The sequence below is a fragment of the Acanthopagrus latus genome, chromosome 13 (genome assembly GCF_904848185.1).
Source record: "Acanthopagrus latus isolate v.2019 chromosome 13, fAcaLat1.1, whole genome shotgun sequence".
Taxonomy (NCBI): Eukaryota; Metazoa; Chordata; class Actinopteri; order Spariformes; family Sparidae; genus Acanthopagrus; species Acanthopagrus latus.
This window is the reverse complement of record NC_051051.1, coordinates 25,798,946-26,058,379: the sequence shown is the minus strand read 5'-3', so window position 1 is coordinate 26,058,379 and position 259,434 is coordinate 25,798,946. Positions and strand designations below refer to the sequence as shown.

Here is a 259,434-nt window from a genome sequence, read left to right as displayed (position 1 = left end):
AATGGATTACGGTCTCTCATCACAACAACTCAATGGAAATGAATATGTCGCAATAAAAATAAAAAATCATCTGCACCATTTTATGACAATCATCAGCATCTACTGTCCCCCTGGAATAAGACCTTCAGCAGAACTGTTTCAAGCCATCAACACCTCTGACTACACCCTCATCATGGGAGACTTCAATGCAAAACACATCGACTTCCACTGCAATATAACAAACACAAATGGAACTACACTCAAACAGATTTTAAACAACACCAACTTATTAGTAATCAACACCAATGAACCCACCTACATCTCACCAGCTACAGGCAACTCGGACATCCTGGATCTGATTCTTTGCACACCCGACCTGGCCTCAAAACTTCTCCAGTTCTCCACCACAAACCATCTCAGGAGTGACCACCTACCTGTCCTCACCACTTTCTCCTTCCACCTACAAGCCACCCCAAACAATAAGTACAACTACAGAAAAGCAGACTGGGAAATTTATAGAACGCACATCGAAGAAAATCTAAAACAAACACCCATCATCTCCAACACCACCCCCGACGATCTGGACCACCAAGCAGTCCTGTTAAGTCAAATACTCACCCAAGCCAGAGAGGAAACAATACCCAAAAACACCAACAAAATCCCAACACAGTCATTACCCCACCACATCCTCCAACTCATCAAGCAGAAGAGAAAATTACGAAGAAATTACATCCGGTCCCGATCACCTCAAACCAAAAGAGAAATAAACAGACTCCAAACCACTATCAAACTACAACTCAGCCTCCACAAACAAAACACCTGGAAAACTTTTTACAAGAAACTGGACCATGACACAAACCCCCGAACCTTCTGGCAGAAAATCAAGAGCATAAATGGAGATCCACAAACCAGCACCACCCCCTCACTTAAATCCTTTGGCACAATCATCACAGACAATAAAGAAAAGGCCACACTCTTCCGTAACCACCTTGAAAATATCCACTCATGCCCCAACGACACTCACTTCGACAACACATGGAAAGACCTGGTGGACAAGGAAATCACAAAACACAAATCATCACAGACAAATAGAATCAACCCCCCCACGGAGCACCACCTCCTCACAAAGCCTGTCACCACCGAAGAAATACAACTGCACTTAAAAAAGTTGAAAAATAAAGCACCGGGAGAAGACACCATTCACACCATACTGATCAAACAAGCACCAGTCACCTATCTCCAGCACCTTGGACAGCTCTACACCAATTGCCTCACCACCGGCCACTTCCCTTCACCTTGGAAGACTGCACTAGTCATCATGATCCACAAACCTGGAAAAGACCCCCACGATGTTACTAGCTATCGCCCTATTAGCCTCCTCAGCCACATTGGAAAACTCTTGGAAAGAATCATCACCTCTCGTCTCAGCAATCACATTGAATCAATAGGTCTCATCGGTATCCATCAAGCAGGTTTCAGAAAAGGTAGAGCAACAACAGACAACATTCTCCGTTTATCTGAAGACATCTACAGAAACTTCAATAAAAAACAAATTACCCTAGCAATATTCTTTGACATCGAAAAAGCGTTCGACAAAGTATGGCATAACGGTCTCATGTACAGATTAATGGACACCAACCTCAAACTACCCAAAGCCACCCAATCCATCATCTCCAGCTTCCTCAATAACCGCCACATCAAGGTCAAAGTCAACTCAGCCATCTCAACATCATTCACCCCCCAAGCAGGAGTACCACAAGGCGCAGTTCTCAGTCCACTTCTATTTCTCATCTACACCTCAGACATCTACTACCCGCCAGCCACCATAGCCAAAGTTTCTCAGTTTGCCGATGATCTCTGCTACTGGTCCAGCTCAAAATCTCCACAACTAGCAGCCAATAAACTTCAGCATTGCATAACAGAAATAGAAACCTGGTCAAGCATGTGGCGCATCAAACTTAACCCTGTCAAAACCCAATGTGTCATCTTCACCAAGAATCAACAGCTACAGCTCAACAACACCAACCTCTCATTATTCAACCAGCAAATCAGCATCAGCAACGAAGCAACATTCCTCGGAGTCATCTTTCAAAGCAACATGACCTGGACCAAATTCATCACAAAACTGGAACAAAAAGGAAACATCAGACTGAACCATCTCAAAGCCCTCTGCGGAAAGCATGGTGCATCACCCTCAACAATAATCAAAGTCTATCTAGCCTACATCCGCCCCCTGTTTGAATACTCTGTCCCCGCCTGGATCACCCTCACTGACAACCAGATACAACGCCTCCAAGTCATACAAAACAAAGCACTAAAACTGGCTCACCGTCTCCCAAATTATATCAGCAACCACTACATCCACAGAATAACCGGCATCCAGACCATCAGACAGAGACACCAAGCATTAGCCCTAAGATACCTAAGCACAGCAATAACCAACCCTGCCCTTCAGAAAACCATCCAAGAAGCCAAACAAACTGTCAACACCCCCCTGTCATTCATCCTCCAGCTGAAGCCCCCGTCCCCGTCCCCATCCCCCTGACCCCCTAATCCCCTGATCCCCTGATCCCCCTCTTCCATGGCCAAGTAACTTAACACAAAACATACAACACAAACCATCTAATACACACACATGAATATATGAATATGAATGATCACTTATGAAACACAACACACACACACAAAACACATAAACACGAGTCTGCACTAAGTACACATGAGCACTTTTTTTTTTTTTTTTTTTTTTTTTTTGTTTCTCTCTCTCTCTCTCTCTCTCTCTCTCTCTCTCTCTCTCTGTCTCTCTCTCTCTCTCCTGCCTTGGTTCACTTACGTCCTCCTTCCTCCAGAGTCCAGCCCCTCCCACCTCTTGCCGCTCACCAAGCTCCACCCACAACAATGGGTAGAAAAGGGCAGACGCCCTGAGCTACTCCACCAGGCTCAAGAGCTCTCGACTCGACCCTCAGCAGCATATTGGACTCAGTTGAAGATTAGCAGACATGAGCGGCAGAGGAAAGGGAGGTAAAGGACTCGGTAAAGGAGGCGCCAAGCGCCACCGTAAAGTTCTCCGTGATAACATCCAGGGAATCACCAAACCCGCCATCCGCCGTCTGGCTCGCCGCGGCGGAGTGAAGCGCATCTCCGGTCTGATCTACGAGGAGACCCGCGGTGTGCTCAAGGTGTTCCTGGAGAACGTCATCCGTGACGCCGTCACCTACACCGAGCACGCCAAGAGGAAGACCGTCACCGCCATGGACGTGGTGTACGCTCTGAAGAGGCAGGGCCGAACCCTGTACGGCTTCGGAGGCTAAACCTCATCCCGACCCAACGATACCGGAACCAACGGCTCTTTTAAGAGCCACCCACCTGTTCTGAAGAGACGGTTCCTTAACCCGCACTGATCGGAGAAAATCACTTGGAATGAATTCTTTCTACATTCATATTTACATCCAGTATGTAAAGGTTCAATATGAGAACTGTAGTTGCTGCTTTAAACACCAGTGATCAAATATTAACACTGGTTACTGTGAGTGTGTATTAAACTTGGAAACGGCCTGTGTGATCATTTCAAACCGGACTGTAAACACACATCCCTCCTATAATAAGACTGAAGAAATAACGAAGCGTTTGCATTTTGTTCACTTGATCCAGATAAAAGCTTCCAGCCTGCAGACTAGAATCCTTCTGTTATTCTGTTCATGTCATCACATTACTGTCAGTAACAGTGAGGCTGAACTGTCCAGGTGTCAAACACAACTTTCAAAAGGAAACACTAACAACCTGCACTGACCTCTTAATCTTTCATCTTCACCTGCCTGATTTTGACACATTACTCGTTAATTTCAGCACATTTATCAACACATCTGAGCTGATTAAGGCAGAAAATAATCAGATTTTTCCAGAATGAAAGTGTTTCCCCATATGAAATAGTTGCACCTCAACTACAACAGTAACATCCTGCATTTACATCAAAGTACCATCATAATAATATCAAACATTTAATATTTCAACTCTTTTTTTCAGTGACGTCTACATACTTTTAAATACCTCATTACATGTAATGACGTATCTATAAATTGTTTAATAAGAACTTTAATCCACCTCAAGTCTTCCGTCTGATTGTCCAACGTTGCTCCTACAGCGCATGCTCAGAAACAGCCAATCATGTGAGAGCGACAGCACAGTGATATTTGCATCGATCGCATCTAAATACTTCTCTCCTCCCGCCAGTCACAACCTGTCACAGAGTAGAACTACCAGGAAATCATGCCTGAACCACCCAAAGCAGCGAAGAAAGGCTCTAAGAAGGCCGTTTCTAAGGCCGTGAGCAAGTCCGGCAGGAAGAAGAGGAGGCCCAGGAAGGAGAGCTACGCCATCTACGTCTACAAGGTGCTGAAGCAGGTCCACCCTGACACCGGCATCTCCTCCAAGGCCATGGGCATCATGAACTCCTTCGTCAGCGACATCTTCGAGCGCATCGCCGGTGAGGCCTCCCGTCTGGCTCACTACAACAAGCGCTCCACCATCACCTCCAGGGAGATCCAGACCGCCGTCCGCCTGCTGCTGCCCGGGGAGCTGGCCAAGCACGCCGTGTCCGAGGGCACCAAGGCCGTCACAAAGTACACCAGCTCCAAGTAAACCTGCTGACACTCCAGCAACACAACGGTCCTTTTCAGGACCACACACTGCTTCTACTGAGAGCTTCAGTCCTGATATCAGTTCTCACCTGGAAGAGTTTGATGTTTTACTTTGTTTATAGCAGTGCAAGTTCAACCATGTCTGAAAATGTAATTCATTTCAAAGTCATACTGGCAGTAAAGTCCTGTATAACAGTCTGATTGTATCAGAGTGCAGCATCACTTACTGAACTACTTGATTTCTTCGCTGGTGCAGTGACACTAAGAAACTGAAGCTCCTCAACAAAACATGAATTTACCCCAAACTGAATAAAATATAAAGTTATATTCTCCCACCTCAATTGATTCTGTTAGACTATTGTCATATTTTAAACTTTTACAGGCCAAATATAAAGTTTTCATTAAGGAACTAATGGTATTAAAATGATATTAATTTAAAGTGGCTCCATAATGAGGTACTTTAAAATTGAGTGTTGGTGACGTTTGATAAAATCGATTTTCTTTTCTGATCTGATACTGAGTAATATATTCAGACGACACCGATCCGACTCTGTGCAGACACAGTAGTGTATTTCAGATCAAAGCTTCATAAAGAATACAAGACATCAGAGTAATTTATTTATTTTAAAATTACAGGGTGAAACAAATGATGGAGCCGCTCTGCGCTGCATGCTTCAGTTTATTTAGATTCATGTGTGCAGTCTCTCCAGATAACCGACAGTGAGGAGACACAAACACGCGAGGTTTAATAATACTGGGTGACTCAAAGTGAAATTGCCAGTAAAACATTTTATTAAATAAATAAATGCCAAGTTTGTCATTACCCACATTTTAAAATATCTAACAGTTAAAGCAAATTAGACTGATTGTAAAAAATATATTCTATAGATAAAATGTTATTTTCTATCCATCTTTTCTAGTGTATAAGTTCACCATGGCTGTTTTATCTCAATTGCTCTGTATAATTTAATGACACCTTATCGATGTAATCCACTTTAAATAATCCATAATTTAGGAAACTTTACCTGAATAAATCTGTGTGAGATTATCTCAGTGACACACATTATTACTCCAAGCTGAACTCGTGCAGCTTCTTGTTGCAGCATGTATTTATTTTATAACTTATTTCATAACCATATTTATTGTTTTGAACAACTCTGTTGTGTTGCCACAACTCCTTACTGTTTTTCCACAAACATCACAAACTGCGTCTCGTCTGGAGCTGAAAAAGCTCCACACATGATTCTGTTGACGCTCTGTTATCGTGTCTGCAGACTGACTGAGCTGCACTGACGCATTACGCACTTACCCAGGTGGAAGAAAAAGTAGTTCCCACCAACCGTGAACCATTTAGACAAAATCTCAATAGTTTAGTTACTTTCCACTGCGTTCCTGTTAATGATATACATGATCTCAAATGACTGAAGTATCAAAAGTATTGATATTTTGATTAGAGAATCGATGTTAGAGCATAAAGATCTGGTATCAATATGTCAGTATCAATCCGCACATTGAGTGTAAAATCTGTCCTGGAGGGATAAATGTTGCAGACTAACGCTGCATACTGCACCGATCATCTGCTGGATATTTGTGTTTACACTGTATCATACTGTATATTTGCAAGTTGTACACAACACAACTTGTTGTGCATACTTGTTATTCCTAATCTTATATTCTTTGTATCTTTATATTTTCCATTTCATACCTCATGTTTCATTGTGCAACAGAATATGAAGAAGACAAGGAAAGAATTTCACACAAACTGCTTGTTAACAGAGAATATGACAAACATTTAGACTTGATTTAACAGATCTATTGACATCAGTTAACTTTGGTTTTTACATTTTTTTTGAGGGTTTACTCTCTTAAAGGGGCACTATGTAGTTTTGGAAAATGAACTCAAACTCTGATTTTTTTTAATATTCTCAATATCAATGAGATGATAATACAAACTCTGAACTATTTATTTTTTTCCACAAGTGAATAAACAAGCTGTTTATAAATAAAGAACAAAGTACCAGAACAGTGTTTGAAGTGAGAAAGGTGGCAGGGTCCGCCACATATAAACACAATCGAATGGTATGAAACTGTGTTGTCAGTTTGTTTATTCAGTCAGTCAAACTGAGTTTGTTCAGGTATAAAAATTATCTACACATTGCTCCTTTAACTTGCTCAGAATGAAGCGCTGCACTGGTTGTTTTTATCTGTGACTGAATTAAACTCTAAATAAAATCACTGCCTACTAGTTACAAGTTAATTTATACGTTTCCGACATGTGGGAGCAGTGTTAATACTCATCATGAGATGTTTTCCACCTTTATAAAAAACAAAACAAAAACACCAGTAATGATGATCAGTATCTTATAAGTATCTAGATAATAATCTTCTCCTAATTTTGTTTACTTCATGATTTCTTAAATCTGTTCTGTAGGACTGCGTGTTACAGTTTTTCTCGATTGTTTACACACAAAAACTGGTACTTGAGACACAATGACCACAACATGTAACTCATGCACCAACCAATGAACCAACTCTGCTAAACTACAAGCACAATTCCTGCTTTACACTCAAATTGCAGTTCTAAAACAAACACTACACACAATTCTCTGCATTTGGCACAATTTTCATGGAGAAAATCTCTTGTTTTCACAAGGAACACACTGTCATTCAAAATTCTAAAGTCAATTGCCCTTCTATGCACACTGACTCATCACATGGGCAAACACCTGTCACACAGTTTGACAATTAGCAGTCAGAGCTTTAGCATAAAAGGCCAACAGGTGAGCTCTTCTGCTTTGGAGCAATGGATGAACATTGGAAACAGAGGCAGAGCCAGAGGAGTGAGAGTAATGAGAATAGGTAAGAAATCTGCTCTCACTAGAAAATTGCAGTACTGCATATCAATACAGTACTCAATGAGTACAGTAGTACAGTATTGCCTGTGGACTGTTCTGTTGACTGTAAAAATAAAGTATGTTTCAAGTATTTGGGAAATGTATTCCTACACAGTATTTACAGTATTTTACTATTTGTATTGCAGAACTGAAAGATTACCAACACAAGGTGGATAAAATATATTTGTTACCACGTATTTCTGTCCTGAGTATAAAAACAATATTCTCAAATATTTTACAACAGTCATGTATGAGCTGTCTGTAGCAGGTGTAACACTGAACAAAAAAAGGCCTAAGTCATTATGATCAATGAAGAAGAAGTGTTGTCCATTCATCACAGCGTTTTACACTGAGCACCTCTGTGTTCAACTGGTTCTTTTAATGTCTATTCATTTGATGGTTTGTGTGCCATTTGAAAACAAAATACCATTTTGAGAAGAAATAACATTGTTTTGAATGTAAAGGTTCATTTTGCAGGAGAATTGAGGGGTTTTGCCCATTGTGTGTGTGTGTGTGTGTGTGTGTGTGTGTGTGTGTGTGTGTGTGTGTGTGTGTGTGATTTTTGATTTGTGTGTGTAGAGTTCTGAGAGTAAGAGGCATGATTTCAGAAAATGTGTGTAAACAATCGAGAAAAACTGTAATATAACTAGTTGCATATTTAATTCAAGGTGAACCTTTCAGCTCCACAACTCCAAAACACCTGATTAAAACACAGTGTTCTTGTCAGTGATGACAGACATCCTCTATCTGACCCAGAGCAGATTAACTTTGAATTGAATTCAATTTTAAAAAACTTTATATGGGGGCAACTGAAGTCACGTGCAGTATTTGTACACAGGCACAAAACAAGTCAGAATTAAAAGACCAAATAAACAATGTAAGAAATGTACAGTGTTTACAAGAGGCACAAAGTAGCTGTGAGGTAGTTGGGTTGTGTATTAAGAGGCAGCAGCAAGTTGAAAAATGTAATAGAGAGAAATAAAGGGAAATGTAGTGAGCACAGCAGGTAACAGAGGCCATGTTTTTATCATTTTATACATCTGACCCACTTTCTGTTGTGTGAACACTGAGCAGTGTGACATGAGATGAACCAGCCCGTCATGTAAATATCATCCACCTCATCAGATGGATGTCAGCAAACTGTCAATATGTTCATTACTATTATGATTTTATTCATTTTAATACATGTCAAAGAGCAAATCAGGCTCATTTTTATCTCTTTGCTGTGAACATTTTGTTCTGCAGCATATTTCTTGTTTTATAAAATAACGTGAATCACACATTTTCCTCTCAGCACCTCGTTGAATCAGCTCAACACGTGTTTATTACTTCTGACTGGCTCTGTTATGTTACTTCTCATGGCTGCCACTGGTAATGAAACCACAGTCTGACCCATACAAAAGATAAGAGTGAGTCTGAATCCCACCATGTGTCTGAATATTTATCATAATCATCTTCATCAGTGAAGAAAAACAGCTGCTGTCAGATAAACAACAACATCTGTATAGTTCCTCAGGATCCAGATGTGAGCAGCCCAAATCTGCACTTCCTGTTTCGACACGTCACAAAACTGTAACTGTTACACTGAATACAGTTGTTGCATCGGATCGATGTCATTTATCTGTCAATATGTTCGTTATTATGATGATTATTGCCAGTTTGTTGGTCATGAATCTGGTCCCCAGCAGCAGGACGGTCCGCAGCCTCAGGCAGCAGCTCTGCTCGGAGCTGTGAGCTCGGCCATCCTCGGTGTGTTTGCTGCGACCAGGATAACTTGGTTTTCTATCGAACTGATCGTGTTCGGATGTTTGTTTTCAGCTGGAGTCTCTGAACCAACATGTGGATCAGCTGGAGATCTGCTTCTGACGGAGCTCTGCCGCCTTTAAACGCACTTTAACACAGAAATGAGAGGGAAAAGTCTCCGAGCGGCGCTGGACACGACGGCGAATGTGCGAGTTCTGGAGGCTCCACGATCGGAACCAAGAGTCCATCAGAACTCTGCACGGCGTCAACACGAAGAGACACAAGTCCGCCACCAGCTGACCCGGTGTCGGTCCGCAGCTCCGCTCCTACAGGCGCTTTAAAGGGTTTTATCGATGAGGAGAAAACACAAGTGAGCCGAAGTTCAGCCTGCTGACAGGAGCCGCGGCGGGGCTGAGTCTCCACGGTTCTCATGGTGTGTTTAAGTACCGCCCGTGCTCTCAGTTCTCCGTCACGTCAGACTCTCTCCTGCTGGATCCAACGGAAACTAAACGCTCGGTAAAGATGGCAGAAGTCGCTCCGGCTCCGGCTCCGACCACCGCTCCGGCCAAAGCAGCCAAGAAGAAGCGAGCAGCCAAGCCGAAGACGGGCCCCGGCCTCCGGGAGCTCATCGTGGCCGCTGTCACAGCGTCCAAGGACCGCGGCGGAGTGTCTCTGAGCGCCCTGAAGAAGAACCTGAGTGCTGGAGGATACGACGTGGAGAAGAACAAGGCCCGCGTCAAGGCCGCCGTCCGGGCCCTGGTGGACAACGGGACCCTGGTCCACACGAAGGGAACCGGAGCGTCTGGCTCCTTCAAGCTGGGCGCAAAGAAATCCGCTCCCAAAGCCAAGAAGCCCGCAAAGAAATCCGCTCCCAAAGCGAAGAAACCCGCAACGAAAGCTGTCAAAGCCAAGAAACCCGCAGCGGCTCTGAAGGCCAAGACCACCGCAGCCAAGTCCACCCCGAAGAAGGCGAAGAAGCCTGCGGGCAAGAAAACCAAGAGCCCCGCCAAGAAAGTGTCCAAGAAGACCTCAGCGGCCAAGAAGTCTCCTGTCAAGAGGGTCTCCAAGCCCAAAACCACCAAGGCAGCACCGAAGAAGAAGTGATCACCTGATCACCTGATCACCTGATCACCTTCAGTCCTTCACGAACTGTCGCTGCCGCCTCACGACTTTCAGAGACTCATTTTTATAAAAAGCCTGTTTTAGTCTCAGCAGTCAGCTGCTGATCTGAGGAAACTTCCTGTTTTCAGCTGTATTGAGGTTTTTCTTGCATGTGTCGAATTGTTTCTGGCTCTGGTGTTTGAATTATGCTGTTTTATCTGTATAAATCTTTATAAACTTTTTTTTAAAAGAAACTGTATAAATAAAGATTATTTTTTATTACGTATACGAGTTTGTGTATCTGTTATTTGCTGTTAACTGTCACCATTTTAAGTGTCAAAGAGCATTAAGGAAAATTCGCTTTTTACTCCTGCTGTGTTAAACTTCACATCACTAGATTTGTTTGGGTGGATATAAAAATACTTTTATATGTGGAGTAAAAAACAGCAACACAGAATGAAAGAAAAGGCCAATATCAGGTCATTTCTGCATACAAATACAAGTAACTAACATCTGGTATCAGATAAATTAGGAAACTATTAGTATAGTTTATATTCACTTTAGAAAAACAGTTTGACAGTGAGTCCAGTTTCTGTCCTGAAGTCATCACAGCATCGTTACAATGTCAACAGGAAACGACACCAGACTACAGTAACGAGTTTATTAAATCAGTAACAAATATTCAGTGAGTTTCCCCCTGCAGTTACCATCAGATGGACACAGGAGGGCGCTGAAAGACAACCAGACAACACGGTGAATGTTCCCACTGCAGGTTCTGGACAACATGGGTCTGGACCCCTGGAACCGAGTCCAGAACCCCCTGACAGGGAGTCTGCATCAGCGACACGAGGAGAGATTTCCTGCAGTTATTTTGTACAAAGTGTCTCAGCTGTTGAAACTGAAAACACTGTTTCTCATTGTTTCATGTCTGGATGACGGATGTTTCCCCCCCAGGTTGTATCTGCTCCTCTAACAAGACTCTAAACCGAACCTGGTCTAGAACCATCACTGCATGTTCTGATCAATCAACCAACTAATCAATAATGAAGATCCCATTTTTTAATATTCACATGTCCTCTGAAGTGCAGATGATCTACTGATAATATACATGTATAAAGATGGAACCCTGGTTCTGATCAGAGAGAAGTGGGGGGCTCTGAAAAGAGCCGTTGTGTTAGTTGAAGTCGGGTTGTGGTTCTGGTTCTGGTCCCGGTGCCTACTTGGACTTGGCGGGCTTCTCGGTCTTCTTGGGCAGCAGGACGGCCTGGATGTTGGGCAGCACGCCTCCCTGAGCGATGGTGACTCCTCCGAGCAGCTTGTTGAGCTCCTCGTCGTTGCGGACCGCCAGCTGCAGGTGTCGGGGGATGATCCTGGTCTTCTTGTTGTCCCGGGCAGCGTTTCCAGCCAGCTCCAGGATCTCAGCGGTCAGGTACTCCAGCACGGCCGCCAGGTACACGGGGGCTCCGGCACCGACACGCTGGGCGTAGTTGCCCTTCCTCAGCAGCCTGTGGACACGACCCACCGGGAACTGGAGCCCGGCCCGGGACGAGCGGGACTTGGCCTTGGCTCGGGCCTTTCCTCCGGTCTTTCCTCGTCCAGACATGTTCGGATGCTTTCTACACGTTCCACTCAGACGAGCTGCGGACCGGAGCCAGCAGCGCTCCTCTATATATCCGGGCAGCGGGCCGGGCCTCCTGCTGGACCAACCAGAGCCCAGGCTCCCGCAGGGGGGGCGGCCGCTCGGGGTCTTGGCGGGCTTTTCCAACACATTTTCCTCCAATAAGCAGCGGGGATCCGCAGCGCTCAGCCCCGCGAGGAGCGCCTGACCAATCACGAGCCACAGATCCGACCCGCGTCACAGGTCTACAAACAGCTGCTTCCTCACACACACACACACACACACACACACACACACACACACACACACACACACACACACACACACACACACACACACATCCTCCACATCAACTGTCATAAAACACACAAATATTACACTTGTTGCTTGTTCTCACTTAACATTTATACAAATATATTGATCAACAACACAAACACAAACATCTTTCTCACATTCTCCTCCTTTAATCATCTGATTGTTCTGGATCTATTACTTCCTCTCATCATTCAGAATATTTATAGTTACTCTGGCAAACATCTTATTCTCAGTATTGATGATCTTGTACAATCTGATTTAATCACTTTACACATAATCAATATAAGTGAACATCTGACAGACTGTGTTCATCTTCTTATAGTGGCTGTAAACCTGTAATAATCTCTTTACAGTGTGGTGATCTTCTTCTTCACTTACTGGATTAAATCATCATGTAGTATTAAACTATATTCTGTTTTCATCCACACTTTCTCTTTCCCTCCTTTTCTCGCCGCTTTAGATCGTTTACTGCTGCTGGCGCTTCATTTCAGCGCATGCTCAGTTTGTCCCACAACATCTCAGCCAATCACATGTGAGCAACAGCACAGCTACTTTTACATCACACACACATATACACTGTGTGTTCACACTGAGCTCAACTTATCTGTTCTGACAGGAGTCATCATGCCTGATCCACCCAAAGCAGCGAAGAAAGGCTCTAAGAAGGCCGTTTCTAAGGCCACCAAGTCCGGCAAGAAGAGGAGGAGGCCCAGGAAGGAGAGCTACGCCATCTACGTCTACAAGGTGCTGAAGCAGGTCCACCCTGACACCGGCATCTCCTCCAAGGCCATGGGCATCATGAACTCCTTCGTCAGCGACATCTTCGAGCGCATCGCCGGTGAGGCCTCCCGTCTGGCTCACTACAACAAGCGCTCCACCATCACCTCCAGGGAGATCCAGACCGCCGTCCGCCTGCTGCTGCCCGGGGAGCTGGCCAAGCACGCCGTGTCCGAGGGCACCAAGGCCGTCACCAAGTACACCAGCTCCAAGTAAACCTGCTGACACTCCAACAACACAACGGTCCTTTTCAGGACCACACACTGCTTCTACTGAGAGCTTCATTCCATCTTTCACGTTACATGATACATGTGAATAAGTAAAGCTAAAGATCTCAACATCATGTTACTGTGTGATAAACTACCAGAGGGAGGTAATGCAAAACTTAAAGTTCTCAATTCAGAACAATTACAATTTTCACTTGATAGTCATTTGATGCACCAACATCACAACAAATTCCTCGTATGTATAAAATCGTACTTGGCAGTAAAGCTTTTTCTGATTCTGAGAAGCAGCTGGTGGCTGGTCAAACTTCAGCCCTTCAACCATGAAACACTGAAATTCACTACAGAATTGTTCTTGTCAATATCAATGTACAATGAAACTGTAAATGTCTACAGTTCAAATTATACACATGTGGAGGTCACAGCTCTGAGGAAGCTGTTTATCACTCTGTTGGTGGATTTAATTAACCTGAAGGCAGCAGTTGGAAGTGTGTGTGTGTGTGTGCAGGCTGATGCTGGTGGCCTTTTCTTCTTCAGCCCAGCAGCATCAACAGTGTCTGGGCAGCTTTAACCACACGGTGAAGGTCTTTGTGTTGCATCTCTGCTGGGCCTCTGGACGAGCTGCGAGCTGTTAGAGCTCCACACCAGCTGCCTCCACATGCTGACTGCAGCAACTTGAGGTCGTCGACACGTTCTTCCACCTCGTTCCATGTATGTGTAGGAGGAGGTGTCGCTTCCTTTAGTTCTCCTGAAGTCAGTAATCAGCTCCTTTGTCTTGGAGGTGTGAAGGACCAGGATGTTCACCTCCAGCCTGCATCAGGCCCGCCACAGTTGTGTTGTCAGCAAACTTCAGATGGAGCTGGAGGTGTAGATGGGGGTGTCTGTGTTTAGGATGAAGGTGGAGGCAGGGCCCTTTCTGTCTTTGGGGGCCCTATGAAAGATGCTGTTTGGGGGCCCCTACTTTGTCAAACTATAATGGAGAGACTCCTACAAACATGCAACAATCTATTAGATTTTAATAGGAAGACAGGCTAAAGTCATGAAAACCTCTCAAATTAAAATCTAACAATTTAAATTGACCCACCTGAGCAAGTTGAACTGATAGAACATGATAATACAAGGTAAACTATGGGGATCCTCTATAGGTCAATGAATCAAACTGATGCAGTGTTCCTCAAAAATGCTTATTTCAAATTGTAAAAATAAGGTTCATAAATATTAAACACACACACACATTTAAGATATACAATTTAAAACACAGTTTATTTATTTTTTAAAGCCAGCATCCATATGAAAACACAAACAACAAGAACTGAAATCTAACAAGAATAAAACTGATAAGTAGTAAAGAACCTTTAACACAAGCTCTTCAGAACCGACACAGTAAACCAGCATATATCTTAAACAATGAACCCAAACCAGCAATAAAAAGACTACTTATGTTGTAATTTGAACGCAACCATATAGAACTATATAACACGATCACACCACTCTGAGTTAAGTTGCAGAAATTCAGAAATTCATAATCTGTGTTTATATTAAACATTGCAATATTCAGCGCAGTGCCCCTTTAAAGCACCCAATTTCAAACTTCTCACTTTTACAGTTTTTTTGGATTGCATAAACACTAAAATCAAAAGTTGTACACAATTATAGAAGCCTTACATTCAAGGAGCAAAACTCCGGACCAGATTAGCACAACTGTAAGCACAATGTCAGCTTCACACTTTTTGCAAATGACTGCACACAGTAAATTGCAAAACACTAAACACACTTGTATACATTAGACACAGATGCATATCATGATGTCACTTCCTTGCAAATTCCAAAGCACTGACTTTCAAATGACCACACACATTATCTAATTGGTTAAACACAACACTCAGGTGCATCAACACATGATTTCTTAATTGTAGACACACAAATCAGGTTCAAGCACTACAAAATGGCAGCAGGTGAGTTCACCTGTCTTCTACCACAATGGAACGAGTAAGACGAGGAAGAGTCAGAATGAGAGGAGGAATTCAAAGAGAAGCAGAAGAAGGTGAAGGCAGAGGCCATGCCAGAGGTCAAGGCGGAGGTGGAGGTGGAGGTGGAGGACGAGGACGAGGACGAGGACGAGGACGAGGACGACCAGAAGCAGGAATACATGCCCTGAGAAGGAGAGGTCCAAATTTATCTAATGAAATTCGGGCAACATCAGTTGACCGTGTGGTGAACCACGGACTGACGCTGAGGGAGGCTGGACTGGGAGTTCAGCCAAATCTTAGCAGATATACAGTGGCATCTGTTATCAGGACATTTTGACAAGAAAACAGGTAAAAACAAATCTTTCTACAAAAGTTATCAACTGCTTAATATGTACCATATCAGCACTGTTCATACTGGTTCCTGTGAGATCCTATGTATTTCTTTCCACATAGGATTCAGGTTCGAGAGCGACAAGGAGGGAGGGGCCTATTTTCACACAAGAACAAGAAAGAGCAATAATAAACATGGTTCTGGCCAATAATGCAATAACTCTCAGAGAAATTCAAGTCAACATCATTGGCGACGATGGCATTTTCAGTAATGTTCATCAGGTCTCTCTCTCAACACTGGCACGCATCCTGGAAAAAAATCAACTTCAAATGAAACAACAGTATCGAGTGCCTTTTGAGCGGAATTCGGAGAGGGTCAAACAACTGCAGCATGCATATGTGGAGGTATGTACTGTTCACTTTAGCACTGTGATGTTACACACTGCAAGCTAAATTTACTGTGTATTAGATCCATGCTAAACTACACAATCTTGTCTTTCACTGTATTACAGAGTTTTACAGATGGATGCTGAAGAAATCATGAGTTTATCTACATGGATGAGGCAGGGTTCAACCTCTCAAAATCAAGAAGGAGAGGCAGAAACGTCATTGGCCACAGGGCTATAATCGACGTCCCAGGACAGCGTGGGGGGAACATCACCCTCTGCGCTGCCATCACACAGAATGGGGTCCTCCTCCGTCATGCCAATATGGGCCCTTATAACACAGCTCACATTCTGACATTTCTGGACCAACTGCACAACATCCTCACAGTGAACCAAATACAACAGATGCAATACATTGTCATCTGGGACAATGTATCATCCCACCGCTCTGCACAGGTCCATAACTGGTTTCAGCAAAATCCTCAATTTTCTGTGCTATACCTTCCACCTTACTCTCCATTTCTAAATCCAATCGAGGAGTTCTTCTCAACATGGCGGTGGAAGGTGTATGATCTGCAGCCCCAGGCTCAAGTGCCCCTCACTGAGGCCATGGAGGAGGTCTGTGACCAAATTGACGCCATAGCCATTCAAGGATGGATTCGACATGTACAGCGGTTCTTCCCTCGTTGCCTTGCTAATGAAGATATCGCCTGTGATGTCGATGAAATTCTGATCCAGCTCGGCGAAGAGATAATCCCTGATATTTTCCCTGCTGTATTTTCTTTTCTTTTTTGTCAGTCTCCCCCCCCCATTTTTTTTTATAGTGTGTGTGTTTTTTTTTGATTGGGTGTGTATTTGTTTTTTATTTTTATTTTTATTTTGGTGTTACGCACAGTACAGCATGGACATCTTTTGTTGAAATTTTGAGTGATTTAGATAAATAAATTATATTTTCATCACTCTTCAGCACTGGTCTTGTGTTGTATTTGGTGAATTTTTAGTATTGTATATTTGCACTTTTCTCTGTGTACTTCACTCACATTACTCAATTAACTGAGGAGTAGAATTGCTAAAAGTGTTTTAGGTTAAGCGCAGCAGTGTGTAACTGGTTCAGACAGAATTTAGTCATGAAACGTGTGTTTTTATATGGTAACAAAATATCATTTTTATAAAGTAGTGTATAGTTTTCACAATAGTGTTTCATTTTGCAAAGGATGTGAGGTGTTCTGCTAATTGTGTGTAGTGTTTTGAAAAACCGGGCCCTATATTCAAAATCGTGCTTAAGCAACTGAAAAAAACTGTAAGCAGTTTTAGACACATTGTACTTGTTAGTTACAAAACGATGATAAATGGCTGAGATGTTGTGGGACAAACTGAGATCATCAGATCTACAAACGCTGGAGAAAATGTGGATGAAAACATAGAATATAGTTTAATACTACATGATGATTTAATCCAGTAAGTGAAGAAGAAGATCACCACACTGTAAAGAGATTATTACAGGTTTACAGCCACTATAAGAAGATGAACACAGTCTGTCAGATGTTCACTTATATTGATTATGTGTAATGTGATTAAATCAGATTGTACAAGATCATCAATACTGAGAATAAGATGTTTGCCAGAGTAACTATAAATATTCTGAATGATGAGAGGAAGTAATAGATCCAGAACAATCAGATGATTAAAGGAGGAGAATGTGAGAAAGATGTTTGTGTTTGTGTTGTTGATCAATATATTTGTATAAATGTTAAGTGAGAACAAGCAACCTGAGTGATATTTGTGTGTTTTATGACAGTTGATGTGGAGGATGTGTGTGTGTGTGTGTGTGTGTGTGTGTGTGTGTGTGTGTGTGTGTGTGTGTGTGTGTGTGTGTGTGTGTGTGTGTGTGTGTGAGGAAGCAGCTGTTTGTAGAAGAGTGTGTGGCTCTTAAAAGAGCCGTTGTGGTGTTAAACTGATCCGGGGTCAGTCTAAGCTCTCTCTCCCCGGATGCGGCGGGCCAGCTGGATGTCTTTGGGCATGATGGTGACCCTCTTGGCGTGGATGGCGCACAGGTTGGTGTCCTCGAACAGTCCGACCAGGTAAGCCTCGCTGGACTCCTGCAGGGCCATGACGGCGGAGCTCTGGAAGCGCAGGTCGGTCTTGAAGTCCTGGGCGATCTCCCGGACCAGGCGCTGGAAGGGCAGCTTGCGGATGAGCAGCTCGGTGGACTTCTGGTAGCGGCGGATCTCTCTGAGAGCCACGGTACCGGGCCGGTACCTGTGCGGCTTCTTGACCCCGCCGGTGGCCGGGGCGCTCTTCCGGGCGGCCTTGGTGGCCAGCTGCTTCCTGGGAGCTTTACCTCCGGTGGATTTACGGGCTGTCTGCTTGGTTCTCGCCATTGCTGCGGGCGTGTGCGTGCGTGCGTGTGTGCGGGGCGAGCAGAGGCGCGCGGCTCTTAAAGCGCGAGACCGGATCCGACCTGTGACGCGGGTCGGATCTGTGGCTCGTGATTGGTCAGGCGCTCCTCGCGGGGCTGAGCGCTGCGGATCCCCGCTGCTTATTGGAGGAAAATGTGTTGGAAAAGCCCGCCAAGACCCCGAGCGGCCGCCCCCCCTGCGGGAGCCTGGGCTCTGGTTGGTCCAGCAGGAGGCCCGGCCCGCTGCCCGGATATATAGAGGAGCGCTGCTGGCTCCGGTCCGCAGCTCGTCTGAGTGGAACGTGTAGAAAGCATCCGAACATGTCTGGACGAGGAAAGACCGGAGGAAAGGCCCGAGCCAAGGCCAAGTCCCGCTCGTCCCGGGCCGGGCTCCAGTTCCCGGTGGGTCGTGTCCACAGGCTGCTGAGGAAGGGCAACTACGCCCAGCGTGTCGGTGCCGGAGCCCCCGTGTACCTGGCGGCCGTGCTGGAGTACCTGACCGCTGAGATCCTGGAGCTGGCTGGAAACGCTGCCCGGGACAACAAGAAGACCAGGATCATCCCCCGACACCTGCAGCTGGCGGTCCGCAACGACGAGGAGCTCAACAAGCTGCTCGGAGGAGTCACCATCGCTCAGGGAGGCGTGCTGCCCAACATCCAGGCCGTCCTGCTGCCCAAGAAGACCGAGAAGCCCGCCAAGTCCAAGTAGGCACCGGGACCAGAACCAGAACCAGAACCACAACCCGACTTCAACTAACACAACGGCTCTTTTCAGAGCCCCCCACTTCTCTCTGATCAGAACCAGGGTTCCATGTTTGTTCTGTTATTAACAAAGACACATGACGATGTTCCGACCCGGAGCTGTGAGCTGATTACTGGGTTCACTTGTGTAGTTGGACCGTGTTGTGTGTTTTTACTCAGCAGCCATCAGACTTTTCTCTCTTTAATGATTTAACCGATAAATAACGTCTGTCATGATGTTCAGGGAACAACACGGTTTGATTTAAACCTTTTTATTGTCATTAGTAATCATCCATGAGCACAGTAGCACTTAGCATGTTAGCTTCTGAGACTTAGCTTGTCTCAAAACATACAGTGACCCGGAAGTCCCACACACACACACACTGCTCCCAGGCTGCAGCGACCTCTGGTGGCTAATGTGGAGAACTACATCTAAATCACATCTGAGTAGTGGTGAATTATCATCCGGTTTAAGGGAACAATGAGGGGTTTGTTTTGTTTGCAGTACAAGAAATGGAATATTATCACAATGTGACGCTTTTAAAACATGTTCATTTCTTCCAGCTGGGTTTAATGTATTCTATATTCAATCTTTAATATATTAGTTTAATTTAATGCCTCTGTCAAGTACTTTGAGTTGCCTTGTGTCTGAAGTGTGACACAAATAAATCCACAGAGACTGAAGATGGTCGAACTCTTTGATACACACTACACACTTCCTTACAATCATGTCATAGTTAGAGAAACAACAGTTAGGCAGTTTGACTGTTCTTATATGTTGTAAAAGTCATTTACATCCACACACAGTAGAAGCCAATGAGAAGTAAACAAAGTGTTCAGCACATCTGCAAAACAAAACAGATGCAAATGTTGACTGAGGTCAGTCAGTAACTGAAGAGCCAGCAACAAAATATATAACATATGAGACACCAAATGTCTGTTATCAAAAACCAAACCTGTCAGATAATATCAGGTAATATTACAGAATATTGATATTTTCTGAGTTTAACTTGAACGTCCCAAACATAACAACACACTCTCACTGTGAACAGAGAGATCATGTAAGACACTGATGAACTTAAAGCTCAAAGTTGTGCATAAAAAGGCATCAAATCAAACAATGGATATACACAGATTCATAGGGATCATTCGGTAATTGTTGTCAGAGATGAGTTCAATATAACTTGTAAAAAGTGAAGAATAAAGCAGCTGAGAGTCGTTTCTGTCACACAGTAAATCTGTCTGTCTGCAGCCGGATGGTTTTATTAAAGTGAAACTCTCACCAAAATGTGACTAAGGCTTTTTTTGTGAATGTATACGAGTCAAACCTTCATGTAAAAGCATAATTACGATGAAAGAGACAGAACTTCTGTCTTCCAGCAACAACTATCCACACGATATCTCACGTGACTTTTCCAGCTTTTTATTTTAGTATTGTTTCTTACATGAGGCTCCTTTTTTAACTTCAAGGTCAATATTGTTTTTCACTAATGACAAAACAACAAATTATCTGTTCATTTATATGGAACTGAGCTTTAGGAGCGTTCCACCTTAACTCACCTCCATGTTACGCTGCATTCAGAGTCGACACTTCTGCACCAGCAGGACGGCAAAAAGTAGAGAAAACGTCTGAACACGTTAAAGATCCTGTTGTGATGCTCAGTCTCATCCGGACCTGAAACAACAGCTGTATACTGGATATAATTCACTGATATTGAACAAATTGGACATTTAGAGTGTATTTCCATCTGAACTGTCTCTTCTTGTGTTATACAGTTTATAATGAAGTGTGTTCAGAGGACTTTATATAACACCTCTGTAATGTGAAGATGGTTTAAAATAAGTGGTTATTAATCAGCAGTAATGTGAGATTAAACCTTTTTTTTTTCCTGCATGTGTGTGTTGACTGATGTTACTGATAACCAGGACTCAAGTCTTTCAGAGCAGCTGTGTGGCTCTTAAAAGAGCCTTTAGTTGTTCAGGTGATCACAGCTCACTTCTTCTTCAGTGCTGCCTTGGTGGTTTTGGGCTTGGAGACCCTCTTGACAGGTGACTTCTTGGCTGCAGAGGTCTTCCTGGCCACTTTCTTGGGGATCTTGGGGCTCCTGGTTCCTGTCTTGGGGGTCTTGGTTCCTGTCTTGGGGCTCCTGGTTCCTGTCTTGGGGCTCCTGGTTCCTGTCTTGGGGGTCTTGGTTCCTGTCTTGGGGCTCCTGGTTCCTGTCTTGGGGCTCCTGGTTCCTGTCTTGGGGGTCTTGGTTCCTGTCTTGGGGGTCTTGGTTCCTGTCTTGGGGGTCTTGGTGGTCTTCCTGGCCGCTGGTTTCTTCGCCTTCTTCGGTGGTTTCTTAGCGGCTGGCTTCTTGGTCTGTGTCGCTGGTTTCTTTGCCCTCACGGTCTTCACGGTCTTGTTGGTTCCCCTCTTGGCTCTGGGCTCAGCCGGCTTCTTGCTGATCTTGAAGGAGCCGGATGCCCCGGACCCCCTGGCCTGGATCAGAGTCCCCCTCAGCACCAGATTCCTGAGGGCGAGTTTAACACGGCCGTTGTTCGTCTCCACGTCATACCCCCCTGCGATCAGAGCCTTCTTGATGGCCGACCCCGACACGCCCCCCCGCTCATTGGACGCGGACACGACCGCAACGATCCGGTCGCTGAGTCCGGGTCCGGTTCTGGGCTTGTTCACCCGCTTCTTCTTGGCAGCTTTAGTCGGAGCTGGAGCGACTTCCACCATTTTGTATCGATCCTTCAGTTCGTACAGCGGACGTGACGAGTCTGGTCGATTCAGGGACTCGAACCATCAACCTGGTATTAAAACTCGACATGAGAACCGTGGAGACTCAGCCCCGCCGCGGCTCCTGTCAGCAGGCTGAACTTCGGCTCACTTGTGTTTTCTCCTCATCGATAAAACCCTTTAAAGCGCCTGTAGGAGCGGAGCTGCGGACCGACACCGGGTCAGCTGGTGGCGGACTTGTGTCTCTTCGTGTTGACGCCGTGCAGAGTTCTGATGGACTCTTGGTTCCGATCGTGGAGCCTCCAGAACTCGCACATTCGCCGTCGTGTCCAGCGCCGCTCGGAGACTTTTCCCTCTCATTTCTGTGTTAAAGTGTGTTTAAAGGCGGCAGAGCTCCGTCAGAAGCAGATCTCCAGCTGATCCACATGTTGGTTCAGAGACTCCAGCTGAAAACAAACATCCGAACACGATCAGTTCGATAGAAAACCAAGTTATCCTGGTCGCAGCAAACACACCGAGGATGGCCCGAAGCCAAACTGCAGATCAGAGTTGCGCAATAAAATCAGATCAGATTTATTTTATAAAGCTCATAATCTCACTCACATCTGCTCAGTGGGCTCATCAGCCTGTACAAGAAGAATCATCTGAGCCCAGAACCTCCAGTCCAGACAGACGAAACGTCCGTACTGAGAAAAAAAAAACAACAAAAACATTTTAACATGGAGGAGAAAAAGAGGCGGAAGAAGCTTCAGAGGAGGATCAGAGGAGGATCAGAGGAGGATCAGAGGAGGATCAGAGGAGGATCAGAGGAGGAGAGGAGGATCAGAGGAAGATCAGAGGAGGATCAGAGGAAGATCAGAGGAGGAGGATCAGAGGAGGATCAGAGGAGGATCAGAGGAGGATCAGAGGAGGATCAGAGGAGGATCCTTCTCTCAGGACCGACTGAGGTGTGATGATGTCACAGGTTCAGACCAGAACATCTGATTCTGATGACGTAACATCCTCAGTGAGGCTGATTCTGTTGTTGTTGCTTTTATTGTCTCTCTTAGGAAAATTGTGTTTTGGACACAAGAGAACGTCACATGTTCACATATAGCACATGACAAAAACACAGAACACAGGAAACGACAAAAGGAAAAGAAAAAACAAGAGGAAAGAAGCGGAAACGTGTTAACATATAAGTTCATATCAGCACAGAGCACACACACACTCTTCCTATTGCACATGTATGAAGTTTTCTGTGTTCATGTCAGTTCAGACAACAGGAAGAGTCAGATACTGTGTGGTGACACATTCACAGTCAGTCCGACAACTGAACTTCACATTAGATACTGATCAGGTTCATTAATGAGGTTTATTGGAGGCAACATGAGCAGATACATGTTGGTTTTTTTTTCACATAAATTCACAGTGAAACAGATCTTTTCTCTATCATCCCATTAGAATTTCAGTAATTTCTGTGTTATTATTCAAATTACATTCAGAACAGTTATAGGTTATTATCAGTGTTTACTGCTGTACTTATTCATACACAAACCATCAGTGTCACTGTCAGCATGATGTCGTACCGTCTGTCCACACATGAACTGATGACTTTCTTGCTGAGTAATAAAGATTTAATACTGTTAATATTTTGTTAATATTTTGTCATCACTGTGTTGTCAACCACAGCTCCTGTACACATGTGGAGAGTATTCTCACTATTCTGTAAGTTTCTATTTTTCTACTGTTGATTCTGAATTATGACTGCAGTTCTTATTGTTGCTCAACTTTGTTTATAGTCACGACAATGTACAGTCGAGTCCCACAGGAAGGATTTTATATCTGTAATATTAACTGTAAGTGAAAGATTACTCTGATTATAACAGTAAACTAGATGATTGCAGTGTTCTGGAAGCTCGACTGGTGAAAGATCCATACAGAACCGTCAGACGTGCTGCTGTTCGTTCATAAACAGGATTTCTGTATCATTCTTTAAGTCTGTAAGTGAGGTGAAAAGCTTTTTTCTTCCAGCGATGTTGGTTCAGAGAACATGTGATGCTCATGTAAACAGGATCCAGGAGGCGGTTCTGATAGTTTATTATCCTGAAATTGGATTTCGGTTGGAGGTCCAAACACTGGAGTTCTGATCTTTGGAGAAGTGGTTCTGGGATGTTGTTAGTCTGACAGCCACATTCAGTAGTTCTTTCACTACAGAGCAACAAGGAGCCATTTATTTAATCTTTCAGTTAATCATGAGACAAAATGGCTTCCAGCAACAATTACAAAACTAATGTCCATTATGAGACAACACGATCACTGGGATGGGCTCCTGGGTGAAGTACTGTGTAGCCTCAAAAATACATAACAGTATTTGTTGAACTGAAGGATTTTTAGAAGATTTGTATAGTCAACAAGGGGATCAACTCTCAGGACACATACAGGGTTGAAAAAAAGTAGACAAGTGAGAAAGTACAACTCAAACATGACTGACATCAGGTTTCTCCATTCTGGAAAACAATCTCATAAAGATGTTGAGCTGACAGTTAAAACTACATTAACTAGAGGAAACATTGACCAGGTCATAATCAGCAGGTTGACTGTTGTGAGACTTCAGACGTCCTGATCGTGTTGACGTGATGGTGACAGTTTGAGGAAGCGACTCTTTAGAAGCAGTGTGTGGTCCTGAAAAGGACCGTTGTGTTGTTGGTGTGTCAGCAGGTTTACTTGGAGCTGGTGTACTTGGTGACGGCCTTGGTGCCCTCGGACACGGCGTGCTTGGCCAGCTCCCCGGGCAGCAGCAGGCGGACGGCGGTCTGGATCTCCCTGGAGGTGATGGTGGAGCGCTTGTTGTAGTGAGCCAGACGGGAGGCCTCACCGGCGATGCGCTCGAAGATGTCGCTGACGAAGGAGTTCATGATGCCCATGGCCTTGGAGGAGATGCCGGTGTCAGGGTGGACCTGCTTCAGCACCTTGTAGACGTAGATGGCGTAGCTCTCCTTCCTGGGCCTCCTCCTCTTCTTCTTGCCGGACTTGCTCACGGCCTTAGAAACGGCCTTCTTAGAGCCTTTCTTCGCTGCTTTGGGTGGTTCAGGCATGATTTCCTGGTAGTTCTACTCTGTGACAGCTTGTGACTGGCGGGAGGAGAGAAGTATTTAGATGCGATCGATGCAAATATCACTGTGCTGTCGCTCTCACATGATTGGCTGTTTCTGAGCATGCGCTGTAGGAGCAACGTTGGACAATCAGACGGAAGACTTGAGGTGGATTAAAGTTCTTATTAAACAATTTATAGATACGTCATTACATGTAATGAGGTATTTAAAAGTATGTAGACGTCACTGAAAAAAAGAGTTGAAATATTAAATGTTTGATATTATTATGATGGTACTTTGATGTAAATGCAGGATGTTACTGTTGTAGTTGAGGTGCAACTATTTCATATGGGGAAACACTTTCATTATGGAAACATCTGATTATTTTCTGCCTTAATCAGCTCAGATGTGTTGATAAATGTGCTGAAATTAATGAGTAATGTGTCAAAATCAGGCAGGTGAAGATGAAAGATTAAGAGGTCAGTGCAGGTTGTTAGTGTTTCCTTTTGAAAGTTGTGTTTGACACCTGGACAGTTCAGCCTCACTGTTACTGACAGTAATGTGATGACATGAACAGAATAACAGAAGGATTCTAGTCTGCAGGCTGGAAGCTTTTATCTGGATCAAGTGAACAAAATGCAAACGCTTCGTTATTTCTTCAGTCTTATTATAGGAGGGATGTGTGTTTACAGTCCGGTTTGAAATGATCACACAGGCCGTTTCCACGTTTAATACACACTCACAGTAACCAGTGTTAATATTTGATCAGTGCGTGTTGAAACTTCCATCACTGGTGTTTAAAGCAGCAACTACAGTTCTCATATTGAACCTTTACATACTGGATGTAAATATGAATGTAGAAAGAATTCATTCCAAGTGATTTTCTCCGATCAGTGCGGGTTAAGGAACCGTCTCTTCAGAACAGGTGGGTGGCTCTTAAAAGAGCCGTTGGTTCCGGTATCGTTGGGTCGGGATGAGGTTTAACCTCCGAAGCCGTACAGGGTTCGGCCCTGCCTCTTCAGAGCGTACACCACGTCCATGGCGGTGACGGTCTTCCTCTTGGCGTGCTCGGTGTAGGTGACGGCGTCACGGATGACGTTCTCCAGGAATACCTTGAGCACACCGCGGGTCTCCTCGTAGATCAGACCGGAGATGCGCTTCACTCCGCCGCGGCGAGCCAGACGGCGGATGGCGGGTTTGGTGATTCCCTGGATGTTATCACGGAGAACTTTCCGGTGACGCTTGGCGCCTCCTTTACCGAGTCCTTTACCTCCCTTTCCTCTGCCGCTCATGTCTGCTAATCTTCAACTGAGTCCAGTATGCTGCTGATTCACAGACACTGTGTATTTACCTCCTTTCTGCGGACGTGATTGATGACATGCAGCCGTTTCGTTGGGCGGGAAATGACTCAGCGCTTCTTCCTGCTGCGTTTCAGGAGGAAGTCCGCTTAACTGAATCTAATGACGTCAGTGATCCACTCTGTCATGAAGGAACACGTCATAAGTTTTATTCGTATTCCGCCATAATTTACAGTTTACATCTGAAGATTAAACCATCAGTTCTGTCCTGAGAAACATCTCAGATCATTTCACTGAAACTACATGTCGACACTCAAACACAGCAAACGATCGAGCAAAATAAAGGAAACAAAGAAATGTTTACCAGAACTTTAATATTTCTACTGACCTTTGATTCATAGCAGGACGTTTAATGGACATTTCTTACATTAAAGGGCAACTCCATCAAACTACCCATTACAATGCGTTTGCACTAATACACAGGTAGTAAAAAACCTTGTGGCTACTGAGAAACCGCAAATTAATCAATAAAAACATGGATCTCCCCGTCGGGGAATCGAACCCCGGTCTTCCGCGTGACAGGCGGAGATACTGTCCACTATACTAACGAGGAGGGACGTTCAGGGGACATGACCACATCCGTCACATCAGTGCCCAGATGTAGGGATACATGTTGGCAGGGTCCGCCTCCTAAAGACTTTAATTGTATCACTACCTCTGATGATAATCAACTGTTTTATGCAATTTATTCATCCTCATGATGTAATTGTTTATCCTTACTTTGTAAACCATGTTTTTTTTTAATACAAATAAAATTATTGGGTAAAGTTTGGTTGTATAAATAAGAATAAACCAACTTCAGGCAGTACTGCGTGGAGCAGGAAGACATTTGAATTAGGTCAAAAAGCCTTTATTTAAACTTTATATATTTACATACATATTAAAATTTGCAATATATGGGTGAAAAAAAAGCCAAATTGATGTGTGATGTGACAGAATAAAAAGATTCATTGTAACTTTAATTGTTTTTGTTCTTACCTCAGGAACCTGCACACAAGGATCATTACTGTCCATGGCATGATTCTTTACATTAGCTTTTTTATTTTAATTGTTTTTATTCTCTAATATCTCATCACACTTGTGTTGCTGTTTATTTTCCCCTCATGTCAGAATCAACCACTAGAAACTTTTTCTAAAAATGCAGAATCGTTGACTACGTCACAATCAGCTGTAGTTTCACTGTTGTGAGACTTCAGACGTCCTGATCATGTTGACGTGATGGTGACAGTTTGAGGAAGCGACTCTTTAGAAGCAGTGTGTGGTCCTGAAAAGGACCGTTGTGTTGTTGGTGTGTCAGCAGGTTTACTTGGAGCTGGTGTACTTGGTGACGGCCTTGGTGCCCTCGGACACGGCGTGCTTGGCCAGCTCCCCGGGCAGCAGCAGGCGGACGGCGGTCTGGATCTCCCTGGAGGTGATGGTGGAGCGCTTGTTGTAGTGAGCCAGACGGGAGGCCTCACCGGCGATGCGCTCGAAGATGTCGCTGACGAAGGAGTTCATGATGCCCATGGCCTTGGAGGAGATGCCGGTGTCAGGGTGGACCTGCTTCAGCACCTTGTAGACGTAGATGGCGTAGCTCTCCTTCCTGGGCCTCCTCCTCTTCTTGCCGGACTTGCTCACGGCCTTAGAAACGGCCTTCTTAGAGCCTTTCTTCGCTGCTTTGGGTGGTTCAGGCATTTTCTCTGCTGGTGTGCGTCACTGAGAAACTAGTGTAACTGGTGTCTGGATGTCTTATATATACAGCCGCGATGCAAATATCAGTGCGCTGTTGCTCTCACATGATTGGCTGAGAGGCGGAGCATGCGCACAACTGAGGGACATTTTGTAACCGTCCTGTTCTACTTCCTGTTTGGGCTCTTTTGATGTTTAACTTGTTTTCTCTGGCCACAGCCGAACTCAGTACAAGATAATCCAGTTTAGAACTGCACAAGTCCAGAATTCAGTCCTCCCCGGTACCGGACCAGGTTCTGACAGTTCTTATATGACTGCAGTGAAGCAGTCAGAGACACGTTTTGTTCTTGGGCTCCCTCCAACAAGGCTGCTGCTAATTGTACGAGACAGAAGTTGATAAAATGAATGGTGTGTAATGGAGACAGGTGTTACAGTGATGTGCAGAGAAAAGCAGGACAACATCGAAATGAACGATTCTTTTCTTGTCTTCGCAGCTCTGATGCAGAATCAGTCTGGTCGTTTAACAACATCTGGTGGTTCAGATCCACAACTGCAGGCAATTCAGTCAATACTCAGCTGAAGTTCATTTAAATCAGCAACACTGTGTTAACTGAAATCTCATTACAAATGCTTTTATAGGATATTTTATCACACGTGTAACACCATACAGAACCAGAAGTGGGTTCAGTTTCATCAGGGATGAAGTGGAGGGAACGATAAAAACGATTTGTTGAATATAGATTCAGATTACCTGGTTATTCACTCTGATTTTGTACATATGGATGATGCACAAAGATTAAACTCGCTGCTTACATATGAAACATTAAAACTAACATGGAGAAACATGGAAGATGAGAAAAACAACTTTTTTATTTTTTTCATTCCTCATCTAGTATATTTATTATTTAACTTGAATTTCATGTACTTATTAACTATAAGATTGAAGTAAATCACGTCATAGCTTCTTTAGTATCTTTGTGTTTGTTCATCGAGGAGTAAAACGATGATGGAGGTGAAAAGAGAAACTCCCCGTCGGGGAATCGAACCCCGGTCTTCCGCGTGACAGGCGGAGATACTGTCCACTATACTAACGAGGAGGAGCTGAGATAAGACGTCACCACATCGGTCAAAACACGTGATCACGCATATTTCATGGAGAAGTCATTCAACCAGCAGTTGAACCAGCAGGGGGCGTCCTCCTCTGTACTGTACTGATCATGTATTATAAAGCATTTCTAATTGAAAACATAACAAAACACAAAACAAAATGAAAACACTATTGCACTTTTTAATAGTTTCATAGAAGACAAAACTGACTAATTGTCCATTTAATCAAATAAGGACACAGAGCCTTCATGTTGCTGTCAGTCTTTTATTGATCAGCGGCCTAAGTTTAAAAGATTTAGAGATTTTAAACATGTGTTTTCTTCTTCCGATCATCCAGACTGACGTGTTTCACTCCAGACTGTCACAACCTCCTGCTCACACAGACAAAATGTCAAAAAGTCATTAACGGAACAACGTGTTAAAGGTTCTGACATCTTTTATAAAACAAAATGAGGAAGCTTCAAAATACAACATCATAAATTATTGAATTAATAATTAACCCAACAACAGAAGCTTGACTTCAACATTTACAGCACTGGGTTTTGGAGAGTGAATATGATGCACGCAGGGTTAAAAATAGACTGTTATGAAACCAGAGAAGAAGTTTTATAACCAGTGTGAGTGTGAAGTGTATTAATCAGGCAGCGGGGTGTTAAATCAAATATTTTGGCTCATGATTCTTTAAAATAAATCTATTTGTGACCCTTTTCAGCCCCTTTTCATTGGTTGCTGGATTATCAAATTAGCATGGCAGCATGCTAACATTAGCTAATTAGCACAAAACATAATTCACATCAGTGCCTGATGGGAGTGTCAGTAGTTTTGCACGTGTTCCATCAAAAATCAACACATTTTACCTGATGGTGCCAAGTGAGGAGATTGTGAGACAAATATCAGGTTGTTTCAGATGTTTAGATGTTTCGCTCAGAACCACAAATCGATCTTATGTCATTTGAGCACTTTAGGGGAAAATCACAATTACTTGAATCAGTTTTGAATTCATCCAGGAAGTCGGAGCGCCGTCTCTGCATAGAGACACACATTTGTTTTAATTATGTCATGAATCACACACATGATGTTTGTCGGTTTGTTGTAATTAAAATCAAACCTGGTGTAGTTTTGTGTTGAAGCTCAATGAACTACATCATCTAATCAACATCAACATGGAGCCAACTGGGTCAGAAAAGGTCATAAACAAGATGAACGTCACAATAAATCTGCTCATATTGACGACTGCAGTTCTGTGAGAGGAGAGCTGTATGTATGTGTGATTCATGACACAATTCAAACAGGATTAGAAACATTATTAGTCTCTCGCTCTTCACTAGTTAATTTTTTTTTTTCCAAAATAAGATCCAGTGTTGGTCGACCAGAAGGGACGCGACCTCAGCTCTCTGGGAGGAAGTCTGGGACGAGCGGTCGGGTCGAACAACAACAGGACGTCACAGTGGACAGTCAGTTGTTTTGTGAGTGACTGGCAATCAAACTATTCAGTCATTTGAACGTGAACACGTGTTGCAGATTCCTTGACAACCATTAAACTACAGCTAGAACCACTGAAAACAACCAAGACAATAATTTGGACATCTTTCACTTCGGAACAAGCGAGCTGTTTATTTGGCAATTACACTTTTTAGCTCTTGATGTTTTTATGAAAGCTGTTTAAAGGAAACTGAATTCAAACCCTGAAAAGAAAACAGAAGGCAGTCGTATGTTTCCGAGGACAGATGAGAGGATTTCTTCTTTGCATTTCAGTTCTCACGTCAAGAGAAAAGAATCCAGTTACACAGGAAGCAAAGTAAAGGAACAATAAATAGAATCAACCACATAAAAAAAAACAAAAAAAAAAACACACAACACAGTAAACAGCTTAACAAACAATCCTCTTAGACTCCAAGAGGCTGAAGGCAAAGCAGAGGAAAAAACAGTGCATCCGTAAAATAAAACATCACAACGTTTTCACTCAAACGCTGCAGAAAGTAAACGAGCAGGAGGAGAGTGCGACTGCATAGAGAGAACATGGTCTCCTAGTTTTCTTCTGAAATGTAATGACATCAATTATTCAAGTGTTTGCCTCCTGAATAAACAATAAAGTCCTGGTAAAAAAAACATGGATCAGATGATTAGTAAAAACAACAGCGGAGACATTCTGAGATGGATGTTGAGGCTCCTCACCGCCACCTGCTGTCCCGTTAATGTCCCCCGTCACCTTCAAAGATGTCAAACATGGCGGCTCCATCGCTGCACCGGCTTAAAGTCTGTTATTAAATGTGAACAGCCAGTGGCTCAGCTGTACTCTGAGCTGAATGCTAACATCAGCATGCTAACATGCGCACAATGCTCACGTTTCCACGGTAACCTCCACAGGAAACTCATGGATAGCGTCTGTGTTTAGCCAGTTAGCATGCTAACATCTGCTAACAACAAAGTACAGCTGAGGCTGATGGGAACGCCGTCAGATTTTTGGTCATAAACGCCCAGAAGAAGTCAGAGGGGACATGAATGTTTGAACCATTTATCCATCCAATAGTTTCTGACACATTTTACTTAAAACAATAAATATTGAGCTAAAGTAAAGTTGCATTATTTGTCTGCTACAGGATACAGATCTGCTCTGTACATCAGATTGTTTTTTGGTCTCGTGATGTTGCTCTAGTTTTCATTAATTAAACAGAAAACCATTCAACATCTATCTACGTAAACGAGAAGTTATATCAAGACCCGACGTCCAATATCAAACCGATAACTGTTTATAAAAAAAAAAAAGATAATTACACACTTCAATCAACTCACACCATCTAATCCAGGCTCATTCTGTGTTTTCATGCAAAGGACCCGGCTCACGTGTGACGATGTGAACGACAATAAAAAAGTTTTACATCGATGGATTAGAAAAAGAAAAATATCAAGGGGTGAAATCTGAACTCGTGCCATGCGGATCAATTCTCTGCTTATTATCAGAGACGTAGCTCGTCTTTGTTTTCTCCTGTTGCTACACTACATCGGAGAAAACACTTTTTACAGATGGTTCACATGCGTTTGGTAATAATAGAATAAAAGTCGTAATACCGCCGGAGGCTGTTCTCCACTGTGGAAACACTGAAAGTGACGCAGATGTGAGCAGACTGAGAGTTTTAGTTCATGAAGCAGCAAAGAAAGAAAAACTATTCAAAGCTGTGACACAGATGACGATCGAGGGCTCCACGACAAAACTATAAAGACGTCGGCGTTCTGTAGACACAGATGTGAAGAGTTGTTCTGTCAACGTGAATTATCCATTTTATAGAACATCTAAACAAACTGCAGAGACTAAATAATTAGATTTATGAGCGTTAAACGAGAAAACAGAGTTATTAGAGAAGACCTGAAAAGTGTCTCTTGAATGCCATCGATCAGCTCACAGCTACACTTAGAAATCAATATTATTATGTGACATCGTCCCTGAAATCAAACTGACTGACGTCCTGTAAAGTCAGAAGGATTTTGATTGGCTGTCACAGATTCAATCGTCCATCAAATTGTTCTGAAAATGATCCAGAAGTTAAAGTTCCCGGTGTGGACGACCTTTAATTTCCTTTATACGTTTATCAAATGTGTTTTTGTTTTTGCTTCTTTATCTTTCAGGGGTTCAAATAAAAGATGGACGACTGTTTCTGTTCATGTCAGGTTATTACTCTCAAATTAAACACTTTGTTTTAGTAACGTATCACCAGACAGCTTCTCTTCTCATTCTGAGACATGCGAGAAGGCGTAACTCCACATTAACTCTCATTAATCTGCAGAAGTCGTCAATCCTCCCGCTGATGTTCTTGTTTGCTGTTTGCAGAAATTAAACTCTCTGTTCTGCTTCACAAAGCCGAGTCACATAATCACAGTAAAGACCGTCCTCCTGTATTACTGCTATAATATATACACTATATAAGAGTTATAAAAAAGACTATTGGGAACAGAGCTGCAACGATTATTTGATCAATCGATGAGTGAAGAGGGAAATTAATCGCTTTAAGTCATTTTTTAAGCAAAAATCTGAGACTTTGTTTTTTTGTTTTGCTTTTCTTTGTCATGTCTGACAGAATAAATAGTTTGAAGACGTCACTTTGGATTCTGGGAAATTGTGATGAGTGTTTAATAAACTTAACGATCAATCGATAATGAAAATAATAATCAGTTGCAGCCTGAGTGTAGGAGCAGGTCGTTACAGGACGCGGGTACAAAACGTAACGTTAACTTGTCGGTTTTTACTGGATTGTTGGATCACTGTAAAGGTTAAAGGTTAGGATTCATCTGCAGGCAGTATCTTCTTCAATAAATAGATCCAGGTGTGTGTGCAGGTGTGTGTGTGCAGGTGTGTGTGTCATGTAGAAACATTCATCAGCTCTCCTTAAAGGAGCAGTACAACATTTCGGTGACATCCTGTCGTTCTCTCGTGTTCTCCAGAGTCGGTTTCTTCTCTGTGGATCCAGGACAGAGTGTGAGCGTGCTAGCTTAGCATGAAGGCTAGCATGTGGGGAGACAAGGGAGAGCTGGCAAACTTTAGTCTACAGGTGTGTAACGTCTCCTGACAGCCAAGAGACGACGATTAGGACTTCTGTAAAATCAATAAGACTTTTAATACCTTCTATTTTAAATGCTTTTTAAGACTCGTCTAGATCTGCAGATACTCTGAACTAACAGCAGCCTGGAACTTAGAATATTTATCCCACTCTGTTCTGGAGAAGAAGAAAGAAGCAGGTGTGTTTTTAAAATTTTTAAACCAGCTTAACGTGGGTGTTTCTCTACTGAGGCTCTACTTCACACCAGCGATCACAGTGAGTAAACTACCTCTCGAGAGCAAAAAAAAGATTTGTCACATTTGGAGAGTTCAAGCCAAGACGTCCTGCTGCTGCTCCAAGAAGAAGAAGAAGAAGAAGAAGAAGAAGAAGAAGAAGAAGAAGAAGAAGAAGAAGAAGAAGAAGAAGAAGAAGAGGTGCTTTTGAAGCCCTGAAAATAGGGCAGTAAAAAATCCCCCCCAAAAAAATCCAAGCCACAGGAAACTAAAAGTGAAGCAGCTGCATGTTCTGTCTTTTTCACACATGCAGATGACTGATTTCAAACTGAGCTCAGATCAGATCGGTCCTCGGAAACAGTTATCGGCAGTGAAAAACTGATCCAGAATCTGATCTAGACTCGTCGACTCCACCGTCAAATGAAGAAGAAGAAAAACAAAGATTATCTCCACGGCTTCTTTCAGGATTGTGTTTCAAAGTAAAAGTCAAAGATGTAAGTGGAAGATTGAGAGCAGCGCCTCACAGTGGAATGACTCATATTTACAGTTTACACATCTGAGAGGTGAAGGCTCACTCTGTGCAGGTGTGTGTGTGTGTGTGTGTGTGTGTGTGTGTGTGTGTGTTCTGTGATGCTGATCTTTTCTGATGAGGCCAAATCTCAGTTTAAGACTTCGGTTTGGTTAAAGATCAGAATTTAAAAACGACCACACGGTTGATTTTTACATGTTTTAAGCCAAATAATCCACCGATTCACACAGTTCTTGTGTTTTCAGACGCGAAATCTGCTCAGGATGCATAACAGTGAAAGTGTCTGGGTTTTCTAAACTAAACAACTATAGTGATGATTGATAAAGTCATATTTTTAAAAAGGAAGAAACGGTGGAGCAGTCGAAGCATAAAACTGTACGCTTTCAATATTTAGGATTTATTTATTTATTTAGGAAAATCAGCGGTGTGGTCCTTTAATGTCCTCTTAAGTGTGTGTATGTGTGAACAGCAGGCACATCTCTCAGTGTGTGTGTGTGTGTGTGTGTGTGAGCCTATAACATCATCATGTATCTATAGTGAGCGGCACTATATTCGTTCCTGTTGGTTCGGCAGTGAGAACGACGTGTTTGTGCGTCGGTCCTCATCACTTTGTGTCTTCATGCAGGGATCAGCTTCACATCATGTCTTTGTGTGTGTGTGTGTGTGTGTGTGTGTGTGTGTGTGTGTGTGTGCTGGTTCTCTATATTTCCCAGTCACTGGTTGGTTGAGCCTCCAGCAGCCTGGGTGCAGTTCATCGTACTGAACCCAGGCAGCGTGACCCGTCCGTGGGTGTAGATGTCGCGGTTGGAGCCCTGGTTCATCCGTTTCACCAGGTTCTTCTCGTACAGCAGAGGGTGGTAGGCGCCCAGCGTGCAGGCGGCGTCGAAGAAACGCTGGTAGTAATGGCAGAGCTCCGTCTTCCTGCGGGACGGCAGGAACTCGTAGACGTGCACCACCTCGCACAGTGACATCATCAGGACGGTGCCTGGACAGGAAACAGAGGAGACGCTTTGAAGCTTTTATCTGGTCGGATACAATAACCAGCAGAGACGTCTGTCGGACGAACTGATGCTTCTGTGGCTGGTTAATGTGTTCTCTGCTGCTGCTGTCAGTGCGTACCAAATTTACAAGGCTACAGTTGTTATTTTAATGCATCATATTAATATTTAATCAACATTTAAGTATCGGATCAGACTCGGCGTCTCCGAACAGAACAAAAACAAAACTTCATCAGTAGTTTCCTGTTTTTTAGCCAAGAAAAATGAAAATCTTTCTTTAAAGGCCCTGAATACTCTGATCATTTCTCAATCATCTATAGACGCTCGTCTCCTTATTGAACACAAGTTTGTTTTGGCTTTTCAACTTCACAAAAAACACAACGCAATATGTAAAATTCACACATTCATTAGGACTCATTCACACTCTCACTCGACAGATTTCTGTTTTTTTTCCTGTGCTTTTCCATTTAATAGTTGGCGCAGCTCACTGGATGTGAGGTTATAAACAGGAAGTGGCGAGAGACGTGATGTATGACATACCGAGCAGGCCAGAAGAGGGCGGGTTCTTCTGGATCGGCTCAGCCATGTTGTCTTGTATCCGCTGCCAGACCTGCCACTCGAAGCGAGGGTGCAGGATGTAGAACGGCTGCATGGGATGAACCCTCCTGTATCTCTGGTACTGGGTGAAGATGGGGTAGTCCGTCCTGTTGAACCACTGCAGGTGGGACAAGGTGACGTTACTGCTTCTGTTAAAACCTTTATGAGGTACTGTGGGTTTCACACAACTGGCCGTTTATAATAATAATAGAAGAGGCAAAGAAACTGTGTGAGATGAGGTCAGAAATCAAAATAACTCAAACATGATGCACGTATTTTTAGACTCAGCATGACTTCTTCTTTCAAATAAAGTTTCATAATATCCGTGTATGTACGCTTGCACAACTGCAGAACTTGCCTGAGAATCTTCTCATTTTAAGTTTTCTTCAGTATCAAGTAAATCACTGATAGTTATCTGGACTGTACGCATGTGGAGACTGCAAACAGGAACCGCTAACGGCTAATTCTGTCTGCTTCTTGTGCAAAAATAGGCAAAAAAATACAGTGAATTCTGCTATGACGACGCAAGAAAAGTGTTTTCTGTGAGTGCACGATGATGTAATCGTTACCTGAGTGAGGTCAGCAGAGAAGGGGGCGGGGTCCCAGGCCACCAGAGCACCTGAGCTGTACAGGGAACTGGACAGGAAACGATGGTCATCAGACGCCATCACCTGTAAGATAAACAGATATAAATAAAACACAAATTCATTATTTCTACAGTGACGCTGAAGAGAATCTGTGAGAAGAAGCTTCTGGAGATGTTTTAAAGCTCACTGAGCAGCAAACCAGCTCACTTTAAAACTCATTCTGTAACTCACAGTCGGTCAAAACATTTACATAGACACTGAATGCAAAGTGTCTGTGCTCCATTATCAGGAGGCACCAGCACATGATCCTGAGATTAAATGTGTTATAATTGAGTTTGTGATCTGAAACTCTGAACTGTCAGAGCTCAGAAATATCCTTTCTTCTAAATCAATTATTTATAACCACCCAAACTGAAACGCTCTGGTAACACCGTGGCTGTTTTGTAAACCAGCGCAGAGCCGATTATAGCCTGAATTATTTTGAATGTTAGATTTAGCCTCCACGATGACACAAAGTAGGTGGTTTTGTTGATCTCTAACTATGTGACCGGCTGAACCTCCGTGAATCAGAGTCAGAGGGAGAGAGAAACTCCGACACTTCACCGCAGCCACAGAACAAAAAAAATAGAACAACACGCTCTTCTGGCTGGTTGAGTTAATTTAATCGGTCGATGAGCTCAGGTTGCAGCATAATAGTTACTGAAAGGCCGTGCATTGTGTTCGCTGCCACGGAGGAGAAATAGAAAAGTCAGTGTTGGTTTCCGTCGGTCTGCTGAGTCTTCTGCATTCTTCACAGCAGAGTGAAGCTGGTCAGCAGCTACGAGACGACTGCAGGAACATTCAATGACCGAAAACTACAAGACCTGAGAAATGATCTCATGTAATCACAGAGTTCGGCTTCACAACGATCACAGATGTATTCAAGAGGAGGATCAGACGACGGCACAACGCTTTATTTTTACTGAAGTTGGCACCGACGTACAGAATGTTTATTATAAAATGTGCATTATTTGTGTTGATATTTCTTCACAAGGATCAATAAAATATTCATAATTCACGTTTTTGTCTTCTACACCATGTTAACATAATTTGGAGCAAATAAATATGAAGTTTAAAATGTAAAAAATAAGAATGAATCAGCCGAAATAATGTAAGAACACTAAAATAATATAGTTTTTAGATGCATTTGTTGATCAAAAATATAAAAACTGAGATGTTTCTTCAATAATTCGCCCTCGTGTGAATGTTTTTAATATAATCTAACAACAATGAGGATATAAATAGATCCACGCTTCATCATCGCGAAATGGTTACTATAGCAACGATCAGCATGCGTTCAGACGTGTTGCTAAAAGACAGAAACACCCAACCTGCAAGTATAACTTCAATAATTAATGATAACACTCATCATCTCCTCCCTGTTGATGGACCACAAAACATTTCTGCGGCTTCACCGCAGAAAACAGAGTCGCAGCGTTCTGCTAAACGTCGGAAGAAGCTGGAGACTCACAACAACCGGAAAAGAAAACATCAAACGTCTCCGTGGAGCTCGTCTGAGATCACAAACTGATACCAACAAATGTTATTTATGATGTTTTAGAGGCTGAAATCTTCACTGCAGCTGCTGAGCTGAAAGCAGAGAGCACCACCTCGACCGTGTGATGACGGTGGAAATAAATTATTGTCAGATCAGTTTGTGATGTCGGTGCTGCTGCAGACTTGAGCTGCATCCAAACGTCCGGACTTCACCGCGCTCGCAGACTGATGGACTGATGGGAAGTCTGCGAGTCTGGAGGACGGTCAGAACTCACGACTCCAGCAGATACGAGCACGACGCTGTAGAACTTATTATGAACTTTACTGTAATTTTACTGAATCGTCGAAGGTAGAAATAAAATGTCACCACAACATGAAACAGAAATATGTAGAAGTAAAGGTTGACTGAGGTGAAGGAGCCACTTCTGAGTTAGTTGTTTATATTCATGTTAAGGTGACTAGACAATGATTGAACTGGTGTATTTGAGTGAACTGTTCCTTTAACATGTGATCTTATGGATGTGCTTTACACAAGATTAACAGTGTTTTCATGTTTAACCTTCTTAACATGTTCATTTTTAAAATTCTCAAACTTTTCTTGAGGACAAAACTGAATCTTGACTTTTTCCATAAAAATGATAAAAGACTGATGTTTCGTCTGTTTCTTTTAGTATTGGTGATAAATTATTCCATCAATAAATCATCTGCTTATTATGTTTGAAACGTATTCACATGAATCTGGGTCTGACAGACGCTGGTGGTTCATCAGAAGCCGTTTGAGTTGTTTCACGATTTGTATTTGTCCTTGTTGGAGGTTCTGATGTGGAGCTCTGACTTGGTTCTGCTCACCTGTGAGTTGATGAGGCGTATCGTGGTTTTCGACCCGACATCCTTCTCGTAGCCGCTGGTGGGCGCCGCGTTGAAGCGCAGCACGGCATCGTGAGCGTCTGCGATTAAGTAACAGAACACAAGTTTGAGAGGAAGTGAAAACTTTGCAGTCACTGATGCAACAAATTTTCTGTTTCTGTAAGTAGCCTGCTGATTGAAAACAGGAACACACAAGAGGAAACAGCACAGCGATGTGAGACACACACATGTTTCTGATCAAAGTCACCTCAGACTTAAAAGCTCCCGAAGAAGAACTGAAAACAACAGGTTGTATTTACTTTAGCATCCTGTTGAAAATGATAATGTCACTTCACGACCTCAGATAACAAACTGGTTTCCTTCTTTTTGTTGTCATGTTTTGTCCGTGCGACGTCTCCTCCCTGTTTGCTGAGATTAACAGCAGATGTTGATTCTGGTCGCTGGTGGAACATTCTGGTACACGACGAACCAAAATAAACAAAGTGTTTCCTAAACAACCGAGTAAACAGCAGCGGCTGCTCGAGCGCTTCTCAACTCAACACCTACACATTTACTTAATCTGCTGCTGGGTGAGAGCGTGTGGTTCAAGTTCAAGCACAGACAGCAGATAAGATGGAGAAAGTGTAAAAGTACTTCAGATAAAATCTGCAGCTCTGCAGCCTGTGAACAACGAGCAGAGCGACTGCGGAAGAGACGTGAGGGCTGCTCGACGTTCGGCCACTTTAAATATCTTCCATCTGCAATTTGTGTATAGGTCGTGTTTATGTTGTGAATAACTGAGTGAAACACTGAAAAAAAGATAAATGTGTTCTTCCTCTTCTCAGCCGTTTGCTTTTGGCAGTGACCAGCGTCGAGTTTCAGTCTGGATGATTCTAATCTCTCGAGCATCCGGCCTTCACACAGCAGCAACGTTTCCTTCTTCTCAGGATGAAATATACAAACTAACTACTAAAAACTACATTTCAGATTAACAACCAGGAACCGAAGCGCGCTGTCTGTCCAGATTCAAGGACATTAAAGCAGAAATGTTTCACCGTACGTGTCGTGGAAACATTTGTCCTGTAATTAAAGTTTGTGGTCAAAGCTCAACGCTGCCTCCGACTTTGTTCCTCCAGTTTTTTTTCCATGTCACAAATGTTTACGACGGGCTTCCAACTCCACGTGACGCTCGCTGGACTCCTTCCTTCATACGGAGTGACGACTTTGAAGGAATTTAATAGAAAATATGAAGAAAATTTTTAAGCTTTCACTTTATTTACATTAGTGTCACCAATTCACTGTCTGACCAAATCTAAAATCTGGACACCATCTTTCTTTCTGTTTATTAAGTTTTGGCATTATATAAAACTTAACGATGTCACAGTGAAGCTGAACTTCGATATCAAACATCAGTTAATTACACGATTGTATGAAACCTTTGACAAACTCGTTGCCAGAGTCTCATAATAAAACTGACTTTGTCTCGACATTTTCCTACATTTCTAATTATCTGTCAGGTTTCATTTATCTTTACTGGATCAACAGTATGAAAGCTGCAGATCCGTCAGCAGTTATCTGACAGGCGAAACAAACCAAACTGACAACAAACACATTGAAACATGGAGCGGATTTAAACTCAGGAGACAAACAGACTCCACATAAAGAAAACCCATGAAAACGTCTCACCGATCTCTTTGCCCAGCCCAGAGTAGCGGAGCGACCCTGCAGACGACACCACGGCGCAGCTCCTGTAAGGCCCGAGGTCCGAGGTCAGCTGGTTCGGGGGCAGCTGTGCGGCCCAGGGCAGTGAAGAGAAGGGCTGGAGGTCGGGGGTCAAAGTCGTGACCTCCACCTTCTCCTTCAGTTGGCAGAGCAGCTCGTGACTGCTCAGCTTGGGCCGGCTGGAGACGCCGCCAGGGCCGCTGAGCTGGACTCCATATTTATTCATCGACTGATGGATGAAAAAGAAATTCAGCCAAGTTTAAGATTTAGAGTAAAGTTTTGTGACTTCTTTCTCCATTTCTCACCTGATAATTCTGCACCACCTTCTTCAGTCTGCTTCCCAGCATGTTACTGGACATCTCGTCGTCCCAAACCTCTCCCAGGAGCCCGTGAGGCCCGAAGAACTCGGCCTCTCCTCGGCCGCTCAGCTCGCCCCTCCGCCGGCCTCCGAACAGGGTCTCCAGCGCACGAGTGAAGGGGCGCGGCAGCAGCCGGGAGAAAAACCCGGAGGGCTCCTGGCCCCTCGTCTTCCTCTTTGGCGTCGAGTCCGCGACCTCGTGGGTGTGGTTTGGAGAGGAGAGGACAGGGATTGGACGGTGAGGGTCACCTGGGACGACACCTGGGAGCTTCTGTGGGTCGATGTACATGGGCTTGGCTCCACCTCGCAGCACCTGAGGGAGCCAGAGACGACTGCGTCAAACATCTGCGGCCCAAATTCATCGAGCATCTCAGACATGACCATCGTGGTTTACAGACCTTGATGACAGAATGTGCACGAGGCTGAGCTCGGGTTCGCGCCCGGACCCCGAAGATGGCGTCCGTGACGGGCACGCTGTTTTCAGCGCAGAGGGCGTAGAGCAGCGCCATGGAGATGCAGAAGAAGGCCATGCAGAGCGCTCCACGGCGAGCCCGACGCCTCAGACGCCACAACAGGCTGACTCTGTCCATCGCCGCGCCGGAATACTGCAGGACACACGATCATATTCACAGTTTATCGTTTTCAGAAATCAGACAAAAGTTCAGTTTAAACCAGGAGGGAAACAGCTGATAACTTCAGAGAAAGTATCAGACTGTTATATCCACATAATCCAGTTATTATATCCACATTACTGATGATTACTGATCGATCAGACTGTGTTAATATCTTGTAAAAGTACAGATCTATTAAGCTCATATCTCTCAGCCCTGCACAGACGTGTCTTACAGATGTCCTCCACACTGGACGCACGTCGTTACGTCTTGCTTTTCATTTCAGCCTCCATGATACCAGACGAGAGCAGCCGCAAAAACAGGACTGAAACTGAGCTGTAGACGGTCATATCGCAGCTTTCACTACAGTATCTGTAGAATACGTCACAGGAATGACGAGAATACCCACAGTCATATGTTATATGTTGCATTTGGAAAGTGAGTGAAGTGAGAAGATATGAAATAAACAGGTTTCCTCAGTGAATCACTGCTTCTGATACTGTAAGTGAGCGAAACAACAAAGAAGAAGGACGCAGGAGCCATCGTCGCCCCGGGCGGTGGGTGAAATCAGGGAGAAAGAGTGAAGAGGAGGAGGAGGAGGAGGAGGAGGAATGCTTGATTCATGAGAGGGGGAGGCCAGACGGAGAAAGAGGAGGGAAATCAGGACGAGAGAGGCCTGAAGATAATGAGAAAAAAGAGAGAGAGACAGACAGAGAGAGAGAGTTAGTGGTCGGTTTTAGCCCACAGAGCTCCTGCAGCGTTCAACCTGACCATCAGTCGCATCTAATGGAAGTAAATGAGCTGATAGTCAATGTGGCTGCAGCACCACTGGGGGAATAATGAGGGCGGATGATAATGTGGAGGAGGAGGAAGAGGAGGAACTCAACACGATATTAAATAGAAAATCATTTGCTTCCTTTAGAGCAGAAAAGACGATCTTCATCGCTGCATGTTTTTAAGATCTCTTCAGGATCAAAGGAAGCCGGTGAAACCTGTCTGAATATTCACCGCTGCAAGGAGCAACTCAGCTAAATGTAAACAAATCAAAAGCTCCCAAATGATACGAGCTGATGCAGAACACAGAGCATCTCTAGAAGGAGACAGAGGGAAATCAATGCAATATTAAATAGCAAGCAAACAAAAACAAGATTAAAAAATAATGCTGGTGGTTTTGTTTTATCGCTTCGAGCGCTGCCAGAAGTGGAACTGAAAATGTAATGTTTGTTTTGAGGGAAAACATCACGGGGGACATTAAAGTCCAGGAGAGACGTGAGGAGAAGATGCTGTAATAAAGTTATTTGTGGCTCTGGATGCAGATTTAACACAAACTGAAAGACTGATTACCTGCTGAAGTTTGCTACTGTCAGCTTGGGTTAGCAGAGAAAGACGTTTTTCAGTTTGTGTTATTACCTCATTAATATTGTAAATATGAAAATTCAGTTTGACTTTCTTCTCCAAAACTACGTAGTGCCCCTTTAATGTCCAGGTATGAACGGTTGTCTATTTTTTGATTGATCAGAACTGTGGTTGCAGAACTGATGCAGTCCACTCTGGTTCACTTTAGTCAGAAACGTGGTGAAATAATGGACGATGGAAACAAGTTAATCACTAATGTTTTTAAATTCCAGCACGTTACGTGCTGCTGTTTTTACTTTACAAATGCTCAAAGAAGCTCATTTGATTCATGATATCAAGCTGAATCTTGTTACGCAACGGTCATTATATCTGTTTGCAACAAGCAGTGATGTTTCAGAGACGCAGGTTTATAGATGCGTGTAAATTCTGGTGCCGTTTAGTTGCAGTCAAGTTAAACATTTATTCTTTTTTATTGGCTCATGGACTCTAAACTGAGGACTAACGCAGAACGGCTAACAGCTCATAACGAACATGTGAAACCAATTGAAACTGTCGAAATAGAAGAAGGAAGAGAGAAGAAGATGGAACTGTTTGGTCCTTTAGAGGAACTCAGTTTTTAAACTTTGGGTCACATGTCGATCTCTCTCAAACTGAGAAGCTGCACGTTTGCAAACACAACCTGACGACCGCAGTTTAAAATACTTTTTGACGGAATGATTTCCAGGTAATATAAAAAAAAACACTGAATGTGCAATCAGGCACAACAAAACACCAGGAACATTAACTTCCATTAAGGTTAACTGTATTAGAGCCATACAAAAGACTTAATATATATGGATCAAATATCTGGCTGCACAACAAACGTACAAAGAACTGATAACTCACATTACCATTCGGACAATTAAGCAGGTGGTGCTGCAGGTGGTGAGAGAGTTCACACCTGAGCTCAGTCCTCTGTGTAAAAGGCTCTGATCAGTCCACGCTCCTCCCACTTCCTCCTCTCACCTGCTGCTCACAACACTCCACATCAGAACCTACAGTCCGTACCGCTGCAGAACTTGCCTGAGAATGTACACGTTTTTGAGTTTTCCTCAGTATTAAGAGCATCCACTGATAGTTGCCTGTATATTAATGGCTGCGCTACAAAAAGGAAGTGTTTTGTGATAATTCGGCATGCTTTCAGTGATGCCCATATTATAGGAACCCTAGTTTCAAAACCTGGAGCATGATTATCCCCCCCAAGGAAAAGTTAGAGAGAGAATAATAATACGAGTTAACGTGGTGGTGGAAACAGACAGACATACCAGCCAACATCATCTATACGCCTCGCAAATAATCCACAGATTTAGAGCTGAAGAGTGAGGCTCAGCCGCACAAAAACAGTAGTGACACAGTGAAATGTAATCACTGAGCCAAGATAAATCCCTGCAGGGAGAAAGGTGGTCTAACATGACTCAGCGCTCCTGCAGCAGGTAGAAGAATGCAGTGTTTGATGCCACAAATCAGCTGAAGCAGCGTGTCTAACTCAAGACAGACCGCAGGGAGGACATTATTTATTCACAGTGAAATTATATTCTTTATTTTCATATTTTAACCAAGAAATAAAGGTCCAAGGTTCATCATACAAACAGAACAAGTATACAACTGTGTAGTGCACTTTTTAAACTGGCGTTGAGGTGAATGTAAAAAGCAGCAACAAGCGTTCAAGTTAAAAGTCTGACACCAGGTAAACCACATCCATCCGCTCTGACCGTGTCTAAGCACCAAGCATTAATCATGCTGCAGGCATGGTGGTGCAGACATGTCTCTGCAGACACGTGGTGTGAAAGTTGTCAATGTTTCTGCATCATTTGAAGACATTTTCTCAAAGCATGGGACAGACAGACAACGTAAAAAAAACATAATGTCACTGGCAAGATTTCAACAGTGTCGAGGCATTAAATTAAAAAAAAAAGCAGCGAAAAGAGAAGAATACTGATCGCTGCGTCTGCACACCCCGCTGTTTGTTTTCATTTATGTTTTTATGGCACACGAGGGACACAAACCACCAGGTGACGGTTCTCCGAGTAGATGCCTCCCCTGTGGAAGCATAATCAACTGGAAGAGGCGGTCGGGCCTGTTCTGGTTCTGCCTCGGAGGGATCTGACACAAACACTTTCACACAGGAAGTATCCGGGGAGAGCGAGATCCAAGCTACTTTGCTTCGCCTAATGCCACCGTGACCTTGATCTGAAAAAGCCACGTAAGAGGGATCTGAAGCAGGAATTAATTCGATGTAAACAACATTTAACCCTCGATTCAGTATAAATCCCACACGTGCTCTATATGCTGCTTCACAATGTGGCAAAGTGGACCAGAGGAAAACAGGAATCAATTCAATCTATTGAAAGCATTGGCCCTATGGAAACAAACGCAAAGATGGTGGCCCGCTGTGCTGCATACGAGTGCAGAGTACTTATAAAATCAATGTTCCTGCTGAGTTGATTCTATACGTACAGCAGCTGGTTTGCACACAGCCAGAGGCTGAATATGCAGCTTCACTCTGCTGCCTGCCTGAGTAACTTGTGTTTCTATCTACAGCCACAGTGGTGACGAAAACACGACACGTTCTGGTTTGTGAGGAGCATCAGATGAGAATATATCAGCAGAGAGTAAATATGAGGATCATAAACACTTAGAATAAATAAACATGTATGTCATGGATGTTTATTCTAAGGCAGAGCTGAAGTGTCTGTTGACTCAGACAGAACTGGAGGGGAAAATGATTTCTACTTCTTCCTGACAGATGCATTGGTGGGGTGATATTTTCAACCGATACTCGACAATAAAGTCACAGTAAAGTTTTAGTCACAAATGTTTGATTAACACATTCAAGGGATAATTGCAAAAACTGTTTTTTGAGCATCAGCCGAGCTTTAATGATTTTAGATTTTGGGCTTTTATTAGATGAAAATAAGGATGTAAGTAACAATTATTTTCAGCATCTTTTGGTTGTTTGCTTTTTAAAATGTATATTTGTTGGAGCAGAGCTCAGTGAGGACTCTCAGTTAAGCTTGTTAGCATGTTAACATTTGATGTGTGGCAGGTGGAAATGTGATCGGATCTGCAGGTGTTTGTTATAAAGGATCAACACAGTTATTACAGTCCATCCTCTGGGAACCGTGAGAGTCAGATCCATCCACCGGTAACTGAGACGCACCGCTGCTAACATGCTAATCAAGTATTTTTTTCAGATGGTAAGTAATTGTTGATTGAATGTTTGTCTGAAAAACACTAAAAGAAAATATTTAAAATTCTCATTAGAGGTTACCAAATTAATGTCAAATGAAGTTACCTGATTAAAAAAGCTCCAGTAACAGGTTCACACGCTTCTCTTCAGATGACTTTCAAGGACTTTCCAGGGCATTTTCAGTTTTGCTTTTTCTCTCATTTCTAGGTGTTTTCCATGACTGGAAAGTTGGTAACTATTTTCCAGGTTTTTCAAGACTTTCAGGAAAATTAACTTTTTAGAAATCGGGAATTGAAAACATTTTTACTGAGACCTCAGTGGCTTCCTCAGATGAAATGAGAGTCCGATTCAAGCTCTGAATGAAGCATCTGTACTCTCAACTGAAATAAAGGAAGTGACGAAAAAGACAGCGAGATCTCAGTGGTTGACCTCAGGGAGAAAATAAAGAGGCTTTTGAGGGAAACAGCTGCTTCCACTTGGCTTCAGTCAAAGGAAGGAGCTGTCTGCTTCCTCTCTGACGAACATCACTGCAGACTGTTATCTCGGTCTGATTCAGCTGGACGGTCTCCAAACATCCTGGACATCTTAGTTTTACTCAACTTTTGACTGTAAAGTGTGTAAAAGCTGCACTCTGTGAATACATTGTTACTATAAAGATATGATTTGCAGATGTTTTGGGCATCAATTCCATATCAGCACATCAGAGGACAGAACATGGTTACAGCTGCTGAATGAATGTGTGAATGAGTGAATGAAGAGGTTGCATCACTGCAGCACTGCAGAGCGCCAGAGACTCAAACAGATGGTGGTGTCACCAGATATCTGCTTAAAGATGTCGCCCTAAATCCCCAGCCTTCACACCCACACACACACACACACACACACACACACACACACCTCACATACAAACACACACACAGAGGCAGCCAGAGGTGTTTGTGTGTTATGCATGGACTTACGCAGCCATAAACTACGCAAGATTAAAAGGTAGGAGTGTGTGTTGCTACAGTGTGTGTGTGCATTTATGTGTGCATGTGTGTGTGTGTGTGCATGTGTGTGTGTGTGTGTGTGTGCGTGTGCGTGCTTTAATCTGGCCTGGCGGAGTGAGAGGGAGTTATGTATGTGTCAGCAGCAGCAAAGCTCTGAATCAAACCACAGGGAGGTTCATCGGTCGGTTGCTGTCGGTGCAGCGTGACATTTATGCCTCAGCATCGCACAACGAAAAACGCAGCTGCGCGGCTGAATGACTCGTTCTGTGTTTACGGCAGGAAAACCTCAGTTGTGACCAAACAGAAACTGAAAAGCAACATTAACAGATGAGAATCAGTCGGGGGGGGGGGGACAACGTACCGACCAGTTGAGTTGGTAAAATAATTCTCTGCTTTTTAAAAACTGATTAATGTTAAATATAACATAAATGTAACAGTGTTTCCCACACATACACTTTACTTGGGCGACACATTTGAGCATGTTATACTTTTAGTTTTCAACCGGTGGACAATCTGCCATCGCTCCTCATGAAAATATAGTTCTGATATCAATTTGCTTTGTGCCAAAAACACCAAATACCAAGAGAAAATAACACGTTTTACACTCTGGACCACATGTTGTGTTATGGAGGACACACGTAAAACAAAACCGTAGTACAACAGTAACAACCAGAATAGATCCTCAACACAACCCAGTTATATAAACAGAGACGAAACATCACTCTACTGCTTTTGTCTTCACACTCAAACAGAACTGGACTGTTTTCACAATAAATGTAGCGTTTCAGGGCATTTATCTGGTGAGAATCAGCAGAAACCATCTCAGAGAAACGTTAAGTTCGAATAATGGCACGTTTTTTCTCAACTTTTATCTTTTTTTGTTAGGCAAACATGGTGTGAATGCAGCATGAATCAGTGCAGGAGGAATAAATCAGGGGAGAGCCTCCAGGGATCTGAGGGAGGTCGCCGTGTTATCATCAGCACTTTAAAACTATTCAGCTACTGAGTTATTCAGCCACCGTGCTACCTGCTGTGTTGACATATAAGTAATAAGGAAGGCCCACCAGAGACCAGAGACTTCGCTTTCTGCAGCAAATTAAAAAAACTTAGGTGTGACTGCGGAGGCGACGCTTTGGCTCGTTCTCGTCTTCACAGTCTCAGGATGACGTGGCAACACAACCGGCCCAGAAAGAGGACAGCTAGGCCGGGTCGCCTGAGAGCATCAGCTGTGAACGTCCCTCTGTTTGCTCCATTTATGCCACACGTATCAAACACGTGAAGAGTGATGGCCGACCTCCACCCTCCTCCTCCACCCTCCACCCTCGCCTCAGGATGGAGATTCGAGTGGTTTAAGTGGAGGACGTCCCGTCTCTTGAACAGCACATATCCTGAGGCTGTCCGTCAGCTGAACTCTGATGTACGAGCGCTTAAAGCAGCAGAACCGGGACTTTGAATGTAGGAGGGCCGCAGCAGGAATTATATGTTTCTGTTCTCTTGTCTGGTCTGTTTTTAAGAGCTGCGCTGAGCTGTGTTGTCATGGCAATAAGGTACTGAACTGAATCAGACCCGGGGACAGACATCACATATAACTTTAATAACTAAACAGAAAGAGCCGATCTTCTCACTGACAGTCTGTAGTTTTGGACTCCTTATAACTCCTTATTAGGTGTTTAAATATGGAGCAATAAGGGAGAATCAGGATTTTAATTTCCTTTTCCACTGCATCAAAAAGTTGTTTCAAACACAAATATGACACATTTTAATGTAACCAGTAATGGGCCAAACACAGAGCCTTGGGGGACTCCACAGGTAACTACAGGTGTAACTCATGAAAACATAACTCCGTATCATCATGTTTATGTGGAGCCTTTATTTTGAAATTCCCCTGGTATGTCTGTGTTACCTTGTGTGTCTGAGCCAAGATAATAATAACAACGTCACGTGATGCACTGAGGCCCAAAAAGACTTTTTTCTCATGAGCTTAAATTGTGAAGGAAATGTTTGACTGTCATACTTTTATCCATTCGGGAGAAAATGGAGAAACTTGAGAGTCTTGAAGAGCTGCAACAATAAATAATTTTATTCCTAGACGAGTTAGCCGGATATTATTGATTGTAGAGCTGTGAACTGTTGATTTACACTCCTAAAACTAACCATTCAATAACTGAGTTTGTTATTCATTTGCTTCTTAACCAGGAGTGTGCTCGCTCTTTAATCCCGTATGTTTCTTATTTCTTCAGTAATGAGCCAGATTAATAGTATCAAATACTTTCATGAGATCTGTTGTTTAGTCATTATCTTCTAGTTAGTTTCTATTTGGTTTATTTTCTCTTCATGTTGAATTGTATCTCTGATAAACACACATCCATCTCCGGCTTCATATGAGGGATGACTTCAGCTGTGAGACACACTGGCAGCTCGCAGAGACTGTTTACAAATACGCGATTTCACTTCACACTCGATTGTATTTTTACACCTGCGTGACTCGTACTACTGTAGGTGTATCAGGATGAATCATGACACCTGCAGTAACTGATACTACTGTTGAAGCTGTGAGTCATCTGAACACACTCCAGCTCGCTCAAATACTGACAGATGATTGTTGTTTTACACACGGGACGCGAGTGGAGGATTTGAGAGCGAACGCTGTTTCTGCTGATGCTCGGTGTGGTGAAGCGGCCGTGTTACCTTGTAGCCCATGATGTGTGTGGTACCGCACGCTGTGTTGCCGAAGTTGTTGCTTAGAAACGGGCTGCTGCCTTCAGGGTCCCCCTCATCGCCTCTGTGGACGTAGAGATATATATACACACTGTTATACACAGGGCACATATTCATGCTGCCAACAGGAAAAAATTTGGACTTCTGCTCTTCTTTGCAATGATGTTACACCATTTTTTCTTCTGTTTTTGTTACGTTACATTGAGTGAAAGACTCTACACAGGCGGCAAAGTTCAGCGTTTTTTCTACACAAACTCAATGAATGTTCAAATTTTACCAGACATTCAATAGATTTCCATATTTCAGTGCTGATTTTGTGCCCTGACTGAACATAAATACAATGGGAGATACTTTACTCGAGTCTTTTCTTTTCATGTCACTCTCTACATCCTCACTGCAGTTATCCGATTATCTAACAATGTACTGGACTGTGTTCATGTTAAAACACTTCATGGTTCCAGCGTCACCAAAGGGAAGATCTGCTGCTTTTTCCCTTTAAATTATTCTAATAATTTGCATTTATTTGTAATCACGAGTGTCATGATATCAGAATTGTTGTAGCCAAACGAAAACCTGGTGACGATCAATCAAGTCTATCTTTACTTTTGTTTACTTTGTGTTTCGCATCTCTTATGGCCAATAAATAACGTTCAAAATATGAGTGTTGGTACATGGAGAGATTCTGTAATATAATGTTTTCAAACATGTACAAAAATAACTATTACACTCAATTACCAGTGAAAAGGCAGCCGGGTGAACTCAAAAACAAAATATGCACAAGGCCAAACATCATTCAGACGACATCATCATATGAACACAAAATCAATACTAATTTTGTGAATATTGCGATATCACGTCTGCCCCTAATCTGTGGTACCGGTGAGTTAGAGATTCACTTTGGACTCTGAGTAGTCGTGAAACCACAAACCAAACAATCAATAGATGAATGGAGACAGAATATGAGGAGGATTCAGGAGGAGAATGCTGGTGTCCCATCGACCCGACCCACAGAACCACCAGCACCATCAGCCTGTAAACGGACCTGAACGGGTTAAATTACTAATGAGGCTCAAATAAATTAAAATCAACAGTTAAAACTTTACTTTATTTGTAAATGTGTTGAATTTCTTCCATTCATATTATGATTATAAACAGATTTTTTTCTAAAATTACATTTTCTAAAATCACTTTAATTCATAAAAGTGATCTAACAAAGGTAAAGTACAAATATTACGTTGCTTGTAATTAGGATGAAGTTAAAATCTGTTGAGTATTTTAACATACAATTGTCTATTGTGTTGAATTAAAGGCCAGAATATGCAGTGGGTCCATCAGACCCACCAACACTGGCTGAGTAACAAAGATATGAACACCACATGAGGGTTAATTCAATTAATCTCGCTTCTAATTAACTGTCTTAATTGAATCTGTCCACTGAATGCAGCAGCTTTTTATTTCCTCACATTAGCTTCTTAAATCTGAATTGTACGTGTGATGGTTTCCTCTTGTTTTATTTTGTTTTATTTTGAGGTTTGTTTTGTTATTTCCTGCTGCGGGACGATGAAGATGAGCAGGAGGGAGGAAGAGGAGAAATTAAGGAGAGGAGAATAATTATTAAATAAAAATATTAATTAAACACCAACATGTGACGGTCTGAACGAGCTGTAGGCTCAGTAACATGACTGGAGCGGTGGTGAGGACATTAACATGAGTCTGTACGTGTGTGTACAGGCAGGCCGTCATCACGGACCACCACAGGATCGGTACCAGAACATGATGAGAACACTGAGATCGATCCATCAACGGACACACTGATACACGGATCGATTAACTGAGCTGTTCATCTCTATTGACCTGCACTATCTGAGGTGTCGCGGTGATATTGGTTGACCTGAGTAAAGTGATGCTCCTCCGGTGAGAGCCCGCCAGCCTCGTCGCTCCTCTGATGTATCGTCACTACGGCACCGAGCCTGCGGTTGTTCCCGCCGCCATGTTCCCGGTGAGTCCCGTGCGTCGCGGTGCCGCCGCTGTCCGTCCGTCCGTCCGTCCGGTCCGAGGCCGCTGTCGGTGTCCGGGGGCATTTGGAGAAGTACGAACCGGAGCAGCGAGTCCTCTTTTCTCTCTGCGACCGAGCGGCACCGCAGCAGCCCCGAGCGGCAAGCTAGCGACCACACACCGCGCAGCTTCCGGTCGGAGTTTCAAAGTAAGAGCTTCGATACGATGATGGTTTTTAAGGAGAACAGGGGGGTCAAGTCCTCTGCAATGTATCTTAATATTTATATATTAATATTTACACTGATATCTATCATACTGTTACAATAACCAACTATGCGTAATAAAAGATAAAACAAAAACTCCTCAGGTCGAGGCTCTGCTGTCCAATTACACCTGAAGGAGACAAATCATTCTGTTGATGTAAACATCTTGTCCAGAGAAGAAAATGGTTTGACAGAGCAGTAAAAATGAACTGTGTCAACTGTCTTTGAACAGAGGAGGTGGCCTACGACGTCATTTATCACCCTCCTACAATACAGAACTGAGTTCTCCCCCCAGACAGCTTAACACCCATCCACACCTGGGCTCACCTGATCCTGACGACCCACATGAAGCCCAGTCGGACAAACGACCCACAGGTGACAGCAACGACTCTGAAACTCAGAGCTCACAGTGTCCTTAATGACTCTGTAAGGACACTCGCACACAGAGTTTAAAAGCCTACAGCTCCCCTCCAGGTACTTAACTATATGTTTACCATTTATTAATCATGGTTATACCCAGTTTTATGAAGTTTATGATCCGTAAATGATGCAGCGTCTAATTGTAACCCCATGTCACCAGTTATATGCTCATGAGTTCATGTTTAAAGAGGTCTTAAAGTGTTTTTGTTAATATTTCTCTCCCTGTTCTGCAAATATGAAGTCCAAGATGTGACCACTCAGCTACCACTGCTCATCAGAATGTATATTTTTATCTTGGGATAACAACATTTGAAACAAGCAGTTACAGCAGTAATAAGAGATTTGCTAACTGAGATAAGAGCATTAATAAACTGAAAGTATAATAATAAGAATAATAACATGTATTAATGAGTGATTAATATGTACAGATAGAGAGAAAGAGAGAGAAGCTCAGCGCATCATAGAAAATCACAATCTAATCCTCTGGCAGTATGGACAGTCTTTTACTATAGGCTTTATTGAAAATGATGTTTTAATTTTGCTCTTGAATTCAGAGAGTGTGTCTCCCTCCTGAACCGACACTGAAAGATGGTTCCACAGCAGAGGAGCTTCATGTCTGAAGGATCTGCACCCTAGTCTACTTTTTGAGACTATGAGAACCAGAAGTGACTCAGCATCCTGAGAGCACAGCATCTGAGTGGGGTCAAATTATTAAACTTTGCATGTGAGGAGGAGGTTTTCAAGTCCAATTCTGTATTTTACAGGAAGCCAGTGAATCTTATCAGTACACATGCAGCAGCATCCTGGATCTGCAGGAGAGTCATTAGAGACTTACTGGGGCAGCCTGAAGAACTACAATAATCCAGCCTTGAGTATCAGTGTTGCAATTTATAAAATACACATTTACTTGTAAAAGTCCAAATTTATTCTCAAGAAGCAAGTATTAGTTTAATTGATGCACTAGTAAAATTATTCACTGTGCAGAATCTTTATTTTAAATAGATTAAGATTATTTGTAATTGAATTTGTATTATCATAATTTGAACATGAAAAAATGACTTAATTACAGTTTTTTTAGTTAAGTGTTGTGGAGTAAAAAGTGCATCATCCCTGTGAAGGGTCATGGTTGAATTGTTAGGTAGCAGAATAAATATGAATAAGGTTCAAAAACTGTGTAGTTATATTTAGTAGAATGCAGAATTTAATGTAATGCATTAATGTGACTTCACCTAATATTTAATTAAATCTAACTTCATTTTTAAAGTACTTGTATTTGTTATTGTCCTGCTGGGGAACTTCCACATCCACATGCTTCATTTGAGAAGCGATACGTTACCTTGTATTTTATTTTGAAGGGAAGAGATGATCGCCTCATATCCGGTTCTTTCCTTAAACCGATGTGACTTGACGGATCCCTCTGCAGCAGCCAAGACACGCAGTCTCTGCAGAGGAGGAGGATGAAGACCCGCAGACCGGAGGGCATCTCTGCTTCAGCACCAATCTGTCCTCGGTCCTGAATTAAAGATTGATTTGTGCATCTCATCATCAATATTACCACGGCTGCCATCATACCACAGGAAAACTGCTGCAATACTGTTCATATACACGTTAAAATAATGATGATGTCATATCTTTGTGTGTGTAACCTGAACCAGGTGCTTTTATTTCTGTCACCTGACTTTGACTTCTGTCTGATTGAATGCTGTGATGAATATGTTTGATGTTCGTCAGTATAAACGACAAGTTCACATAAAAACATCAGTAAAAGAAACAATTCAAAACGTAGACATTTAAAAACTACATCACATACAACAGATAGATAGATAGATAGATAGATAGATAGATAGATAGATAGATAGATAGATAGATAGATAGATAGATAGATAGATAGATAGATACTTTATTGATCCCGGAGGAATCATAAGATATCAGACGGTCACACACTTTGTGCACTGTGCAAATAGCTGAAAACTGAAAAAATAAGTAACGTGACTTGCTTGAGTAAATGTACTTCGTTACTTTCCACCATCAGAAAAAAAGAAAATGTGTGTGTGAAAATGAAAAAGAATACATAAATACAAAAATGAAAATAATTATATAGTATGAATTTAGGGAAATTTAAGTGTGCATACGTATACACATACTGGAGGTTTGAATTTATTGGTTGTACACATTTTTTAAAAAGTGTTTCATCTAACTGTAGGTGTTTAGATAGCGTTACCTTTCACTTAAAGGTGGGCAAAAAGATCCCGTTCCCTGACCGGGAATCGAACCCGGGCCGCGGCGGTGAGAGCGCCGAATCCTAACCACTAGACCACCAGGGACAGACACACTGCAGGAAATCACTACTTGTTTTTTTTCTTTACATAGACTGTAGGCGGAAACAATCAAAAGGCGAAAAGACAATTTACTTTACGTACTTACCTTAATCTGTTATGTACACGTGTGACGTACGACGTCAACCGTCCCTCTGGCGGTTAGGCTGAAGTAAGCTAGCTCACGTGCTAATGTTGACTCAGAAGTACCGTTAGCTCCTGTTGTCCGTCAGTCGACAGGTAAGTGATGTCCTGTTCTGTAGGTGTACTTCGTCGTGTTCTGGACGTCAAACAGTCGGAACTTCAGGAACATTAACAGTTATTTTCTTCTTCTGTCTGTATATTAGCTGTGAAAACCTCGCTAACATAAGCTAGGTCTTAGCTTGCAAGCTAGCGTTACCTGCTGCTCTGTTTAGCTTTAGCTCACACTTTATAGCTGTTGTTGACATGTTTCACCAACGAGAATGTATTTAATATTAACGCAGGCTACACGACACGACTGGTAGTTATTCCATGTACATTAAACCGAGGTCGGTGAATAAGGAAGTAAGACCTCGTGGCGCAACGGTAGCGCGTCTGACTCCAGATCAGAAGGTTGCGTGTTCAAATCACGTCGGGGTCAAACTTTTTCATCTTTTCTTGTGTAGATAAAATATTAAATGTAGACATATTATGTGAAGTGCAGAAACAAAAGATGGAATACATTAATGAAGCACACAAACATTAATAGTAAGGTTTCACAGTATGAACTATATATAGGGTCTGTGTTTACAGTGTCACTGCATGCTACTTTCCTGTTTGGAGATTATTAATCACTTCAGTAACATAATTAAATCAATCAAGTTTTATTGTTATCATGTAGAGTACAACATATAGTTAAAGTAAGAGTTCTCTGCATTTTAACCCATCCTAATATCTGGGATCAGTAAGCAGCCATTTTGCAGCACCTGGGGTCCAGTTCAGATTATAAAATACGGCACTAGCATGAGGGTCTGAATCTCACCTGCTGCTCATTTATTCAGTGGTTTGGGTTTAAGTTTTGGCTGAACATCACAGACCCCCTAAGGATACTTGACAACACCCTTCGTTTAAATATTTGTTGCTGAATAGTTGCAGTAAACAGATTAATAAGAGAAAGTCTGAACAACAATGAAACCACGTGTTTCCGATGGCGAAGGAAACTAAAGCAAACAAGGGGAGAGCGTGAAAACTCCACAGAGTGTTATGGGAGACTGTGTGTGTCTGTGGGTGTTGGCAGTTCAGATGGCCCAGGGGAAAAAGCTGTTTGTCAGCTTGCTGGTGTGGGATTTTGTTGACCTGTAGCGTCTCCCAGAGGGCAGCAGATCAGACAGAGTAGGCAGGGTGTGAGGGGTTGGGTGGGTTGGAGAGCAGTCGCAGGTGTACAGAGCGAACAGTAGAGGGCTCTGAACGCAGCCTGCTCATAAAGTACTGTAATGATAATGATGTTATCTTTTTGCTTTTTGCCTGTGAGACTAAATACTACTTGTGATTTCAGTGATCTGACCCTTTAAAATAACAGTTCTCACATGTGCAGTGTGCGTTATTTCACATCGCCTTGTAGTTACACTTTCATATTAATAATTTAATTAACTGTAAGTGTCTCTTTACGCCATGTATTGCATGAACAGCCAATCCAGAGTGAGAACTGGAACTTCTGATGTTAAAACTGACTCCATGTCCTCGACATCCTCAGCCTCGTTTCTAAATGTGCTTGAGGTTGTTGACTTTGAGGCTTTTTATAGACAGACCTACATTTCCTGTAACCTACTTCTCTTCTGTTCGTCCCACAAAACCCAGAAACCACTTTGCTTTCACAGAACTCTGCGGTCAGAACTACAGCCGCCTGATGCTGTGAAGTATTTCATTTAGAGTTCAAAGTGTATTTTAATGAGTAGATGGTCATTCAGAAGGCACTGCTGTTATCATACCTTTTTTTTTTTTTTTTTTTAGAATTCAAAGAAACAATCATGCAGACTGCAGAAATATCAACTTTTATTTTTAATGTCTACATTTTTTGAGCAAATAAATAAAAAACAAAGCTCTACAGATCACATTGAAAATAAATCTAAATGCTTCCACACATGAGCTACAAACAGTATTATAATAATACTCCAACCAAACTAATTCTGGTTATATCTGGTGTGTAAAACAACAACGTGCCGTTTTATGGAGGTTATATATGAATTTCCACCTCATTCATAATTTTCTTTTACCATATTATTGAATATTGTTGTTTTTGACACTTTGCTTTTGCACAAATTAACAAAAAAACAAATAACAAAATATAATATATTCAACAGTGACCTTTACAAAGTTTAGTCTTGCTGGGATCTAGAATCACAAGGTAGCTGAACTGAGAAAGTAAAATAATAATAATAATGACTGTTTTATCTGCTTTCTTTGGGTGATATTCAGTATTTGTCCTCTTGTCATCAGAAAACTGTTTATTTACAGTCTGTGCCGACACTCTCACCTCAGCACCAAATGTGGATTAGTCCACCTTTGAACATTGTCTCTGTCAAATGCATTATTTTCCACTACAGTGATCAGCTGTTGAAGGAAATTGCTGAACTTTTTTTTTCCTTAAAATGAAAATATCTTTATCTTTAAGGTGTTTAAAAATACTTTTTAAAGACTAACCAGGAAGTCTAAAAGTATTAAAGGACACTTTCCACTGGATTTTGGACAGTTAATGAAAACTGTCTGCAAAATATTAAGGTAGAAAAAGGCTCTGAACAGACTGTTCTGTTTCCCGTGCTAAGTGGCGGAGCTGGTGCGAGACCTGATGCTGACTTTCTTGCGGGTGTTGTCACTGCAGCGCTCCAGGATGAGTTCTGGACTCGGCCGGGGAGGGATGACCGGAGCCTCCTTCTTCATCTCGCTCTCTGAACTGGAGCTAGACGGCTCGGGGATGTTGTCTTTGGGGTGTAAATGACAAAAATAACATGTGTTATAGGTGGTTTCATGGGTAGTTTGTTGCACAGAGTGGACAGAAGTGTTTTCCATATTCTGCACTGGAAACATGTCAGTGTGATCATGTTTTCTTTACCCTGGTTCTTTCTCTCCGTCAGCGGTGACTTCGCTGTGCTCTTGGAGTTCCTGCGAGGCGAGGCGAAGCGGCCGCCCTTCTGCTGGAGGTATCGTCGGCTGTTCCTGCGGTAGGTGTCCTGGGTGAGCCGCTGACGAGTCTTGTTGTGGATGCTTTTGGCATTTCGGATGGTGGACCTGAGACCCAGTAAAGGACGCACAAATTTGCACAGGTAAGTAGAGCTGCTGGGTGTTGACTGTTGGAGTTTCATCATATTAACAGTGAGATATAAGAATGAATACATCACTTGTTCCATCAGTTGAAATAATGCGCGTTTAGGCACCAAATGTGTTGTGCTAATATTAAAATGCTAAGATGCTGAATTATGATAGATGTGATAAATGAGCACGACGACAAAATTCACTTTAAAAGATTGATACAAATGAAATTATACAACTTTATTCATCCCTGCACGATCAACTGTTGTCTTTGATCTTAACTTTAAATATCCAAACATTTCTCAAATACACACAAAGTAACTAATTAAAAGAGCAAAATAATCAGTCTATGTGACAAAAACCCTCCACACTTCTGTTTCCACATGACAACTGATGTTTGAATCTTTTCTAAAGCATTTTTACAAATGCATTTACATTTTTGTGCACACTTGACGGACACTGTTCATACAGGAGCACATCAAGTCCTTTTGTAAATCAGGTTAGCTTTATGTAACACAGTGTAATATGAAATAACCTGGACCAGCATACTGTTTTATTTACTGAGTTTTCTGCTTATGCTAGCAGCCACGAGCACTCCTGCTCGGCTCGCTGTCGTCAGCTTCAGTTTCAACATGGCCACTTGAAATATTCTCCTCCTGCTCCGCACCTCTCTTTCCAATACTTGCTGTCTCGCCATGTCTGTACTTTTTTTAAAAATTTTTTTTAACCTTTTTTATTTTACCCTTGCTTGCTTTCCTGCCATCACAGTTTGAGTTTAGTTTATAACTAATCATGAAAGATATAAGCATGAAAGTAACAGATTTATGTATGTGATGAACATGTCGACATCACAGACTGTGCAACAGGACGAGGGTGTCGGGTCGTGCAACACACTTCCCTTTTTGTCTGAAGTGATTGAGTGTGACACCACAGTGGCTCCACAGGAACTACGTGCAAATCTGCACATCAGATTTTTGTGAAAAGTTCAGACTGTTTATATGAATAATCACCGTTAATTATTACATTTAAACCATTTAGTCGCCTTAATATGGGCTGGATTTTGTGGCCCAGTTGTTAAATAGGGACAAACAGGAGCTCTGCAATTAAAATTAAGTCATCATTTTGTGTGATTTATGTTCTTTGAACTCTTAATGACTCTGGTTTTGCATCAAACATGGACCAAGTTGGTGGTTAAAACAGTTTTCTAAGGGTTGATAATCACTTGTTAAGGCAGCTGACGATCGATAAATGAAATCATTATTAGTTTGCTCCCGAGCTGTAACGTCTGACTTGTTTTCACAGTCGTGATCTCTGACGTACCTGCGAGGTGGAGGCTTCTGTCCGTGCAGACTCGCCCGCTGCACTTCATATATGTCTCTCTTGCTGGCCTTCTGCAGGAACATGGAGGGGAAGTGACCGGTTTCATCCCCTTTCCTGTAAAAGTCAATAAATAAATCAGCCTGAAATATCTTGACAAGCATTCATAGTCCCTAAAAAAATGACTTGACAACACCTGTAACGTCCCCAGCAGGTCAATCATGTACTCCTCTGTGTTCACCAGCTAGAAGCTTGCTAACAGGTTGTGTTCAGACAGATAAACGATGAGCTGAAACTCTCTAAAATTCTCCTGAAAGACGAGGGGAGCTGCAGATCCAGCTGATATTTCTCTGTATGAACGCTGTCTTTTGATTGTGTTATTATGCAACTGTTAATTAAAGCTGCTTTAACGTGTGCGCAGGTCTGTGTCCTTCGATCCTACCTGACGACCCACCAGCCGTCCAGCAGCTTATGAATGACCTCGATGGTTTCACCCAGCTCCAGAGAGATCTCGTCCTCCTGCTCCGCCTTGTAGGCGTTGATGGTGATGTGCAGCTCTCCTGCAGGGACACACGACACCGTCAGCAACACAAACAGGAGGACAAAGTGCATTTAAATAAGACAACTATGTAAACATCTTGCCTTCATAGCTTGGTTCAGCTTCCTCTAACTCCTCTGGTCCGCCAACACCGTTAACAACACACGCAGGGGGAGAACATGCATTTAAAGGAGAGAACAACATAAACATCTTGCCTTCATAATTTGGTTCAGCTTCCTCCGACTCCTCGGGTCCGTCCAGAGGCTCCAGGTAGGACGCAGGAACCCAACCATGTTTGGACTCATGCTGGCAGAACCACCAACCTGAACACAACCGCAGGAACACAGCAGTCTTTACAAACCTCTGTTTACCTCCAGTCAGCTGTACAGTAACGTTTCCTCCAACCTCAGTGATCACAGTGTTAAAACACTCTGCAGTGAGATCAGAGCTTCACTTAATTAAGTAAATAATTAGTAAAGTTATTTATTTAACTTTATTCAAAAAGGGTTTAATAAATCCATATCTGAAGCTGATGAGAGACTTTGGAAGGATAAATAACTGGAAGTATGTTCAGAAGAATCAAGTCTTTGTCATCAAGTTTTGGAAAAAAAACAAAACAATAATTTATGTAAATGTTACATCCACACACACACAGTTCAAATGATCCCATGACTCCAAATTTAAAACAATTCTCACCGTTCTGGTTTTTCTCCACTATCTCCACCAGGTCTCCGGTGTGCAGGTTGAGCTCGTGTTTGGACGTCTTGATGAAGTCTGCGATCACTCTGTAGGTGTCCAGTATGATCGGGCCGGAAATGTCTGACAGGTAGAACACAGTAATCTAATTTAATGTCAAGAAACACCTGCAACATTTACAGGAAGCTTGCTCGAGAAAAGTCCAACAAAATATCAAATAAATCTATATTTGAATGATGATAATATTGATGTCTTGAAGATTGTTAACATCTAAATATGTGATTTGAGAACAGTGAGTGTGTTAAAGAGGTGTAAAGTGACGCTCACCTGATGTGTTGCCTCTGTTTATCTCTCGGGACAACGCAAACGTCTCGTCTCTTTTCAGTCTGCAGAGGGAATGATCATCTGATTTATTCGACTCACTCATTTTAAAGATATTTGCGGCTGCAGACATGTGTGTTATATACTGACGTGTTCGGGGCAGGCGGGTTTTCATCCTCCGGTCGGACCTTGAAGAAGTTGGTGAGGAGTTTGCAGCGGGAGATGTGAGGCGGCAGGTTGATGAGCAGGCGGCAGTACTCTGCCAGCGTCGTCTGTCTGGTTTCTGTCGACTTCTGGCTGTCGAGCCATCGCGGCGCTGAGGACACAAACAACCAACGTGAGCTGGAGAACAGTCACAGGTTAAAATCAAAAACCAGTAACTTGTAGACGGGTTTCCAGTTAGGGGCAGAAGTTATGTCTGTTTTATGTCCTTTACTTTGTTTTGTACAAACAGAACAGTAATAGGATTGTTATTACAACTGTGTGATTACTCTACTGTAATATTTCTGTCTTTAAAATCTCTCTTTATCTTTAATAAGCTGCACTCACTCTACTTATGTCGCCAGTAACAGGTGGAAGTTTCCAGACCATTTGGGATGCTGCTGTTGCATCAGGACTGAGGTTTTGTCTTTGCTTCTCTTTCTTTACATTGCAACACATTTTGTTTTGTAATTTAGGTTTCACAAGACAAATGTGTGCAGTTCTGTTTTAATGTAAACTGGCTCTGAATCGTCTAAACAGGAACAGAAAATCATCTGGTAAAAACTCCGACCCGCTCAGTGTCTATTTTATCACACCTGCAGTGAAAGTAAGAAGTGGCACCAAAGGCAAAAATTACAGATGTAAAAATATCCGTCTGCTATTAATTTCACTTCTCCTGGTCCGTCTGGTATGTGTAGATTTTGAAACTGTAGATATAAAAGCTTGAACAGGAGACAGTGTTCAGGTTTTGGGTCAAACAAAAGCTCAAAGTTCTCAACCTTTGGTCCAATCAGGAGTTTCTGGAGCGTTTCACAACTGTCACTGTCTTTTGTTTTTGCTGTCTCAACAAAAATCCCTGTGGATGATGAAGTAAATCAATATTTGTATTTGTACTGTTTTGAATTTCCAAAAGAATTAGCAGATATTTATGTCTCACTCAGCTTCCCAAGTCCTTTGGAGTCAGGGTTGTAAATTCAGGGACAGTGTGTATTAAATGGAGTATTTAGTGACATCTGAGCCGTGTCTCAGTTCAGGGTCTGCCTCCTCTGAAGGACTCGGCCTCTGTGGTCTTTGAAGGCGAGTCCTTCAGAGTCCTTGTCAACCTGGTCAGCTGTTGTTAAATGTGTCGGTCTAGCCTTTGGAGCATTTCCTGGTTGTGTCACCAGATGTTTTACCCTTACGTCACGATTTCTGCTGCCCAGGCCCCCGAAAGTGACGATCTACGTCACGCGATGTCGCCATTTTCTCTTTTTCTTTCTTCTTTTTCAGGCACGCAAAGAATCCTGGGATATGTGAAGCTATGAAGGATTGTAGCCGTGCATCCTCCAGAAACAGGGAGAAGAAGGAGCATCTGGAGGAGCCTTTGGATTGGGACCTGAGTCTTTACGTGGCGTTGTGACGTAATTGGCCTTCAGATGCTCCTCTGAAGGATGCAGACCTGAACTGAGTCACAACACTAGTGGTAAAGTTCTAGATTGTCCCGCTACGGAGAAGAAAGTAGTTTTCTAAACATGGACTCACTTGGAACTTGTTTGTTATTGTGTCATGTCGGCGCTTCTCTTCATCTCGTCACATTGTGAATGTGAATAAGTATGTTCATCCATCTATTATTTGATTGTACGCTCAAACTTCTCACAACACAGACTGTACAGCAGCCACTCGCCCTCTCTGGTGTCAGGTTTGACGTTCTGGGCTACTGTAAAAACATGGTGGTGCAACATGGCGACACTATGTAGATATAAACGTCTCATTCTTGGGTAATAAAAACACAACAATGATTATTTTCTATTGATTATACGCTAATTAAGACATATTCATGAATATTATAATCAGTTTCTGCCGAGTCTGTTCTGCTAGATGAAAAATATGACACACTGCACCTTTTTAAACACTACAACAAATATTTTGACGTTGTGATTTCAGGCTTGTTTGCTTCAACACGTTTTAAAAACAGAGAAGTGGAGCGATGTGTGTGATACCTACAGGTGCTTCCTGAAAGAGCATCACAGTGCGCAGAGCATCTGAACAAATCAGCTACAAGCTTGTATAGATAACTGAGAGAGACGGACGGTGAATTAACTAAAATTTGGTGTGGGTCTAAGGACGACACCAAGGTCAGATTATAATGCAGTAAATTTATTAAAAATATTACTTTTGCAAGGAAATTTGCTGTTTCACTGGTGTCATTTTAGATGATAAAGTTTGTTGTTAAACTGTAAAATATCCTGCTTCTATTACATATCTTTGATTTGAGGGAACATTGCAAAACATTTGCATATATCAACTTATAAATTAAATCAAACAAACACCTCATGATTTATAAAAGCTTTGTGATTTCTTAATTCCCTCTTAATCAAAAACAGAAATATTCCCTCTCTGTCAGTTTTAAACAATGAAATTCTGACAGCCAGAGGAAATAAAACTATGAAACTGAACATAAAACATAAAATAAAATGCAGATGTCTCATGTTTCAAGTCAAGTCACGAGTCTTTCACTTCCGAGTCGCGTCTCAAGTTGCTTATTTTCTGTCAAATCAAATTGCGTGTCGTCAAAACAACTTCAGTGAAGCGTCCACGTCTGTGAAACTAACAAACCAGACAGAATGACCTCCTACTGTAAAATCAAAAATGCAGAAATGAGAGTCGAGCAGCTGTGACATGCAGGAAATCGGTGGTGACAGATGTGACATACGTTCAAACAGCTTAACGTTCCTCCTGTTTCTCACCTGGTAACGAAGGAATGATTCTGTCCTTCTTTTCTATTTCACCAGACTCGATGGGAAACATCTCCTTCAGGGATTTCTGTCACAAAAAACCCAAAAGCTTTGTTTTCGTTTGGTGTCATTTTACAACTTTGCTGACTTTAAATTATCATGATGTCAGTGGAGCTTTTATTTTGGCGTGCAGAGGAACTCACGTGGAAGGTGTGGATCTCAGGATACGTCCTGTAGATCAGCTTCTCAGAGAGGTCGCTCCATTTCACCATCAGCATGTAAATCTGCACCAACAGGCGATACGACGTGTTTTATTTCATTTAAACACAAAATAATCTGTCATTTCTAAATATGAGATTCTTGGTTCAAGCTGTTTCTGTTTCGATTCCAAACTTTGGCTCAGTTCTTCAAAAATAAAGTCCCTAAATTTAAAGATATGAAGCAGAATTTGGGTTTATAGAGAAAATGTTTTGAGCCTTACGAAGTGCTGAGTGGGGAAGAGGCGTTTCTCGAAGCCCAGCAGCTCCACATGCCTGACGTAGCTCTCCTCCATGTTGAGACACAACGAACTGACAAACTGAGAGAAAACACAAAGGACACGAGGCTTAAATACTCTGTGTGTGTCCACGACATGCGACAAGAGTTAGTTCCTCTTTACGTGTTTGAGATTTACATAACGTCATATCAGGGAAAAAGAAACGAGGAAACACTTCTGCTTTCACTTGTGAGTTTAGAAGAATATTAACAATAAAAAGCAGCAGTTGAGTTAAAAGTACATTAGTTCCCTTTGAAATGTGACGAAGAAGAAGAAGTCTAAAGTACGTCTGGAACTAAGGATTGTTTTTTTTTGATTAACTGATAAATTGTTTCATGTTATATTTCCATGTCATGCACACAGAGAGCCCAACGCTCAAGACACCAAAGCACAGCTGCTGAAGTCAAACAGTTCATTACATTTAATTTAATGGAGAATTAAGAATTAAGGAGAATTAACATTTTTGCAGCTCGGCCTTGAAAGAAATATTCTGCCTTCACTCGCACACCTGACAGTAAATCTGCTAAGTGAGAGTTGGTAAGACGTACGTCCCTCACGCCGTCAGAGACAGGACAGAGAGGACAACAACAATAATATTCTGTCAGTCTTTTATTCACTTGAAGCTTCTTTGACGGATGAATTTCAGCCCGAGTTTCCTGTTTCGGTTCAACTTTCTGTCGTCAAATAGAAACACATTGTTTGTGAGTGGAGAAGTCGTCGTTTTAACGTTGTGATCGATAAACACAACACCTGAGCATCACGTTCATAAACTTCTGTCGCTCTCCTGGTTAGAGTTTGGTGGTCAAAGGTCAAAGGTCAAAGGTCACTGTGACCTCACAAAACACTTTGTGGCTGTTACTCAGCAGTTGATAAGAGTAAGAGGAATTATGACATGATTGTCAAACAGGGAAAACATGATGAAGTTGTTACATTTACAGACATTCAGACTTCACTGTGTCATCATGATATCCTGCGGTTGATGTTCCTGAACAGCAGTTTGAGGTATTTTTAGCTTCGCCACAAAGTACGTCAGAACAACAAATTATCTTTTTTTCATCAACGGCATGAGAAGGGATTTACATAAATACTTAAATTCTTAGAAAACTTGACAAGTTAATACAACATTTAGGACCGAAGTATCAAAAGTACAAGTAAGAGTACTTAATATGTTTTACATGTATGTAGATACTGTAAAGTCTGGATGATTATCAACTGCAATATTCAGAGTTTTTCTTACAATCAGAATCTTTTCTTTCTTTTTATTTTAATCTGGTCTGATTATTTAGTTTGATTTTCCGACAGTAAGACAGTTTTAACAGTTACTTTGGATATTCTTGATGCATCTCGTCTTCCCTCCTCCATTATGTCATATCTCAAAATTACATTAAAAGATTATAATAATCAGGCAGATCTGTGGACACCACCTGGTGACCGGGACACGTCACTCCAATCTTAAATGGTTAAAAATGTCTTCCACTGTCCAGTGATAAGAGCTAGAAATGACGATGTGGGTCGGTCGGGCTCTTTGACCCGGACTGAAATATCTCTACAGCTATTTAAGAGATTGCTTTTTATTTTTAGATTTTCTTTGTCTTTTACTAAAGTCTGATATTAAAAGAAGAACTTCTACTTTTTAAAATGATCCAGGTGGATCTATAACGAGTCAGTTGTCAGAGGCTGTGTGAGCACCAGAACAATTACTAGAACTATTACTTGTGTTTTTAAAAGACTTGAAATCAGTAAAAGGTTAAATTTAAAGAAATCTTGTAATTTAAGGACTCCCCTAAAGATGTTTGTTACTCAACAGTGCAGTCGGGGAATCACTGTGTTGATCACTTTCTGTATGGACACACAACAACACACACTTTTTCTTATTTCTGTAGCAATCATGTGGTGTCGTCCGTGTGGGCTTTCAGAGGGGCTTTCAGCTCCAACTTGTGATTTCCAAAAACTTTTGCAACAAGCAAAGAGGAACAAACAGTGTGAAGAGAATCACAAACAAACCCACAAGAGTAACTTCCTCCATCGTAGGCAAAGAGAAAAGAGTGGGTTAGTTCTGTTTAAATTAAATCTCCAGGGGTTACCAGAAATGATACACCCATATATCGTTTCAGATGATTTCCTCGCTGTGAGTCACATGACGGTCACTGAGGAGTCAGCTGGACACTCACACCTCTTATTACTGCATCCTATAACACATCAGCGTGGGGGTGGATGGTGTGTGTCCTTCTAATGTAGTTATTTTTAATTTCACAGCATGATTTCAGTCGTTATAGTGTTTCTACATTTATGGTGTTACATATTTGACGGAAAACTCCGCCCCCTTACTTCATGAGAGTTTCCGTAGTGTAGTGGTTATCACGTTCGCCTCACACGCGAAAGGTCCCCGGTTCGAAACCGGGCGGAAACATGATTTTCATTTTTTTTTTTTTTTTCTGAACAATTCAGATATCTCTGTTGCTATTCTATAATATGTAGGAAGGTATGTCCCTGAAGGTGTCATTTACTAACAGTAATAACACCAAAAGTACTTGGAGGGTCATTAATCAGCTCCTCTCGTACTCCTCCTACCCAGTTTGTTGATGAAAATAGAAAATACTCTGACCCCTCTGATATTGCATGTGCTTTTGATAATTATTGTGGAAATATTGGCACAGTTCTATCTCAGAAAATAAATCATATTGCTGCGTCTCCATCATTTTTTTTTTCTGTATAGTACAAATACATGAATAAAAAAAATAAAGAAATAAAAAAAATTGTGTCCATTATCGTGTACAGTAAGTTTGACAATACCAGTCGGACGATGAGCGTGTCAGGTTCCGGTATGTATTTGAACACAATGACCCTTAAATGATTTTATAGCGTTTCCGTAGTGTAGTGGTTATCACGTTCGCCTAACACGCGAAAGGTCCCCGGTTCGAAACCGGGCGGAAACAATTTCTTCTTCCCCCCCACTCCCTTTTTTAAATAGTCGACACAATATACAAAGTGCATCTTTGTTTTATCGACGGACCGATTAGGGGTAATCAATTGTCTATGCTGCGACAGGATATTTCCGATTTCCAGTTGCGCGAGAACGCATCTTGTATCGTTTCCGTAGTGTAGTGGTTATCACGTTCGCCTAACACGCGAAAGGTCCCCGGTTCGAGACCGGGCGGAAACAGTCTTTATTTTCAGAAACACTTGCTGTCCTACTTACCTTACTGTAACAAATGTTACCTAAACTATCAGCAAACCACGTCAATGCAAAAAAAAACACAACCTGAGCTGTTCATACACATTTAGAAAAATTATGTCAAAGTAAGATGACAGTATGTGAAAAATGTGAGCAGAACATTTAAACAAACTTGAATTTGGATGTTGTGTATTCAGCTATTCCTTTCACCTAAAATGGGGAACCATTTTCCGGCTCGTGGCCAAAAATATATTACATCCGTAGTGATAAGAACTACCATAGAGAATGAATGAAGGTTAAGGGACGTTTCAGCTCTGGAAACTCTCTAGTTTTGGCCCAGTATGTGTTAGAATCCAGATGGAGGCAGATTATTTGGGTTGTGGAGGACGTCACTATCAACAAACAAGTATATAACTGATGTAAAGAAAATAAACAATAAAATAGTCTTTATTTTAAGAAACAGCCGGCTTATATTCATACAGTATCTAAACACATCTTCATTACGCTTTCTGAACAGACCAAGTGAACTGCTCCTTACTGCTGTTTCCACTTTTTATTCTCAGGTAAGATAACTTGATTTAGCTGCATTAACAACATTAAAGTACAAGTTTGTTTTAATGTTCTGCATGCGTACTGAGCAGTAATGGACAACTGTGTCTTCATACAAGGAATGTGACTCCTTTTCACTGCTCAGGAATAACGTTAGACATGCACCTATGAGGACAAAAAAAAATAAATTATGTAAATAATTAAGAATGGTAAGATATTGTACAAATGTACAAATGTATGAGTGTACCTCAGTGTGTGGTATATACATATTCATATTTCTCTGCTTTTGAACACAGTTTAGGGTCATTTTTTACCCGAAGACAACAGGAGGGTTAATAGTCGACAAAGCCTGATGATTTTCTCACAACATCGATTAGGTCTAAAGCATCTTTGTACTGCGCGACAGGACATTTCCCATTCGACTCTGCGCTTAAACGCCCCGTGTGTAGTTTCCGTAGTGTAGTGGTTATCACGTTCGCCTAACACGCGAAAGGTCCCCGGTTCGAGACCGGGCGGAAACAGTCTTCCTTTTCAGGAACAGCCGAGTGATATTCATAGAGTATCTAAACACAGCTTTATTACGCATTATGAACAGATCGAGTGAACTGCTCCTAACTGGTGTTCTTCAAAAGCGGAATTTCCGCTGCGTACCTGAAGGCATCCCTCAGGGAGCGTTTACCTGTGTTGAGGTGCTGAAGCCTCTCATGAGGAGAAACAGTCCTGAAACTTCATGACCACCGAGCTCCTCATCCACATCTGCGCTACATCAAAGTTGAGGAGCTAATGTTAGCAGACATGGACGAAGGTGTCCGCACACAAGAGTCTGACTTTGTGACAAGAATTCACCGCTCATCTGATTCCACTGACTGTGTTTGACTGACATCTCGTGGTAAACGTGGTGTACTACATCACACGAACTTTAAGGGTTCGTGATGCAAAGTGACCCACTGAATCCTGATTTCTTTGTTATTTTCCCCTTTTTAGAAGGTTTAAAGTTAGATTTTATTTCAGTATTTAAATCTCAGTTAAACAATCAGGCCCTTCACATACATAATCATATATTTCTTATATAAAATAAGAAAATATTTGTTTTTTTGAGAAATGTTGACTGCATTTAAAGGTTTTTCTGAGGCATGTGGCTGCACAACATTTGTTTTGTTAAAAAAGTAGCCACCAGAGGCCAAAATGATATCTTGGAGTTTTTAACTGTTGTTTTTAAGTGTTCTCAATAATAGCAATATAACTTCTTCCTGTTAGGACGTATGCAGCTAAATCAAGTCATCTTACTGGAACCTAAAACGGGGAAACAGAGCCACCAATTTCCCGCTTGTGGTCAAAAATATATTACATCCGTAGTGATAAGAACTACCATAAAGAATGAATGGGGAAAGTTAAGGGACGTTTCAGCTCTGGAAGCTCTCTAGTTTTGGCCCAGTATGTGTTGGAAACCAGATGGAGGCAGATTATTTGGGTTTATGGAGGACGTCACTATCAACAAATACGTATATAACTGATGTAAAGAAAATAAACAACACTGCACCGCCAGCTGAGTAGAAGTGAAGCAGCTCGTCCAAATAAGTGTGTGGACTGTCTTCATCTCGTTTTGTCGTCATCTTACCCTAACAAGAGTGAGCGCGTGTCACATACACAAATTTGTCCCATATCGACACATTGTACATCAGCCAATCCTCGTTAGTATAGTGGACAGTATCTCCGCCTGTCACGCGGAAGACCGGGGTTCGATTCCCCGACGGGGAGGCTAAATTTATGTCTTTTGTTTTTCCTTCCTGCAGCTGTTTTGTTGTAATGTATATGGGACAAATAATGAAGTATCTATACATGCATGCAAAAAATACATTTATAGATGAATACAGGAATAAATACATATATGCATGCATAAATTAATTGATTATTGCATGAGTGGAGAGTGGTGCGTCAGCAATATTCGTCATCTTTGTCGAAATGTGTTCTTCTAACTTGCGCTGCTTCCATTTTGTGTGACAGCGACGACTAATTGGATAAAACAAACACATTACTGTGTCCTACTTAGTGCGAGAAGGCAACACTAACAGCAAACGTTAACCGACAGTCCCTGAACGCAGCGTTACGTAAAGTCACGTGATTACGTGAACAGAAACAAACATGGCGCCGCGAAAGTGAGGAAAACTCTGCTGCGAGTGTTTCTACCATGGTTGTTGTTTATTTTTGTGTGGTTTTAAGCAGCTGTGGAACATATAAACACACAAACATTTAACCTGCTAGTCAAACTTACCGATAAGTGAGCAGAAAACCGAAAATACGAACTTTATGTGGAGTTTTTAGTGTCTCGTGTGTTCAGTTTGTTTCCATATCAACCGATGTCCTGGCGCTGTGGAAGCTAACTGACAGAAGGTAACTGCTGTGAGTGGCTCTTTGATTATGAGCTGGATCGATCCGGGGGTGGATTAGTCTTCAATAGGTCGTTTAAATCTCGCTACTTGGCTCTTTTATTGATTTAAAACAGGGATTAGTTAGTTTGGAGGCCGAGTTTGAGCCACCCCGTCGCACCGACCCACCGGACAGATGAGAGGAAGAAGAAGAAACTCACCGGATAAATCAGGTGAGAGCAGCAGAGAGTGGGCGAGGATGCTGCTCTGACACGATCGTTTCTCCAGTCTAAGAGTTTAAGTTTAATACATATATATTAAAACTGTGATTTAACATGATTACAGCTGTGCTTCGGCGGTTCTGTCCGGTAGAAGAGCTCACTGGAAGTCCACTGCACACATGATTTAATGGGTCATGGAGATGTAAATAAACGGGCTGATGCATCACAGGTCCAGTAATGAAAAGCAGACAGCTGCGTGTTAGTTAAGCAGCTGTTTTTTAAACACGGGGTATCTCAATCTGCTGTGTTTACTTAGTTTGTTGCAGCAGTTAAAACCAAGTGTCAGCTTTATATTTGATTTGTCTGAGAAAGTTTAAATTTACCAGATTCTTTTTTTCAAAAATCCTTTTTTTTTTTTTTTTAATGTGAACTTGGGAAGTTTAGTTGGATTTTTATTCAGAAAGATTCACTTGGATGTTTTGGACTTGGAGTAGACAGATTATCAGGCCGACAACATGGATGTCTTCAAAAGTTCAGAGAACTAATAGAGAAGTAATGAAACATTACAGGGACAGTGGAGACGGTGTCACTTTTATCAGAGACATTTATTGATCCATTGAACAAGAAATGATGTGGACACGGGCTGTTTAGGTCTTTGAAGATTGATACTTTCAAGATAAAAAACAGCAAGAATTTGATTGTTGAGATGCTGGATTGAAAAATTTTGGATTATGTTTTGACGTGTAATTGTCTTTTTCTGTCTCTGCTGGTAAAAGTTTCTCAGGATCAGGCCAGGATGGCTCTGAGAAAACAAGTACTGAAGGACGCCGGTGACGTCCCCTCCAGAAGCCACCAGATCGATGACGACACTGAGGAGGACGAAGCTCTGGAAGATGATAACGTAAAGAAATGTGAACATTAGCCAGAATCAGCTGCGGGTTACATACATGCAGTTTCATATGTTTGTTGGAGTACAGCAGCTGTAGCTCAGGGATCAGTCACTGTTTTCATTTTACATTAACACCTCTGATGATGAATTCTTCAGATACAAAGTGTTTGCTAAAGGACAAAAGTCACTCAGATCAGTGACACACAAGGCCTCTGTGAAACTAAAGCACTAAAACTCTGTTTGTTTGTTCTCCAGGACGAGTTCTCATCGTCTCTTCTGTCGCCGTCATCATCGAGAGGAACACGCAGGAGAGAGAGGGAAAACAAATCCAAACCCAAAGGTACGAAACACGACATGAAGGCGACCAAAATAATAACAAAATCTTTACGTTTGATGTTTTTATAGTCTTAACCCTCACCCTAACCCTCAAATAATCATTTCTTTCCAGTTAAGTCTCTGTATAAGTCAAATTTAAAGTTAATGTAAGAGGCAGGATTTTTGTGAACCTGTTGTATAGAAACAACCCTGACCTTTGAGCCCTCTCTGTGTTCAGAGATGACAGAGGAGGAGATGATGGACTTGGCTCTGCGGCTCAGCGAGCAGGAAGCCAGCATCACTGCACTCAGGCTGCAGAAAGAGGAAGAGGCCATGATGAAAGCCATTCATGAGAGTGTGAGTACAGCGTCGGCACTGTTGGCCCCAGAATCTGAACACAAACAAGTTCAATGTTGCTGTTAATATTACACACAGAACATCTTTCTCTTTTAGACAGAAACTCTGGTGTTCTGTGAGGTAGAATTACTGTGATTCTGACACAGATCTCATCAATCTGGCTCCAAGAGTTCAGCATTTATCGGAGTTCATATCTAGTTGATGAATACAGGAGCCCTCTGTGGTTTCTCTCTCCTAGATGACACAGCCATGTTCGCCCTCCCAGAGTCAGAGCCTGCTGTCTGATCCTGAAGCATCGCTCAGGATCAGCTCACGACGGAAACTCTTGTACTCAAACGGGCAGCCGGCGTCTGAGGACGGCTGCACGGCAGAGAAGGATCTGAACCGAGGTGATTCACTGACGACCGCTGATATCCTGCACTCACTTTGTTTTGAATGGACTCATCTGAAGGTAAATGTATCAAAGGAAAATGTTAGCTTGCTAGAAATTAAACATGTTCTGGATTCCCAGGAGCAAAACGAAGTGGAGATGGAGGCTGTAGCTGGAATAAAAAGCGGAAAAGGAAAGAAGGAAGTCCTCTGCTGGAGATGCCAGACTTGTCCCAGACTCAGAAAATCAACTCTCAGGCTTCAACCTGCAGCTCAGAGGTCCTGGAGCTGCATCTGGACTCGCAGCAGGTTCGTCCTGATCTGTTGATTTGTTTTATTTTAGTTCTTTAGTTTGTTGGTTTTGTCTCTAAAATGTCAGAAAAGAACAAGTTTCGAAGAGCCCAACCTCCCTCCTCCAGTCCCAAACACAAATGTATTCAGTTTACAGCTTCAGTTATTGATTATTGCCTTTTATCAATTAATCTGTTGATGTCAAAGTTTGTGAAACCAGTTTCCCAGAGCCAGAGGTGACATCTTTGAAACATATTATTTCTGACTGAATGATTTTCTCTCTTCAGTCAATGTTTTAGTGAAAACAATGTGTGTCTCTGGTGGTGATGAACAGCTCCAAACCAATGATCTTGTGTGTATTTGTCATAATTCAGAGCACTGACTCAACCCAGATCGACGACTGTCACCCCTGTAAATCTCCTGTCTTCCCCTTGACTGGCCTCAGAGCCGAGGTCCACGTCCCCCGGCTGACTCAGGACCTGCTGCAGAACTGCAGAACCTCAGGGTTTGTGTTGTGTTCTCTGGACAGCTCGACTTCGCCTCCAAAGTCTTCGTCTGCCCAACCCAAGAGCCCAACGTTTCCCAAAAGCCCGGAGCGCTCTGATAACCTCATGACAGTTCCTAAAAGTCCTGTCTTCTCAGAGACTGATCAGGACGGTGGTGCAGAGACGCAGCCGAGTCCTGAGTATTTTAAGAGTCCCGTATTTGGCAGCAATACTCAGAATAAGAAGTCTTCAAGTGCCTCCAAACCACAAGTCAGCGTCTGTAACTCAGGGTTCATGTTCTCATCTCAGGAGAGTTTAACCTCCTCTGTGAGGTCCACGTCCTGCCGGCCTAAGAGCCCGGTGTTCCCAAGAAGCCCTGATGTCACCCCAGAAAGACCAGCAGCCAGCAGAAGTCCTGTATTCTCAGAGACTGATCCAGTGTTCGGCCAGAGTGGAAGGCGACAGAAGATTCGTCTGGATGAGCAGAAACACTCTGCGAATCCTTCAGCTGCAGAGCTCAGAGCGTCAGTCTGTGGAGGAAATTCAGCCACTACAGGGCGTCGGAGACAGGTGAGTTCAGGTGTCTGTACACTTCAACATGCTTGTTTTCAGCAGCATCTGAAACTGCTGGATTTTATTAAACCGTAGTGATGGAAGCTTCAGTCTCATGAGCAGCACAGTGACATCTGGACGTCTGTAGAACTCACAGCAGCGTCTCCCTGATTTTAATAGTTTTAATCTCACACTGTTAAGTACCTGCTTATTATCTCTGAATCAGTAATATTCTTTTTTTAGAAGTGCTGCAATAATACAGATGTTGTTGTGTAGTATGTTAGAAGTCAAATAATTCATAAATGCATCGTCCAAAAGACCTGAAAAAGAAACTAAGCTCATCTACGTCTCCAGAAGGCACCAACGCTTTCAGCTGAACAGCTACAGTGTTTAAAATGATTCTTTTAAAATTTCTTGCCAATTTCTCTGTTTTTCTGCTTTTGAATAACAGGACGGAGAGACTGATCGGAACCAGCGTGTCGGGCTGAACGCGTCCTGTAAGTCAGGTACAGTACAGCTTCACTCCGGTCAGGGGTCACATGACCAGACTCACCTCACTGATCACCCGGTGTGATCCGAGCCTGTTGGTCACCGGGTCTCTGGGTGTTTCTGGGTTTCAGATGATGTCGAGGAGGAGCTGAAGGAAATATCCAAAGAGAGAGAGTCAGCCGAGCTGACCAGTGACATGACGCTGCTGTTGTCTGATGAGGACGACGTCACGCCGGTGGGGTCGCCCAGCCCGGTCTTCCCAGAGGAGAGACCCGTCCTCCATGTGGCTGCAGCGTCTCCAGGAACAAGCGGGTCGACCTGCAGGTACAGAAAACACAGACGATCTCATAACCATATTTACCCATATTTCTTACTGTTATACTACATGGTCACATACATCAGAGAATAATTTAAAACCAATCAAGTCTCTCTTCAAGAGAACGCTTAAAACTCCTGACAAAAAACCTACACATTACCATTATTGTAAAATTATTAATAGGTACAAAATCTTGGAGTTTGATAGCTACCAGTTGTTTTTGGATGTTTGTCTCATCTTTAAGGTTTTGAATGGACTAGCCCCTCCACTACTACAGGCCTTCATAAAGACAAAATATTCCAGAGTAAACACCAGAGCGCTGAGTAGAGGAGACTGTGATAAACAACGGCGCAGGACTAAATTTTGCCAGATGGTGGCGTCCATCAGAGGAACACACTGCCAGCTCATGTCAGAAACTGTGACAGTTACACCACCTTTAAAAAAGACCCTTAAACAGTCGTTGAAAATAAACCAGACCTGCTCTCATGGGTAACCTCTTCGTCTTTTATACCTTTTGTATGGACTTTAACCTTTATGTGAATTAAGACTTATTTTTTGTGTAAAATTTTTACATGTTTTCTTTTTCTCTCTCTCCTTTTTTTTGCCATGGTGTGTTGTCTGTATGTTTTTTTTTTTATAATACCTGCCTTAGGACGATGGATGAAATGTAGCAATTATGCTAACGCCAGCATATTTACATTGATCCTCTTTGATATGTTAATTAATGTGCATTGTTCTAATCAAATAAATAGAGTTTAGAGTTCTGTGTCACATATCAAACACAGTCAGGTTTTGGCTTCTTCCTCCTCATGATGTCGATGTTTGCTCCTGAAAGACGGTTCTTTGTTCGCTGTAACTCTCTGTGTGTCTCGTTCAGACCCTCTACATACACCACAGAGCGAGAACAGCAGCCAATCAGCAGTCAGGGAGCAGTCAGCAGCGTGTCAGCTCCGCCTGGGCAGCCTGCAGGCGGGTCGACGGTTCACTACTACTGGGGGGTTCCCTTCTGTCCACGAGGCCTGGACCCAGACAGCTACACAAAGGTAACCACAAAGTGTCCGGCAGAAAATGCAAGACGTTTGGTTTTCACTTTTTTGTCTGATTATGTGTCCTCCTGTCCACCTGCGTCCCGGCTCTCAGGTGATCCTGGCTCAGATGGATGTGTATGAGAAGAGTCTGAAGCAGGCTCAGAGGTGTCTGCTGAGGAAGGCTGAGTGGGGGGAGGCCATCCTGCCACAGCCGGAGGTACGATGACGACTCTCCCCACAGGAGCTGAGTCTCTAACTGGTGTATTTATGGACTTTCATAATGTGCATCCTCCATTTTTCTCCCAGAAATCACCGTCTCCTGAGCCGCGTGCTGAATCACCTCAGGAGCTGTTTCCTCGAAGGTAAAACCTGCATGAACTCTTCCAGCTCGTATGTTGTAACGTATGAATGTGTTGTTGGCATCATGATGACTTTTGTGGTCAGAAGATAAAACAGAAACATAAAGTGAGACGGTCGGCGGACTCGTCTGTACAACGTTACCTCCCTGAGACGTCCTCGATGAAGCCGAGGCTGTGCATTTTATTCAGCATTTAAACTTCTTCTCTGTCTTGTCTTCTCTCCATCTGAGCTGATGAAGAACGTTTGATTCATTTTAATACATTTCCAGACGCGGCTTCAGACTGAGGAGTAAAAAACTGTGTGATGCAGCCGAGGAGGCAACAGAGGAGGACGAAGGAAACAACAAGGAAGATGAAGACAAGCAGGAAATAGAGAACAAAGACGAAGAGAAGAAGAATGAGGGAGGAGGAGGAGAGGTGGACTCTGATGACTGTGAGGTTTGTCCAGGTACTGAAGCTCCACCTTTTCCTTCACCTGCTGCCACAATGTTTCTAACTGCAGGAAGTCGTCAGAGTGGTTTCACAGCTCATTTGTCAAACTTTAGAATCCAAAGAGACTTTTGTTTTATCTCAGTGACCTCCAGTAAACTTTTATCTTCTGTGATCCCCTCCTCCCTGAACAATGAGACACTTTCATGGAAGATAAACTGACGTATATAAACTGCTGACAGTCGATGTGTCTCAACAGAGACGCAGCTGAGCGACAACGATGACGACAGGACACAAGATCTGATGATCGACACTGACGCTGGATCAGAGGTGAGTTCATGTGTTCAGTTTAAAAGATTGTAGTTTGTATTGTTTGTATTACAGCTGGATGATAGTGAGTGTTACATTGTGTTGGCAGCATCTGGGATCTGTTTCCACACTTAGTGTCTCTGCCTTGTGTTTACTTTATAGTGTCTGTCCACAGTCTGTACTGTACTTCATGCCTTTGTTTCTGTATTTTGTTGGGAGAGATCAGTGATTTGACACTGACTGTGGAGATAATGTAGAAAACACAGCAGTCTAACAATTCTTGAACGGGTTTGACAACATTTGTCACCTCTCGTCTCCTCAGCTGCGACAGAAAAGCCCAGAGCCGCCCGAGGTCGAGATGATTGTCCAGGACGACTCTCCAGCCGTGCAGGAGCTGCAGGATGAGGAGATGGAGGTGGAGGTGGAGGTGGACGGTAAGACTGCACGCTCAGCGAACAAAACAGGAAACAGTATTTGTAGTTTTCTGGTTGTGTGGTGGTTGAAACAGATTTATTTAAACCCTCCCCGCTGAGCAGAAAACACAGGAACTACTTATGTGATCGATATTGAGCTGATAATTAAAACGTGGTGCCATAGAAGATTATAATTAAAAGTTCATGTACTTTTTCATGTTTCCAGCTCCAGCGGACAGAAAGACGAAGGGAAACATTCCTGTTAGAAGCAGCGACGTCGGAGGTGATGTTGGTAATGTGGAGGAGGACGGGGAGGATCCAGACGTGGAGGAGATAAAAGATCGAGGGCTTCAGAGGTCGTCGTCTCCTGAACTGGATCCAGCCGTCGTCCCTCGGAGCCCTGAAACCAGCGTGGACTGTCCCATCTGTCAGGGATCGTTCCCCGTGACGGAGATCGAGATGCACGCCGCGTACTGTGACGGAGACGTGGACGAGAGGAGGCCCAAGGCCGACTGTTTCCAAGGTGACACAGACTGAACTGTAACACCTGTCACTGCACCTGAAGATCATTTCAGTGCTGATTAATCTGTGGATTATTCTCTTGATTACTCCTTTACCTGAGAAAATATTTAAGGAATGTGTCTGATGTTGTGACGCACTGCGATGATTCTTTCACTTTTTAGTGACATCGAAGCCTCGCAGGAAGAGAACGAGGAGAGCTGATCTGACTGCTGAGGAGGCTAACGAGCCCCCGAACGCTGTCAGGTGAGTCGGTGTGACCTCGGGTCATGTTTCACAGGAGCAGCTCTGTGTTTTCAGACAGATTTAAAATTCAGCTTCGGTTTTATTCTCCAAAGGAACCCAGAGAAGTGTTTCATCTGTCAGAAAGCGGTTCCTGTGAGAGACTACAGCCGACACACTGAGCTCTGCATCCAGCAGCAGAGGACAAAGTCTGCAGCGGTGAGCCTCGATAACACTGAGATAACTGTTAAACTGGAGCTCAGAAATAGTCTTGGAAACACAAAAACTTTCACTGATTACTTCTTTGATGTTGTGCGTTTGATTGAGGATGAAGAATAACTTGTTTTTTCATATTTTTGACCTTCCAGAAGGGAAATCTGCTGTCAGCTCTGGAGAAAACAGACAGCAGAGATTCAGGTAAAGAGTGATTTGAGCTAAATGCTAACGTGCTCAAGCTAATGTACTCACACTGACATCACTCATATGCTTGTGATGAACAGATATAATGTTTATAATGATAATCAGCAACAAAGACATAATATAGCAGAAGCTGATGAGAGATCACGTCAGTGTTGGAGGCACTTGGTGACAAACTGAAGTGCTGGACAGATTAACAGTCTGACCTCGTGATGGCGCTAGAGGGGAAGTTACATCAGTTCTCTGCCGTCTGACACGACGACGCTACAGCAGAAACTGTTCGTCTGTCAGCAGCAGATTAACTGAAACTGACCCGATCATTGATTTGTTTCAATCATTCTTTAAACTGAACTTTCGTCTTTTTGTTTCATGTTTTTCTTATTTTCAGCTCAGCAACAAGATTTCAGTCAAACTTGAGTTGGTTCATGTTTCCCTGACATGTTGTGGTTCTGTGTTCACAGAGGCCGGGCCGTCTGGATCCAAACCTCCACCAAGGTGACATCTCACGAACACTGTGTGGATGTTTTCATCTGATTTCAGTCTCACAGTGGAAAACTCAACGCCTCGCCATAAAGATGCATCCTGAAGTCGTCCTCTTCATTCAGGACGACTTCATGGATGAAATTATAAATAATCGAGTTCTATCAGAACATCGTGTCTTTTTAGTGAAGCCAGCAGTGTTTTAATTGTTTCTGCACCATATCAATCAATCAATCAATCAATAATAAACATGATCGTAGCTGCTGCTTCACACGAGATCGGTCAGCGTGATGAGTGATCGAACACTTTGATTAGATGAAAACATCAGCAGAAAGATTATTTTCATTCACCAGTAAAAACATTTAACTCGTTTGTTTGTGTTGTTGTTTCAGTGATGTCATCGATCTGCGGGATGATGATGATGATGAAGAGGAGGAAGGCAGCGCGTCAGCGTTCAGGGTCAGTAACTCCCCCATCAGAGCCTTCACTCCGATCTCCGAGGCCGCCGGCTGCCTTATCGACTTCAAGAAACAGCATCGAACCAAGAAGCTGAGCCAAAGACGAAGATGAGGACCTAACCCGAACCTGGAAACCAGAGCCTTAAGTAGAACCGACCCACGAGGCACCGGGGCGACATCCACACCAGAACGGACTTGTGTTGAACTTCTTGATATCAGATATCAGATTTTTTGGGGGGTATTTATGCAGGTGAATGAATACAAACAGAGCACTCAAGTGTATTCAGATCCAACCTGGTCGTGACTCATTTTGTGCCACTAAATATTTCCTGTATGGACGTTTTGTTTGTGTCGACGGTGATTCAGGCGACTACCTCTACACGTGTGGGAACATTTGCGCTCCACATCACAGAGTGTTCACCAAACAACGTGTTGCAGATCTTCATCTTGAAGGAACAGTGAGGTGAAGTCTCAGAGTCCACGAGTCATAAATCAAAAACACAATATATAAAGTGTAATTCACGTCAGATCACTTATTAATACGTCATCCTGTGGTCTCTCTGTCAGTCGCCGCCGAAACTTTGAGTTTTTGTTGGTTCGCGCCAGAACCAACAAACACTGAAAGTTCCTCATGAACTTTGAGATCAGCGCTAACACGACGTGCTCGCTTGCTAACCGTGACCATGTGTAGGTGCTAACATGTAGTGTGCTGACATTGTTAAACGTCAGCATGAGTAAACTCTGTTGCCACGCTAACACAGGGTAATGTTAGCACTTCAGCTAACATTTAGCACATTACAGATACTACAAGTGTTTCTCTCATTGATGGACCGAGCCAATCAGAGCAGACGGAACAGTGAGGCGACCCGGCAGTCGGCCTCCGACGCTGCCAGTTCTTCGGCGTCGGTTCGGTGTGTCTGGGCCTCAATGTGCAAAATGTTGAATGTTAACATCAGACGTCTGAGATCAACATAACATGTTACCTGGAGCAGTGTTAGCATGCTAACATTCCAGCAGTAGTATTCAGCTCAAAACACAGCTAACGCCTCAGACAGCTCAGCGTCTGAAATGTCCTAAAATGGCCACCGTATTAAGAGTAAACCTGCCGATCGAGGCGACATGGTGGCCTTTTTTCCTCTGGTGCCAAACCAGGGTTCACAAACCAAGTGAAGTTAAATCAGAGTTTCTAAACTTTCCACATATTCATGAGTTTTTAGTTTCCGGTGCGAGTGAAAAAGTCCCTGCAAGATCTAAATCCACCACAGACGGAGGAGCCGGCAGCTTTTCTTTAAAGAGCATCTAAAACTAAAATGAAATGTCTGATGTGATCAGAAACAAACAAAAAATCTTAAATCATTATTAGTTGGGGGTTTTTTTTTTAACCACACAAGACCAAACAACGAGAAACTCGACTCTTCTGACCTGAGTCGTCGTTCTTGTTCACATCAGGTGAAACGTTCCTGTCGGCACGTTGAAGGAAGTTCGATGCAAATCAAGCCTGAAAACTCTGAATTTACCCTTTAAAAGAATTAGCTGGCTCGTTCACAGCAGCTTCCTGAGCTTCACACTCGTCCTCGTCACTGTGGACCACAAAGTTGTTTCCCTGTTTGTGTTTCTTCTGTTGTTCGACTGCGTGCTCGTAGTTTTGGCCTTGTATCCTGAATCAGCACTTTAGAGACGAATTTGCTAAGTGATGTCACAGAACAGAAGTAAAGTCACTGAAACTGATGTTCTCCTGTCGTCTTCTTCACCTTCCTCTCAGAGACGAACACATTCTGTGTCGTTAAGTTTCACTCTGAGGTTTCATGTGAGGCAACAAGCAGCCTGTTGTTTCATCAGAGTCGCTGTCACAACGTTCAGCTGCAGTAACGAAGACAAACACTGTTAAAGTTCAAATCAACGATGAAACTGTTTCAACTGTGTGACAAACAAAATACCCACAAAGTCCCACTCGAGTAAAAGTATTCAACTTGAGTATCAAAAGTAAGAGTACAAGTAAATTATACAGATATTTATACGATTCAGCTTATTTTCTGAATATTGTGAGTGATATTTGCTTTAGAAAAAAAATAGAAAAGTGTTTTACTTTGGCTCCTGCAAAGTAACTAGTAACTAAATGATCAAACACGTGGTTCAGTCAGAAGTACCTCAGGTTGTCTCTGAGGACAGTTTGGAGGGTCTTTACTCGAGTATTTCCATTTTCTGCTCCTTGATTCTTCCACTACACCTCATCTTGGATCAGACGTTACACTTCATGTAGTTGATGACTTTGGTAGCTCGTTACTTTGCAGATTACATGTTGCATCAAAGCCAAAGGAACAAACTTTAAAGTAATGAATTACAGATACACAATACACTGATTTCTAACCTGATGCTTTACTTTACTTAAATGTTTTACTTTTGATACTTAAGTACATGTAATTAAATACTTTTGCTGGAGTACTGTTCATGTGAGCGACTTTAAATTTTACTGAAGTGACATTTTAACACTTTACTTTTACTCAGGTGAGAATTCTGGGTACTTTTTAGAAACACAGAAAGTGACATGAGAATAAACTACTCCTCAGATGTGTACTTGAGTACATACACTGTACCTGTCTTAGAGTAAATTAATAACTCGCAGCAGTAAATTGATTTTGATGATGATGATGTTTGACTGCGCTCCTTGTGCGTCTTTACGCGCAGCCGGAACCAGACGCGCTCTCCAGCAGCTTCCCGCGGACCCGATCAGAACCAGATCCCGCGGTGCTGTCGGTGAAGCTCGTCTGCGGTTCTTGTTGCGGGTTTAGTTTCGTGAAATCAGCTGTTTGGATTCGTGCCGCTCCCGCCCCGCTGCGCGTCTCTGCGCTCAGGAGACAAACGCAGCAGCGTCTCGTCGTGTTGCGACATTAACGCGTGTTGAGATGATCAGTGGGTGTAAACACTGTTCAACACACTCTCTGCTTCACTGAGGAAGTTCATCCTGTCAGTGCGAGGACGCAGGAGGGTGAGTGACTTTTCTTTAGGACATTTTACAGAGCAGATGTTTGATGATGTGTCTGTTAACATGAAGTTATAAAACCAGCAGACTGAGGAGGATTTACTGTTCTAGTTTTTAAAGTTTTCATCGTGGCTGAACTTCTCAGCTCGACATCAGCTACTTGTCTCCACCCGGAGACCCTCTGCTTCATTTTTAAAGGACCCTGGAGGGGTCCCTGAACCCTAGATTTGACAACCTGTCTGTGGAAATACGACCAGTGGCTCTGACATATCATACACAAATATGCTCTGCAGCTCCAGACAGATTGTAACATACTTCTTTGATACTTAAGGCTGCCGGCAAACAGGTCTGGTGGGTTTCCTGGTGCCTTCAGGGACCCCAAATGCTCCTTTGAACCTGCATAAGGTGGTTCAGGTTTGTGCTGCTGATCCTGAAGGGTCAGGTGTTGTTTCAGGTGTCAGATTAAGATCTTTAGAGGAACTTTTAAGAGAATCTGGAAGATCAGGACACTATAGAAAAAGACAGAAGCTGAAATGAATCAATGCTGAGACGGACTCTCAGCTCAGGTGTGACTCTGACGGGGCGTTCCTCGAGTACAACCTCCATAATTCTCATCCAGGTGGAAGAAGACTGAGTGTCACAGGTTTCCATTCATGTCAACAGGGGCGGAGATGTTCCCTGACAGACAGAGATCTCTGACTGTGACCGTAGAGGAGTCTCAGTCCTTCTCCGAGACAGAAATCATGTAATCGGTTGGGTTTAACCTAAACACGCGGAGCCACAACTCCTGTAATGTGATCTTAAAGAGACTCCACCCAAAAACACAACAGGCACCTGATCCGAGGGTGTCGTCACCAGCCGGAGCTTCCTCACAGGTCACACATGTCTCAAGCTTTTGTGTGGCAAGTTATTCACTTCACTTAAAGTGGCAGCAGAAAGAGAAGAAGTCCAGTCACCTATTAAGTCAAATTATAGAAGTATATTACGCAGGATGTTTGTCAGGGATCATGTGTCGTCTCACAATGTGACCGATGGTTTCAGTATTCAGGAACTCTTTCTGTTCCTATTTTGCGTGTTTGTCGAGTGTGAAATCAGCTCTTTATTTAGGCCTCATAAAATAAAGGACACAGTGAGGTCGTCAGCCTGGAGTTAAACGTGGTGAGAGCCGGAGCTGCAGTTTGTTCCAGATGTGTGGTTCATAATAATGACTTGTCTGAGCTGCTCAGGTCTCTTTTTGTCCAAATGACAAGACACAGTGTTTAATCCTGAGTGCACGCAGGTCTGGGTGCACTCAGGATTAAACAGCGTGAAACCAGGATTAAACAGCGTGTCTTGTCATTTGGGTGCACTGACCCTTTAACCTCTCACGTCCAGGTGATCAGGAACATCTGCACACAATTAATATCCATCAGACACCTCTTGAATCAACTTCAGGTAACAGCCGATCGGCCTCAGGCTCCAAAACCAATATTGATTAAGAGCGAGTCCAACAGCTAGTGAACAGGTACACATATTTGAACATCGTTTTAAACCAGAGACAGTTTACGTGTCTATACACAGAGTCGTCTGAGGAACTTCCTTAATAACATGCAGGACAAACTCTGACTCAACATGAGGTTTGATTTGGGCTTAAAACATTAAAATAAATGTTCTTGCGAATGTTGTTTTATTTTACATGCAGTGAAAAAGCACTTACAATATGTAGGAGCTCTAAATATACATATAAAAATATATTTTTTAATTTTAAATGATGTTCTGGGGACAGAAAACATTCTGTAAGATAACAAATGTTCAGTTTTTTTGGTGTGATATGGAGACGAGGTCTCCTGTTTGTGTTTTGGGGATCTTATGTTAGCCTGCTAGCTAAAATAGTAGCATCTGTAAAGTTATATCACAGCTACTGGGCCTCAGACTTTCATTAATAACATAGTTAGCATGTAGCGTTGATCTAATCCCAGTTCCTCCTTTCTCTCCAGTTAGTTAGCTCATATTTTGCGGCTAAATTACATCTCTTAGAAACTGACTTTATGTTTTTTGGGCTCTTATGTTAGCTTATTAGCTAATCCACAAAGTTATATCATAGCTTCAGAGCATTGAGCTTCAAACTTAAAATGTTGTCTACTAAATAATCCAAGTTATTTGTTAAAATTACAACTGTTGCTGAAACAGAAAACTCAAATATCACATTGTTGTTTAAGCAACTGTTATATTAGCTTACTAGCTAAAAAAATGTAAGAAGCACAGAGTTATATCATTGCTACTGAGCCTAGCTGAGCTTCAGATTAGCCATGCTAGCTTTCAAATGTCTCGCTAATGAGCTACTGAATGTCTTTGTTATGAATAATTAGCATGTAGCATATTCTTTGACTGCTTTTCTCTCTCAGGTCAGTTTGCTAACATTTAGCATTTCATTACATCCTCTATTAAGTTTTGAAGCATGTTTGTGCTACAGCCTGTTAGCTAACCGTTGACAGTCGCAAGCAATAAGGCACAGAAGTTGATATCAGTTTATATTAGCATGTAAACAGAAATCTCCAGCATCATTTTTCAGTAGCTAAACAAGCAAAGGTAAGCGTAGGCTGACTGTGATTAGCCTTCTTGTTGGTCCGTATGTATCAGGGTGGTGGCTCAGGATTAAACAGTATGTCTTGTAATTTGGGTGCACTGACCCTTTAACCTCTCCTGTCCAGGTAAGCAGCCAGCACTAAGATGAGCACACATATTTCCAAGAAGCCCAAAATTAGCGGCGACTTCTCGGTCCTGCACCTGAACGGCATCCCTGAGGACACGCTCAGTAAGGTACGTGACACCTGAGGAGGAGTTCTTCTCACAGCTCCTGATGCTGAAGCTGACAACAACTTCTTCTGCAGCATGTGGGGAACAGGTTGCCACAGTGACGGCGTTCATGTGTATCCGTAACTTTCCATCCGCATGTTTTACTTCTCATTGCGCAACACTTTGCCGGGAGTATTCTCTGATTAGGAAATCAAAGAGTTTATACAAATCTGACTCAGACAGCTGAGACATTCAGAACATTCAGTGGTATAAAATATGACTCTGTGTCCTTAATTTGACATTTTTAGCTTCATGACCTGCAGTGACCAGGGACAGTTCACCTCTCAGATGTGGGAGTCAAACCCATCACTCCTCTTGTGAAGTTTACTGCAGTGAGTCACAGTGATGTGTTTGTGACGAGAAGCAGCATTTTTATCATTTCTCCGACACCCTCCTGTTTCTTTTACCGGACGAAAACACTCACGGTCACACCCGTTCTCCATTACACGTAAAGGAGGATCCTCCCGTTATGATCTGGTTCTTCACTGTTCAAGACTAAACGCTCACAGAGGTGGAAGAAGAAGAATCAGATCCTTTACTTATTTACCTTTCTGCAAAGTAGTTTCCATTATCGGTGGCGGGGTACGCCATGTAAATTCATATTAACACAAAGAGAATCTGAGTTTGTCTTTTTAATACCACCGCTACTCAAAACGATCGGCAGCAGAGACGATGATTGATCGAGAGACTCCAGAAGTTCTTTGAGCCGTTATTTCACAGTAAAGATTAGCTGTCGTTAGCATTCAACCACTTTCCAACAAACATCACTATTTTAAATAAACGTGTCCAAGATGTTTTAGAATAATTCACACATTTCCTATTGTACCGTGTGACATCATCAGGCAGTTGTTGAATGCTAACGTTAGCTGTTGTCTAACGGAAGCTAACGGGTCATCAGTCAGGACCGAGCTTTCACACCTGAGCGTGACATCAGAGGAGAGCGGCGGCCGTGTGATTACGATCTGTTACAGGACACGAAATGATTTGTCACAACGTGAACACTGACAGCAGCTGGAATAAATGTAGTAATCTGCTGCATTTTTCTCAGCAGATCGGTTTGAAATGTTGCATATACTTTATTCTGACAGATCTCGTTTTATTTCCTCAAATATTTAAGAAATAAACATGTTTATGCTTCAATATTACATTAAATCCTACAAGAAAAAAGGTACAAAAATATCAGCACCATTCTCCAGTCCTCTATACTTCTACTCCTCCACGTTTCACAGACATGTATTGTGGTTTTATCTGCTCTACATTTATTTCTATAATTCCGGTTTTTATGCAGATTTTCAAATAAAACTAAAAATTATAAACAAAGGATATTATTACATCACAAGTCTTCACTGAGCAGCAGGGAGACATTCATTGATTCACTCATAAATGTAGATTATTCTGGGATGGATCCGTCTGTTAAACCTTTACTTGCAGGACTTGTATCAGAGTAATTTTAAACTGTGTTTCACTGCAGTAAACGATCCAACTCTGGTTTATTGTTACTGTGAATATTTGCACAGAGATCTGCTGTTAGTTACCGGCAGGCTTAGAGCCAATGTCAGTTCTTTTAATGGTCCAAACCACCAGAGTCATAATGTAGGAACAGAGTCGGCCACACCTCCTCTGAGGTGAAGGAGGGAACGAGCACGTCGAGACAAGAGAGGGAGGAAATCACATGAGGGGAGGAGGCGATGAAGGAGAGAGACGAGACCTGAACCAACACGCCTCTGGAAAAGTACTGCAGGTCGTGAGGGGGAAGAAGAAACGTATGTTGCAACAGGTCCTGATCCTGATCCAGATCCTGGTGCTGCAGCAGAAACAGGATGAACTCAAAGACTGCTGGGAAACTTTTCCACACACTGTTATATTAAGCAATGGCAGCAAATGTCAATCAATGAATAAAAGATACATGCAAAAAGTTGAGAGATAAAAAGTGAAGTGACAAATAAAATTAAGCGATAATATTATTTTCATCAATGTCCCCACAGGGCCTCCGTAACAGTAATACCCCCTAATCTTTATTTAACATGTCATCTTCATATATCATCTGCCGGTGAGGATGCTAACTCTTTAGCACCTGTTAGCTTTAGCCTCATATTTGTAGCATTACAGCCCTCAGCTGCATAAAAATCTTTGAAGGGTTTTGTTTAAAACCAGCTGGAAATATTTTTAAAAAGTCAGCTGGGTGAGGAGTTTTCCACCAGCCCAATCAGATTGTGTTAATGAACAAGCTAGCTAGCTTCATCTGGTAGCATCTGCTGAGAGAAGTCGTCCTGTCAGCTGATTTAAACACCTGTAGTTACAGATATTACTGCAGATTTTGGTGGTAAATAAATAAAATAATCGTAAAACCACAAATGTGCCGTGTCCACATGTAGCGTTAGCAATGTTAGCTTTAGCAGACAGTTAATCGGGAATGTGCTGTCAGATTTGCTGAAATCTGCTGGGATGTGACTCTCAGTCGGCGGCTGACATTTATTTGACGACGTACCTCCTTCTTATTATCATATTATTGTAGCAGCAGGACTGTTGAAACTTGTCTGAGGTATTTCAGACGCTTGTGAAAACGATGATGGTGAGAAAATCCAACCAGCCAGCCAAGGAAAATATCCACCATCCCACCAGGAACAGGTTCTGTTTGTGATCCAGTCTGAGCCTCCATGTTGAAACCTGGACGTACAGACACCTGTTGTAAAGGTGTGTTTACTTCAGGTGTGTCTGAGAAAACACAGACGGGTTTAGTTTGGTTCATTCAGCCTGATGAAGACACGGATATCAAAAAAACAATGTCAACAACAAAGTTGGTCAAGACGTCAAAGTGATTTTAAGATCTGAACCAACAAACCAACAACAGACAAAGTTTTCTTGTTATTGTGTTATTTTATATTATTTTATGTTATTTTATACTATCTTATGTTATTTTATGTCATTTTGATGTTATTTGATGTTATTTTATTTTATTTTAAGTTATTTTAATGTTGTTTTGTAATTTTATTTTATGCTATGTTATATTATTCTGTCATGTTACATTGTGTTGTGTTATGTTACATCACACAACAGAGGCCGTCAGTAGAAGCAGGATGAGGATCTGTGTGTTACCTGTCGTCTGCTCTCCACACCTTCACACCTCGAGTCTGCTGAACGTTACCAAACCTGAGTCTTAATTGTGAATGACAGCTCATATTTGAGTGATGAAGGTGGTATTTTGATCCTTGACTCACATCTTTCTGGACGAACCGGTCGGACCAACAGATTTAAATCACAAAGTGCTGTGCAGGTGTGATCACACCTGTGTTTCTCTTCAGAGAACGACATGTTGATGTAGTTTGGCGTTTACAGCTTCCAGAAGCTGAGCAGAGTTTTTGTTTCCAGCTTTAAAGGAAACAGGAAGACAAATGTGAATAGTTGCTGCCATCTCCAGAGGATCGTTACATTCTGTACCAGCCGGGCTGCTTCCTGCACAAAGTGACTCATTCAGTGAGCCGAAACATACGAGCGTTTTCATTTACTGCAGCTCAAACGTGTTATAAATTTAGTCGTTGGCAGTTTTAGGGATTAACATCAAATTGTGTCTAATTCTCAGACTGACATAAAATCTGTGCACCAGGCAGAGTCAGAGGAGTAATTAAATATATTTTACTGTAAATATTTTAAGCGGGGTGAAGTTACAGGATGATCTGTGATGAAGCTTCAGCAGGACGAAGAGAAACGTCTCTTCATTCTTACATTTAATCACTGCTCCTGTGTATTGATCCTGTCTTTATGTCTCAGTCACTGACCTGTCGACCAATCACTGAGGGCGGTTCGGTTCATTCATGAATCATGATGTCATCGCAGCCTCAGGGCTCGGCCTCGCCTCGTGTCTTCAGGACGTCACTCTGGTGTTTTGGAACCTGCTTAAAAATGATGATAGAGTTTCATTATGTCCGACTCAGTGATGGGAGGTAACACTGCAGCGCAGCAGCGACCGGTGTCGATGAAACGCTGCCATCTTGTGGATAAATGATATACAATCTGTCTCAGACACTTTGTTTATTTTTTTAACCAGCTGATATAAATTGCCTCCTGAAATATCTTAATCCTGGTTCACCTCGTCAAACACTTTTATTATTATTAATTATTATTTTAAGTGTATTATTTATAAGAGCTGTTATTTACCATCTGACTTTGTGTGGACACTCATAAATTGTGTGCAACAAAAATTAAATATATATGTATGAAAATGTTCTGCATGATATATTGTTCATTCTATATAATGTATAATTTACTGAAAATAAACAAAATGAAAAATAACAGCAAACAAACAGGCGAATGAAGCAAACTCAGACACATTATAATTGAATGCAGCTCGATCAGTAGAAACTCTCTCTTGTTCAGTCTGCACACCTGTGTGTTGTGTTCAGGTGCAGGACTACCTGGCGCCGTTCCGTCTGTCTCTGGAGAAGCTGCAGGACGTTTCTGCTCGGCTGAGGAAGGATCTGATTCGAGGTTTGGGGAAACACAGTCATCACAGGGCGGCCGTCAAGATGCTGCCCACGTTCGTCAGGGCCACGCCGGACGGGACGGGTGAGGCCGGTTATCTGTTACTGACATATATTTACTTTATGTTGTTGTTGTTTATATCGAGAGGGTCCAACTGGAGACGACACATCTGAGGAATTGAAAGTGGTGGAGAGAAAGTTATAAAAACAAATACTACTCTTTTCCTCCTTTCGTCGAGTGATCTGTTGTTTCTTCCGGCAGAGAGCGGAGACTTCCTGGCGTTGGATCTCGGCGGGACAAACTTCCGAGTGCTTCATGTCCGAGTGGTGGAGGAGGAGCAGAAGGTGCTGAAGATGGACAGTCAGATCTGCGCCATCCCACAGGAGATGATGCTGGGAACCGGAGAACAGGTGACACAAACAAAATGACAAAACAAAGTGATTCAAGAAATGTTAGAGGAAGAAACGAAAAACAAAAGTATGAAATGCTAAAATGGGTCAACAAATGTACTTGGGCCCACCCAAGTAAAGTATATGTGTGGGAAACACTTGGAACATTATACATTAAATAAGTTAGATGAAGCTTATTCTGGAACTCGTGCTTGTCCCTGGTTTAAAGATGCTGATGTTCAGGTTCATGTTTTTATTTGGGGGTCCTACAAGAATAAATTTACATGCTTTAGTTCTGAAGAAACACATTATTCTATCTGTTATACAGAGATGTACTTACAGAAGAAAAGGTGCAGGAGTGTTTTTCTGATTCTCCGTTTAGTTCAGAAGTTTTACATGGAGCAAAAAAAAAAATGTCCTCTTTAAAACAGACGGTTTGCACCCACTGGTTTACCTCATCATATATCACATTACTCACTACGCTATCTCATTTATGTCTTGTGAAATATTAAAGATGTCGGGATTAACAACCTGTGCGTCTCTCTGCATGCAGCTGTTCGACCACATCGCGGCCTGTCTGGGCGACTTCCTCGTCTCCCAGGATCTGAAGGGACACACTCTTCCTCTGGGCTTCACCTTCTCGTTCCCCTGTGAACAGAAGGAAATCGACAAGGTCTCACACACACACACACACACACACACACACACACACACACACTACAGCTGAACAATCAATGGGCCTCATTTTAAAACAGAATTTGTTGTTTTTCCAAATTTTCTGCTACTTTAAATTTTCTCTGAGGTAAGAACAATATTTATGCCTTGTCCTGATCTGTTGTACGAGTCATCATCATGTCTGCCATCTGCACTGTGAATGTAACTAAGTACATTTACTCACACTATAAGTACAGTTATGGCACTTTTTAATCCACTGAACAAAGATTTTTCACACACAGTACATGTGACAAAGTCTAAGAAGAGGTTTCTTTAAAAATGAGATGTTTGAAAAACGTTTGTGTATCTAAAAGAGCTCGAATAAGAACAAGTTTAGTCTTCACACTGTGTTGTTGTTGTGAGAAGGAGAGTTTTTTGTCTTTTTGTAGTCATTCTTGGGCATTTCTGTCTCCACAGAGCATCCTGATCCGCTGGACCAAAGGCTTCAGATGCTCCGGAGTGGAAGGAGAAGACGTGGTGAAGCTGCTGAAAGAGGCCATTCAGAGGAGAGGGGTCAGTCATTGATGAGCCGATCGATTATAAACCTGCAATAACTGAAATTTGTTTAGTTTCTTTGTTCAGACTTTTAAAAAAACAATGTGACACTCCTGTATCTGTGTGTGTGTGTGTGTGTGTGGGCAGGTTATTGGGTATACAGATTATAAATAGGCAGGACGTAAACACGCCCGCCTGTCGCTGTGTCTCTCTGCAGGATTATGATATAGGTTCAGTTGCCATGGTGAACGACACAGTGGGCACGATGATGAGCTGCGGCTACAGAGACCAGAGCTGCGAGATCGGCATGATCATCGGTAACCTCGCGCTTCGATAAGTAAACAACGACAGCGACTTCAGTCTGGCTCTGACACCACAGAGCAGAAATACTTTAATACAAGACAAAGGATGGGATTCAAAATGTGGTAACAGTAAAAGTATTCACACCAAAATACAGAGGTGAAGATTATTTTAATCACTTTATATTATTCTGTGCAGCAACTAGCTATTATTTTCACCATCGATCAGTCTGATGCTTATGTTCTTGATTTATTTTTTTTAGTCAGTGTCCAAGATTAAGTCCTCAAATGTCTCTTTTTGTCCACAACTCCAAATATATTCAGTTTACTGGCACAGAAGAGGAAAGAAACAAGAAAGTGTTTCATATTCATGAAGCTGGAAAAATACACAAACTGATTAATCGACTGTCAAAATTGTTGAATTTAACAGTTTTTTGAGATCTCAAGAACATTTCATTCCCTTTTTTCAGGAAATCAATATTTGTTATTCTGTATTTAAAAAATAAATAATTTGTGATCTAAAGAAAACATTTAATTTAACATGTTATAATAGGAAACCTGAGAGAATAACATGTTTGATCCATGTCAGAAAATGGTGAAAAAAATCATTGATCTGTGTTTCCCAAAGCTCAGGGTGACGTCCTCAAATGTTTTGTTTACTGTCATGAACATTAATAAAGGTGAAATCAGAGAATTTGGGACACATTTATCTTAATAAATTACATAAACTGATTAATAGATTATCAAAATAGTTGGTGATGAATTTCATAGTCAACAGCAAACCAATAAATCCTTGCTTTTCTATTTATTTATAATAATATATCATAATTTATTAGTTAAATTAATAAATTAAACTTTACAAAGTAACAAATACCAAGAAGAACAACCTCTGACAGAATCTGATTTAGTCTCCGCCGTGCATCTCTTCTTCTGCAGGAACGGGAACCAACGCCTGCTACATGGAGGAGATGAAGAACGTGAAGCGGGTGGAGGGCGAGGCCGGGCGGATGTGCATCAACACAGAGTGGGGCGGCTTCGGAGACGACGGCTCGCTGAGAGACATCCAGACCGAGTTTGACGTGGTGGTGGACAAGACGTCCATCAACCCCGGCGTCCACACGTACGTATGAAGATGGTTCTCTGCCTCCAGCCTCTAAAATGTTATAAAATTTTATACTGTGACAACACTGTGCTCATGGTCCTGTTAGGGCTCAGAAAAGGTCCTGTTTGGGCTTAAAATATGTTTTGTCCCCGTTACCAAAGAAGATCAGACTTCAGATTTGAAAGAAAGCCTTAAACAGTCACCAATATAGGCTAATTCTTTGTCGTCCCCAGACTCCTTTGAAAAATTGCTCAATTTTGCAAGTTGCTGTGTTTAATGAAACTTTATAAACTTTGTGAAACGCTGTCTACAAGAAATTCTTAATCACTCAGGCCTCCTTGTAAATTCGGCAAATATTCCACATTATTTTTTTTCATCTATGTGTAAAAAAATCCATTGTGTCTTTAAGATTCATCCTCTGAGGATCATGAATGTCTGCCAAAAAACTCACAACAACCCATCCAACAGTTGTTAAGATCATGATAGAAATTCATGTTTTGTGCTGTTTGTTAAAATCTACTCTGTTGTTGCATCATTGCAGATTTGAGAAGATGATCAGCGGCATGTATTTGGGGGAAATCGTCCGTCTCGTCCTGGTGAGGCTGGCGAAGGAGAAGCTGCTGTTTAAAGGACAGACGTCAGAGGAGCTGCTGACTCCGAATACATTTCAGACAAAGTTCATCTCTGAGATCGAGGAGTGAGTGTCTGACAGACGAACACAGATTAGTTGCTCTCAAACTAAACTACTTAACATTTTGTTTCCTCTCTGAAACTTCCTCTTTGACGTTTGTCTTCACTTCCTGTCTGTCTCCGTGGTTCAGGGAGGACAGCGGTCTGGAAAACACTCAGAACATTCTCACTAAGTTGGGTTTGAAGTGGGACGACATCGACTCCCGCGTGGTGCGTCTGGTCTGCGACACCATCTCCTCGCGCTCCGCCCGTCTCTGTGCTGCCGCCCTGGCAACGCTCGCCAACCGCATCCGCGTCAACCGCGGGCTGGACCATCTGAAGACCACCGTGGGGGTGGACGGGACGGTGTACAGGAAACACCCAAAGTAAGACGCAATATATAATGTTTTTTGCAGTTAAAGGGTGAAATAAATCATAAACTGATAATACATTATTTATAACACATTCAGATTTACTCATAAGCAGAAATAAGAACATTTGAGATGTGTAAGGAACATGAAGTTAAAATTGTTTCCTCTCTTGTGTTCATGATTTGAAGGATAAGTTCACCCAAAAATGGTAATTCTGACATTATTAATCAAGACAAAAACAACAGCAGCAATATATGGCTTTAAACAGCTCATCTGGTGTAATCAAAGTCAAATAAAATCAAATGCAAATTGATTTGAAAAGACATTATTTACGCCGCTGATGACTGTTTCAGACGGGGTGTGCACTAACACTCAACTCAACACACTAAACTCAGCAGCTACAGGGAAGATTTGGACTTAAAGGAAAGTGTAAGTAATGTCTTGTCAAATGAATTTGAGATCTTAGGGCTTCTGCAGACTGTTTATGTTTTATTTACATTTTAAAACAAGTGCCCAGCTACTAGCAAAGATAATAAAGAGAAGAGCAAAGGGCCAAAAAACAGAGCCAGGGGGAACTCCACACTTCACATCAGTAAATATTGAAGCAGTATTACTATAAGAAACGCAACTTGTTCTGTCTGAAAAGTAAGACTTTAGCCAAGCGAGATGCCAAACTGACTTTAAACAATGATCAGTGGTATCAAATGTAACGCTGAGATCCAGTAACAGAAGCACCAAGGTAGAGTTTGAGTCCAAAGTAAGTGGAGAGTGATTGGACACTTCAGAAAGGGCAGTTTGAAAGCTGATGTTCAACATTCAAGAAAATGAGTATGAAGCAGGAAGCCTGAAAGCTGCCTTGACACGACTCTTTCTAAGAATTTAGAGAAGAAGGGAAGATTGGATACTGGCCTAAAAGTTATTTAGAGATCCATTCTTAATCACAGCAGACTTTAAACTAGCAGGGACATGAGCAATAAATTAACAATACTGAACATTTTGATGAAGGTTCTTTAAGGTGCTGTATCGTAGGCAACTGGAGCTGTTTTCAGTTTGTTATAGATGTTTCACCTCTCATCCGAGAGGCTTCTTCACTTCTAACTAACTGGAGGGGAGCTGCAGGGTTTTAAACTCTGTGTGGGAGTGTCCTTGAAGTATTTGGGAATGTCCTTATATGGTGTGGTAGTGTACCTACATGGTGTGGTAGTGTCATTACAGAGTGTGAGAGTGTCCTTACAGTGTATGGGAGTGCCCTTACAGTGTGTGGGAGTGTCCTTGTGGTGTGTGGGATTGTCCTTATATGGTGTGGTAATGTCATTACAGAGTGTGAGAGTGTCCTTACAGTGTGTGGGAGTGCCCTTACAGTGTGTGGGAGTGTCCTTGTGGTGTGTGGGATTGTCCTTATATGGTGTGGTAATGTCATTACAGAGTGTGAGAGTGTCCTTACAGTGTGTGGGAGTGTCCTTACAAAGCCCCAGTGATGGCCCTAAATCCTTACACAGTTTTGTCAGTAGGAGGTCCAGGAGGCCAAGTTTAGACGATGACTCAAGAGAGGAACTTTCAAAACAACATGAAAATAAATAAAATATGTAACTTGAAAATGGTCATTTATTAAAAAACCTCTACGTATGGCCATTAGATGTCACACTGTTAGATCTGACCTGCTGATTATACTCATTATTCCATCGGTCACATTAACAGATCAGCAGAGACTGTGATACATGACTGAACATGACACTGATGTCGTCCCTCGGGGCTTCTGCAGAGCTCAGATAGATATTAAAATGCAGTTTCTGCTCTGCATGCAGCCTCTGATAGGACTGAGTATAATTTTCACATCATTCATTCAAGAGCCACATTTGATGGGAGTTAGTTTGTGAAACAGTTCTGAACCTCGAGAGGAAACCGCCGCCGTACAAACGAAGCAGCAGGAAGTCTTGACTTTGTTTGTTTTCTCTGCGTTTTGAGAAGATGTGAAATGATATCGACGTGTCAGGGCGAGTCGGCAGGAGGTGGAGCTGGTTGTTGACAGGTTGACAAACTTCCTGCCTTTGTGAGAAGAGAAGAGAAGAGAAGAGAAGAGAAGAGAAGAGAAGAGAAGAGAAGAGAAGAGAAGAAGATGAAGAAGAGAAGAAGAAGAGAAGAAGAAGAAGAAGAAGAAGAACAGAGGAGGTCCATGTTTGAATCAAATCTGCTCCTTCAGGATTATTTTCCTTTTATCTGTTTGACACATTTTCTGCTGCAGAGCTCTCAGTAATTAAATTATACCGTCACTGAACTACAGTTTATATTTTTTAACTCACGTCGTTTGTTATGTTATTGCCTCATTAATATATGATGCACATTAATCTGCACTTCACTGAGTTTCATTATCTCAGATTTTGTAAATAAAGTTGATTCTAATCTAAAATCATTTTCCAATAATGGAAGAGATTCTGTATGAAGATATGAAATAACATATTTAATGCTCTCTCCTCCTCCTCCTCCCCTCTGTAGTTTCAGCGAGGAGCTCCAGGCGACGGTGCGCCTCCTCGCCCCCAAGTGTGACATCACCTTCGTCGTCTCGGAGGACGGCAGCGGGAAGGGCGCTGCCATGGTAACTGCCGTGGCGCAGCGGCTGGCTCTCCAGTCCCGACTGTTAGAGGACAGTGACGGGGAGGACGAGGATGAAGAGGAGGAGGAGGAGGAGGAGGAGGACAAATAAGAGCAGAGGGGATGTAGATGCACAAACAGGATCTGAAAGCATTTTCTGTTTTTAAAGCATGAGATATATATTTTTAATTTCTATGTGAATGAATTTAATTTCACTTCCCGTTGAAAACTCTGAAATGTTTTTGCATTAAAGATTCTTCGTGGAGTTTCTGACCTCGAGTAGCGTTTACATCTTGGATGCATGTAGATTAACTGCGTATTAAATTAAAACAACTCCCCGTCTGACTTCTGGTTTCACACCAAGAGCAGCGACCTCAACTCAACCTCCACCTTGTGCTGATTTTGTCATCTTTTATGCCACCTGACTGCCTCGTTTGCTGCTGTAATATCACTATGACCACTAGAGGTCACCACTGTACAGTTAACATAAGTATGTCTCTGGCACAGTCGACCTGTGTGGATGTTTCCCTCTGACCTTCATACAGAAGATGTGCTTTGGATTAATGTTAATGTGGTTGAGAACAAACAGAATTAACAGATAAAATCAAATGTGTTTACATGAGAATCACAGCAAAGACAGATTTACATAATAACAAGTCAGAACAACTGTAGAGGGCATTCGAAAATAAAAACAGACTATAGAGTATTATAAAAATGGGTATTTAAGTATTATAAGGATGCACGATATGGATTCTTTTCAGCTGATACAATAACCGATAATCACCCGACTCTCACGGCTGATATGATAAAATAACCGATAACAGAACCAGCTGAGTCTCAGAGATGCAGCGTGTTTGTTCTTCTTCTTCTTCGTTTTTATCGGCTGCTCACAAAACAACTTTAAAGGTGTTCGACCACCTGCTGTGTGTCGCTGCTGCACTAATTAAGTCGACAAAAGCAGTCTGGCTTTGTGCTGTCGGCTGTTTATCTGACAGGTTTGTATATCGTGCTTGATGCTGTTTCCTTTGGTTTGCACTCTTTAATGAATATACACCGCTTTTAAAGAAATAAACACAAACATAATATAATTTCTATCAGGTTAAATGATTTTATTTTCAGTTTTATCTCGTTGGCTCTCTTTAGATTCTTAATCCAGTGATTTTTTTTGTAGTCAGCTTTCCGTCCCCACTGCCAACACTTTAGCTTTAATCAGTTTGTTGCTTGTTTCTACAAGTTTTTATTATTACAGTTATCCTTTAAAAAAAAAAGTCTCTTTTGTGTCGGGAAGAAATGAGTCAGCGGTGAGGCGATGAGTAAGAGACATGATGAAAAAATTACTTGAAATCAACCTGCCAACAAGAGCTTCAGTGTTTTTTAAAGTAGGTTTTGGTGCTAAACATCTGCTGTGTTTGTGTCAAGTTGGAAATAAAGAGACATTTATCGAACATAAAGTGGTGCTTGTTGTTTGATGCTGATGTTTGGATAGAGAATGTAAAATTAAACAAATTAAAATGAGAGAAGAAGAGAAGAAAATATCCAATTTCTTACAATTCAGTAATTGTTTTGTCTTATAAAAGTGCAATTAATCCACAACAAAAGATGCACAAACGACCAGCTGATTGACAGAAAATGATTGTTTGTATAATTGTTTCAGTCATATTGATACTTTTACTACAGTAGATTAATTAAAAAGGAAAATCCCTCCATGAGAAAACACAGCAGATCGACTCTTGATATTAATAAACCCAGATGTGACTAATCTATTTAATCACACTTCATTTCACAAGATCGAAGGTGTTCGCCAGTGCGTCCTCGCCTGACATGATCAGCATATTTCACTGCAGAGAAGCTCTTTCCAGCAGCAGCAGCAGCCGCGGCAGTGGTGGTGGTGGAGGTGAAGGTGGAGGAGGAGGTGGAGGAGGTGGAGGAGGAGGTGGAGGAGGTGGAGGAGGAGGTGGAGGAGGTGGAGGAGGAGGTGGAGGAGGAGGTGGAGGATCTGTGCTGCTGCAGCTCTCACTGACATGCAGAGGACAAAGTGTAGCTGCAGCCTGAAGCCGGTTGTGCTGCTGCAGCCTGGTCCTGACACACCGCTGTGATCCAGCCTCTGCAGCTGCTCGTTTACTGCCGCTGTGCTGCTGGATTTACTAATGTGATGCAGTGTTTAAAGGATGATCAGATGTTAGATGCTGCAAATTAGAGGTTAGTGCAATTTTTAGGGCGATGGTTGAATGTAAATTAGTACATTAAATCAAATGTTACATCCAGTGAAAATCCTGAACTCAGGACATAAAGAGGCACATGTGCTACACTGTGCTCGTGTCTGCACAGTTTTTTAAATCATTATTATCATATCTTGTATTTCTTAAAACCTTGATTTATATAGCACAATAATAAATGAAATATAGGTATGTTTTATTTTATTTATTTGTTCATGGCTGTGTTTCGAAAGGTGCAATTTAAATCAAGATATAATTATTGTTATTATAATTATTAACAACAACCAACAATGATGATAATAATCTGACTCAAACGTGAGCAGAGGTCAGCTGGCAATTATTCTATTTTTTAAATCTTTTTTTAAAATCATCATCAAATAAGTCATTAATATCAACCTTATCAGGAAAAATAAAGTTTAAACATAATTGTTATAATCATTATTATTAATATAATAACATGAACATGACGAAAATGACCTCAAATGACAGAAACGATCGTTGGGAGAATTTTATTTGACGTGTACTTTGATTTTCTTTGAGTTTATGATGTCTGCAGCCACCAGGGGGCGATCCAGATGTTGTGGATGCCATTAAATCCTCCACACTGGACCTTTAAACACGGATCAACTCCAAAACACAAGATAATTAACTTAAGTCAAAATCTTCACTGTACTTTATATCATCAGGAGGAGGAGGACTGTTTTTGTTTGTTTGTTTGTTTGTTTTTACTTTTGGGTGAACTGGTCCTTTAAGTAACATTTTAAATCCAGACTCTTCTGAAAGAGGAACTCAAATTCAAGCTGAGTATGTTAATATTTACTATATTAATGAGGTAATAATACAAACTTGTGTCCATGATTGAACAAACAAGCTGTTTGAAGCTAGAAATGTGGCAGGGTCCGCCACGTATAAACAAAGTCAGACAGTATGAGACTGTTTATTCAGTCGTGAGAACAAAGGGAGAGTGTTGATTTAGTTTCTTTGAGCAGAAAAGGAAGATCTTTGTCTTCTGATTAACATTTCTAACCCAAAACTGTGTAGTGCTCCTTTAACTGAAGGATCTGTTGACCTTGAGATTTAAGAGAATCAGAAACATTTGTACGTCAGGCTGAATGACTGTTGCTCAAACGCTGCCATGAGTGTTTGAGTCGAGGCCTGCCTCTACATGAGTGTCATGCAGGAGGAGGAGGAGGAGGAGGAGGAGGAGGAGGAGGAGGAGGAGGAGGAGGAGGGAGTGCTCACTTCAGTTTTGTGGAAGTTAAAGCAGTCACGTGCTTCCTCCCCCTGCTGGAGGCAGCTGGTAACAGCAGCTTGTGTTTCCTCACACCAGGACACATGAGATCATGTTTCTCTCTAAAATCACCAACCAGGCTGTAAATCATGTCAGCTGTGGATCTGAATAACATCTGAAGTCTATCATGAAACAGCTTGTGTGTGTACACTCATTATGAATATGTATTTTATTTTTTTTTTACATTTATATATTTTCTCATGCGAGCAGAATCTTGGAAATATAACATAACAAATATTTACTTTTTACTCACTACATTTGTCTGACAGTGAGAGTTTATCCTTATAAAATGCTGAAACATGGTCTCAAACAGTCCTTGGCAGCCATCTTGCCTTCACATGTTTCATTCATTTCATTCTCTGGTGATGGGTTGATTTAACCAACAAAACATGTGATCAGTTTATAAAATATAAATCTATGCTGAAGACAGAGAAGAGAAACTCATTTTAAGGAAGTTAAATTGAGCTCATGTTCCACCAGCAGTCACATTAAAATGCTGCTTACATGTTAAAGCTTCAATATTGACATTATTTATATATTTATATTGTGATAACTAGTTGTAATGAAACAGTTGACCAAAAATGAAAATGTTTTTGTTATTTCGTCACCTCATGATGATGGAAAGAAGCTGGTGACTTGTTTTAAAACAAAAACCAACATTAAAAAAAAACATGAAATGGCTCCAAATTCTGTAATTCAAATCCCTGAAAACCCTGAGAAAAAACATCACATACACCTTTTATTTACCGAAGTCTTCACTGTTGCTCTGAAGCTAACAGCGTTAGAACACACCGCGTCTGAAGTCGATGCACAAGAGACTTTGTTTTTGTTTTTTGTTTGATTGTTTATTTTTAAAACAGGTCATCCTCTGCTTCAGTGCTGCAGCTCCGTCACTCCAAAACAGACGTGTTACACCTGACTTTACATCAGCGGGAGGAGGAGGTGAGCACTGGAGTTACAGTTTTTGGGGTGAACTTTTCCTTTAAGACGCCCATTCCTCCAAATTGAAGCATTAAAGACATTTTGGGGAAATATTTTGTTCTCCTGATGAAAGAAAAAAAGACCAGTCGGAGCCTCCAGCATGTGGCTAGCCTAGCTTAGCACAAACACTGGAAGCAGGGGGGAACTGCTAGCATATAAATCTGTCAAAGTTGTCAAAATGAGACCTTAATAATTTTACTTATTGATCATTTCATAGAGCAACACAGTCGTCACAGTCAAGTCGTCTGAGGATTGTTGAGTAGATTAACTAACAAAGTGCTGAACAGAAATAAAAAGGTGTTTTCTTCCTGATTTTAGCAGCTGTACCTGAATAAACTCATCAAAACATTTGATTTGTTCTAATCGTTTAGCATTTCTCTAATTTTGTGGAGTTAAATCATGAGTTTAGCTTCATCACTGAGGCTTTTATACATTTCTAATTGAGCCATCTGTCTCATGACCCTCTAATACAGAGCAAATGTCTGCTTGTGACCCCACATAACAGGTTTCATATCCATAAACCATAAACATGTGAGCAATTCAACAGAGGAGGGATTTTATCTGCTCTGAGTAATTTATTTCAATCGTTTCTGAGTCCTGAAAAGGTCAAACTTTAATGCATTTAACATGAAAGAAGCAAAGATCAGAGAAGAGCCCAAAAAATAAACATAATTTCTGTTTGAACTTTTGTTCTTTAATGATTTTTCCGCTCCAGTAATCATCTCAGGGCCAACATGTCTGAACCACTGATTTAGAATTACTGAAGTAAACAAACAGCATCAGGAAAAAAAGATGATTGTTGTCTTTGTTTGTCAGCGTATTAAGACTCAGCAGACACCAGATTTAAACCGGTCGCTCTCAATGTTTTTCACTTGTGATCACGTATAAAACATCTGTTTATACCCGCCATGTTTCAGACGTCTCTGTCTCTCTCACGTCGCTTCTTTACCTCCATCACAGCAGTTGTGTTTTCATAAACTTAAGTGCAAAGGCTGTTTACTTGTTTGTTTGTTTGTTTGTTTGTCAGCAGGATGACACATAAACTAAAGAACAGATTTCCACCCAGCTTGGATTGAGGACGTGTTTTAACAATCTAATAATTAAAAGGTGTTCGATGTAAGAATTTGCCACCTGTTGAATTCTTTCTGCCAACAAATAGGGGCGATACACCACCAGAGCTAAGCTAACTGCTAACTGCAGCACACTGTGTTCTCTTCCATGACTGTAGCTTGTTAGCTAAGTTAGCCATGCAGCTAGCCAGACAGCGTTGGTGTTTAAACCCACCACCACAGGAGCTTTGGGCCACAGGGAGGAAGACTTTCTCCAGGGATGGGGCTAGCTATTTAGCATGCTAACTCTGGTAAACATCTCTGTAAAAAAGAGAAACATCAAACCTGGTTTATTTTCATGTTCTATGGATAATTTGGTTATTTTCTAAATGTTTTAAACAAATATTCTTATATAATCTACAGTGAAAGGGGCTGGAATGAGTACTTTTACTAAAGAATGTGTAACAGAGTTGTAACAGAGTATTTTCATGTTGTTGTACTGTTACTTTCATGTGAGTGAAGGACTTTTTATCAATAATATCTGAATGGAAGTCTTTGCTTTAGTCTTTAAGTATAATGTGTAAGAACTTTAATGGAAAACATTCAAAAAATAATATAAATGTATTGTGTTGCAGAAATATCTGTGTAAGTTAGCATGCTAACCAGCTAGCATTGGCTTTCTTCGGTCCAAAGCTTCTGAGCTCCCATCCACACCACTAACTGCACGGCTAACTGAGCTAACTAGCAAACAGAAGCTATAATTAGATTATACTCTGGTGAATGCTGCCAGGTGTTAGTTTTGAGTATGAATTTGACAGGTGGCCAAGTATTACATATTGCACCTTTAAGGTTAATTAAGTGATTTAGCTGATGTCACTTTTATACTTTTACTTTGGTAATATTTGCACTCAGTGCTTCGACTGAGTATTGTTTCTACACAGTGTGCAGCTGTACTGGCACTTTTGCCTGAGTGAAGCATATGAACACTTCCCTACGACACTGCAAACTGCATCTAAACCCTTTGTTGTCATGGTAACAGGTGTGATTATTTATGTCAATGAATATTCAAGCTTCAGGCCTGTATATCCTACACAGTGTGCTCCTGTGTGGATGTCAATTTAAAGCTTGTTTCCTAGTATACAAATAAATATTGGGCACATGACCTGAGCTATTGATGACCACATGTGAATATGGCAGCTGAAAAAAGAAGGCAGCTATATATATAGATATAGATATATATATATATATATATATATATATATATATATATATATATATATAGACTTTGTGTGGATGCTGTAATTACAGGCAGATGCGTGTCTCTGCAGTATTTTTAACCCGAGCTGTGCAGACTAAATGTGCTCCCTCTGGAGACACGAGCCTCTTCTCAACAGTCAGATAATCACAATAATCTCAATAATCACAATAATCATACTATTAGATTCTGCAGCAGACAGAGATCTGCCAGAAAGACAGCTATTTTTATCACTTTATCAAAGAATATGTTCATTTAACTCTTCATTCATAAAAGGAACAAGGATCATTTTCTTGATTACACTGTACATACAACATATCTTAGCTCGGGGTGGAAGGAGATCAAACAAGTGAATCATTGATTAGCAGATGTACAGAAACTAAATCAGTCACATCATTTTTCATAATCACTTGATCATTTTTCAAACAAAACTGCCCAAAGTGTTAATTTATCTTACTTGATTTTCCTGCTCATTAACCGATAAATAACTACAGCTCAAATGATTGATCGATCAGTCAAAGGACAGGACATAAATCAGTACAGTTCATGAAGCAAATCACCACAGTGTCCCAATTTAATCATTAACAAATGTAATCACAATAAAGAAAAATAATCAAAACCATTCTAATATTACAATGTTCTGCAGTTCTGTGGGTGGATTGTCCAAGTGGTGTTGCCGTACCCCAGTAGAAGCCTTTGCACTGAAGTTTATTTGTAAGTTATGATTATAATTTCAACACTTTCCACTGGAGCGCCCCTGAAGTCAGACTGGGAAAGTTGGGCGCACCTCGCCAGCCCAGACGGGTGCTTCTGTAGCAGAATAAACTGATTATTGTGACTTCTGTCTTATTTGTGTGTCAGTAAATCAGTCCGACAAAACAGTTCTGTCCAACTTCTATCTGTGGACGCGTTGCTTTGGTGATTTCATGCACAAGAAATGTTCTAATGCCTCTTTAATCAGCTGGTATTGTAAACAATAGCTCACAATCTCTAACATGGCTGCAACTTGTATTCCAGCTTGTACTGGAATGCGGTTAACTCCTGTATGATGTCATTCCAAGATCCCGATGAATGACAAACACACTGGAGAACTTTTTTTTTCACCCAAAAATAACAAAATGATAAGTAATGTCACTAGACCTTCATCCAGCTCACGAAGACTGCTGGGAAATATATAAATACATAACAACTATGATTTACAAAATCTAGGATATGGATTTAAAATAATGAATACATTTCTAGATATCATGTGATTATGGTTCTTAATCCCTAATCTCTGTTATTACATACAATGAAAGAAGAAGCAAGACAGAGAAATGGATTGAAAACACAATATGTTATGAATAAATAAATAAAGTGTTTTTTTCTTTACACTTCAGAATAGTAAGAATACTTTGTTTGTTAGAGACCCCTGGCAGATTTGGTGCCCCCCCAATGTTGACTTCTTGTTTACGGCCCTGCTAAATTCACTTAAAAAACAAGAACTATGTTGAAATATACAATTAAAAGGTGAGTTATATTCTATTACACAGTTGTTGTTAAATGTGTGTTTCCATCCAGGATGCCAGACAGAACATGGTGTTAGTAAGTGTTCATGAGAGCAGCTGTTGATAAAGTTTTACCTGAATAAAAACCTCACAAATGAATGAGCAGCCCTGTGTGTCTCCACCGCCTCGTTCACCAGACTACATTCACTTTTTTGCTAATTTAACAACATTTTCTTATGGGGGGGATTTGATTTAGAACCCTGTCGGACCTAAACCCCGCCCACACGTTCCGTGTCAGTCGGAAGTACGTCACGCTGCTGAAGCTAAAGATGCTTCCAGCGTTTGACTTTAACATTAAGTTGTACTCTGTGGCAAACTTTGGCCACACCTAGATCCTGTCCTATTTCCACAAAAAAAGAAAAAAAAAAAAAAAGAAAAAAAAAAAAGAAAAAGGCAGAAAAAAAAAGAAGCTGGCTTTTTTATTTTTTCTCTCTGGTGCGTTTGTTTGTGTGTCGGCGAGTCCCGGCGGTGTAACCGGAGAGGGGCCTCAGAGAGGGAATGCAGGACTGCAATGGAGCACAATGCAATACAGGTAAAGCCGATATAATTTCCCAATAAATGTCGATGTATGTCACGTTTCCCCGCCGGGTTTCGCGACCTGTTGATGTGTGAAATATTCTCGCCGTGTGTCGCTGTGAATTGAAGCCCGATTCGGCGTTTTATTTCATTTAGTTTGAGCATGTCGTATTGATTGTTTTCTCATATCAACCAAGCCCAGAGCACCGAGAGTTGCTCTGACTGCAATTACAACTTTATTCAGCGGGGCTCAACTTTTTTTTTCCTGCTCCTGAGGTGGAGAATTAACCCGCTGATATGTGTGTTTTCACGGGGAAACAGTCGAGTGTGACACCGAGCTGTCGCCTCGTTTGATATCGGAGACCCAGTCGTTAAATTCCAGTTTTAATATTTCTGATATTTTTCGCCGTGTTAATGATTAATTTCTTTGTGTGTCGTGTCGACAGTCTCCAGCTTCTCTCTCCGGCTACCAACCCCCACCCACACTTAACAACACATTAGCTAAATAAAATTTAATTTTCTCGACCGTTTGCCTGCCTGAAAATATCAGGAAACTTTTAAGCTAGTCAGCCTTTTCAACCAAAACTAGCTAGCAGCGAGTCGTCGCAGCGACATTTTTTTTTTTTTCCAACGGCTGGACTCTTTAAAAAATTAATTTCTCACACCGACGTGATATTAAAGATTGACATATTTTATTCGACAGGGACTAGGTGGAGCAGCAGTAACGTGCTGGTGATAATAGGAAGCATATTGATATTATTATCAAATCCCTCCCGACATTTTGTCTCCGGCGGTAATTGCCACAGTTTAAGGAGGAATGTTGATATTGTGTGTGTGTGTGTGTGTTGTGGAGTTTCTTGTACTTGAAATAAAGGAGGATTAGCACACAGGAAGGACACACAGCGAGGGCAGTGTGGGCTTTTAGCCCGAATAAAAAAACGGAACAAAGTCATTTATTTGGACTGAGAAGCTTCATGTGTGGCGCTGGGTACATTTAATATCCCACTGGTGGTTGTATATTTGTATAATCTGTCTGTTTAAATATTAATTCATTGCAGCATTGTGAGATTTTTTTTTTCTTTTTTTTTCCTCCAGTGGTGAACTTGTGAGCTTTTTCAATAACAGGATATACCCAAGGTCAATACTGTATTTGGATTTTATTTATTTATTTATTTTGATTTGATTATTAATATTCGTCGTATGTCTCTTTCCTTCTCTCTTCCCGTACTGAATAATGATAATAAAAAAAACTGTGTTAAAAAAAAACAAAAAAAAAACTGCATTATTCCCAGAAATATCACGAGAACTGACGTAGGCAGGGTGCAGATTAAGGGTTTCCATCTTAAATTCTTGTGTGTGTGTGTGTGTGTGTGTGTGTGTGTGTGTGTGTGTGTGTGCACATTTTAGACAGTGGGCTGCCTCTCACTGCTCAGATTATATTATGTGGCTTTTATTTTCCCTGCCTTGCTCAGCCCTGCCTCGTTTCCACCACTAGGCTGAGCCCTGCCTCAGCTGGCCCTCCCCCCTCCAGGAGCTGCACGCTGCTCATATAACACTTCCATACTACATAATAGTATGTTTACGACACACTATACACACTTGATGGTGGTGGTTTTCATATGGTGTCGCTGTAATTAAGGTAAATATATGTGTAATGCTCATTCCAGGGCTAAAAGTGGCTCTGCAGATGACTTGTTCTCAGTTTGTTGTGTAGTATTTCCTGTTTTTTCTGACCTTTTTATAGGTACAAGACAAACATTTAAGTGATATAACTATAGTATAACTAATACTAGAAGTCATTTTTAAGGCTTTATTTATTAGTTGATGAATAAAAAATAGGCCTGCACTGATTTTATAGCCGATTTGATCACTTTTTAAGCAGAAGTACCAAAGTTCTCTGGTTAATTTATCATACTTTATTGTTGTCTTTTTCTTTGTTTTTGCTTCTCATATGTCTTTATATAGCTAGAACACAAACTATTAATCAGCCAGTTCATAAATAAGCAACATTTTGACAATAAGTTAAGGCAAATATGTCAGAAATTGTCAGATTTTTACTTCTTAAATGTGAATATTTGCTGATTTTATCATCAACTAAGACAGTAAATTGAATCTGTGACTGTTTTGATCAGTTTGAGTAATATAAGTGTCCTGAAACTAAAGTTAAAAGGATTTATAAGTTAGTTGATGTTTAGAAAATAAGTCTGCAACAGTTTTATAATCGATTAATCACTTTTTAACAGAAATAACCAATTTCTCTGCTTCCAATTCATCAAATAGGAGCTAAATACCGACTTAATTTAACTTTATTTCTATTTTCTGCTTATATACCTTCAGATAACTAGAGCTCTAACTATTAATCAATCAATGAATCACTTTTTAAAGCAACAATGGCAGAAATTCTGTGGTTTTAACTTCTTAAATGATTAATTGCTGATTATCTCAATTGACTAAGATGGTAAATTGAATCTGTTTGGAACTATATTAGTTATATAACTGTGATTAAACTCTGTGATTAGAGTTCAAAGGATTTAGATTAGATTTAGAATAGATTAATTGATGAATAGAAATAAGTTTACAACATTTTTTTAATCAATTAATCACTTATAAAGCAGAAATGCCAAAATTCTCTGGTTCCATCTGGTCAAATATGAGCTAAATACTGAATTAATCTTCTTTCTTGTCATCTTTTCGCTGCTTGTATGTCCTAAAATAGTCTGAGCTCAAACTATTGATCAATCAGTTAATGAACCAGCAACAATTCTGACAATCAGTTAGTAATTTTTCAAAGCAAAAAAGCCCAAATTCTCTTGTTGCAGCTCATCTAATGTGTGTAAATTCTGAATTATCTTACAGCTACTACATATACTACTTATAAGACTATTGTTGTGTTCTCTTTCTTGCTGGTATACCTATAAAAAGTTAAAGTTATAACTGTTAATCGATCAGTTGATGGACAGAAAATAAACCAACAACAATTAGGGTAATCAATTAATCCTGTTTTAAAGAAACATCAGACATTCTCTATTTTCTGGTTCTACTATGAAGGAAAATTGAATATTTGTGTTTTGACCAATATAAGTTATATAACTGTACTATAACTAGAGTTCAAAGTATTTATAGATCAGTTGATGAGCAGAAAATAAGTCTGCAACACTTTTAAAGCTGATTGATCACTTTTTAGGCAAGAATACCCAAATTATCTGGTTCCAGCTTACAAAAATATGAGCTAAAAACTAAATCAGTCCTCTTCTTTGTTTTATTTCCTCCAGCTGATACACATTCAGATAACTGCAGCTCCAGCTGTTAATCAGTCAGCTGATGGACAGGCATAAAATATAAGCATCCATTTCAGAAGTTCTTAGTTTGTGGCTTCTCTGGATATTTGTCAGTTGGCTCAGTTTACACTGAAGGTAAATTGATTTGTTTTCTGTTTAAAATAATATAAACAATATAACTTTGCTCAACTAGAGCTCAAAGGAGTCGTAGAGAAGTTAATGAACGGTCTGCAAGAATATGTTAGACGATTGATCGCTTTTGAAGGAGAAATTGTCAGATACTCTGATTTAAGTAAGATAAATACATATTATCATACTTTGTTTTCCTGTTTTTCCTTATTTTGTCGTACTTGTATACCCTTGAATAAGTACAGTTGAATTAAACTACTTTAAATGTGTCAACTTTGGACTTTGGTAACTTTTCTGATGTTTACTTTTACTGAAATTATACTTTTAATGAATAAAAATAGTAGCTAATATTCTGTCTGTACAGCTCAGTTGTGTTTTCATCACACTTTTATTTGTTTATCAGTCTTCATCCTGTTTAGTATTCCTCTAAAGGCTTATTATCGTTTGTAGAGCTCAGAAGTATTATTATAACTTTTATGTGCCTTTTCGTATCGTATCAAGTTTAATAATGCTTCTAAACTTGGTAAAATCATAATCATTATCACTGAAGAGGCCCCCAGTGATCTGAACAGATTTTATCTTTGTATTATAAACCTTAAATGTATCTATGATGCTCTTGTAGTAACTTACACAACATTCAATTAATGGTAAGTAATTTGTTCCTGGCACTCAGTATTGTCTTTATTATACCAAATTTTAAGCCTTTAACATCTTGTTTTGAGAATTATAATACTAAGCCTTCATTATAGACTATATCTGACATTATCTGACGTATCACTGCTTAAACTTACTATTTCTATAGTGGCTCATATTATGTACGTAGAGCTCAATAATGAATCCATCATTTTCCTATAGGGGCCTACAGGAAACAGCTGAGACTTAATCCGACTTCATGATTATCATAATCCTATTTTATTACCCTCATGGTACTTTAAAATATCTGTAATTTACTGATAGGGGACAATACTGTGTCTGTGGATCTTAGTTTTGGTTTTATTGTCTGTTATAATAAATCAGCATGTTCTTATAGAGTCTAATTTGATTGGACACTTTGTCTATAGAGCTCAATATTATCCTAATCTGTTCCTATTAGACCCTATTAGTAATCCTTAGAGACATCTATCATAATCTTATAGGGGTCTGTACAATTTAGTAATGTGACAAGCTATTACTTTGAATGACCTAAAAAAACCTGTCATATTCCTATAAAGTTTAATATTATGTCTGTAGACTTTATTTGGTTGTTTCTGCATCTTAATTCAACTCGTGCTCATGAATGATTTATATTCCAATAATAATCTAATACTTCTTTTTAGGAGCCGATACTGTGTTCAAAGTTTATTCTTACTTAACTATATTCCTCCTCGTGCTGTATCCAGTATATTCCAGCCAGGCGGTCAAGATAAAATGTTATCAGTTAACGTTTATGCAAACCACAGATACTTCCGTCCGTACGTATGTAACCACGAGATATTTTTAGGGAGACCTGGAGACAATTTCCAGACATATTTCTGGTGCCAAAAACATGTTTACCCAACTTCAGACCAAGTGGTTTTTGTGCCTAAACCTAACAATTTGCCAGAATTAATCTTAGCTATGTACATTTATGGAAAACTAAAAATAAGTTCAAACTAAACGTTTCTTTATGTTGTAAGTCAGCGTTTGTTTAGGTTGAATTTCTCTCTAGTCACAAACACTCTGCTGATGCTCTGGTTGGGTTTAGGCATGAAAACCAAACGCGTGGTCGTCCGATAACCAGCCTTGTCGCTTGAAATATCTCCTCCACCTCCCGACATGAAAGTCAGCTAACGCCACATTTGGCACGAGTGTCAACCTTGAATGTATTTGTGGTTTACACAAACATTCACTGCTGTCAATATATCTGAGCGGATGGTGACGAGAGAGAAACATAAAGTTGCAACAAGAACAAACAAAGTACTAAGCTCACATTTATTCTGGCTATTCGGCTGTGTATTAATCTTTAAAAATGTTATCTTGCATTATATATATTAAAAGTATTACTATAATGTTCATGAAAAGTTCCCATGACACCTCAAACTGCCACTTAAGTTCCAATATTTAACCAAACTTGTGTTTTATTTGTCCCCTCTTGCACGAGTTTAACATAACACATATTTATTCCAGCCTTTATTGCATTAAATATGACATGTTTATATTAATATAATGGCTCTGTGTTTCTCTGTAGTTATTATGTTTAACTTAATGACTCATAATCATGAAAATATACCTGTAATACTCCTTTAGGGGCCAATATTCTGTTAATGGTGCTCAAGACATTGACATCATTTTCCTCCTCATATTATATAACATTTAAAATGATTCGGTGGGTTTAGAATAATCAGTGGAGATTTTAGCTTGTATTCTTTATTTTAACATAGTTCTGTTATGTTTCTATGGTTCTTTTCTGTCATTTTTTTTCCCTCTTTTGTTGAACATAATATTACATAAGAAAGCTTTTTTGTGTCTTTGTGACTCAATACTACCGGTACATTTATCCATCATTACAATGTGTCTGTGTTACTCTGTAGTTTATTTAATTCGACTCATTTATCAGTAAATTTTCAATGTAATCTCTTCATGTGGACCTGAAATGTACCTCTGGGAGTTTATGGTGAATTTTTTTAATGATTACATAGTGTGGTTATAATGTTCCTATAGGGACCTGCAGGATGTGTAATGACTTTATCTGATCCAGCCTGCAGTGAATCTGTTTTACTCTCAGTGTCATTATAATGTTTCCATAGGGACTCTGTTTTATTGAATCTCTTGTGGGTTCTGTAATTTCAGCTCCTATAGTCGGTGACATTCAGTAGTGACCTTGTCTGTTTTTAGCTGCATTTTAATCTTGATTTCTATCACGGTTATATTCCTCTCAAACAAATACCTTGTTGCTGATGGGAATGTTTCACTCCATGTTGTTTTGGTTTTTTGAAGTCTTGCAGTTTTTCCCGCAGGGCCTGTTCAAAGTCTCTGACACTCCGCGGTGACGCAATTAGACCTGATGTCAAAGCATTGTGTTTTAATACGCTGGCATCGTTTACCTGTAGTGGTGTTAAAGCTGCCGTGTGGCTGATATTTGCTGCTGTGACATTTTATTCGGTATCTTTTCTAAAAATTGATCGCAGGCCTGCTGCAGCTGGTCTGCAGAGCTACAGGGGAGGGTGGGGGAGAGTGGGGGAGGGCTGCCTGTGGTGGGTTATGGGTATTGGGTGGGGGAGGGTGTGCTGGGTGGGGTGGGGGTTGTGGATGATCAACACAGGAGTGAGAATTTGAGAATATTCTGCATTTGGGCGGCAGGCAGGAGAGCTGCTGCCTTCAAACGGGACAACTGGCCGTTTTTCGAGGAGCTCCAGTTTAATAACAGACTATTTCTGGATCAGAGAGCCGAGGAAACTCTCTATACACATTTATTTTGTGAATCTTCATGTCACATCTATCATGAGTAAATGGATAGCAGCTGCACAGCCGGCCGCGCCCGTATCTTATACACTAGGCCTTTTATTTCATGTGGATAAGAAGCCTGCCGAATGTGACCTTATTTTAAATCACTTCAGATGAAAATAATCTCTCACGCACTCAGAAACAGTCGAGCCAGCCTTCGTTCACTCCTCAGAGCTGCTGTGTGATAAATCGACATTTTATCTGCAACTAGTTTGATCATCTTTTTAAGCGTGAATGTGAAAAATTTCTGAGCTTCCAGTTTCACAAACGTGAGGATTTTATGTTTCATATCATCTTGAATTTAATTTTGGTTGCGATAAACTATTATCTTAACAAATGATTGATCTGCAAGCTATTTATTCATCAATTTATTTGTCTAAAAATTTTTTAGTCCATTTATGTGACTCACAAAAATCTAAATCATATCACAAATGGATGAAAATTAATAATGATCCAAAAATAGAAGAGTATTTGGCGCTTTGACTCAAATAATTAATGAATTATTAATAAAATGATGTATTAATCTTTCTTCTTTTTCTGAAGTTCTGATTCAAGTTGATGGTTTGAATATTTTTTTGTATTCAGATTATCAGATACAATACTCAGCATTTTTCTTTGGCCAACAAATTCAAATTATTTGAAAATGCTTTACTCTGTTTGTGGTCATTCAGTGTCCCGCCCACCGCTGTATCTGATTGGTTACACGCCAAGAGTAACAGCCTATCAGAAGTGAATAATCTGAATCTGCACAGTAACTAGTACTAGTGTAATTGTCAACTCCATTGCCAGAATAAATGTCGGCAAAGTACTTTTATATGAAACCATGGCTAACTTTATTCAACGTAATGTTTCTTTAGGATGGATTTTCAATGTTTCCTGTCACAACACTGGTCTTATAATCTAGTTACCTTAACTACTTTGTTTGAGTTAGAAACACATCATGGTTGAGCTATAAAAATAAAAGTTTTTAGTCGGCTCCAACTTGGCTGGAGATGTCCCGATGTCTCTCTAAAAATATCCACGCTCACAAATATTGAACACCTCCACCTCCCAATATGAGCGTCAGGTATGGACACGTAGTGTGAAGGTGACTGGATTTAGGTTTTTCAGTTCCAAATATCAGTTATTTTTTCCTTGGTGACTGATAAATATTCGCTCTGACAACCCACAGCAATCAATATCTAAGACGAATGATTAAAACACTAAAATGATCTAAACTTGCTTCTTTCAGCTCGACTTTGTGTCACAGAGAAATATTTGTTTGATGCGCAGCTCCTATGTTGCAGCTGTGGGGCTTCATATCATGTTTCATGTTGTATTTCAGCCTTCGTTGGCCTCAAACTCCAAACAGGAGACTACAGAGCAGCCGAGGCTGTTTGATGGATTCACTATCAGAAATCTGCAGCAGTTTCACGTCGCTGTAGAAAACTGGAACATCATGTCACCTGTGTCATACATATAACACCATTCTCTGTTGATTTTATCTTCTTGAATCCATTGTAATATAACATAAAGAGAGGAAGCATGATTTAAACACACTGAGTGTATCAGAGTCAGATATATCCCCTTTTCTTCTCTGCCATAGAGCTCCATTGTCCAAAAACTTTCCATAACACATCAGTGATCCACGAGGTGACATGTTGCTTCACTACACTGAACACACAACGTCCATTTTGACTCAATCTCACAAATACTCACGAGTGGATTAATCCGCCACTGAAAATAGTCCCCACCAAAAATACATTATCTTCCTTCTGTTGGAGTAATGTTGCTGTTTCAGGGGATTCTTTAACCTTTAAAGAGATGAAGATATTAATCCAACAGACTATAAACACCAACAGACTGTTGCTTTGGGTCTTTTTGTTCTGGGTTTGTGACACCGACTCCATTATGTTACTCCCAGTCCTTTGTAATCCTTTGGATATTGTAACTCATTGCCAGATCTGAAGGAAAGTGTATAAAAACATTTAGATTACAGCTGAAATGTTTCGTTCATAAGTTGGACAGAAAATCATTAATTCTGAGAATCTACGTTCTCAAAAGTTTTCTGCCTCCAGTGCAGTTTTGTTAAAAGCGTCACACTTCAGTAAGAAAATAAAGATATTGTGTTAAAATAGTATTTCTGTAAAAGCAAAAGTCACCCATACAAATATTACTCAAGTAACAGTCTTAAAATGTCTTTTATTAAATGAGCTAAAGTATCAAAAGTACAAATCAGAGTAAGTTTAATCCAGTTACATATAAAATAAATACATTAAAAAATGTGCTACTTTGGCTCTTAAATGTAGTGGAGTAAAAAAATAATAGCAAAACATAGAAAATACTCTAATATTCTGATGTAGGCTGCTTCTTTACTTACGTACAGTACTTGAGTAAATGTATTTAGTTACTTTCCACCACTGCTCCTAGGAAAACACTGTGAATAATTACATGATTAATCAAGAAAGTAACCGGCGGATGGATACGTTCTCTTCTGTAGCTACTAATTTGTGCTCGTGTTTACAAAAAGAAATGACATGTTTTTATAAAACCTCACTTTAACATCAACCAAAATAACTCGACCTAAAGCCCAAAACGCTGAAGTGAAACTGTGGCAGGATATGTGAGAGCCGGAGTTTATGTGTCCTTTGTGCTTCATTTAAAAGCTTTTTACCATCCAAACCAATCGGCTGCAAAGTTGAAAGCAAAAATGACAAAAGGAACTTGATTATAAGGCAAATGTCTATTTTTGGTTTATCAATGTGAAGAAATTTGACCCGTTCTCTAATAAAATGCTCTCCATGTGGGTCAGACCGAGTCCACATTGTTTCATTCAGCTGGTCTGCGTCACCTTGGCTTGTGGATTCTGTGGTTATCTGTGAGTAATGTTTGTAGCAGAGCACATTGACACACTGCCTGCTGACTGGAAGCTGCAGCTCAGGATCCAAAATGGCAGCTCAGCGTCCTCCTGACAGATACAGAGATTAATATTTGGGTCATGTGCTGAAGATTGCAAGAAAGGGAACGTATTTTCTGTTCAAATGGAAAAATGTTTATAGTTTACTGACGTGTCGCGGCGTGGAGCAGCTTCCAAACATCCTCAGATTTAAGACAAACTTCCTGAATATCTTTGGTGTGTTTGGATTTATGTTTAAGTTTTATTTCCCACAAGTGTCTCTGGGCTTCTCACACTTCCTCTTACAGAACAGTGAAATTAAATCTGCAGGTTTATTCGCCCAGCAGCAGTATTACCTTACAGATGTGTGAACCCACTCGAGGTGTGCTCGATTTATTGTTTGAGCTGCGTAAACACCCGCAAACAGCGAGCGTTATCTGCCAGTGAGGTGAGATGGCTCAAGAGCTCCTCATCACATCCAGAGTGTAAACACACAGGAAACTCAGTGTAAACCGAGCCGCAGATTAAATAAAGACAAACTCAACGTGAGGGTCGTTGTTGCTGAGTGGGACAGCCGCCATTTTGGGGACAAAAAGGGGAAAATTGCACTCACAGAAGGACTGCTGGGAAAAAAGAGAGGTTATTAAAACACACTGAGATCAACTAAATATTTGTATTTTTAAATATTCAGCTGTGAGAGCACTCAGGTTAAATTTATAGCTGCGTACATGGCAAATATTTTCACATTTCTTTGTAATATTAGATTCATTTTAGGGAGCTGTAGATTATCTTAATTATCAATTAATCTGCCAGTTATTCTTCTTTATTAATCCATTAGATGTCTTTATTAACTGTCACAGCTGGAAATGAAACATGAGAACAAAATAAGGTCAAATATAGAGATCGACTGCTTATTGAAATCAGTTTTGTTGGGTTTTTTTGCTTCTTTTGTCATATTGTAATCGGCTGTCCACTGAATTTTGGAGGCTAATCTTGTCCTTATTACTCCACTACATTTATTTGATTACTTTAATTATTAGTTACTTTGCAGATTAGACTCCAGCAGATCAGAAGTAGCAGTTTTTGATTTAATTTGTTTTATCAGGAGTTTCATTTTAAAAAACACTTCTTGAAATAATCAGAAAAATGCCAAATATCAGATCTGATAATTACATATAAACACGTGTAGTTCACCACCACTTGCACCTTTTATACTGAAGTACATTTAACATCAGATACTTTGAGTTTAACTGCAGTGGTATTTATATGAGTGAGTTTTACTTTGATTGAATTCATATTTTAACACAGCGTCTTTACCTTTATGACTTCTGGGTACTTTATATCGAGGTGTCAGCCCTGAATAAAGCTTGAACAGGTTTCCTGACAGCAGCACGTCTATAAGACCAGTAAGACCTGTAAGACCAAACAGTCGATGTGTCAACAGTGAAACACAGGACGCCTGTTTTGTTCCTCCAACAGTTCAAATGTCCAAATAAAGTCTGTTTTTAATGTCACAGAAGAAGAAGAAAAACAGAAAATATTCACATTGGCGGAAGCTGGAAGCAAAATATATCTGATATTTAAACATCAAAGTGACTTAAAACGATTGATTATCAGAGTTACAGATCAAGTTTCTGTGATTTCATCTGTGTGTTTTCATTGATGTATTAACACAAAACAATCAGATGTGTGTCGGGATAATTAAACTGTTGAGAGAACACAAATAGGACGGGTCATTAAAAATCCCTTTTTTTTTAAATTCCTCTTCCTGTTGAAAGCTCCAGAAAAAGCTCCTGATTAGATCCTGAGCTGTTTTTATCACAAAAAATGTAATTACTTTTGTTTGTGCAGGAATAAAAGTGGCTCTGACCTTCTTCTCTCATCTCTGGGATGAATTATGTTTCCTCAACAGTGCTTCACTCAACGTGAGCTGCAACAATGAGCTGCTGCTGCAATGAAGCACAATGAAGCTCTTTTGAGACTTTAGTTCATTTAGTGTGTTGTTCAAGGAGCCATTATGAGCCTGATCTCCTCCATCCTACCTGAACAGCAAAACAACCTGCACTGGCAGAAAACAGAGAGATGCAGCTCTTCGCTCTGACACAGCGGCAACACATCCGTCTCTTTTTATTCACACGAGACGCAAACCGAACAAAGAAAATGGAGGTTTTAATCAGAACGACGGAGCTCGAGCTGAATCTGTCCAAATACTCTCAGATGCTCATTTGATAGCGAGTCTGTAACATTTTAGGATTGGATTTTATTCCACTGGGAAGGAAACTGTCAGAAAAAAACACTTGCATGTTCTTTTCTTAAGTAAGGAAAAAATAAAAGTGTTTGTAACTTCCTAAAATATTAGTTTAAGGGAGAAACGATGACCTGAGCTCAGTATATCACTCAGACAGAGCACAGCTGCAGCAGACGCAGCAAACAGACAGTTAATAGTTAAAAAACAAAATGTCAAAGGCTGCACTTCCTGTAGCTATTTCAAAGTAAAAGCCTGTCACAGAAGAGGAGGGATTGGGGCTTTTACTTTGAATCACCTGCAGGAAACGATACGTTTATTATTGGATGCACATCAGCTGCCAACAACTTGCAGTGATTACTGAAATCTTTAAAGTGTCGTGTTTGTTTTTTTGACATGAAGAATGAAAAGATGATAAATAAATGATGATGAGGATAAAGAAATTAAACAAACACTGAATAATCTGCAAAGTAAATAGTAACAATGAATAGTATTATAGGTAGAGGAAGAAAGAAATAAACAAAATTGTCCTTTCTTTCATCACTGGTTGTTCGAAATTTTGACACAGTTTATTTTTTATTAATTTTAAGTTTTCAGTCTCTTTGTTTTCTAATCAGCTGTATCGGCTCTCGCTCGAGCACCATCTACTGTTGGTACTTTCACAAAGTGTTAGCACAATAACAGTTCTGATAAATAATCATCAGTCATGTCAAAATATTTATTAGAACAGGGAAACAATCAGAAAATGACTTTACTGTGTTGCAGCCTAGAAAAGACGACACTCATGTCAGATCAACATGTAACAATAAACAATATCTGAGAGGATTTAATAAGTCTAACATCACGATCACAATATTTAAGTTGTGTATTTGAGCTCTGGCCTGAGAGTAAAGGTCACATGACTTCCTTCCATTGTGTGCACGTTATTTACCCGCCGACTGCTGCATTGCAGCACAACATTTTAACAGAGAGCTGCATAATAACACATTTGTTATCAAACGACCTGTAAACTATCCTGCGAGTCCTGTGAGATTTAATTAAATGATGCAAGTTTATAATAATTACATTCTAAGAGGCAAAACAAAGCTGATGTACACGTTGGATACGTTTCAGATACTTAATGATTAACAGTAGTTGTTTTATGACTCCTTTCTTGGAAACACGCAGCCTTTTTTATCCTGTGCAGTGAAAGTAAAAGTAAAAAAATAACTTTTATCAGTTTGTTTTCTGTCTAATGATGTGTGCAGTTCATTAGGTGAACAGGAAGTGTGTCCATGTGTTGTAGTGTGATGATAAGAGGAAGCTGGCCGCCGTTGTAGTTTCTTTTTCATAAATTAAATCGAGTAAATTGTGACACGTTCAGCTGATAAAGATCTCACAGGTTTTAACTCGTCTCAGCTTTTTAAGGGTTTTTTTTTTTCCCGTCACGATGTTGTTGGCTGCAACACCGACAGACATTTTGTAAGAGCAGACGCCTCAAAACTTTCAGCTCCAGTGATGTCTGAATATATTCTGAGTGACTATCAGGGCTGCAGATATGCCTCTGTCATGCTAAACGGTCTTGGGAGTTAATTTTTAACGTTTCCTCTCCAACTTGTTTAATATATTACATTATCTTGCCTTGAGTGCTGTTTATACATGTACAACTCCTGCCTCGCTGCAGGATGGGGCAACTTTATTGTCAGAGGTGGATTCTGCAGGATTTATTGCTTTGACACGCTCAAGTGAATGTAGAGAAGAGACTGTGGCATTTAAATCTTTATTTGGAAGTCTTCAGCATGAAAAAGTTATTTAGAATATGCCTGTAAACTGGTCACAGACTCCACAATAAACATTTGATTTGTGATTCAGATTTCAGTCATTGAGGTTCATGAAATATCTTTATTTGACATGAAATTTGGATCAGATGTTGATCGTTCGCACAGGAAGAATACTTCATACTTGTTGTTTCTCTGACTTCGCATCTAGGGCAACAAACAGGTTGTCAACACTTTGCTTAATTAAAGGATGACACTCAAATTAGTGACCTCATTTCAGTTCCAGTTATTTGCCTCTCAAGGTTTCTCATCATTTTCAGATATGGATTCCTAAACTCAGAGCTGTTTTCTGTCCTTTCTCAGACTTTATGTGTTAAAAAAAAAAAAAAAAAAAAAAAAAATCCTAACTATAACTGTGAACTTGAACTGTTTGTGTTTAGTCTGTACGTGAGACTGCTTGTATCCATGACAACATCTGTCTGGCTACAGGTGTGACTGGCTAGCTAGCTTGCTAAATAAATACGGGTGTTCAGTTTTAGTTTTGGTGAGTCGGAGGCATTAATTGTGTCTGTGGAGGAGGAAATACACCCACTAATACATCATCAGGGAAGTGTAGAGCTAACAGGCTAGCATCAGTGTTAGCCTCTCCAAGGTTAGCATCAGATTTAACACTTCCAACAAGCTCAGAGGCTAATACTGAAGTTAACCTGCTGGAAAAGCTAACATCAGTGTTAGCCTCTCCAAAAGGTTAGCATCGATTTTAGCTTATCCAACGAGCTAACAACAGTGTTTGCTACTCTGACAGGCTAACATCAGTGTTAGCTTCTCCAAAAGGTTTACTACATGCTACTCTGACAGGCTAACATCAGTGTTAGCTTCTCCAAAAGGTTAGCATCGATTTTAGCTTATCCAACGAGCTAACAACAGTGTTTGCTACTCTGACAGGCTAACATCAGTCTCAGTCAGGATGGTCTAATAGCTACATTCTTATCCTATTATAAGGATTTTTTCCTAAATGCAGTTAGACACACATTTCCTGTAATCTTGAATATTATCCTAAACTGAGATAAAGTAGGAATGCCGACTTGGAAGGTTTCTGTAATGAGGCTCGAGGTTCATAATGTGGATTTTAAGCTTGCCTTGGAAAAACTGTGGCAAAATGTTTTTTTTTCCAGAATTGTGAATTAGTCAGATAAAAGGCCTCATTACACAACAGTAACAGGACTTATCAGTGACATCTGGGAGGCTCTTTGTTGAAACTGACGTCAGCCTCATAACTAATAAATTACATGTGCAAACCGAGCAGATCAACAAAGATGTAGTCAGTGTATTTGTTACTGGACTTTCTCTCTGTTGGATTCAAACAGCTGCAGGTTTAAAGAATATTGGCTTCCTCTCTTACCTATTTCCTTTTTTCACTGACCTTCAGGCTCGAGTTACTTTATCAGGAAGCTTCGGCCTCTTTCTCAGATTTCACTGGATAAATGTCATTTCTGTCTGTGGGTAAAATTCTGGTCCACGATTGCTCTGCAGAACTGTTACCAGTGAAAAAGCCACAAGTGTCTGTTGACCCACACCGGGTCCATTAGCTCGTCCTCACCAGCGCTCTCTGGTCTTTCCCCTCAGTGGTTGGGTGCTCCCTCCTGCCAGCGAGGCAGCTATGCCTTCTATAAGTCGGTGAGCAGCAAAGCTCAACCCGACGGGCCCGTCCAGGTGTGGAAGCTCGGGGAGTTCTACTTCATCCGCTGTGGACCGCAGGATCCGGTGTGCATCGCAGAGGTGAGATACCTGCTCTCGCTTAGATCAAAGCTGCTATAATCAGTAGGATTATATAAATAAGGGCTCACAGAGATATTGTTCTATAGATTCTTTCAGCTCATTGTTTTGGCTTCCTGACCTGAAACTTCACTGTTTTGGTTCACACAAACCACCATCAGGCAGCTGTTTTCAGAAAAAACCAACATAAAACTAACACTGTACAGCAGAGTCACAGAGAAGCTGGTGAACATGGAGGAGCTGAATATTTCCTTCAGCAGCTGGTGGAAACCAAAAAGCTGGATGTGTGAACTGAACTTCAAACCTTAAATGATCTTTAGAGGGAATCCAGATGTTGCTGCAACTAAATATCATTATATTCTACCATTTATCCGTTAATCATTTAGTCTGTAAAATGTAAAATAATATGTGTTAATCACAAGTTCCCAAAGTGACGTCTTCAGATTTCTTATGTCCAACCAACAGCCCAAAACCCAAAGACTCTTTGTTTTCTGTCTAAATGACAAAGAAGAGCCGCAAATCTTCACATTTTAAAAACTGGAACCAGCAAATGTTATCAAAATCATTGCCGTCTAATTTTCTTTTGATCAACTAATGTGTTAGTCGATTAATTGTTGCAGGCAAGGACAAGGACAGAAGTACAGATATAAAGAGATAAATAAAGTTAAAAATTACAACTATACATCAGCATTTAAGCTCAAAATTACAAAGCAAGCATTACAATAATACAGCAGTACTGTCTTAAAAGAAGTCACAGATATTTTAAGTGTTTGAGTAATATGATATTTAAATGACACATATGTTTAATCACAATATATATCATGAGGTGAAGTGTTGCAGTAAAGTGTAACTTCCCCAGATGAGTCAGCCGGTCCCTGTTGTGTGAAATTGTTGGATTGTTCCTTTAACTGTTAATGATGAGTAACGAAGTGAAACAACAAACCGAACCCTAACTGGGTCACGTTCCTGCTCACATGCGTTACAGGCGACAGTATGTTTTATTGAGTCTACATCCCACGGCAAGGCTATATTTAGTGAATCGAGGTCGCGAGCTGAAACAGAGTTAATGAGTTTGCATTGTATTTAGGTTGATAGTATTGTATTGACGATGATTGATTGATTGATTGATTGTCATGGAGGGATGTGAAGTGCATGTTTTTTGGGTTAATGGAGAGAGGAAATAAAAAATGTGTCCTCTTTACTGAATTAAATAAATTATTGTGAATCGGCATCCTGAGCACGACGAGGGGAAATCTTACAGGACCTGAAACATTTCTGTTTCACTTTCAACATGAGTCTGAACCAAACGCTGAAAGCAGATTAAATTCACAGCCTGTGTGGGCGTCACACCTTTCAAATCACTTTAATAAACTTGGAAACTATCTTCTCGTGTTTATTTCCAGTGTTAGTTCATGTCCAACTTAACATTTAACATCCAGTACGAGAGCAAATTCTCCCAAATTCACATCCTGAATGTGATTAAACAGGACGCAGAAGTTGCTCTGGAATAATATTTCTTTCTTTGTCAGTTTCTCCACTTTCAGAGGCCGCAGGAGCTGAAGCAGTCGTCAAAAAATCAGCTTCGAGCTAATTTCATGTAATGAAAGCACAAATTAATTGTTCTGGTGCCGTGCATTATGGGTATTGTAGGTTTTCTAGGTTTTGAATGAACAAGCGAGCACCACAACCTGATAGATGTTAGTCTGCGACATGTTGCTGCGCTGCTCATATTGCATCTTCCTTTTAAATATTCACACACAGCGATCGTTGCCGATTTGCTTCTGATCCTTTTTGTAGGCGAGTTATTTAAGTTTTGTGCAGACAGGCAGAGAAATATTAGTGATGGCACCAGTAATTTTCTAATAATGTTTATCTTCAGGTAATAAGTGAGAGGGAAGGAATTCAAAAACAAGTTTGTCAGATCCATCAAAATCCTGGAGCGTAACGACGGCAGTCTGTGTGGGCTCAGGTGAAGAGTTTCTCTGTGTATTTCTTTGCTCCACAAAAGAGCAGATTACAATGTTTGCACACATTAAAATGGTTTTGGAAAAATCCAGTTAACGTTCAGCAGTACGTTGTGGTTTGTATGTGGCGCCCAGGTGAGAGTGAAGGTGAGGCAGGTGTGTCAGACTGTTTACTCAGTCAAACTCTCTCTGTGTGAATGAATAACACCGAACACAAAACCCTCCTGGAAGAGCGAGTGTCGAAACGTCTCCCGGTGTTTGAGCCAGGAATCACGTCTGACCTCCAAACCTGCTCAATCTGCTGCACTTCGCTTCACTTCACACTCGCATGATGTCATCTTCGCCTCCCGACTCGCCTCCCGCCGTCTGTACCATCAGGATGAGCTTCCTGTTTGTTTCCTGTTTCTCCCCTCAGCTTCCCCACTTCCAGATTTACACGTCAGGCTCTGTTGACACGGGATGACGAAGACTTCTCGAAAAAATATTTTTAAATGCCTCAAAATGAGGAAGTGAAGAAAAGTGTAGTATAGTTGGTACTGAAACTCTGACAGAGCCACATGTTGGCCACAGTTTTGATAAGAAATGTTTCCTGTTTCTGTCTGAAGTTCTTTAACATGAAACAAGACCAAACATGCTAAATATCACATCCGTCAGCTCTTCTGAGCTGAATCAGATGTTCAGTCAGACTGATGGATGGAAGATATTCTCAGTCCACAAACAAACTTTAACAAACTCTTAAATAATTTAGATCTCTCTAAGCTCTTCTTCTTCTTCTTCTTCTTCTTGTGCAGGTGACCTTGCTATGGGAGGACCAGACGCATCGCCACCTGCTGGCCAGCACCAGACTCTACTTCCTGCCTGAGGACACGCCGAAGGGCCGGACCAGAGAGCACGGAGAGGTGGGTCAAAGGTCACAGGGAGGGAGGCTGACTCCTCCTCCTGCATGGGAGGGACCCTCAGTCATTTGTTTACTTTTCCCTTTATTCATACAAACCTGTCTGCAGCACACAATAGTTTATTTTATTCATCATCAATCATTTATAATCATTCCACACGACACAACTCAGTCATTTTTGTGATTTTTCTGTATGTGTTCTTATTTTTGTCTTGGCTGGATTTTAATTTGTCCTGAACATCAGCAGATTTTTCATGAACTGGGACAAGTTCTGGATTTTTAGGTGTGTTGACGTGGAATGATGATCAGTCCTAGAAACGGATATCTGCATTATGAACGAAGAAACGACACAAGGAACAAGATTTTGGTGTCTGTTTGTTGGCAGAGTAGTTTTGACCTGTATGTAGAGCAAATAAGTCACAAGTTTAAGTTTAATGAATAGTTAAGACAACATAACAGAATAAACACTCAGCAGTCGACAAACAAGATACATGTAATGTAAAGTAAAAGCAATAAAAGTGCTGTTCAAAAAGGTAAAATCACATAAAAGCAATACAGAATAAATAAATGAAAGAAGTAGAGGACGGTAAGAGGACGACATCACAGAAGAGGAATTACAAAACAATAGCTTCATTAAGATCAGTAAAACGGTTAAAGGATAACTTAAAAAAAGGTGATTCAGTGGAAGTTACTGATGTTGTAAATCTGACACTTATAACAGTTTTCCTACAGATACACCAAAAAAAGAACAACACAAAAACAAAACGGCTCTTTGTGAGTCCGCACCCAGCGAGAGACGTGACAAAATACAAGCCAGTTTCTGATTGTAAGTACAGTACAGTAGTCGCCCTTGTGTGGTTCCTGTCGACTCGTAATGTGAGTGAACGTCTCTCTAATGGAATCGGCTGAAGGAACATCTATTAATAACCTCGTCACGTCGCTGCCTCCTTTTTTTATCCAAACATGTTTCGAACCTGAAGCCTTCAGTCAAAGTCACGACGTGTCTTAACCCGACCTTCTTTTTTTTTTTGTCTCTTTCTCTCCTCCTGATTATCTTATTATTGCGCTGACAAATACACTTAACGATCTGTTTAATTAAAAAAAAAGACAGTTTAAACGCAGACGGATCGAGAGCGATTTCATGTGAACGAGAGAAAGAAAACATCAGATGTGGCTGCGAGTGTTTCTGATTATCACAGTTCACATGCAGGCTGCAGCTTCAGCCTTCACATCAAAATCCCCCTCTGGGAACGAGACTAATGTGTTACCCAAATGTAAATCCTATGACTCGACTGAAACCAAATTTTCCACATTTTGAACTTTGATATTCAGCTGCCTCTCTATACGGGGGTTTTAATTTTCCTGCTGGAAAAAATGAGCCCTCTGAAAGCGGATTTTCACAGGAGTCAAAGCCCCGTTTATCTTTATTTCAAGCTTAACTTGTACTTTAGTGAGTATTTCTGCTACTTTATACTTCTACTCAACATCTTAAAGACAAATTCTGCACTTTTTACTCCACTACTTTTATCTGACAGATTTGGTTTAATCATACAGAATATAATCAACAAATAAACTGACATTAGGATAAAACTTTAGACAGATACAGCCAAGAAAATATCTTACGTGTTATTTTCTATGAGCTGTTTAATTGTCAGAGTTTTATTGCGAACATATAATTACATTTTCATTAAAAAAAAGTTTGTGTCAGTATCAACAGGCCAGAATCTGAAAAAACTCAGAACATTACAATCTGTGCATCTGTACTATTGAGATAATATTGTTATATTTTCTTTCATTTATAAAGTGCTTTTATATATATTTATATCGAGATATGACCTAAAAATATCATAATATAACACAGCGCTGTGATAAATTAATACTTATGTTTTACCGTCAAACAAAATAAAATCTGTTTAATTTGCTCTCGATGGTCGTTAGATAAGGTTTTAACTAATGCTGTCTGAGAGAACTGAGGATGCTTTTCTGAATTAATCTCACTTTACACCAGCTCTCGCTCTTACAGTTGATTTATCAATAATAAGAAAATTAATCTCTAATCTATTCTGATGATCAGTCAGTTCAGACAAAAGAAACTATTTGAAGACGCGACTTTGGAAATTAAATTAATGGATGATTAAAATAATCAGTGCTTCTTTAAGCCTCTCTTTCACGTATAAGGTGTCAAATAATCACACAATCATAACCGCTGACGTAAAAGACATCTGCTGTCATTTAACAAGTGGAAGAAACACCGATGTTTCTTCCTCCGTGTCTGAAAAGGGACTTTGATGTAAAAGTGACATTTAAAACTGGCGTCACATTTACATAACGAGGCTCTCAAATGAACAGAATCACACTTAAGAGAGTGACAGACAGAATATTTGAGCTTTAGAGATGTTTACTGGGGAGTCCTTCAGAGCCGCTCTGTGTTGTTAATGAGCTCCCACCTGGCTGCTGCTGGAGGAGGAAGAGGAGGAGGAGGAGGAGGAGGAGGAGGTGCAGGAATGTGAGGAGCTCCCACCTGGCTGCCGCCCAGAGGGGGTGGAGGTTTTATGGGGGGGGTTGGGCTCTGTCACGCCTGCCGGGAGAACTGAGCAGGATCACAGCTGACAAACTGGAATAGGAGGAGACGTCAGCAGCATCAGCTTCACTTTAAACTGTGTTAACAGCAGCTGAGTTTCACTTAAAGGGTAACTCCCCCAATTTTATACATTAAGTGTGTCTTGGTGCCTCATGGAGTTCGACCACATGTCTGAAAAACGTGGTTTAAAGCCTGTCGAGTCTCCGGAAGAAGTTTCATAAAGATTTATCACGGATGCATTGAATGGTTTCAGCCCAACGTGCGTCTCAGGGTATTTTTCATAAACTTCCTCTTTGATTTTTAAGTGTTGCGTCACATGCAGTGTTGGAGGAAGTATTCCCACAAGTTACTTAAGTTAAAGGAGCAGAACAGCAACATATATCACTGTTAAATACTCCAGTATGAGTGAAAGTCACGCACTCAAACTTAAATGAACTTAAATGTAGAAGTATCACAAACAAAGTGATAAGTTTTCATCCAACTGTGGAACAAACCTGTTGTGTGGTTTTAGGATGAGGTTCTGGCGGTGTCCAGGAAGATGGTGGTGCGGGTGGAGGACCTGGTTCAGTGGTCGTGTGGGCAGCCGGCTGGTTGGAGCAGCTGCCTGAAGGTGGCGCCCTGCGGGACCAACGGCCTCCACAAACCTCCACAGAACAGCGACGGTATCGGCATCAAGAGCAGCGAGCCGCTCAAAGACAAACCTGACAGTAAGAAACACTGAGGACAGACGACTGGACGTTTGACGGGTCTGACTGACGGCAGGAGGACGTTTGTCTCACACGTGTCTCGTGTCTTTTCCTCTCAGACGACCTGGTTGAGTGTCAGAGCATCAAAGTGCTCAGCTACCCGCAGTACTGCCGCTTTCGCTCCTTGCAGAGACGCATCCAGGATGGAGCGAGGGGGCCGGGGCTGCAGGACCCCCACCTGCTGGCCCTGGGCGCCATCAAGGCGCTGCCCTCCACCCGACTGATGTACTGCAGGGACACCTTCAGCCACCCGACGCTGGAGGGCAGCGCCAGCTTCTCCTGGCAGTTCAGTGAGTGTGACGGTGACCTTTAACCTCACAGGGTTGTTGAGGCAGATACCTGATGATCATTCCTCTTTCTTTCTTTTTTGGGGGAAAGATTTCGCATCTTCTTGAAGTGAAGACGATTGAATGTTGTCTTTTCTTGTCCAGGATGTCCGTCTCTCAGTCTTCGAGGGCGTCCTCGCAAGAGGAGAGGCCGAGACGGCAAAGACTCCCCGAACTCCAGCCAATCAGAGTCCTGGATTGAGAAGATGAAGGTTTGTCCTTCATTTAAACTATTTGAATGTCTGTATTAAACCCTGTAAAAACAACCAGAGATGCTTCACGTAGACAACATGTTTATGCGTTGATGTAAATATCACAAACTGCTGCATCCTCTGTGTTTATTTAAGTGCTTATGAAACGGTTATTTGAAGCCTCTGTGTTGAAAGTGAAGTGGAAAATCTCTTCCTGGAGGTCCTGGAACAACACAACAACACAATGACATCCTCAAAATGACCGCAGAGTTTAATCCAAACTGCTGACTTACATTTCAAGCTTCATTAGAGTTATTGTTTCAGTGCAGGGTAGTTCCCAGTATATTTATGTTTCTGTTAAATGGTTCAACTGTTTTTTTTTGTTGTTTTTTTTTTAAATCTCAAACCACATGCCTGTGTGTGTGTTCCTGTTTAAATCCCGGACGTGTTTCCTCTCAGGAGAATGTGATGGGCAGCGTGGAGGTCGGCTGTGAGGGCAGCTGGCTCCCTCACCCTGAAGAGCAGCTGTTCCTGGATCAGCTCTTCGCCTTCATGGAGCGTCAGGGCTCGCCAATCCACAAAGTCCCAAACCTCGGCTTCAAGAAGAGTGAGTCTCTTCTTTTCTTCGTCTTTCTTGCTCTCTTTGTTTCAAAGGTGAATGTGTGAGTGTTTCACCATTTGATGAATGAAACAAGGTCGCAGGTTTCGGTTCATTCCCATCATGCACTCTGCAAGGTTCATAGGACGTTGACCACGGATTTAGCCAGAAGCAGAGTCATGCGTTTCACTGAACCAGAATTGCACCACTGAGATTAAAAATGTTTTCCTAGCGGGAGAAACAACAGAACGTTCCCGACCGACAACCTAAAACAGATGACGCAGAGTTTGTGTCATCAGCCCTCAAACACACACTCTTAAAACTCAATAAAACCAATCATGCTGTGACAATGTATACCACAAGATACTGACTCGAGTAATATTATGAAACCCAAAACGATTTCAACATATTGTACGATCATTCCTGCTATCAGCAGGTTTTTAAAGCAGCTCCCGTCAGGATACGGGCGGCTGCAGCTGAAAACTCCTGCTCGACTGGTTCCATGATCGCACTTTTGTTTTTTTTTTCTGTGTGTTCAGGGCTTTAAATCTTATCTCTGCTGCCGAACGCTGTTTCACAACTTACCAACCACAGAAACAAAATGTAACTTCATGAAGAAGACGCTTTGGGTTGACAGCTTGGGTCCGAAGCCATAACTGATTTATTGTTTTTTGTTTGTTTTTTCCCTTCCCTCTTGAGGACAGTTATATAAGTAATGAACACAACAATGACTTATTATCAGATTTTAAGTTGAACAGCACATCCAGTTCTTACTTCTATCTGCTTTTTATTTATATTAATCAAACTGTAAGCATGTTTTTGTGACTTCACCGTCGAGTAGTGAGAAGAAAATTGAGCAAAAGTGAGCATCACCCATACAAATAATACCTGAGTACACCTCTTAAAGTATCTGATATTTAATGTACTGGTTTTTAATAACACACATACGATAATACAGTAAATAATCCAGCGCCTCCTAAATTATTTCCATTTCTTTCTGTTCTTGCTTTGTCTTATTAATGATATTAATGCATCACAGTTGCCACCAGCTATTCAACAGAGAGAGGAAATAAAAGAATACACAGCAGCTCACTCACCACTTCCACAGTTTTTAACTTCTACTGCTGCATGAAATCATGTCGGATGAGACGGATAGATAGAATCATATATTGATCATCATGCTGATGAAGGTTCTCAGTCTATCGAAGACACCTGGACTCGTTTCAGTTTCTTGATGTTTCACCTCTCGTCCAAGAGGTTTCTTCAGTTCTAACTAACTGGAGGGAACTTGTAGGATTTAAACTCTGTGTGGGAGTGAACTTACAGATTCGTTAAGGACACATGAGGGTTCATTAGTCAAACCGGCCTTCATGTGGGTTGCCAGGTGAGTCCAGGTGTGAATGGCTGTGTCTCATTCCTTTAAACAATATAAACATCTTGGCCAGAGAAGACAGATGTGTGAAAAGAGAAGTAAAGGAATCCAGAACGATTGTTCATACAACGCAGGGTTAGGGGCACCTGGGCTCACCTGGCCTGACCACATGAAGGCCACGACTCTGTAAGAACACTCCTACACAGAGTTTAAAAGTTTAAAATCGATTATCTAAATATAATTAATAGATTAATTTAAAAATGTACTACTTTGGCTCTGATGCAGCTGGTAACCTACAAGGTAAACTTGAGCTAAAGTAATCAAATAAATTTGCAGTCAGAAGTACAATAACTGTCTTCAGAATGTAGCGAAGTAGAAGTTTAAAGTAGCAGAAAGTGGAAATACTCAAATACAATTTCAATGTACTCGAACTTATTTATTGTACTTTAATATAATAAGTTACATTCAGAAGCATTCTGTAAACTGACACCACAGTTCGTACTTTACTTTCAAAAGATTTACATTTATAAAAAAACAAAACAATGTAAAGCCGGCCTGAAGTTTTACGTTTTACTGTCGGTGATTATTTGATATTTAAGGAAACTCTTTCTGGTCTTGTTCTCATAATTAAGGCAGCAGTTGAAGTCACTCTGAAATATTAAAAACGCAGGACGTTTGTTTCATTTTGATAAGCAGCAGAGAGTAAAACCATCATCAGGTACTTTTGTGGATTCGTTTTTTTAATTTTTTTTATCAGAACTTGTTTGTTGAGTCAAACTGAACTTTTATTGTCATTATTACCTCCTGATTTGTGTGTTTATCTGCTCCGTGTTTTGATATTTGCATGTTTCGTCTGTTTCCACTTGTCGTTGCTGGCTGCGACGCTCAGTTTCAACATGTCTGTCTTCTGTTTCCTCAGTTGACCTCTTCCTCATGTACTCTGTGGTGAAACGACTCGGAGGATATAAAAAGGTGAGTCACTGCAAGTTGGTTCAGTAAATCATTTAATCCAGGAAGTCTGCACGTCTCAAAACATCACTCAAAATGTCTTCAATTGAATTTTTTATGAATATTAGGGCCTTGAAAGTCTTTAAAGCATCTAACTTTTGAATTCCTTACTATAATGAATTCTTTATTTTATTTTACAGTATTATTTTTGTTATATTTTGTCACAGGCCTGAAACTGGTAGATATAAATATGAAAGCACACATTTGTCAGAGAAATATGCATTGTGCGCACAAGTACACATTGTTCCTAACACACTATTGTTTCAACTGATTCATAGTTTTCATCGAGTCATTTCCTTTTTGAACAAAGTCACAAAGATCATTGAGCAAGTGAGTTATCAGTGGCAGCCACGCAGTAATGAAGCTGGTCTCATTTCCTTTAATTTCCCTTCCATGGAAAGTGCTCTGAAGATTTGTCTTTGACCAGATCTGGTTAAGTGATCAACATTTATTTAACTGTTTTAGATCTATTAAAGTCTTTGAACGTCGGCTGTAGTAAAGACGGAAGTTTAGACGGTCACAGAAACAAACCGAGGTCCAGTTAATACTTTACAGGATCTGCTGGGGTCAATTTCGTTCTACATATGATACTACTTACTTTTTGGATTTCCCCAGGAATTGGTCTTAATTCTGGTTAAATATCATCTTGAAAACATCTAAAGATTGTTAAAGTTAAGTGTTCGATACCTGAAGACGTCCTGTTGACCTTCCGTCTAAACAAACTAAATAATCAAACACTTTTTTTTTTTTTCACAGCTCGATAAACTAAATAAACAAACTGACTTTTGTTACCTTTGCACAGAGCTAGGCAAACTGCTCTTGTTTCCAGTCTTTATGCTAAGCTAACTGTATGCTAACTGAAGCTTTTATATTTGCTCCCCAGACATTTGCCTCCATGCCACCAACAAATGAGCATTTCTCAGGAAGTTGAACGACTCGTTTGACTACAGTGTTTGTACGTTCCCTCAGCAGATGCCAACAAAGACTCTGATATAGTAAATAAAAACTGTATACGTTGGAAATAAAACACTTAATGATAAACTTAAATGTCTGAAGGAGTTGAAGAATTAATTAAAGATAACTTGATGACTTCAGAAAAGTATTTAAATGTTTTAATTTAGCGTCACGTTGGCCTGTATGAACGTATGTTTGTCTCCTCAGAATGTAACAGGAGAGTTCTGCCTGGATAATCAGTCATTCCTCAGCTGTTTACAGTAAATAAACACACAACAAAAGCAGCTTTACGATAAATTAAAAACAAGGCGGTTCAGTTTCAGCCCAGAGCCGCTCTGCTGACAACAAAAGGCCTGTTCACTCGCTCAGCTTCAGCCGCTGTACTGAACTGAGCCTTGCACTGAACAATGCTGTATTATACAACAGAGTTACACCCCTAATGACACACTGGATAATGTATGGAAGCACACACACACACACACACACACACACACACAATCTGAGCACACACAGTTTATAGAGCTGCACAGTGAAGTGGAGGAGAGGTGCTCCTCAGCTGCAGTGAGACGTTATTAAAGGGCGATGACAAAAAAAACATCTGATAGAACGACTTTTATCTTTGTCAAATCGTAGAATGCTGTTAGTTGCAACGCGACCCACATTTTTGTCTTTTCCCGCCTCGAGGGTCGACTGTTTTTCTGCCTCGACTCGACTCTTTACTCCCCCTGACGTCCTCCTGTCACACAGTCACACCTGCCTCAACAACAAACACCTGCGACTCGTACTCTGCTGCTAATGGCAGAGTTTCTGTCTCCATTTCTGACGCCTTGTGTTGTTACTGCAGATATTCTTAGTCGGGATAATGAAATTTACCTGCCTCTCATGGCCGATACTGATAAAATAACAAATGATATATATATATTTTTTACGCCTTTTATTCCTTCACTTTGATTTTTCCCACTGTTTTTACGCCTGCGAGTGACGTCACAGAGCGACGACGGGATCCGGTGTTTTATAGCGACTCTTGTTTCTGACGTCTGACATCTTCAGAAAGCTTTTTTTTTGGCCAAAACCCAAAAATTCTTCATTTATTGTCATGCATAACAAAGAAAAAGCTGCAAATCGTCACATTTAGTTGTACATTAGTATCTCGTCTGCCTCCTCACTGGAGAGGAAACTGAAACTTGAAGGGTGTTGGTGTTGAATTTGATCAGTGAAAATAGGTTGGAGGTGGAGCAGTGACGCGTTGTTCAGCCTGTTTGCAGGGGCACACAGCAGATTACAACGTCCTCACTGATAAAAACAGATGTGATCTCGTGTTTGATTTCACTCTCATTGTCGGGCCGAGTAGAAAACAACTCTGTGCTTCCAGTTCTGTGGGAATCTAAACTAACCTGATTGGCTGTCACCTGGTTGGCAGTCGCATAGTGTCAGAGTTCGTTTGCATGAAGTTGAGCTTCTCTAATTTGTCCTGTAGTGTTGCTGTGAATCTTTTTAGTATCTGTAAACGAGACCTGGTGTTGCAGCCCAGCGCCACCTGCTGAGCTCCAGACAGCTTGTCACTGTCACAGAAAGGAAACTACATCCTACAAAGTCATCAAACAGACTGTCAGTGGATGTTAGGACTCCCTCCACATGCTACAAGTAAAAGCCACGGCCTGTGAAATATTCTGTATTACACACTGAATATTTCACGTTTCTTTCCACGGTTGGATTGTAGAAAATGCGACCGTCCGTCTCAGCACACGTTTTTTCTTTATCTGCAGGATTTCAGGAGTTTATAGTCGATTTGTATGTGTGTGTGTTAATCACAGGTGACATTGAACCGTCTCTGGAAAGTGGTTTATAACGAGCTGGGAGGATGCCCCGGCAGCACCAGCGCTGCCACCTGCACCCGGAGACACTACGAGAGGTTCGACAGAGACACTGAACCTCCCCAAATCCTCAAAATATAGAAGCAGGCCCGGCTGAAAACAAGCTAACTACGTACTCATGTGTTCCTCAGGCTGATGCTACCTTATGAAGAGCACCTCAGAGCGGGAGGAGGAGGAGGAGGAGGAGGAGGAGTAGGAGGAGGAGGAGCCGAATTCAAAATCCCAGAAACCCCAACCCTGCCTCCCAAACCCAGAGGGATCAGAGGAAGGAAGCCGCTGCCAAGAGGCAGAAGACCAGGACCCAAAGCCAAGGAGAAGAAGATGGCAACCAGTGCTGCCGCCTCTCGAACTGTAAGTGACAGGAAACGGTGAACACACTGAAACAAACCCTCTGACGTCAAGTAATTATATACTATTATACTATTGTATTAACCATTAGTTTACAGGTGATAAGGCCTCATAAGATGCTCATTTACACTGATAAGACTATATAATCATTAATCATTAGCATCGAGGAGTCACATCTAATCTTTTCCCCTCCGAACAGGTCGTGAACCCGAACAGCACCGTGGTGGTGAAGAGAGGACGGGGCCGGCCGCCGGGAACCCGCAACAAGGCCACGCTGATCGCTCAGGCGAAGCTGCTGGCTCAGCAGCAGGCCAAAGCCAAAGCAGCAGCAGCATCGGAGCCTCAGCAGACGCTGCAGAGTCCGCTGCTTCCAGCCAGAGCTGCAGGAGCACCGACACCCAGCAGCACACACAGGGTAACGCCTCCGACTCCACTGCACTGCAGATTTACAGACGTCGGATAAAGTAACCTGAAGTCTACCTGTATCAAACACTCTCCACCTGTGAACCTGATATCCTCTTAAAATAACATCCCAGTGATCCAACATGTTTCCACCTTTTAGAAATATGATGACACGGTTGTCGAAATATTGATGATTTCAGCCTGCGTAGTTTGTGATCGATCACAGGATGTTGAGGAGGAGCAGAGCTGCTGCACTGACAGCAGATCAATATCAAACCTTTATAACTGTTCATAACCTGCACAGAGCAGGTGAGGCGCCCCCTGCTGGACCAGCAGAGAAATGTGCTGCTGTGAGAATATTTCAGAGTTTCTGATCTTGTTGTCACGGTCAGCAGAGGTCCTTCCCTGTGATATCATTTCCTGTCACATGGACTTCTAGCAAAACTTAACAAAATGGCTCCTCGAATGGTGGAAACACCAACCTGAGAGATAAAACTGCGACGAGTAATCGATTAACTGTCAACTTTTAGATTATTTGCAGATTATTTTTGTCATTGTTTGAAAAAGAGCCCAAAAGTGATTTTATTCCAGCATCTTAAATGTTAATATTTTCTGATAACTTTCCTCCTCTGTGCCTCTAAACTGAACATCTTCAGTTTGTGGACAAAATAAGATGTAAACATATAAAGATATAAATCACTGATTGACATTTTTCACCATTTTCTGATCATTTAGAAAGTGGAACAACTTATCAGATAATCCAAAATGATTATTAGTTGCAGACATTTCGTTTCCTCAAATAACTTATGATATACAGAAAGTAGTAGTAATAATAGTTCTAATGAGATTACAGAACTGTAGCTTTCCATGTTTCCAGCTTTTTACAGCATTTAGTCTGCTGTAATGTTGCACCTCGTCCTCCTCAGAGAGCGACAGACAGAGAAATGTAACAGAGAAGAATATTGAATAAATTCCAGACAACCCGTAGAGAAGAACTTAGTCTCCTTCAGGAAACTTAAAGGAAAGAGGCTGTAAAATGTTTTTGTTTTTTGTGTGAGAATTAAAAGTAAGATTTAACTTATTTGGAATTAAAACTGCTATCATTGTTTTCTCAGTTTCGTTCTTAAAATGTCACCAGAATGGCAAGTCTGTACACCATATTGATGTTTTTGTCATCATCCCCCAAAGATTCTCTCAAATTTGATTAAATCCAGAAAACTCAAACTTAGTGACACAAAACAAGCCTTCCTTCTCTGCTGGATAAACGATGATTCAACACTTCTGCAGTACAACGTGATAAGACGTGTGTGAAACTGTAAACAGTTTCACGTCTTATCTGCACATGTTGTACCGAGGTTGAGTGATTCCTGCAGCACATTGATTTGTCCTGTCATGAGACCGACACAGTTACCTTGGCGTCTGCAGTGTTTGTCATGTGGAAGCTTCAGTCTTCAGTGGAGGATCAGGATTATGTCAGAGAAATGATGATGAGGAGGTAATTCGGGGTGAGTTGTGCAGATCAAACTGAATTTGTTCATCTCGTGACCTTTTTCTTCTTCTCTCCTCTGCAGCCCGTCCAGCCGGCCATCGTCCCCGTCAACATGCCCCTCACCCCCGAGCTCTCCCCCATGTCCGCCCCCTTCCTCCCCTTCCAGCCCAAACCGAAGGAGCCGAAGCCGGACAGAGGGGAGTCGGTGGCTCCTGCTCCTGGTGTGCTCATCTCCACTCTGCCTCGACACTTCGTTGGAGGCTCCCTGGGCGGCTTCAGCCCCATCAAAGGTGTGTGTCCTCTGGATGTCTTCAGGAACCGCATCAGCCTCCAGAGAGGCCTGGAGAGCCCGGCGCTGACGCCTCAAGACCCGACCCAGCACCACCCGACCATCTACACCCTCCAGCCCAAGAGTGGAAGTCCGGATACGCCTCATCCCAGCGGGGACCAGCTTCAGCCTCAGCCCCACCCGCTCCACCCGCAGCACAACCGCTGCTCGGGGTGCAACGTGGACGAGGGAGCCCAGAGAGGAGGCAGTCGGGACGCCAGGACCACCCGGCCTCCTCTGCCCCCTCTGCGGGTCCTGCCTCTGAACCTGGACTGCAGCGTTCAGGTGTGCCAGCTGATGAGGACTCGTCTGGGCTCGACTCAGTTCCAGACCTTCACCCGCCGACTGTCTGAGGCTTTGTCCCAGGACCTGAGCACCAAGCCCCCCTGCTCCCCCATGACTCCTCCCCCCGAGCAGGCGCTGCCGCTCAACCTCAGCAAACGCTTCACGGTGAAGAGACCCAGCACGGAGGGAGCAGAGCCGAGTCCGACAACGATCAACGGAACCACAGATCCATCGCCATCCAAGAGACCCAGAGAGCAGGCCGAGGACTTCAGCCAGAGTGACTGGTCCAGTTCTGCAGGAAGTGGAGGAGGAGCAGCAGGAGGACAGCAGGAAGTGGAGATGAAGAACCAGGAGGAACCCGCAGACCTGAGCTCCCCGAGCAGGATCAGGGCCTTCCTGCTCGGGCTGCCACCCTTCCAGGTGAAATTTGAGGAGGATCTGAACGGGACGAGATTTGAGAAATTTCTTCCTCCGGGATCTAAAGCCGAACCCCCGAGGGTGGAGACAGAGAAAGCCGAGGGAGGAGTAAAGACAGAGGAGGAGGTGATGGAAATATGTGAAACTGAGAGGAAGTGTGAGCAGGAGGAGAAAGATCCCAGCCTCCTCTCTGCTCCTGGACCGGCAGAGCTGAAGCGAGCCGGGCCCTCAAACGCTGACACACACTGTTTTTAGCATCATTCCCTCTGTTTAATAGCATTTTGTGATGAGGAAACTGTCGCATGAGTCGGGGATTTATCGGTTTTGGAATCTAAAAAAGTTCTATCCACCATCAGGGGTTTGGTGTTGGTGTTGGACACCAGAACAGGGACGTTGGTTTTCATCATCTTTGAGAAACATTTGAACTTCTCTTTGTTTCCCATTTTGTTGTCATTTCCTGTTTTTTTTTGTTTTGTTTTCCTTCTGGTTTTCGATCACGTCGTTGATTGAACTTTGCAGAGGAATGACGACGGCGAGACTCATGACAATCACGAATCAGTTTCTCCTCTTTTCTCTGTTGATTTCTGTCTCTTTACGGTAAAAAAAGAAACAGGAGTGAGACTCTTTAACAAACACTGCCATAACCCTCCATAACACTATTAACTCCACTATTCAATGTTACAGTGAAATATTGAATAAGATCCATATTACTTAAGATTAAAAAAGAACATACATCTATGGGTGATGCTATGCATCAAGACGTCATTAAATAGCATCTAAAGTGTACTGTAGTTTGTTAGTTTCATTTTTAAATTGTACTCTACTTCTGTAGAGAGATAGTTATTTTCTGATAAAGTGTCTCGATGTTCTCTGGAGTGAAAAGCTCCTCAGTCTTCACATTATAGCTCGTTAAGTGAAGCGTTTCTATAGTCCTGCTCGTTAGCTGAAATTATATACACTTTTCTTACACGTATGTGCCTTAAACGGCCCGCGATCTGTTTCATCGCCGGCTTCAAACACATTCAGTTAAAGAGATACCTTGATGTTGGACCTGCTGTTGATACGATGCCTGAATCCTGTCACTTTGAGGAATATAAACGTGTTTCCAACAAAACTAAAAGACGCCAAAGTTCTTAAATTTGTCTCTAAAAATGTCTTAAACGGACAGCACATCTTAAAATCACAACATAGATACTGTTCCTCTGACCTGTTGTGCTGTTTATCCACCTGCATTGTTCTGCTGTGAGGTGAGGAGCTTTGGAGATGTTGATGAGCTGGACTGTTAGACCTGGTGATGTAGATTTCAGAGTTGTGAACCTGAATGCAACATGAATAAATCTGATTTTTATTCGAAATTCAAATTGCATTCAGTCGACCTTCATCGCGGCCAGTTAATCGAGCCGCTCTCCAAACCTGCAACTCACACAGAGACGATGTTGATGGATTAATATCAATACAAGTACGAGGAAAATGTGTATTTCTGATTTTAGGGTGAACTTTCCCTTTTCAGTAGTAGCATCTTAAACTGGTCTTGTGCAGTTTTAATCCTGAAATCTTTGATCAGAGATGAAACTAAAGAACATTTCTCTGACTCTGAACCCGCCTTCATCACCGTCTGCTGTTCAGCTTGTTTAACCAGCAAGAAATCACATCAGCACCAGAGGAAACGTAGAGATCATACATGAACATGTAGCCCAAAACATTCAGACTACCTCAGGTTTTCTTTCTTTTCTTCTTTTTATTCAATCCACCTGCTTTTTCTGTTTCAGGGCGGTGGTGCCTTTTCCCAGCATGCATTTCCCCAGACAGCAGACTCACTTAGACCCCAATTATTCTGGTGGAGTTCTATATTTTTCCCTCCGTGTTAGGAAGTAAGGAAAGTGTCGAGAGCTCGACAAGAACTGTGTTGGCTTCGCTCTCTCGGTAAGAAAAATGTAGAAAAACACCAGAATCTTTCTTTAAGCTTCAGTCTGTATCTGGTTGCGTCTCAACTCGTTATCTCCACTCAGACCTCATCGTGATTGGATCTCAAATTAGGTGAAAAGTAGGTCGGCAGACGGCGGACTGGTCTCAGGTGAAGGGAAGTTATGCTGCCGTGTTATATGATATTTTATTTTTCCATTTTCAGAAGAAAGGGCTTTTCTGTAGCTTGAGACTGTTTCAACTTCTTACATTAAGAGTTTTGACGTGTTGGGAAAGAGAACAGTTATACCAATCTCATGTTCGTATGGTCGTTATGGAGCTGTAGCTCGCAGCCAGTTAGCTTAGCTTAGCATAAAGACACAGGGAAACAGCTAGCCCAGTCTGTGCAAAGCTGAAAAAGTAACACATTTGTCATATATTTGTTGAGTTGTGTGTTTATGCCAACAACCCCGACAGAAACCATATCGTTGCTCTTACACTTCTGTTTTTGCACATGTTCAACCAGTGAGCTTCAGAGGCTAGGCTAGCTGTTTCCATCTGTTTCCAGTCTTTATGCTAAGCTAGGCTTGTCGCCTCCTGGTGGTGGCTTCTTATTTAGCGTCCAGACGTGAGAGAGGTATGAACCTTCCTAACTAAGACACGGTGAGAAAGCGAGTAAGCGTAGGATCCCTACGATAGTCGTCCATATGATACTGTTATTAACAGCTGCTGAGATCCGATGACGTTCTGACTGTTTGGCTGCATCACATGAGTTTTAATTCAGACATCCAGACACAGATTCACCAAAGAACATGTTGATTAATCAGTTAGTTAGTTAGGAAATTAATCACCAACTACTTTGGTAATCAATTCAATTTCCAGTCTCTTAAAAATGAGGATGTATGACTGTAAATGAAGAGTTTTGGGACTGTTGGCCGGATACAAAAACTTTGTGTTTTTCACAATTTTTGGCATTTTTAAAGACTAAATGATTTATCGCGACACACGAATAAAAAAGAAATCCACTGCTCCAACTGCTTCTTCCTCCTCTTCTTCTCATCTTAAGTGCCAACACAAAACAGCGACTCTATATTGTGACAAAAAATCTTGTGTAGCTGGAAGAAAAAAAACAAATTAAAATGTCAAGGTATCCCTTTAATCGCAGCCTTTTCCTTCGACTCGTCTGTGTGTTTCGTTCAGATTTGCACACCTACTGTACCCATCTGCTTCGTTTGTTCGCCCGTATTTATATTTGCCAACTTTTATTTGTTTGTTATTTTAAAGTAGTGGAATCAACTACGACACCGAAATTAAGTGGTGCTGTTTTATTCTTTAGTTACGTAGCTATCGCCATAATGTTTCTATGTTTGTATTTTCTTTTTTTTTTTTTTTATTGATGAAGCTGCAAATTGTTTTTCATCAGAGCGAAGTCGTCACAGCTCGACTCCGGATCTGTGTCTTTGGATTAAATTTGTCGAGTGAGTTTTAGGGGAAAAAAAAATGTTTTTTAAGAACTAAATTGAAAGATGTTCTGACTTGTTCTGAAAATATTTGCAGTTTCTCTTCAGATTTATGTGGTGAGACAGATATGATGTGTTTGTGAATGAATGCATGAGTCGAGATGTGTATACTCAGTCGATCACAGCTGGGCAGAAGCACCAAAGCACATGTTGTATCCACCAGAAACCACCAGACTCCATAACCTTTCTAAAGCATTTATCCTCATATTGAAGACAGTTATTACTAATATTTCAGGACTTTATGAGTCATTGATCCTGTGTGCTTTAAGAAATGTCTTGTTTTTCTTCACTTGTGGGGAAAACTGAGCAGTAACGAGGAGGAGATTGTAAACGTACTTCTTCCTTTTCATGATTATTTCTTGAAGTCATATTTTCATCAGTGCAGTAAGGTTTGACATGTCTGACAACAGGTCTGGTAAATCTATATTCTGTGTCTTACTCGGCTTCATCGTGCCCGTGAACCCTTTTATTTATTTTTGCTGAGGTGTTTTTTCATGCTGCCCTGCGTCAGACTCGAGCAGCCGGCAGGCCTCAGAAGAAAGAGTCCGACTGAAGACAAAAGTGTTGACGGGATTGTTTGTTTTCACGTGTTTTTGTACATCTTGTATTTGTCATGTTATTAACGTTGGGACGTGGTCAGACTGCTCGCAGACATTTAATGGCGTCGCCCTCGATTGTGCCAAAGAAAAGTGACAGAAGTAGACGTAAGAAATAAAAAAGGAAAAGTCAGAATAATCAAAGCAGAAAATTGGGTTCCTCTAAGAATGGCTGTATTATAAGAACTGGATGCCAGACTCAAAAAAAGAGTGTATAATAGAACTGGACCCAAAGATGGTGGCCAGTCGGTGAGAACGCCTCACATTTTTGTAGCTTCCTGGTTTACTTCCTGGTTTACTTCCTTGCTCACTTCCTGGTTCCGTGGCCCGCTGGCTGTCACAGCAGCGGTTATCTTGCTGAGTTCCTGCTCCGCCTGTAGACTTTACTTTTACGTTTTGAAATCACTTTTCTTGGCTGGAGGAACAGGTGACCTGGTTTGTAGCTGGAGGTCCGGAAACAGTTTTCATGCTTACAGGTGTACTGCTGCCTCACCTGGATGATTGGGATGAAGTTTTCTGAGGCTGCGAGAATGTTTTACAAATCTAGAATATGAGGACAACTTGTTGGCAGGTGTACAGACGTCTCTCTCTCCTTTAAGATTGCGGACGGATGCAGGATGTGTGAAAGAGAATCTGAGATCTCTCCTGTGACGGCTGTTCACAGGTGAATGTACCCAAGAAAATTTTGACTTCCTGGACCTAAAATGACCCGGATCTTCCTCGTTGTGGCCCGTAGAACGTGCGCTCCTTAGGTCACCTCAGACCGGTTTCATCACGCAGCTCTTCTAGACGTTGGGAATGTAATCGGACCGAATGATTTAAATTCTTATCGGGGTTGTAAACACTTGAAATGTCTCGTTTTGTGTCTTGATGGTGCCAAGTGTCTTGACTGATCCACCACACAGCCTGGTTTTATTTCTTCAAGCTCGTTTTCTTTTTTATTTTCTGACTTTTGTCACTTTGTGGTCTGAGCAGCGTCACCGTGAGCGTCGGCAGGTTTTTTCACTCTGTAGAAACACTTTTGTCTTCAGACGACAGACTCCTCTGGACCGGTTTGAGTTTCACTTTCAGTTCTTATCATTTTGTTTTCACGTTAAAGTCGAGACGCCGCTGAGGGCCGAACGTGTCATCGGAGGGGGGCGGGGCCATGTTTTAGTTTAGAGTTGAGCGACATGTTTTTAAACCAGTATGAGAGTTGAATAGGTTGTTTTTCTTCTTCTTTGGTTATTTAAGCTTTAGTTTTTTAGATATAATTTCCTTTTTTTTTTATTTTTTTCCTTTTTGATAAAGTTTTGAAATGTTTACATCTTGTTATGCATGTTCAAACAGATTTGTTATATCCAGTGTTTTGCACACTACTTCAGCGTTAGTCTTGGACGGCACTGCTCATTAATGTAAAGTACTTAAAAATTAAGTGCCTGAAAATTGGACTTGGATATTTGGAAGCAAATGAAAGTGAAATTTGCTCGTTCGCCTTCATGCCATTGACTTGAACAACGGCTCCTGTTTGTCGCGCGATGTGTTGTCGACGATCTCGCGACAGCAGGACGTCGGCTCGGCTCGTCTGCCGGAGCAGAAACTGGACCTACAGGACTCCACGGGGACACCTAGTGGCCGTCGGAGCGCTCAGCGATGTGATTCATCCAGTGAGCAACATTCATGAAGATAAATGATCAAATGAAAAGGTGCCACGTGTGACATTTTAACGTCCGGAAGAGAGACCGAGCTGCTTCTCTGGATTTAAAAGCTGTGGAGATCCGGAAGTTCTTCTACGGTTTCTACTGGAATGGGGGCAGGATTCAGGATCGCTGGTCTCTTCTTTGAGATTTTACAGACTAAAGAGTTATTTGTTTAATCAAGAACATAATTTGCATGATGAAGATTTTCAGTTTGGTATCAGAGAAATTCAGAAATCCAAAAGTTTTCATCATTCATCAACCTTTCTCGTGTTTGCGATCGATGATCCTGATTGGCCGACAAAAAATATTTTTAGGGTTTATTGTCAACAAAATGTGACAAAATAGTGAAAAATAAATTGACACCTTCACATATTTTATTCTGTCTGGACGACGATCCAAAACCAAAAAAATACTCAGCTCAGCATCGAACGGTCAACGAAGCAGCAAATCTTTGCACAAAGAAATCTAATAAATTGAAAGAAAGTTGATAAACTAATATTTTAAGTCGCTACTTTCAGGTGTATAATACAGATTTATCAAACTTTGTTCCTGGTGTTCATCCGTCTGCCACTCGTGATTGTTGATCTTTACACTTTTGCCTTTTGAGTTAAAACGAATCTCTAAACCAGAACCTGTTGATCCTCCTCCAGGAGGGGCGAGAAGTCAGAGGCAGCTGAAGGGGATCATGGGAAATGTAGTTCTGAATCTAAAGAAACAGCAGCTGGAATGTAACCAGATGTTTCATGTTACACGCTGATGTTAAAGAAACGCTGCATGTGGCACCTTTTGTTGAAACTGTTGGATGTTAAGCACCGATGAATGTCTGTCACATCTTACTGTGATCTCATTTTTATCACTTGACACCATTTACTCGTGTTTTATTTCCTTTTTTAAAAAAACAAAACCCAGATCAACTTTAACAAACACAAAGTTCTCCTCTTTTACAAACTGTGTTGAACTTCGAGGAGAACGAACGCGTCCCGGTTTCCATCACTCACCCAAAATGGCCGCCGAGGTGTCGGACTTTAACGGGAGTTCTGTTCCCGGTGTCGATTCGATGATTGCAGATCTGCAGCACAAACTCCACTTCAGTTGTTTTGTTTTTTTGTTTTTGGTTTGTTTGTTTCTATAAGCGGTAAACGGCTGGCAGTGTCAGGTACCATTCCATTTTAACACTGTATATTTATAATAAAAGTAATCTGTTAATAAAACCTCGCTGGCTTTTTGTTCTTGTTCTCGACTGTTTGACAGAAAAGGGGAGAAACAAAATGCGCTTTACCTCCCAGGATGTTTAATCAGGAGCGTAAAGGCCAAAATATGTGAGATTATTTTATGATTCTGTGAAAGAAGTTGGTTGTTTTTATAGACGAACAAGACGGCTTTTTAAATTCCTAATATGTGAGGAAAAAAAAACATTTTGCTTTCTGAAAAAAATCAAAAGAGAAAAAATATAATTGAAATGAATGATAAATGAATAATATAGAAAATAATCAACAAATAATAGAACAAATTTAATAATATAAGAAACACAATTAACAATAAATAATACTAAAAGTAAAATTAACAATAAATAATAAAAGATAAAATAATGAGTAAATAATTTTTAAAAAATGTTATAGAGAATCAAAGTTGTTGTTTTAAAAACATTTTTAAAGATGCAATATCAGAAGAAAAAAACCACCCAGGTGCATCATGGTCCCACACCTGTCCTTCTGCCTATATAACCACAGTGTTCACTAACTAAAACAAATACTAACTCCACAAAATGAAACATGCCAAAGAAAGTTGTACTAAACAAATAACTAGCAAAAGAAAAAAAATGCAGTCAGACTCTAAATAAATCATAAAACAATGACAATATATCAATAAATAAATCAATAATCAATACTAAACAAAACTAACACCATTTAATTTAGATAAAAGATTAAATTGACTGCGACGCTTCTTCTCCTGAACGTGCTGTGATTCTCCTGTTTGAACACCAGATGGAGGCAGAAACCTTCATGTGTTTGTTTCTTTCATTAAAGTTCACTGAACATTTTATCTGAGAGCTTCACACAGAACTGATATAAAACACTTTGTTTTAGATTCAACCGCTGATTCCTGAACATTTTAATCTTCATGAGAACAAATAAAACATGAATTCAAACTGAATTTAAAGGTAAATCAAGTAAATAAACGTTTTACTGTCTGTTCAACTTTAACTCCAGAGACTTTTGAAAGTGACGCTGCAGCTCGTTTAACTCTCATGACCTCCGTAAAAACCCTGAAACCTCCATCAGAGGATTTAAAACGAGTCCAGTTTCATCACTTTCATCCATTTCCTGCCGACCCAAACTGAACCACGACCGTGACCTCAGAACCAACCGCCACCGTGAGCCAGAACATTTTATGGTTTTACGTCATGAGTCCTTCAGTGTGACTGTGAAAACAGATTAATGTCCTCACAACATGAGTCACACACACACACACACACACACACACACACACACACACACACACACATTCCTTCCCTCCAGGACTTTTATTCTGGGTCCGGAGTGTAAACATTCACACCAAAGAGGAAATGAACACATTCCTCAGTCCGCTGCAGGAACATTGTTACCTTCAGTCTGGACCTCAGAACCTCAGAACCTCAGAACCTCAGCCGGCTCTTTGAATGTTCTCACTTGGTTTTAAATGTTTGGTTTAGATTTGGTCTCAGTTTGACTAAAAAACAGAAAAATTAAAGCTTTTTTGATGTGGTGAAGTTTTCCCTCAGTCATCTCGAGGGTCTGAGGTCGATGATGTCGTTCACTGAGCAGAGGCCTTATTTCATCATGATCAATAAATAGGTAATATATATTAATAATACATAAAAAATGTAAGTAAAAATAAAATGAATAAAAAGTATGTAACCAAGACATTTAAAAAGAATTAAAGAAAATAATTTAAAAAGAAAAGAAAAAATATCCTTTTTTTTTTTTTTAAATCCCAGTGTTCCCAGTTCTGCACCAAACAACAACACTGTGATAATGAAAAAAAAAAAAAGTGTAGCAGTCTGATTGTTTCAGCCCTTCTGTCTGTCTTAGTTTTGTGCTGGACTCACTGCAGTGGATCCAGATCACCTGTGCAGGTGATGCAGACTGACTGCTGATGGAGGGCGGTTCCCTCTCAGCCAATCACGGTGTGGCGACGCCCTTTTTGTGACGGCTTAAAGGAGGTGAACCTTGAATTCTGAATCGGTCCCTGAATCACTTGTCCTCCATCAGACCACCAGCCAGCAGCTCTGGTCTGTTCAGGTCCTGAAGTCCAAACCTGTTGAAGCCTCGTTACACCTGCAGCTCATTTCACTGAGACCTGCAGGAGCACATGTGTTGGTTTATTGTCCAGGTAGGGAACACTGGAGCTTTCCCCCCCAGAGTTACATGTTTTTTTGTCTATATGTTTATGTAGCATTGTACTGCCAGCACCACCACAACAGAACCAGAACCACCTGCCTGTGGATGAACACTTTCTTCTCAGGAGGTGGTGGAGACCAAAACCAGAGCTCAAAGACCATCAAGAGCATCATGTTGCTCCGTAACTTCTGGATTAAAGTCGCGTCCAGAGACTCTGAACCCTGTTTATCTTATTCTGGTTCAGGACTTCATGTCGTTCTGTCTCCGTGGGTCCGGTTCTGTTTTCTGGATTACAGACGTCACCGCAGGGCTCCGTCTCACTGGTCTGGTATGTGAGTGGTATTTTTCCTGCACAGCCTGACAGACTTTTAACCCTTCGAGACTCAAAAATATTTTCTTTTGAAGCTTCTCCTCTTTGTCTGAGTCGAGCAGCTCCAAGACAGAAAGAAAGAAAGAAAGACAGAAAGAAAGACAGAAAGAAAGACAGAGTCCACCTACAGATGGACATCTGATGAATCAGCAGTGATACAGAAGCAGAAACACAAAGACGTACAGTTTCTGAAACATTCAGAGTGTTGAATCTTCATATTCAGACTCTGTTGTTTGGTTGAGATGCTTCAGTCTCTTTATCTGCATTCAGACAGAATCAGACCGTCTGTGGATGAGAGCTGGACAAAATATAAGAAGGCTTCACTCTGAGTCCACCTCTGAGATGATTTAAACGTCCGCAGCTTTTATTTGATCGCTGGTGTTTTGATTTATTGAAGAAGTGACAGGAGAGAAAATTAAGAGACTGTTTCCTTTATTGTCAGACTGAGATCACAGTCACTCTCACACAAAGACTACAGATGGGAAGTGAGTCCTTTTCTTTTTCTCCTTTTGTTTGTTTCCCATCTGTCCACCTGTCGGCCGCCTCCTCCTCCTCCTCCTCCTCCTCCTCTTCCTCCTCCTCCTTCAGACATCCCAGTATAGAAGCTGATCAATAAAATCAATCAATAACCGCTCTGCCACAGATGAGCAGGATGACCTTATAAACAAAAGAAAAAAGACTGAAACCAGTTAAAGCTTTTTGTTTTCACAGACTTTCACATTTTTACTCAAAACAAGTCGTCCAGTAAATGTACTGAAGTAAAACCTGGAGTGAGAGAAGTTCACCAGACGTCTGCAGCTCTTCATCTCGGCTGCAGGCTACGTTAGCTGCTACTAGTGCAACAATCCCGAAGGTCGTGCTGCGTTCAAGAAAACTCAGAACTCGAAACATTTCCAACGCTCTCTGCGACGCTGGAGCACGGAGCTAAATGCTAACGTCAGCATGCTAACATCCTCACGAAGACGACGTCAACATGCTGCGTCAGCTTCATCAACGTCTGAACTCAAAGCTGAGAAAGTTGGCAAAGGAAAACTTTTCTTGGGAAGTTTACAGAGAATTGAACCCTCAACAGTGCAGTGGTTTAGAGAACAGAGGAGGAAAACAACACATGAGCTAACAGACGTCATTATAACAACCTGCAAATGTGTGATTACATATCAACACACCTAGACGTGACTGTTGGTCAGTATTCAGTCCAGAACTGTTTATATGTCTCCATGTTTGGTGCCCAGAAAATCAAAATATGTTTATTCGCAGATGACACGATTGTTTTTTTTTTAATCTGGGGAAAAACCTGCAGCAACTTTTGGAAGAAGTCAAAACAGAAATGATGATAAAAAAGGAAAAAACAAAGATCTTTAAATCTTAACAAAACTAAATGTATATTGTTCGGAAACTGCTGCATAGAAACACAAGTACAGATGATGATCGATGATGTTCTCGTGCATGCAGATCCACAAAAGCAATTAGAAACACAACGTGGCTACGATCAGATTTAATGTTCGATACGACACAAATACAGAAAGTTAACCTGACGAGTCCTGAGACAAACTGCTGACCTGATGGAGCAACATGAAGCTAAAGAGGATCATCAGTGTTGGTTCGCTTCATCCGGACTGAAACGTGAATATCTGAACTAACTTTAATGACGTCTAGAGACCTGATGGAGGCGCTGGAGGTCTGCAGGGTTCATCCTCTGAAGACCTGCTAATGTTTGCTGATGGAACAAACATCCAGTAACCATGAATGTCCCCTCGTGCTGATTATTCTCCGTGTTCCTCAGGATACTGTGACCCAGCAGACGCCTCCTGACAGTGGACATTTGATTCTTTCTCTTTTTCTGTGGAGGATAAAATGACTCCGGCGTTGCGGTTGACTCGACTCTCTAAACGAGCTCCTCGCCGCCGTGCGAGCCGACACTAAACTGCCTTCTCTTAATGGAACCTCTGACTGGGCAAATTGGCCTGTCAGAGCTGAGCTGCTGGAGATTACAGCGACGCTGCTGCAGCTCCAGGAAGGAATAAATAACACTTAGAAAATTCAGGGAGTTTTAATCCAGCCAACGTCCACAAAGAGAAGCTGTAAGTCCCTCAGAACGAGGTCGTGGTCGACGGCACAGGAGCAGAGATTACTTTTAATTTAAGGATTCAGACTGTGTTGTTTGAATAAGGAGGAAAATCACATGACTGACGACAAACTGTAAAGACATCTGTACGACTAAACGTCTTATGCTTATTTTGTAGAAGCTCATGTGATCCAGATAAAGAGTGAAGAATATGTACGGTGGCCCAGAGAGCTCAACACACGGCAACTAAAACCTGCAGCAGCTGATTTTGGTTGGAAACAAAGTCTTTCATTCATTTCGCAGCACTTTAATGCTCAGAAACGTATCGAAACGTTCTCTTTTCTGACCTAAGACAAATATTGTCATCTACAAATACTCCCTCCTCCTCCTGGTGGGTGATGTCATCGTGCTGTGACGTCAGATGACAGCTCCCTCATGAAGTTGAGGCAGATGGATTTACCAATACGTTACCGATAAGCTTTGTAATAAAAACAAAGCAGTGAAACGGCGACGCAGACGTGTCCTGGGAATTTCAAACTAAAGATGGATCTTAATAATGGCGCTAACTTGAATCGACATTTTCACGTCGATCGTTGATCATTAAACCGATCCGGATTGACGTCTCGTTAAACTCCTGATTATCTATTCATCAGACAATAAGAAAAACACAGAAAACCATCAGACGGATCCTGAAATGTTAATTAAAAAGTGTCTGACAGTCTCTTCTTGTCGACAGGCTGTTTTTCTTTGAGCCACAGAGACGAGACAGGAAAGTAGAAGGTCTGGAGGAAAATAATAGAGCTGGCTGCTCGTCACTCTCACATCAGTCTGAGCCTTCAGAGGAAAAGGTTTGTTACTGCTGATGGTGGAGAAAATGGACTCAGACTGAATACAGAGAGGTTAAATCTGGTCACCTTCAGTCTAACTGCTCAGCTATGTTTGATATATAATGTGTCACCTCTGCTGTCCTGCTAACATTAGCTAACGGCTAACATACGGTGAAGTATTCTGGATGTCTGGAGCAGATAATAAACACTGCATGAGTTAATCAAATTAACACAGACGTTCCTGTTAGCACCGTTAGCTTGAGCAACATTACACATGACTGGAAACATTTGGGATAATGTAAAACTCAACAGCATGGAGAACAAAAGTGTTCTTATTATTTATATTTATATCTTCTGACTCTCGATTCTGGACAAACTCGGTTGGTAATATTTTATTTACACTGATGAGGACAAAAAAATTAGATGCTTTTCTTCTTTTTTTCACTCAAACAAACAAGAAAATAATATATTATAATAATTGTTGCTAAGGAACAATTACCTCTTTATTCCTACACACATTGTTTTTCAGTCGTCTTGTGAAATGTCGGCTTTTATTTATTATTTATAAGCTTAGTTAAACAGTGAGAGTATAAAAAATATGAAGCTCAGTGATGATGTGAAGGATTTTTATTTGTCTGTAATGGAGAAATCTGGACTGGACGTGTGAGAGCAGCTTCAGGTTAAAGGATGAGAGAGCTACCTGTGTACCTGCTACCTGTGTGTTAGTGACCTCATACGTCAACAAACACACATCAGATGAAACGCCGCAGCCTCAGCAGCTTCACCTTGTACGACATCGCCGCTTGTGCCAATTAAAGCGCCCGCCGCCCCTCCTCCATTGTCCTCTCCGAGGGGGAAGGTATGTGGGCTCGGTGCCAGCCGGGCCTGAGAGAAAACCAGCCGGGGCTGCCCGTGTGAGGTTACCATGGAAACCGACCACCGCGGCCAGACTAAGGGTGGAAGAAAGAAAGAAAGAAAAAAAAACTCCTTTAAATGTCAACTTTTCCTGGAAACAAAGAAGAAAAGAAGCTCATTTTCAGCCCCATCGCTCACGAGGACGAGTCGTGAGAGGAATAAATTCAGCATCAGGTCACCGAAACATTCAATTTAAATATAAAATATGTCCAACAAATCATAATCAGTTTATCTTTATACAGATCTGAAGCATGTAGGAAAAAGGGAACGTGACAAACAAACAATGATGTACAAATAAAAAAAACAAATCTGGAAACGTTAGAGAAGAAGTGTAAAGTAGCACAAAATGGAAACATACGGGAGAGAAATCAAGTAAAGTACTGGAGTACATGCTGCTGGTTCTGGGTCGTCAGAGCAACCAGAAGTCTGAATGAAGTAAAACAATATGAAGGTTCAGTCTTGCTTTGATGGTAATTTGTAGGAAATGGACAGAATGTGAACTACAGGCGGCAGCATAACCGCTAATTGCTGCTATCTCTGGCTGTGGCTAACTCCCATTAGCTAGTTAGCTTAGTTAGCAGTGGAGCTAGTTAGATTTCTATTAGCTCCCACCACTTGTAATAGAGGCAACATCCAGAACTGAATTTGAATAATAGAATTCAAAGACTATTAGAGTTAAAGGTAGAATCAGTAGGATTTTGTCCCAGCTGCTCCTGAACGCACCACAGAGACAGTTGATTGTTGAGTCTCATTCCCAGGACGTCAAATAGACACATGTTGGGTTGGTAAAGCGTCCTGAGCAGCAACAAAGAGAAAAAATCAGAAACTCTCTGCAGATACGAGACACTAACACGCCTTTTCTCCACATTCCAGCCTCCCTCTCTGTCTGTTTACGGCTTCTTACGGCTTTTACGTCTTTGTCTCGTCTCGCTGCGTCTGATTGGTCCACATCAGTCTGCTGATGTTGGGAAATAACAAGAATCCAGAAGAAGAGAGAAGAAGTCACAGAAACACCTGAGTAAAGAACAGATACCTGAAACATTTACTAAGAGTTCAGACATCAGACCAGCAGGGCGCTGTGACTCCACCCTCAGGACAAACTTCACACATTTGGCCTCATTAATGTAAAAACAACAAAAGTCTTTCTCTATTTTATATCCGTCCATCAACACTCTCCAGCTGTGTGATGACAAAAACAGCCGCCACACACACATAGAAACACAATCCCCCACATCAGTTCTCATCAGCTGATGTTGAACCTCCTGCGCACTCGCTCGGACACCATGAAGCTCTGATTTCAGGGCTGCCGCCTGTAGCTGCTCCAGGAAACAACCTCCTAATTATCTGCCTGTGTGTCCTGCAGGCACAACAAGCTGCTGCCTGAACCTCCACACAGCCTAGACATCCTGCTCCTCTGAGAACAAACCCCCGTCAGCTCAGAAGCTGCAGGGAGGACGAAGCTACAGGAGACACACTGACACATTTCTGCAGCAGCGAGAGTCGGGCTGCAGAGAGAGGGATGTGTTCAGTGTCAGGATGCTCACCACAGCTTATATTTAACTCCAGTGTCAGCAGGTTAAAGTCATCCAATACTGATTTATCGGCTGATTTATCAGCTATATATATATATATATATATATATATATATATATATATATATATATATATATATATATATATATATATATATATATATATATATATATATATATATATATATATATATACATGTGAAACAAGGAACCTGAAACAGAAGGAAGGGTCATTACTGACTCTCACTTTGGGGCCAGACTGTGGTGGCAGCTGTATTGAAGCCTACGGGAGATTCACAGAGAAGGAGGCAGACTGAAACCAAACATCTGCGTCACGTGACTGATGAACACACGGCGGAGAGAAAGTTAACGATCAACTCTTCTATCAACACGGTGTTCAGTTGGACAGTTTTATCAGCTCCTTCAATCATTTGGGGTAAAAGTGAGCAGTTAACCTCCTGACGTTTGGTCCTTTATGTTCTGGAGGTCTTTCTTCATCAGAAGTTGTAGATATTTTGTGTTTGAGAACATTTCTAAGTGACACTCAGAGACGTGATGACCGTTGATCATTCAAATCTGATGTGTTGAGGGAATTAAATTGATTAAATGAGTGACCAGGTCACCAAAATTTAATTAGATGTATGTTTCTTAAATACGTAATTTCACTTCATCATATTGTTTTGTGTCGTATCACGTTCAGGTTTCATGAACACAAGATGATTTTTGACTGAGCGACGGGAGACGACCTCTGCATTTCCAGTCATGTTCGCGGCCACAGAAAGTTTATTAAGTGAGTTTTTACTTGAGTGGGAAAAGTGAAATGTTTGTGCACATTAAAATATTTACTGCATGAATCTTGACTTGACCAGCTCCTGTGACGACACGAGGAAACACCTGAGACGAGTTTCAACAAAGGTCAAAGGTCACGTCACCTGATTTGTTACATTTCTAATTGGCTTTAAATGAAATTCTCCTTGTGTTTGTGCGAGAGACAGATGAGATCTTACAGCAGTGAAAACTGGACTGACACAAGCTTGTACAGCCTCACAGGTGGTCAGACCAGGTGAGCTGAATCACCTCTGATCACCTGTGACTCCGCCCTCCAAGCTCCTGCAAGAAGAAGAAGAGGAAGAAGAAGAATTTTGCTGACAGAGAAATGATCCCAGTATCACAGACACACAGATTATAAACACTGTGAAGTATTTTAATTGATTGTCACCATTTTTGTGCTGATTTTCCATTTCAGTGTTTTAATAACTGAAGATGCATCAACAAGTTTTGTGCGACTGGAACCAGAACATGTGGACGTGACGCAGGACGGATGGGAACATTTCTGATTTCATCTCAGCTGTTAAACACTGGAAGTTTTCACTCTGCTGCTGTTCTGCAAACATCAAGACACATTCACACTGTAAGTAAAGACGTTAAAATGTTATTCTGGCAGAACTCAAAGTCTTAAAGCATCTCGCTGATTCTGATTTCGAATTAAACAACTTAAAATATGAAAAGAAAAAAGAAATCTGAAGTTACATGTTTCAGAGCAGCCTCCTAAGTTTGTACTTTCTCTCATTAAATACTTTTTTTTTCTTTTATCTTGTCATTACTTTGTGTTTGTCATCGATTCAGAAGTTTAATGACTAAACCATAAGGTAACATATATTCATCTAAGTGTTGAATATTCATGTTTTGTTAAATCATCACACTGCTTCACATGTTCTCCTTTAACTTTTATAACGTTTATAAAAAAGCACTGAATGAACAAAATAAGAACCTTGGACATAAAAAACAAAACATTTCATTTGAAAGAGAGAATGACTTTAATAAATCATCGACACTGCTGCTCCATCTAACTGTGTTAACTGAGGCTTAACTACAACAAAATTCAAATTCACAGAACACATGAAACATATATTTATATTTACAGTATGTTTACTGTTTACTGAGGGTCAAATGTCAGTTTTCAGAGCAGCAGAATAACATATATTGTGTTTATACAGATTAAATCAGTTAGTCATACTTTCAGTTTCTCTTGTAGGAAAGTCCAAAGGAAAGCAGTCTGAAAATCCCCAGCATCCCCTGCTCCATGACATCATCACACAATAACCCCCTGGTGTTACACAGCAGTACAAGCACCTCACAACTCAGCTCGTGTTTTTGTCCAATCAAACTTTATTTATTCAGAAACGTTCAAACAAACTAAAAATGTGATTCACAGTGTTTTACATGGAATGAAAATAAAATGAACTGTTAATAAAAGATAAAAAAAAAACAAGCTATGAAAATAAAATACGTACAATTTGATTTAAACGTTTATCAAATAATAATAACAACAACAGTAAAATGTGACTATAGTTCTATATAAAATCTAGTATAAAGATTACAGAGCTGTGATAAAAACTAAATATATAATTTATGTATTTTGGGTTAAAGGCCAGCTGACTCGACAGTCCGGCGCTAGGACCCATCAGCCTCTGACGCCTCTAAATCTCGGGCGCTAGGACCCGTCGGACGCCGCTCGTCTCTTTGTCTCCACCAGTCAGAGCCTCCTCTTCCTCTCCTCCTCTCCTCCTCCTCTCCTCCGTCCTCTCTCCGCTCTCACTCCGTGTCTCTCTCCATCAGCAGCGGTCTGGATGCTTGCAGGGACGAAACATGGCAGTGAACCTCGGCAAGAACAGACTGGCCCTGCTGACCGCCTACCAGGACGTCATCGACGAGACCTCGGACACCGACTGGTGAGTCCCCCTGTCTGTCCCCCTGTCTGTCCCCCTGTCTGTCCGGGTCTCGATCTGTTGTCCGGCTCGGTGCACGCGGAGGATGCGCAGGACAGGAGCGCACCGCGCAGCATCCTGCTCCTCCTGCTCCTCCTGCTCCTCCTGCTCCTCCTCACAGCGGGACTGTGCTGTAAACTCCTCTCACAGGCCGGAACACGAGTTTGTCTCCAGCTGCAGCGCTTCTTCTCCTCATTAAAGCGCATTAAAGCAGCCGTGAGCTCCGGTGAAAGTGAGAGTTGTGTCCCTGTGGAGCAGCAGGTCTCCTCGCGGAGCTGCACGCTGAGGCCGCCGTGCGCACCGGGCGGACGGGTGTGCGCACGGAGCGCTTTGTTTGGACCGGGTTCCGTCCACAGCCAGCTGGAAGCAATTTTAGGCTTTTATGTAATGCGATGCAGGAGTGTGTGTGTGCGTGCGTGTGTGCGTGCATGTGTGTGACGGGCCTGGTCCAGAGATACTGCTGAGCCCCCTGCATCCCAAAACGAGGGCGGAGAGGAGAGGGGCGAGGCCGAGGGGGCGGGAGGGGAGCGAGGGGGAGGCAGAGGAGGAGGAGGAGGAGGAGGAGGAGGGGAGGCTTCCATCATCATCACCCTTTGTGGCTTTTCCTCACTCGGAAATTGTGCAAGAGGTGGCAATAAAACCGAGATCCTGCAGGAGTGCTGAGAGTGAGACGACTCCAGCGTCTCCAGTCATCAACACTGTTTGCTCATGAGGGGTTTTTACTGTGATAACAGCTGAGGCTGCAGGAGACCGTCGCTCCACCACACCGAGGGTTTAACTGGTGCAGACACACTGTGCACTCTTAGTTTAGTGTCTGCATTAAAGCAGGAGAGGTAGTTTAGATTGATTCTGGACTGTCAGGTGAACAAAGACGTCCGGTGGAGAGTGAACGTTCAGCGCCGACCTGTGACGTCAGACAGACGTCTCGACAGGGCTCGTAATGAAAGTGTCACAATGTATGATTAGAGATGTTTTAAACTGCGGTTACAGACGTCTAAAGAAGTCTTCAGGTTGTTCTGATTCAAACCACGAGGCCTGAACTTCACCAGGTGAGGTTTGATCAGCGCCACGTGTTGGTTACTGGTCTACTTGATGAATCGTTACATCATGATGCTGCATCGGTTTCGTCTTCTGCTGGTTTTTAAAGGCTACAAATATAATTTTCTGAACTGAGCAGACTCTTCTTCATGTCTAATACTCACCTTTACCTCATTACATCCACATTCTTGATGATTATTCATCATAAATCTCATCGTGTTCATGGTTTGTGAAAGTACCGATAGCCGTCTGTACATTATTGTTGCAGTAACATTGAGGTGTTGTCAAACACACCCTGACGATCAAACACTCAAAATGTTTGCGGAAGAGTTTAAACATATTGTGATATTATTTTAAGACCATAACGCCTCAGTTGGACCAAACTGATGAGTAGCTCACCTGGAACCACAAGAAGTTCTTTACACTTCTTCTTCTTCCTCTAGTCCTTCCTCTTCCTCTTCCTCTTCCTCTTCCAGGAAGTGTTTGCACTCAGACTTTTCCACCAGCTTGTGAACCCAGAATATGAAAATTATCTGTGAATCAAACTGAAGCCAAATGAAAGCTTCTGACTTGTTGTGATGTTCCTTCTCCTTCTCTGCTCTTGTGTGATTTATTCACCCTCACAGCTTCATTTCTCTGAGTTAATGAACCAGCTGAAGTTATTAGATGAGGTAATATTTGACTTTGAGCTGAGACTGTAGATTAAAAGTTAAACTGTAACTTGTCGTCCTTGATGGTGATAAGCCAGCAGTCACGTGCAGTCGGGCCAAAGTCACTCTGACGCTCCTAGATAATGAAATTGTTCTGGTCCTGCACCAGAAACGTTGATCCGGCCTACGTTACGTTGCGTTTCTGAAGATGATGCCATGAGACAATGAGAGTGAACTCAGGATAAATTGATCGTGGGGAGTTTCCATCCCCGAGATAATCGTGACCCTCCTCACATGACGAGACTTGAAAAAGCTGTTGTTGATTTCCTGTTTGTCCTTCATGTGATGGAATAAAGAAAATACTGATTCCAGGATGTTTTAGTGTTATTTTTAAGAGTTTTAAAGCACATGTTGATGATTACGGGATGATATTGTGAGTTTAAGGACGGGTCACATTGTTTCCTCATTGACATCCATCTCATTTAATTAAAAAAGAGATGGATGTGTTTGTTTTAAGTGGTGTTGTTACATTAACAGCAGCTGATTGATGCCTGACCTCTGATTTTAAAATCACTGGAGGTCGTGTGTTCAGTGTGTTCAGTGTGTTCAGTGTGTTCAGTGTGTTCAGTGTTTCAGATCGGATTACGGTTCCTGTTTTGGGTCGTTTGGGGCCAAACGCTCTCTAGTCACAGTCTTAACTATGAAATGTGAACCTGAGCCATCTGTTGCCGGTCATTAGTCTAAACCGGGTCAGATTGCCTTTAATACTCACTCTCTGCTTCTTCTTTCAGTCGAAGCCGTCGTGGTTTCAGAGCAGATTTTAGTTTTGGTTCCACATTTTGTTTCTGTTTTTTCGGGGGGGGGAGGATGTTCCTGTTCAGATACGTGATTCTATCAGCAGCTCATTGTAGGAATTTGTTGATTTTGGCCTGAAAGCACCTACAAAAAAAATCCCTGAATCTGAGCTCTGTAGGGGAACTACAACAAACTGTGGGATTGGAAGTAAAAAAAAAAAAAAGATCTACGAGGATTTGAACAAATACATTTTGAGTTTACAGTTTACTACATTTCTGATTTCTGATCGTTTTGTAAGAGTAAACAAGACGGAGAAGCTCAAGTTTTTGATTCATGATGCAACAGACACATTTTGGACTGAACTCAATATGTATTATAAGCCCTGCAGTTTATTTACAAGTCTAATATATTATAACACACGCACACATATTACACATTTATCAGGAGGAGGATAAAGTCCAGAGCTGCAGTGATCAGTCAGCTGAAAGACAGTTTTTCGCCCAAATCCCTACGTAAATGTGAGGATTTGCTGCTTTTATCCATCATTTCTGAGAGTAAATGAAAAGTCTTTGGGCTCCAGAAAGTTATTGACCAAATGATTAATAGTGAAAATAATCAGCAGATTGATGGATGATTTAAGATAATCCTCGGTTGGAGCCTCGATAAAGTCCTGGTCTCATGTCTGTCACAGTTCCTGGGCCTGTTTGCGTCACAACAGTCTGTCACTGAGCTCTCCGGGGGATAAAAACGTCATTATTAACAGCTTGTAAAGTTGTTGAACTCGGCAGGAAATTATGCTTTTTTCACCCACAATCCTCTCCGGGCCTCCCCGAACTGTAAAAGTGTCGCTGCATCGTGTTGGTGTGAGCGAGAGCTGTCGACTATCAACCCCAAAGGTTAACGATTCATTCCACGGTGTTGATTCTCGTTGGGATGATCCGGGGGAGCAGAGACGGTGATGATGATGGTGACGATGATGCAGAGGGCCTCAGGCCTGCCCCCGATTTTCACACTTGATGAGATTCGAACAAAGGCAGAGACCTCCAAACACCGCTGACCCCAAACAACACAGGACACCCCCGAACACCACACACCCCCCTGTGTCCTATTAAAGACGCCCCTGTCTGTCGGTCTGTCTGTCTGTCTGTCTCTCTGTCTGTCTTAGCAGGAAATGTTTCACAGTTTTAAATCTGCGTCAGGTCTCAGATCAGTGACAGACAGTCAGGAGGTCGTGTGCCAGATTACTTTAAGCTGAATACGTCCAGCGGTCTTCTCGTGTGACGCTTCAGGATCAGAGATTCATACATCTGCTCTTCTGCTGGATGAACAATCAACCAATCAGAGATTAACAGGCGGTATTAACAATGATCTTTACTTTTATAGCAAGCTGATGAATTAATACTGGCAGGTTAAAAGTGACAGTTTACCCCCAAATTAATAAATACATAGTTATCCTTGTACCTGTTGTGCTATTTATCCCTGTAGATGAGGGAGCTAATCATACGTCATATTTACGTACAAAATAAATATCTTCATGTATAACGTTAGCCGAATTTACAAGAAGAACCCGAATAATCAAGAATGTGTTGCAGGCCATGTTTTACCGTTTATAAAGCTTCTCCAAATGCAAAAAGTCTCAAAATTGAGCATTTTGTGAAGGGAGTCTGGTGACTTTCCACACAGGTTACAAAGTAGTAGCCTGTATGAGTTGCTGTTTACTGTATTTGTATAATTTGACGTGTTTACAGTCAGTAAAAAGTTGACTTCTTTAATGTTGTGCGTTCAAACAGCTGCTAAATGTTGGCAGGTAAGACACACTTCAGACTCAGAGGTACAATGTTGCAGCGACAAACTGACACTTTTTACAAGGAAGGAAACAACTTAATATTTTGCATTTAATGCCGAATTTACCAGAAGACTTGTGTGATTAAGAATTTCTTTCGATGTTTCTCCAACAGTTTTTTTGGATTTATCAGCACATCCCATCTCTTAAAATCAGGCGATTTCTTAATGGAGTCTGGTGACTCAGGGTCTTTCATCAATCACAAAAGCTGTAGAGGTTTATTCATTAATTACATGATGACATACTAACATAATGTCGTCCCCTGTGGACGGGCCTTATCTCGGCGCCGACCCAGCTGCCACTGCTCAGCTGGTTCCTCAGACTCTCAGCCCTTGTTACGCTGTTAGCTGCGAGTGTTCGAGAAACCTCAAGCGATAACAAGCAGGAGGGACTCAGATGACGGATGAGTCGGTCGTGTCCTTTTGTATTCAGTCAGAGAAGCTCCGTCTCCTCTGATAACGCAGAGAATCATCCTGACAAGGACTCTACGAGGAGAAATCTGCATAATGAGCCTGAAAATGAGGCTCGATTTTATGCATCAGTGACGGAGGAAGGCCAGTTAAAGCTGATATAGTTGTTGTGGCTGGTGTTAGTGTCATGGCTCTATGGATGGAAATGATTGTTAGTTCAGCACTTTGGTCCAGATTGAAAATATCGCAGTTACTGACGGATGAATTCCCATCAGACTCTGTACAAACAGTCATTGTCCCAGGAGGATAAACCCCAAAGTCTCCAATGATCTTCTGATGTTTCCTTCAGCAGCAACATGAGGCTCATTGAAGTTTTAAGAGAAATATCTCAACAGCTGTTGTCATTATTTGTTCACTTCCAGAAGCTGCATAATTATAATAAACCTGCATAATTTCCAAGTTTAGGGCTTCAAAATTGTATAAACTAAAATTACTGGACTTTAAATCTCATTGGCTCCATGATGCATCAGTCATGTGGACGCTGTCCTGTAAGTGGCTCAGGAGGGAGGAGACAGAAGTGGGTGGGTCACTTGTATACCTGATCAATCATTGGCTGTTGTAGGTTTGAGGGCGGGCACAGATGCTTCTGTCTTCTCAAGTTAGCTGTCCATCAAACGGCTGCCATCTTAGGATCTTCGGTGTGACAGAATAATGGGTCTGCTGCGAAATGAGGAGTCATTCCGAAAACTGCATCACTGAACTGAGTTAGTGAGACAATAACAGACTTTTAATCTGTCAACTGGCAACATTTCATACATGCTAGTTTGTTAGCTTGATTGTCTGTTGATGCATCCTTCCGTGTTTGTAAAGTTTGGCAAACTAGCTGCTGAGTTTTAACAGGTTTTAATAAGATCAATAATCTGTTTTGATCATTTCAGTCAGTGTGTTGTTGGTTCCAGCTTCTTTAAATGTGATGATTTGCATCGTGTTTGGCTTTTGGACTGAACGATTAATCTGCTGATCGTGTGCTGATGTGGATCTAGCATGTCGACCTCAGTGCTGCTACATTCAGTGTCAACATGTCTGCTTCAGATACAGGAGGTGTAATCAGAGGGGGTTGACTTTGCCGCCTGTAATCGTTGCTTCACGCGGCGCCTGGAGGAGGAAGAAAAAGAACGTCGGCTCTCGAACCACAAATGTCAGATTGCAGTGAAGGTGGCGCTGTGAAAAGGGCAGCGGGCGAATCAGGGTTATCCAATATCAAACCACCCGCAGACGTTCAGGAATGCTGATTGGCCCTGAGGCTGCTGTCACATGACCCTTTGACCCCCTCCAGCTGTTGGAGGAAGCCATTACCTGGCGAGTCACCGCTCCTCGGCTGACAAGAGAAGAAACGGTGGGTAAGAGGAGCCGAGCAGGAGGGTCGACCGGCTCTGAGTCATGTTTCATTAAGTGAAGCTTTCAGACAAAGAAGCTGCAGGTCTGATGCATTCGTAGACGCTCTCTGTTCATTTTTCTACCTCGCTGGTCTTTTTTCCCTCTTCATTTTCCCCCCGGGAGAGCTTTGTGCTCACTCCGAGGTCTGGATTCAAGGTCGGTCAGTGGAGGAGCAGCTGGAGGTCAAAGGAAAAAACAACAGTGCAGAAGAAAACAGCTGCCGGTCGTGTTCTCTGGCGTTCTGACCTCATGGTGAATTATTTTTTGCTCAGTGCCGCATTGAGACAGGTAATAAATAAAAGGACGAGCCTGAATCAACCAGAGGAGAAATGTGGTGAATGCAGAGAAAATACAGCCGCCACAGTCGGTCAGAGCTCAGCTGAAGTGATGATCAGTAATCAAAGCTGCTCTGGAGACTTTATATTCTTTTTTTATTTTCTTTGTTCATGCAGTTGCACTGGTAAAGTTTGATGATGTCATCGTGATGTCATCAGGGTTATCGCAGGTTGAGCTATGAGATTAATCATTTATAGGACTCAGTGTTTTCACAGCTTGAGACAAACTACCTCAAACAAAACGCAACATATTTCAGCCTCCGGGTCATTAAAGAAAAAGACGGATACGTTTCCGTTTTTCAGGCTCGACCCAAAACCGCTCGCAGGACTTTGTTAGCTGCTGAACTAAACTCTCATAAATCAAAACTGAATCGGAAACAACGGCACTGAAATCCTCTCCAGACGGATTCAGAGTCACACCCGACTGATCATTGATTATTTTCCGTCGTAGACTCGTCGGTGCCGCGGCGAGAGACAAACCAAATTATTAATGGATCCTCTGACTGGAAACTCAAAGACGGAGACGTTTTCCAATCAGCCTCGCGGTTCCTAACGACAGATTCAACATCAGCGTGTCGCTACAGGAAGCAAACAGGAAGTCTGTCCAGGGCCGACTTCTGACCTCACGTCCCGGTTGACCACACATTCATTCTCCTCCTAATTCTTATTTTTTCTTGTGTTTCCTCTGCAGGTTTTTTAAACATACAGGGGGTGTGTAGTGTCTTCTCTCTCAGCTGCTCTCAGATGAATATAGAACAGGGTCAGTGGTACAACGTGGAAAACAGTCTTTAACTTTCATCACGTCTGCTTTGTTAAAACTCAGTCGGACTTCATCTCCCTGGACGATTAATCTCCCTCCATTTATAGCTTCTTCACTCACACGAGGCTTAAATATATTAAATGAGGAGTCTGCTGGTCCAGGGTCAGTTCTGTTTGTTTGTGTTTTACCCTGAATGTCTTTGAAACCTCTTGAAACATTTCACCTCCTCCTCCTCCTCCGACCGGCTGCGGCTCCATAATGGGGTTGTAACCTTCAGTAAATGTCTCAGAAATGTGAGATTGCGGGTCGGATGGTGGCGGCGGCGCGTCAGGCAGAGGTCAGCGCCGTGATGAGGAGTGAAGAGAGTGACGTTATGCTGCGAGTCCACATGATGAAACCGGCAAATCAGAACCAGACTCGCCCCGGGCCTCACAGAAACACTCGTCTTCTGATGTTTTCCACCGCGGACACCGAAACACGTTTGATTCATTGGTTTTGTTACAACATCGAGCTGTAAATCAGGATCAATGCTGATGTTTTTACATTCAGAGGGAAGAAAACATGTCTGTGTTCACAAAGCTCAGATGATCACAGAAGAAATTCTTTCCCCCTCGGTTGGAGTGGGCTGGTAGAAACCACTGAGATGGATCACTCAGAACCAGAACGAGTAAGATCAGAAGAATCTGCAGGGCCGGATCCCAGAGGGAGGAGGAGGAGGGGGGAGGGGGAATGTTTGTTTGTAATTTGGGTGAACTGACTCTTTAAATGTGAGATTATTTATTTTTTTGGGTCCAACATGTTCTGGTGTGTAAATGATTCACGCTCACCAGATCCAGTAGATGGACTCGGCTGTCATCCTTTGGGGCGGCCGGGCTCGTGCTGCTGCTGGTTTCAGTCCTGAGGCTGGTTTGGACTCCAGACAACATGCTGACTGAGATGATGACCCGGGTCAGTTTGGACCTGTTGGTAACTAATAATGGAGGTTTTTCTGTTTTTCATTGGACTGGATGGAAAATGAATTGAAAGCTTCAGTTCAGTTTTGAGTTTCACACATCAGACCGACTTTAGGGAGGATCTTCACTCCGATTAAACCCGGTCTGATGTCAGCGGGGAAAATATTTGGATGTTTTCCTCCTCTGAGATAAAGATAAGAGTTATTGAATTGTATTGTGCTCTGTGCTGGTGGAGCTGAAGGTCAGTATCAGTGTTTTTCTTCTCCCTGCTGATCCGTTCTATTCATTTGAGAATCTGTCTCCTTTCTTATCGGATTACTGACATTTAGCTTTTCTCTTTACCCTCAGAGAGCTACAGAATACTTTACAAACTCCTGTCCTGCTTTCAACCTCGTCCTGTAGTTCACACTCCCATCAGGATGGATTTCAGCAGGTTTTCATCTATGGCACCAACCAAGTCTTACATGTCTTTTGTGCTAAAAGCTAAGTTTGTTTGTAGGTTTTTGAAAGACTGAGGTACTTAGATAAATGCGGCGAGGCGTTTGATGGCCCTACCACAAGAAAACTTAAAAAAAATATGCTATTTCGCATAATTTGGACAATTTTTCATACTGTATCTGTGAACAAAAAGCTGGAAAAGCTTAAGCAGATACCAATCACCAACACACAAAGACAGAACTTGTAGTCCAGGAGGGACCAACAACAACAATTATATTTATTTTAATCCTCTCAACACTGATTGTATATTGTTAGCATGCTAACATGCTAAGTAAAGTTGTTGATGATTGAAAACGTCACACCTGCTAAACATGAGCATGTTAGCATCGTCACTGTTTGATAACACTCGAGCACGATCACATCCCGTCATGCAGAAAATACTTTTATTTTGTAGGAGACAGGATGACCTTGTTTATCCACTGAAAAACAGGAAGTTTGTGGACCAGAACCAACCATGAATACTGATGTAAGATTTGGTAGGTTCATTATTAACAGCAGCTTGCAGGACATGAAGACATGTTAGGAACAAGAGGACTGTGTTGTTTAACGTCCATGTTTGTTGCCTAGAAATCTTATTTTCCATTTGCTGTATTACTTGTCATGTGTTCAAGTGTAAATTCTCTGATTCTAGCTTCTTAAATGTGAATATATTCTAGTTTCTTTCCCAGTAAACTGAATATATTTGGGTTGTGGACAAAACAAGACATTGGAGCACCACATCTTGAGTCTTGGGAAACGCTGATTGACATTTGGATCATTTTCAGACATTTCAAGGACCAAACAACCAACTGATTATTAATCAATAGATCAATCGACGATGAACATATTTGGTAGTTTCAGCCCTCTATGGGAGGAGATGTGTATGTTTCAGTGGTAACTCACAGATTCATCTTGATCCTTTGGGTTTTTCTTTTGTTGGGAAACAGACGAAGACATCACACATTCTATGGCCGAGACAGAAATATTTATCTAATATTTAAACACAGTACTTGAGTCAAGTTGTGTCACTTGAGCAGAAAAATCTATAATCGCTCCTTGATCCACGAGCCACCATTTTGTTAAGTGAACAGTCCACTTTATGAAACGGTTGAGTCAATGGAGTGAAAGTGTCGGCCGTCATTTTGCTGCAGCTGTCAAAGGTTTTGAGTTCAGCGGTGATACAAGAGGGAGCCTGCAGTTTGTAACCTCAGAGCTTTTCTGGATATTTTTCCTCCTCCGTGAATCATTTGCACTCTGCCCTCACAGTTTCATAGCAGGAGGGAGAGAAGAAGAAGAAGAAGAAGAAGAAGAAGAAGAAGAGGGAGATTAAATTGGCCAGAAAAGACAAGTCGGTCCGCTCTTATTTTTAGCTTTGCTTTCACACATCGAACACATTGAAATTACAACCAGAGTTACAGAATTCAGTCCTTGTTACAGTCAGAAATCATGTCGAAGTGGTTCTGTATTTCATCCTACAGAGATTTGTTTATCTACTTAAAGCTTTGGACAGACATCAGGTGTCTTATACAGTCTAATTCTGAGTGAGTCAGCCAAACCGTTTATGGCTTGCCATTCAGATTAAAGCTGCCAGGACTCCTTCAAACGACTACATTTCTGTCTGTTGGAATATAGTCGGGGAAATGCTGTTTTTAAACCACCGTCAGCCCAGTTCTTATCTTGACCTCGTTATATGCAGTGAAGGAGGATGTGCTTGTAAACATTTCCAACTATAATGTGAATGTTAGTCCTAAAGTAAGATTAGAGTCCAGGACGACATGGAGCCTTAAATCAAACCTCCAGTCGGTCTAATGTGTGCTTTAACCTCCAGTTAATCCTGACCCTGTTTGACAGCTGGTCATCATACCTAACGACAGAATAGGTCGTTGGTCAATAACTCCCCAGATGACTTGTATAACCACTGGAGAAGCAGTAAGCAACAGGTGTACCAGACCGCCGTCGCCACATGGTGAAACGGTTGCAGTTTTGTTTTAGGCACCAAAACTACTTGTTTAGTTTGGGGAAAGATCCTGGTTTGGATGAAAATATATACGTTAGTTATATGAATTAATTTGAATTTGTATGTTAAGTTAATGTAGACTAATATTGACCTTCCCGTCCATCCACCCTGACCTCCTCCCTACACAGTCACTTATCACCTGATGTAACCTGACTTCCTTCTTTGCTCCTGTCATAATATCTATGGTCACTAGAGGTCACAGACAAAAAAACAAAAATATGGATTGAAATAAGCTGCTTGCTCATACACTCGTGTTTTTGGAGAGTATATTCTTGTGTTTTATCTGCTTCAACAAGCACCACCATCCGTTTGATAAGATCAGTTGTTTGCTGGAAGTTCACTGGCCTCAGAAAGACGTCCAACTTCAGTGCAACACACAATCCAAAACGTAGGAACGTCCACAGATACACAACTGGTTTCTGTCTCCTGAGGACTCCCAACACTATGAACCTCTCCCTGTTTAGAGAGTGTCACAAGAGCTCTGATCTTTATCTTTGTATCTCAATTTAAAATCCAGTTAAAGTAGACCCAATTAAATGTGGAACGTTTTCATGTAAGTCTTGTGTGCAGGAAGTCAGTCAGAGGAGTGTAATGAGTGCTGTGGGTCCAAGTTCATGTTGGGCTGAGGAAGCTTTTATTTGTCTAATGAGCAGCTTTCACTGGAATTAATGTAATACCATCCTAGAAATCAGTATGTGCTCAAGACACATATTAAGTATATAAAATCTTAAAGTAATGAGATGTGCTGCACTGTAAAAGGGACAAAATTAAGTTTATCAAATAAGGTACAAGGTAGTTTATTCGTCATTATACAAGACATGGTTACATAAGGAAATGAAAGTCTCAACAACAAGATGGTGATAATAATGTGACCAGCATCTTCATATCAAAAGCTCGACATCTGGGAAACATTGTGGTGGAGATCAGGTCTGTGTAAAGACGTGATGGAGACAGGTCTATGTAAAGACATGATGGAGACAGGTCTGTGTAAAGACATGATGGAGACAGGTCTGTGTAAAGACGTGATGGAGACAGGTCTATGTAAAGACATGATGGAGACAGGTCTATGTAAAGACGATGGAGACAGGTCTGTGTAAAGACGTGATGGAGACAGGTCTGTGTAAAGACATGATGGAGACAGGTCTTTGTAAAGACGATGGAGACAGGTCTGTGTAAAGACGTGATGGAGACAGGTCTGTGTAAAGACGTGATGGAGACAGGTCTGTGTAAAGACGTGATGGAGACAGGTCTGTGTAAAGACGTGATGGAGACAGGTCTGTGTAAAGATGATGGAGACAGGTCTGTGTAAAGATGATGGAGACAGGTCTGTGTAAAGATGATGGAGACAGGTCTGTGTAAAGATGTTGGAGACAGGTCTGTGTAAAGATGATGGAGGCAGGTCTGTGTAAAGATGATGGAGGCAGGTCTGTGTAAAGATGGAGACAGGTCTGTGTAAAGACGATGGAGACAGGTCTGTGTAAAGATGGAGACAGGTCTTTGTAAAGACGATGGAGACAGGTCTTTGTAAAGACGATGGAGACAGGTCTGTGTGAAGATGATGGAGACAGGTCTGTGTAAAGATGATGGAGACAGGTCTGTGTAAAGATGTTGGAGACAGGTCTGTGTAAAGATGTGATGGAGACAGGTCTGTGTGAAGATGATGGAGACAGGTCTGTGTAAAGATGGAGACAGGTCTCTGTAGAGACGTGGTGGTGGCTGATTCAGACGGCCCTACAAATAAAAAGTATATTTCCTTCTGAAATGTAGTGGAGTGGAAATATACAGTAGCTTAAAATGTGATCACTAAAGTGAAGTACGAGTATTAAAGTGATCCTGAAGTACTCGGCTGCTTCCCTCCTCTCTGAGTGAACATGTGTTCTGGTTGTTCTGGTTCTGGCTCCTGCAGTCAGATCAGAGCTGTAAATGTCACTTTTCTGCTTTGGAGCGTTTTGATGAAAGGAGAAAAAAAAAAAAAATCTCAGCACGAGTCGGATTTAGATGAACAGGCTGTTCAAGTTGCTCCTAAAATCTGCCAACGTGTTGAGGTACACACTTACAGACTGCAGTCAAACATTTTGCCAGTTGGACAGAAAGAACAAGACTTTTACAGCTACAGTAAAGATTTATTTAACTCCCAAACCTCGTCTGCGCTCGTTAAGAAGACGTGTTGCAGATAATGACTTCAGGTGTGATTCTCCAGCTCCATCAGCAGCAGAGACTACCTGTCAGTCATGTGTCGTACATCCATCTCGTCTCTGATTCATCAGACAGTCGGCAGTGAGAGAAGAGAAGATTGAGGGATGACTGCGAGGTGAAGGAAAACTGTGATTTCAAGTGTTTTTAATGAAGTGCGTGACGCTGGAATGTGTGTGTAAGAGTCACGGCGATACAAGGCCGCTGAATCGACTGAAACGAGCAGGAAAAGACTGAAGCTTTTTGTGTGTGTGAGTGTTTGAACGAACGGCTGCTGATCTTTTTCAGTTCAGTTCGATCGAAAGCAGACTGAAGCGTTGTGTGTCCGACCGGAGGTGATCTGGTCAGTGAGCAGCATCATCAGTAAGATACGAGGAGCTCTCACATTTTAGTCTTTAAGTTCACCTCAAAATCAAACATACAAATATATCTCGTCGACACTTAACATGACATATATCAGTGTTCTTAAAACGTCATGACATCATTTTGTCGCACACCCACAGTTTGGTTGGTACTTGGTTAGGTAAAAGAAAACGTCACAGTTTGGCTGAAAATAACCACACTGCTCATGTAACTAAGCTGATGAGAATCCATGAAAAGAGCAACACACGGTTGAAGAATAAACCAGAGAGTGACGTGAAGAAACAAAAGCAGGAACACAAAGAGAAAACAGGAAACAAGGACAGAGTGAAAGAAAACACCGACTTAAGAACGAGTTAACTAAAGACAAAGACAGGAAGTGTAAGCCATGAGGAGAAAACCTACAAAATAAAACAAAACATTACCAAACCATCACCGGCTCCTCATGTGTCTAATTCAGAAAATTATTGATGAAGATTTTACAAAACAAGCTTAACAAGCTAAATCCACATTTAAAGAACCCACATGTACAGACGAGTTGAGGTGTGAAAGCGGTGTTTGATTTTTGGGGTGAGCTCTCCCTTTTGTCTCCCATATTGATTCAGTCAGACGGGTCTTTCGGAACAGACGGGTCGTGATAACGTGAAGCAAACGTTCCTCTGTACATAAAATCCTGGTGCTGTTTTTACGTCCTGGTGGCAGTTTGGACTCTGTGGACTCATCAGACCTGAAGACGCTGCTGCAGCCGGTCGGACGTCTGACTGGATTCACATTGGAAGTCAATGCAGCTGAGTGTGACGGGGCGTCTCCTCGACCTCTGGACTGAACTTATTGTATTTCTAAACCAGTTAACCTTTGCACCGTCGCTGTGTGTATGTATGGATTTTAGCTGTGTGAAGAGTTAGACAAGGATTTCATTTATTGTGTCTCAAAATAGCAGCTTTGATGTTTCCACGTCCTTCATCTTCCTCCGTCTCTTCTTCATCACCTCCTTCCGTCTTCCGCTCTGTTTCTTCTTCTCCCTCTGATTCTCGGTATCATCTGTCGCCTCCCGCACTTCACATTTTTCTTTTCAAACTCTAAAAATCGTAGCCTACATTCGTCCCCCTTTTATTCCCCCCTTTTTTGCAGATGCCCGACTGAAGGATGAATCTGTATTTTTGGAAACACAAGTCGTTCCTCCCTCTCTCGACACTCGACAACACACAGTTCATCTCGCTGTGTGTAAACAAAAAGATGGAGGGACAGAGGTCGGCGTTTGTCCTCTGTCGAACCTCTGAGTCACCGCGACACTGCCTGGGACTGAGCGAGGGCGAGAGACATAGACACAGACAGACAGACAGAGAGAGAGAGAGGAACAACATCACTCGTATCTGTCTGTGTTTGATTGTTTTGTTTTATGTGTGAGAGCTTATGAGAGGCTCTGAGGACAGCACTGTCACTGTGTGTGTGTGTGTGTGTGTGTGTGTGTGTGTGTGTGTGTGTGTGTGTTGTCTGGACCTTCACCTCCAGGACAAACAAACTTCGACCCGACAACCGAAATCAAAACTCGGGGCAAAGTTCTGGTAAACTGAACTAATTTAATGCTCTCTACTCTGTTTGTGCCACTAATCTGATTGGTAACACGTCACATTAGCCTGTAAACAATAAAATAATCCAACTAGTTACTAATACTAACTTATACTGATAGTATAAAGTAGCAGATCATGGAAAATTGTACTTAAGATCCGAGACTTTGCGACTTGACTTCTTTTTTAAACGTTTTCATTTGAGCCACTAAAATATATTCTTTGATCAAAAAAATGCCATTTAAATCTTATTTTAAATTGCAGACTTAAAGTCTTAAAGTCAACTTCAGCATTTTGTAAAGAAACCAACAAGTTCAAAAGTATCTCTGATGAAGATCTAAATGTTTGTCTGTGTCTTTTGGACATAAAGCAGATTTTCCCACTTTTTCTATCACACAGATCATACAGTCATGAAAAAACTGCAGAAGTCTCAGATTATTTTGGTGTTTTTTTATTTCCAGGCCTGTCAAATTTCTAGAAGAAAGTAAAAACCCATTTTTTTTTAAACGTTGAGCGGCGTCACACAGCGAGGAGCGCATCACATCGACGTCTCGACACTGGCAGCCATCTTCCCTCCGACGGGGCTCGTTTCCAGTTTCCTTACAAGAAATCCTTCAATTTTTTATTTCGCTTCTTGAAAAATGAAACACGATTCTGAGATATCTGAGTAAATATTTATGTTCCGTTTGGTTTTAACTCCCTCGGCGGACGTTTACTCCAGCAGCCTAATTCGTCTCATTCACGGTAAACAGAAAACTTCTGATGACCAAATTTTTGTGTTTACACAGAATTTTTGGTCGTGAAACAAGATGTAAGTGATCAGCTGTCGTCTTTTTAATTACGATTCAGAGTCTGATGAGAGAAAACATCTAAACTAAACGTCTCATCTCAGATCTGTTCTCCATTGTGTTAAAAAAATGTTGGTATTTATCGTATTAAACTGGAAATAAAAAGCAGAGCTGCAGACGGAGGCGGTGAGCGCTGGTGGGGGATGGGTGAGGGCAGATTCAGAGGGAGCTGATGAGGATTTGAGAAGGGATAGAAACTGAAACTAGTGTCTAAAGAGGTCAGTGGAGGGGGGTGTAAATACTGAAGTACTGTTGACAACAGGCCAAATAGGACTTAGTGTGTGTGTGTGTGTGTGTGTGTGTGTGTGTGTGTGTGTTAGATCCAATTAGGATCAGCTGAGCTACAAAGTTTTTGATTTTTAGTTCCAGTTGTCTTAAAAAACAAACACATCAGGACTCGTTAGAGTTTGTTAAACAAGTCAAACACTCTTAAACGTGTTTGAATTTCACTGTTCAAGTTTGTGTAACGTTGTATTTTAAGTTAAGTTAAGTCACGGCTGAAAAGTTTTACTTCAAGAGGCCTCAAGCGTCAAACTACGGTGCCTTTCCTTGTAGCATCTTGTCGAAGGGCTCCACAGTCAAGTCGGCAGCGTAGCACTCATCACACCAAACTCCATTCAGGGAACAAGCATTTTAAAAGTTGTCTGCTTGTCGTCTGGCCGACAGACCTGCAAAAGGATGAATTCATGTTTTTAACAACTCGGCATTGTGATGTTGTTACTTCGGCTTCCTTCTGATCTGATTATCACAGTCAGATCACAGAGAAATCTCGTTGTTTGGGTTCAAACTGATGAGGTTCACGATTATTTTTATAGACGTTACTCACGATCAATCTTGCATGAGTAACACGACGCAAATATTCTCTTTGCGTTGGGTCTGAACGCAGCGTGCAATCAATGTTGTCACTTTTCCAAAAGGTGAACGATCATAAAATGGTTAGAACGTACACATGTGGAGCTGTAGCACATCAATGAATCCATGACCGTATTATACTTCCTGTTTACGTCCCTTTAACTCAGAGGCACATTTGTGTGTCACTCCTGATGTGGATACAGTGAATAATCTTCACCATCAACCTGTGAGAACAAAACCAGCTCAACACAGCCTGAATATTGGAATTATAATATTTATGTGTTTTGTGCTTCAAGACGAAGCTTTTGATATCTTTATTGTTGCGATTCTCACAATGTTCACTGAGTATAAACTGAAAGTCTCTCGACCCAGCAGTGCTTGGTGAGGCGTTCAGGGACCGGTGGATTTGGTTCGGAGGGGTTTAACAGCCAAATGTCTCTGACAGGCTCATACTGAAAATCTTCTAAAACCTTCCACCCCTGGCTGTGAAGATTAGACCCGGATTTTCTGGTCTGGCTCAGGGACCTCCTCGTCTCGGTGATGTTCAGTTTACTGTCGTGTGAGATTTCTTCTGACTGGAAGACAAAAAAAATCATTCGGCGGCTCTGAAACAGAAGATCAGCGGTGAGGAATTCATTGTGTGTTCATGAGACATATTATCTGCTTGTCTCCGTCTCCCAGTCCAGCCACACAGATCTGGACCAGTCTGCAGTAATCTGAACTCGGCTGGGGGTTCACAGAAGTCTGAGGGTTTAAAGTGAAGCTGTGATATGAACTGTCTGCAGAGCAAAGGAAGACTTTATTCAGCCTGAAGCTTCTTCTGCTGCACACAGTCGACTGAAAACCAACACGAGTCGACAGATCTCTTCTGTTTCACATCAGAATCAGTCGGCTGGAGGTTGCAGTCCTGCCCGTTTAGTTCACATTGATCATCGTGTCAGAGAAGGAGATCGTGTTTCCTGAACGGGCTTCTGCAAGAGACACTTCCAGAATACCATTCAAAGCTTTTCTGTCTCTCAGCACCTGCATGACGTGTCGAGGTGACTGATGACAAAGTCAGATATCAGGAGGGTCGACGATGATGATGTCAGACAGCTGGGAAGAACAATTACAGGCTGCAAACAAACCCGACCAGATCCGGCCGACACCGGACACATGGAGTGATGGCACTTGAGCGGTCCGCTCCTGTTTGCCAGATCTGAGCCACAGGCAGAACATAGCAGGGTCGGATATCAGCCCAGAGCAGACTGAATAGTCCAGAACTGGCTCAGATCTGGACCGCAGTTTGTTCTGTTCTGGTCGGCTGGATCTCGATCAGACTCGACGATATCAGATCACAGCAGCATAAATCCTCACCGATCGCTGTCGAAAGACTAGCAACACTACTGGTTCGTACCCGACCAATCACAGTTCATGATCCTCCGTGAGTTCATAGGTCATCGGGGAGGCGGGACAGGAAATTGTTAGTCATGGCTACAGAAGCTAGCTTAGTCCTCTTCGCCATGTTTACATATACGCACTCTGTCATCCAACTGGTCGACATCAAGGAACGTTGTCAATCTAGGCAGGAAGATACACAAAACTCTAGCACGCTCAACTTTTTGTTGGAGTGTCGTCCTTCAGTCATGTTAATCCGGTTGTCCGTTTGTCTGGAAATGTATCGGCTGCGACCAAATCGTGTGAAAATCGACCTGAATTTGTGCGTCTGATCCCGACGTCACAGCCATCGTTTTTGAATCACCTCTTTCATCGGGAAAACATGGAGAAAATCTAGAGAAAATCATTCGTCCCCGTTGGCATAAACATCACAATCATTAACAACAGCTACTTTCTGAAGCGACTCACTCGTGACTCACTCTTAAACACAGAGAACCAGGTGCTCCTTTAATCTCCCTCCTGTTCTGTTTATATGTTAATGTGTTTTAACGCTTCCTGTCTGCGTCTCTGACATGTTTAATGTGCTCACACAGGCACCGACACATTTCTGCCTTTAGAGTGCAACGAAGGAAAGAAGGAAGGCAGTGACATCTTTTGTTATCTGTTCATTTCTAACAGATGTTATTTAAGGTATATTTCCTTCAGCAGGTATTTAAGCGTTTCAGACATCAGGTTGTACAGCTGTGGAAACTCTGTGTGTGTGTGTGTGTGCTGACGTCCGACCTGCCCTGACCTCCAGCGTGGCCTTGTCCCAGCTGCTGGCTGCTAAACGTTCCCAGTGAATTGTTGAAACTTGTAAATCAGTGAGTGGAAGTGGAGGAGCCCCTGCAGCCTGCAGACGTTATTCCCTCCACATGTGTTTCTGCTTTTTGCCTCCGAATGAAAAATCACATCCAGCGACGCCGGTGCAGCAGGGAGACGGTCAGCAGCTGAAATAAGCCTCTCGTGTGTTTACATTACTGTTTCTGGTTGGAGTGAAGGTGGAGATGATGGCACTCGTCCAAATCCAGCATGTGTCAGCGCATCAGTTTGTAACGTTCCAGCTGTTGTCTGCGTGACGTTCAGTGGAAGAAAGATGTCTGACATCTGTTGGAGAGCGTGGTTATCGAGGAGGATTTATAGTAAACATCCGTCTCTCCTTCATAAATATTTCTCCTGCATGCAGAGCTGCAGCTAACAATGACTCTCACTGTCGATCCATTTGGGAGTTATTACGGATTCGTTTTTGGTCGATAAAATGTCAGAAAATGGTGAAAACTGTCAAAAACAACGTCCTCAAATGTCTCGATTTCATCCACAACCCAAATATATTCAGTTTACTGCCACAGAGGAGGAACGAGAGCAGGAAATATTCACATTTGAGAAGCACGAATCAGAGAATTTTTACCTGTTTTGCTTAGATATGAGATCTCAATCTGGGATGTCTCTTTACAGCAAAATAAAACTGAATGAAAGTATTTATTAATATTTTGTGAAAGCACCACAAAGCTTCCCTACAACCGATTAAAATGTTAAAATATATGAATGATCAGTTTTGTTGTTATGAAGTGCATTTGATCTGATTTCAAGATACTGTGATATACGTCACATTAGTGCTTTAAAGACATATAATCCAGGACCTAATCTGCTCTAATCCCAACATCTACACTCTCAGACGCAATGACTTACAAGTTAAATGACTTAATCATCAATCAACGATCTCTCGTCCGCTCTGTCAGAGGAGTCAGAACTTAAAACCTGAACGCAACGATGGTACGTAACGTGTTTTGATGATGTCACACACTCAAATCCACGAGGGTTAAAGCTTTAAGGGTGAGATTGGGACTTGTTTACCACACACACACACACACACACACACACACACACTCTGTCCACCTCCTGTATCTTGGTCTGATCGACTCCTTCCTGGAAGAGTCCGAGTGGTTTCAGCCTGCTGCTGATTGAGCCGTTAACAATTAGCACTGAGCAGTTTAATCTCCTCCGTCCGACTCCTCCTCAGCTGCAGAGATAACGTCCTGTTTATTTTCATCACTCGTTGTTGTCATTACATCCTTTTTTTCTTCTCCTCATTCCAGTCACAGTATCTTCATGTCTGCTGCGTCAGGCTGAGCTGAGAGTTAAAGAAAATAAGTGCAACCGAACAAGATGGCTGAAATCTGCTGCCAAAATAAAAGCAGTGTTTTATAAAGTACCCAAAAGTCAAACTAAAGTAAAAGTAAAGACGTTATGATGAAATATTACTGCAGTAAAGTGAAGGTGAGTCATGTAAAAAGTACTTAAATATATAGTAAAAGTACTTGAAGGTGAAAAGTACAAGATAAAGTAAAATTTCTAGTTTTCAAACACTGATTTTCATATCTGATCATTTTTCTGATGATGGAATTGCTGATAAAATGCAATTATTTAAAAAAAAATGCACGACTGTGGCAACCTGCAAAGTAACTAGTAACTTAAGTTACCAAATAAATGTAGTAAAATAAAATAAAAAAATACTCAAGAAAAGTATAAAAACCTCAATAATGCACTGAATTGAAGTACTTTAGCAAATATATTTAGTTACATTCCATCAGTAAAAGTAATTAAAAATACTGGAAAAGGTCCCGACTAAATATTAAGACTGGTTAGAAGTTACCAGTGATGAAATGTAACTTCGTACTTTACTCCAGTACTCTTCTTTAGTATGATTTGATGTACTTATACTTTACTTGTGTGTTTCCATTTTCTGATCTGATACTTAAAACTTCCACTTCAAATGTTGAGCTTTTTACTCCACTACTTATTTGATATCTTTAGTTACTAGTTACTTTACAAATTACTTGCTGCATCAGAGCCAAAGTAACACAATTTTAAATTGATTTATTTTATTGGCAAATCATAAAAATGCTGAACATGTGATCTGATCACTGATCGTCAGTAATTTCTTTCTACTTATGTACGTCTGAAACCAAATACTTTCAGACTTTACTCAGTTACTTTCATACACATGATTTTATCTTTCGCCAAAGTAATATTTTAACACGATATCTTTAGTTTTACTCAAGTCTGACCTCTAGATCGACAACTACATCCAATAAATAAATCCAACACACAGTTTTACTCTCAGCGCTAACTGATGTTAAATTAGCAGTTTTCCTTTGGGAGTCTTGTATTGCTGTCAGCGCTCAGCTAGCAGGAGCGTCTTTTTGTTTGACCTGTGAATCAGCGTTTCTGTGTATTTAGACTCACCTGTGTGCAGGTGTGTGTCAAATGCGATAAAATTGGAGATAATCCACCCACATCTTACTGTCACAGCTGAGACCAGTGGAAACAATCCAGCGTGGCGGTCTTCAGCGGGAGGACGACGGCTGCCGCTCTGCATTTACATCTCAGACCGCTGACAGATCTCCGTCTCTGTCCTCACAGACTGGATTTAGTCCGTCCAGTGAGTCACCGCGGCTGCTTTTACACCTCACCTGTGTGAAAGCTGTCGATCAGTCTCTGGTTTGGACTGAACAACCAGTAAAGGGCACTGAGGGTCAGATCACGGTGCAGGTGTTGATGTGGCTGCTGTTACCTGGTAAATGAACAGTAGTGGAGACGTCCAGGTGGAGACATGTCCCCACCTGGACGTCCAAACTACTGTTCATTCTGTTTCTGATATGTGGCTCATGATGGCGGCTGTGAAACTCCCAGAAAGAGACAGATTCAGCCGGTGAGATGTTAATTAGCTCCAGGAGGAGAGGGAATCTAAGCTGCTGGCTGTGCTGTGAATTCACAAACCTATTTTAAATTTGAGATATGTTGTTGCGTGATGTGTCAACACTCCTGCTGATGTGTTGCTGAGCTTCCAGGTCGACTGAAACAAGTGAAACTGCAGCGCTGTGGGTGTGAACGCCGTCTGACTCAACAGCAGAGGAAGAAAGCAGGATGTTGTTTTATTTTAGAAAAGTTGACGTTTTTGACACCACACTGATCTCAGCCGCTCTAAAAATATTCCTCACGTGTCTCTCAGATTCTTTATTGTTTAAGTTTATATCTTTACCAGTCGTGCTGCCTCCCGTCTGTAATGTGACTGTGCTGTTTCTCACCATGTTGATATCTGAGTGGGCGACTGTGAGTTGATGTGAGGTCGAACATTTTGATCCAGAAACATGATGATGAGTATCAACAGCAGATGTTGAGCAGATAGGATATAGCAGGCAAACGAGGATAAATCCTGATGGATTTGGAGACCGGCTGACTTTACCTCGAGCACCACCGCCAGGACAAACCTCACACTCCTACAGAGGAAATCAAGTCAAAATCTAACCAGGAGATGGAAACATTTTCAACAATCCATAGCAAACTAGCAAAGGCTAACAAGCTTGTTGTGTTCACAAAGACAGAGAGGCAACTTTCACCTCATGTTACTTATGATTAATCGATCGTTTGTGTTTGTGTGAGTTATCTGTGTGAGTTATCTGTGTGAACTTTACCTCAAGTTTAATTGCTCCAAACAGCCACGTAGCTGGTTTTAGCCTCGTGGCTCGTTTGAGCTCGACTACGCTTCATCTCAATCGAGCCAAGCTAGAACTACATAAAGTACATTTCCCTCCATTAACTTGTCAACTAAGAGAACAACTACCGTACATCTACATCATAATAAATAAATCCATCAGGCAGTTTAACCCTCAATGCTAATTTACATTAAATTAGCAGTTTGCCTATGGGAGTTTTGTATTGCAGCCAGAACGTAGCTAGCAAGAGCAGTACCAGTGAAGTCACCACAAGATTAATATAAGCATAATTCAGTACATTGTCTGAGGAAGAGGAAGAGGAAGTGACCTCACCAGTCCAAATTAGATGTTACTAGGTTGCAGTTATTCTCTATAAATATTTGCACCATTTCTCTGCTGATATTAGTTTGTCATATTACTAAAGGAAACAGAGAGTCGTGCAGATGAGCAGTATGATAGTATTTGTGGAGACTGCAGGTGAGTGCATGCCATGTTTTAGCTTCAGCCCCCTCACCAGTGAAGTGGCCACTCATCTGGATTCACGTAATGTGGAAGTGAAGGAGGTCGCGGCCCGATGCTGACTGAGCCGCAGCCCGTGACTCAGACGTCCACCTTTACATTAACACTGGCTTCACTGGGCCTCCGTCGCTGCGATCGCTGACACCGACACCTCCAGCAATAAAGGTGATAATGAAAAACAAAAGCCTGGAGCGGGTTACAGGTGTCGGGGGTTTTATTTGAAAACCAAACTGTGATGGATGAAGTGTTTCCACACGGCCTCGTCCTCTCTGCTCCGTCAGCCTCCGTGTTTTTATTTTTCTCTCCCTTCGTCTCTTATCATTATCCATCTGTTTTCTTCCTCGTCATCTTCCTCTCGCCCGGCTTAATTTCCACCGTAATTAAATTCACTTTGCTCCATTTCCGTCGCTCCCCTCTCTCTCCCAGAATATCACGTTCTAGCAGAGGAAGCCTCCCTCAGCTTGACGTGTCTATAAATGAACTCCAGGTGGAAAAATGTGCTATAATCCGGTGAAATAAGCGCAGCGTTCATGCCTCCATCCCCCCACCCGAGCATCCGATCCTGCTCAGGCCTCTCTCCGTCTCCTCGGATCGTTTGTTGGCTGGATGACGGCGAAGGCTCAGGGATTTATGAAAGTGATTTATGGAACAGAGGTTCTGCAGAGGTGCAGGATGTTTCATATTTAGTCTCCTCTTACTTCCTATTTAACGACTTTAACAGGCGATTATTGTGTGGAATTGAAACGAAGGCAGTTTGTGTGAGGACAGACTGGAACTGAGACGTGTGTTGAAATGAATTTTGAGTTCGTTTCATAGTATTTTCTCTTTTTGCGGGTCGGCTCTGGTGGAGAGGCAGCAGAGCAGCTCTGATTCTGGGTTTGGTGGGAAGGAAGATTGAGCAGGAGGTTGTTCTGCCAAAGCGTGATTCAGTCTAATGTACCGTCTGACACACACACATCGTCCGGGGTATGATCCTGCTGAGTGGGAGCCCTGAAGGGAAACAGATATATTTTGCTGTAATCATCTATGAGTTCATCCTCTCTGCGTTTTATAAAACCTATTCAGACGCAACACAAAAGCCCCTCTTTCCCTCGTGGGATAAAATTCAGATCTGAGTGTTTTTCTGGTCGTCGCCATTTTTGTCTGAGGCTTTCAGAAATCAGTACAAATGACAAATTCGAGAACAAAGGATGCCATTTTTAGGGAGCTTCTGTGAGAATTACTCGCAAGGTTTACGGCTAAATAAGCCATCAGACTAAAGACAGATGAGGACAAGTGAGGAGCCAGACATCCTTTACTATCCATATCATATATCACAGTTTCCTGCAGGTGGATTGGACCTTCATCATTGGTTCAGGCACTAAAACTACTTGTTGTGTGTTTTGGCAAAGATCTTAGTTTTAGTTAAAATAACTCCTCCTGTAACATCAGCTGTAAACGTACCTGTGTTACATGAATAAATCAGGTTGTGTACGTGACTGTCTGTCCCTGACTTCCTCCTTTGTGGCTGTAATAGTAACTACAGCCCACTAGGGGTCGCCGCCTAAATTAAATACAGGACAAATAAGCTGCTTTGTAAAGTAAAAAAATCCTCAGGTGAACTACAAACACCTCTTGTTCTACTCTGTGCCACGAGGTCATACGATGATTAACAGGATGAAAAAGAAAAGAACGTTTTACGTATTTTTCTGCCTCGTCTGAGACGCTGGATAGTTTCACCTCTTCAGGTTCAGACTGAGAACAGTAATCACTCTGTGGTCGCTGACCGCTCATGTTGTGAGCAGGCAGGTTCACCAGCAGCCACAAAGCCAAAAAACGTAGACGACTACTGGCGTACGCTGTACCGAGCCTTGGTGCTAAATGTTGTATTAATCGTTGTTTAACGGCTGCATTCAGAACCTTCTCTTATTTTTATACACTAAAATAACACGGTGCCGTTACAGATACTGAGTTAAGAGTGCAGCTCTGCTCCGTCTCTCTCTCCTGATCCAGGCTGGAGGAATTAATCACTGACAGACATTTTAATAGTATTACCACATGTGGAGAGAGAGGGAGGGGGATGGATGAAGGAGGGAGAAAGAGGGAGATGAATATGTATGAGTCAAACGAGAAAGAGAGACGTTTGAGGTTCAGAAGAAAAAGGAGGGCAGATAGAAGCACGCTGGAACAAAACGACCGCTCACTCTGCTCTCAAATCACTGCCTCCGTCTTCACGCTGTAACCCACATAACCGAGCCAACCGCTGGGCCTCGTCCCCCGCAAACACCCAGCAACCACACAACCGGCGTGTGATGAGCGAGCTGGCAGCTTCTGTACAGGAGAATTAAATAATAATTCGAGCCCTTCCCCCTCCCGCCATGTTTAGGAGGAGAGACAGAACATCCTGTTTATTTTTAGTGCCGGAGAAACATGATTTATATTTCTGTCATTTCTGTCCTCACGTTCTGCGCTCATCGTTTCATAACTGACGCTTGAAATAGGACATGAGATCTCTGAATCATTCTGATTCTGTACTGTACTTTGTTAGCAGGAAAGCCACATATGTCACACTTCCACGAGTCATTTACATTTGACATTTATCAGACACGACTCTACGGTAATTCACACATTCGTACACTGATGGCCGTGGCAGTTTGGGGTTCAGTATCTTTGACATGCAGACGAGGGGAATCGAATTATTAAATACGAGGCGTTCAGATTTTAGAGGATACTCTTACTCACCAGATAGATAAAAGCCTATAAAGCATCCTGTACTTTCACATGAATAATAACTGCTGTCTCTCAGAAACAACAGATCAAATTGAGTTGTTTTTAGGAGGCGTTTGGTTCGTCAACCGGAAGATGTTTCCCTCAGTCAGAGCAGCTACTCGGGCGTGTTTCCCCGTCGATGTAAATGTCAGTGTCATAAACTCTCTCGCTCTGTATCTGTCTGTCTCTCTACATCCAATCCCATAAGCCCCGGCAGGCGTGCTGGCACACATGCAGCTGAGCACAGCTTGACTTATCAGACTTGGAGTGCTGTCCATAAAGAGTCAGCAGTCCTCTGTGTAGCAGCCGCAGTCCAGCGGGTGCACTGATGTTCTGTCCGACTCCGACGAATCGATACACAACGTGGTTTCTGAGAAGACATTCTGCCTCATTTTCACCCTGCGGAGGCTCGACCGCATCCCCAGATAATCGTCGTGCCGTTGGCTTTAAAACAGGTCGAATAAATCTCAGATGTTCCTCGACAAACGGGCCTCCATCTCCGGCTGAAAATACCACGCAGAGTTCTGACTTGTTTCCGAGTTTTCTAAGGTCAATGAATATCTTATTTCAACCCCGTCTCTGAGAAACAATGTGTGAATACGACCAGTTTGTTGAGATGGTCTGATTTTCTCTCCCGTTGAATCGAGATCAAGTTGCTACTGTCTGTATTTTAATCTCTTCTCCCTAAAGACTATATGCTACTCCTGTAGTAAAAGACAAACAAAACAAAATGTTCAATACGTTTTTTTACCTTTCAAAGCAGCTGGATTTGCATGATCACATCGTGTGACGACCAGCAAAAGAAGCGATTGTTTTGGAAACAGCGATGGCGATGGCGGCTCCTCCAGAGGTTAACTTGTGTCAGAGTTCGCTTCATTGGAACTGGATTTTCTAGAATGACGTTATCGTTCTTCTCTGAACCGGCTTCGGTAGTTTGATTCACCAACTGGATCCACTGGTGCCATCGCTCTCCTACTCTTGATCCGATTGGTTGAAGTTAGCCCAGGACAGACGTTGATAGACAGATGGTTCGTTCAATCACTTGCCAAATATTTTTTGCCCTTTTCCAACCAGGTCCTGGTGGCGCCTGTCCAGATGGTTCTGTGTGACAAACCATCTGGCATGTCTGGTTGAATTCACAGGTCAGAACTCAGCATCAGTCGCACCAGCGTGCCTGAATATTTCACATTTTTAACTCAGATAACCAGTAAAATGTTTGCACAGTAGTCGAGGTAGTCGCCTGATATTTTGAGCGAATGGGCATCTGCAGTTCGAGTCCGTGGGGACTTTCCAGATGTTTCTGTTGTGACTCAATCTGGGTAACAGGAAGTGGGACCATCTCAGTGTTTGTGGCAACCAAAACTGGTATTTTAAGCCAAACCATGATGTTTTCCTGACCATAACCGAGTGCCTAAACCTGACCAGAGTATAAACACAGTGTTGCAACATGAGACATAGAAAATTCAACCTAACATAACAGCAACATGAATAATCGTAAAGTGTAAATGTTTCTGTGGTTCTGGTCCTTCATGGGGACTGGAGCTGGCAAAACGTTCACTGACAACATATTTTGTTTTGCTTTAATATCTGTGATTGCAGTAATTTGTTCAGGTCCATTCAGAGCAACTAAATCATGATACAGCTTTTCTTTATGGTTACCTTCAGGCACACGAGCACTAAGTTAAGGTTTATCTAAAGTCTAAAGTCAACAGTGACTCAACAGCACGACGTGACGTGGCAGTGTTTCCTTCATGTCACGGTTTTGGTTTTTATTTTAGATGTTTCCTCTTTTATTTTGTAGAATTTATTCTCATGTGTCTTGTTGTGACTTTCCCTTTTTTTCTGTGCACACCTGGTTTTATTTTTGTTAATTTCAGTCCTTGTCAGTTTGTCTGTTTGGTTCCTGGTTTGTGCTTCATGCTTTTTTTTCTGCCATCTTGTTTTTGCACTTATTTCCCAAGATCATCCTGCTTTCCAATTAATTTAGTCCTCTCTTTTTTTATCAGTTTTGTTACTTGCATTTTATCAGTTTATCATAGAAGCTCACTTTTTTCAATAACCTAACCTGTCGTGGTGTTTTGGGTCACCACCATTTTGCAAACTGTAACACCTGGACAGGATGTGAACCCACGGTCTCTGGTGTCCTTCACTTTGGTTGCCCACCATCGACCGCAACCTCCTCTGTGCTGTTTACGTGCAGCACATAAACAAAAAACCTCCTTCACCCAATTAAATAAAGAGTTGCCAACCCAGGCAGTAATTATCTTTTCCCAAAAAATACATGGTAAAACAAATTAGAAGTATCCACGTGTAATTTCCAGGAGACAGGAGGTTATTCAGTTTGTTATGTGGGGCACACAAGCGCCAGTTTGCCCTCCAGTTTGTTGACGAGACCGAATCTGCATGATTTAGCTTATTCTGTCTCTTGGAGAGGAAACATGGCCCTGATTTGTTTTTGCCTCTTTGTGCATCCAGACAGCTGATCCCCTGAACGTCTGCCGGTCCTCGTGTCTGTCTGTCTCTGCTGTAAATTAAAGATGAGCTGTGAGAGATCAGTGACGAGGAGATTTCGCTGTTTCATTGTGATTGACGAGATGAAAACTCAAATGTAACATTTAGTTATTGAAACGAATCCTCAAATGATGATGTTCAATTTCATACTGAACACGTTTTACAGAGGATGAAACAAAGCCTGGATAAAACAGAATAATCTTGTTTCCACGGCTGTTATTTTGTGCCTGCAGGGTGATACTTTTCCCTCCCTGTGGACTGAAGAGTGCAGAGAATCTGGGAATCACTGCTCAGTGTTTTCCTGATGCCTCAGGTGGACGAGCAAAAAAACACACACCGGAGGAGAGGATGGATGAAATGGTGCCGCTGTGTGCTCGAGTACACACACACACACACAGTACACAAGTTCAAAAGCACCTGGTGTGTGCATGCATGTGCAGCAGTGTGAGTGCGTTTGTGTGTTTCTGCACTGCGATGGTGTGTTTGATGGTCGATTCTATTGTTTTGAGCCTTTGAAGGCGCCTCGGTTCTCTCTCGGTGAATTCAGCTGCAGGCAGCTCGTCTCAGATCAACACGTCGGTGGTTGGAAAACAAACTGTACGGTGCATTTCAAACTTTGTCTTGTGTTAATGCAGAAATACATCACAGGAGCTTTATTTATGTATTTTATATCAAATAGTGTGGAACCACGTGGAATGGTAGTGATGCAAGATTTTCATATGGTTAAATGTAAAAGGAAAACTGAACAACAGTGATCATCAGCAGCCACCATGTCTCCAAGAGAAAGAAGAGTATCATCTGCAAAAAGTCAAACTTTATCTATCTAATTTCACATATTGTGCCATTGTATAGTGACACACCAGCAGTGGGTTTTATTAGTTTATCCTTAGAAAATAAAATTGGCGGCTTATTAGATGATCAGTTAATTGTTTCAGTAATTCTTTTAAAGCAAAAATATCAAACATTTTCTAGTTCCAGCTACCCTAGTTTACTGTTTTTCTTTAATGTATATGACAAAAGATTAAAGCTCAAGGTTTTAGACATTAGAGTGGAATTAGATTGTGAATGCCAAATTCTTCACCATTTTTTAACATTTCACAGACCAAATGATTAATTGAGAGAACAATCAGAAGATAAATCTGAAAAGAAGCAATGATGGAAACTTGAATTAACCTTGCAGCCTTAAAAAATGACCCAGTGTTGACTAGTAGGTAACACTGGGTCACATGATTACCTCCCATTCTGGCGAAAGTTTAAGAAGATAACACAACCTGCCACTTTACTGCTGTAACCTAAACACCAGTGATTTTAATGACCCGGGCTGCTGATTTCTTGGCGAGGAAACAGAACATTTAAGCAGGTAGTAAACAAGAGCAATGGCTGCTTCCTCCCATCCCTCTTTATACATGTTTCTGAGGTCATCCACGTGCTTTAATAGACAGAAATACAAATGTGTGACTTAAAATAAAAAGAAAGTGAGATACCAGCTTGTCCTTTGGAGGGTTTGAGGAGAGATGGGGCGAGTCTTATCTAACAGACTAATAAAATATAAAATGTGTGTGACTCTGTGATATCAGTAGAGTAATGAGGCGTTTCCTCTGGTGCAGTTGTGCTTCTTTGTCTGCAGGACTGTTTGATGTGAGGGGGATTTTTCAGGTGTCCTGCCAAAAGCTTCACTGCTCACTGGCTTTGTGTGTGTTGAGGGGAGTCGTTCTCTCTTTCTCCCTCCTCCTCCTCCTCCTCTTCCTCCTCACCCCCTCTTCATTAGTCTGTTATGTCCTGGTATTAAACAGGGATTTGGATGGCAGGAGCGTGTCTGCAGCGTAAGATCTGGCTGTACATGGCCGGTCCCAGCAGGGGTGAAGGCTTCAGCTCTGAGCCCCAGAGGACAGGAGGAGACTGAGAGGAGCTTTATTTAACACACTACCATTTCTTGTCACTCCTCACAGCTGACAAGACAGCAAAAAAAAAAAAAAAAAAAAAAAAAAAAGAACTATTCTTAAAAGGAAAACATGAAGACATTTAGTCTCTGGCTGTTTGTTATTGTCGGGGAGGGAACAGAGAGATAAATGCTGGATTCAGAATATAATCAGTACAATAACAACACTTGGAGGTATGTTTTTGAGGTGATGTTTGGACTCAGAACTTCATCACTGTCATTTACTAAAGCCGCAAAGTCCAATTCTGGGCCTGTAGGTGGAGCAGAGGCAGGACAGAAAAGTGGCAGTTATCTTGGATTGATTGGCAGAGGTATCAATCAATCAATCAGTCATATCCTTCAAGTGGTAATCTTCTCTTGACTACACGTTTGAACCTTTCAGTCTATCATTTAGTGGATTTTAGAGAATCTGTATGTTTATATATAACATTATCAACAGATGAACAAGCTGAAAACACATGTTTACCATACAGAGTCAGAAAAAAGTTGCTTATTTAGTCAAGAAATGGGAAGCGATATGATTTGATTCATACCATTGCCATTATCAATTCTGCTTTTCCGTCTAATTCTTGTTTTCTTTGTGGACAAAAAAAAATCACAGGCTTAAAGAGTTTTTTATTAGATTCTGAGTACAGTGTAGAAATGGAGCAGAAAAAGGCCTCATGTGATCAGATTATCATTTCACAGACATTACTGGCATCTTTCTTCGGGATATGAAGCCTCGCTTTGTGGCAGGGGCTGCATGATATTGCACTGTTTTGGCTTTCTGCTGGAGTTATTGCGATAAGAAAAATAAAAAATAAAAGCGGGAATTTGCTCCAGATGACTTGAATAACTCTGTTTGGACAGAATCAACCACTGAAGAATGATCAGGCTGATTTTGTAGGGAAGTGCTTAAAATGATCAAACAACCAAAGCAGGACCGGCGAGAATGATTGTGGTTTACTGTGCATGCAGAGGCTGAATTTCACCAAGTCATCCAACTAAATTATGTAATATCAGACTTCCTGTGTAGATTAGGTTATGGGGAATGAGAACTGTTTCCTTTTGTATCAAGTAACAAAAACTGTTTCTTCCTCGCTGCCACAACTTTTGGCAATGGCATCAATAAATTGCTCTGATTGATTCGACTCTGATTAATTAGACAATTTTGTTCCTGACTGCCATCTCTCGTCATGTTAGTATCCACCTGATAGATGTTAGTCACATGTTCACTTCTTCATGCTCATGTTTGGTCTCCACCAGCTCCCGACAGAGAATTTGGGTCTGTAGTTACTCTATGCTCCACTGTGACCAGCAGCTAGTTGCTATCGGACCTTTTCTGACAAAATAAACAGCTGCTTCATGTTGGAGCTGATGTGAGCTGTGAGACTGAATCAAAACAGGAAAGTAGGACACCAAAACAAAGAGCTGAGAGAGGATAAAACACCACATAGAGCAACTCTGTCCACTTTGAGACATAAAATACACAAAACATACATCCACCACAAACAAAAAGACGTTATAAAAAAGACTTAACATTGTTTCTGGACAGAATGAGGAGGAGAACAGAATGAACTGAATAAAGATGGACAACACTGTTGGCACTGCTCAGGAACAACTCAGGAATTGGCATTACAACAAACCATGTTGTTTGCCTGCAGTCAGAACTGGACCTTACACCTGCCTGGATTGTTTTTCTGTTTCCTGACACTCACTCGGTACCTTGAGTTCAAATGAGAGACAGAAAAATGCTGCAGTTGTGTGTTTTTGGTCCTTCAGCACTGGCATAATATCTCTGGATATGTCTTGAATAAAATATGACCTGCAGTCCTGCAGTACAACATCAGTGTTATTGAGCAGAACATTGAGACATCACTTCACAGTTTGAACCGTTTACAGTGAAACCCTTCATTTTCCTCCGTCCATACTGTTCCTGTGAGCTCGCGTTCTCCCAGTGGCCCACTTCTGTTTCCATGTGGTTTCAAGTCAAGCGAAGCGCAGAGCAGTTTGTCTATCTGATAGCAACTAACCACTTTCCTCTGCTGCTCCTAGTTGTAACGCTTCTGCCAAACCAAATCTTTGATTTCAGAGCCAACACCAGCCGACATGATACCACAAGGATCCAACCAACAAATGGTCCTGGAAGAAACAGAAAGTCCTGCCAGGAAAGCAAGAAAAAAACCACAACAGGTGTTAGGCATTAGCTGCCACTTTGAGGGTTTGACCCAGTGTACTGGTCATATGTGTTGACTTTTAAATAAACAGCGTGTCGGTTTTGAGGTTGAGACGCAAAACGTTGAGTCCGAGTCAAATCTCAAGTTCCCAATGAAGTCAGCTGTCATAGTTAACAATTATACGTGTCGCTAATCTAAAGTTTGGATCACCAAAGTCTAAGTTGCCTAAGACATCTACACAGAGTGTTAGAGTTGAAGTCAACAAACAGCATCCTGATTGGCTGTTGTTGTTCTCATGATGTGTGAAGACTGAGAGGAAGGCAGTGGATACGGATCCTCTGTGGATGATTAAATTGTTGTCTTAGGCACCAAATTTCAAGTCTGGATCGACAAAATCATGTTTAATTCCCTTAGCTAATCATCAATACACCTTAAAGATTAAAAAGTAGAACCATGACTAATGTAAGTTATTTCATTAGTTTTTGATTATCTTTATGTAAAGTTTAATGTTTTTAATCCAATCATATGAGCCGACAAATGTTTATTTTTGGCTACATTGGGGTTAATTGTAAAGATCTTTGCTCCTGGCAAACATGATTGTGTAATGGTTTGCGCTGAACGCCGACCTTCGACATGATAATGTGTTTAATATGATAATATTTAGTGCTCAGCATGTTTATGATCTTAAATCTGTGAACAAGTTTCCCCCAAAACAAAGAGAAAAAACGCTCATAACAGAGACAGAAAATACTGAAAAACAAGATGGTGAGCCAAGAGACAAACATGAGCGATCGCAGCTTGGCCTGCAGTTTGCTGAGTTAAGCACTCTGCCTTATTGGAGTGTGTGTGTGTGTGTGTGTGTGTGTGTGTGTGTGTGTGTGTGTGTGTGTGTGTGAGAGAGCGTTTCAGAGGAGGGAGGGTGGCAGCTGAGCCCACAGGGGCATTGTGGGTAGTTCCGTCACAGGTTTTCTCCCTCTGCCTGGATACAAGCAGTGCAGCTCTTCCTTCGGTCTCTTTGGCTGTAGCTCACGTTGTTCTCTTATTTCTTCTCTCCACGTTTTCCTCTCCTGTTATACATTTCACATCCATGTTTACACTGCATTATTTGTGTAGCTGGTGTTCTAATGATGGCTGATGTGATGCAGCTGACAGGATCGCAGCGAGGACTCTGATAATGTGATGACCTCCAGCCTGAAGGCCGTGAGACCACGTGTCAGTTTTCATTTAAAACAGAACAGTGGGAAGAAGTTTCTGCTCCCAACCGAAGCTGCAACTGTGATCATGCAACACAGTCACAAGAATACATGTTAGCTACATTTCTGCACAGTTAATGTTTCTTTATGATGCACTCTAACCTTTGTTTAGGTTCAGTTTTCAGTTATATGCTGTGACAGTGCTACAGCGATGCTCTGGTATAGGTTTAGGCACAAAACACACTTATTCAGGGTTTGGAAAACCTGGTTTGGTCACCACAGAAAACACCTGGAGATTTTCTGACTTCCCACGAAAAAAAAAGCTGGTTTTTGTCTCCACAAAAACGTGACTTGCTGCAGCTTTTGGAAGCCACTAATACAGCTTGAATCATCCCCACAGATTCTGAGCTGCGTTCGTCCGTCTTGTAATAATGCCTCCACCTTCTCCTCCACCTGCTGATGTGAAAGTCCACTAATCATCATGTAACGTGTCTGTGATATGCTGCGCTCGGTGTGAGTGTCGACCTCTGATGTGTCTGCGGGGCTGTTAGCCGCTAACCTTCTGTCCTGGTGACTGGACCGGATCATGTCAGGATCCACAGATTTGTTAGTATTCAGTGTCTCTGCTGCAGCAGCTCAGTCGATGTTCATTACACAATTCAACAACAAGAACCAGAACCAGCTGGGTGGAAACCCGGCTCGTGTTCCTCCTTCCTGCACACTGTGTGGAGGAAGTTATCTTCTGCCTGCAGCTCCTTCCAGTCGGCGGTCTGCTTCCAATAAATCAGCCCCTGACGCTCGATGCCTCGCAGCTATTTGAGCATAATGGCGACCCAATGTACATAGCTTCAGTACACAAGTCCCGTCCAAGCCGGAGGAGAGTGATCCACAGCTCTGTGCACACCCCCTTCTCTTCTGTCCACTTGTCTTTAATACTTTAATCTTTGATTTGCATTGTGATTAATCGAGTTGCCTTTTGTCACACAGCTTTGTATTATTTTTGGGCTCTTTGGTACATTCAGAACCAGCACTTTCCAGGAAACCAGAGCGGGAGAGAGACGTATAATTATTCCCTCTGTTTCTTTCATCGTCCTTTCACGCTTCACACATCCTTCTCAGACCATCTGGGTGCTGGCAGGGTACAGCTAACCCTGCTGCCTCTCTCTCCTTATGGCTGACAACTTTACACAGCTACACAACACTCTGCAGTGCGCTGAAGTCACAGACAAATACTACATGGAGGCTGAAAGGATTCAAGCTAACTGTTACAAAACCACCATGAAGCTTTAGAGATTTACAGGATCTGTGCAGAAAATACACACCGAGTCCTGCAGTCTGACAAAAAGACACGATACGGTTGTTGTAGAATATGTAGGAGCGAATGTTTGAAGTCAGAATAGTGACTAAAATACGTTTAGGACTTCGAACAAATGACTTCAGCTAAATATCTGCCTTAACTTCTACAAACAGTTTGCAACAACTTACTCAGGCAGCAGCATTATTTTCAGCATTAAGAGACTCATAATTAATAACAGATTTTTAAGACAGTCGATTCTTGAACTGTGCAGAAATCAAACCACCAAAAATAAAAAAAAATAAGTGAATGTGGGCACAAAAAAATAATGTGAATATATCTTAATATCTAGTGTCTTAATCAAGTTGTTTTTTATAGTCACATCAGAAAAAAACACAACAGGGTGATAAACGTGCAGAATAAGTGTGTAAATGAGTAAATCCTGATATCGTTGCCTGATGGAATAACAATAAAAACACAATAAATTTATGAATCAAGTCTTTTCGGAGTAGTTGTGTAATTTCAGTGACAGAATATGAGCTCGTAATCTTCACACCACAGTTGTGAAAATCTCACTCGGCGTCGTCTTCTTGTATTCAGAGCGAAGTAAAAGTCACTGCTCAGAATCTGTCTCTGGTCAGCGGGTCCCTCAGCTGTCAGCGAGTCACTTCCTCCGCTGCATCGGCGATGACGAGTGTCGGCGGCACCAACTGTCCAGCCGGGCTCGGACTTAAAACAGACGGATGTGTGACTGCGAGGGCTCTGAGTCAGGAGTCTTTCATCCTGTTCAGCGCTCTGTTCGTCCACCAAGTCGCCTTTCGGAGGAATCGATGACCTTCAGCGACTCGATGCTGTCCTCTGATTCTGATTCAAAAAAATTACAGTGATGGGCCTTTAGACGCATCATCAGACGGCATTTTTCACTTTACTGAGTGTTTCTCTGGACTGAACTGAACCGGACTGAGCCAACAAGAGCTAAACAAGGACAGAGCGGGGAGGGATAACGTCAGTGCTGGCAGACGGAGAGAAGACCGCTGTAGTTTAAAACCTCACAAATATCAATCAGTCCTGCCAGTTTCCAGCCTCACTTCAACAAATGATCTGACAGTTAGAAGAGAAAATCAAATATTCTTTAACTAATAACCACTGTGAAACTGTAGAGAGTCTTTTTTTATGTCTTTTTACAGATTAAAAAAAAAAAGATGTTTGTATTAGTGAGTTTTAGAAGTGCTGAGTGGCAGATTTGGTTTTCTTTGGACCGAGCTAGCTGTTTTTAGCTGTAGCCTGAATAATGTCTGGCAAGGTGTCCATTATTATACACGAGTTAATGGACGACGCAGAGTGCATTAACTTCTGACTGTGGACACCTCAGAGAGCATCATCGCACTCACGCTGAAGGAAAAATGTTTTTAAGAGCATCATCATTTCAGTCGTTCAGTACTCCAGGAAACACGACTTCAACCGGAGAGCGGATCAGACTCAGTGTTTTGATATTAGCCAGAGAGCTAACAATGTATAAAATGTTATCTTATTAGCTTGTGTTGGCTAAGCTGGTTAGCGAGCCTGGAATTTACAGAACAAGTGTTTATTTGAGTTGTCAAAAACAAATAAAGGTGAAATTGGTTTTAATTATGGTTCTTCTCGAAGGTTTCTTCTGTTAAAAAGGCAGTTGTTTTTTGTTTTTTTTTTTATGTCTCGTGCTCGCTTATGGGGTCAATGTTGGTCTCTGTGAATACATTAATCAATGAATATGATTTAGACCTGCTCAATTTGGAAAACTTGTTTGATTGTCAGTATTTTATCTCACCTTAACTTTAAGATCAGATCATGAAACCAGATAAACTGTGATCAGATTGGAGATTTTCACCCGCCTCTTCTCACGCGTTTCTTCACCTGCTGCATCATTTACAGTCAATACTCAACATGCAGCAGAGTGATACACTCCTTTAATAATTGATGTTACGTTAGAAATGAGCGGCTCTGAGATCTGAATCTCATCCTGAAGCTTCAGAACTGCTGAGACAAGAAAGAAAGTAGAGAAAATGAGAAGCGAGGCCATAAATTAAAGAGCAGACTCCTCCCTCCTCACTTCTAATAGTTTTTAAAATCCTGTAATGAAACCTGTTCAAAACTTCAAACAGAGTCGCCTCGTCGCTGCCTCTCTGTCGTTTAAGGTGGTTTTCATCTCCTCAGTCTGTTGGCACATGAACTCCCACTCCACACTGAGGGATTATGGGTTTTTTTGGCAGAGCGCGGCGCGGGAGCATCATGCAGGAAAATGCTATTATGTAAAATGTGAAGCTTACTCTGCACTCTGGTACAGTTTGTGCCTGACTCTCAGCATCCACACACACACACACACACACTCTGCATGAACTGATATCTGCAGGGTTTTAAAACTCACAGAAACATTTTGTTCGTCTCTGCTGGAGTGAAACTGTTATCTGATCGACCCGCAACCTCATTACGACCTTCAGGGTGCCGATATTTTGAGACTCCAAGCTTTCAGATGCTAAAGTTTAACTTCGTTATCAAGTTAAACATCTCATAGTTTTAAACTTTTTGTCTGTAAGCTGTGAAATCATCACAAAACAAGGACATCCTTGATGGTTTTCAGAAGGGGCCGGCTTCAGATTGAGGTGTCGGATATCAGACGGAGAGGAGACGAAAATAGGCTGCAAGTATTGACTCGAAAATCTGATACCAAGGCCTGCTGAGCACAGTGAAAGTCACTTATTTCAGGCTTTATCAAACACAGAAGGATAACAGATCCCTTTATGTCTCTTCTGGACAATTAAAGTAATATTCCTGTTCCTGTAGAAACAAGTACAAGATCGTATCCATAACTTCACTGCCAGGTGGCTGGAGGTGGAGCTGTGTTGGAGAAATTCAGATATTTGTATCGTGTTGTTTTGTTGTGGATGAGTTCAGTTGCTTTTTCTTGCTCAGCGTCCGCAGCGTGTTGAGCTAATATATACTGTTAAATGCTCATTAGAAGTCATGCAGGTTTTAGCTCCTTCCTAAATGGCTTCACTTGTCGGACCAGGAAGCTCTGTCCATGTTTTATACACTCTGATTGTCTTCTGGCTGCTAACGCTCATGGGAAGTGTAGTTTTGTTTTTCGTCTTTATTGTTTGTAGTGATTGGTAGGTGTGGTATCGAGGTCCCACCCATCTTAAGCTGTCAATCATGATGTTTGTGTATTCTTTAGGGACTCACTGTGTTGGTGGATGAATTATGGTGAATTCTGGTGAAAAACAACAGTTTCTCTGACATTTCTGCTTTACTTGGCTGAAATGTTTCAGCTGCCACTGTCTCTATATTTGTCCTTCTTTCCACCAGTTTTTTTTTTTTTTTGGATCCTGGCTGAAAGGATTTGGTCCTTGAAACACGCCGAACACTGATGATACTTTCAGCCACGTAACATAGAGGAAAGAAAACTGTCCACTAACATGTGCATCACTGGTTGTGTCAGGAGGAAAAACATCCTAACGAGTATTTTTCAGAAATAGCATTGTCGTTTTCTCGCCTATGTCTCATCTCTTCAAATATCACCTCACCTTTCCCCCCCCACTGATTCCCTCCTGCCACATTTTTCTCCCTATGTTGAAGTGAAAAACCATCTGCCTGAGCTCTAATTTCTCTTATTTCTGCACCGACACCTCTTCACTCCCACATAACCACTCAGATATCACGAGAACAGAGGCGTTGCTCAGCAGCCCTGCTTCTGTTCAAACCACCTGAATGGTTGTTTTCCATCTACAGTGAAAAATCAGGAAAATCTGAATCTTATTCTGCAGGATGATCAGAGCATCAGAGAAATGGTTCACATTTAAATGTAGATGTAAATAATAGAGAAGGTGACGGAGCAGCAGCAGCATCTGTGACAGATGCCTCAGAATAGAAGCTATAGATATCCAGCGCAGGCTAAAAATAACCCCGCAGCAGGACGGTACCTGTAATTGAAAATGGATGTGGTGGAGCAGAACAGAACAGAACAGAACAGAACAGAGTCCTTTTGTGTGTCTGTTTCTGAAGAGGTCCGGTGGGACAGAAACAGGGAGGGAGAAGGTTATAGATAAAGGCAGCAGAGTGGTCGGACTCACAGATTATATGATCAGACGTATCGTTCATTTCCTTTGGTCTGAATCTCAAATTGGTTCTGATCAGTCGGCTGCGCCTGTCTTCTCTACAGTGGCCACCATTGTTGTCCTCTTTGGTTCTGCCCTGTGGTCCGGATCGGATCAGTGGCGAAAGGTTTTCAGCTGAACTTGCTGCAGAAGTAGTTTGAGATATGGAAGTCTGTCAGATTCAATAGAAAATGTAAGGAGGCTGTTTTTAACGTCACCTTCCGTAGATTGATGAGTTTACACGACAGCTGCGTCCATGTTTTATGCATCAAGAAGTCGCTCGATAAGACATCAGCCCAGTCGTCATTAGTTTTCACTTCTCTGTTCAAGCATGAAGAGCTGCTGCTTATCAGATGTCAACACGAGTTCTTCTCATAAACCCGCGAGTTGGTCCACTTTATATTCCCCCTCCTACTGAACCTGCAGCTCAGCGTCTCTACTCGCTGCCACAGGAGTTGGAATCGATGTCGTTCTCACCAGGACACATGAAGCCACCTGAAGGAGAAAAAAAAAAAAAACGACAGTGCAGAGCTCAGATAAATCTCAAACGGGTCCGGGGTGACGGGCAGGTAAACAGAGCATCAGGCTGCCACACTTCACTCTATTTCTGTCAGACTCCCACTGAGAGCCAGAGGTGCAAAGTTAGAACAGTCTGCTGTGAGTCTGTGACACAGAGACGGGATGGAAATATACCGTGTGAGAAGTGGAACTTCATTTTCCTTTTGCTTTCCAGAAATATATCACAATATATCATAACAAAATTAATATGTTAAAATACCTTTAAGTTTTAAGAACCAGCTGAACAGTTGGTCAGCTCCAGCGCTGCACCACAATGTGCAAAACTACATTTTTAGATTTTACTTTCAGCAACAATTGTCGGTGTGTTTACTGCTACAGGTACAGGTGAGAAGATCCAGACTCAGCAAACTGAACTGAAGCAATCTAATGTTTGGATAGAAACTGGTATTTAGATATTTTACATATGTCACATTAAGGAGTAGAAATCTTTGGAGAAACTTGTTTCTTTGGTCTAAATTACGTTCTGGGTTTTTGCAGCACTGAACATTTATGGTTTAAAAAACAAACCCTGCAGCTTGTTTTGTTCTTCGTCACATTAGCATGAAGCTGCAGCAGATCAAAACAGACGGGTCATGGACAGAGTCCGGCCTGCAGTAACGACTGTCAGCGGACTAATTCACCTCAGTTTTTACGGCTCTCCAGACTGCGGTAGATTCGCTGACAGCAACGAGCTCAAAGAACCTTTTAACTCTTTGAAAAGAAGTTCAGGCAGGAAAAGTTCCAGGTTCCTTCGTGTGGAGACAAACACTTTAATTAAAAGTAACATTACCACTGTGGAAAACCAGTTTAAAGTACAGTAAAATACTGTAAGTGTTAGCAGAAAACATGCTCAGAAATAACACTGTGTAGTACATTATATTTGTCAGATAAATCATCAGATTATTGTAATGATGCATGAACATCTTGGCAGCATTTGTAAACAGCTGTATGGAGGAGGTAGGTCAGTAGGGAGATTTAGAAATCCAGTATCTTATACGACACATGCAAAACACAAATGCAAACATATGATGAAAGAGTATTAAAGAAATAAATGTACATGAGAATTTCAGAGTATGAACAGGATATAAGTATAAGAAACACAACTGATATGCAATTTTTGGAGCTGATCCATAAAAATATCTAATTTCAACACATTTAATAGTTTAGCATCTTTCTCTGTAATGTATTTTTTAAAACCAAAACACTTACATATCAGCCAGTATCGCCAGCATATAAACTGACACCATATATCTGTCATAAACCAGTACCGGCTGATAATACCGGCCTGGTTGAGCTCTATACTATTTATTTTTTATGTTTCACATTGCTGCCATCTGCCAAAAGATACAGCAGTATCTGCTGCTGTACCAACAGACTGTGAAGCAGCTTCTTTCATTGAGATCCTCCAGGATCACCCATAAAGAATGAGTTTTCTTGTTGAGCATAAAAAGAACTACAATTTGAATTTCATTCCTACAACACTGTGTTGAAAAATGACCAACAGATGAAGTATTAGAGGTGAAAAGTGGCGTGACATGGAAATCAGCAGTGCTGGTCCTGGAGTCGGGGCTGTGGCTGTCAGTGGTTTTGTTGCGAGCAGCCTGAAGGCGCAGAGCATTAATCTAATTATCGGAGTGGAATCACAGATTGGAGGGATTAGCAGACAGCAGCTCTCTGCTAAAGCAGCTGATTTGAAGATGTCTGTTAATCTCGCTCGTCTGGCAGCTCATTACTTTTATAAGTTGACGTTTTCGCTTCCAGTCAGCAAAAGTAATCCCCGTGTTTTTATGCGCGAGATAACGTCGGCAGTGATGAAACGCTCTGGCACAGCAGGGTGAAGGCAGCGGTGAACCTTCGCCTTGCTCAGGGGCACTTCAGCTGAAGGACAAACGCTGCGTGGGGGACACAGCTGCCACGTAATGTCATTTTATCTTCATCCTTTCATTTGATTCTGTAATGGCTCAATTTTGCCCTGAGGGATAAATAACGCTCAAACGAGTCAGTGAAAGTTATCGATTGGATCAGAGAGGGTGGAGGTAGAGAGAGGTGGAGGAGGACAGGAAGAGAGAGCGAGCTGCAGCTAATGAAAGCTTTTCTGTGGATGCATCGCACGTTATCGTCCTACTGGACACTCTCAGCAGCAGAGGATTCACAGATCTGATACTGACAAACACGTTTAGTCTATTTACTTATTCTTTCATCTGCATATCAAGGTTTTGTCAATTAAATCTGTCGTTATTTAGGGCTGCAAGTAACGATTATCTTCATGACTGATCAATCAGCTTCCTTTTGTTCAACCAACAGTCCAAAACAGAAAGACTCCATCAGCCGTCATGGGTTTTGTACAAAAAGGGAAATAGTTGATTTGTTTGGGAATATTTTCTGCAGTGGGTTATATGGGTCAGCAGGACAGTATATGTGAGACTGAGTCAAAATAAACACAATATAATACAGACGGACTAAAATTGGCACTTTATGTTTCTGGAGATCATGGATAAGTTCAAATCTGTACGTGTCATATGTACCATTTCTACAGTATATCAGTCAGGAGGTGGAGGAGATGGTGTTCAGATGGTGTTTCAACATTTGTAAGAGTGAAACCAGTGGATATTTTTAACGCAACGCCAGGACATTTTTCTTCCAGCCATGTTTATCCTGACAAAACTTGGCATTTGAAGCACAAAATGTCTTCCAAACTCTAAGAGGTTTTTGGTCCCAAACCTCACCAGACATATAGCACGGCGTCTTCACAACAATGAAACTGAACCTAAAGAAATTGCCAACATTAATTCTGCTGATTAGTTTGATAAAGAAAATCTGAAGACTCATCCTCTATGAAGCAGATTAACACAGTCGGCTGTGTGAACCTTCCTTTAGGGGATCTGAAAGGTGGAAAGTGTTTAATAGGTCAGAAACACACCTCAGAGCCAGAATCCATTTAATGCCTTATAAGAGATTAATGGAATTCTGAACTATATTCTGAAGCAATGAGCAGCCAATAAAGGCAAAGTAAAATTGGGGTAATGTGTTCTCTTACTTTTAAAAAGCCTTGCAGCTACATTTTGGACCAACCGAAGTCGATTTAATGCTGAATATAGAGAGGCGAGAAAATTTCTCCACCACAGAAATGATTCAATTTCTCACAAATGATTAAAATATAGCTGAAATAGTCTCAGTACTTAGCTGACAAACTTCACGTTTAAATAAAAAGAATGACCCCAATTCCTGGGGGCATTGAGGCCATAGTTATCATTAATTTACTGACATGAAAATGTAAATAATGTTGGTATTAAGTGTTGGTCAGCAGCAGTCAGCTCTGTGTGAGATCACTTAAACATACAGAGCAGCATGTGCTGTGTGTTTATGGGGGAAGGGTGTGATTTGTGGTTTCTGTGTGTAATCTGTGTGTGTGTGTGTGTTGTATGTCACGCTTGAGGAGCTTTTCGATTGAGTCAGCATGACACATTTATGAATAAAAGGCTGGGAATTGGAGTGACTGAGTAGAACAGGAGAGGGCCAGATCTATCCATCCATCTCCTCCCTGCTCTGCCAGGAGACAAACCTATTAACCCGTCAGCTCTAATTCAGGCTGCCGTGATGCTTTACACCAAACCACAACATCACGTTGTATATTTCATGGAGCCGAGCAGCGTTTGGCTTCAACAAACAGATTCAGGAGAGGAAAAGACAACAGGAAACCAACAAAACAAAACAGAAACGGTCCAAATCAAACTCTCCGGCCGGCAGCAGCTCAGCGTGACGACGCCGAGCTCTCCGACCGTCTTATCGCTCTGCTCCAGACCTCCGAGATCTGTTCGATCGGAGAGCGTTTGATGCTCGCTGCTGCAGAAACACCAACATGTGCTCTTCACTGTCAGCAGGGTCAGAGCTCAGAGAAGTAGGCCAGGAGAAACCCTGCAGCCTGATGCTTTCTGCTGCCGCTCACACTGATGTTCACACTGCTGTCTCTACTGCTGTCCATCCTGCTGTCCATCCTGCTGTCTCTACTGCTGTCTCTACTGCTGTCCATCCTGCTGTCTCTAGTGCTGTCCATCCTGCTGTCTCTAGTGCTGTCCATCCTGCTGTCTCTACTGCTGTCCATCCTGCTGTCTCTACTGCTGTCCATCCTGCTGTCTCTAGTGCTGTCCATCCTGCTGTCTCTGCTGCTGTCCATCCTGCTGTCTCTACTGTGGTCCATCCTGCTGTCTCTGCTGCTGTCTCTACTGCTGTCCATCCTTCTGTCTCTGCTACTGTCTCTACTGCTGTCCATCCTTCTGTCTCTGCTACTGTCTCTACTGCTGTCCATCCTGCTGTCTCTACTGCTGTCCATCCTGTTGTCTCTGCTGCTGTCTCTACTGCTGTCCTTCCTGATGTTTCTACTGCTGTCCCTACTGCTGTCCATCCTGCTGTCTCTACTGCTCTCTCTACTTCTGTCTCTACTGCTGTCCATCCTGCTGTTCTACTGCTGTCTCTACTGCTGTCCATCCTGCTGTCTCTGCTGCTGTCTCTACTGCTGTCCTTCCTGATGTTTCTACTGCTGTCCCTACTGCTTTTACTGCTGTTTCTAACGTTTGGAGGCAGCCCACACAAATGAAACAAATGCAGTATGTTCTATGTATACAGTTGCAGGTATTATGATACTAATCATCAAAACATAAAGCAGATAAAATCACAAAGATAAACATCAAATAATTATCATACATGACAGCACACTGTGCATTAAATCCATCAGTGCTCATCAAACGTACTTTGATTCCCACTGATGGAAAACATTATCTTTATCACCTTTACAGTAACATACCAGGCCCGTGAAATCACATCTGTACAGCTGGAAACACATCTGGGAAATTCAAGATATCCTTAAAACTGCACAAGAGAAGCAAAAGAGAAGCGTGTGAGAGAGAGAGAGGAAGAGAGGATCTATTCTCAGCCTCCAGACGGACCTACAAACACAAGAAATATGCAGTTTTTTAATATTACCCTTACAAATCACTCAGGCTATTATTGAGCTAAAATCCAAGCTATGTTCACAGGCAGCTATTTATAGCAGCAGGAGAAGGCAGTGGGAGTCTTGAAGGAGAAAGCTACCGTTTCACCACCATGTAGAACTGTGCATTGGTTTCCATGATGTTTTTTTAGTTTGTTGGTGTAAAATGTTTTTTTTCCAGTCAACATCTGGAGGAGAGGAGTGAACATGTTGGCTGCAGAACAACTTGTACAGGTATTTGTTTTCAAAACTACAACAACCACTTCGCACCAACATGTCGTCATTTTGCAACAAGAATTTCACAGTTGAAGAGCTTTTGGCTGATAAACAATTGAGAATGTGCGTGCAGCCAACAGGCGACAAGAAGAATTGATTCACGCTCTTGACAGTTTATAAACAGACACTTTTCACAGTTAGAAATAAAGTTAGTGAGTATTTAAAATTGGTCTTTCATTAAAAATACTCAGTGGTTTTCTTCTTTCAAGTGCTGAGATGTCGTATTGAACCATGATTTCTCTCTCGTCTCTGTCGAACATTTGGCCTCTGTTTGTGATTCCAGTCTTTTCCTGACGAGTCATAACAAAGTGACTGGTTTTCATCCAAAGCCATCAGTGTCCATGACCTTAAAAACAACTGTTCTGTAAACTGTGACGTGCAGTTTCTCCTCGATAACCTCGGCTGCATCCACCTCATCTCCTCGTTTCAGCGGAGTTGCATCAGCGTGTAAACTAACAGAAAACAGCTGCAGTGGTCGGAAAGCTCAGATAATCCCCTCTGGAGGAAACAAGATCTCTTAGACAACTTTACTTTTGTTACCGAAGCTTTGGGAGCTTGTTTTTTCATAGACAGGAAGCAGGGCTGCAGACCTGATGTTATTACGTGTTCATTTAAGCCCGACATTATTTTAAATGTCCCTCACACTGCGTGACCTCGCCGTAATACTTTTAAACACCGCAGCTCTGGATGCACTTTATCTTCTTAAGCGATGCTTTTATCTGACATAAATGTGACTCCGTGATTACACTCAGAGTGGTTTTCCATTAGTTTTTTCTCGTGGTTTAAGATAAATTCTCTCACCTTAAGTGACGTTAGAGTTCATGGAAAGTTTTCTCATCAGGTAAACGATGTCTTGGTAAACTGTTTCACACACACACGAGGACGAGTGTTACAGATTTTATTCTCTTTCAACACAAACACTGATATCACTGCTGCCACTACTTTTACCTCCACAGTACAACTCCTGTGGTTAAGCTTTCTTTGTGTGCTACAGTACAACTAACTGCACTCTACTTGTACTACAACAGCTGCTTATTATACTGCTGTGACTCTACTAACACTGCTGACGCTGCAGTACTAGTTACTGTTACTACTCATCACCACCACCAGATGGTCAAGGTCAAAAATCTGTAAAGTATGACTAAAATTTGTCATAAGTGAATGGTTCTTAGGATATTCCAATAGTATCTCCATGTATTTATTTTTGTCAGTCAAGCCTTTTAAACATCAGCACTTTTCTAGCTTAACATTATTTCTCAGTGTGCAGTGATTTAAATTAAAAGAAAACATTTATCTGCACTGTGTTTCCTGTTTACTGCACACAGTGTGATAAGAAATTCACTTTGCACCTAAATTACATGCTGTGGCGACGTCAGTCTGGAGCCCTGATTAAAGTAGATTTAGCAGAATAGAGTAAAAGTCACTTGGTGATGAGTCATGATCCGTTATGATTTACATCACGGTTTGACAGTTTGTTGGTCGATCGGTGAGATAATGATAGTTCGTCCTGTTGTCTTCCACTCCCGTGTCTCTGACCTGTGGACTGACACTTCTGGCTCTGAGCTCATTTAGATCCGTTCATACTCGTAGTGTTTCAACGTTAACAAGCTTTAAACACACAGATGAAGAGATGACCTCTGTGGCAGCGACACGCCGCTAACTGAACTGCTCTGGAGAGGAAGTGCTGACGAACAGAAACATTCATTTAAACACTTTAAACAGAGCGTTGTTGATTATGTGACAGCACACATGATGTTAGCATGGCTGTAACATACAGCCACATTAGCCTCTCCTGACATCTTTTATAATACGTGGTGGTCACACATGTCTGTATGTAGCCACACATCCACTCTTTTGTTGCATTTATAAACCATGCTGGCAGCGAGGAGCAGAATCAGAGGGTGAACTCGCTCTCTGACGGCAGAAACGCTGCAGCATTGACCTGCTGCGATAAAAAATTGATTAGATAGCGACAGAGAGAGCCACTCAGCTTGAATATTTAATTGTTATGACGCTGCAAATGACAGGGAACGGTCTCAGAAAGGAAAAGGAAAACCAACAGTCGACGTATTGACTTCATGTTCGAGCGCTGAAGCAGATGATGCAGGATCCCGTCAGGTTGGACTCTGGCCAGCAGCTGCCCGTTCCTCTTCCTCGCTGTCAACAGTCACAGACGTAAAGAAAGAAAACAAACAGGATCCGACCCTCTGTCCACTGTAAGAACAGAGAGCCGCCATCTGTCTGCAGGGAAAACAGCATGTTGGGACCCCATGTGGCGTCCTGGCATGGAGCACCGCCACTCTGTCTGATGACAGCCTCCAATCTACAATAGGACTAAAATACTTATTTTTCTATTATGTGGTGACGCTGTGGGGCCGCGATCAGAGAGATCCATCAGTCTTATTGACGACACCACAGGTGAAGCTCTGAGATCTGAGTCCTCTTTCAGACTAGTGGGAAGAAAACATCCAGAATACACATTAAGGTCTTAATTTAAGTTCACAGTTCTGTTTGAACTGTGAATGTAAATTAAAGTTAGTGTAAGTTAAATGTTAAATGCTCCTGTTGCTCTCAGGGGATTTTTGAGGTCATTAAAATGTATTTTTATGACCAGGTGCCTGATATTTCCTGATAAAACATGTTCAATGTCCATTTTCACTGATATTGATATTCAGTTTGAACTTGGACCGCGTAAGATGATGATGATGTGTTTTTCCAGCTAATACAGGCAGTTACAGGTCGTCTGCAGCTTATGAAATAAAAAGATAAATAATTCAGTGTGTCCAGCCTTTTATAGATCAATGACAGAAGCACTTACAGAGCTTCTGACTGCTTGCAGGGAAAAAATCCAAATGGTTCAGCAGCAGCTTTGGATTTTCTTTGGGCTGGACAGAGGTCGAGGTCTCAGGATGATTTTAATATTTGTGTTAATGTAAAGAATCAGCTAGGTGTCATGATGATGTCCATCACCTGCAGCGTCTCTCTTTAAATCCAGGAACAGATGGAAGTCCTGTATCCTGCTCTGCCTCCTGCAGCCCCTCCCTCCATCACCTCTCTCCTTGTATCTGTGTCTGCAGACGTGATATCCCAGCAGGCCGCGGTATTTCTGACTCAGTCTTTGTGCTCCAGCTAAAAACATCTCGACACACATTCTCCTTTTTCTGGTCACTGCCTCTCCCTGCTCTAATCTACTGTACTCTGCCCTGCCGGGGGAATAACCAGGGTTTTCCCTCCCTTCAGCACAGATGAATTATTCCTTCAGCCCTCTGCTAGCAGCTGAAGCTAACACCTCCCTATCAGAGATGCTAATGTTCTGATTTGATCCGTGGGCGTAGCTCGGTTTTCCGTCCTCGTACGACGGAGGCGACACGGTGAAACACCTCTGACAATGATCAGACGGGTTGTCAGAAGGCAGCTGGCCCTGAGTCTGTCCACACTGGCACATTGGGTCCACATATGGCGGCTCAGACGTGTGAATGGATGTGGCTGTGAATGCTGAACAGCATGCTGATGAAATGGAGCATGTTGATCCTCCTGGATGAGGTTGAAAACACACCGAGGCAAACACAGTCTGGTGGAGGGACTCGTAGCAACAGGTTAGCTGGAGGCTTCAGGTGTGTTCACACATGCAGGAGGAAATAATCAATGCATCGTCAAATTGTCAAGGATTTTGATTAGTGTTTACGAAAGCGCACCACTACCCGAGCTAACAAGCTAACAGCATCGACAATTAGCAGCAGTTAGCGGTTACCCAATGAGAGTGGCGCAAGTACGTCCGCCATGTTGGATATCTCCACACGGCAACACGACTTGGACAAACCGATACCTGCAACACTGATGACATCACATCCCCCTCAGCTTCACTGTGTGTAACGCTAATTAGCATTGTTAGCATTCAGTGTGTCTGAGAAAACCGAGGTGCTGCTGCAGGACGTACAGACGTCCATGTCGTCCACATGAGGATAAACAGACACACGATGAACTCTCCAGGATGAAGCTGTGAGAAACATGTGACTCTGGTGTAACTTCAGTGAAGACGTGATGCTGTGATGCAGTTTGGAATCTTTTTATTTCTCACCAGGGTAATAACTTCGTTTAGGCTTCCAGTGAGAACGAAGCAGAACGAAGGCTGATTTAAGACAGATATTGTAATCTTTGAGCGGTTCCTCCCACTCAGCACGCCGCTCTCTCGCTAAACGATCCACCCACATTTACTCTGGGAGTCAGTGCAGCTTATTTCCACGTCTCCTTTAGGACCGTGCCAGCGCCGCTGCTTTATTATTGAAGTGCACAATAATGCCTCTTTGGCTGCTCGTCAAAGGAGAGTCAGAATTAAATCAGAGTCGCTGTGATGACTGTGTGCTTCTCAGAAAAGCAGAATCATCTCGTCTCTCTCTCAGGACGGCGTCGTTTCTCTCCACATCATCATTTCTCTCTCATGTTGCTGTGTGTTAACGGAGCTGCTCACGGTTCAGTTACCTGCCAGCTGGTTCTGGGGTCGAGATATTCATTAATTGCACTGAAATGACTCTTTACATCTCTGCAACCCAAACATTTAATTAGATTTGTGAAATGTGTTATTAGAAAGATGATCAAATTTCAGCCTGAAGAGCTGATTTTTAATTAAAGTCAGAACACGAGATGGTGGAGATTCAGCCTCCTGCCAAAGTGACGATGTTTCTTTTGTCCGACCAACAGACGGAAACCCAAAGAATTTACTGTCAGATGTGACAAAGAAAAGCAACAAATCTTCACAGTGAAGAAGCTGAAACCAACACATGTTCAGTGTTTCTGCTGATTAAAAGTCTGCAGCTCGTTTTCTCTGGACCGACTGCTCGCTGCAGCTCCGGTACTGCTCCCCGCTCAGCCTCCTGTACTGCAGCTTCCTTCAGGCTCTTGCTGAATTAATAAAAACCTGCTGGTTCTCTGTAAAAGATGCCAACTGGACTTAACGCTGACTGAGTCTCTGTTTGTCCTCCAGAACAATCGTTAGCGGTCGATGAGAGAACAGAACCGACCAGCGCTGCTTCTTCAAACCTCGTATCATTCATTCATCTTGTAATTAATCATCCGTCACGGGCTTTTTAATTAATCTGGTGGTTTGGATGTTGGATTTCTGTCTGTCCAGTTTGTAATTCATTCATTTGTTTTATCTTTTTGCTTGAATTTGCTGTGAGCTGATTACTTTTTCCTTTTAGTTAGCAGTAGCTGACACAGCTTCAGAACATCACACTGTACTTTAGCATTTAGCATTTAGCTTAAACCAGCGATGGAATGTAACTAAGTACCTGAAAATAGTTGTTTTTAGCAGCTGTTGGATAAAAAGAACAACAACAAACCAACTGATAATCAGAAAAATGTAGAATATTGGATCCAACAGTCGATCCACAGCAAGAATAACACATACACACTAATATATCTATACTTTACTTTTATCATACATTTATTTTTGATGATTAAGTATGTTAATCAATTTCATATCTTACTTTTACTCGAGTACTCTTCATACGAGTGTGTTTCACCTTCAACAAAGTAATATCTCAACACGATATCTTTACTTTTTCTGCAGTGTGACTTTGTTAAAACTCTGCGTGTTTCCTCTTCAACCGGCACGACGACCACAACCAAAAACATACTTTTACTCACATGAGAGTTCCTCCTACAGCACTTCAGATAAACATCTGATGATTGTGAGACCAGAAATGATGATAATTTAGTCAGAATTACAGCAAAGATCTGACTGTTTTCTGACCAGACTTCATTATAAATTCAGGAGATTTAAGAATATTGTGGAAGTTTCATGTTCACTGTCTTGTTTCTCAAGTTGCTCAAGAAAAGAGTGAAAGTTAAACTGATAAGTTTTTACACGTCTTTGTAGAGTTTCTGTTTTTGTTATTAACTCTTCCTTCTCTCTTCTCTTCCATGTTTGGATCTCTTCCCGTGACGCCGTCTGATCCTATCAGGTAAGAAACTGTTTTAATTTTGACAAAAACACTGAGAGTCGTCCGAGTGTGTGTTGGGGCGGAGCCGAGCCGAACCTTATCGCAGCTGCAGATTAAATCTGAGGGTGTTTGAAGTTCGCTGAGTTCCAGTGAAAGCTGAGGGTGTGGAGCAGTTTGGGAATGTTTGGACGGAAAAGACGTCGCTCGTGCTTCTGCTGGACGACAGGGAAATGTTACAGAGCTGAATTATTCTGAGGCGAACACAGAAGATTTCAGTCTGAGCTGATGAATGAAATAATCTGGGAATAGAAGAGAAGAAGAAGAAAGTGTGCAGAGCATCTTTATTGAAGCTGATAAGACTGAAGCTTCAGATCTCATGTTCAGGCTGTGAACGTTAATTATCTGTCGTCAGACTTGTTGTGTTTCTGCTTCGTCTGCAAACATTTGCCGAGTGCAGATCTCAAGTTATTTATAACTTCTGTTTGTGTTGTAATGTTGAAGCTTGACGTGGTGACAGGCTGCAGAGAGCTGTGATTGGTCAGCTTCTGTCGGCACAACGCTTGATGTTTGTCTGGTCTTTGAAAGCAGCAGCACAGATGCATGCTGGGATGTTTTCCTCGTCGTGAGCGATGGTTGAGACTTTGACCTTTTAATGAACAGTGTCAGACATGTTTCTCTTGCACACCTGAACTTTACCTCTCCATGAGTCCGGCAGCTCTCTGGTTTTTCCTCTTTGTGTCCGTCCTGCAGCGCTGGTTATTAAACTGTTCACCGCGATCGACCGGAAGACGAACGTCCAGCCGGTTCTGTGGCTTTAGAAGCAGCAGGAGTGTCTATTATCTCTGTGAGGAGCTGGTGCTTAAAGGTCCAGTCCGCGGCTCTGCCGGAGGCACCGAGAGACACATTTATAATCGGATCAAGGAGCGACTAAAGAACAGCTGCAGGAACAAAACAGACACACAGAGCCAAAGCAAATACATTTCAAACAGCTTCATTCATCATCACTTCATCTGGTTATTATTTATTTTATTAAATGTGGGTCTATGTAATGTCCATCATCATTTTAAGATAATTTAAATGGCTTGTTTAGCCCAAATACAGTGTACAGTAATGTGAATGAGAGAAAAGCAACAAATCACCACTTTTAAACCAGATTATCTGAATGTTTGTTGTCAGCATTTCACTTCTCAGGGCCGTGAGTCTGAAAACAAGACAGATTATCCACCTGTCACATCTCGACCATGAGGCCGGTTGTTTTCTTTGCAGATTAAGTTCTGGTCGAGCCAATCGTGTTAAATACTCCTCCTCCTCCTCTTCTTCGTTGGTTTTACCAGCAGAAAACTTTACACTGATGTAAACTGCTGATGCCAGATCTGATGTATGAATTCAGATTATATTTTCCTGTTTTGTTTTCTTTTGTTTTTTTTTACAGTTTTAGAGGAAGAAATCATAATTGTACTTTGCTACACATGTCCAACAACGGCTCTGATTTGAGGGAAACGTCTACAAGTTTAAACACAACAAATATTAATATTAAAACTGTGGATTATTAAATCATCCACCTCTGGAAAATCCACAAGACTGTGATATTATTTGTAATCTTTTTGCTGTCAGTTATTGGTATCGATTGAAACAAGATCAGGTTGTGCATCAATAATAAACATTAATAAAAGCATCATAAACAAGTTATTGTTCAATTATAAGACTTTTATAATAAACTTAACAGTTCAGGAGCTTAATGATGTTAATTGAAGCTGTATGAGCATCACAAACACTTTTACTAAGCTGAACCCTCGTGAAACATTCACAAAGCTTTTTTTGTAGCTTTATTAAGATCAATATGTTTAGATTCTGTAAACAAAAATGCAGTTTAATTGTATCAGATGTAAAAAGAGAAGATACTAAAGAAACACAAGTGATATTAACAGTTGGCTTTTAAAAGAAGTTTAAAAGAAGAAAACTACGACATATAAAATGATTTATCTTTTCTCATCAATATTCCTGATACGTTTCATCCGTCAGCGTCTCATGATGGACTTTAAATGTATTTTACAGCTCAGCGTTTGTCCGGCAGGTTTCTTTAATCGGATGACGGAGGAGGCGCAGATGTCCTGTGTTGTTTGTCTCCTCCAGTACCGGCCGTTTAAGTCGAGCCATAAACAAAGTTAACTGAGTTAAAAGGCAGACCGGCATCGACAGAACCGATCAATAACCTGCACTCAGCCGCAGAGGGAGGGAGGGAGATGGAGATAATGTCGACATGTCGTGTTTTAATATTTGCGGATTTCAGCGGCTCAGAGGAGGAAACAGATTTTATTTTCCTTCTTGTGTTGCAGCTGACATGATGGGAGATGAGTGGTTGAGGTTAGAGAGGAAGGAAGTGTTGATGCGTTAAAGGAAGAAGAAGAAAAAAAGGAAATAAAGAGTAAGGAAGCAACATAAAGGAAGTAAGAAAGGGTGGAGACAGGTTCAGTGATGAAAGTCAGGACACGAGGAGTGATGGAGGAGGAAACAGCATGAAAGCTCTCCACCTGAACAAAAAAAGCTTTTAAGTCCAGCCGGGGGTCTCGTCTGTCTCTGTGTCTGGTCCGGTCCAGAACAGAGGAAATGGACTCCCAGCACCAGCGGCAGGTCTCAGCCAACATCACTGCACAAAAACACCGGCAGCCTCGTTTCATTCATCCCTCCGTCTGCGTCAGAGAAAACTGGGCTGCAGCGGAGTCCGGCCGAGAGAAAGAAAAGGTTCACACGGAGCCGCAAAGTTCAGGTTTCTACTCCTCTGCTGGGAAACAACAAAACTACTGGACGAAGACAACCTTTGCTTTTCTTCTGTACGTCTACTGGGGCACAAAAATACGAATCTGACCTTAAAAACAACACCGGAGGAACGAGGAGCCGACGTCCACCTCAGCAACAACCACATTTCACTGAAGCATCATCAGAGAAAGCAGCGTATAGGTTGAACATGAAAGCAGCGACATCTATCAGCTGTAGCTCACAGATACAAATAAAGTATTGATCCTGTTTGAATTGTGTCATGAATCACACACGTGATGTTTGTCAGTTTAATAAAGTCTCAGTTTGCTGTAATTAAAGTAAGAAAAACGACTTTCGTATTGCTCAACACGCATCAACACGGAGCTAAAGTCACAATAAATCTGCACGTCTTTCTGTGAGAGGAGAGCTGGTTCTGGATCAGTTCTGAGAGCTGCTGACACACAGGAGCAGCTCTACTGTGATTAAGTCATGTGTGTGATTGATGACGCAGCTCAGACAGGATCAATACTTCAGGAAGGTTTACCCTGAGGAGGTGTGACTGCAGCTCGTCAGTAAAAGGATGGAGGTGTGAAAGCAGACGTCAGTGTGGAGTTCTCTTAAGATCTAACACAGCAAAGTTACGTCACATATGTGATGTATGACGATGATATGACACTATTTCTGACAGGTCATCAGTGTGTTCTCTCCATCGATCCACTCGTGGCCCGCACCCCGGTACAGAGAGGGCAGAGTCTGGTACCGGCAGCTTGTGAGAAGTGCTGGTATGCAAGAATAAGTCGCTGTACGTTGGAGAGTAAACTGTAAACGTGCCGGTGCTGTGCTGCGTCCTAACAGAACTGATTACTGAACAGGTTGAAAACAGCACGACACGGCGAGTTTATCGGACCTTTGTCACTCAGTCGCTGTTCAGATGTGTTAAAGAGAAACTTTGGTTGTGAAGTGTCGGACCTGCTGGGTGAAATGAGTGAACAATGAGTCATCGTCACGAGGCTCTCAATCAATATCTGCTAAAGATTTATTAGTTATTTTATAACTGCGTCCCTCTGTCCTCTGTTTCTGCTCTGCAAAAGATATTTTAATAATAACTGAGCACACTGGGAGATGTGTAGGTGGAGGGAGAGTGACTGAACAATAGCTACCAAACCTGCTACTTAAATGTTAAATCCCTAAATTAGAATAATTGGTGTTTAAAAGCCCATTTTGAATATATTTGAATGACAGTATACATCAAAAGACTTTGAACCGGGCGACACATTCGCTCCGAGAGGGGAAATAAATGAGCAGGAGCGAGAAGCAAATGTTGCTCCACTAAGTATTCACCCTCAGAATGAGATGCTGCCATGTTTTACTGAAACAGCAGGTGGTCTCGTATCTTCCTGTGAACCTCCTGAAGGGGTTTTCACTTCCATCGCTGGCTGCTGTCCTCGCTGCTCGCGGCTCGTGTGGACATTTACTATCAGCCGCGATTTTAATAACCGTCGTTTTCTTTCTCTGCATCTGTGAGAGAAACATGACGCTGCAGGAAACCTTCAATGAATTATTCAGATGATTACAGAACAGTTACGTGTCCTTTTGAGAAACTCTTTTTTTAGCTCCGTTTCTTCTTCCTCTCTCGTGAGCGATGACTTTCATGTCAGGCTAAATATTGAAGCTCCATCCTCCATCATCACCAGCAGGCTGCCAGGACGGCAGCAGCACAACGATGCATCTATTTCAAGCCCAGATCGTCCTGAACAACGGGACCATCCTGCGCCAACTCTTTGGTTTTTGAGAGCGGATTCAGTTTTTTGTATCAGGCTGCACCGGCGAGGCAGAGCTTCCACTTCACGATCAACATGTATCGTAGTGATTAAGTTAAAAAAAATAGCCTGCAGTTTAATAATCGCTCTTCATGATAGGATGAGGTTTGGGCCTCTTACATGGAACAAATAGAGACCTAGAAATGTGTTTTTCTTAAGTTACAGCACTAAAGATAAAGTATGTTTGAGGTCATTTTATTGTAGCGGAGAGACAAGATGGAAAGGATCATTTTACAGCCTGTTTTCAAAATGTTATTTATCCAAATCAAGTCAAGTTTGCCTGATTTGAGTTGTTACCAGACATTTCCCCTCTTAACTCCTCGTTAGGTTTAATTAAAACTCACTGAGATCAGATAAAAGTTAGAACACACAGCACCCCTCAGATTTAACCACTGGATGAAACTACCTAATAGTATGTAAAGTAATTACAGCTAAAACATCATTGATACAACATTAATAATCTAACAATAATTACCTAATAATATTTCAGTCACAGGGCCAATTTTCTACAGAGTGAATTTTACTTTTCATACTGTTTGCTGATGACACTCTACTTTTATCAAACCAGGACTTAAACTGCAGTATTTTAACCTGTTGTGTTGCTACTTAGACTTGAGTAAATGATTTTAATACTTCTTCCATCACTCAGTATTTGTGAGGGAGTTCTTACATGGCGTGACCCTCCTGATGATCATCAATAAACCTCCAATAGAACTCAAAGTGGGGATGAGGTCTTAAAATGTATTTAATTTAACTTCAGGTTCCTGATCAGTGGACATGTTGGTCACTAATCTTCAATAACTACATATTAATACATGTAAATTACTAGAAATCGTTACACAAAGCCACTTTAACGAGTCTGCTAACAGCTCGGACAGGCTAAGAGCAGTAAAAACAAAGAAAGAGAGATCTTTTCATGGTTTGTTCTATTTATTGAGGCGACCGATGGACAGCATGACCGGACTGAACAGGCAGAAACCAGTCAGGTAGATAATCGTGACCTGCTGGCCTCAAACGTTCAGCGTCTCTCCGGCTGTATTTGGACCTTCTGGCTCCTGTGAATAACCAAACAAAGACCCTGAACTCAATCCCACAAACTGCCTGACGACATCTGAAGCCACACAAGGAGGCAGGAAATGTATATACGTCATGGACTGAGGTGTCCTTGTCTTCATCAAACCCACACGATTCATCAGAATATGTCTGGATCGGCTCTGGTTCTGATCCTGATCCCACAGATTGGCTCCAGAGCCCAGAATTTCAATCTGTTGCTGATTTCCACAGAAACATTTACTCTTCCACAGAAAACCAAATCCAGCACCATTTATGGCTCACTGCTGAGTTTTTTCTACTGAAGCCACAGTTTGATGATCACATGAGTAATCCTCCTGCAGTTATTTAACAGTCGAGGGTGGCTCGCTCGCAGCACCGGGCATGATTCAGAACTTCCAGGAAACCAGTTAAAAACCAGTGACCCACAGATCTTTCCACTGGGAGAGACTCAGCAGCGGTCACTGATCCAGCAGGTCTGACTGACTGAAGGCATTTCTCTCTCCTCGTTAATGAGAAACATCTTCTGCCGAGCCGCGTGAAAATATAATAATCTGTCCAACACAAACGTCAACATGTCAGCGACCTTCAGTACCAAATGTGCTTTATGTAAAATATTAATAAGACCAACACACAGACTCACACCTGAAGGCGGCTGAACACCAGCTGAGTCCAGTAATTGGTTAGTGGGTGAAGCAGGTGGCGCTGTGTGTGTGTGTGTGTGTGTGTGTGTGTGTGTGTGTGTGTGTGTGTGTGTGTGTGTGTGTGTGCGCGTGTGTGTGTGTGTGTGTGTGTGACAGCCTCTCCGGTGGGCAGAATGTCAGGGTGCCTCCGTTCTCCGGCCGTTAATTACAGCTCTTCACCGTCTGCGTCACTTCAGGAGAAAGAACCCGGCGAGATGACGGGCCGGCGCCGCCGCTGCGCTCCGTCTCTTCCTGTCTGAGGCGGAGAGGAGACGAGATTAGATTTTTCTTTTTTGATACCCATCACTGTCATCTTGTAATCTTACATGGTTCGGCAGACTTTCTGAAAAAAAAATAAAACATGTTGTGAAACCAGAATTTGGCTTCACACGTCTTGCAAAAAAAAAAAACAAAAAAAAAAAAAACAGCTTAATAACTTCGGGAGCGTCAGGAAATAAAACTAACTGCTGAGAGTCGAGCAGGAAGGAAGGAAGAAGCATTCAAAGACGTTCTCAGAGGTTTATGATAGAACTAGATATCGCACACAAAGATGGCGCCTGTTCATTCCAATGAAAACATTCACCAGAAAATGCTAGAGAGAGGCTGGACAGTCTAAATCTGATCGTGGATACCAAAGACTTTGAGTATTTAAAGCCAAACTATGTACTATAATATATAAGTGGTCTGTCTCTCTATAATATTTGAGATAAATTTGAACCGAATATGAAGAAGACGGGCTAAAGAAATGTGCATTACTGTGCGTCTCCACCACATGTGGATTAATTGGCCAACAAATGCTCTTTTCCCTCCTGTTTGAGTAAATGCCCATCTGTCTGAGGGATTCCTGAGAATTTCCCCTGGTTTGTTTTGACTTGCACAAGAAGTGCCTCAAGTCCTGAAGTTTTTGGTTTCACTCAACGGGGGAACTGTGTCGAGTTTCAAAACAACGAACTCTGCGGAAATTTAGGGATTAAGAGGAACTTATAGACCCTCAAACAGAGTCTCTTTACGTTTGATTCGAGAGAAGATTCAAATATTCAAAACCACCTCACTATTAAGTCCTCACACTGATCACCTGTCACCTGTGTTCAGACACACATGTATTGATAACCGTGATAACAATGAGATGCAGACGAGAGAACCAGAGCATCAAGAATGAAAGAGAGAGGTGTTCGAACACAAGAGAACAAACCTCTTTATTCATTCCACCTCTTCTTTTTCCATATGTAGCTACCTCCCACACACACACACACACACACACACACACACACACACACACACACACACACACACACACACACATATTCATCACCATGCACTCATGCAGAGCAGCTGTATTCATCCTGCAGACACTCTGGACAGATGAAGCCACTCAGCTTTATTATCGTCCAGCTGCTTGTGGTTTATATTTAGAGGAACACTGATTCATCCGCAGCACTTTCATGTAAGATCGTATCAGCGACATGTCGGACCACCGACTCGTTCGGTTTGAAGGCTGGTCTTGTTTAACTTCTGGGAAAAGAAGCCATGAGTCGTCACCGGAGAACGATGCCAACATCTGTCATGTCACGACTGTATTTTTACCTTCTTTAGTAAAAAAATCTGAAGAGATTCTTCAGTGGCGACTAGATTTAAGGACCCAGACAGCCACCAGCTGTTTATTGATTACATTTTATTCATTAATTTGAACTGCTTATTCGATCCATTAACAACTCATTCAAAAAAGAGTTTCCCAGCTTTTTAGTGGTTTCACCAACACGTTCCGCTGCGTTGATTTATTGTCTCTGTTATCATATGATGACCTTTCTATTCTTTCTTTAGTGGACACATCTACATGGTCAGTAAATGAAATATATACTGAAAAACTCTGAATAATATTAAAATATAGTGATTTTGTTTCCAAGGAAAGTTCAGATGTCGACAAAAATTCATACGGAGGTTTAAAAAGATCCAAATACATCAAGTTGTGACTGGATTTTTGAAAATGTTCTGGTCAATCCATCCATATTCTAAGACTCTCTACGACTAAATAAACATAAAATTGAAACTTAGAACGAGCCAGACCCAACACATATTCTCAGTCTCTAAGGGTTAAAAGACACTGAACAGCAGCTTGAGTAGTATAACTGTAGTAACTAATCATGAGGATGTTACATAATTAAAATACAGTCTGGAAAAATTGGCAAAGTTTTTATTTGAATCCAAAACTGTCTCATCAAACAAAAAGTGACAAAGACTAAAAATTAAAGTGTGAGAAGTGGAAGCCAGCTTTTTATTTGACGGACACATTTTGATCACAGATCTTTTATAACAGCATTTCAGAAATTGTGGAGCAGCCAAAATGTTCAACTTGAAGAAAAGAGAGTCTCCCTTCTCTGCCACAGATGTCGGTCTTTTGTGTTTACGGACGAGGTCGTGCCTACATTAGATGGCGATGATGATGTGTGGGCGGGGCTTTGAATTGCTCCCTGGTGGACGACATCATGTCACTCTGTTGTTTTACAGAAGGAGCACGAACACATCAGACGCTCATTAATGTAGAAAGATCATTTCAGCCACAGCTGGATCCGTCATGACGGACCAAAGCAGAGATATCTCTGCGGTTATGAAGTCAAAACATCTGGAAGATAGAAAGAAAAGACAGTGAAGTGCTTTAACAGTTTGATAAAGTGGCCCGACTTGTCTCTACTTTAAATCAACTCACTTATTCAGGACAAGCCATTAGCTAGCTTATTAGCCAGTAGCCTAAATAAGCACAGACGTTAATGCTTCAGCTTGTCACATCAGCTGGAGTTTTATTTCCTATGCGTGCGTATGCTCACAACGAATTAGTAATGGATTTGAAAAGTTTGTATCTGTGATGAAGTTGTTTTTCGACCTCTCAGCTCGATGTGCTGATCTAATGATGGTGGGCTCACTTTGGATTCAACTGATCCAGTTTTCTGTAAAGTATTTTTGCTTCTTTAGAAACCTTGAGTCGAGCTGAGAATAACAATTTGATTTCTGACTCTTTCTTAGTGGATGTTTTCACTTTTGGACCCCACCTTTACAATCAGGGACGCAATGAGGAACTAGCTACTAGTTAACCATTAGTGAATGAGTAACTAATGATTAGGTAATTAAAGATAACGTTTCCATCTGAAGCTCCAGCTCCCATGAAGCTTCAACAGCTCTAATACAGTGGCTAAAAATAATAATCTGACTGATTTACTGGTTTTGTTTCTGTCTTAGCATTAGTAACATTTCCAGAGATACAGGCTGTGGTTTTTGTTGCAGATGTTGTCAGCATTTGTCAGGTCAACCAAGGAAGCTAGCTTTAAAAAAGTTTGTGAGAGTTATTCTTCTTTTACGGAGCGAGGAGACATTAGAAGTGTGTAAATTTAGCCTCTTGAATCACTTCACGTCTACATTTTGGGCTGTTTTGTGGGTTTAGAGGCCACACAGGCTCGTGGGTACTGTAGTATTTATTGGCTTTCAGTACAACAAACTCTGAACGGAAATGTAATTTGTCTGGAACAGGACTTGAAAAATTTATAACCAATTACTTTAACATAATAAATTATCCAGGAGACGCCAGTGTTTCTGTGTTGAGGAAAAATTGCCACTTGTAAACAAGACGGAGAGTTTTATAGCCAAGTTAGCAGCTCTGTGGGGCTGCAGACGGCACTTCTCTGCCTTAATGGACAGAGTGCTTCACAAATTAGCCTTATTCACACACACTGATGGTGAAGATACAGCTGAGGCTGATGGGAATGTATAGACTCAGACCTGGTGATGGAGGTGAAGAATCAGCAGAATGAAATGATAGAATAGTACATGAAACCCACAGGAAGTGTCCTATGATGTACAGTATGACGGGACATTGGTTGCAGCGCAGCTAATGTTCAACATTTGTAAGAGTCTCACTACTATACTGGATATTTGACAGGATGTTGGACATTTTCCAGCTGTTTTTGTGATGACAGAACCAGGTATTTGTTGAGATATTTCACTGTGGGCCATTGGTGGACACGGACTCGGACTATGAGACTAGACCAATGTCCCTATGGTAAATAGAAAATCCCACATTCAGGACCAAAATGGTGGATGGACCGACAGACTGACGTGCTTCTATCACGGTCCAACCTTTCAAATGCAGATCTGCTCCGGTTCTGCGGCTCTATAAATAATTCCGTCCTCAGTGGAGCGTTTTTTGCGTCACATAACACGATCGTGTTTTTTCAGCAGTTTTATCCATTTGACCAAGAAAATCCATTTCCGCGGAGGAACTCTGGGGGATCAGATGTCCTACATGTCTTCCAGCCTCTCGCTCCAGTTAAAGATCGACATGCATGTTAAATATGTTTATTCAAATGGATTTTAATTCGCCTCTTTCCTGCTGCAGCGTGTGTGAACGCGACCAGCCACATGTCATCTGACCTACTTCACGTTCAGCATCACTGTAGTGTGTGTGTGTGTGTGTGTGTGTGTGTGTGTGTGTGTGTGTGTGTGTGTGTGTGTGTGGTTATTTATGTGTCTGTGCGTGTGATGTTGTGATGTGTGGGTCACTTTGGCACGTCCGTCCTCTCGTTCACACCGGAAATTAGATGAAGGGAGAAAGAGAGAGAGAGGTGGAGATTCAGAGTGACAGGAAAATGGAGTGTGTGTGTTTTAAAAAGAGAGAGAAAATGAAAAAGAGGCAGAGAGACATAAGGTTTGTACTGGAGAGAGAGAGAGAGAGAGAGAGAGGATGAAAGGCTTCGCTGGCTCGCTGCCCACAACGACCAACCAGAGATTGTTCGATCACAACTCACAAGGGGTCTGTGTGTGTGTGTGTGTGTGTGTCTGTGTGTGTGTGTGTGTGTGTGTCTGTGTGTGTGTGTGTGTGTGTGGACCAGCCTCTTATACACACACACACGTCTTTGTTTTTGAGGCGACTACACACCACCAGATGAGCCCGCAGCATCTCAATGAGCAGAGTCACGGTTCTGAAAGACGTTGGAGAGTCGGGGAAGTCGAGAAGTCCAAACTCGACAGTGAACAAATGTCGGCGATGACTCATCGGAGGGGAGATTAGCATGGGTTTTTCTGACAATAATGATTATGTCTACAATAGAAGCAACAACAGCACAACTAATTACAGTGATGATAATAATAATATGTTTCTTAATTAGTCCAGCAGGGAGCCTCAGTCATCCCGCTCCCCCCTCAGCGACGTGGCCTGTAGGTTAGCTTTATGTCACCAGGAGCAGCTCGGCTGAGAAAACACATGAAGACGAGAAGACGAATTGTGTCGCGTTCATTGACGATAAATCATAATAAACACACTCAAATTGAGACGTATTGACTCAGAGCCATTGTTCCATTGTCAGGAGTGAAAACTAAATATACAGTTCAATCATAACAGGACTGAGGTCCAACACAAACAAAGGTGGAATATTATTCATAAAGGATTAGATGGACAGTTTATAATAAAAATATAATTATATAAAAGCAACACTGAGTGATTTTCTTACCTTAAGATAACAGCTGACACAGTGATGTGTGGCACAGTGTCTCTGTCACTTCTTTCTGCTCCGTGTGACTTCAGGATCTCACTGCTCAGACATGTTTACATGTTTACATCACATGACACTGTGATGACGTGATGCGTTTGTTTGTAGTCGGCAGCTACATCACATCTGACAAACACACCTGGAGTTTCTGTTCATGACAGATCGGTTACACTCACACACTGTCCACATATATCTGACAATACAAGCAAATGTATGGTCATTTGCTTCAAGAGTATATTTCAAAATGTAATGAATATCCTCTCTAATGATATATTGGAACACATCCTGGTTTATTTAAAAATATATTGCACAAAATATGTCTTGCACATATAAATAAAGACTACAGTTTATATATTTATTATATAATTATGTGTGTATATATACCGTATATATATATATATATATATATATATATATATATATATATAAACTGTATATGTGTTTGTATGTATACTTTATATATATATAATTTAAAACATAAGAATGTGTCAACTCTCCATATCAGTGAAATGTGTAATTAGGTGAAAATATCATCATAACATTTAAAATAACACAAATAAGAAGAATTATATTAGAGCTACAGAGTCAAAAAAATATATTTGCGATCCTCTGATTCTTCTGTGCAAGCCTTCATCTCTTCTGTAATAATCTGAGTAACAGGAGAGTTTTGCGATGCTGATGAGTGACATCACAGAGGGAGGAGGTGTGAGAGACCAGGAAAACTCGGCAGGAATGTCAGGAATGATTTCTGACATTTAGTTTCTGCACCGTGCGTCACAAGTGGTCACTCTCCTGCATCAACACGGGAGGAAGCCTGAGTCACTGCTGTGTTTTACTTTCTATATTAGAAGAGAAGGACGCTAACAGGAAAGTGTCTGGAGGTCTGATGTTGAGGGAGTGACGGCTAAATGAAAGACGAGGTGTTGCCGTTTGTTCCTCCATAATTCAAAAGAGAAAATATACAGTATCAGCGTGTGAGAGGAAAAGTAAATGTTTGTCATGTTTACCACAAACAGACGAGTGGCTGGTGGAGTCCGGACAGGACGGAGACCAAACAGAGAAAACGTCTGTTTGTTTCTATCTCTGCAGACCATCAGCTCCCAGTTGAACCAGTCCAAACACTCTCTGTTCCCCCTCCTGTTTACACTCGTCCGCCGCTCTCATGGCAACGGCCCAACATTGTGCTGGACGCTGTGTTGGTCAGTGCTGAGCTCTGATTGGTGCAGAGGAGACGGCGGCTCCACAGCCACAGGAAGTCCATTGTAACCCCTTCCAGCGCACAAAGCAGCGCTGTGAAAGCTGCTGTGGCGTCCGCGGAGCGTCCAGAGAGAAATGACCTGCCAGCGGCACGCTGCAACAACAACAAGATAAAAAAGAACAAAGTGTGAAAATCTGATTCCAAACATACTTCAGTCCTTCAAAAACACTCGACCGTGAAGTACTGAAGCTGAGAGGTCAAACTAGAAACTGTTTATCTTCAGATCACATGTTTATTATTTTGTCATTGACAGAAAAACAAGGGAATCAACTCATTACAGCGAGAAACTGAATGTTTTTTCCATCATAAAAGAGCTTTTAAAGACTCTAACGACGTATCTGCAGAATACAAAACTCCACATGAACATCTGGACGTGTCCTTCCTGTTTCTGTGTCGCTGTTAGCCTTCTTACGTTTGTCTTAATGCTCTTCTTTAATAACAGATTCTGCACTGCAGCTGATAAACTCGTCTATGTTTGTGATCAGTCATACGCTGCAGTCACCTCCCCTCTTACACGCTCGTGACACGATGTGGTAAGCCTGCTGACTTATTGAGTTAGTAACGACCTTTGTGTCACCACTTAGCTTGATCGTGATTGTTGTGCTTAATGAAATCACATCACGGAAGCATATTCTGGATATGCTGAATGTCCTTCGTAGTACAGGCCTCTGATGAAAAACGTAAATTAGGGTTGTAATAATCTGCTTTTTTACATTGACTGGCTCGAATGATCACACAGCGGGATATCTGATGTTTTGAGGGGTTTAAGGTTTTCTATAATAATCTGTGTTATTGTGATCAATGAAATGTGCCGATGAGAGTGAAGTGGCTTTCTGTGTGTGAAGAAGTGGATCTCCACATCTGCAGCCAATCAGCCAATCAGCAGTCTGCTAGAAGAACAGGTGTTGCTCTGCGCTGATCAAGCTTCTGGACAAAGACGTCATGTTGATTTTTCTTTCTGTGTTTCCTAATACACGGCTGATGCAAGAAATCTTTAACTTTAGTTTGAGACTGTGTCTGTTTTTACATTCCTAACACCTCTCATTATTTACTGGGCGGCGGCGGCGGCGGCGGCGGCCACCACTTTGCCTCGAGCGTCTCCTCAGCCTCCCGTTCTGTATCCAAACTGCTGCACATGTTGAAGTAGCTTCTGTGCAGTATTTAAACAGACAGACCGGTTCTGCTGCACCCTCGATAGAAAAAACCTAAGCCGAGAGTTTGAGCTCATCTGTCAGGATAGTTTGACTATTTGTGGAATAATGGACCGATGTCCTGACTTCTCCCTGAGGCACTTCTACATTTTTTAGCGTTGAGGAGCGACTGAGTGGACCGAGGAGGGATGAATACTGAATACTCAATGAAACCCTGGAAACAATGCAATGGCTCTGACACACAGTGAGATGTGTGTGTGTGTGTGTGTGTGTGTGGTTGTATGAGTCTGTCACTGCTGTCTCTCTTGCTGAGTCAGTGTTCGAGCAGACCTCGGCGTCCCGGGACTCACACATTCTCGTCCCTAGAGAGCTGATTAGGGCGAGTGAGCAAGGACCCAGAGAGCGGTGGTGATATGTATGTGTTTGTGTGTGTCTATGTGTGTGTGTGTGTGTGTGTGTTTGTGTGTCCTGTGTATCCCATTCTGCTGACTAAGTCGCTGTGACAGACTTTGGGCCACAGCTGAGGCTGTTGTGACTGTCCTATCCTCCACAAAGGAGGCGTTTAATGACTTCTAGGACAAACAAGACGCACTCCTGTCTGGGGCTGAGGAGAGACGTTCCAGTCAAATCTGGACGTTTGAATTCCAGACTTCCAGATAAACATCGGTGACCTCCCCAGTAAATCGTCGACATCTTTGGCACATAAATATTCTGGACTTTTAGATGTCAGACAGGAATTTGTGCAGCTGTTATCTACGATGTTTATCCTCCGAACAGCCTGATAACCTGACGCGCCTGATGGTTTGTGCTCAGAAACATCTGGAAACTGTTTGGAAAGGAGCAGGTGATTGGACGAACCATTTATCTTTCACTGCTAAATTTCACGAGCTAAATTCATCCAGTCAGATCAAGACCAGCAGTTAATGAGACGTTGCTGTCGGGCAGATATCAAAGCCACATCAGGACATTTAATAACAGCAGGAATGTTGTTTTTACTATATATCTTTAAATGTTACAGTTAAGGCTTCGAATGACAACAGAATGAACAACATCTCTGTGATTTGATCTACTTACACTGTGAGAGACATCGGGGAACAGTCTGAACCTCGCTGGGCGATAAATATTCTCGCCATCGCCATGTTTGATTCGCTCCAACAAACACAGACTGTTGAGGCCAGCGAACATCCAGGCTTTGTTCAGACTGCAGGCGTATCGGATTCAAGCTTTGTGCTCGTGGCTGAACAACAGCTGAACAAATCAGCGACCGTTGAGGAACTACAGGTGATGATTGGAAACATCGATGGCTGCTTCTCCAGAGCTGGAGAGTTTATTCTTCCTCCTCGATGGAAAAGATTTTCTTCTCTCGACTGCCTTCAGCAAAAGTTTGTGATGAAGAGACGGTTCATTCAGTCACCTGCTGAGTATCTTTTGAAAGTGTCTGCTCTTTTCCAAAATGACCTCTCTGACATTATCCATCATCTCACCTCCCAGACGATCGAGCCATGAAGTCCTGGCACAGAGCTCCTTCACTGGTCCAGACAAACAGGCGAAGGGAGAGTTTAATATAACATTTTCGTATTCAGCTCAGTTGCGCTGATGATATAAAATACATTTTGAGATCCATATTGAGCGGTCAGCCCGTCTGGACTGAGACGCTTCTGTAGAAATCCGATCACATTTCAAACCACCTGTAAATGTGTCTCAAATCTGGACATGCCAAAAATGATTTGGCTGGTAGTCTGAACTCTTCTTGAACTCTGAAACAAAAACACTATATATTGTGTTTGGTTATCTTCCAGGAGTGAACATCTGGATGGTTTTTATAGCTCCTCTACAGAAATGTGCTGTTATATCATGAAATATTACACTATAAATCTCCAAAGATCCTTGAAACTTTAGACAACAGTCTTCTGCTATTTCTTTGGTAGATTAACAGTCTTATACTGGGAGTCTTTTGTATATCTATCTATATATCTTCAGCCAACTTGTTTCTCTACTTTTAGTTTCATATCATGGAAGTATTTTCAGCCTGGGGCCCTGAAACAGAAATGAAACCTCTTGTTTTGGGACTAAATCTTCCAAATGTCCTTCTTAGTGTCGCCGTCTCTTCTCTGTTTCATTGTGCTGGTTTCACTTCAGGCTGTAAAAGTTTTCACTTAAGGTTTCGTCATGTGAAGCAGCTTCCTTTGTATTAAACTCTTTGTTTGCTTTATTCAAATCTCATAACAAGGTGACTTTCTGCTATGTCTTTTTCTTTTCTTTGTGTTTTCATCCACTTTTGCCAAACTGACTGGTTATTTGCAGAAATCATAATTCTTTTGTCAATTGACAAAATGACGAACTGTCTCTGCTATTGTTCGAGTTCTCGCCGCTCCTTCAAACATAACAAAACAATTGCTGATCCAGGCAGAGCTCCTTTTTTTTAAAAATCAGTTGAGAGTCAGCCTTTTTTTCCCCCAAATCTCAACACTACAAAGGAGCCGCTGCCAAACATGCAGACAGACAGTGAGGCGAGCGGTAAGCCTGCTGGTCTGCTCACCAAATTCTTGAGTATTGATGGAAAATGTTCCCCTCAGTGATTCTGCTGCCTCAGCAGCGACTGGTTTGGCGAGATAATTCCACTTTTCCGTCTGGTGAATCTGTTATTAGCCGTGTATGACGGTTGCAGGGATGTGCAGTAATGTCAGTCAGATATAAAAATATATTGTAAAACACTGTAATTCATGTTTGTACCAAAGGATCTTGTTTGGAAAAAGCCTCTCTCGCCCTCAAACAAGTAAAGTTTGAAGCTCAGAGTATGAATATTGCAGTACAATAGCTACTTCTGCAGATGATATACTGCTCGTGGATAATAGACAGTGTTTTTGGAAGCGTGGTTCAACATTTGGGCCACATCTGTTTTCAGAGTAGGATGTAGATCTGTGTAAAGCGCTCTTTAAAAACACCACCCTCGGTCTGCGTCTCTGTTGCCGGGTAAAAGCTTGTGTGTCAAGCCACAAACGTTGATTCAGTTTGAGATGTGACCGCTGGGTAACCCTTCTACAGAGCCGTCTGTCTGTGTGTGCGCCGGTATTGAAAGGAGACAGTATTTCTGCTTGAAATATATCCCCAAAACAAAAAAAGTCTGCCTGGAACCAGGAGTGGGTGTAAAACATGAATTCTTTTCTGGTTCTGGCAGAAATGTGTCTGTTGTACTGAGTGTCATGACTGTCGAGTGTCGTCAGCTGTCATCTGATCTGATCAGACTTGTTATCTTACTTGTTTGATGGGATCGTTTCAGTTTTAGACTACATTATATTTGGGGAAAACTCTTGTACAGCTGTTTGTGTTTTGTTAGATGATGAAAGATAAATCTTTCAAACGATTAAAGTACATCAAATCAAATTTGTTCACTTGATGCTCACCAGAAAAACATCCATATACTGTAGGTTGACTGTACAAGCAGCTTGTTACGTCATTTTTAGGTTTATTGTTATGTGGCGACATCTAGTGGCCACAGTAATGATAACAACAGCAAAGGAGGAGTTCAGGTGAGATACAGAAGCACAAAGAGTTGACAGCGGCTGCGCAGCGTGGCTGGTTGGGTCAAACAAACAGGACTTTGACCCAGGAGAGTCCGATATTTGTGTCTGGTCTGAAACCAAAAGTCAGTGAGGTATTTTAAACTAGGTGACGTAGATAACTGACGTCACGAACATGAAGTAACCTACATTTCGAACATCGTACCCTAAATAGTCACAATCACAGACACATTATCTCACAAACAGTGGAAGGTGTGTTCATTAAATTACAGAAATGTGATTAGTTCATGCGACTGTATGCTTTTGTCTTGAAAACCACCAAGTGTCTTTGGATAATGATCATATAGTTCCTACTGAATACCAACAAAGTCCCTTTTTGGCATGTCTTACCCATCGGCGGCCATCTTGGCATCACCCCCAGGCAGTTATTTGGGGCTAACAAGACGAGGCCTCTTTGTGGAGAGAGCCATAACGCCAAGTGGCGTCATCATCTCATCCAGCCAGAGCGCTTGCATAACCCCACCTTGCTCGGTCATCCTGTGCATTCGCGTTACATCCTCCTCTTCAAAACTGTCTCAAAGAGATCGGCTGATATCTTTCATATGATGACGTGTTACCTTCCTGTAACCCTTTTCAAATAGTAAACTCTTTTTGTTGCCATGTTTATATTGTTTTGTATCAGACTTGACTATTAAACACATTTGAGATCATCTACATAAAGCAGAATATGAGCTCCGACCAATAATGTGACTAAAATATATTTTTTAAGCGGAGAAATGAATTAAAATGGCCGCTCCGTTTACGGCTGTATTTGATGTTATTTTAGCTAGAAGTGGTTTGGATTTTGTATTTTTTTTTTTTCACGCAGGCTGTAAATAACTGAACACCAGGTTAATTTCCACCTCTCTCTGCTCCACACACCAGTGGGATGATGATATACTCAGGGGAAGCCATTACCAGAGACTTCTTCCTCCCCTCATTATAATTTAATGCAGCTCAGACTCCTGCAGACTCACGTTCAGGCCATCTTTTTGTCCTTTTCCTAATCCTTTCCTCTCCTCTTGACTCGCTGAAGAAAAATGCTCCTATATTGTTTATTTTCTTTGTTGTCTGCCCTTTGACCTTCCACTGATTGTGAGATAATGTATCTGTGATTGTGACTATTAAAGGTTATTTCTAAGGAGGCGTTATAAATCATTCATGCGTCACTCAGGATGAATCGTTAAAATTCCAGCTAGCGAGTTCACGTTTGAACTCCTGTACCCGTGAGCTAATTCGGAGGGGGAATGTTGTCATTATTACAGCTCCACCTCCAGCTCACACACATCTAATTCATTTCTTTTAATGATATTTCTTGCAGAGGTGTTGATATTACAGGTATGACATGTAAAGTTACTCCACCTGCAGGACAAACTTCACATCTCAGTCCTGGTATTTTTGATTAATATCCAAGTTGTCTCTTTTGTCTCTATCAGACAGTCTTCTGGACTGCAGTGAGCATTTCAGCCTCGTGGTGGCGCCGTCCTGGCTCCACATTCCTCTTCTTGTTTTCCCATCGCACCTCTCACACTCGTGTCTAACTCGGATTTCTACATTCCCAGAACACGAGTCACGGCTGTTCCCTCTGAAACATTACCCGTAACTCTCCGTCCTCGTGTCTGTCAGCCTCATTTCTTTCACATTAAGTCACCATGAAGGTTTCTTCCTCTGTAAATCACGCAACGTTATCCGACCACAGGCATAACAGTCGTTGCCAGCGTGCTTAATCATCCCCCATAGTTCTCAGTGTCCCGTCCCACAATGCTCTCTGTCTGCCTGCCTCTGTCTTCACAGCTCTTTGTCTGCAGCCTCAGTCTCTGTAGAGTCTCTAACCGCACATATTTCTTTTTCCCCTCCGGCTGTTAAAAAACCCAGGAGTCCTCCACAACCCTCAAACCCCGAGGATAAATATTGGATTTGTGTTGGGGAACAAAGCGTGCCTCGCTTTAGAATTCGGGTAAATAACCGAGAGAAACACGCTGCGCGGCGTATCCGAGTCTGTTTTCGCTTTTTGTCCTGACTAATTACGTGCTACTAGTTCACCAAAGTGTGTTTGGTTTTATTACACAAGATTCAATTCATGCTCAGTCTCTCAACAAATGTCTGTGGGAACTTTAAGGGTAATTATTGCCACATTTGCGATCACATCTGTTTTAATTTACGTCTTGATACGAGAAACGATGATGATGGGATGAGCAGCAGTGACGTGATGACGGTGTGCTCATACGCTCCTCGCTTCACGTCTCTTAGAGCTGCAGAAGCAAGAAGAAACTGCAGCTTAGCTGAATGCATAAAGCTCTGTTTCTTTTATTTATCTTCAGCAGATAACAGTATAAGCTGAGGTTTGATCCACCTGGTTTCACCTGTTTTTATGCATGTAGAAAATGCTGTGTTTTAAGAAATACGTGTGGACCAGAGAGGCTGATGAACAAAAGAAACACAGATGTAAAGATAAACAGTGCAGGAAAAGGTACAAAGACAGGAAGTGGAAAGTTAAAAATGACTCTTCGGCCTTCTTCGTGATGTTCGGTTTCATTGCACTCGTCTGGCTCTGGAGTCCGTTTCAGCCACTCTGGGCCTGAAAAGCAGCTGGAGGACGTCCGAGGGAAAGCCAGGAAACATTTCGTGCATGAAAAATCATCACTGCAGTTTCTACAGAAGAGCCTTCACACTTGTCACACAAGTTACGTAGTGTTAACCAGGCGTTTCGGCACAAAGTGAGAATAAAAGAGGAAATCAGTGAACCATCAAAATGATCCATCGCTGTTGTTTTATGTTACAATAGTCGTTTTCATTTCTCAGCAAACTTTCTCTGCTGTTTCTCATGAGTTTTGTCTTGACGGGCTGAAAGCAGCTCACAGCAGCAGAAATCTTTCTGGCACTATTCATGACATCAGCCGCGTGGTGACGTGCGTCCACCAGGCCTGAAAGAAGAACGAGTGAAGATGTATTTAATTTTCCACCACCCGGCTGGAGCCTTGAGGGGGTCTGGACCTTAAACTCTGGCAGCTTTATTGCCTTGTTCTGTACTCAGACTGCGGTTCCTCTCAAGACTCCTCTAACCTCTACAAATTGACAAATTAGGCCAATTTTCAGCGGGCTGTCATGGCAACTGCTGCATTTCCTCCACGCTCGAAGGTTTAGAATGTAAAACTGATTTAATAAACCCACAAATTACTGAGTCTTTTAAAATGGTTAAATCCACATTAATGACTCCGTGCTGTTCTCGAGCTCTCGCTTCAACCAGCCTTCGAGAGCGAGATGTGATGTTCAAAGACGAACTCCTCCAAAGAGTTCCCCGAAGTGATTCATCTTATCTTGTTTCACTGCCTTGATTGATTGTATCTGCAAGCGCGTGGACGGGTCGTCTTTCCCTGGTGTTGATAAAGATACGGCATGAAATGTCGCTCTAGCATGTGTCGGGTCGGTCCTGGGCGTTCTTGAGCCGAATTCTGAAGTTGCTGCAGGTTTCAGGACAGCGTACGGAACATAGTGTGCGTGATAAGATTCAGTGGACGCTGTCGGTGTGTTGTCGAGTGTTTGTCTTGTGAAATATGACACCACCGTGTTTTTTTACCTTCCCGCTGTTCACTGAAGGAGAGTCCGCTGACAGAGGTCAGTGCGTCAAGTCCACACATCCTTTTAAGTTGCAAACACACACACACACACACACACAATGCATGCTTTGTGTGTGTGTGTGTGTGTGTGTGTGTGTGTGTGTGTGTGTGTGTCCTCATCGCTCCCCTCGGGTCACAAACTGCTGTTGCCGAGATAATGGTGGGGGATGCTGCCCGGTTGCCATGGTGACACTCCCTGCGGGGGGGGGATGAGGTGGTTTATCTTGGCAACCTTGTGTGTGTGTGTGTGTGTGTGTGTGTGTGTGTGTGTGTGTGTGTGTGTGTGTTGTTTTTTTTTTTTTTGTACAGTTCCAAAGTCAGTTTCCTGCATACAGGAGGTGGACAAAATAACAGGAACAGCTTGAAGTGAGGCGAATGCGAAGCAGCTGTCAGGGTGAAACGTTTCCACTCCTGACTCTTCAGGACGTTTTCTGAAGGGGAAGATTCAGTTTACTGTGTCCTGTGTTTGTTGAGACTGTCTCTCAGAGGTGTTTATTCAGTCCTGGGTCGTCCTGTTCCTGCAACTGAGATTAAAATGTGCTCACTGCCCCTCCTCCTCCTCCTCATCCCTCCTACTGATTCTGTTTATTCACCTTTCAAAAAATAAGTATCTTTATTTTTTTTGAAATCCGCTCTGTTAGCTGCCTCTTGGTCCTGAGAATTTGTGAGTTTTGAGTGTGTGACGCAGCACGAATCAGCTTTTCAGCTTTCAGCTTAAAAATAACTCTGGCTCTGTCGCGTCTTCCTGTTGAGACTCCTGTTATTTTTAATGGACTGGGAGGGATGAAAAGAGCCGTCCTGATTCATGATCAACAGTATCAGATATCATTTATATTCTGTGTGTGTGAGTGTGTGTGTGGAGCAGAAAGCAGATGAACAAGTGAAATTACTGTTCAAAGATACAAAACCAGGTTTATTTGTCTAAATTGAGTCATTTTTAGCTGAGGCGAGTTGAAAACACGTTTAATGTTGCAGCAGTGACATCGTTTAATTTCCCACTTCGCTGTTTCGGAGTTTTTCCTCGGTTTGTTCTTCTGCGTCTCGAACACGACACCATGTAGGTGACAGCGTATGAAACGGAAAATAAACGTTAACATCTTTGTGGCGCCACAAGATAATAAACAGATCACACACACACTCACAGCCGCCTCCTACAGTAAGGAGCAGATTAAAGAATAAAACTGTTGTGCCGCCTCCGGTTAAAAGCTGTACAGTGATTCTTCTTTCTGCACATCAAAGGTAGCGTGGGCACACACACACACACACACACACACACACACAACCACACACACATTACACTGAGTTCATATAGACTACATATAGTATATTCCCCATATGTGGTCGTTTTGAGGTGAGATGACTGAAGGTTGTGCAATGATTCACATAATTTCCATATTAAATGAAACGTTCACTGAGCCCCTCTGACCTGTTTCTATAGATGTGTGTGTGTGTGTGTGTGTGTGTGTGTGTGTGTGTGTGTGTGTGTGTGTGTGTTTTAGGGATGTGGCTTTCTTCTGTTTGAACACGAGAAAAATGTAATAATAGATTTCTGTTCTTCAGAAGTCCTGACCCGCCGTACGCTCTGTTGCTCTTCACGAGTGCGGAACAGAAATAATCCTGACACTGAACCTTCTGAAACGTCGTGTAAGGAAACATTTCGATTTGATGCCATGGATGTAAAAAAACTGTCTGTTTGCTCATACGGTGAAATCAACATTACAATCAGAGAGTACACAACTCTCACCCCTTGGCGGCCATCTTGGTTAGTGCAGACTAAAAAGACCAGGCCTCTGTATAAATGAATGCAGAGGAAGAGCCATCATTTCTCTGTAAATGATAACTGAGACATAAAGAGGAAAAACCTGATTTAAAAAGTAAAAAGCTTAAATGGTTCATTGCCCCAAATTAAGGTTTAAAATACCTTTTTCCCTGCAGGTTATTCTTCTTTTGATGCACGCACACGGCTTGCTGTGACGTGATGTTGTCAGCTCATCCTGCCAGAGCACCTGAACAAATACCGTGATGAAAAGAGTTTGACTTTCTTTAATGCTAATAAGAAATCCATCGTGAATCTCAGCTGTGTGCTCCTGTCAAAGCAACAATGAGATCGACTTACATCTTTCCCAGTTTGCTGAACACACTAAATTCTGTCCCGGAGGTGATGATGTATTATCAACATCCGGTGGTGCCGCGTAAAAAAGGAAGGACTTTGGGATTCGACCTGTTAAGGAAGTTTTCTGACTGGGCTTACTTACTGTTTTTGACAAGTCATCTCGCGGGGACTGTGGCACTTAAAATAATTTATCCACCGTTTTACAGATGCTTCTTTCACCATGGGTCTTTAAATCACAGACCTCGCCTGCAGGAAGTGGGAATGGAGTCAATACACGATTTTTAGCAGGTTGACCCGCGTATAGAAACCGGTTTCGACCCACTAATGTTGATGGAAAAGTGATGTATGGTAACTTGTATCTGAGCATTGCTTTCTCTGGATTTGTAGCTCAATACTAATGAAATTAAGAGTTATTATTCCTACAGCCACATGAGGGTTTTATCACTTCACAGTGAACACAATGTAATTTTCGTGCACTTGTTGAAACAGCTGATTAAAACGACCCCCTGGTGTTATCATTAGCTCGTCATTCAGGTGAGGCAGGCGGTTAATGGCGACTCGGGTCGTGTTTAAATTACTGGTTAATTCAGATGTGACATAAAAATTCATTGTCGTCCAGAAAAGGGTTTGAAATGTGAAAGAACAGCTTGTTCTCTCAGCGCTGTGTGGATGAAAAGATGAACCAAACTCGTGTGAATGAGCTTGGAGGTCGACCTCCAACTTTAATTAAATTGGTCCTCCTCAATCCTTCATCACTCCATCTTTTATCCTCCTGCTGGATGTTTGTCCTCCTCCTCCTCCTCCTCCTCTCTGTCTTTTCTCCACCTCCCCTTCCTTTTCTGTCTTTTCTGTTCAGTTATTCATGCACTCAGATCTATTACTGAAGTAAAACCAGCAATACAACAATTTGAATGAATGATACGTAAAAGTCCTGCATTTAAAATTCTGCTTAAAGTGTCACAGCATAATATAAATGATATATGAATATGTATAAATATATAAATGACCCGCAACAGCAAACTGGACCATCAGAGAAAAGATGTTGTTGCTGTTCATATACAGTTAATATTAACACCTGTTGCTCAGGTCCGATCACATATATCACAAATAAAATCACATATCAATACGTTACATCATCGCGATCCGTCCTCTCTATATCTCCAGAATCAACAAAAACTAAAAGTTCCTTGTGTTAACATGAAAATAAACTTGATTTTAAAGAACAGCCCATTTCACATTAATGTTTATTTTATTATTGTGCTGTAATCTTTAATGGCTTCTTCACTTTAATGTTGTAAACTTATTTTTCTAGCAGGTGTAATCCTATGTAGTCTGTGATCGTGAACGTTTTACATTACACTATAATAATACAGTATTATTTTATTAATTATCCTTTGTATTATTAATCCGGATGTGCTAAGAGACTTAAGTTATCAAATAAATGAGACAAAGTGACAAATGTACAATATTTCCCTCTGAATTGAAGAAATAAAGTAGCAGAAAATTGAAATACTTGAGTAAAGCGCCTCATAAATGACACTTAAGTACAGTAGTTGAGTAAAGATACTTATAATATCCACAATATCATCACCATCATCTATTTCTCGACTCTTCTCTCCCCTCTGATTCTATTTTATTTTATTTTTTTCCTCGTCTTGTTCTTTTTCCTTCCTCCTCTTACGTGCCCAGCTGTGCTCACACACACACACACACACACACACACACACACACACACACACACACACACACACACACACACTGAGCTGTTTCTGGGTCATGAGGGCTTTATATGAATAATAAACAGCTGTCTGCTTTAAAGAGAATTATTTATAGGGCCTCTCTCTGTACCTCAGTATCTCTCCCTCGATCTTAAACGCTTCTTCCTCTTCTTCTTCCTCTTCTTCTTCCTCTTCTTCTTCCTCCTCATCCCCTTTTCTTCCATCCCTCTTATCCCCTGTTGTCTTTTTTATCCATCATCTTTGTAATCCCTGATTTTTGCTCTCTTTAGTTTTTTACTCAATAATCCCACTCCTCAGCCTTTCACTGAGGATTTCGTCTCGTGTCCATTACCGTTGTACTACACGCTGTCATCAGCGTACACAGATACTTCGTGTCATCGTCAGCTGTGGCCGGAGGCGTTACGTTTTTGGATCGTCCATCCCTCTGTGGGTTTCATTCTTATGAAGGCGACATCTCAAGAACATCTTAAAGGAATTTCTTCAGATCTGGAGCAAATGTCTGACAAAACCAGGGCTGTCACATGGAGGATGAAGGGATGGAGGATGAAGGGATGGAGGATGAAGGGATGGAGGATGAAGGGATGGAGGAGGGTCACACGAATGTTTGAAGTGACGGCTGACACTAGAGAGAAGGTTTGACAGCAGAGACCTGATTGGCTGATCAAAATCTGATTGATTAAATGGAGAGGGAGAGAGGTGAATGAAAAGATAGTTATTCTGCTTCGTATCTATCTTTAACTTTGTTTTCTCTCTGTTTTTGTCTCTCTTTTGGCAAATACATTACCCTCAAAATCTGAGTGTAGGAGGTGGAGAAAGAGTCTGTAAACAAAAAGAACAATTACTTCTCAGCCACTCGTCAAACAGCAACCAGATGAATTCAAACACAGAAGACGCACAAGACAAAAAATGACGGTTATTTTTCTAAAAGCCTCAAATATCTGTTTTAAATCAAACCGTGGGAGGAGTTAAGAGGGGGATGTTATGCTGTTTGGATAAATATACATATTGAAAACAGACTAAAGACTTTAATGCTTTGGAAAATGACATTTAAGACTCTTTAATACTTCGTAAGACCCTGATCAGTGGAGTTTAACTGTACAATGTTTGGACTCCTGAGTTCAAGCTGTAAGAAGTTCAAACTCCCATGAACGTTAGTCGAGATCGACGTGTTCGAGTGATCGTTAAACTTTGGATGATGTAGAAAGAAGTTTGATAAACACGAGGATGAATAAACAGCTGATTGTAGATGAAGAGATTGTTTTACTGATGTAAAGAGCAGATAAAAACAGAAGTCTGTTTGGAAGCAGAGGGTGACTCTGCAGAAACCGACAGGATGGAGGGATGGAGGGAGGGAGAGGAGGCGCGGTCAGCAGAAAGTCAGACGGAGGCCAGACTTTAAAGCTTCAGGCTGAAACAGTGTGAGGTCATCTGGACTGAGTCCGGCTGGTAATACCCTCCACACACACACACACACACACACACACACACACACACACACACACACACACACACACACACACACACACACAGGCACATGGACACGCAGCTGCGACAGAAACATCCTGTTCTCCAGGATTACATCACAGTTTACAGCATTTATTAAAAAGCACAAAGACTCATAATGATGTTGGTTCAGAACATTTGTGTCCCAGTTTGACTTGGACTTTTGCGTGTGGTCGTCACGTGTTTTTGGCTGAATATACCTGCTTCTGTCGCCGCGGACAGGCTGGAAAATGTCTCCATGCCTTGTTAAAGATATCCAGTGGTTCCATGCTTGGAAATGTTAAAGCACCATCATGAACAGTGGTCTCTGGCTTGGCTGCTTTCTTGCCTAGCTTTCTATCTGAAGGTGCAACTAACTCACAACCCAAATACTGGTCAGTGCCACTCTACCCACCTCTGTAGCGTCTCCACAGTCGGGTTAACAATAACACGTACCGCTGGGTTTGACTTTCAAAATAAAGCAGACTTATTGTGACATTATGACTTCTGGAATCTTATAAACGTTGTCAAATGCACAAAGTCGAGCACAGGTCACAAAAACAACTCAGGTAAGTTTGGTAAAAGATCAAACTTTAGGTTAAAATATCTGCATCCAGCCGTGTAACTTAACTCACATAAATTGATTTATACTTACGTTACATGTTGAATTTACTCACGCTACAGAAACTGAATTAATCCAATCGTTGGCAGCAGCTCGAAGCTTTCATGCTGATTGAGAGTTTGGTGAAGAGTTTTATTGTAATAATATTCTTCAGTAATCTACAGTGCGCACTGCTCCGGTTGATAATCTCCTTTTTAAACCCAGATAGATTAAAGGGTAATTTCTCTAGCCTCAATCCCAGCATGAATTTTAATATGGAGAAAAATCCATTTTGCTCGCCGTCTCCTCCTGTTGGTTTTCAGTTTCCACAGTGATCTGATGGAGAGTCGGTCGTAAAATAGCTTTTATTCATTCAGGAAGAGTTTCAGTTGTCTGATTCTCGTCCATGTGGGCTCGTGTTCAGACATCATGTCGACTTTAAAGAACAGAAATAATATTTAATAACTGGAAGCACATGTTGAAATCCTCTTTAACTCCACACGACCCTGCAGATGGTCGGTGATTAAATCAAACCCAGTGAGTGTTGCTACCTGTGATGGAGAGTAACTGAATACATTTACTCGGCTTCTGTTTCCATTCAGTACACTTCTACTTCACGACATTTCACAGGGAAATATTGTAGTTTTGTACTCCAGTATATAATTTGTGGGTCATTCAAATGGCCAAACGTAAAAATGTTGGGGTGGAACATAATATCAATACAGCAATACATCGTGATACTTCCAGCTGAGATATGTTCATCGATAAGGTGGCGCCAAATATCGATATTTGTATTAAAACATGCGGCTCATTGTAACGACGGCTCACATGAATAATTCCTGTACTTCATTAGATGATTGTCAATATATCGATTATCAAAGAAACGATGTATCATGATATTATCTTTATCGGGGGCAACGTATCAGGGATCGTATCATAAACGTCTCTTTGTTAGTTATTAATCTTAGAAGTCAGAACTACATTTAGTCATTTTTGCATTCCTTTGTGTATTTTGATCCAAACAAATTGCAGATTTTTCTATGGTTTTTTTTTTTGCACTTTCCATCCTCGTGTGATACCTATTGAGCCTGTTTTTCATTGGGTTCATTAAATGTGCCGTGTGTTGCAGCTCATGATATCTCTGTTTGTTGCAGTGTTTAATGGTGATACTTTGAGTTAAATAATAAGATCTTTCTCAGATACTGTCTGTCGTTATGTGTGTAAAAACCTGCAGAAGAGAACAAAGAGAACATTCCTGCATGAAATCGATCAGACTTCTGGTGTATATTTTGTCCAGTTGTGTGCTCACATTATCCTGAATGTCTCCAACATTGGAGAGTGAGGGAGGATGGAAAATGGGACAAAACGTAGTGTGTCACATAAATTTTCACCAGCGATGGTGGATGTTTAACAACGAAGACAGTAACTCATATAATCCCACGCTGCTGACGTCTGTCTTTTATTTCACTGAGAGCCTCCAGTGGCAGAAATGACACACTGTGAGTTTGACAAAGTCGAGTTTTGCCCTGTGAAGTCTGAGTCAAGACTAACAACATGGAACTGGAGTTGTCCTAAAAGGGCCACAATACTGAGGATATATTCCACTAACAACCCTCAGGACAAACTGTCCATTTGTTCCCCACTCGAGGTTTAACAATCGAGAATTCACTGAAAAGCTTCGAAAGAGAAATTCGTGGCTTTTGTTGTTGCAGTGAATTCATTCTGACCTGCAGGTTAATGGACTTAACAGCAAAGGTCACGAAGCAGAAGGTCAAACGGTTTTAATCTGGAGATGGCGACTAAACTGTAATCTCTGTCACCTCATCGTGACCTCAGAGGAAGAGGTCAGAGGTGTGTGTGTGTGTGTGTGTGTGTGTGTGTGTGTGTGTGGATATAATAGATTTTATATAATGCAGTGAGTGTTTACGTGCCTGAATGTACTGTGAGTGTGAGCGCTGTGTAATGACAGCGATGGCGAGGTCGACGGAGGTCAAACTGAGAGAGAGAGCGGCTGTGAAGGTGAAAACATTCGGTCCGGTTCTCACTTCTGTTCTGAGGGTTCTGACTCGGTTATGGGGTTAGAATTAGTGGAAGGCTTCCCACAGTCGTTAATCAAACCAAGTAATCTGTTTTACACACACACGAGCAGATACAGCAGCTCTATCAGTCATCCTGCAGAGCTCTGTAACACTGAAATGAAATCGACCTCTGGTTTTATTCTCATCCGTCGTCTTCAGGAAGCAGCTGAGGTCAAGTCGGTCTGTACGTGTTGGTCTGTCAGCTTTGCAGTGTTGATACGGAGGAGATGGAGTTTAAAATGGGGGAAAAAAACACTTGTAAGCTTTTGTTCTGCAGCACTGAACTCAGTCGGTTTGTTTGAGAGGGATCCACCACTGATGACGTCTCTCTCTTGTTCCTGTAGCACCACTACTGTTCGTACACAGCAGTGGATGGATGCACTTGGAGTGAGTTAATGTGGTCAAGTGTCTGCTAAATATATGTAAAATCAGAGGAGGAAGTGGAAAATAATAAATGCAAGTGTTCCTCTTGTTAGCATGTTGACGTGTGCGTCTGCAAACCATTGAGCTAACGATTATTGAAGAGTAATTACTGATGTTTCCAATGTAAATGTATTCAAAGAAGGCGACAACCATCCCAATTAATACGAGTAGAAACAATTAACTTTCTAAACTAGCCACTCGATTCCACCACGACCGCTTCACTTCACGATATCCACATTACGTCAAAGAGGGATTTAAGTACGTAACCTACTCACTCGTTTATGGTAGAAGCACAAAAATCGAGGAGGATGTGATGAAATAAGCAAAATCTCAGGAGGTCTGCTGCATACGTAACGTTACAGACACACGATGGAAACCAGGGCACAGCAACAGTGTTACAGCCCGAAGGGACATACAACTTGTTTATGTTAGAGGCGAGCAACACAGAATCAGTCGAGTGCTTCTTCAGGAAACTGGACAGACAAATCTAGATTGGACAGAAGTGTAACTTTAACGGAGACTGATAGTGTAATTAAAGACCTGGAGTCTGAGAGGCAGCAGGTCCTGACGCTGCTGCCGAATCTCTTCTGGTATTGTTGAAGGTTTTTGAAGAAGTCCTGGATAAGAAGGCAGTTCCCCCAAACTGTGACACAGGCCACGATCTCATCGTCTTATCAGCCGGTTATCCTGATCAGCAACATTCACCGTGTAATCAATGATATTTATCAACCCAACAATGTCGAATCGGAGCTTTAAAACTCTCAGATGCACAAAAAACGTTTGGTTGTGTCGTCGTCTGACTCGGTTCATGTTGTTTTGGACCAGTGTTACTGTGAGGTTAATATAATGTTAATGGCAACAGGCAGGTGAGACCAGGAACAGGGCAGCATAACAAAGTGCCCCCTGGGTAATGGAGTTTATTTTGGGCCAGTATGAAGTGCTGGTATGCAAGAAAAAGCCCGTCCAGGTTCAGCATGATGATCCTGTAGTCATGCTAGCGTCTCTTCAGGCTGTATTAGGAACTGTGGTGCTTTATGCTTTAAGCTAATTATCATATCAAGGTGCTAATATGCTCACAATGACATTGCTAACATACTGATGTTTACCATGTTCATCTCATCGGTCAAGCAGCAGGTTTGTCCATGTGGCTGGTAAATGGATGTGGATTCTCTTCAGCTGAGACTGATAACAGATAGATAACTGATTATTTTATTTTTTATTTTTTTAAATATGTTTATAATCTGCAGTCGATGCTTATAAAGTCTATAATGTAGTGAGTGAAGGTTCTTCTTCTCTGGGGGATTGTGAAGGTGCAAACAGCCACCTGCTGTTTCAGAACTTGTAAAGGTCTCATCTCAGTGATACAGACACATATAATATACATTTCCCAATATCAGACTGATTTATTGATGCAGTATATATTTTTCATCCATCACTCAATAGATCACCCAGTTTGTTACTTGTGTTGGCTGCTGAGAGACGCAGATATAACAACAGACAATCAGTACTTACAAAGTCTTTTTTGTGCTTAGCGCTAATTAGCAAATGTTAGCGTGCTAACTAGGGATGAGCGAATACACCATCACCTGTATTTATATCTGTGAGTGGACGTTGTTGTTGAGCTTCAGATCTGTTTTCTACCACAAGAGGAAGATAATTAATCACAGAACGAGTTTCCTTCATCATATTGACACATTTTACTGGGATTGTCTGATTACCTTTGCTGGTGAACCCCCCAGTGCTAACACGCTAAGATCGTACACATGGTAAATATTATATGCTTTTATTTTATTCTACTCTTATCTATTATATTAGCACGCTGATGTTTAGCACTTAGCTCGAGGCGCTCGTGTGACTCCGAGTCACTCAACCGATTAATTGATTATAAAAAACGCTGCAGATGAATTGTTTGACGAGTTGTTCTGAATATTTATCTGGAATAAATTGTTTCTCTGCCTTTCTAATCACGAGCCACATGATGCTGTAACATTGTTAACCTTGTTTCTCTCTGTCTTGCAGGGCCTTGTACACATATGAGGACGACAGCAATGATCTGACACTCGCCTCATCCGGAGGTACGTTACAGATTTTCTTCATTCCGGTCTTGAGAATCTAATCTCCCCCAGCGGTGACACGTCGCCGTTATTCTCTCTCATGTGTTAATGAACATGGCTGCCTGTTAACATGTTAGCATCATGTGTGTTTGGAGAGGCGGGACGGGCTGTAATTTGCCGCTGCAGGCCGGCGGCTGTAACTCTGATGAGCTCTGCAGGTTCTGCTGCTGCTTTGGGGCAAAAAAAATCGTCTTCTTTTGTCTGCTGATTGTCAGAGAGCTGGATTCATTATTACTGCAGTTAATGACGCGCTGCATGATCATTACTGTTTAATGAGATGCCTCCATTTCACACACAAACACACACACACACACAAACACACACACACATCTAACCCGTCCAGTTTCGGCTGATGATACCATTGCATCATGATTTGTGTTGTGAGTAAACTCACAGGAATGCTGTTTTCACCGATTTCAGCCAGAATTATCGTGTTTATCGCACATGATCTCTCTATATTTGTGGAAATAACTGAGCCTTATTAGGTGAAAATTAAACTGAGAGCTGTTTTTAAGACTTTTTTTAAGCAGACAGACAAACGCGAGGCTGACTAACACATTTCTGACAATAATAAAATCCAGAGTGACACCGGCCTCGTGTCTTCACAAACATACCAGATTTAGCGAGGGACCAGGACGTCTGATTGGTTTTTGATGGGAACCACGGCTCATTCTGCGAGTCTAATGTGATCATCGATGTAGAAATCCTGAATATGGGATCACACGTCACATGAGGGGAATAAAACTGGAGCTACTACAGAGAAGTCGCTGCATCAGTAATGCTACAGACGTGCGTGATGCAGAGCCACGTCTGCCAGCAGCCTTTTTCCTTCATGTCATCAGTGTGAATATTTCAGCAGCGACGGGCTGAACTGTAAACCTCCGAGGAACCGATGTGCCTCTTCAGATCAGGGACCAGCAGAACACAGTCGTGTTTGTGCAAATGTATGAGTCTCCACGCTGAGATATGAAGAACCAGATCATAAACTGAGGCATAAAACTGTCAGACTGGATGACTTCAAGTATTCAGGTCGTCTGCTGAAGAATAGAAGCAGCACAATGTAAAAACATGCATTACATTCAAAATACAGTGAGGTATGAACCCTGACAGAGTTATATATTGTTTATTATCACTGATATGCAGCATGAATATGTAAAATGTATAATGTTACATGTGGTTGTGTTCATTCAAACAGCTTGTAGCCATCTTAATCTGTCACAGTGGATTATATTTTACAGACTCTCGTCTTTTTTAAATAAATAAGTGCTGCAGCCAACAATTATTCTCATTTTCTTTATATATTGATTCGTGATTTGGTTTATAAAATGTTTCTCAAAGCACGATGACGTCCTCAAATGTCTTGTTTTATCCACAAACTCAAAGAAAAATCCTGAAAAATTGAAATGTGTGTTATTTAAACTCTGATAACTCTTTATGTTGCTCTACACTCAGTTCTCACACAACTCGGTGCCGATAGTTTGGTTTAGGTACAAAAAACTCTTGGTTATGGTTCAGAAAAGATCATGTTTTGGTCGCCACAAATGCCGTCTGAGCTTTAAAATCACCACCATCCACTCCACGTCCCGACATGAACGTCAGAGGCGATATGTCAATATTTCACGAATAAATGTGAACGTATCTGTGGTTTGCAGAAACATATTGCCAACATTGTATCCTGGTGACTGGATTAGTTTTAATGTTTATTTCTTATGTTTATCACTTTATCAGGTGCAGATGTAATTTGTTAACATGTATTTTTATTAGAATAACTTGTGTAGAAGATCTACAGTCTTGACAGATTTCCAGGATTTGATCTCTGGTTTCTTTTCTAGTTTCTTTCACAAGTTGATTGATTTGTTAATCTTTTACCAGGTTGTGTGTTTGGAGGTCAGCAGAGGAGGACGGCAGCATTGACATGACTGTCGTTGTGTTTTATTAATGCTCATCTGTGTGGTTGTGTGTCGCAGGAGGCGGTCTGGCAGAGATCACGCTGACCTTTGACAACGGCAGGGTGATGTACGGCTTCTGCAGCCTGAAGGAGCCCAACTCCGCTCTGCCACGATACATCCTCATCAACTGGGTGAGTCGAGGGGAGACGGGCGGTGCATGACGCAACACACACACACACACACACACACACACACACACACACTCGCTGAAACATCCTGGAAGGTATTACAGGAGAACACCAGAGTCATTAAGGGTCACAGCACATTTTTAATTGAGCCGTTTGTTTAAGCAGGAAGAACCGCAGCAGCGACGCTCTGTCTTCATCAGCCAATCACAGAGCTGCAGCCACGGCCAGAAAAGTCACTGCAGATCCACCCGTCCAGAACCACAATCTGCTATTAAGTCTTCTTTTATTGTGCATGCTGTGTTATTAAAGAGATGATTTATTTAGATTTATCAAAGGGGTTTCAGGTTTTTAAAAGCCGATCCAGCTTTGTACTCTTATAATACTGATGGTGTTACAGCGTATCATAACAGGACCCAGACTCCAGCAGGTGGAAAAACAAAAGGTGAGTTTCATGAAATAACGCTTGGATGCAGAAATCAAAAGGCTGGTAACAAAACAGGAATAATCCAGGAGCAGGAAGAGAGAATGAGAACAAACAAGAGGACAAAGGAAGTAAATACATAACACACAAGGAGAAGACAGGAAACACAGACGAACCAACAACGAGTGAAGCTGCTGCAGAAAATGTGTGGTGGAAAAAGACAAAGACAGGAAGTGTAAAAGTGACACACGAGGAACACCTGAGGATGTAATCTACAAAATAAAACAAGAGATGACGACACAAATGATCAAACACACCAGAGACATCACCGTTTTTACTCCACACATTCTCCTTCATTTTCCAAACCCGGTGCCTACACTACCCACGATGCAGCTCACCCACTGTGTGACATCACTGGAGGTATTATATCAGATTAAACAGAGTTTTCTTCCTTAATTACATAAACATAAAAATCATGCCATCAGGATTGAGCTGAGTTGAAACTCTGCAGGTAAACTAACGAGACGAGTCAGTGAACCCCTGCAGGTCCATCCAGCAGAACATCGTGTCGTGTCGGCTGTTAGAATTAGTTCTGTATAAACTGAATGTCTAAGAGGATGAACGATGCAAAACGGGACAGCGAGCGATTGAAAGGTCCGGTAATTGCAGTGAATGGAGGCTGGGAGAGAGAAAGAACGAGACATTTGGGTTTTTTTTTTTTTTTTTTTTTTTAAAGAGAGAGTCCGGGAGCAGAGCCAGAGGAGTCCGTCATCCTGCAGCACAGCAACACTAACAGCCAGAGGAGCACCAGACCAGAACAAACCGGGCCGGACCGGGCCAGGAATGGACAAAGTGTGCAAAAATGTGCTGTGGATGAAAAGAAATACACCAATGATACACTTCACTGTGCCAAAGTGTGGCACAAACTGCAAAATATCAAAGCTCTCCTCCTCCTCTTCTTCTTCTTTTTATCATTAGTATCATTTCTCTTCCTCTTTCTTCTTCTTCTTTTCCTTCCTCTTTATTCTTCTTCTCCTCCTTGGTTTCCTTCTCCTCCTCCGTCTTCTTCCTCTTCCTCTTCACTCCGTCTGATAGATTAAGTGATCACTTCTTCTTATTGACAGATAATTGCTATGAATGCAGATGAGCTGGAGACGCGTTCCCGTCTCTTTCTCTGTGTAATTGCTGCGTGCTGTGTTTGCATTGTGTGGCTGTGAATGAGTCGTGATTACTGGATCACATGACGCGACCGTTTCAATAACTGATCATGACCGCCGCAGAACAAAGAGGCCCTGATGAGACCCGAACCAGGAGGAGACTGTCCTCATGAATCTGAAGGGAAACAGAAGACGGCTGTGATGTTTTCTTTCTCTAACTTTTATTTTCTCCCCCCTCCCCTCCTTTCTGTCCTCCCTCTCTCAGGTCGGGGAAGACGTGCCGGATGCCAGGAAGTGTGCCTGTGCCAGCCACGTCGCCACCATCGCTGACTTCTTCCAGGTCAGCACCACAAAAGTACTACCTGCTTATAGATACTCCACGTTGATGTCTGTCTTGGTCCCGGAGATCAAACCATCTTTATGTGTCCATTCAGATGCTTCACCTGTGTAGAAGTGCCAACACCACACGGGTAAAACACACGAGAAGGAAACCGAGACGGAGGAAAACGTTCAGCTTCTGAAATAAATCATTTGAGTCAGTTCAGCTAAAGAACACAGAACCTTTATTAAAATAAGATCCTGATCTGATCCCGTCAGGAGATTTACATAATCAATGAACTGACGCAGAAATGTTCACACCTAAATGTAAAGACACACACACACACACACACACACACACACACACACACCTGTCACTCAGAGAAGACAAGAGCCGCTGTTGAGAATCATCGTTTGAGTCTTCTTCTTCTCTTTCTTCATCTTCTTCACCACCTCCTTCTTCTTCTTCTTGATATTTGGACATTTGGATCTTTTGATGTGGTGTTGAATGAGGCACTGAGAAACTGCCTCCCTCTCCTTCTTCTTCTCCTTCTTCTCCTTCTTCTTCTTTTTATTCTCTTTCTTCCCCCTCTTATTCTGACATGGGGTTGAATGAGGCACCGCTGTCACTACATTACACTTGTGTGTAGGAATACAGACGTTACACACTTACACACGTAGACCTGAAGTAACGTCCGATGACAACGTACCAAAACTGTTAAAAACAATGCGAACACTTAAACAGATCTGTATTTCGTGGGTGGGACGTGTGTGCAATCAGAACGAGGGTAATTGAAAGTCCCGTCGGTGTGATGGCTGTGTGGGAGAGAGCACTGCCACTTAGTGTAATGACTCTTCAACACACACACACACACACACACACACACACACGGAACAAATCAAAACGTCACCTCGACTTTAATCTTGATCTTTGTATCTACTCTGCCAATCCAAAAATACACACTCAGGTGTCAGGTGTACAGGTATGAATACACTGCTGTGTACAACACACACGACACACACACACACACACACACACACACACACACACACAAGGTGAGTGAGAGGATTTTCATTCTGCTCAGAGAGATTACTTTAAAAAAGAGGTGGTATTAGTCATGCACTGTAACACACACACTCTCACACACACACACACACACACACACACACACACACTCACACACTCACTCTCACACACTCACACACTCACACACACACACACACACTCTCTGATCCTCCCACAGGTTTAATTCGCTGTAGCTTCTTGTTCCACAGAAAAACAGCAGATTATGAAACAGGTTTCCATCGTTCTGGAGTCTGAAATGTGACGACAGAAGTTTGTGTGTGTCGATGTCGTTGAAAGAAGTTAATAAAGTTATTTGAACCTCTCCTGGTGTTCAGGTGATTTGGGGTTCATACTAAACCACAATTCTCTCTCTCTCTCTCTCTCTCTCTCTCTCTCTCTCTCTCTCTCTCTCTCTCTCTCCAGGGGGTGGAGGTCACCGTCAACGCCAGCAGCGTGGACGACATCGACCCGTCAGCCATCGGGCAGCGGCTGACCAACGGGACGGCAGCGCTGGCGAGCCCGGTTCTGAGCCGCCTGAGAACCCGCGAGGAAGAACACGGAGAGGTGGTACGGTTTATTTACGCAGCAACACGTAGGCAGCACTCACAGTGGAGAAACTGCAGCGTTACCTTTTTAAAAACCAAGTCAGTGCTCCCAATAGTTCAAGAGGACCGTCCCTTTCTCCTCTCCTGATGCAGGGCACGGTGTACGAGAAGACCAACGCAGAGGTGGAGATGAAGAAAATCAATAGAGAGGAGTTCTGGGAGAAAGCCAAGGTGAGTGTGACACAAAGAAGTGTTTCCCCAGAATTTTAAAACCTGGTTAGTGTTGAGTAAAAGTCGACGTGGACGCCTGTTGTGTTTGGAGCCGAGCTGAAGTGAAGAACAAAGTCAAACGTCTGCGTCCTCCGGCTGTGTCGCCTTCAGGAGCATGAAACAAAATGTGAAATGACAGCGAGCGTCATGCAGCTGCAGGGTGAGCATGGATCTGCCCTTCACTGCTTCAGACGCTGAAACTGGAGATATCGAGTTCAGGATCAGAACTGGATCAATCAAGTAGTCAACAGACAGATAATTAATAAACCAAAAGAGCCACTTATTCTGTTTCCAGCCTCACAAAACAAGACATCCAAAGACAATCGCCTCAGACGTTTGAGCTGATGATGTGCCATGTTTTCTTTTTTTCTCCAGCGTGAGGAGGAGCTGAGAAAGGAGGAGGAGAAGAAGAAGGCGGCGGAGGAGCGGCAGCGCTACGAGGAGGAGCGAATGGAGCTGGAGAGGATAGAGCAGGAGAACCGAGAGAAGAGGTACCGCGAGAGGGAGCAGCAGATCGAGGAGCACAGGTGAGGAACAAGATGCACCACCGTCACCGTTCTGATGGATCAACAGCATCTGTTTCTGCAGAGGACTGGAGCAAAACCAGCTGATGAACCGTCAGAAGTTAAGACTCTCCTCAAAGGTCGGGGAAGTTTCGTAGTCCATAAAACATTTCTGCAGCTTCTCCTGAACAACTGAAGTAGCCGGGGACGTTCACCTGGGGAAAGAAACTGAAGCCATTTTTATGTTTTTTCCTTTTTTTAAAACATTTTAAATCAAGTGTCCAGCGACTTCAGTCGTTCAGTTGATTGCTGCAACGCCGATTTGCCGTGAAGCTTCAGAAATGTTCTGCAGACTGAGAAACTTCGATCCAAGCTGGAGACTTAAAATGGCTCCATACAGTCTCTGGAGATCCCAAACTGATTTAAAAACAAGTTATTTTTGTCCTTTTTAAAGATGAAACCTTCACTGTAGCTGCTACGCTAAGAGCGCACCTCGTCTGCAGAGGTTGCACGAGCTCGACTGCAAGCAAATGGTGTAAATAACATCTCGTCAAATGGTGTTGGGATCTCAGAGCTTCAGGAGACCATCGAGCTGCGTGGAACGTTTTAAAACAAGTCTCCAGCTACTTCAGTTGTTTTGGAGAATGCTGAAACACTAATTTGCTGCAAAGCTCCAGAAATGTTGAAGAAACTTAATCCGATTTTCTGTCGGCGTGCGGTTGAAGACATAATGACTGAATTTCTTTAATTTTTTGGGTGAACTGCTCCAGAACTTGCTGGAAAATGAAGCTCTGACATGCACTCGCTCTTAACAGACCTGTGAAGAGAACGTTTTGACCTCCTCTCATGTTGTGAAACCTGGTTTTAGGTAAAGTATCAGTTAAAGTGCGTTTGTGTGTGTGCGAGCAGGAAGAAGCTGCTGGAGGAGGAGGAGGCCAGAGAGAGGTTGCGGAACCAGAGCACCATCGTAAGTTTCTCTCTTTCATTTGTTTGTTTTGTTTCCAGTGAAATCAGAGATTAGATTACAGATTCTGAGATCCGACCACACCGGCACAAACACACACACACACACACACACACACACGCACACACACACTCTGCCATCACTGCTCTTCACAAACAACCATGAAGACGTCGTCTGCACGTCTCTCTGTGTGTGACCGTTTGTTTCTGAAGAGAGCGATTACACGCTGTGGTTTATTTTCACAAGCAGGCATAAAAAACTATTCGAGCGTCCTGCAATCAGCTGCCTGCTGCGTCGTCGCACACTTGTGATATCTCCAGTTAATCTCCTGAACATCTTAAACTCCGTCCTGCTGCTGAGTTCACACACATCAGTTGTAGAGACTCGATTGTTTGTTACTGACTGACGAGGAGGGAAAAAACAAAAGAGGAGATCATTGTGTCACAGATATTATACACAGTAACACACCTACTACACCTCTTTGTCTGCTGTTGATATAAAAAGACTCATTCAGCTCCGGACTGTTGACAGAAAAGATGCCAAAGAAAGCGAAAAACTGTTATTTCACTCCAGATCTTTTTGCCCCACACAAACACAAACAGTTAAAAAAAAACACAATGGGACTGTTGAAGGCTGTGAAAGTGTGCAACACAATTCAGAATATCACAGAGAACGTGTGACAAAAACAATGAAAATCTGCAACACAATAAAGACGAGAACAATAAAACAAAGAGGACGTTTATGATTTGTTCGAGATATGATGAGATATACATTTAAATGCTTCTTCTAACAGGATCCAGCAGGTCTTGCATTAAGTCTAGCCAGAAAAATAAAGATGGCAGCCGTTTGATTGACAGATTATTTGAGATGATATGCCCGCCCTAGAGCCTGCAACAGCCAATGTGTGATCGTGTAGATATGTTACCGCCTCCCTCGTCTTCTTCTTCTCTCCTGAGCCACTAACACGTCAGCCTCAGGATGACTGATGCATCATGTAGCCAGTGAGATTTCACATCCAGTAATATATAGTTTATCACAGTTTTTAAAGCCCTAAACTTTTAAGATTATCAGGTTTATTTAGTTTGATGCATTTTGCTGATTTGCTTTTTCAACCTGTGCTCTCATTTTTGACTAGTATTACTATTTGCATTAAAGCGTGAATAAGAAACAACTGTAAGAGTTTCTGCTCCTGATGCTCATACAAGTGACACAAAATGGCAGTTTTGCGAACGCCGCAGTGCGTCTGTGTTGCTGATCTTTGCTCCTGTTTGTTTGTAACTGAAACAAACTCGGTCTCTGTCGCCCCTCGCTGGTGGCATCCTGTGATTGTTTTCTTCCTTGTGGTCTGTTTCAGTGCATCGAAATTTTTTTTTTTAACCTGCTTTACGTTTAAATCTTCTTCTTCTCCTTCTTCTTCTTCTCCTTCTTCTTCTTCTTCTTCTTCTTCTTCTTCTTCTTCTTCTTCTTCTTCTTCTTCTCTGCAGGCAGCAGAGCCGAGCATCGAGGACCTCAACCTGGACAAGAAGGAAACCGAGGTGGAGGTCAGTCCGACAGACGACAGTAAGAACACAACCACAAACTCAGAGACAGAAACTAGTAAATAATCGTGTGTGTTTGTGTTTTTTTGTGTTTCCAGGAGGCGAAGGCCATCATCGCTCAGCGGTCAGGAAACCCGCGAGAGTTCTTCAAGCAGAAGGAGAGAGCCATGACCATCAGCTGCGACACCTCGCCCATCTCCGTCCACAGGACCGGTAAACTCTTTTAAAACCAAATCATCTTCTCATCAGAAGCTCTGACGTCCGCGGCTTTTTCTCAATATTCAAAAAAATATATACATGTAATGTGTAACAAAAGAAAAGTGTCGGACGATGAAGCCTCCCGGACATCTGACCACATGACATTAATCATCTCCTCCGCTGCTGCTTCCTTAGATCCAGAACTCACATGTTTCATTTTCACAGATTTGCTTTGTGTCGTCAGTAGAAATAAAAAAAAAAAAAAAACAGGAGGAAAAAAGCATAAAGCCGCCAGACGATCTCCGTCTCCTCTCTCACCGCTGGATTACTGCTGCGCAGCTTCTTCTGTCGCTTTGATTTTAATTTATGTTGTTGCACGTTGTTCGTCTGCAGCGTTAGTTACAGTCTGAGTGACGGGGAGGGATCGACGGGTTTCATGATTCCAATCACCTGGAAATATTATGTTAGAGTGAGATAAGAATCTATTTTTTGGGGGATGCACCTCGTCTTCACTCTACATTTATTTAATTTTCAGATATTCTTTTTGTCTCTGGGATTCATTATTCAGACTCGTGAGGTTACAGAAACACGCAGCTGAGGATAAAAATCTGTCAGCTTTTCATTTCTGCCTAACTGCATGCTGTCAGTCGGTGTGTTTACAGCAACACTAACCTCTTCTCTCTTTCTTTCTCTCTCTCGTTCTTTTTCACTCATTCGACTCCACATTTGTGTTCACCATCCTCACTCCTTCTTATTCCACTCTGATTTATTTATTCACCCGATCCTCCACTTCTTCCATGTCTCTCTCTTTCTTCTTCACTGGGTTTCCACGGGACTCTTTCCCACAATCCTTTTCTGCTTCTGACTGTCTCCCTGTGGGGCTGAACTCTCTCCTGTCTGTCTTGTCTTCTCGTCCATCCTCTCTGTCCTGCTGCGTCGCCTCGTCTCTTCTTCTGTTTCATGTTGGTGCGTTTGAATCTTCGTGTGTGGTTGTGTGTCGTCCCCCCTCCTCCTCCTCCTCCTCCTCCCCCGTCGACCGCCAGGCCGTTTGGACAGCCCGTTCTTGAGGCAGCAGCACAGTCCCAGCAGCCCCAGTCCGACTCCCCCGCTCCGGGGTGAGTCGCCCCTCCGCACCCCGCCACACTCACGGAGGCAGCCCGCCGCTGCAGCCGGTAGGTACAGCACAGAACTGACCAACAGCAGAAGAAGAAGACCGATGGACACCAGCAGCTTAGTCCAGCATCCCTCCCCAGACACCAACGCCCTCCACGAACATGGAGAAATTAGAGTAGCAGGGGATGAAACTGCATGTGGATTAAAAATAATGTGAAGCGTTAAAGAGTCCGAGAGAAACTTTACAGTAACACTAATATGACAGAGTCATTCTCAGAAAACACATCTGATCATGTCATTCTTCTTCTTGTGTACATGATTCTGACGTTATCTTAGTTTACTCCGAAAACAGCATCCGTCACGTATCAGCACTCGCAGTTAAAAGAGTTCAATGAAGCGATTTGTGCAAATGAACGTCTGAGAGGTAAAGAAACGTTTTTTCAACCAGAAAACAGAAGCAGATGTGAGGACTGAGGCGAGACTAGATTCAGATGAGACTTTATTATTCAGACTGATTAAAAGTATTTTGTTTCCAGTATAAATTAATTTATTTTTCTGCCGTCAAAAGTTGACATAAATTAAAAAAACACTCCATTTTAAAATCACTGAACTGTCGATCGTTAAGTCCAGCAGAGTTACCTGATGACCAGACGGCAGTCGGTAGATTCTGCCGCAGGTTTTTTAGCCCACGTGCATTTTCATCCTCTCAGTTTTAGCTCTTCATTTTCATCATTCACTCCACTGAGCAGCACAAACACACGTTTGCGCACCAAACCCTCAGAATCACCTCACAACCCCCCTGACGAAATCACCCCCGGCCCCGCCCTCCGCTCCCGACAACCCTCATCTCCCCCACCACTTCTTTACAGAACACTTTAAAGAAGCTGAAGTTTTATGTTTTTCTTTTTGTCAACGTCCCTGAAAAACACCAAAACCAAACAAATGTGAAAAGATCCAACAACACGTGATGTGCATATCGTAGCCTGATGTATCTTCTTCCTTTGTGCCGTTGAGCTCCGCTGTTGTCAAAGACTATTAACAACACGTCAATCATCATCATCAGTCGCACACACACACACACACACCATCCTGCTGCCACAAATACTCACTAGAGCACAAAATGTGGATTAATCTACTGCAAACACAGTTTACTTCTGGTTGAGTGGTGATCGCTAAATATGACCAGAAGATTAAAGAAATTGAGCCTATTTTCCAAACAACACTATATTTGTTCATTGTTACAGACGGTTTGGTCTTTTCATGGGATTTGTTGACAGTAGGAAAAATATAAAATGACTAAAAATATGTAGCATTTATCCACTTTAGCTTTCAGACTCTAAAAAAAAGAAGAAGAATCCTTAAAGATCGAGTCAGAAAAGGCATCAAAATCTGACTTTCTGTATATTTATAGCATGCTAGCTGTGTCTGTTCATTAAAAACAAACTCATTTTTAACCTTCGTTAGCTAGAGTAGTTTCTACAAACCTCTCCATAACTCACCTTCCTTTAGCCTGTGCACTTCCTCACTAATAAGCGAATAGCTAACAGGCTAACACTTAGCATTTCCTAAACTTTTCCTTTATGGCTGTGAACCATAAAGCTGTTTGTGGGTTTGTGTGATAGATGTCGAGTCTGTCGTCCCCTCAGTCTTCATCCTTTAGATGTCGTCCAGTCAGCTGCTGATGTCAAATTATTTTCCTGAGTGTTTCTGGGTTTTTTTTGTTTGTTTTTTTCCTGATGTTTTCTGGTTTGAATTAGCAATAAGCTAACTGTGCTTCCTCTCAGGGATATAAAGTGGTTGTCACTGTCACTACAGAATCTCACTGGTTTTTCTTCCACCTCCTTCCTCTTCCTCTTCCTCTTCCTCTTCCTGTGATCCCGGACTGCATCACCTCTTTGCAAACACTCAAACACACACTGCTCCTGCTGCTGCTTTTAATCCTGACCGACTGAACAACCTGTGAGTGTTCGCGTACGAATGTGTGTGTGACGTCGTCGAGCCGCCCGTCAGTCGCCACCGATGTCTGTCGACTGAATGTGGATCTTTGACCTTTGACCTCTGTGGGGTCGATCTAGTGTCTGTTCAGACTGTGATTTTGTTTGTTGTAGCCCATCTGACATCACTGCAGACCAACTTCCAGAGCACGCAGTGTCGGGTTTTTAGACGGCTTTCCTTCCTCTAGTAAACTTTCACAACTTCCTTACAAATCCTATTGTCAGAGTCAGCAGATAAACAGTCAAGAAAACAAAGAAGTTTTGTTTCTGTTTCCATAAATATTTGATGTTCTAAATGCACAGAACCAAACCAACTTTAACAAAACACCAAGCAGGTTCACAAAATAGAAACGACATTCTCACTGATCTCTTGTATCATTCACATAATATTGCCTTTATTAAGCTCATTACTTTTCTGTTGTCTGATAATTTAAGTAGAGAATCAGTTCTAGGAGAAAATATGAGACGTTAGGATGCTGAAATGTCCATGAAAGAGTCCTCATGCACTTCACGATTTGGACATAACTCCAAAACCTCACAGATTGACCGGAAACACGTCTTGAAGTCAGTGAGTGTGGACGTCAGGATTGGACCTGATGCCTCGCTCAGACCAAACACAAAGAAATTGCGATGCATCATGTCTACTCGCTCGATAACCGCAAACCACTTTGGTATGACCCCAAAACAAAGACATTTCTCTGTGATCTGACTGTAATAAATGCATCTGAAGGAAGCCGAAACAACAACGTCATAATGCGTCCTTATAAAAAACCTGATTGCATGCCTCATCAGGTCTGTTGGCCAGACGACAGACAAACAACTCTTAAAATGCCTGTTCCGTAAATGGAGTTCGGATTGATCAGCGCTATGCTGTGCCGAGACATATTTCCAAAACTTACCAGGTATTCTGACTTTCTTGCTAACTTCCATCCACAGCGGCTCCTTATTCATCCCATCTCAGTACATGTGGATGTGTTATCATACAGCTCTGTGTGTCCACAAACGTCCAGGATTAGTGATTATCATCCTTTCTTCCATAGTTGTTCATGAATGTCTGGACATCAGCAACGTCATGAGTCCAATATTTTCAGCTTGGCAGGAATTTCCGCCACTATTTCCTTTTGTATTGATTGATCGATTGGTTCAGTCAGTGCTGTGAGCACCATCTTAGACTTAAATACCTCAAAACCCGGACAAAAAACAAAACTACGTACATGCAGTAAAGGTATGTTTTGGGGTGACTCGTGACTTTAAAGACGTATTAAAATGCTTTGGAATGTGGTCAGCAATTATGCAGTTACTATGCAAAATCATGCAGATCACCTTCATGATCTGCAGACTGTGTTGTTGCATGTGTGTCGGTGCAGTAATGGCAGATATTATGATGGGTGGAGAAATAACCAGTTCATCTCTGTCCTCGTGACAGCTGACAACAATGAACAGATCTCTATAAATCAAATTCTTACTCGAAAGGTTGTTTTTTCCTGAACTGGTTTCCATTTTTAGAGGTGTTTTTGACCACCAGGTGAACTGGAGAAAACCCACCCATGCAAGACTCCGCTGTGCTGGATGTGATCTGTCATTCTAACAGGGTCACACCTCTCAAGTCATTTCCAGTCAAAGTGACTCTGTTGTTCCTCATCTGTGCCTCATTGTGTTCGTGTCCTCTGGGAAATCTTGTTCCGGCCTCCGAACGGGACGTCTGACTTCAACGAGCATGAAATCATCCAACATCTGAGAACAAAAGTGCCGTGGAAGTGCTTCTGTGACGCTGTGTTGATGTTTGTCCTAACGAGCTGTCGACATCGTGACTGTGACTCACCCACAATGTGTCCGCATACATTGCTGGCATATTAATGAATGTCTGACGAGTGCTTCATGACATGCTGGATTATATCTGTACGCGTCTTGTTTTGGGTGACAACTTTATCAGTGTTGACTAACTTCAGCTCTCCTCGTTACGACTTCCTCTGTGTGTAGTGTCACATGTCTTCCACTCCGATTCAGAGACAAGTTTGACGAGTCGCTCACTTCCAGACTGTCTCATGATATTCAAACACATGTCAGTCAAACCTGATAAGACAAAGCAACAAAGCCAAGAGTTTGGAGCCATGCTAGCAGCTTTGTGCTAAAAACAAAAGGTGACAACAAAAAATCAAAAACATCAGGAATTCAGTGCTGTTCTTGCAATAAGCTCCTCAGTTCTGCTGTAACTATGCTACAGCAGCTACGCTAACCTCGTTTTACTCACGTGAGCCTCATCAAGTCAGAGGTCGTCATGGTTCTTCCTCTGGGGACCATGAAGGTCTGAACCAGGTTTCAGGACAATCTCTCTGATAGTTGTCTAAACATTTTTTTTTCTAATCCCTCAAATGTGAACATCTAGAAGAAGTGTCAGAGGATCAGCAGAGTCATTATGATTCATCCTCTGGGGACCATGAACGTCAATGTCAATCCGACCAATAGTCCGATAGTTGTCAAGACATTTTACTTATGAGTGTAAACTTCATGTTCACATTGCGAAGCTGCTAGCATGGCTAAATTTAAATCTGTAGAGTTAAAACAGACACAATCTGAACTTCAGATCTCATCTCAGATCATATTTTACAGTCACGATTGATCTGCAGACGTAACAGAGCTCAACTTTTACTTTTCCAAATAAAACTTTAAATGTGATTAAGGAGCACGTCAGACCTGCTTAGTTACGTCGTCAACTTTTAGTACCTCAGGTATTTGAGATGTCAGCGGAGGTTCAGAGGTCTGAAACAGGCTCAGTGACTGCGTCTGTTTGCTGATGATGTGATTACTTTCATCTGGACTTGTTGCTGTGTTGAAGTAACACAGGATTTGACTGTGAAGGTCAAAAAATATGACTTCACCGTCCTGAAGCTTCCTTTAAATCACTTGATTCAAACTTCAGTATTCTGTGTTAGCTCAACACTTCTGGTGTCGGGTCAAATTGTCTTGTTCCAGGACGACTTTTGCTCTGTACCTTTTTCGATGGTGTTGTGTCCGTTCTGTGCCTGTAGGGGACGATGACGACGAAGCGAGCATAGAGCGCAACATGGCCGCCGTGTCACCCATTCCTAAAATAGTCACCACGCCCATCAAAGAGGACTTCAGCCGGGAGGACGAGGACAGCAGAGACGAGTGGGGTAAGAGCGACAGTGAGGTCCAAATTTTAAAAAAAAGACGACCTGAGACTGTGACAGTCGTGAGCAGATCCTAAAAAAACCCAAATAAAAACGCTCAAACACTGAAGACTGGAGTTATGAATGAAGTGGTGTCGTGTTCGTTTCCTTCATCAGATTCAATGTCGAAGCCGGAGCAGAAACCGCCCGTCCAGGAGTCGACACCTTCCAAGCCGGTGCAGAGCGTCGCCCCGCAGGCCCGCGACTCCGGCAGCTTCAACGTGTGGGACGCCGGGACGGACAGCCTGGTCAACCTGTGGGACAGCAGCTCCGGGCCTCCACCCAACACCTCCCAGACCTCCAATCTGGTGGACCTGATGGGTGACAGTGTCCCGCCCAGCTCCGCCACCGCCAGCGGTAAGCCTCAGCCCCTCGTCAGCTTCGACGACATGGTGGACGGGACCTTCGGCTCGGCCGCCGAGGACGACCCCTCCAGTCTGGTGGACGTGACGGCCTCCGACCAGATGACCCTCAGCTACCAGCATGCACTGCAGCACGCGTCCATGGAGGGGCCGGACCTGGATGACGGACAGCTGCTGATGACCAACGGGGAGACGCTGCTGAAAGAAGGGACTCAGGTCAGACGGGTTAATGCAGCCGCTGATTCAGAGAGACGCCGTCTGTCGTTCTGTTGGGCTAAAAGTTGTTTTCTCTGTTGGCTCTTATAGGCGAGCGAGGGCTACTTCAGCCAATCACAGGAGGACGAATTTGGCCAATCAGAGGAGTCCTCAGCTAAACCTGCACCGGTCTTTTATAACAAGCCACCAGGTGAGAAACCTGTCTGAAAACGACTGTTACTCTCACTTCCTCTCGTCAACATTTATACATTATCTCCATTTCGCTCGCATTTTGAATTATTTTTAGATTATTAATTGGCTTCAGTCGCACAGAACACTTCCTGCTCAAACTGCTTTCAAATTAAAAGCTTCCTGGTAGGTTTTTATTGTGAAAAATCAAGAAGTATCCCTCTGTGGTTTACAGCCTCTTATTAGTGACGGGCCTCAGTGACTACTTCCATCCTTCCTTCCTGCTTTTACCTTGTTTAAAAAAATAAAAGCCTTTTTCCTATAAACCCGAGGCGATTGTTGCCATGAGGTTTTCAAAACGACCCAAAAACAAAACTTATGATGGGCAGTAGGAGAAGAAACAACAGACTGAGCTGAAGTGAAATCTAAAACTACGACTGGCAGGAAACAAGAGACACAAACAAAATCCAAGAACTAAAGAATAAGAAAATAAAATACAGACTAATAAAATGCAGGAAACACAGGAAATAAACAGATCAGACACGATCCAACAACTGGAAGAGGAAAACACACACAGGGACCGATGATCAGTATATTCTGGTTCTGATCGTCATCTCTGATCAGAAATGGTTCTAACTATGTTTATTCTTGTGTTGTATTTTAAAAAAGTACCTGTTTTACGTCCCTCTTTGTATTGAATCCTTTAGCTATAAAACATTGTTGTGTTTGTCGTGAACTCTGTTGTTCTACAGCTCAACAACAGTTTAAATGAGGAAACGTTCTCAGTGGCGTTTATCGAGGTAAAAGTGAACAAAATAAAAATAAACTAATAAACTAACAAAATAATATATATAATAGACTTAATACATTTTTGGTTTAGATAATTAATTATATACAGTAAGATAATTGTTGATTTGTCAATATACTGTAGATGGAATATATAATTTGATATATTTAATAAAACATTGCATTTCATTTATTTTAATACATATTAAGATGACTAATTTCAAATAAAAGCCTGTATCAACTCTTCATATCAGTGTAATATTTAATAACAAGGTGAAAATTCTCATAAGACCATTTAATTAACACAAATAATTGTAAATATATATATCAGATCTACATGTCTGGGATATATTAGTGGTATTTGTCAGCTGTAGTTTGTTGTGCTGTCGAGTTATATTTTGTTTTACTGACAGATGTCTCTATTATTTTGTCCACCCCTCACATGTCATCGACTGTAGACAAACAGCCGTCTGTATCATGTGTTATTAAACCGTAAATCAATCATTTCCTCTGTGAAACAAGTTAACTTCTGTGCGTTTGTGCGTTCAGAGATTGACATCACGTGCTGGGACACGGACCCCGTTGTCGACGACGACGACGACTAAAACCGACCAATCAGAAAGCTCCTCCACCACCAACACCACCACCGGACCAAGAGGAAGCAGGAAGTGCGCTTCGAGAAGAAAACCGATTTTTTTTTTTTTTTTTTTCTAAAAAACAAAAACACAAACAAACAAAAAAAAGTAATAATAATAATAATAATAATAATAATAACAATCTTGCATCAAACTTCTTCTGTATTATCTTTTAGAGGAAACGAAACAGTAGCCACCGATTTAAAAAAGGTTTGAGTTTCATTAAAGACGGTTTGAAGGCTCAGTTTTATTTTTTTCTGTGTGTTTGTTATTTTATTTATTTGTTTTTCTTCTTCTTCTTTTTTTTTTTTTTGCTATGCAGATGTAATAGCTGAGAGCGGGACACTTTGTTTGTGTAAATGATTTATTACACATTAACGTAGCGCGCTGCTGCATATTAGAGACGATGAAGCCCGTGTGTGGCCGGCAGCCGACACACCTAGTCTGTAGTGCTTTAATAACACCCTATAAACTAATACAGCTGCCATGTATATCTTCACTCTTTTCTTACCTTTTTTTCACCTCCCTCCTTCCTTCTGCCTTCCTCCCAAAATATCCCCAAAATATTCTTCTCTGCAAGTCAGTTAATCTTGTATTTAGCCCTCACTTTACTGGAACAAAAAGAAAAGAAAAAGACAGGTGGATTATTGTATTTATTCTGGTGTATCTGAGCTTCTTTCACTGATGGAAAACCAACAAGAAATTCTCCTGAATGGAGTCAAACTGCAAACAGCTCCTTTTTTGACCCTTTTTCACTCCTTTTGTATGATTTTCAGACTGAATTCAAGATTAAATGGCTTGTACAGTAAATCTGTTTTGCTTTTTTTCAGTGCACTTTTATTTCTTCTTCTTCTTCTTCTTCTTCTTCTTCTTCTTCCTCTGCCTCGTTGTGGATGAGCTGCAGCTTCTCAATCAGCCCTCCCCTCTGCTTCCATGAAACTCATCGTTCAGAAACCCCAATTATATATTTACACGAACAAAAAAAAGACAGAAAAAGAAAGACAAATTCCAGATGAATATATTGGAGATATTTTTCCAAGTGTTTTTAGGAGAGTTTGCCTCCTTCAGCTTGTGCACAGTAGAAGAAAAAAAAACAAAACAATGAATCCTTTGTTTGATTCTTATTCTTCTGAATTTCTCCAAAGGCTTAAACTTCCCGTTCAGAGTCGGGGAGGTTTTAAAGAATAATGATTTAAATGTTTATTTCTGTCAGTCGCTGGATGACAGGAGGAAGCAAACGGGGCCACACGATGCTCGCAAATATTATTTTCTGGTCTTTGTTTTAATCCGCGTGGAGAAACCAGATGTTCACGGTCTATCACATCGCTGCTGATTCAACAGTGTCAGTTTTAATTATAGCTGTTGAGATTCACACAGTCAGAAAACTATAGAAACTCCTGAGGATCTCACAAAGTTAAAGAAAGTGAGAAAATATTCCCGGAGCCGTCGCTTCTTTACCGGATCTCCAGTCGAAGTTAACAGGTTCTGTTCTGGGCCGAGACCCATCCTCCATCCAAGTTTAGTGGAAATCTGTCCTGGAGTTTTTGTGTAATTCTGCTGACAAACCAAAGTCTCAGCTTCTTTTACCCCGACTTCTGATTTTAGTTTATAGTCTGAAGGAGTTTAGTTCCTGATACTCATTGTTTACTAAGATAACCAGAGTTATATCACATCTAAATCAGCCATCAGGGACGTCTGACAGAGAGGACGTCTGACAGAGAGGACGTCTGACAGAGAGGACGTCTGACAGAGAGGACGTCTGACAGAGAGGACGTCTGACAGAGAGGACTGAGAAGATGCTGAAGAGTTGAACATCTGCAAACATTTTAAAACCTTCCTGGTTCTCCACGCAGCTCAAAACAAACCCAGTGTGACTGTGTGACTCTCGTCTGCTGCTTCAGCTCTGTGCCAGTGCAAAAAAAAAAAAAAAAAGCACCGTATGTATTTAGTTTTTTTTTGTTTTTATTGATGTGACATTTAGTTGCCCTTGAAAACTGGAGCGAGAGGTGGGGCGGGCTGAGACGGGAGGTGTGTGTGTGTGTGTGTGCGTGTGTGTGCGCGCGCGTGTGTTTTTAATACCTGTCAAAAAGTGTGCTAGAAATGATTTTCGGGACCTTTTTGAATATTAGCAACAACATTGTTAGTCTCTTTTTCTTTTGCTGTAAATTCCTGTAGAAAATAAAAAAACTCCTAGGCAATAACAAACACCTGTGTGTGTGTGTGTGTGTGTGTGTGTGTGTGTGTGTGTGTGTGTGTGTGTGTGTTCACCTGACAGCGAGAGGTCGGCCTCTGCAGATTATTTCACCCGGTTTGATTTTTACTTCTGCATCCTGAACACGACGAGGACGTGCTCACATCCAGCGTTCACTAGATCATATTCTATTCTGTAAGCATTTTTAAAATGCGGCTCAATTAGTGAATAAAAACTCAACTTTAGGTTTCATTTCTACCATTTTCATCTCATCACTCAGAGCTGTGTCGCCCGGTGAGAACTGATCTGCTGATTTAAAAAGAAGCGGTCGGTGTGAGAGGTGAATCTGGACTAAATGTGGAATATAAATAACTACATTTGCTGTGCCAACACCACGTATCTATTAGTATTCATTTCATGTTTTATTGATGAAGACTGCATCTTATTTCCCTGCAGTCTTCATCAGGTTTCCTCCGGCGCTGCTGCAGAGAAAATCTTCCCCAGCAGCACGATTCCACCAATTAAAACTGCAAGAAATACAGAAATGTGGAGAGCAGCTGAGGGGAAAGTACAGAAAAGTTTGAGTTCCTGAGTTTGTGCAGCAGAACGAGTCTGAACACTGAAACACTGAAACAGTGAAACGTGTCTGTGTGTCTCGCAATGATGCAGTTTGTGGCAAATATTGATGGATTACAAATAATTAAATTAAAATTAATTTCTAAAGATTATTAAAGGCAAATATGCTGTGAATCATGTGGAGCAAACATCACTAAGTCACCACGAGACAAACAGTAGAAGACATTATTAGACTTTAATGAATATTTTGGTTAAAAGGAAAAAAGGAATTAGTATTTTTTTTTCCTCCCTAAACTCGTCTTTTCAGTGACATCTAGAGGCCAGCAGGAGGAGCAATTAACACTCAAGGGAAAATGAAAAGCTGCTCATATTCTTGGTGAAGTTGTGATGATAAACAGAAGAGATCTGAGAGGAAAACTAAGCATTTCAAAAATGGAACTCCTGAGTTTGTGCTGTAGTTCGCAGCTCCACCACTAGATGGCCTCGCTGTACTTCCTCCTCGGCTGGTGGAGCTCTGCGTCCCTCTCTGAGAGGATGTTTGTCTCCTGCCCGGCGTCCTCAGGTGTTTCAGTACCTGACAGTTTGTGTCATCAGTGACACAAGACTTGTCATGACGTCATTCTTCAGCTGATGACTTCAGACGGTTCACCTGTCAGGAGGGTCACAGTTTACAACTCTCCCTCCGACGCTGCGAGGTGTCATGGCGACGACCCTGAGGTCTGCTGGATTTAATTAACTTCAGTTTGTTATTCATTATTACGACATGATTGACAGGTCCAGAGGCCGTCTGATGCAGAGCTGCAGCTCAGCTTTAATTAAAGTTATTCAGCTTTTTACACCAGTTCAGGTCACATTATTCTTCTTTTTACAGGTTTTTGTTTGGTTAAAAGTTTGTTAACATCTGACAGCTGAGATGCTGCAGTGATAATAACATCCAGAGCTCCTCTACAGCGGATCATTACTGCCACCGTGACCAGATCAAACTTTGGGAGGAAATGTGAAGTCTGAATATGAACGCTGACTTGGACTCTCCAAAGAAGCACAGCTTATTAAAAGACCAACATTTCAACACCATGTGCTTCTTCATCAGAGTCAAACAGCTCACAGACTCACTGATTTTAGTTCTATTGATGCATTTGAAAGGTAGATATGTGTTATGTGTGTGTATGTTTTCACTTTTACTATAAGCTTTTTCCTGAGTCTAATACATTGGAGGCTTCCTTTATCTCCGTCTTGTTGTGATACTTGACTTTATTGTTCCTTTGAGTTTTTCTCCAGCTAAGCTTCTCGATCACTGTGATTCATGTGTTTTATCTGGACCTGTCTAACCTTCCACTTGTAATCGATCGCCCTCCCTCTTTTCTCCGGCCTGAGCGGAGATTATTTAACAGGACGACTTTCTGCATTGTTTGACTCTGACGAAGACGCACACGGTGCTGAAACGTTAGTCTTTTACCAGAAGTTTGTGGTCTGAATCTCTGCGCTCCAGTCTACTCCGGACTGAGTGTTTTCCTGTCGCAAAAGTAAATCAAAAAAACATTTCATGTTTTTGTGACATATTTTGTTTTTCATGTTATGATGAGAAAACTGAGAAAGTGACACATGCAAACTTAAAATCCTAAGATACAGACACTGGGACTAGTGAACAAGAAAGAGATTTTGGGAAGATTTCAAAGTAAATGCCGGATGGATGTCGACATCCAAGTCAACCTCATTATGCATTTCTTGTGAGTTTGGAGAAGTACTTCCTGTGAGCTGCTCGTTTGCAGGGCTGTGGAGGTGGAGAGCGAGGCTGGGTGGGTTTACTGTAATTAGGCAGACAGATGGGAAATCTCCAGAGGTTGTCCAATCAATTGGTTTGGCCACTTGGTGAGCAGCCTCCTGTAATCACTCATTAATCAGGGGAAATGAGCTCTGATTAATCTCTATGACAATGACTCTGAGTCGAGGCTGCAGGGTTTTTTTCTTCCATCTCATTTCACTCAGTAGGTCTTCAGAGAAACGAGCTGCTGTCGAGTCTGATAGGAATAAATAGAAATGTAGTAAAACATGGACGGTTTCTACATTCACCACCGTTAAAGTTTGATTCAGGGCACGATAACATCCAGAAACTGCATCTTTAAACCCTCACAGCCCCTTAAACTGATCTGATAGACTCAAATCATTTCTAACTGCTGCTCTACAATCAGGAAAATCACAACTCTACTCTTACAGTCCCAAACAAGCAGAGATTCTCACACCTTCAAAACAACAGCAGTAATTATAATGATCACCCCATAAAGCAAGAGCAACTTCTCCCAAATCATCCCCTGAAAAAAGAAGGAAAAGAAGAAGAACAACAACAACGATTTCTCCTCT

General features: G+C 41.9%; 14 protein-coding genes, 4 long non-coding RNA genes and 9 other non-coding genes across 47 annotated transcripts; 18 read left to right on the top strand and 9 right to left on the bottom strand.

Moving 5' to 3' along the window:
• Positions 1-2,915: 2,915 nt before the first annotated feature.
• Positions 2,916-3,344, top strand: LOC119030872 (histone H4). Its single transcript, XM_037118804.1, has one exon. The coding sequence runs from the start codon at positions 2,979-2,981 to the stop codon at positions 3,288-3,290; it is 312 nt and encodes a 103-aa protein (XP_036974699.1). The 5' UTR covers positions 2,916-2,978; the 3' UTR covers positions 3,291-3,344.
• An 857-nt stretch (positions 3,345-4,201) lies between these two features.
• On the top strand, positions 4,202-4,957 carry LOC119030870 (histone H2B 1/2-like). Its single transcript, XM_037118802.1, has one exon. The coding sequence runs from the start codon at positions 4,246-4,248 to the stop codon at positions 4,615-4,617; it is 372 nt and encodes a 123-aa protein (XP_036974697.1). The 5' UTR covers positions 4,202-4,245; the 3' UTR covers positions 4,618-4,957.
• A 4,383-nt stretch (positions 4,958-9,340) lies between these two features.
• LOC119030862 (histone H1-like) lies at positions 9,341-10,642 on the top strand. The gene has a single exon (XM_037118792.1). It carries the CDS (start codon positions 9,776-9,778, stop codon positions 10,355-10,357), a length of 582 nt encoding a protein of 193 aa, XP_036974687.1. The 5' UTR covers positions 9,341-9,775; the 3' UTR covers positions 10,358-10,642.
• A 358-nt stretch (positions 10,643-11,000) lies between these two features.
• On the bottom strand, positions 11,001-12,012 carry LOC119030867 (histone H2A-like). Its single transcript, XM_037118799.1, has one exon. The coding sequence runs from the start codon at positions 11,955-11,957 to the stop codon at positions 11,571-11,573; it is 387 nt and encodes a 128-aa protein (XP_036974694.1). The 5' UTR covers positions 11,958-12,012; the 3' UTR covers positions 11,001-11,570.
• Positions 12,013-12,881: 869 nt separating this feature from the next.
• LOC119030871 (histone H2B 1/2-like) lies at positions 12,882-13,325 on the top strand. Its single transcript, XM_037118803.1, has one exon. It carries the CDS (start codon positions 12,912-12,914, stop codon positions 13,278-13,280), a length of 369 nt encoding a protein of 122 aa, XP_036974698.1. The 5' UTR covers positions 12,882-12,911; the 3' UTR covers positions 13,281-13,325.
• Positions 13,326-20,978: 7,653 nt separating this feature from the next.
• Positions 20,979-21,837, bottom strand: LOC119030861 (histone H1-like). The gene is made up of 2 exons (XM_037118791.1): positions 21,342-21,837; positions 20,979-21,287 (listed from the first exon to the last, which is right to left on the bottom strand). The coding sequence occupies exons 1-2, from the start codon at positions 21,835-21,837 to the stop codon at positions 21,106-21,108; spliced, it is 678 nt and encodes a 225-aa protein (XP_036974686.1). The 3' UTR covers positions 20,979-21,105.
• Positions 21,838-24,028: 2,191 nt separating this feature from the next.
• Positions 24,029-24,929, bottom strand: LOC119030868 (histone H2B 1/2-like). Its single transcript, XM_037118800.1, has one exon. It carries the CDS (start codon positions 24,912-24,914, stop codon positions 24,540-24,542), a length of 375 nt encoding a protein of 124 aa, XP_036974695.1. The 5' UTR covers positions 24,915-24,929; the 3' UTR covers positions 24,029-24,539.
• A 1,821-nt stretch (positions 24,930-26,750) lies between these two features.
• On the bottom strand, positions 26,751-26,822 carry trnad-guc. Its single transcript has one exon. It is a non-coding gene; the product is annotated as a tRNA-Asp (tRNA).
• A 468-nt stretch (positions 26,823-27,290) lies between these two features.
• LOC119030869 (histone H2B 1/2-like) lies at positions 27,291-27,984 on the bottom strand. The gene has a single exon (XM_037118801.1). It carries the CDS (start codon positions 27,941-27,943, stop codon positions 27,572-27,574), a length of 372 nt encoding a protein of 123 aa, XP_036974696.1. The 5' UTR covers positions 27,944-27,984; the 3' UTR covers positions 27,291-27,571.
• A 978-nt stretch (positions 27,985-28,962) lies between these two features.
• trnad-guc lies at positions 28,963-29,034 on the bottom strand. Its single transcript has one exon. It is a non-coding gene; the product is annotated as a tRNA-Asp (tRNA).
• Positions 29,035-30,638: 1,604 nt separating this feature from the next.
• st6gal1 (ST6 beta-galactosamide alpha-2,6-sialyltranferase 1) lies at positions 30,639-54,032 on the bottom strand. Of its 5 annotated transcripts, none has more exons than XM_037118784.1 (9): positions 53,900-54,032; positions 49,856-49,949; positions 41,381-41,587; positions 40,930-41,295; positions 40,589-40,853; positions 38,906-39,003; positions 36,503-36,604; positions 35,877-36,051; positions 30,639-35,323 (listed from the first exon to the last, which is right to left on the bottom strand). In XM_037118784.1, exons 2-9 carry the CDS (start codon positions 49,865-49,867, stop codon positions 35,052-35,054), a joined length of 1,497 nt encoding a protein of 498 aa, XP_036974679.1. In that variant the 5' UTR covers positions 49,868-49,949; positions 53,900-54,032; the 3' UTR covers positions 30,639-35,051. The 5 variants fall into 5 exon arrangements, with proteins under 5 accessions (XP_036974679.1, XP_036974680.1, XP_036974678.1 ...); XM_037118785.1 differs by lacking the exon at positions 53,900-54,032 and adding an exon at positions 51,740-52,050; XM_037118783.1 differs by lacking the exon at positions 53,900-54,032 and adding an exon at positions 51,777-52,050.
• LOC119030876 lies at positions 51,957-54,197 on the top strand. The gene is made up of 3 exons (XR_005078446.1): positions 51,957-52,088; positions 52,376-52,617; positions 53,919-54,197. It is a non-coding gene; the product is annotated as an uncharacterized LOC119030876 (long non-coding RNA).
• A 618-nt stretch (positions 54,198-54,815) lies between these two features.
• Positions 54,816-54,887, bottom strand: trnae-cuc. The gene has a single exon. It is a non-coding gene; the product is annotated as a tRNA-Glu (tRNA).
• Positions 54,888-54,982: 95 nt separating this feature from the next.
• LOC119030875 lies at positions 54,983-60,019 on the top strand. The gene is made up of 3 exons (XR_005078445.1): positions 54,983-55,118; positions 57,971-58,159; positions 59,884-60,019. It is a non-coding gene; the product is annotated as an uncharacterized LOC119030875 (long non-coding RNA).
• On the top strand, positions 55,429-55,500 carry trnaw-cca. Its single transcript has one exon. It is a non-coding gene; the product is annotated as a tRNA-Trp (tRNA).
• Positions 56,870-64,540, bottom strand: ncf1 (neutrophil cytosolic factor 1). Of its 3 annotated transcripts, XM_037118789.1 has the most exons (12): positions 64,414-64,540; positions 64,136-64,216; positions 63,945-64,020; positions 61,168-61,333; positions 61,024-61,082; positions 60,697-60,819; positions 60,105-60,323; positions 59,905-60,022; positions 59,466-59,579; positions 57,949-58,124; positions 57,645-57,817; positions 56,870-57,553 (listed from the first exon to the last, which is right to left on the bottom strand). In XM_037118789.1, the coding sequence occupies exons 1-11, from the start codon at positions 64,483-64,485 to the stop codon at positions 57,657-57,659; spliced, it is 1,365 nt and encodes a 454-aa protein (XP_036974684.1). In that variant the 5' UTR covers positions 64,486-64,540; the 3' UTR covers positions 56,870-57,553; positions 57,645-57,656. The 3 variants fall into 3 exon arrangements, with proteins under 3 accessions (XP_036974684.1, XP_036974683.1, XP_036974685.1); XM_037118788.1 differs by having other exon boundaries at positions 56,870-57,817; XM_037118790.1 differs by having other exon boundaries at positions 56,870-57,817; positions 60,216-60,323.
• On the top strand, positions 60,133-63,698 carry LOC119030873. Of its 6 annotated transcripts, none has more exons than XR_005078439.1 (5): positions 60,133-60,270; positions 60,728-60,826; positions 61,181-61,354; positions 61,584-61,638; positions 62,488-63,698. It is a non-coding gene; the product is annotated as an uncharacterized LOC119030873 (long non-coding RNA). The 6 variants fall into 6 exon arrangements; XR_005078441.1 differs by having other exon boundaries at positions 61,181-61,376; XR_005078444.1 differs by having other exon boundaries at positions 61,082-61,354.
• Positions 64,541-66,804: 2,264 nt separating the features above from the next.
• Positions 66,805-66,877, top strand: trnav-cac. The gene has a single exon. It is a non-coding gene; the product is annotated as a tRNA-Val (tRNA).
• A 453-nt stretch (positions 66,878-67,330) lies between these two features.
• Positions 67,331-67,403, top strand: trnav-aac. Its single transcript has one exon. It is a non-coding gene; the product is annotated as a tRNA-Val (tRNA).
• Positions 67,404-67,557: 154 nt separating this feature from the next.
• trnav-aac lies at positions 67,558-67,630 on the top strand. The gene has a single exon. It is a non-coding gene; the product is annotated as a tRNA-Val (tRNA).
• A 1,009-nt stretch (positions 67,631-68,639) lies between these two features.
• On the top strand, positions 68,640-68,712 carry trnav-aac. Its single transcript has one exon. It is a non-coding gene; the product is annotated as a tRNA-Val (tRNA).
• Positions 68,713-69,877: 1,165 nt separating this feature from the next.
• trnad-guc lies at positions 69,878-69,949 on the top strand. Its single transcript has one exon. It is a non-coding gene; the product is annotated as a tRNA-Asp (tRNA).
• A 364-nt stretch (positions 69,950-70,313) lies between these two features.
• On the top strand, positions 70,314-81,203 carry uimc1 (ubiquitin interaction motif containing 1). 3 transcript variants are annotated; one of them, XM_037119054.1, is made up of 22 exons: positions 70,314-70,582; positions 70,695-70,790; positions 71,555-71,679; positions 71,923-72,007; positions 72,221-72,339; positions 72,578-72,728; positions 72,851-73,017; positions 73,374-74,054; positions 74,488-74,542; positions 74,657-74,849; positions 75,719-75,884; positions 75,982-76,086; positions 76,176-76,231; positions 76,498-76,676; positions 76,917-76,987; positions 77,289-77,400; positions 77,606-77,902; positions 78,063-78,144; positions 78,237-78,339; positions 78,489-78,537; positions 78,999-79,032; positions 79,410-81,203. In XM_037119054.1, the coding sequence occupies exons 2-22, from the start codon at positions 70,754-70,756 to the stop codon at positions 79,585-79,587; spliced, it is 3,045 nt and encodes a 1,014-aa protein (XP_036974949.1). In that variant the 5' UTR covers positions 70,314-70,582; positions 70,695-70,753; the 3' UTR covers positions 79,588-81,203. The 3 variants fall into 3 exon arrangements, with proteins under 3 accessions (XP_036974949.1, XP_036974950.1, XP_036974951.1); XM_037119055.1 differs by having other exon boundaries at positions 70,314-70,591; XM_037119056.1 differs by having other exon boundaries at positions 70,314-70,790; positions 74,488-74,533.
• Positions 81,204-82,331: 1,128 nt separating this feature from the next.
• LOC119031006 (hexokinase-2-like) lies at positions 82,332-97,848 on the top strand. 4 transcript variants are annotated; one of them, XM_037119057.1, is made up of 11 exons: positions 82,332-82,461; positions 85,146-85,254; positions 89,691-89,853; positions 90,031-90,179; positions 90,712-90,831; positions 91,290-91,385; positions 91,585-91,684; positions 92,603-92,786; positions 93,310-93,465; positions 93,590-93,823; positions 96,302-97,848. In XM_037119057.1, exons 2-11 carry the CDS (start codon positions 85,165-85,167, stop codon positions 96,507-96,509), a joined length of 1,500 nt encoding a protein of 499 aa, XP_036974952.1. In that variant the 5' UTR covers positions 82,332-82,461; positions 85,146-85,164; the 3' UTR covers positions 96,510-97,848. The 4 variants fall into 4 exon arrangements, with proteins under 4 accessions (XP_036974952.1, XP_036974955.1, XP_036974956.1 ...); XM_037119060.1 differs by lacking the exon at positions 82,332-82,461 and adding an exon at positions 83,779-83,889; XM_037119061.1 differs by lacking the exon at positions 82,332-82,461 and adding an exon at positions 84,398-84,839.
• Positions 97,849-104,973: 7,125 nt separating this feature from the next.
• zgc:77151 (uncharacterized protein LOC337153 homolog) lies at positions 104,974-143,460 on the top strand. The gene is made up of 12 exons (XM_037119196.1): positions 104,974-105,268; positions 120,625-120,777; positions 123,530-123,637; positions 126,726-126,921; positions 127,020-127,250; positions 127,392-127,498; positions 127,937-128,084; positions 130,367-130,419; positions 133,224-133,321; positions 133,415-133,634; positions 133,831-134,046; positions 135,605-143,460. Exons 1-12 carry the CDS (start codon positions 105,248-105,250, stop codon positions 136,805-136,807), a joined length of 2,754 nt encoding a protein of 917 aa, XP_036975091.1. The 5' UTR covers positions 104,974-105,247; the 3' UTR covers positions 136,808-143,460.
• Positions 143,461-144,969: 1,509 nt separating this feature from the next.
• On the top strand, positions 144,970-145,778 carry LOC119031757. Its single transcript, XR_005078695.1, has 3 exons — positions 144,970-145,083; positions 145,321-145,451; positions 145,685-145,778. It is a non-coding gene; the product is annotated as an uncharacterized LOC119031757 (long non-coding RNA).
• A 6,728-nt stretch (positions 145,779-152,506) lies between these two features.
• Positions 152,507-256,510, top strand: dbn1 (drebrin 1). Of its 5 annotated transcripts, none has more exons than XM_037119382.1 (16): positions 152,507-152,749; positions 153,961-154,070; positions 236,693-236,748; positions 238,755-238,867; positions 240,708-240,797; positions 242,250-242,393; positions 242,525-242,602; positions 243,017-243,168; positions 244,054-244,111; positions 245,593-245,649; positions 245,745-245,859; positions 246,888-247,016; positions 251,981-252,106; positions 252,260-252,720; positions 252,811-252,910; positions 254,224-256,510. In XM_037119382.1, exons 1-16 carry the CDS (start codon positions 152,660-152,662, stop codon positions 254,277-254,279), a joined length of 1,935 nt encoding a protein of 644 aa, XP_036975277.1. In that variant the 5' UTR covers positions 152,507-152,659; the 3' UTR covers positions 254,280-256,510. The 5 variants fall into 5 exon arrangements, with proteins under 5 accessions (XP_036975277.1, XP_036975276.1, XP_036975275.1 ...); XM_037119381.1 differs by having other exon boundaries at positions 153,958-154,070; positions 242,250-242,390; XM_037119380.1 differs by having other exon boundaries at positions 153,958-154,070.
• Positions 256,511-259,434: the final 2,924 nt, after the last annotated feature.

Excerpts from the sequence above, each read along its gene's own strand:
- LOC119030872 (XM_037118804.1), top strand. The coding sequence starts at position 2,979 with ATGAGCGGCAGAGGAAAGGGAGGTAAAGGACTCGGTAAAGGAGGCGCC.
- LOC119030870 (XM_037118802.1), top strand. The coding sequence starts at position 4,246 with ATGCCTGAACCACCCAAAGCAGCGAAGAAAGGCTCTAAGAAGGCCGTT.
- LOC119030862 (XM_037118792.1), top strand. The coding sequence starts at position 9,776 with ATGGCAGAAGTCGCTCCGGCTCCGGCTCCGACCACCGCTCCGGCCAAA.
- LOC119030867 (XM_037118799.1), bottom strand. The coding sequence starts at position 11,957 with ATGTCTGGACGAGGAAAGACCGGAGGAAAGGCCCGAGCCAAGGCCAAG.
- LOC119030871 (XM_037118803.1), top strand. The coding sequence starts at position 12,912 with ATGCCTGATCCACCCAAAGCAGCGAAGAAAGGCTCTAAGAAGGCCGTT.
- LOC119030861 (XM_037118791.1), bottom strand. The coding sequence starts at position 21,837 with ATGGTGGAAGTCGCTCCAGCTCCGACTAAAGCTGCCAAGAAGAAGCGG. Across the intron at positions 21,288-21,341 it reads CCCCAAGACAGGAACCAGGA|GAACCAGGAGCCCCAAGACA; the intron begins GCCCCAAGACAG and ends CCCCCAAGACAG.
- LOC119030868 (XM_037118800.1), bottom strand. The coding sequence starts at position 24,914 with ATGCCTGAACCACCCAAAGCAGCGAAGAAAGGCTCTAAGAAGGCCGTT.
- LOC119030869 (XM_037118801.1), bottom strand. The coding sequence starts at position 27,943 with ATGCCTGAACCACCCAAAGCAGCGAAGAAAGGCTCTAAGAAGGCCGTT.
- st6gal1 (XM_037118784.1), bottom strand. Across the intron at positions 39,004-40,588 it reads TGGGCTGGGCAAAGAGATCG|ACGCTCACGATGCCGTGCTG; the intron begins GTGAGACGTTTT and ends ACTTAATCGCAG. Across the intron at positions 36,052-36,502 it reads TCTCTGCTGACCTCACTCAG|TGGTTCAACAGGACGGACTA; the intron begins GTAACGATTACA and ends TCCCACCTGCAG.
- ncf1 (XM_037118788.1), bottom strand. The coding sequence starts at position 64,485 with ATGGAGGAGAGCTACGTCAGGCATGTGGAGCTGCTGGGCTTCGAGAAA. Across the intron at positions 60,324-60,696 it reads AGTGGAGAAAAACCAGAACG|GTTGGTGGTTCTGCCAGCAT; the intron begins GTGAGAATTGTT and ends GGTTGTGTTCAG. Across the intron at positions 60,023-60,104 it reads AGCTGAACCAAGCTATGAAG|GAGAGCTGCACATCACCATC; the intron begins GCAAGATGTTTA and ends GTGTCCCTGCAG.
- uimc1 (XM_037119054.1), top strand. The coding sequence starts at position 70,754 with ATGAGAGGAAGAAGAAGAAACTCACCGGATAAATCAG. Across the intron at positions 73,018-73,373 it reads TGCATCTGGACTCGCAGCAG|AGCACTGACTCAACCCAGAT; the intron begins GTTCGTCCTGAT and ends GTCATAATTCAG. Across the intron at positions 74,850-75,718 it reads ACAAGCGGGTCGACCTGCAG|ACCCTCTACATACACCACAG; the intron begins GTACAGAAAACA and ends TGTCTCGTTCAG.
- LOC119031006 (XM_037119057.1), top strand. The coding sequence starts at position 85,165 with ATGAGCACACATATTTCCAAGAAGCCCAAAATTAGCGGCGACTTCTCG. Across the intron at positions 85,255-89,690 it reads CTGAGGACACGCTCAGTAAG|GTGCAGGACTACCTGGCGCC; the intron begins GTACGTGACACC and ends TGTTGTGTTCAG. Across the intron at positions 89,854-90,030 it reads GGCCACGCCGGACGGGACGG|AGAGCGGAGACTTCCTGGCG; the intron begins GTGAGGCCGGTT and ends TTCTTCCGGCAG.
- zgc:77151 (XM_037119196.1), top strand. The coding sequence starts at position 105,248 with ATGGAGCACAATGCAATACAG. Across the intron at positions 120,778-123,529 it reads ATCCGGTGTGCATCGCAGAG|GTGACCTTGCTATGGGAGGA; the intron begins GTGAGATACCTG and ends CTTCTTGTGCAG. Across the intron at positions 133,322-133,414 it reads ACCCGGAGACACTACGAGAG|GCTGATGCTACCTTATGAAG; the intron begins GTTCGACAGAGA and ends TGTGTTCCTCAG.
- dbn1 (XM_037119380.1), top strand. The coding sequence starts at position 152,660 with ATGGGAACATTTCTGATTTCATCTCAGCTGTTAAACACTGGAAGTTTT. Across the intron at positions 242,394-242,524 it reads AGGAAGAACACGGAGAGGTG|GGCACGGTGTACGAGAAGAC; the intron begins GTACGGTTTATT and ends CTCCTGATGCAG. Across the intron at positions 252,911-254,223 it reads CTTTTATAACAAGCCACCAG|AGATTGACATCACGTGCTGG; the intron begins GTGAGAAACCTG and ends TTGTGCGTTCAG.